The sequence below is a fragment of the Phascolarctos cinereus genome, unplaced genomic scaffold (assembly GCF_003287225.1).
Source record: "Phascolarctos cinereus isolate Bilbo 61053 unplaced genomic scaffold, phaCin_HiC Scaffold_726;HRSCAF=1367, whole genome shotgun sequence".
Classification (NCBI taxonomy): domain Eukaryota; kingdom Metazoa; phylum Chordata; class Mammalia; order Diprotodontia; family Phascolarctidae; genus Phascolarctos; species Phascolarctos cinereus.
This window is the reverse complement of record NW_027556098.1, coordinates 49,424,496-49,695,820: the sequence shown is the minus strand read 5'-3', so window position 1 is coordinate 49,695,820 and position 271,325 is coordinate 49,424,496. Positions and strand designations below refer to the sequence as shown.

The 271,325-nt window shown below is 37.1% G+C and overlaps 2 protein-coding genes and 2 pseudogenes across 7 annotated transcripts; 2 read left to right on the top strand and 2 right to left on the bottom strand.

Annotated features, from left to right (window-relative positions):
• Window positions 1-46,084: 46,084 nt before the first annotated feature.
• LOC110214832 (SPRY domain-containing protein 7 pseudogene) lies at window positions 46,085-69,251 on the top strand (annotated as a pseudogene).
• A 32,316-nt stretch (window positions 69,252-101,567) lies between these two features.
• On the top strand, window positions 101,568-120,978 carry SOD1 (superoxide dismutase 1). Its single transcript, XM_020995993.2, has 5 exons — window positions 101,568-101,765; window positions 116,466-116,559; window positions 118,449-118,518; window positions 119,471-119,588; window positions 120,765-120,978. Exons 1-5 carry the CDS (start codon window positions 101,694-101,696, stop codon window positions 120,870-120,872), a joined length of 462 nt encoding a protein of 153 aa, XP_020851652.1. The 5' UTR covers window positions 101,568-101,693; the 3' UTR covers window positions 120,873-120,978.
• Window positions 118,801-230,704, bottom strand: SCAF4 (SR-related CTD associated factor 4). 6 transcript variants are annotated; one of them, XM_078146536.1, is made up of 20 exons: window positions 230,199-230,704; window positions 206,447-206,530; window positions 205,957-206,001; window positions 202,868-203,029; window positions 173,048-173,183; window positions 172,457-172,596; window positions 171,777-171,953; window positions 170,072-170,172; window positions 169,360-169,468; window positions 165,673-165,840; window positions 164,924-164,997; window positions 161,890-162,080; window positions 156,646-156,746; window positions 152,666-152,779; window positions 150,842-150,998; window positions 148,050-148,207; window positions 139,170-139,332; window positions 138,296-138,382; window positions 137,966-138,073; window positions 118,801-124,710 (listed from the first exon to the last, which is right to left on the bottom strand). In XM_078146536.1, the coding sequence occupies exons 1-20, from the start codon at window positions 230,226-230,228 to the stop codon at window positions 123,854-123,856; spliced, it is 3,162 nt and encodes a 1,053-aa protein (XP_078002662.1). In that variant the 5' UTR covers window positions 230,229-230,704; the 3' UTR covers window positions 118,801-123,853. The 6 variants fall into 6 exon arrangements, with proteins under 6 accessions (XP_078002662.1, XP_020851648.1, XP_020851650.1 ...); XM_020995989.2 differs by having other exon boundaries at window positions 137,966-138,139; window positions 164,912-164,997; window positions 230,199-230,703; XM_020995991.2 differs by having other exon boundaries at window positions 164,912-164,997; window positions 230,199-230,703.
• Window positions 230,705-246,954: 16,250 nt separating this feature from the next.
• LOC110214910 (ADP/ATP translocase 3 pseudogene) lies at window positions 246,955-247,812 on the bottom strand (annotated as a pseudogene).
• Between the last annotated feature and the right edge of the window lie 23,513 nt (window positions 247,813-271,325).

Genomic DNA, 271,325 nt, shown 5'->3' with positions numbered 1-271,325 from the left:
ATATTCATCCTTCTTGACCTTTCTGTAGACTTTGCCATTGTTAATCATCCTCTTTGACACGTTTTTCTCTCTGGGTTTTCATGACAGTGCTGTCTCCTACCTATCTGCTTCTTCTCAGTCTCTTTTGCTGGAATTTTGCCCAGGTCTTGCTTGCTAACAGTGAATCCACCATGGCTCTATCCTGGGATCTCTTCTCTTCTCCCTCTATACTATTGTACTTGGTGATCTCATTGACTTCCATGGATTCAATTGCCATATATATACTGATTATCTATATGATTATAAACTTCACCAATCGTCCAAGTTTGTGTGGTGGTCTGGCCTCAAAGCCAAAGGCCTGATGCCATTCAAAGGGCGCTTCACCCAAAAGATATGATCTAATTGTACCTGAAATAGACTAGTGGAGGGGAGGAGGGAGGAGGGGAAATAAATCCAATTTATCAAACCCAACTCTTTAAAAAATTTGCCCTCTAACTTTCTTTCCTTTAGGGGGATCTGGCTAAGGGCAATTCATCTTTATGAGACCAAGTATGAAGAATTCTCCACTTCATCCACCTTGCAGGGATAGTGATCCCTTCTCAAGCCTCCAATTGATTCAGCTGATTTTACAAAAGAAAATCATTTGTTCCAGTCTACCTAATTATACAATTGACAAATACTCTAAATCACCCCCATTCACCATTGTTCTAAAGTTTTATTGACTTGTTTAAATTTCTCTGTAAACTGCCCGAGTTCTTTAATGTTAAAAGTCCATGCACTTTCTCTCCCAGGAGTCTTTTTGACCTTGGCTTCATTAGCATTGAACTCTTCAGCTAGTTAACCAATAAATCCCCTAGGTGGTCTCTTGATATCCGGTATTTTTTTTTAATTAAAAGCTCACTTGTTTCTTCCTCTAATTGTTTCATCCTTAAAGATAAGTTATGTTCTTTTTACTTACTCTGGAAATATGGACTTTTTCATAGACAACAGCAGGAACTAAGCTGGGCTTTCAGCATTTCCGACCCCATTTGGAGTTTTCTTAGCACAGATACTGGAGTGGTTTGCCATTTCTTTTCCAGCTCATTTTACAGATGAGGAAACTGAGATAAACAGGGTCAAATTACTTGCCCAGGGTTACACAGCTAATAAGTGTCTGAAGTCAGATTTGAACTCAGGAAGAGGAGTCTTCCTGACTCCTCACCCGGCACTCTATCCACTGCACTACCTAGCTGCCCAATAAAGCTTAACATGGGGCACAGTCAGAAAAAATGCCCAGAGATGAGAGGTAAATGTCTTGCTTGTGGAACAGCTGAAAGGCCACTGTCACTGTATTAAAGATTACCAATCCCTCTGTATTAATAAAACCTTTCTCCCTACTCCAAAAAGAAGATCTTCCAAGTATAATAAATAAGGCTTTTGCTTTTGGGAAAAAAGGGATCTGCTCCTAACCAGTCTGGTTCCCCTTCTTCCACAACACCTTTCCCTTCATTTAAAAAATGAATTTAACCACAGGCCATAAAAAAAGCAAAAACTCTGTTGGCACTACCAAATATTGTAGGATAAGCCAAAATGTGGCTTCAACCACCACATTCAAGGTTCAAAAAAATAAAAGTATATGAAGAACTCATGAATCATAAAAACCAATTTAAAATTACCTTTATGTAACTCAGTAATAAGAAAGGATATAAAATAAAATTCACCTTTTTAAATCACAAGATCAGGAACTCTAGGCAGTGAGTAACCTGCGTGAGTTCTTCAAAAGACTTCTGACAATCTTCTCCATACTCAGGCAGACCTTTTAATAATTCAAGCCACTGGGTTTCTAAAATACCAGGCCTAGGCCAGGTGAGCCCAAGGGCAAGGATGACAGACCACCCTCAGCAACTCCAAAAGTCCCAAGATTCCATCTGAGTCTTTCTTACACTATTCCCTTAGCTACTACTGAAAATTCAGCAGTGCATATTTTGGTACATAAAGGACCTTTCTACACCTCTTTAGGATACATTTCAGTCACTTTTTAAAGCATAATTCTACAGGTCTTTTTGGGAAGGTTGGAACAATTCATAGTCTGAGGGACCATGTAGTAGCATCCTTTCATTTCCATAATTGCTCAAACCCTGAGACAACTGGTGCCTGGTCAATGCGAGTCCCATCCTTTGGAGCAGTCACAATGGGTTCTGTCTGCCTGCAGCTTACATGTAATAAAAATTATCATCAATAAAGGACATATGAAGAAAGAATAAAAATGTAAATGGAGACTAAACTGATGGTTTCAATATCAAAATTAGAAATAATTTTCATAAAAGAAAATGACAACAGAGGTAATATAATAGAATCCCAGAACTAGGCACGCATTTTCTGACACAACCAAAGTATAGATCTTTTTGTTTGATAATATTTATTTGTTAGAAATGAAAGAATTTAGATTTGGGAGGGTGTTTTGTTTTAGGGAAGGGCATATAATACTAGTGATAAGTTTTTTTTTAAAAGAACATAAATAAAACATTTATAATTTTTTAAAAGAACAAGCATTAATTAAACCTTTTAGAAAATATACCAAAGAGAAAAGAAACTTTGAAAGTGACTCAGTCAAGACAGTTTTGGAATTGAACACTTACAGTAACTGAAGAAAAAAAATAAAGAGTTGAATGTACTTTTAAACCTTAGAAAAATATAAAAATTTAATACACTCAGAATAAGCACAAAAGAAGAAGTTAAGAAAAGAGGGAAATTGCCAGAATTTCAGGTGAAAAAAACAATTAACCAAGATTTTTAGAGAGCTGGAATTTTAAGAGACCTAGCTAAAATTAGAACTAGCTAAATTAACCAAATAAACCAAATTACCACAATCAAAAAGTTACATCACAATGAATACTGAATCTGAATCACAAAAGTTCAATCAAAAACGATTGCAGATACCACAAAATAATTCTCTCCATAATGTAACAAATAGTGTGTGTGTGTGTGTGTGTGTGTGTGTGTGTGTGTGTGTGTGTGTATACACCACTGTAAGATTTGTAAATCACTTTACATGTTACTGAATTTGAGGCTCAAAACAACTCAGTGATGACATAAGGTATAATCCCGGTTTAACTGATGGGGAAATTGAGGGAAAGGGGTTAAATGACTTGGTCAAGACCACACTGCAACAAATATCTGAAGCATGAATTCATGTCTTCCTGACTCCCTAGCAACCACAACTGATTACATCCAATGCAGCCCATTTCACTTCTAGACAGCTCAAAATGTCAGGAAATGTTTTTTTAGATCACATCTAAATTTACCCCTTTGCAACTATAGCTACTGCTCCTAATTCTGCCCTCTAAGGCCACTGAACAGGTCTAATTCCTCTTAAAAGTCTTTCAAATACTTGAAAGTGGCTAATATGAATCTTTCCCTCTTCAGGCTAAATATTCCCAGTTTCTTTAGCCAACCTTCATATGGCATAAACTCAATGCCCTTCATCATCTGGGTTGCTCTGCTCTGGACATTCTCGAGCTTATTAATGCCCTTCCTAAAATGTGAGACTCAATACAGAACACAAAAATCCATTATGCAACCTTTATCTGACCATGATAATAGAGCAGCAGACTCCCTTTCATGTGATACATTTTGGGGGCAGTCTAAATGCCAGTTTTCTTAGTTCAGGTTCAGTGTTGGGAAGAAATAAGGCATTCACAAGTCACTTAACAGTTAACAAAAGGTTTACTTTGCCATAACACAGCATGGTGGTTATGCAATTAAGAATACAGAATAAGGATAATATATCTGAAATATATAAAGAAATTTGCCAAACCTATAAGAATACAAGTCATTCCCCAATTGCTAAATGGTCAAAGGATATGAACAGGCAGTTTTCCAATGAAGAAATAAAAACAATTTATAGTCATATGAAAAAATGTTCTAAATCATTATTGATTAGAGAAATGCAAATTAAAACAACCTTGAGATATCATTTTATACTATACCAGATTGGGTAAAATGATAGAAGGGGAAAGTGACAAATACTGGAGGGGATATGGAAAAATTGAGACACTAATTCATTGTTAGTAGAACTGTGATCTGATCCAACCATTTTGGAGAGCAATCTGGAATTATGCCCAAAGAGTTATTAAACTACTATACCCTTTGTGTCTGCTTCTTTTTTTTTTCTTTTTGGTGAGGCAGTTGGGGTTAAGTGACTTGCCCAGGGTCACACAGATAGTAAGTGTCAAGTGTCTGAGGCCAAATTTGAACTCAGGTCCTCCTGATTCCAAGGCTGGAGCTCTATCCACTGTGCCACCTAGATGCCCCTACCTACACCCTTTGACCCAGCAATACTAGTACTTGGTCTATTTCTGAAGATAACTAGGGGAAAAGAAAAAGAATCCATAGGTTCTAAAATGTTTAAAGCAGCTTTCTTTGTAGTGGCAAAAAAAAAAAGGAAATTGCAGGGATGCCCATCGAATTGGGGAATGGCTGAATAAGTTGTTTGTATATGATTGTGATGGAATACTATTGCACTATAAGAAATGATGAGCTCAATGATTTTAGAAAAACATGGAAAGACTTGCACAAAATAATAAAGAGTGAAATGAACAGAACCAAGAAAACATACAGTAACAACAATATTATTTTAAGAATGACTTTGAGCAAATAAGTTATTTTGATTATTATAAACACCCAAATTAACCATAAAAGACATATGAAGACAATATCTGCATCCAGAAAAATAATTGATAAACAGAAGTACATATAGAATAATTTTACACACACACACACACACACACACACACCCAATTTGTGTCTTATGGTAGCCATCTCTAGGGTGGGAGGTAGCGGGGGAAGAGGGAGGAAAAAAAGAAATTTACATGACAATTTTGCTGTATATTTAAAAGAAATAGCAAGTTGTGCATAGTAAATTTGCAGTTTCATAGGCAATCATCTTTTTTATTGTACTGTTATGGAAATGCTCATTTTGTTCCATAAATTAAAATAAAATAAAAATACAGTGGCATTCAGCTTCTCTCAGCCCAACTCCCTCATTTCCAGAGGGACCCCTGTTCTCTTCTGAAATCCACCCTTCAGACTCCACCTAGCTGAGACATTTTATGCCCTTGGATGACCATCGACATTATCAAACACAAAATCCTGCTTGGTATTCAAAGTCCTTCATGACCTGTCTTCTTACACCATACTCCCCACCATGTACTCTTCAGTAGAATCACACTAGCCTCCAGCTGTTCCACAAAGAAGACACACAATCTCTCAACTGTGGTCAATTTTTTTTTTGGCTGTCCCCCAGGGCTGGAAAGCCCTACCCTCCTCAAATGTACTGGCTTTACTGGCTTTTAGTCTCAACTCAAAAGATACTTCTACAGGAAACCCTCCTCAACTCCCTCTTAATTCTAGTGCCTTCTCTCTGTTAATTATTTTGCATTTATCCTGTAGATAGCTTGTTTATAGTTACATATGCATGTGTTTATTTACTTGGATATTGTCTTCCACATTTGATTGTAAGATCCTTGAGGACAGGGACTGTCTTTTGTTTCCTTTTATACCCAACATTTAGCATGGTGCCTGGCACATAGTAGGCACTTAATAAATTTTCATTGATTGATTGATAATCAGGAAGCTGTGTTAGGGAAGCTGACATGTTGTTCCCCATGTTGTGGGGATAGTCTGGTAGAAACTAGCCTATCACAGTATGTTACACTTTATAGAATTCTGAAGATAACCTAAGAACACACTAGTTTTTTTGGCTGCCTTGATGTACTATTAGCACATGTTGAGACTTCAGTCCACTATGACTCCTCTCTCTTCTTCCACACAAATTATTGTAGAGCCATAGCACCTTTAACCTCTACTTCCCCTGGGAGTTTGGTGAAGCAGCTTGGAGAAAGCAGTGGACCAGGAGTCAGAAGACCTGAGTTCAAATTCAGTCTCATATACTTGGTAGACATGTGACCCAGAGCAAGTCACTTAACTTGTATTTGCCTCAGTTTCTTCAACTATAAAATGGGGATAACAACAGTACCTACCTGGTAGGGCTTTAGTAACACTCAAATGAGGTCTAGGTAAAGCACTTAGCACAGTGCATAACACACAGCAGATGCCATCCCTCATCCCTACTTTTGCAGTTGATTCTTTAAAAACAAATATAGGACTTTCCATTCATCACTATTAAATTCTATCATGTTGGATGGGAACCTGTGAAGAATTTTTAAAGAAATAATTTTTTTTTACTGATTACACACATTGACGTGACAATAAAACTGAATACAAAAGAAATTAACACATAGAAATGTTTCATATTGTCAGAATATATTAAAGAAATCAGTATCAGAAAAAAAATCAGGCCATTAAACTGTTACATAAACAAAAGCAAGACAAGTCCTGAAACTGTATGAACTGATTTGAAAATTAGAGAAAGATGCCACTCCAGCTGATTCTAGGAGACAAATAAGGCTTTGATCTTCAAACCAAGGGATAAAAGGGCAGATAAAAAGAACTATGTTGAGATCCTTGCCTCATAATTTATATAGTTTACAGAAAAGTGAGGCCATTCACTATGAAATGCCTCTTTTTTCCCTCTTCCTCACCCCCTATGACTCAGATGCTTTCTGCCACTATTTCTTCCTTCACCCCTGTTTCACATGCTGATGTGGCCTTACTCCTAGGGGCTAACTCCCCTACTAGTTCAAGTGATATCATTCCTTTCTGTCCTCCAATAGACTGCTTCCTCTGCCATGCCCACTTTGTCACTTATTTTCAATCTCTCCTTGGGTCATTCCACATTGCCTACAAACCTGCCCATGTCTCCCCAGTAGTGAAAAAAACCCTTCATTTGACCCTTTCATTCCTGCTATCATCTTATATCTCATCTCTTTTGCCCTTTGCAACTAAACTGCTTGAAAATACCATCTACAAATAAGTGCCTCCACTTTCCTCCCACTCTCTTCTTAATCCCTTACATTCTGGCTTCCAACCTTATTCCAACGCAACTGCTCTCTCAAGATTTGCCAGTGATCTCTTAGTTGCCAGATCTCATGGCCTATTTTCAATGCTCATTCTCTTGGACCTCTCTGCGGCTTTTAATACTGGGTCTCCTTGATGCTCTCATCTCCCTAGGCTTTCCTGACACTGCTCTCTCCTGGCTCTTCTCTTACCTGTCTGATCCTTCTCAGCCTCCTTTGCTGATCTTCATCTAGGCCACACCCTCTAAACCTGAATGTCTCTCAGGGTTCTGTCCTGGGATCTCTCTTCTTCTCCCTCTATAGTAATTTACAGCTCCCATGGGTTTAATTACCATCTCTTTGCTGATTATTCTCATACCTACTAATCCTCCTGCCTAAACTTTCTGCTAACCTCCAATCTTTCATCTCCAACTACCTTTTAGACATCTCAAACTGGATGTCCAGTAGACATCTTAAACTTAACAAGTCCAAAACAGATCTCAGTATATATTTCTTCCTAAACCCTCCCCTATTCTTACTTTCCATACAGAGGGAAACACCATCCCCCCAGTCCCTCAGGCTCACAATCTAGGAGTTATTCTAGACTCCTCAATATCTTTCAACCCCTTCCATATTGAATCTGTTGCCTAGGCCTGTCAATTTCACCTTTGCAACATCTCTCAAATATGTCCCCTTCTCTCTAACACTGCCACCACTCTAGTGCAGACCCTCATCACCTCATACCTGGAATATTTCAATAGCATGCTGTTGAGTCTGCCTGCCTCAAGTCTCTCTCTCCTCCAATCCATCCTTCATTTAGCCAACAAAGTGATTTTCTCACAGTTTGGGTCTGATCATGTTGTTCTATCCAATAAACTCCAGTGGCTCCTTGCTGCCTCCAGGATCAAATATAAAACACTCTATTTGGCACTCAAAACCCTTCATAACCCAGTCCCCTTCTACCTTTCCAGTCTTCTTACACCTTGCTCCCTGCCAGGGACTCTTCAATCCAGTGTCAGCGGCCCTCGTGGCTGTTCCACAAACAAAAGACTCCATCTTCTGGCTCTGGGCATATTCTCAGGCTGTCCACCATGCCGTGAATGCTTTCCCTCCTCAATTTCCCTTCTGATTTCCCTGGCTTCCTTTAAGTCCCAACTAAAATCTCATCTTTTACAATAACGTCTTTTCCAATGCCTCTTAATTCTTTTGCCTTCCCTCTGTTACTTATTTCCAATTTATCTCATATATAGTTTGTACCTAGTTTGATTTGTATAGATTGGTTTACATGTTGTCTCCCTCATTCAACTGAGCACTCCTTGAGGGCAGAGACTGTCTTTTGCTTCTTTTTGTATCCCTTGCAATTAGCACAGTACTCAGCACATAGTAAGTTCTTAATAAATGTTTATTGAACTCTAAACCAATATCCTTAATAAATACTAAATACTAGACAAAATATTGACAAATAGAATAAAATACATGAAGATTCATTCACTATGATCCAGAATAACTTATACCAAGAATCCAAGAAGAGTTCAATATTGGAAAAACAATTGGCATGATAATTTTTGTTGTTGTTAATCTAGTACTGTGGTTTCATTGATACAAGGAACTCCTAGTGTGAAAACTACTGCTGATTCAGACTGACAACTGTTCTGAAACATGATTTTCAAGCATTGTCTGGGGCAACCAGAAGTTAAGTTATTTTGGTACAAGGTCAGAGAAAGTATAGGTTATATACAGGACTTCAGTCCAAGTCTTGCTTTCTGACTCCAAGGCCAGCTCTCTATTATGCAGCAATGACCCTCATGAATCATCTTTAAAAAATTAAAACTATAGAATTAGAACAATATATGCAGAAAAATTCTTTGATACAACACCCATTTATCTTTAGAATAGTAAAAACTATGGAAATGGAAGGGTTTTTCCTTAACAAAATAGAAAATATTTCCTCAAATCTAAGAGTCAGCATTATATGTAATTTATAAATCATGCCCCAAGAAAAATAACTAAGGACCCATTTCACACCCTTATTTTTTTGCATATTCCCAGAAATACTAGTTACAGTATTGACAAGAAAAAATGAAAAGAATAATTATTGTTACAGAGGAAATTAAAATGTTTGCAGATAGCATTCTCCTTGATTTATAAATACAAGAGAATCAAACAAAAACAAGAAATAGACAATTTCGGAAAACTAAGATACAAGATAAACCCATAAAGTCATCAAGATTTTCATTTTTCTCTAATAAATATCAGGAAAAATGACAGAGGATGTTATAATAGAGGATGTAGAGAAGATGGGGCATGTTAGGACCTAAAAGATCCCAAATCTCCCACAAATAACACAGTAAAACTCTAAAAATACATTAGATTTTTTAAAAAATCTATTAATGCCTCCACTCAGTACAGGACTGTTTCTTTTTTTTTAAGCAATAAATTGAGCCTGCAACTAAAAAAAAATCCAATAACAACCTCAAAAAATTGACAACAAAAAGTCAGAATGAGATATTTTTCCAGAGTAAGAAAATTTAAGAAGTAAGCAGGAGAAGTGTGTAAAACTGGGGTGGGGATATGGTGGAGGTCTGTCTAGAGCCCACACATGCAGTAGCAGCAGCAGTTTCAAGAGCTCTCAGCCCAGACACAGTGAGGAGATTGGACAACAGCTCAGAAAGAGAGTACAGGAGATGCTCTGCTATCACTGGATACAGCTGGCACTGATTGAAAATTCTACTGCCCATATGCAGTTCTGGGTCACAGTTTGGTCACAACTGTGCAAGGGCCCTGGTTATAATACCAGAGTAGAAAGGGGTTCTACAACATGCAGTTGCAGAAGGCCCAGGGACCCTTCCCTCAGCAAAAACCAGAGTGCAGACCAGGAAGGCAATGACCATACCTCTCCCCAGATCACACCACCTATGAAGCACCAAAAATTTGCAGGCTCTCAGAACTAACTCTAAAAACAGCAGCATGAAAAAGGCTTAAGCTTGGGAGTGCCTCCCCAACCACAGATGAACAGAGCCTCATGTTAAGATAAAGTTCAAAGTCCAGAAATAGGTTGGAAAAATGAGCAAACAACAACAAAAATAATAATTTGACATAAAAAGCTACCACAATGTCAGGGAAGACCAAGACATAAATTAAGAAGACAACAATGTAAAAACAGCTTTAAAAGAAAAGCCTTAAAGAAAAATACTAATGGGCCCAAGCCCAACAAGAATTCCTGGAAGAGTTAAAGAAAGAGATGAGTGGTAGAGGAAAAATTGGGGAAAGAAATGAGAGTTATGCAATAAAACTGAAAAAAAGAATTAACAGCTTGGTAAAAGAAGCACACAAAAAAACTGAAGAAAATTACCTTAAAAAACAGAATTGGCTAAACAATAAAAAAGGCACTGAAGAAAAGGACTACTTAAAAAGCAGAATTGGCCAAATGGAAAAAAAGGTACAAAATGTGACTGAAGAAAATAATTCTTTAAAAATTAGAATTGGGCAAGCAGAAGTTAATGATTCTAAGACATCAAGAAACGATAAAACAAAGTCAAAAGAATGAAAAAATAGAAGACGGTGTGAAATATCTCATTGGAAAAACAACTGACCTGGAAAATAGATTAAGGAGAGATCATTTTAGAATTATTGGACGGTAATACCTGAAAGTCATGATCAAAGAAAGAAACTAGACATCATATTCCAAGAAATTATCAAGGAAAACTTCCCTGATATCTTATATCCAGAGAATAAATAAAAATTGAGACAACCAATCAATCGTCTCCTGAAAGACATCTCAAAATGAAAACTCCCAGGACTATTATAACCAAATTCTAGAGCTACTAGGTCAAGGAGAAAATACTGTAAGCAGCCAAAAAGAAAATAATTCAAATATCATGGAGCCACAGTCAGGATCATGCAAGATGTAGTGGTTTTGACATTAAAGGAGCAGAGGGCTTAGAATACGATCATCTAGAAGGCAAAGGAGTGAGGATTACAACCAAGAATAACCTACCCAGCAAAATTGAGTATAAAATTGGGAGGAGGGGTTAAGGAGAAACAGATATGTAATGAAATAGAGGAATTTCAAGCATTCCTAGTGAAAAGACCAGAGCTGAATAGAAAATCTGACATTCAAACACAAGACTCAAGAGAAGCATAAAAAGGTAAACCTGAAAGAGTAATCATAAGATACTCAATAAAGTTAAACTGTTTACATTCCTATATGGAAAGATGATGTGTATAACTCTTAAGAATTTTATCATCATTAGAGCAGTTAAAAGAATTTTACAGAGACAGAGGGCATGGATATAAGTCGATTACATCGGAATGATCTAAAAAAAGGGTAAGAAAGAGGGATGCACTGGGATAAAGGGGAAGGGAAAGGTACAATGAGGAAAATTTTCTCATATAAAAGTTACACAGGAGAAGAGAAAATGGGGAGTGGGGATGCTTGAACCTCACTCTCACAAAGAAGGAAAAACATATTTACACATTCAGTTGTGTATAGAAATGTAACTTAACTAATAGGGAAATAAGAGAAAAAGGGGATAAGAGATTGGGGGAGTGAATTATGGAAGGCAGTAGTTAGAATCAAAATAGACTTCTGAGGAGGGACAGGATAAAAAGAGAGAGGAAGAAACAGAAGATAATGAGATGGAGGGAAATACACAGTTAGTAATCATAACTGTGAATCTGAATGTGATGAGCTCACTCATAAAATGGGTAGCAGATGTGTATTAGATAGCAGAATCCAACAACAAATTGTTTATAAGAGAAACACTTGAAAAAGACACACTCAGAGTTAAAATTAAAGGCTGGAGAAGAATCTAATATGCTTCAGCTGAAATTAAAAAGTTAGGGTGGGTATAGCAATCATGATCTCAGATAAAGCAAAAGTAAAACTAGACCTAATTAAAAGAGATAATCACAGAAACTACATTTTGCTAAAAGGTACTTGTAAGTAAGGGAAATTTTAGTATGTATAAGGAGGATTTTGTTATTCTTTTTAGATAATAATTCCAGGATCCTAGATATTTCCCATGAATTACGGTTGAAAACAACTTCTACTATGCAGTTGCAGTAGAGATATAGCAGTGACATAATGTACATGTGCACTGTGCTAGGTCTGATATATTGCTAACGTTAACCTGTGAGCTTAATGCTAGCAATATGCCTTGTCTGTTGCCCTATAAAGCAAGTAGGCACTGGTCAGTGAGTAGGGAACCCATGTTGGGATTTGGTAATGTATAAGGAAATGTATGTACCTGCTTTGATCAGCCCCCCATCAAGGCTTGGGGGTAATCTGTGTGCTTGCTTCAACTGGTCCCCATTGAAGCTTTAGGGGATTGTTAGGAGTCTTAGCTCCTACCATTCTCATCCACCCCTGCGAAAAGTGTGATTAGGGAATGCTGTAGGAGTTGGTGCTCCCATTACCAGCAACTCTCTTGAGAAGACTAGACTAGAATAAAGTAAACTTAAATAAGTTTACTTAAGTTTATTTAAATAACCCCTCTGAAGCTGTCTTCTTGTTTGACTCAAGAGTGAACCTGTTAGAGTCTGAAGCCCAAAACTCCAGTGCCTCCTGTATTGTTACCTGTCCTTACAGTACTGTAGACAATGAAGTAATATCAAAAAAATTTACAGCAACTTTCTTTGATAAAGGCCTCATTTCTCAAAAATATATTGAGTATAGAACTGAGTCAACTTTATAAAAAATAAAAGCCATTCCCCAATTAATAAATGGTCAAAGAGTATGAACAGTTTTCAGAAAGAGATCAAAGCTATCTATAGTCATGTGAAAAAATGCTCTAAATCATTATTGATTAGAGAAATGCAAATTAGAACAACTCTGATGTACCACATCACACCTATCAGAAATAGCAAATGTTGTAGGGGATAAGGGAAAAATAGTGCAGTTGTGAACTGATCTAACCGTTCTGCAAAACAATTTGGAACGATGATCGCAGGGCTATCAAATTGTGCATACTCTTTGACCTAGCATTACCACTACTAGGTCTATATCCAAGAGATGTCAAAGAAAAAGGAAAAGAACCTATATGTATAAAAATACTTATGGCAGCTCCTTTTGTGGTAACAAAGAATTGGAAATCGAAGGGATGCTCATAAATCAGGGAATGGCTGAACAAGCTATGGTATATGATTGTAATGGAGTGTTATAAGAAATGATCAAGGGGGTGGTTTCAAAAAAACATAGCAAGACCTATATGAATTGATGTAAAGTGAATTGAGAAGAACTGGGAGATCATTGTGCACAATAATAATAATGGTGTAATGATAATCAACTGTGAAAGACTTGGCTACTCTGATCAACACAACAATCCTAGACAATTCCACAGGACTCATGCTGAAAAAATGTTATCCACCTCCAAAGAGAGAACTGATGAACTGTGATTGAAAAATGAAGTAAAATGTTCTTGCTTTCTTTTTCTTTTAAAAACTGCTAATGTGGAAATAATGTTTTGCAGGATTTTACATGTATAATTGATATCCTATTGATTGCCTTCTCAGTTGGTGGGGGAGCTGTGGAAAGAAGGGAGAGAATATGGAACTCAAAATTTAAAAAGAAAACGATTTTTTAAATAAGTAATTTTTTTTAAACTGGCTCTCCAAAATAAAATGTGCACACAACTTGCTTTTAAACTTAATCCACATTAATGTTTTCTCCATGACTTTCATAAGTCTAGCCAATAAACAAAACAATAAATCAAATCCTGATTTTTTAGCATTTGCTGATTTTCAAGGTGTAAGTCATCACAGTGAGAATTCAACAACCAAGTCTCCTGAACCAAGACCAGCTGGTTCCACCAAATCCCTGTGTCAGGATGACTGAACATCCAGGATAATGCCCAAGTTATAAACCCAGGAGACTAGAAGGATAGGAGACATTTCGACAAAAATAGGGAAGAGAAAGTATCTGGAAAAAAAGTAGTTAGTATCAAATGCTACAGAGAGGGCAAGAAGGACAAGGATTGAGAAAATTCATTTGTACTTAGCAAGAGAGAACTGAAAGACAGAGAAGAAGCCAGGTTTCAAGGGGCAGAGTAGCAAGTCATGAAAAAAATAGAAGAAATGAGTATAGACAGCTTATTTCTTCTCCCCTAACCCCTTTAGAATTTGACTAGGAAAGGGAAGAAAGACATAGGACTACAGCTTCAGGGAATTGTAGGGCCAAAGGATGATTATTTACAGATAGGGGAGGAGGATGGGAGGGCAGAGCCAAGATGGCAGACTAAAAGCAGTGACCTGCTTGAGCTCTCCCTCAAACCCCCCAAATACCTATAAAAAATGGCTCTACACAAATTCTAAAGCATCAGAACCCACAAAAAGACAGAGTGAAACAAATTTCCAGCTCAAGATAGCCTGGATGGTTGATCGGAAAGGCATATCGCACCGGGCAGTGAGAAAAGCGCAGTTCAGTGTGGGTGCACAGGCCACACCGAATCTGGAGCAGGCCTCAGAGGACTGAATCTCAGGCAACTGTGGCAGTTTCCAGGCCTCCCAACCCACGAACACCAAAGACAACTTAGAAGGTCAGTGGGAAAAGTTTGTTTCTAGGGTGAGAGAGAAGCACAGGGTCCTAGCTGCATTCCCCAAGCTTGGCCCCAGAGCAGTGGCTGCCTCCTGAGCTTCCAGCCCACAGACTGAGGGGGAATCAAGTGGCTGATCACAGGGGGATTGCAAGGATCTCTCTGCTGGTGCTCAGGCAGGAATCTCTTTGCCCATGCTTAGATCTGTCTCACAGTTCTAAGTGGTGGTCGTGGGGTGAGGAGGAGCACTGGTGTGGTGGAGCTTGTAGTGGCTGTGAAAAGGAAATTCTCCTCACAGTTCCAAGACAGAAAAGACTGCTTGTGGTCACTCATAGACCAGAGCACAGGAAAGGAAAGGAGTAAACACCTCGCCCTTGATCATAGCACCTTGGAAGAACTGAAAACTTACAGGTCCCTAGAAGTATCTCTGAAAACAGCTGCACAAAACCCCTGAAGCTTGGGACAGTACATTCTCCACACTAGAAACAGACTCCTACCTTAACAAAGAGTTTATAACTCAAGTAACTGGTCAGGATCATGAGCAAGCAGTGCAAAAAGAGTCAGATTATATTATCTTACTTTGGTGACAAAGAAGATCAAAACACACAACCAGAAGAAGACAACGAAGCCAAAGCTCCTACATCCAAAGCCTCCAAGAAAAATATGAATTGGTCCCAGGCCATGGAAGAGCTCAAAAGGGATTTTGAGAAGCAAGTAAGAGACGTAGAGGAAAAACTGAGAGTGATGTTAAAGGAGACCCAAAAAAATACTGAAGAAAATAACACTTTAAAAAATAGCCTAACCCAAATGGCAAAAGAGGTCCAAAAAGCCAGTGAGGAGAAGAATGCCCTAAAAAGCAAAAGTGGTCAAATGGAAAAGGAAGTCCAAAAGCTTACTGAAGAAAATACCTCCTTAAAAGTTAGAATGGAGAAATTGGAAGCTAGTGACAAGTTGAGAAATAAAGGCACTGTAACACTAATCCAAAAGAATGAAAAAATAGAAGAGAATGTGAAATATCTCATTGGAAAAACAACTGAACTGGAAAATAGATCCAGGAGAAAGAACTTAAAAATTATTGGACTATCTGAAAGCCATGATCAAAAAAAGAGCCTAGACATCATCTTTCAAGAAATTATCAAGGAAAATTTCCCTGATAGTTTAGAACCAGAGGGCAAAATAGAAATTGAAAGAATCCACCGATCTCCTCCTGAATGAGATCTCTAAAGGAAAACTCCTAGGAATATTGTAGCCAAATTCCAGAATTCCCAGGCCAAGGAGAAAATGTTGCAAGCAGCCAAAAAGAAACAATTCAAGTATTGTGGAAACATAATCAGGATAACACAGGATTTAGCAGCTTTTCCATTAAGGGACAGGAGGGCATGGAGTGTGATATTCCAGAGGGCAAGGGAGATAGGACTACAATCAAGAATCACCTACCCAGCGAAACTGAGTATAAACCTTCAGGGTAAAAAATGGTCTTTCAATGAAATAGGGGACTTTCAGGCATTCCTGAGAAAAAGACCAGAGCTGAATATAAAATTTGACTTTCAAATACAAAACTCAAGTGAAACATGGAAGAGGTAAACAGGAAAGAGAAATCATAAGAGACTTATTAAGGTTGAACTGTTTACATTCCTGCAGGAAAGATGATATTTGTAACTCATGAGTCCTTTGTCAGTTAGGTAGTAGGAGGGAAAAAATTATATGTATGTATACATAGACAGAGGGCACAGGATGAGTTGAAGATGAAGGGGTGATGTCTGGAAAATAAAATTAAGGGGTGAGAGAGGATTATACTAGGAGAAGGAGAAAGGGAGAAGTAGAATGGGGTAAATTATCTCACATGAAACAGACAAGAAAAGGCTTTTACTGTGGAGGGGAAATCCGGGAAGGTAAGAGGGAATGAGTGAATCTTATTCTCATAGGATTTGGCTTAAGGAGGGAATAACATACACAATGGGGTATGGAAATCTATCTTACCCTACAGGAAAATAAGGGGGGAAGGGGACAAGAGGGCAGGGGATTGATAGAGGGAGGGCAGATTGGGGGAGGGATAATCAAAGCAAACACTTCTGAGGAGGAACAGGGTCAAAAGAGAGAATAGAATAAATGGGGGGTAGGATAGGATGAAGGGAAATATACTTAGTTTTTCACAACAGGACTACTTTATGAAAGTGTTTTACATGACTACACATCTATAATCTTTATTGAGATGCTTGCCTTTTCAAAGAGGGTGGGTGGGGAGGGAGAAAGGGAGAAAATTTGTAACCCAAAGTTTTAAAAACATATGTTAAAAATAAAAAAAAGAAATTAAAAAAAAGATAGGGAAGGTATGAGCATATTTATGGGTAACAGGGAAGGAGCTAGCAGAGAAAAAGCTGAAAATTAGAAAAAAAACTGAACAATCACTTTTTTTTACACTCCTGGCAGAAACATGAGAGGATATGATGAAATACAAAGCATAAATATGGACTTGTTACTCCAGGCATTTTAGGAGAACTCCTACTGCCAGTTGGAGATGCTTTGCTGACCAAGTGTTGCCTGTGTGGCTGTGGTGAGCATGGAATCCGAAGTAAGTAGTGTTTTGTTTGAATTTAATTATGAATTGTATCCTTTTTCAACTCAACACTAGTCAAGTTGTTTTTGTTACATTTTATGATCCCTGAGTGTCTCACTGCATTCTAATCCCAAGCCTGAATCACTGGACTAGCTGAGGTAGGCTCATCCTAGAATATTTGGCATTTGTCAGCAGGGGTTGTCTTTAGTGACTCTGAGGTTAAATTCATTGTTAAAGTGGGATAGGAATGATGTGAAAGAAAGGAAATCTTGAGTGAATGGATGGCCAGATACATGACCCTGGTATTCTCTGGCCACAGTGTTGTGAGGAGTAAGGAGGAATCCTCTGCTTCACTCTGTATGAAGCTTGTCAAAGAAATATTTGTTTGTTTTTTAATAAAACAGCAAAATTTAAAACCCCTGAAAAGCTGGATCACCAACATAAGGACAACAAAGATAAATTGTGTTTGTATATTGAGTAACTCATGTAAGAGGTGAATGAATATATACATATATATGCATATAAATACACACATACATATATATTATTTTTAAGGATGCTTGAAGGTTAAAAAGCAACTTTTTTGATCTATTAACAATAAAGGTGAATATAGCAATGCCGAAGGCAATAGGAACTGACAAAATGGGAAGCATGACATCTAACCCAGAAGCTTCATTGCAGAATACAATGAACCCTGCTAAGATTGGGACACTAAAGAAAAATAAGAAGCAAGACTGTAGATAAGGTTTAGGAATCAACACAATAGGAAAAGCTTCCAGCTTATGCTGAGATAAAATCTCTCCTGGAGCCTGAGGGACCACCAAGGAAACTGGGGAGTTGCAGAGAAAGTCTAAACAGCAAGGTAATGAATCCCTAAAACAATAGTTCTAAATCACATGATCAACAAGATGGAGAAGCAGACATTTTCTCCATTCCTCACCACCTCTCAAACCTCTCCAAAATTAGAATTATACCCAAGAGAAAAAGCAATTTCAGCTCTCTTCATGGTGTATGAAACCAAGAACTGAGGTAACAATCTGATGAACTTACAGCAGGCAATGAGAATCTTTAATGTACTCACTCAGCACCCCTTCCCCACCATCCACCAGTGCTACATGAGCTGACCCCCAAGCTCACAATAGAACTCAACTCCAAAACCCTTTTCCCCAATGCTATAGGAAACCACAAAGCAGAAGTTTGCTCTGGCTCAGACAGCAGTTCAGCCAACATTCTGTGTTGCTACTGAGCTTAGGCAGAGAACTGAAAAACAGACAAGTGTATGTGGCTGTGTGGCATTCTATTAAACCTGAGAGAAAGGGACCACCATCCACCAGCTGGGGCCAGTCCTGTCTTCCTCCCCCCCCCACCTACCCCCAGAAGTCACTCTCGGGATTAAGGAAAGCTAAAATGGCTTTGAGGTCCAGCCCTCAGGGAAACTGCCATCTAAAGGAAAGGAATCAGAAAGTGAGTAACAGGAGAATATAAGGGGAAAAGACTAAAATTACCAAAGATTTCAGGAGGAAGAAAACTTAGTGAAAACCAAAAACAGAAGGGAATATAGAGAACAGCTAAAAGAGTTCAGATAGATATGAATATGTTAAAACCAAAAAAAGTGACCCAACACCAAATGAAGCAGAGGTTCCCAAGAGATTACCAAGAGTGCATGTAATTGTATCAGGACGTTCCTGAATGCTTTTTTTAAAAAGAAATAAGAATTGTGAAAGGTGAATTTATGGCTTGCACAGCAGAAATAACTGGCAAAACAGGAAAATTTGAATCCCCATGGCAAGCATCAGAGAAACAAAAAAGAGAACAACAAATTGGGAATGCAAATACACAGAAGTAAAGGACAATCTGGAAGAAGAGAAGTAAAAAGCAGTTAACAATAAAAAAATTATTTCTATAAAAGTAATATTGTTCTTGAAGACAAAATGTGTAGACAATTTAAGGATTATACATCACCCAGAAGAACCTAGTAAGTTTTTTTAAAAACCTGAACCCCATAATACAAGAAATAATGCAAGAAAATTACCCAGAACTTCTGAAAACAGACAACAAGGTATCAGTTGAAAGAATCCAAAGCTTTCCTCCAGGAAAAAAAAAAGCAACAAATGTATAACAAACTTCAATTCCTGATACAATTAAATTTAATAATCTGTCCAATGTAAAAAGAAAAAAAAGTTCATCAAGTGACCAGGAGAAATAAAATTAAAATTTTCAAATAAAAGGAAAGGAAATTTAAATAACACAAGACTATACTACACTAACCAGAAATCACTGGAGGGGAACAGACTCATGTAGAGGCAGCTGGTGGTCCAACAGACAGAACACTAGGTCTGCAGTCAGGAAGCCACGAGTTCAATTTCAAACAGACACTTAGCTGTGTGACCCTGTGCAAGTCATTTAACTTGTTTGCTTCAGTTTCTTTTACTGTGAAATGAGCATAATTATGGCACCTATCTTGAAGGGCTATTGTGAGGAACAAGATAATATCTGTACAAATAACTTAGCACAATGCCTGTCACATTGTAGGCCCTATATAAATGCTTATTCCCTTTCCTCCCAAAAATGTGTTCTGAATAGAAAGGGAGCTCAAGATACAACCCAAGATGACATATCCTAAAAACCTAAACCTAACCATTAATCAAAAAAAGATGGACATTCAATCAAAAGAAGTGTTTGAAGCATTCTTAGAAAGAAAACCAGAGCAGAACAAATTATTGTTTTTGCCAACACCACAAACAATAAAAATACAATAAAGGTAAACAACAACTGTAACAGAGAGACAATTAAGGGCAGTCTTTCTAAAAGTACATAAGGAGATAAAAGTGAATGCAGAAGGCAAGTGAAGCTCTGAAACATCATGGACTAAACCCCACAATACTTCCCCTTACAGGTGAATCAATGATTTGTGGGACTAAATTACAGAACTGGAGGGTGGGAAAAAGTAGGGAAAGGAAGGGAAAAAATAGAGCAGAATATATGTTATAACCCAAGCAAGTCAAAGCTTAACAATGAAGGGAAAAGAACGGTTGTAGTTTCTCATTAAGAAGAGAATGTATGGGAGAATGGGTGAGGAAGCAAAGGGAGGGATCGAATTGGGAAAGGAAGAGGGAAATCTTGTTCCAGGGGTGGTGGCAAGGGGGTACTACTGATGAATGCTTCCATGGGGGAAGGGAGATGGGGACTGTGCAATGAGTATAATCTGCAGGGGTTTTGTGCTTAGACTACTCATCCTGCCTCATGTGAAGGGTGATCAGAGTTCCTTAGGGCAAATGACATCCAGGAGAGTAAAAAGGCAGGAAACTAGGGAAGACATTTCATGACAAATGGGGGAAAATAGACCAGAGGGCAGGCAAAGGTTAATAATGAATTGCACAACCAGGGACAAAGAAAAATTCTTACTTTGGAGCAATATCCTCTCTATCACCTGCAGGAATTAGTATTTCTAAGAGTAACGCACAACAGAAAAAGGCAGCTTGGGGACAAAAACTAGAGGGCAATAACAACAAATCAAATGTTTAGAAGGAACACAAAATACATGCCTTAGAAGCTTTTATCACATGAGGAATACAAAGACTAAAAGACTAAGTAAGTATAAGGGCCATGAATCAAAGAATAAAGGTATAGAAAAGACAGAAAGTGGAGATGTAATGAAGTGGAAGAAAAAAAAATCCTTTTGAGAAAAAGGCAAAGAAAATGAAAATTTAAATACTATGAAAAAAAGTTGAAGGGGAGAAGAAGGGATATTTACTTGGATACTTTTTTTTAAATGATGGAGAAGAATTAAATAAATGGAAGAAAGAATGAGGAAGTAATAAGCAAAACTAGCAATATGCAAAACTCCAAAACTAAGGGAAGATGTAACAAATTAATGGAGGTGACAGCCTTCATGGTGAGGGAAAGAAAGCTCGTTGGGACATTTTTTTTTAAGGCAATCAGGATTTAGTGACTTGCCCAGGGTCACACAGCTAGTGTCAAGTGTTTGGTCTGAGGTTGGATTTGAACTCAGGTCCTCCTAACTTCAGGGCTGATGCTCTATCCAGTGCACCACTTAGCTGTCCCTAAGAAAGCTGGTTGGAACAGCATTGCCTTAAAATAGATTAAGCTAAAATAACTAAAGAAACAGTGTTTACAGCGGAAGAAGGAAAAAATGCTGATTCAGAAAAAAAAAATTAGAGACAAAATGGAAGAAAATATTAATGTAACTCTTATAACTTTAAATGTGAATGATTTAAACCAGGGGTGGGGAACCTGCAGCCTGGAGGTCAGATGGGGCCTTCTAGGTCCTTCAGTGCAGCCTTTTGACTGAGTCCAAGTTTTACACAACAAATTCTTTTATTAAGGGGATTTGTACTGTGAAGTTTGGATTCAGTCAAAGGGTGTGTTTGAGGACCCAGAGGACCACATGTGGCCTCTAGCCACAGGTTCCCTACCCTTGAATTTTAAACAATACAAAAGAACAAAAAATATTGGATAAGAAAACAAAACTCCATGAACTGTTGCTTATAGGACATACACCTAAAAACTAAAGACACACAGAATAAAAACAAGGAACTAGAAAAAAATTTACTATTCATCGGGTTAGTATAAAAAAAGCAGCAATTATAACCATGATATCAGACAAAACAAAAACAAACATTCACTCACAACATAAAAACAGGATAAACAAGGAAACGACATTGCTCTAAAAGGAACCACAGATGACAATATCAATACTAAACTCAGTTTCTGATGAACCAGAAAATATAAATTATTTAGGAAAGACCACCCTATTTGATAAAAACTGCTGGGAAAACTGGAAAGAAGTCTGGCAGATATGAGACTTAGACCAACACCTTACAATGTATTCCACAATACATTCTAAATGGATACATGAACTAGATATTCAGGATCATAACATAGAAAGTCAGAAAAGAAACATTATGTACTTCTCTCAGCTATAGATAGTAGATATTTCCTTAACCAAACAAGAGATAGAAGTAATTTCAGAAAATAAAACAGATAACTTTTATTATGTTAAACCGAAAAGGTTCTGGAGACACAAAATTAACGGACCTAGGAAAAGAGGAAAAACAGTTGGGAAGCCAGATGGCACAGTAGATAGAGCACTGGCCCTGGATTCAGGAGGACCTGAGTTCAGATACGGTCTCAGACACATAATACTTACTAGCTGTGTGCCCCTGGGTAAGTCACTTAACCCCATTGCCTAGCCAAAGAAATATTTTTTTTAAAAAAGAGGAAAAACAGTGGAATGGGGGAAAAAATTTTTATATTAAATTTCTTTGATAAGTTTGCTACTTAAGCCATATAAATAGTTAACACATGTGTTATGTATTTACATATATGTATGTACATTCATATGAGGCAAATATATACACATATGTGTGCATACATATATGTATACACACACACACACACACACACACACACACACACATAGATAAATAGGTAGGTAGGTAGGTAGATAGCAGCCAGGTGGCACACTAGATAGAGTGCTGGACCTAGAGACAGAAAGACCTGAGTTCAAATTTGGCCTCAGTCACCTCTGGGTCACTCTGGGCAAATCATTTTACCTCTGTTTGCCTCACTTTCCTCAACTGTAAAATGGGGTAAATAAGAGCACCTACCTCCCGAGAGTTGTTGTGAGGATTAAATGAGATTAAATGCATAAAATGGCTAAGACATAATAGGTGCTATATAAATGCTATTATTATGAGCAGAAGTCGTTCTCAATATCAAAAGATATGAACAGTTCTCAAAAGAACCGCAGACCACTAACAACCACATGAAAGAGTGCTCCAAATCACTAAGAATCAGTGTAATGCAAATCAAAACAACCTTGAGTTTTCATCTTACACTCAGCAAACTGGCAAAGATGACAAAAACCGGGGATAGTCAAAGTTGAAAGGGTTGTGGAAAGAGTGGTATAGGAATGCATTGTAGGTAGAACTGTGAATCAGCATAACCCAGGGATGGGGAACCTTCAGCCTCCACACCACATGTGGCCCTCTGTCCTTCCTCAAGTATGGCTTAGAGGGCCACATGTGGCCTCGAGGCTGCAGGTTCCTGGTCTAACCACTTAGGAAAGCAATTTGGAAATATGCAAAAAAGGTGACTAAACTATCCATTCCCTTGGAATCAGAGGTGCTATTTCTGGTCTTTTACCCACCCCAAAGAAATCACTAATCTAAGAACAAAGTTGCCATGAACACAAAAATATTTATAGCGGCACTTTCTATAATGGCAAAGAATTGGAAACCCTGTAGATGCCCACACATTTAACAATGGCTAAACAAATTGTGCTACATGAATGTAATGGACTATTACTAGCTATAAGAAATAATGAACATGATGAATACAGAGGATCAAAAGATCAACATGAATTGATGAAGATCAAAGCAAGCAGAGCAAGAAAAACCTAAAAAGTACAATGTAAACAGAACCACCACCACCCGCCAAAAAAATCAAAATTGAATGTTGGAAAATTATAAAGAATACACACACCTTAAAAGAAGAGATATGAGAAGACATCCCATCCTCACTCCTTTACAGAGGTGGGAGGTCCATAAGAATCGTACATTGCATATAGTTTCAGAATTTTTCAATGTGTTATGTTTCAATCAGTTATGCTAATATTTTCTCTTCTTTTTATTTTTTATCCTTAAAAAAATACTACTTGTTATATGCGATGGCTTCCTGGGAGGAAAAGTGAGAAAGATCCTGGGGAAAACAACAGTGATATAAAACAAAAACAAAAAAATAAACAATAAAATCTCATTTTGAAAAAAATAAAAACATTATTCTGAGAAAGGTCCATAGACTTCAAACACCCAAAAAAAGTACACCACACATGTTAAGAACTCCTCTTCTGGATCTTGTAAATGCCTTGAGGAAATCCTTCTAGACAAGGATCTTACACTAACCTTCAAGGAAAGTGATAAGACAGAAAGGGTAAGGGGTAAGAATGGGGGCCAAAAAAGTCCTCCAACTGTATATCCTTTTACACTGAAACTCCATTTTATTCAAAAGATATTTTGTTCCTTGTTATATATTTGTTTGGCTGTACATCTTGTTCTTTTAAAAAAAAATTTAAAGACTCCTCACCCGCAAAGATCACAGTATTAATTTTACACTACCATACAATGAAAGAAAAAAATGAGACCCTGACATTTAGTCTGAAAAAAAAAAGACAATGGAGACAGTACATTAAGATATTTCAAATCTAATAACCCTTCTATGTAAGTTTTGAGATATGGAGTTTGGGGGAGGTTGGGGACACTTGTACCAATGTAAAAATTTGAGATTACAAAGTTTAGATCTTTAAAATGAAACAATATTTCAAACGTGAGAGCCTAAATAACTAGACAAAGTTAACTACCTTTTCAAAGGCCTATATTCCACATTTTTTCAAGTCTTATACTACACAGTTACTATTTCAAGGATCTGTGATTTTGTCCTTTGCAAACAAGTATCAGAAGCCCTCCATAACTTAATACATAGTATTCAGGAATTGCTATGGCTTAAAAAATTCACTGCCCTGTGGCCAACCTTTTCAAACCCAGCTAGACTGTTTTTCTCAGCAGACAAATAATTCATTACTTAAAGCCTCTGAGGCTTGATAAGTTTCTAACAGAGCTGTCCTAGAACTCTCTACTAGAAAACCCAAGGTTCCCTAGGCCACTAGGAAGCATTAGAGAAGATCTTTGGTGGAGGCATTATTAAAACTCTAAAACTAAACTTACCTTTTTTCCCTTGACAGTAGCTCCTCCCCTACTTTGCCACAACCCATAGATACAGTTTCATTACTGACTTCAAGACAAAACAGCAATACAGGTTTTACATGTTCTTGTGTTCTTATCTGTACCATCCATTTACCATTCACATACTACTCCGGGGCCAACCCTGTGTAGTAGAAAGCTCACTTACCTAAGTGTCCAAAGACCTAAGGCTTCCAGCCTTAGTTCTACCACTGAACAACAATGTGACCTTGGGCAAGTGACTTGATTTGTCCTGACCACAGTTCCTATCCATAAAATGAAAGGAGTGGAAAGTTTTTTTTCCCACTCTAACAATTAACAAATTTATTTTAAACAAAAAACTGCTAGGTCCTTGAGGATAGGGAACTGGTTATCATGAAAGTGTTCAATAACTCCTGTACTGAAATTTGCTTAGACTATTCTATCCACTTAAGAAATTTGTATCTAAAATAAACAAATGAATGCATAAAAAGCAGTAGAAAAATTAGTCAGGAGTAAGATGTAATAGACATAGAATAAGACTTGAGCTCAAGAATATGAGCTCAGATTCTACCTCTGACACTGGCTATGTTACCTTAGCCAAGTCACAATCTCTTTATGCCTCAATTTCCTTATCTGTAAAATAAAAGGGTTGGTTGGACTCAATGACCTCTACAATCCCTCTCAGCCCTAAGTCTATGATCATATTTTTCTGGAGTCCCAGATCATGGTATGATAGTGTTATTTGAGACAGGAAAGGAGAAAGACCAAAGCTGTTTCAACACTCTTATTTAGAAAGGGATAGGTGGAGGGAGGAAATGGAGTAATCCTGAGAGAGTAAAAAGTCTTTCTCCAATGAACATTACAGTGCAGTTGAATTATCAGCTAACAAGATCTCCTAACCATACACTTCCTTTTGAACCTGATTTTCAAACTTTATCCCCAAAAGGAAGCAAATAGAACAAAAAATGGCCCTCAGCAACTGCACAAAGCAGAGAATTCCCGGATTGTGTCCCAAAAAGCCCCAGAATTATTTCTGAGTGCTAACATTGACTAATTTCACTACCATTCGTATTAAAATTAAAAACAATAATTATTAGCCTTATAACCACAGGCAGTATAATAAATTGCAGATAGAAGTAATCAGTCCACTCTAAGAAGTTAAGACATATGTTGATAATGAGTTTTGAGTTACCTCCTTACAGAAGAGCAACCAGGCTTAGAGGGATTTTTCTCTAGAAAAGGTCATAAGGATTAGGTTAAAAGGAAATTACATGTGTCATAGGTTATTATTATACTTCACAAAGCAATGTTGAAAAAGCAACAACTATACTTGAAAAATTCTAGGGAATCAGCAAAGATACTAGTTGAGGCAACAGATATAACAAAATTATGAAAATCAAGCAGGACTTGAATAAAGAGAGAAGACCACCAACACCCTCCCCCCTTTGTGGAGGTGAGAGGTCCACAGGTGTTGCACATTGCACATGTTTTCTGACTTTTTCAACATCTATTAGTTGTGCTGATTTTTTTTAATACCATTTGTTACATGGGATGGCTCTCTGGGAGAGGGAGACTTTGGGGATAATTACGATGATGTAAGAAACAGAAAACATCAGCAAAAACATTAAATCTTGGGTTGAACTACATGGCCTCTGAGGTTCCTTCCCTTTCGAGATAGCTGATCCTATAATACAGAAGAGGAAATCATTCAACATATCTGAAATATCTGTGCCTGTGATAGAGAATCTTTGGTTGATTTTTGATGGAGGTGGGGGAAGGAATAGATATCAGTGCTAAGCATAAAAGGCAGTCTTCTAGTCATGCTCTATTTTCTCCATTCAACGCAGTTTTTAACTTATGCACTGAAGTTCTTCTTCAGTGGCTCTTATTTATTCAGCATCCTTTGATAAACCTCTATTTCACTTCTCAAAGATAAATGCTTAATCCCTCAGCTGTTTATGCTTTAAATTGTGTGTATATAAATATGTTTGTGTACACATACATATAATCACATATGTGTGTGAATGTCTATCATTTTGCCCACACAGCAACTGTGCAAAATGAAGGAGTTGGAAGGTTCTACATTTTCACTAAGTCAAACAACTTTCTCTGCCATCAAGTACAGCACAGCAAACTAAAGGCTAAAGCTAACTGAAATACAAACCAGAAAAAGAAATGCTACATTTGTGAGCATGCATGTAATATTAAACACCTAAACATAAGCCCAAACAGAACATGAGATGTTAAAGGCAAAAATACCACTGAGCCATTTAAAAAACGGAGGGTGGCTAGAAACAATCCCTTAACTCAAGGTAAAGGTGGAGGGGGGAGAAGAAGGACGTGGTAATGTCAGCGCTGATAGATTACATCAATATCTCAGCTTTGATGCCTCTCTCTCTCCTCCCCCAAGCTTTTCAGCATGGTGGACCCTCTGTTGTTGCAATCTGCACTGCTGAATCCTACAGTTCTACTCAATCAGTATCCCCTGTACTCCAATGAAGAAGATTCACAGACATACCACGTAGCTTACTAGAAGCATTGCTCATCAGAAGCAAAGACACAAGCTAGTATGGAAGGGGAAATGGAATTAAGGAATACATTGCTCTGCATCATCATCTCTGAAAAAGAGCCTGAGGAAAGTCACCTGACAGTCTATAAGGCATCGCCCACCCATTTACCAACCACTCAAAAGGAAAGAGTCAAGCAGATTCCAGGAGTAGCAAGCTCTCACCCAATGATGAAGTCTGTAAACAAAAGCAGGCCCAGCTCAGACGGAAAGTGGCATACAAGGGATAAAGGGACAATATGGGGGGGGGGGGAGTTTGGCAGGGAAGAAAAGCCAGAATTGTAAAAACCGTAATTGCAAACATCCTGCTTCACAACACAGAGGGCGCACAGCACTGCACTCTCTAAGTGCCCAGCGCCTTGGAAGCCAGAGCCCCTGATGACAACTCATTGTCTCCGGTGTCAGTTAAGAGGAGCCCAGGAGATCAGGCAGGATATAAGCATTGTAAATCCTCATTCACCAGCTAGCTCCTTTCTCCAGCTAACTCATCACCAGACAGATAGGATTTCACTCTTCCTTCCCTCTGAGGACAAACTTACCAGCTAAACCCATTGTGAAAATTATTTATTAGCAAGACGCAAGGAAGTGGCATCATGCCTGAGCACCGCAGGGAAATGGAGATAAGGGGCAGGAGAAGGCTGCCTCTTCAAAAACGCACGGCCTGAGGTCTTTAAGTCGGCCAGAGATTTACACCCTGTACAGATACACGTTCTCTCAAAGTGAGTAAGATTACAATGACGGACGAGCATTGACTGACAACGTAAACCCTCTTTGCCAACCGGCTGCATCAGTGCCTTGTCCCAACACTAACACTCATTCGCCTCTGCTCTTGCAGCATCTCCACTCACTCTTCTTTTTCTTCCTTCTCGCAGTTTGCAAAGCCATTCATATTAACTCTACTGATTTCGTTTCTTCTCTCCCCGCCTTATACTTACATACACATACATACTACACATACACACACATACATACATACACACACACACACACACACACACACACACACACCACACACCTCTAAATAGTAGGAAAATGAAAACAAAACCGTGTAAAATCCAACCGACCGAGAGCTGAAACCTGGGGGGAAAAAAACCTCCTTGGATGCTGAAAATGAGATCATACGGACATTTACAGCAATCCTTCTATTTTTCCTTCCTGCATTTCCACACTCGCGTGCCCCACCTCGCCCGCCAGCACTCACCTGCAATTCCCCTGGCCTGTATCTTTGCAAAGGGAGCTAGAGACAATAAGGAGCACCCGCACGCTAGGCACGCCAAGGAGCCAGGCTCCAGCCACCGCACGATGGCTGTTACCTACGTAGCCAAGCTAGAAGTAGAACAGCTGCGGCGCTACACGCTACACGTAGGGGCTGCGGACCCCAACTCAGCTTCGGCCAATCCGAGGGGCTGTATGGTTACCGCAGGCGGCCCAAGGGGCGGGGACGGTGGACGCCGCGGAAAGTCTCCCTACGATTGGAGAGACGGGCGATCGCTCTGCCTCGGTGCGGCCAATCAGGGGCAGCAGATAGAGTAGCGGGGCGTTCAGAGTTGGGATGTTGTACGACTATCCAGCGCACGTTGGTAACGAGGCTTTCTTCTAGGCCTGGGCTTACTCGCAGGAACCCAAGGGCTGCTGGAAAAAAGCGCCTGCTGCTCCGTTGCTCTCCCCGTAACTAACCTGAGTTGGACTCCAGGAGTAGAGCAAAGAGAAGGCAGTCGGGAAAGGGGTTGAGGGAACAAAAGCAACCACCACCTCCGTGCAATAGGTCTAGAGGACTGCTGGTCTAGGTGCCTAGGTAGAGGGAGCCAATGATTTTAGCAAAAACAAAAAAACCTCGACTTGGCGCAGGCGGGGCTCGTGAAATGTTGGATTGCCTGCAAGGTAACTCAGGCAGTGAGTGAGTGAATGAATCAGGATTTGAACCGAGGTCTTCTTAGCCTCCAAGCTCTCCATACATTACACTCTGCCGCCACGCGCCCACCCCCTACCCCGAAAGTGTTTTCTACTTCCTTTTCTCCCACCTGGGGCCGATGGGATAAGGGCCTGGAAAGGGGGTGGGGAAAGCAGTGAGAAACCTCGCAGCGTTGTACTTTGTGTAGCAGTGCTGGAGAAAATGGGAGGGGACGGGATGGGATCTAGGGTACACAGAGAAAGAAAGGTTCTCTTTGTCAAGGAGGAGGGCCTGGGGTAAAGAAGGGAAGAATGGGAGATTGTAACTGTTCGTAGGGCATCAGGGTTGTACAAAAGGCTTCCTGCTTATAGCCCAAACTTGCCCCAGCTTCTGAACGTGCTCAGTCCTGTTGAGAAATTGCAATATTAAACTCTAAATTCTACCAATTTTTGCAGCTTCGTGGCATGTGGCCGCTGCCTGACATACAGGGCCAGTGATGGCTCTGCTGTCAATCTACATAGTAACTGTTAGTAAAGTTTCATTTTACAAATATTTTAGACTTCAAAATCAATAGAAATTATATTTTCTTCCCACCCCTCTATGGATTATATATACTTCTGTTATATATATCCCCACTTTGGAGATCATTACTTTATAGAATACTTAAGGGAAAACATGGACAAAAATCATATGGTTAAGCATGGAGGACATGTGTTGAGATCTGCTACTATGGACACAGCACCCATCCTAAGGAGATAAAAAGAAGGGGCTTTTTCTTCTTCAAGAGGCCTCTAAGGAGGGGTGATACCAGCTAACTGGGAAGGGAACTTCGGAGACTGAGGCCTTGCTAAAATGGGATGCACATAGAAAGACGGAAAGAAAGAGAGACAGGGTTCCAAGTAAGAGGAGATGCAAAGACCTACTTCACATACTTCCCAACGTGGCTTAGGGATGGCCATGCTCCAGTGACATTAAACTGACTGAACTTGACTGTAAACCTCTTTATAGAATATTGTACAATATTGGCCTCTTCTAGCATACTTCTGGGTGCATGATGGGCATTCAGCAAATGTCACTGACTAGAAACTTAGGCAATCTCCTTGCCTGTCGTCATAAAAATAGGGAATAATGTAATAGGCTTTATCTTGGAGGTTTCTACTCCTGTAAATGAATAGTTATAATAATAAGAAGAGAAAGAATAACCTGATGGAGTGAGCTTTGGAGTCAGGAAGACCAAGATTCAAGCCCTACCTTTGCTACATACTTACTTTTTGACCACAGGAAAGTCATTTAACCTGTCAGTGTTCCAGGTAGCTAAGACTATAAATTGCAAACAATTGCTGATCAGCATCTGTAGAGAGTTTATACACTGGGACTTCCTTATACTAATAAACTCACAGGACTAGACCAAAAAAAAAAAAAGGTAAAATCATAGTCACACATATAGCCCTTTAAAAAAGTTTAGGAAGCATTTTCCATACAGAAACCATGTGAGAATAGGAATATCCATTTTATAAATAAGGAAATTGAGAGCTCTGAGCTCTAGCTAAGCAAATGTTTGAGGCAGAATTAGAATCTCTATCTCGACTCCCAAATTCTAAATCGTTCAGTAATTCTTATAACAGATAACTATAAAATACTTTTTTTCTTTTTTTTCTTTTTATTTTGCTGAGCTCTACTACAGACTGACATGTATATAGTACTCAGTCTTTGGCTAAAGACTTTGACTAAGTTTTTCAAATTTAAAAAATGTCTCACTGTATGGAAGTCTATTAGAAATAATAGAAGATCTTCTTTAATAGTGCTTATGAGCATAGGTTTGGGTTTTTGTTTGTTTTGGCTAGGCAGTGGGGTTAAGTGACTTGCCCAAGGTCACACAGCTAGTAAGTGTTATATGTCTGATGCTGGATTTAAACTCAGGTCCTCCTGAATCTTGGGCCAGGGTGCTCTATCCACTACACCACCTAGCTGCCCCGGTAGGTTTAGTTTTTTACTCCATACCTTCACATTTGTCAATATCGACTCTTCCAACAGTCATAGTGTTCTAACTTCAGCAAATTGCAGGATTTATTTCCTCAAAATGTACTGAGTACACCTCCCAGATTTTCCAATCACCTGCAATTACTGGCCTTTGTTAAGGCAATTATTGTGTTTCTAGGGAAGCCTCAGGAGGTCCTAAGCATTCCCTCTGACTGCCTAGTGTGCCTTCTTTTAGCTACTTGAATTACAATATTGTCCTTTCGTTCATTCTTGTGTTCACTCTTTTCTAGAGTTGAGCACCTACTATGTTCACGGCACTGTGTATTATTCTATCTGGCCAGCTATTTGTTTCTTCAATATCATGGTGGATAGAGCACTGCATTTGGAGGGAAAAGGACAGATTTGGGGATCTAGCTCTGCTACTTATTAGCTGTGTGACTGGGAAAATCATCCCTCTTCTCAGTGTCCTCACTTGTAAAAATTATGAGGCTGTCCTGAATGATCTGAAGGTCCCCTTCAACTCTATCCAACAGTCTGTGATTCCTGGCAAATCTCTGCCACTCTGTCTGTTAACATTCTGCCCAGCTATAGATGACTTCTGAACATAATGACAATTCAATTCAACAAACATTTATTAAGTGCCTAGTAAAATGTTGTTCAGGGTGCTAGAGACACACAAGACAACACACAACCCTTGTATTTAAGGAACTGGGCTTAAGGTTTACAAAGTACTTAACACTGTTGAGGTAGGTAATACAAACATAAGTCATGTTTCATAGGTGAGAAAACTGAGGCCCAGAGGCATGAAATGACTTACCCAAATTATATATCTAGTAAGTATTCAGAGTCAGGATTTGAATGCAAGTCTTACTGACTCCAAGGCCAGCATTTTAAAATTTACTTGTGTAAGAATGTTTTATTGATGCTTTTTTTCTCTTTTTTTTAAGTTCCTGTCACTTCTCAATGATCCTACCAGTCCTAAAAGACAAGTATAGTCAAGCAAAGAATATCAACATATTGATAATGTCTGGTCTCATCAGATGCCTACCATCCACCAATAGATGGGAGACATGTTTCACCATCAAGTCTTTGGTCGTGATTAGTCAAAGTGTATATTGATCAGCACAATAAAGTCTTTCAGTGTTGTTTTTCTTTATATTATTGGGGTCAGGTGCTGTCTTGCTTGTTTACTTTGCTCTAGATGAGTTCTTATAGATCTTCCCAAGTTTTTCTAAATTCTTCATATTTATCACTTTTTATGGTGCAAAACTATATACCATTACACTCATATACCACAGTTTTTCCATCCAGGCCCCATTTGGTTATCTGATATTACAAAAAATATTATTACAAATATAAATATATACACTGATGTGTAGGACCTTTCTCTCTGTCTCTGATCTCCTTGGGGTGAATGTGCCTAGTACTAGCATATATGAGTCAAAGTGTATGTGCTAAAAATAACTTTTTTAGTATAATTCCAAAATGTTTTCCTGAACAGTTAGACCAATTAACATTTCCGCCAACAGTTCATCTACTAGAATGAAGGAATAGGCATAGATGAGGCTCTTTTTATAAACATAAACACCAATTAATACTAACTCCCCTTTTTAATCCCAACGGTTATCACTTTGGGAGTAGTTCCTGGAGGGGGCATATTTCCCCACAAACCACATGGTAGAGGACAGCGTCTTGCTGCAAAACATCACAAGGAATTGGGCACTGACCAAGTAACCAGATTCCTGGGGACATATGGAGTAGCCATACATTGGGATCATGCTTTTATGTAGTCTTTTCCCCAAAATTTGACTCAGTGGGTTAAGCCCTGTCTCTGCTTTCAAAGGGACTTTCAAAGTTTTGGGGTTTTTTTTTTTAATAAAATTGTGTTTGTATAAATTGTTCTCCTGCTCACTTCATCCTGCATCACTTTTAGAGGTCTTCCCAATTTCTTCTAAAGTATCCATTTTGTCCCTTTTTGTGGCATAATAACATTCCATTAAATATATATACTATTATTTGTTCAGCCTTTTCCCAATAGGTAGATACCCTGTATGTTTCTAGTTGGTTTTTGTTCTGTTACTATGAATAGAGCTACTGTAAATATTGGCCCTTTTTCTCTTTCTTTCCCTCTTTGGTATGTAAACCTAGTAGTAGTATTGCTAGCATAAAGGATATGTATATACATTTTAGTGACATTTTGGACATATTTTCATATTGTTTTCCAAAATGGTTGGACCAATTCGTAACTACCAACAGTGCAACAGAGTTCCTGTTTTCCTATACAGCCCATCCAACATTTGTTATTTCCCACTTTTATCATCTTTGCCAGTTTGTTAGGTATTAGGCAGAACCTCAGGGTTGCTTTAATTTCCATTTCACTGATTAAAAGTGGTTTGGATCATTTTTTTTTCCATATGGCTATTGATAGCTTGGATGGCTTCCTTTAAAAACTGACTATTTATATCCTTTGACCATTTATCCAATTACAGAATGGCTCTTAGTCTTATGAATTCCAGTCAGTTCGTTATATATTTTGAACAAAGGATCTTTATCAGAGGAACTTGTAAAGATTTTTTTAACCCCATAGTTGTTTCCCTTCTAATTATTACAGCATTGGTTTTGTTTATGCAAAAACATTTTAATTTTTATTTGATTGAAATTATCAGTTTTATCTTCTATGTTCTTTTTTTGGCCAAGAAGCTTTCTGCTATCCATAGAGGAGAAAGATAATTTCTTCTTTGCTCTCCAAAATTTGTTTATGATTTCACATTTTGTATCTAAGTCACGTGTTTATTTAGGATTTATCTTGGTACGTGATGTGAGATGTTGCTCTGTGCCTAATTTGTGCCAGACTACAAGTTTTTTGGTAGTTTTGCCAAATAGTTACCTCAGTAACTGGGGTCCTGGGGTTTTTTGAACATTATGTTTCTTCGTTTGTTTGCTTCTGTGTATTGAATACCTAATCTGTTCCACTGATTGAACTCTGTATTTTTTAACCAATACAAAATAATTTTGATAATCACTTTTTTTGTAGTATAATTTGAGATTCTGGTACTTTTCCAGTATTCTTTCCTACTTTTTTTCATTACTTCCCTTGATATTCATGATCTTTTCTTTTTCCATATTATTTTTCTTATTTTTTTTTTAGCTCTTTGGTAATTTGATTGGTACAACACCCAAATAAGTAAATTTAGGTAGTGTTGCCATTTTTTAATTTTGGTTCCCCCTACCCATGAACACTTAACACTTGTCTAATTATTTAGGACACTATTTCTGTAAAGAGTATTTTAAAACTCATATTTATATAGTTCTACATATGTCTCAGTAGGTAGTCTCCCTGATTTTTTAGTACATTTTGTAGTGATTTTGAAAGCAACTTCTCTTTCTATTTTTTCCTGCTGGGTTTTGTTGATAATATGTAAGAATTCTGATAATTTGTGTGGATTTATTTTATATCCTGCATCTGTAACGAATTTACTTTGTTACCAGTTAATTTTTTAGTTGACTCAAAATTTCCTAGTAAATGATTGTATCATTTGCCAAAAAGATGATCACTTTGTTACCCCTTGCTCAGTTTGCTTGATTTTTCTTTCTTATAGCATTAGCAATTTCTAGCACTGTTAAGTAGCAGCTCTGGTGATAATTGGCATCCTTTACCCCAGATTGTATTGGAATGGCCTCTAACTTTACATTGAATAATAATAATAATATTTTTATAGCATTTGCTATGTGCCAAGCACTGTGCTAAGTACTTTACAATTATTATTTCATTTGATCCTCACAACAGGTAATGTTTTCCCTTGGTTTTAGACAGATGTTCTTTATTATGCTGAGAAAAAAGCCATTTTTTCCTATGCATTCTATTGTGTGCATTTTTAAAAATATATGTAAGCGTTGGATTTTGTCAAAAAGCCTTTTTAGCATCTATCACTATTATCATGTAGCTTCTATTATTTCTTTTATTGTTGATTTATTATGTTTACTGTTTTCCTCATACTGAACCAACCCAACATTCCTGGAATAAATCCATCCTGGTAATAATGTGTAATTTAAAAAATTTTTACTGCAGCTTACTTGCTAACTTTTTATCTAAAATTCTTGTGTCGATGTTTATTAGGGATGTTAGTCTGTATTTTTTTTTGTCTCCTTTGTGTCTTCCTGGTTTAGGAATCAAGACCAAACTTTTTCTGCACAAAAATATTGGGAGAGTCCCTCCTTTTCCTATTTTGCAAATAGTTTATGCAATATTGGAATTAATTGCTGTTTCAGTGCTTCATTTGAATTCATTAGTAAATTGATCTGGTCCTTGCGTTTAGTCTGGTAAATTCATTGATGGTTTTTGTTAATCTGAGTATTCTGTGTTTTTGTATGTATTCATGCATTTCCTCTGTGTAATCATTTTTGTTAACATATAATTAGTCAAAATTATTTCTGATATTTCCTCTTTAATTGTGAATTCCTTTTTTCCATTTTTAATGCAATCAACCTGTTTTTCCTTTCTTCTAAAAAATCAGGTTGCCTATTTTACTGGTTTTTTTTCAAATGAGCTCTTAGTTATATTTATCAATTCAATTTTTTTAAAAAAATTTCAGGGTAGACCTTTGGAGAAAATTGAATGAGGATAGAAAGGAATATATCTTCTTCTCAGCAGTACCTGGCACCTACACAAAAATTAACCATGAATCAGGGCATAAAAAGCTCACAGTCCAATGCAGAAAGGCAGAAATATTAAATGCATTTTTTTAGACCATGATGCAATAAAAATTACATATAATAAAGACTAAAAATTGATTGGAAACTAAATGATCTAATCCTAAAGAATGAGTGGGTCAAGCAACAAATCATAGAAACAATCAATAACTTCATCCAAGAGAATGACAATAGTAAGACAACATATCAAAACTTACGGGATGCAGCCAAAGCAGTTGTTAGGGGAAATTTTATCTCACTCAATGCTTACATGAACAAAATAGAGAAAGAGGAGATCAGTGAATTGGGCATGCAATTAAAATAGCTAGAAAAAGGACAAATTAAAAGTCCCCAATTAAATACCAAATTAGAAATTCTGAAAACCAATTGAGAGATTAATAAATTATGAAAACTATTGAAATAATAAATAAAACTAAGAGGTGGTTTTATGAAAAAAACCAATAAAATAGATGAGCCTTTGGTTGATTTGATTTAAAAAAAAAGAAGAAAACCAAATTACCAGTATCAAAAATGAAAAGGGTGAATTCACCACCAATGAAAAGGAAATTAAAACAATAATTAGGAGCTATTTTGCCCAAATGTATGCCAATAAGTTTGACAATCTTAGTGAAATGGATGAATATATACAAAAATATGAAGTGCCCAGATTAAGAGAAGAGGAAATAAAATACTTAACCCCATTTCAGAAAAAGAAATTGAACAAGCCATTAATGAACTCCCTAAGAAAAAATCTCCAGGGCCAGATGGATTTACAAGTGAATTCTATCAAACATTTAAAAGAACAATTAATTCCAATACTGTGTAAACTATTTGGGAAAAAAGGCAAAGAAGGAGTCCTACCAAATTCTTTTTATGATACAACGGTGCCAATATTTAAACTGGGAAGAGCCAAAACAGAAAGAAAATTATAGGCCAATTTCTTTAATGAATATAGATGCAAACATTTTAGATAAGATATTAGCAAAGAGATTACAGCAGCTTATCACAAGGATAATACACTATGACCATGTAGGATTTATGCCAGGAATGCAGGGCTGGTTCAATATTAGGGAAACTATCAACATAATTGACCATATCAACAACAAAACTAACAGAAATCATATAATTATCTCAATAGACACAGAAAAAGCTTTTGACAAAGTACAATACCCATTCCTACTAAAAACACTAGACAGCATAGGAATAAATGGAGTCTTCTTTAAAATGGTAAGTAGTATCTATCTAAAACTATCATCAAGCATTATATGTAATAGGGATAAGCTAGAAGCATTTCCAATAAGATCAGGCAGGAAACAAGGATGTCCATTATCACCACTGTTATTCAATATTTTACCAGAAATGTTAGCTTTAGCAATAAGAGAAGAAAAAGAAATTGAAGGAATTACAATAGGCAAAGAAAAACAAAGCCGTCACTCTTTGCAGATGATATGATGGTATACTTAGAGAATCCCAGAGATTTAACTGAAAAACTACTTGAAATAATAAACAACTTTAGCAAAGTTACAGGATACAAAATGAATAAATCATCAGCATTTCTATATATTACCAACAAAGCCCAGCAGCAAGAAATAGAAAGAGAAATTCCAGTTAAAGTTATTGTAGACACTATAAAATATTTGGGAGTCTAGCTGCCAAGACAAACCAGGAACTATATGAACACAATTACCAAACCCTTTTCACACAAATAAAGTCAGATCTAAATAATTGGAAAAATATCAGTTGCTCATGGGTAGGTTGAGCTAATATAATAAAAATGACAATTCTGCCAAAATTAATTTACTTATTCAGTGCCATGTCAAACTACCAAAAATTTATTTTCTAGAGCTAAAAAAATAATAATAATAAAATTTATCTGGAGGAACAAAAGGCCCAGAATATCAGGGGAATTAAAGAAAAGAAATGCAAGGGAAGGTGGCCTAGCCATACCAGATCTTAAATTGTATTATAGGGGCAGCTAGGTGGTGCAGTGGATAGAGCTCTGGCCTTGGAGTCAGGAGGACCTGAGCTCAAAGCCAGCCTCAGACACTTGATACTTACTAGCTGTGTGACCCTGGGCAAGTCACTTAACCCCATTGCCTAGCCAAAAAAAAAATGTATTATAAAGCAGCAATGATCAAAATTACTTGGTACTGGCTACAAAATAGAGTGGTGGATCAGTGGAATAGATAGGTACACAAAACACAGTAGGTGATAACTACAGTAATCTACTGTTTGATAAACCCAAAGACTCCAGCTTCTGGGATACCAACTCACTATTTGACAAAGAAAACTGGAAAACAGTATGTCAGAAACTAGGCATAGACCAACATCTTACACCATGTACCAAAATAAAGTCAAAATGGGTACATGATTTTGATATAAAGGCTGATACTATAAGCATATTAGGAGAGCAAGGAATAGTTTACCTGTGAGATTTATGGAGAATGCAAGAATTTATGACCAAACAAGATATAGAGAACATTATGAGATACTAAATGGATAATTTTGATTATGTTAAATTGGAAAGTTTTTGCACAAACAAAGCCAATGCAGTCAAGATTAGAAGAGAAGCAGAAAGCTGGGAAACAATTTTTACAGCTAGTATCTCTGATAAAGGCCTCATTTCTAAAATATATAGAGAATTGAGTCAAATTTATAAGAATACAAGTCATTCCTCAATTGATAAATCATCAAAGAACAGGCAGTTCTCAGTTGAAGAAATTAAAGCTATCTATGGCCACATGAAAAAAATGCTCTAAATCATTATTGATTAGAGAAATGCAGATCAAAACAATTCTCAGGTACCACATCACACCTATCAGGTTGGCTAACATGACAAAAGAGGAAAATGATAAATGTTGGAGAAGATGTGGGAAATTGGAACACTAATGCATTGTTGGTGGATTTGTGAGCTGATCGAACCATTCTGGAGAACAATTTGGAACTATGCCCAAAGGGCTATAAAACTGTGCATACCCTTTGACCTAGCAATACCACTGCTAGGTCTGTATCCCAAAGATATCATAAAAATGAGAAAAGGACCCACATGTACAAAAATATTTATAGCACCTCTTTTTGTGGTGGCCAAGAATTGGAAATTGAGAGGATGCCTATCAATTAGGTAATGGCTGAACAAGTCATAATATATGCACTCTTCTCATTGGCTTTTTGGACCCTTTTTGCCACTGGGTTAGTCTATTTTTTAAGGTATTATTACCTTCAGTATTTTTTGGGTCTCCTTTAGCAAGCTGTTAACTTGTTTTTCATGATTTTCTTGCTTCACTCTCATTTCTCTTCCCAGTTTTTCCTCTACTTTTCTTATTTGCTTCTCAAAATCCTTTTTGAGCTCTTTAACACAGCCTGGAACTAATTCATATTTTTCTTGGAGGCTTTGGATATAGGAGCTTTGACTTTGTTGTCTTCTTCTAGTTGTATGGGGAGTTTTTTTCTTTGTTTTTGGCAACTGGGGTTAAGTGACTTGCCCAGGGTCACACAGCTAGTAAGTGTCAAGTGTTTGTTCTGAAGCCGGATTTGAACTCAGGTCCTTCTGACTTGGCCAGTGCTCTATCCACTGTGCCACCTAGCTGCCCCTAGTGGTATATTTTCATCCTCTTTGTTACCAAAGTAAGATTCTATGTCTGACTTTTTTTGTGCTGTTTGCTCATGATCCCAGCCAATCATTTGAGTTTTAAATTCTTTGTTAAGGTAGGAATCTGTACTGTCCCAAGCTTCAGGAGTTTTGTGCAGCTGTTTTCAGAGATAATTCTTGGAACCTGCAAATTTTCAGTTCTTCCAAGGTGGTATGATCAAGGATGAAGTGTTTACTCCTTTTCTAGCCGTGCTCTGGTCTATGAGTGACCACAAGCGCTCTTTTCTGCCTTAGAACTGTGAGGAGAATTCTCTCTTCACTGCCACCACAAGCTCCATCATGCCAATGCTCCTCCTCACCCCAGGACCACCACTCAGAACTGCCACCCAAATGCAAGCACAGGCAAAGCAAAAGAATCCTGCCTCAGCACCAAGAAAGAGAGTCCTGTAATCTCCCTCTGATCAGCCACTTGATTTCCCCTCTGTCTATGGGCCAAGAGTTCCAGAAGCAAGTGTGGCCCTGGGGCTGTGCCTGGACTGGGGCCTGACCAAGCTCCTCTCTCACTGCAGTCAGACACACCTTTCCTACTGACCTTCTAAGTTGTCTTTGGTGTTTGTGGGTTGAGAAGTCTGGAAACTGTTCCAGGTTTTCTGAGGACCGGTGCAGCCCATGCTAAACTGAGCTCCTCTCCCAGCACGGTGCAATAGACCTTTCCAATCAACCATTCGGGTCGTCTTGGGCTGGAAATTTGTTTCACTATGTCTTTTTGTGGGTTCTGCTGCTCTAGAATTTGTTTAGAACCATTTTTTTACAGGTATTTGGAAGGGTTTGGAGGAGAGCTCAAGCAAGTCACTGCTTTTACACTGCCATCTTGGCTCTGCCCCAAGTTGTGATATATGAATGTAATGGAATACTATTGTTCCATAAGAAATGATGAGCAGGCAGATCTCAGAAAACCTGGAAAGACTTACATGAACTGATGCTAAGTGAAATGAGCAGAACTAGGAGACCATTGTACACAGTAACACCAACATTGTGCAATGACCAACTTTGATAGACTTAGCTCCTGTCAGCAATGCAAAGATCTAAGACAACTACAAAAGACTCATGATGGAAAATGCTATCCACATCTAGAAAAAGAACTATAGAGTCTGAATGCAGATCTAAGCATACTATTTGCTCTCTTTGTTTTGTTTGCTTGTTTCTTCTTTCTCATAGTTTCTTCCATTGCTTCTAATTCTTCTTTACAACATGATTAATGTGACAATATGTTTAATATGAACATATACGTATAACCTATATCAGATTGCTTGCTGCCTTGGGGAGAGGGGAAGAAAAGGAGAGGGAGAAAATTTAGAACTCAAAATCTTATGGAAGTTAATGTTGAAAACTAAAAATAAGTAAATTATTTTTAAAAAATAAGGAAGAAGGAAAAAAAATTTTCTTGAATTTCCACTTTGTTTTTAGATGGCTTTATTTGATCTTGTTCTGTTGCTTTTTTTTTAAATTGTAGGTCCAGTTCACAGATTGGTACATTCTGTCTTTTGTTGATTAAAGTATGAAGAGATCTAAATTTCCCTCTAAATAGAGCTTTAGCTACATAACATAAGTTTTGTAATGTTTTGGTTTCATTTATTTTCATAAAAGTGCCATGCATGCATGGCAGAGAAATAAGTAAACTCCTTTTCCCTCCTGTTCTGTAATTGCCAGAGAACTGTCATCTCTACTTTTTAAAACTTCTGGTAACATTATTAAATTCTTTCCTTCTTATCTTTTTTGTTAGTTTGTCTGAAAGGGACATATAGTAATAGATAGCATAGTGGATAGAGTGCTAGATCTGGATTCAGAAAGAGCAGAGTATAAATCCAGCCTCAGGCACTTATTAGCTCTGTGACCCTGGGCAACTCACTTAATCTGTTTGTCTTACTTTCCTTAACTGTAAAATGGGGCTAATAGTAGCTTCTACCTCACAGGGTTGGTATGAGGATCAAATGAAACAATAATTGTATAGCACTTAGCACAGTGCCTAGCAATAAATGCTGTACAAATGTTAGCTAGTATTATCATTAAATGAGATAATATTTGTAAATACTTAGCACATTGTTTGGCATATAGTAAATGCTAGCTATTACTATTGTTGTCATTATTATTTACCCTTTAAGGTTAGCAAGTCACTTAACAAATATTATCTCATTTTATCCTCACAAAAACCATGGGAGGAAAGTGGTATTACTATTCCCGGTTTGGAGATGAGGAACCTGAGGCAGATAAAGGTTAAATGACTTACCCAGAGTCACACAGCTAGTAAGCATCTGAGATTGCACTTGAACTCAGGGCTCCATGTTTCTGGTTCCAGCATTCTATCTACTGTGCCACCCACCATTATCATTTTAATCTTTCTCCATGCAATTTGATTAACTTTTCCATTTAGGTTTTTGTGTGTTAGGCCAATCCCCAAATATTTTATGCATTTTGTAGTTACTTAAAATGGGATTTCCTTTTCTATTATTGACTCTTGGGATTTGTTGCTATCATATCGAGATACTTTTTGAATGTTTATTTTGTAGCCTGCAACTTTGCTAAAGCTATAATTGTCTCAATTCATATTTTCCCTGATTTCTAGGATTTTCCAAGTTTGCCTTGATATCATCTGCAGATAGGGATAGTTTTGTTTCCTCTTTCCCTATCTTTGTGCCTTCAGTTTATTTCTCTTCTTTTACATTTCTAGAATAAAACACAAAAGATTCTAGTGTTTTAGAAAAGATTCTATTAGAAAAGATTCTAGTGTATTTTCATTGCATATGTTGCTTGCTTTCAGTTTTAGAGAAATGCTTTTTATTATCTTAAAAAGGGTGGCTCTGCGTAGGGTTTGTAGGGTTTTTGGCAAAAAATTGTACTTTGTCAAAGGATTTTTTTCTACATCTATTGAGATGATCATGTGATATTGCATGTTTTCTTTTTTAATATGATTTTTCTAATAGGAATCTTACTTGGTCATAATGAATGGTTTTTGGTTAAATTACTATAAGCCTGTTTGACAGGATTTTGTTTAAAATTGTTGAGTCAGTATTCATTAATGATACTGGCCAATAGTTTTCCTTGCTTGTAAGTACCTTTTACTTTCCTGCTTTTATCTAGTTATACAATTCTTCTGGGGCAGCTAGGTGGTGCAGTGAATAGAGTGCTGAACCTGGAATCTGGAAGACTCATCTTCTTGAATTCAAATGTAGCCTCAGTCATTTACCAACTGTGTGACCCTGGGCAAGTCACTTAACATTGTTTGCCTCAGTTTCCTCATTTGTAAAACGAGCTGGAGAAGGAAATGGCAAACCACTCTAGTATCTTTGCCAAGAAAACCCAAATGGGATCATGAAGAGTCAGACATGAATGAAAGACAACTAAATAGCAGTTCTTTTTTTCTCTCAATTGGTCAAGTAGATCTCCTCTTTCTTTCCTCCCCTTTAACTAGTCCTGTTCATTAGTTTAAAAAAAATATTTTCCATCACTTTCCAGAGAGGGTTTCTCTCAATGTCCTCACTACCCACTCTCTATTTCTATCTACTCTAAACCCTCATTCTCTGGTTCCTGACCCCTATAATTATCTAGCCCCTCTCTAGTCTCTGGAGCACAATTTCCAAAGTATTCATTCTGGGCTATTTGCTCTGGGCAGTTTCTCCCAGTGCCTTGTAGAACTTGCATCTTGGATTGCCCTTTTCCATTTTGCCTAACTCCCAACCAAGAAGGCACAGCTGCATTGTAGGACTCTACCTGCTACCACATCCCTGGTCATGCAACCCACCCCTATTCAATACTTTGCCCTGATAGTGAGGCCCCACATGTTGAAAGAGGCTATCCCCCCAACATGTAGAATGGTGGGGGAGGGTTATCATTCTTTGGCTTGAAGGAGGTTAGAATAAACATCTCTTGCATCTCCTATCTCCACTCTTCCCCAAGGGAAACTTTAATTCCTACCAGGAGGGGAAGCAGAGAGTTCTTATTGCTATTTCATTATTCATTATTATAGACCACAGGCTTGACAGCTTTCACACCAAATGTCAGTTTCAAAATGAATATACATATAGCAGTTAGCCACAAAACTCATTTATCTAAATCAATAGCAAAACCAAAATTAGAGAAAGTATACATAGGAGAATATATATCAGACCATACAGAGTGAAGGAGCTCTCATGACAGCAAGATAACTCAGCTCAACAGAGAGACAGACAGACCCAGATCTCACCCATGGGAAATTCCCCAGAGGCTCTAGAGCAAAAAGCTGGGGATAGGGATGTTTGGAGACTTCTAACTTTTCTCATGTCTTCCCAGAGACCTAACCTTCAGAAACTTGAAGTGAGGTTGGACTTTTTCCTGGAAGCCTGAAGTGCTTGAAGCCCTAAGAGACTCAGCACTGAGAAGACAACTCAAACATTCAGAGCTTGAAAAGAACTGGAAGGGACTTGAAGCTTGAAGAGGAATGAAGAGATCTCTCCCTCTGTTGCTATCTCTGCCCCACCTCTCATATATCTCCACCAACGAGAAGGGAGTCCCATGACAACAGGCTTTGGGGCCCCAGTTACACTTCTATTCCCAATTGGAATAAAAATCTCCTACCTGTGTCCATGCCCTCTCACTCTCCGAGGGTCCAGCTGACCCCAAGAGTTCCAACTGCTCCCCACCTAAGAAGAGATAACGTGGTCTTTTCAAGCACCAGGTTCTTTAGCCTACACTGAATACAATGTCCCCATTTCCCTTCATTGAACTCTTTTCACCTATAGGAGCATATATCAATGGAAATCTCCCTTCACTACTAAAGCACCCACCACCCTTTTCAGTCTTTTTCCCTTCCTCCTCACCTGCTCCCCTTCAGCCTCTTCCTGAAACCACAGGATTCATCTTCCTCATTGCTAGCCTGCAATTTGACCCATGCACATCATACCTTCTCCTTTGTGCTCCTGCTCCCCTCCCCCTTCTCATGTACCATTTTATTTTGTAATGTAGTCCCACAAAAAACACTGATTTACCTGTAGACAAAGTGTCACCAAGTTCTGTCCATAATGCCCCAGGCCTCTCTTTACTGTTTCATGTACTGTATTTCCACCTTTAACCCTATCTCCTCGCATACATTTAGAAAGAAGTCTTTCACTCATCTCTCTGCTGTCACTTTGTTGCATTTCTGTCCTCGTATTTATTCACTCCTATATTTCTGTTTTCTGGAATGATTAAGAAGCAAATACTCTCTTCGGGTCTAGTTTTCTTTCTAAGAATGCTTAAAATGCCTCTTTATCATTGAACATCCATCTTTTATCTTTTATAATAAAGCTCAGATCTACAAGATGGGTATTTTTGGCTACATACCAAGCTCCAGTACTCTTCAGAACACATTATTCCATTCTCTCCTACATTTTCTGGTGGCTACAGAATACTATGTGTTATTTGAATTTCCTTTCTTCTATATTTGAAGGACATTCTTCTGATCAACTACAGAGCTTATTTTGAATTGAATTGTTAAATTTAACCAATATGTGTTTTGGTGTTTGCAGACTTGTGTTTGTTTCTTTGTTGTTTTGTTTGTTTGTTTTTTCTGGAAGTGATCTGTGAGTTCTTTCAATTGGTATTTCATTTTCTAAGTTCAGAAGTTCTGGGTAGCTCTCTTCCATTATTTTCTTCATTATGATTTCAGGTTTTTTGTTCTGTCATGTTCTTTTGGGAGACCTATGATACTTGGTTGTCTCTAAACATCCTGCCTTCAAGATCAGTATGTTTTGCTTGCATAGTGAATATATTTTTTTAATGTTAATGTTTTTTACTTCTCTTTTTCTAAATTGACTTTCACTTCTGCATTTCCATTCATAGTTTCTTGTTCTCTCTTTTGTTTCTTGGGTGATACTTGTCATTGGAGATTCTAATTTTTCTGTCTGCCCGTTATTTTTCTGGGCAGGCCATAAATTCTGCATTCATAATTCTCATTTCTCTTTTGAACCATTCAGGAACAGTATGTTATGGTTTCCATGATCTTCTCACATTCCACAGGGTTTTCTGTCTCATCAAGTATTTGATCATTTTCCTGTATATATTATTCATAGTTTCCTGGACTTGTTTACTAGATCTGTAGGCCATATGTCCTGTTCTTAATATTTTTGCTATTGATTTAGCTTCTTATGTTCAAGATATTTCCATTTTCTTCTAGGTGAGATCTTTGGTAATTCCAGTATTTTTACTCCTTATTTTCCCCTGTTGCTGTCTGCCTAACTCCTTCCCCTCTGATGGTGGTTGCCTTAGAGATTGGATTTCAAATGCCTCAGCCTCTTCCTGTACTTAGCAATTCATGGTTCACCAGCTTAGCTCCCTGCTCCAAGTGATAGAACTTGCCCCAGCAGTATGCTGAGCTCTTTCCCTCAGAATCCTGTCCTGCTCTCTCTATTTCCCAGCTTTCAGGCCCTGCACAATTCAGAGAGCTACCGTTGGTACTATAGGGTTGACTCTCCAAGTCTGGAAGGAGGAAGGGATTGAGGTATGGGTTTGAGCTTTCTTTCTAGCCCAGACACATTTTGCTCTATTCCTTTCTCTGCCACAGAGATCTTTTGCACAACAGAATGCTGCCCACTACGACCCTAACTGGCTGTCATGGCCCAAGCAAACTTCTGCAGTCTGGAGATGGTATCTCCAGGCACTGGAAATATAGAGGGAGGTGTAGGGTATGGAGTTGGATTTTGTTGCAAGCAGTCCATTTGTCAGGTCCTTGGGTTTTGTTACACGTCCGTGGGTCAGTTGAAGCAGCTTCACTGCATTAGTGTGGTGGGGAGGAGAGAGTGATGAGTGAGCATAGGGTAGGCATCAGTTCATGGATTTGGGTTTGTTTGTTTTTTCTTATTTCTTTTGAATTCTGGATTACTAGAATGTAGACAGCTGAAGTTGCTTTATCTTTGGTGCAGTATTTCTGTTTTAAAGAGGTTTAACAGGTCTGGTAGATCAGAGAAAATGTCTAGTCCTCCATCTTGTTGCTCATAGGACCTAGAAGTCTCCTACTTCTCCCCCACCTTACAAATGAGAAAGAGATAGTAAGAGGGAGGGCACTTGTGATTGATACCTATCCTATTTTCTTTTTGTTGCCCTTCTCCTCTCCCCCTGAGCCCACCCCTAATTCTTCAAGCTCATCCATCCAATTGTGGACTTTGTTTTGCATATGACTATTCCTTTATCGATAATATCTTTCACAAAGAACTACCTCACTTCTGTCCCAGATACAGGAATCTTCTGGCTTTCTGCATAGGGGAAGAGGTGAAGGAAGAACTGAGTTGTGTTGCAAGCCTATGGGTTGACTTATACAAGATGGGTGTTAGGGGAGGGGATGTTGAGTGAGCACATTAAGTATTAGCCTTTTCCGATGTTAGTTCATTGAGTTATTAGCACATTAGGTTTCTTGATGTCTTAAACCACAGAGACAGCTGAAATTGCTTTCTCTCTTGCGCGTGATTCCTATTTTGGAGATACTGGAGAGATTGTAAGGATCAGAGAAGAGGTAGCTAAGGGATGAAGTAGAGAGTGTCCAGCCTGGAGTCAGGAACCTGAGTTCAAATGTGACCTGACACTTCACTAGCTGTGTGATCTTGGACAATCCACTTAACCCTGTTTGCCTCAGTTTCCTCATCTGTAAAATGAGCTGGAGAAGGAAATGGAAAACTCCTCCAGTATCTTTGCCAAGAAAACTGCAGATGGAGTCACAAAGAGTTGGACACGACTCAACAACAGCAACGCCCTCACAGGGTCGTTGTCTGCATCAAATGAGATAATATTTATTGGCCGCTAGGTGGCGCGGTAGATATAGCGCCAGGCCCGGAGTCCTGAAGAGTCAGGACTGAAAGGACTGAGCTCTGAGCAAGGATCAGAGAAAGTGTCTAATCATCTGCAAGATTGAAACTACTAATTCCTTGAAAGTTTTACAGCATTAATTTGTATAGCCATCTGGTCCTGAATTTTCTCCCCTTTTGGGAGTCCTTTCACTTAATTTCTTTTTCTGAGATAAGTAATTTAAATTATTTCTTTCTTGTTCTGTTAATCTGGGTATTTGTTCCATTTCTTCTATGTTATCAGTTCGGTTAGTATACAAGTAAACAAAATAATTACTAATAATTTCCTCTATTTTCTCTTCATTTTAAAATGTATTCTTTTTCATTTCTGATATTTACTATTTGGTTTTCCTCTCTTTTTTATTAGGTTAGCCAAAGGCTTACCTATTTTGTTGGTTCTTGTTTTAAGTTCCTAGTTTTATTTACCAAGTCACTGGATTTCTGTTTTCAATTTTATACCTTTATTTTCAGATTTTCTATTTTTGTGTTTGTTGGGTTTTTTGATTTGTTGCTTTTTTCATTAAGTGCCCAATTCATTGATCTATTCTTTCTCTCTTTTTTTTTTTGATGAAATTGTCTAGTGAAATGAAGTTTCTCTCATGAACTGCTTTGGCTGCATCTGAAAAGTTTGGGTATATTATCTTGTTGTTATTTTCTTTGACAAAATTATTTCCAGTTTTTATTATCTGTTTTTTGACTCACACATATTTTAGGATTAAATTATTTTCTTCACCAAGTTTCAATCTTTTCTTCAAAGGCTCTTTATTGAGTGTAATTTTTTTGCATTGTTGCCAATAAATAATGTGCTTAATAGTTCTGCTTTTCTACATTTGTTTATTAGGTTTTATATTCTATCACATGGTCAATTTCTGTAAAGTTCCTTGCACAGCTGAGAAATGTGTCTGTTCCTTTCTATTTCCATTCTGTAGTACCAGAGCTCTTTTATCTGAGATACTCTTTCAGTGTTTTTTGGAGGTCTCTGTGTAAGAGTTGGGCTCTTTATCCCTTTACATTGTTATCTTTACTGCAAATGGGCGATGAATTGTACTGTTTTCAGGCTCCCATGGGATAGTTTTATGGAGCAAAGGCCAGGGGTGTTAGACCTTGATCACAACTACTCCTCTGGGTTAGATTAGTGCAAAGTATGTAAACGTGTATATGTGTTTCAGGGAGAGGTAGTGAATGGGAACTGGAAGAAGAAAAAGTTTTGTTTTGTTTTGTTGCCAGTAATCAGGTAGCCATTTAATTAATTAATTTTCTTAGGAGAAACAGATTTGCACATAGGGAATTCTCTTGATCAGAATTCCAGGGTGTTGAAGTGAAGACATAGATTATGTACATAAATCACAAATGGGAAGGGAAGGGGGAAAGTGGATTACAAACAATACCTTCCCAGGGCTTGTGCCATTTCCCATGACAAGCCCACAAGTGGAAGAAAATGCAACAATTCTGGAGTCAGGCTTTGGGGACTGTGGCCACGCCCCACTACCACCAGGCAGAAGACAAGAGTTCTATGATGACAACAGGGTCTACAATCTTTGCTTTGTTTCAGTTAAGGTACACAGGCACAAGAATGCAGTAGTTGTGGGAGCCTTGTCAAAGTTTTGATTGGTCATTTCAATCTGCATTGTAAGTCTGACCTAGAAGAGAGGCAATTCTGAAAAATCTAAATTATTAGTATATTCATTACACATATCATGTTGATTATTTTGAAAGTCCTAATTCCCTTCACAGGTCCATTTGATTAAACATAACTCAAAAATGTCTGAGGTGACTCTCTCACCAACCAAAAACCATGAGGGACAGGTACCGAGTAGTATGAACTGCCCTGTTAGATATGAAAATGGGGGAACCAGTGGGCATTTGTTCAAGCTCAGGGATACAATCATCTGCCCTACATGCAGGTTCTGGAAATCTTATGAGTTTGTGAAAATGATTCAAGTGAGTTTGACAAACACCTACCCCCTGAGGGTGAAGAGAGGCAACATTCCTGCAGACAACCCAGCAGATCTAGATGGCTGTAGCATAGGGACTGGAGGAAAATAAGGAACAGGGTGAGTTCCATGAACAAAGCAATTCTTGGTCATTGCTGTTGGTGGTGAAACAAAGGCTGAAGCAGGAGAATGGAAAGGAGGATTAAAGGCTCCAGTCACTGCAAGCTCAGGAACAGGTAGATTAGGAACCATTTGTGGAGAGGCTGATGATGATGAAGGTGTTGTGCTTACTTCCCATCTCATACAGTTGTCCAGGCCCTGAAGCATCCTCTGATGCAGTCCTGTGGTCCTCTGGAGAGCTCTTCTCTTGGGAATACTGGAATGAGTGGAGATTCAGAGCAGCTTCTAGTGGGTTTACTTCTCCAGTTCAGGTCACCTTTTTAATGTCTCTCTTAAGTCTTGTATTTGAAGATCAAATTTTCTGTTGAGCTCCGGTCTTTTTATCAGGAAGGTTTGGAAGTTCCCTATTTTGTTGAATATCCATCTCCTACCCTGAAAGCTCATGCTCATTTTCACTTAGTTGTAATCCAGGCTCCATTGCCTTGTGGAATATCATATTCCATGCCCTACGGTCTTTCAATGTAGAAGCTGCAAAGTCCTGTGTAATCCTGACTGTGGTTCCATGATATTTAAATTATTTCTTTCTGGCTGCTTGCAGTATTTTCTCTTTGACCTGGTAATTTTGGGATTTGACTACTATATTCCTTGGCGTTTTCAATTTGGAATCTCTTTCAGGAGGTGATTGGTAGATTCTTTCTATGGCTATTTTACCCTCTGGTTCTAGGACTTCAGGGCAGTTTTCCTTGATGATTTCCTGAAAGATACTGTCTAGGCTCTTTGAAAAAGTATTTTCTAAACAGGTAGGTACCTATTTATCCACCTTCCTGATATGGTGGATAAGGGAGGAAGTGAATGCTCAAAGCCCCTATGCATCTAGCTTTTCCTGAAGGCTAAATGGAGACAGACAGGAGACTCATAAACTATACTTTGAGGTTTGTAGAAAAAAACTATGGGTAGAGGCAAAACAAACCAGAAAGTTATGGTTAATTGGCTCATTCTCCAAGACTAAACCTGGTCCATATCTGCCCAGAGCTGGGAGCACTGGGTCACATATTATATCCAAAAGGTTTTTGAACAAGAGAGTGACCAGTTCCCAGCTGTACATTAGGAACATTCATCTGTTACCTGTATGTAGACTGTGAGTGTAACTTTTAAAGTACAGTTGTGATATAACAGGGAAGGGGCAAGGAAGGCCAGAAATAAGTGGGATTAGAAATGAGAGTATGGCTCAGATACATATTTAGGAGACCGGACTTGGTGATATTATGAGCCACTGGTTGGAGAAAATTCCAAGTGATCATAGCAGGAAAGGAAAATGAAATTCACTAATCATTAGTTATTCTGGGGTGGCAGTTTATATATGTTAGAGACAGCCTAAAAATATTTATGTTTGGATATATGTACCTATAGGATTATAAAACTTTAAAGCTCAGGGGTTTGGGAGAATATACAATCTAAATAACCTCTGAATTTTTTGGCCTACTTTTTTTTATAACATTTGTGAGAATTTTGCTAGTAATAAATGTAGTTTGTGGTTGTAAATTAGTGTTTTGACTTCTTCTTTCTTTGACATGAGCTAATTGGTCCATATGTGAATCAAGTAAACCTTAGACCTTAGCCTCATTGCCACTTTTTCCTAGTAGTACAATATGTGCCACTACAGTTATGTTTTAAAATGAACACCATAAGAGTCAGGAATCTTGTAAATCAAAGAGAGCATTCAAAAAATAACAATTTGCCCAACCAAAGAATTTACATAACTGATGTCCTTGTTACATTGCACTAGACATTCTTTCTTTCAGTTGGGAAAGTGACGAAAAGAGACTCTACAGCCAGTAGTCACCAGAATGATGCTTGGCTGAGGCTATGGCCCAGAAGGAATTCCATAGGATCAACAGATGAATGCCTGGCAATTATCACTAGGCCAGAAGAGCCAGTGTGGGGCTGGGGTGCAACACACTCAGGAGAAGAGCCACACTCAGCAGGAAGCAGGTCCAATGACAGCAGCCTAATAATGTTACCAGAAAGTATGGTGGTTGTCCTACAATGTGAGGGTGGAGGGGGTAAGTCATTCTCTTGTGTGTGTGATCCCTATTTGTGTCCAGTCTCTTCATTGATGATGGTGATTTGTGGAAGAATATGTGTTTGAGTAAGTATACCCCAAGTAAATACATCTGTTGTGGCTTGTGAGCTATGATTTGAAGCAAATGTGGAATCAATCAGAGTACTTTTCTTGTGACCTTACAGTCTTTGTTTTGTCCAGCTGTCCTTCAGTGGAAAGAGCCCTGGATTTTGAGTTAGAAGACCTGGTTTTGAATCCTGGCTCTGCCACTTACTTCCTATATGAATTTGGGTACATCATTTAACCACTGGGCTTCAGTTTCCTTATCTATAAAATGAAAGTTGGGCTAAGATCCCTTCCAACTCAAATTCCTGTTACAGTGTGTATGTGTTGTTTGAGTTCTCATGTGTCCAATCAAGGAGTTTATTAAGTCTTATTTATCTTTATGTCTTCCTTGGTATCTAGCACATGGTAGTTAATTAATATTTATTAAATTAGTGAATGAATATTGTTCCCATAATTGTGCTACCCTCCTCCTTTCCCCAATCTCCATCATTACTCATACTCCAAGGTAACTGCAAAGCCAGCCCAGTGCTGAGTCTCTGGAGAAGCAATTAGCTCTTTCAATTGTCTCCCATGAGTCTCTTCCCCCTAGAGAGAGCAGATGGTATTTTTTAGGAATCATTGAATCTCAAAATTTGAAAGGACCTTCAAGATAATTTATTTCAGCTGACACCTCTTCAGAACTACCTCTACACCCTCCACTAAATATCCCCATTGATAAGGAATTTACTACTGCCTTATCATTCTATTCTATTCTATTTTTGGAAACTTCTAATTAAAAGGAATTTTCTCTTTATTTGTAATGGGGTAGACAGACTGCCAATAATGAATGATTCCTGTCTAACCTCACTTATAATTAATAAAGTAAGGTATAACACAAACTGCCATGGCTCTTACTGCCTGTAAGGCCAGGTATGTTAGATTTCACCCCACTCCTAGGATTCTTTGGTATCCTTTAGGGTTGGGGGTAAGGTTCTATCCACACTCTCTGCCATTGGTTTTAGCCCCCACCAATATTTTTCCTTTAATTGTAGAGAGTAGTCCCCTGCATTCCCAGTTCCATTTAGCCACTAACAGTCAGACTAACTTTTACAAAGTAATATATACTTCAAAAAGTCTAATCACAAATGTACAAACTTATTTCCCCAGCAAGTAAGAGACATGATTTCCTCATCCTGCCTTGTTCCACCTCAGTTTCTGGAGAGAAAAAGAATATTAGATTCATATCTTAGCTCAGTTCCCATAAAATACAGTCCTGGTTCCAAGTCCAAAAGTCCCCCTCAGACTCAAGTCACAAGTAACCTTATTTTCAGGCTTCCATGCTGGGCTGGCTGGTTGCAACATCCTGTCTACGATTCTGTCTCTAAAGTCTGCAGAGCTCAAACTCCCAGATCATGTGGGAATAATTACTGGCACCTGAAAATGAGGATAAATGAAACAGAACAAAGACAAACACCCCTGACCCCTCTGGGAGCTAGGGTAAAAGAGAGGGAAAGCAAAAGAAGGAAGTCCTTCCCCTCTCAACAGTTCAGTTCATGGTGCCTATTGTGGGTGAATGTGTAGCAGGAAGGAGCATACAGGAAAGAGCATGAACCAGAAAAAGCATAAATGAAAGAGTGGCTGGAAAAAAAAAACCAAGTGACTAGCTCAGGCATGCCAGTTTTAGAGATGCTGGCAAATCAATCAAAGGAGGCTACATCCACCTATGTAGTAGGGGATGCAGAGTCCTCCATGTTAGGCAATCTGGACATGCTCCAAATGCCCCTCAAGACACCTCCATTTCTGGCAATCTGGGCATGCCCAGATAAGCCTGGATTATAAAAGTAATTAGCATTCATTGAGGGAAGCCCCAGCCATCAGAAGCCCACAAGATGTGATCATTAGGGAGTCTTTTAAGGTTACTGTGCAGCTGAAGGGAAAAAAAGTGATGTGGTCTCCTAGGAAGGAAATGCCAACACTGAAGACTATACTTGGTATATTCAAGCTACAGAAAAGGCAAGAAATGTTTAATACATGCATCATAAATATTAATGATGCTTAATATATCCTTTTTGAGTAGAATTGAATTGAGATTTTGGCTAAAAGCAGCTGACAGCTCAAAGCCATAGTCAAAGCAAATGCTACAAGGAACTGTGGGAAATGGTTATGCCAAAACTGAAATTCAAGTTTTAAAGCAACATAACAGTAGATAGAGTGCTGGACTTGGAGTTCAGAAGGTACAAAGTAGATCTCTGACACATACTAACCATGTGATTCTGGGGAAGTCACTTAGTACATGGCCCCTAAGGTCCCTTCTGGTTATAAATCTATGATTGTATGTTATTGGCTCATATCCTATGATTCCCCCTTGATTGAGTTGTCCCAGGGAAGTGGTTATTTTCCCAAACATTGGATGAGATTATAAAAGGTTGTATCTATTTATGTGTAGGGAGAAGGAGAGTTGAGAATGATTTTACTGATTTTTTTGTTTTCCTGCATGAGTTACCTTGCAATTCTGTCTTTTTTTAAAAAATAATTTTATTGAGATCTTTTAGTTTTACATCATCAAATTTCTCCTAACCCTACTCCCAGAAAGCCATTCCACATAACAAAGAATGTTTTTAAAGAATAGAAGGGAAAATGAAACAAAGAAGAAAAAATATTCAGCAAAACTGGTCAACAAAGAGAAAAAAAAATTGAAAACATATTCAATATTTCACACCTCCGCAAAAAAAAAGGGGGGGGGGAGCAGCTAGGTGGCACAGTGGATAGAGCACTGGCTCTGGAGTCAAAAGGACTTAAGTTCAAATCCAGCCTCTGACACTTGACACTAGCTGTGTGAACCTGGGCAAGTCACTTAATTCCATTGCTAGCCAAATAAAAAGAAAGAAAGAAAAAAGAAACAACAGGCTCTCAAAAAAAAGTGGTGAAAGAGGTCTTTTCGTATCTCTTCTTTGTAGTCACACTTATTTGCAATTTTGCAACATTCATTTTGTATTGTATTATGGTGGTTTTTCTTTTTTGTTGTTTATTTTTTTAAATAAATTGAATTTTTTTGTTACGTTTTAAGTTCCAAAGCGTGGCCTTTCCTCCTTCCCCACCTCACACTAGGAAAGGCCCCTATTTAACACAGCTAAATGTACATATAGATATAGCTATATGTAAAACCATACTATGCATACCTCTCTTTATCAGCTCTTTCTCTGCAAGTGGCTAGCATCATCCTTTACAGGTCCTTTGTAGTTGATTTCAGAATAACTTAGTTGTTCATAGTTATTCTTTTGAATAATATTTTTGTTACTGTATATAGCATTGTCTTGGTTCTGTTCAACTCACTCTTCATTATTTCATGCAAATCTTTCCATATTTTTTTTTAGGCAATTGGGGTTAAGTGACTTGCCCAGGGTCACACAGCTGGTAAGTGTCAAGTGTTTAGTCTGAGACCGGATTTGAACTCAGGTCCTCCTGACTGCAAGACCGGTGCTCTATCCACTGTACCACCTAGCTGCCCCTTTTCTACATTTTTCTAAAGTCAACCCGCTTATCATTTCTTACAGCATGGTAATATCCATCAAAATCATATACCACAACTTGTTTGATCATTCTCCAATTGATGGGCATTCCCTCAATTTACCATTTTTTGCTACCACAAAGAGAGCTGCTACAAATATTTTAGAACATATAGGTTCTTTCCCTTTTCCCCTAATCATCCTGGGAAACAAGCCTAATAGTCGTATTGTTGGGTCAAAAGATACACACAGTTTTATAACTCTTTGGGCATAATTCCAAATTGTTCTCCACAATCGTTGGATCAGTTCACAGTTCCATGAACAATGTATTAGAGTCCCAATTTTTCCACATCCCCTCCAACATTTGTCATTTTCCCCTTCTATCATTTTAGTCAATCTGACATGTGTGAGATGATATCTCAAAAATTGTTTTAATTTGCATTTCTCTAATCAATAATGATTTAGAGCATTTTTTTCATATGATTACATATAGCTTTGATTTCTTCATCCAAAAATGGCCTATTCATATCCTTTGACCACTTATCAATTGGAGAATGACTCATATACTTATAAATTTGACAAAGTTCTCTATATATTTGAGATATGAGACCCATAACTGAGAATTTCTATAAAGGTTTTGTCCCCAATTTTCTGCTTAGTTTCTAATCTTGGCTACATTGGTTTTATTTGTACAAAACCTTTTTAATTTAATGTAATCAAAATTATCTATTTTATATCTCATAATGCTCTCTATCTCTTGTTTATCCATTAAAAATTCTTCTCCTGTCCATAAGTCTGGTAAGTAATATATTCCATATTCTTCTAATTTACTTATGATATCTCCCTTTATATCAAAGTCATGTATCCATTTTGACTGTATATTGGTAAATGGTGTAAGATATTGGTCTATACCCAATTTCTGCCAGACTACTTTCCAATTTTCTCAATAATTTTTACCAAAGAGTAAATTCATACCCCAAAAGCTTAACCTTGTCAAACACAAGGTTACTATAATCATTTATTAATGTGTATTGTATGTCTATTCTGTTCAACTTACACATCTTTTTACTTCTTAGCTAGTATCAGACATTTTTGATAATTACTGCCTTTCATGCAGTTTAGGATCTGGTACTGCTAAACCTCCTTCTTTTACTTTTTTTTCATTAGTTCCTTTGATATCCTTGACCTTTTGTTCTTCCAAATGAATTTTGCTATTTTTTCTAACTCAATAAAATGATTTTTTGTCAATTTAATTGGGATGGTGTTGAATAAGTAGATTAGGTAGAATTGTTGTTTTTATTCTATTGGCTCTGTGTACCCATGAACAATTTAATATTTCTCCAATTATTTAAATCTGACTGTATTTATTTAGAAAGTGCTTTATAATTATGTTCATGTAGTTCCTAGGTGTATCTTTACAGATATACTCCCAGGTGTTTTATTCTGTCTACAATTATTTTAAACGGCGTATCTTACCATCTCTTCTTGTAGGGCTTTGTTGGTGATATATAGTTGTGCTGATGATTTATATGGGTTTATTTTCTATTCTGCTACTTTGCTAAAATTATTGTTTCCACTAACTTTTTAATTGAATCTCTAGAATTTTCCAAGTATCATGTGGTCTGCAAAAAGAGATAGCTTTATTACCTCATTGCCCATTCTAATTCCTTCAGTTTCTTTTTCTTCTTTTATTTCCATTGCTAGCATTTCTAATACAATATTGAATAATATTGGTGATAGTGAGCATCCTTGTTTCACTCCTGATCTTATTGGGAAGCTTTTAGCTTATCTCCATTACAAATAATGCTTGCTGATTGTTTTAGGTAGATGCTTCTTATTATTTTAATAAAAAATCCATTCATACCTATGCTTTCAAGTATTTTTAATGAGTATGAGAGTTATATTTTGTCAACAGCTTTTTCTGTATCTATTGACATAATCGTTTAATTTTTGTTATTTTTGTTGTTGACATAAGCAGTTATGTTAATAGTTTTCCTTATGTTAAATCATCCCTGCATTCCTTGTATAAATCCTACCTGGTCACAATGTATAATCAGTGATATATTGTTGTAGTCTCCTAGCTAGTGTTTTATTTAGGATTTTTGCACCTATATTCACTAATAAGATTGGTGTATAATTTATTTCTCTGTTTTTGCTCTTCCTGGTTTAGATATCAGCACTATATTTCATAAAAGGACTTTGGTAGGATTCCTTCTTTGCCTATTATTCCAAATAATTTATTTAATATTGGAATCAGTTGAATTTTAAATATTTGGTAGAATTCACCTTTTTTTAACCTTTTTTTTGTTTTGTTTTGGTTTGGTTTTTGCTAGGCAATGGGGTTAAGTGACTTGCCCAGGGTCACACAGCTAGTAAGTGTCAAGTGTCTGAGGTCAGATTTGAACTCAGGTCCTTCTGACTCCAAGACCGGAGCTCTATCTGCTGTGCAGTAGAATTCACTTGTAAATTCATGTGGTTCTGATGCTTTTTTCTTAGGAAGCTCATTTATGGCCTGTTCAATATCTTTTTCTAAAACTGGTTTATTTAGATATTCTATTTCCTTTTCTGTTAATCTAGGCAGTTTATATTTTATAAGTATTCTTCCATTTCACTTAAATTGCTAAATTTATTGGCATACAATTGGGCAAAGTAACTCCTAATAATTACTTGGATTTCATCTTTACTCATAGCATTTTCACCTTTTTCATTTTTGATACTAGTGATTTTGTTTTCTTTTTAAAAATCTTATTAACCAATGGTTTATCTATTCTATTGGGTTTTTTTTCATAAAATCAACACCTACTTTTATGAAGTCAGTGGTTTTCTTCCATTCAATTTTATTAATTTTATTAATTAATTACATTCAATATTATTAATTTTGGATTTCCAATTTGATGTTTAATTGGAGATTTTTAATTTGTTCTTTTTCTAGTTTTTAAAAAATTACATACCCAATTCATTGGTCTGTTCTTTCTCTATTTTATTGATGTAAGCATTTAGAGATATAAATTTTCCTCTGATTGTTCCTTTTGTTTTATCCCATGGTTTTGGTATGTTGTGTCATTATTGTCATTCTTTTAGAAAATTATTTAATGTTTCTATGACTTGTTCTTTAACTCCCTTATTCTTTAAGATTAGATTGTTTAGTCTCCAATTAATTTTTAATCTGTGTTTCCATGGTATTAAATATAATTTTATTGCTTTATGATCTGAAATTATAATTTAATATTTATGCTTTTCTGCATTTAACCATAATATACTATAATACTATACTACAATATATGGTCACTTTTTATAAAGGTACCACATACCTCTGAGAAAGAGGTATATTCTTTTCTATTCCCCTTCACTTCTCTCCAGATAGCTATCATATTTAGCTTATCTAAGATTTTATTCATCTCCTTGACTTCTTTCTTATTTATTTTTTTGGTTAGATTTATCTGATTAGGAGAGAAGAAGGTGGACATTCCCTGCTTTTACAGTTTTGCTATCTATTTTCAACTTTAATTCATTTAGTTTTTCCTTTAAAAATTTGGTTCATGTAGGTTCAGTATTGATATTACTTTATTGTCTACATTACTTCATAATGTAGTTTCCCTGTTTATCTTTTTTAATTAAATCTATTTTAGCTTTAACTTTGTCTGAGATCATGATTGCTACTCCTGCTTTTTTTTGCATCAGCTTAAGCATAATAAATTCTACTGCAACCTTTTAGTTTTACTCTATGTGCAGCTCTCATTTTAAAAGGTGTTTCCTGTAAACAGCATATTGTTGGATCTTGGTTTTTAATACATTCTGCTAGCCATTTTTGTTTTATGGATGAGTTCATCCCATTCACATTCAAAGTTATAATTACTAGTTGTACATTTCCCTCCATTCTATTTTTACTCACTGTTTATCTTTCTTTCCCTCTTATTGTACCCTATTCCTCCTCAAATATCTAATTTACTTCTAACTACTGCCTCCTTAATCTGTACCACTTCTAAGACTTTCTCTCTTATCCTCTTCCCTTACCTTCCTTAATCTGCACACCCTTGTAGCAGTTCCTCCCTTATCCTCTACTCTTGTCCTCTTATTTCTTTGTAAACTAAGATTTTTATACCCTTCTAGATGTATATGTTATTTCCTCTTTAACACAGTTCTGATGAGAATAAGGCTGTAGCACTACCAGCCCTCCATCCTCTCCTGCCTCCACTGTAGATAATTGCTTCATTTTTACCTCTCCCTGCCCAATTTTATTTTGGGGAGTCATCCCACCATCCTCAACACAACCCTAAGCCTTCTATCTATGTACACTCCTTCAAACTACCCAAGTAATAATAACATTCTTAAGAGTTATAGATAACATTTTTCCATATAAAAAATAGACAGTTTGACCTTATTAAATTCATTATAATTAGTCTTTAACATTTACCTTCTTATTTATTTAATAAGAATATTTAATTTATTCATTATTTATATTTATTAACATATTTATTTAATCATAATTTATTTACAAGATAACATAAGGATTATATTTATTTATATATTATATATCATATTTATTAACATATTCATTTAATAATAATTTATTTACAGAACAACACAAGATAACACATTTAAAGTTCAACTGATTCCAATATTAAATAAATTATTTGGAATAATAGGCAAAGAAGGAATCCTACCAAAGTCCTTTTATGAAATATAGTGCTGATACCTAAACCAGGAAGAGCAAAAGCAGAGAAAGAAATTATACACCTATCTCATTAATGAATATGGATGCAAAAATCCTAAATAAAATACTAGCTTGGAGACTACAACAATATTTACCTTACCTTTCTTATTATTCTTGTAGGTCAGATTTTCTCTTCAGTTCTGAGCTTTTCCTCATGAATGCCTGAAAGTCCTTTAATTCATTATATATCCATTTTTTCCTATGCAGGATTACCCTCAGTTATTCCTGGTTGCAGACCTAGTTCCTTTGCTCTTTGGAATATCCTGTTCCATGCCCTTTGGTCTTTTAATGTAGAAGCTGCTAAATCTTGTGTTATCCTGTCTGTAGTTCCACAGTATTTAACTTTTTTCCTAGTTGCTTGTACTATTTTCTCTTTGATGTAGGAGCTTTGAGTTTTCATCTTGGGATCTTTTTTAGGTGGTGATTGGTGGATTTTTTTCAATGTCTATTTTACCCTCTAGTTCTAATACTTAAGGGCAACTTTCCCTAATAATTTCTTGAAGTATAGTATCTAGACTCTTTTTCTGATCATAACTTTCAGGTAGTCCAACAATTCTTACATTGTCTATCCTCAATCTGTTCTCCATGTCAGTAGTTTTTCTAATGAAATGTTTTATATTCTCTTATTTTTTTTTCATTCTTTTAATTTTTTAAAAATTTATTTCTTGGGGTAGCTAGGTGGCATGGTGGATAGAGCACCAGCCCCAGAGTCAGGAGGACCTGAGTTCAAATCTGGCCTCAGACACATAACACTCGCTAGCTGTGTGACTCTGGGTAACCCAATGGCCTCACCAAAAAAAAAAAAAGGCTACATAAAAATTATTTCTTGGTGTCTTATGAAGTTATTAGTTTCCCCTTGCCAATTAAATTTTTTAAGAAGTTATTTTCTTCCATAAGTTTTTTCATCTCTTTTTTCCAATTGCTTGACTTTCTTTTCATAATTTTCTTGATTTTTCTTGTATTACTCTTATTTTTTCCTAATTTTTTCTCAACTTCTCTTATTCAATTTTTAAATTGAAATCTTTTTTAAACTCTTCCAAGAATTCTTTTTGGGTTTGTGACCACTTGACTTTTTTTTTTGAAGTAGAAGTAGCTATTTTGACTTTACTATCTTCTGAGTTTGAACCTAGATCTTCTCTATCACCATAGTAGCTATCTGTGGTTGAGTTCTTTCGCTTACTCATTTTTTAAAGCAGCTAATTTCTTGGCTGTTAACTATGTATTAGAGTTGGACTATAGTCCTGAGGTATGGGCAATAATGTCTCAGGCTTCAAGTTGTTCATACTGCTGTTCTCTGAGCTTTATCTGAGGGTCTGACCTCAAGTAAGCGAAAAAGATTTCAACTCTGGAACTTAAATAAATACCTTTTCATTTATTCACTATTAGTAGAAATAGACTGTCACATTTAAATGATCAGTACATTCAAGTTAATAATACAAAGAGACTCCTACTTGATTCACATATATAGCAGCAATTAAAGAGAAGTTATGAAATACATATAATAGAATAGCTGATATTTATATAGTGCTTTAAAGTTTGAAAAGCACCTTTAATATATGGATGACACAAATCATTTACTAAAGAAATAGAAGTATATTACTCTCCCAGTAGTCAACAGTTTTCATGTAAATGGTGAAAGGTAAACAAGTTCTACATGGGACCTAGATATACAACGTAAATACTTGCTTGTTTTGGATGTAACTTATGGTCCATGGTTCCCCAAGCTCTGGGTTTGACCTAAATCTGATCTGAAAAGATGACCTCAAAAGGTCATCATCTCTTTCAGCTTATATGCTGCCAGTTAGAATTTATTCTGGAAAATTTCTAAATTTCAGGGTTTCCAATGAGATGATAGGGGTCCACTCCATTCCAATTAATCATAGAAGGCCCGGATATATTGATTGAATCAATCAATCAAAAATAAAGATGTGAATAAGTTCTTAGTCAATTTCAAAGGATCAGAGGGGCTTTGGGTCATCAGATGAAAGCAAATAATGCCACACAAAAAACATCTTGTGTTCAGTTAAATAGTATTAATCATAACCATGGGGTTTATTTATAGAAACAGCAAGATAGTGCAAAGACATTCAATTAAGTGGGAGAGAACTCCAAATTTTAGGAGCTGAGTATTTTAAGGCTCCTGTAATAGAGAAGAGAGAGTATCTGTCTCATAGGAGAGATCAGACTAGGAGATCCAACAGTAAAGAGAACATGCTGAAGGCAAACCAAAGGTTTACCAAGAAAAGGCAGGACTTTTCTGGAGATAGACCAAATTATGATTTTGTGAACTATGAAAGGTCAGAAGAACTGGAGGTCCCCCTGACATTGGTAGCAGTATCCACCAGAGCTAATAGTGGCATCCTCTGAACATCAGTGGCTGATGGCAGCAATCTGCATTGGAAGCTAAGACACACTGAGAACCAACTACCAGACATATGAAGGAAAGATAGCTTTTCTAGGCTTTATAGCCCTGTACATTCTTGGAACCTCACAAAAAGATTCACTTGTAATGCTGTCATGTTACCATTTTGTCACTCTAATTTGTAGTAGGCTGAGCAGCCCTGCAAAATGATAAGAGCATAAGGTCTCTGTAGCAGCTACTCAGCTCTGCAATTGTATGAAAGCAGCTATTGACAATACTTAAACAAATGAGTATGGCTGTATTCAATAAATTTTATTTTAAAATGTAAAAACCATTCTTAGTTTGTGGGCCCAAAACAAAAACAAAACAGCTGGTAGGCCAGATTTGGCCCATAAGCCATAATTTCCTGACTACTAGAAGACTCTGTTCCCACAGTCTCAAATTTAAGTAATCTATTAGCCACCCTCAAGGCTAGCACGGGCCATGAAATCTCCTGTCTTTGGCGAGAAGACTAGATTCTGGCTTCATGTTGCCTAGCAAATCAAATTTCCTCTCCTGTATATAGGAGTTGGAGTTTATTGTCCATGAACTCCTGTCTAGGACCTTACAGGCAAACACATCTATCTTTACCATATGCTTTTATAAGAACTGTTTAAAAAATTATTCTATTGATTTCTTTTATTTTTGTGTCACCAAAATTTCTCCATTTCCCTCTCTATATCTTTTCCCAGAGAGCAATAACCTATAACAAAGAATTTTTTTTAAATGAACAGGAAAAAATCTGCAGAGTTCCAATTATATGAAAACATTGCAAAAAAATATGCAGTGTTCCATGTCTCTATTTCCACTGTATACATTTTCATCTCTGCAAAGGAATGGGGAAAATATCTTGTCCTTATCTCTTCTTTGGAGCCAAGCCTTTTTTTTTCTTAACATTCAGCTTCATTCGTATTGTAGTTGTTCTCTCCATTTACATTGTTGTAATCATTGAGTGTACTGTTTTCTTGGCTTTGCTTACTTCACTTTGTATCAATTCATGTAAGTCTTTCCATGATGCTCTGTATTTGTTGTTGCTTACAATACAGTAATAATGTATTATAGTTGTGTACCACTACATGTTTAGCCATTTCCTAATTGATAGTCATCTACTTTGTTTCCATTTCTTTGCTACCACAGAAAGTGTCTATGAAGTAATTTGTGTTTGTTTGTTTAATGAATGACCTCCTTGGGGCAAGTGCCAAACAGAGGAATCTCTGAGACAAAGGGTATGAACATTTTAGTCACTTTATTTGCAGAATTACAAATTGTTTTCTGGAATGATTGCACTAATTCACAGCTCCACCAACAATGGATTAGCATGCTTGTCTGTAATTCTTCATGTTTCCTCTCTATACCAGTAGTTGCAGTTTTGTTGTGTCTTGACCTAAGAAAGTTCTTGCCAACCTCTGAGCTGCCTTCATGAGGGGAAACAGAGACAGAAGAAAGTCAAGAACTCCACATCCAGGAACTCTGTTCAAACCACATGTACAAGCACAATCAGTTCACCTTGCTTCTGTCTGAAGGCAGCATTAGCTGCACCTAGGACTGCAGACGGGATAAAGAACTCTGTCCCTCCCCTCCCCTTTCCAGTATGAAGTTGAGGTGGGAAATGGTAAAAAAAAGCCTGAGATTAGTTTATGTGTTATCTTGTATAGGTTGGCACAGAGGGGTAGCTCTTCTGACCACAGTCTATCCTAAGAGTTTTAGCCATCTAATATGTTGGAGGCAGCCTCAATTAGTGGAAGTCAATCAGGACTGAGCTCTGTCCTTATAACAAGGTGCCAGGCACATCCATATTTTAAAGGGGAAGAGATCACAGAATTCAATTGGGAACTCCTTGATCAATTCTTTCCCACCTTACATCCTTACATACATTGAATTAATTCAATAATGTATTCTAATTCACACTATTTAAAGTTGCAGTTACATAAAAGATGTCAATAATTCCAGTCCTGTGGAAATATGTCATACAAATTTAAATAAATGTGACCACTTCATGAGATTCACTATTCATACCAATCAGGGTCTAGTAATAAAGAGAATGGAGTAAATTTGAAAATGACTCCTTATTAAGAGAATAACAACAGTAATCAGCTCTCTAATCACCAGCTTCTGGAATATTTAATTAAATCTTTCAAATTCTAAATAAATATGCTGAAGATTAGAAGTAATTTCTTCTTTAATTTTATTACCAGTCAATAACTACCAGGAATAGTCAATTCCTTTACACAATGATTTATTTTTTCTTTTAGAGTTCTCACTCTGGGCTACCTCACCAACCCAGCACCCAAAGGTTTGCAGGTTGAATTCCCATTGTTGAATAGTGGGTCCATACTCTTAAAAGTACAACTGACAGGTCCCCATCAATATGTCTACATTTAATTGTCAGTATGCTCAGTTTTCATGTAGGGAAGACATGTGGTCAAGGTAACTCATGTCTCTAGTACTGAAGAAGCATGATATCTTTTTTCTTTTGGGATTCTTATGCTTCTCTTAACTCCTTTACTCCCTTTTGTGTGAAATGTTTCTGATGGAGAAGTCATTCAGATGGGCCCCATGGCTCTGCTCCTCTTTCCAGTTGACTCCAAGCTACCACAACTATTTCTGTCTTGAATCTATCATCAACTCTGCTGTATTGAATGCTGCTTCTTTGATTCTGTGTTTGTCTGGATACTATCTCTGCTTCCTACTTACTGTTGAACTCTTTGAACTGTGCTCATAGCTCTGCCACCATGTTTGTTTGGGGGAGGATGGTGATAGGCCAAGGTTTCCTCTCTACTCTCCTATTTACCTAAGGACATAAAAAGGCCCATCAATGTGGAGTTGAGACCTTTCAGATTTGGCAGATATCCCAAGGTAACATGAGCCATTCCATTCTGCCCTGCTGACCAGATGTGTTTCCATATGTATGTGAGAGGCTACATCTAACTACTTGAGCTCAGTACTGTATCCTTGTCGAATACCCATTCTATGCTATAGCTAAGTAAACTTTGATTATCTCTTTCATTCCAGCATCAGACCTAAACTACCAGGAACTAGAGTCTCAGTCAAGTCAATTAGTTAGAACAAGATAACACAGTAGCTCACATGATTGAACTAGGAAAAGAGAAATGCAAATATGGAGGAAGGGGTGATCAAATGGCACCATGAGCAAAAGAGCTATTCTAGTGGTGTATAAAGAACTCAGCACCACTAACCCTCAGTGATTAGTTCAGTGGATGCTGGACCACGTCCAACATTCCCTAGTTGTTGTTTACTGTCTTGAAGTAGTATTGCCAGTATAAGAAAGCAGCAGGGACATCAAATGGATCTACCTGATAACAGTCAAAGAGGCTAGGCTAAATGGGAACAGGAACTGACAGGCATCGGGCAGGAACTGATAAGCCATAGGTTGAAAAAAGGTCTCTGACCTAGAAGTTTTGCTACATCCCACTGAGATAAGAGCTGTGAGATTGAGAGTGACAATGAAACTTGGGAACTTTCATTGGAAGTAAGAAAGCTAATAATCCACTTAATCTATTACTGGTCCTTAGAGCTTGATTTCCTTCACTCAGGGAGGGGAGGGTGGGCAGGCTTTCACCAAGAAACTGAAGTTACAAGAGAAGTTTAAATACAGTAGTGACCTGATGAATCATTAGAGCAATAATTGCTGAGGGCATGGTTAAGCCCATGCAGAGACATTCTCTGTAGCAGAATTCCGTCAAGGTGAGGTTTTCCAAGGACTTATTTTTGCAGAGCCAGTTAAATCAGTTAGAAATGCCACTTGAAGACTGCTTTTTGTCTCTTTTTAAGTAGCCAATATGGGAAGTTATGTCTAACTCACCCCCTTCCTGTTGTGGCTATATTTCTTTCCTCAGTAAAGATTTGCAAAGAATAAAGTGAAGTTCCTTAAATAATGGGTTTATTAGATTAGATTTAAGTCTCCCACATTTAAGTCTGCCACATCTTTTGCCACACTTGCAATAAGGGGTAATTAAATCCCAATCTGACCCAAATTTAGGCATCCTCTAAAGCCCATGCTCTATTTGGATATAATGAGCCTCTGGACACTGGCAGCCAGGCTACTATTATACCAAAAGACCCCAATAGGTATAGGGTGGTACTTCAATTTCCACAAGGGAATTATAGACCATGGAGGGAAATAGGGTATCATGAGTTCTTAGGAGTCAGTAGCTATGCATGGTCTTCTGGCAATCTCTATGTAGATTATAGTGGGTAGGATTAAATGGAAACTCTTGTAGTAAACATCTTATGTAATTCACACTAAACATCACAGGGTCCCAAAGGAGTGAAAGACATTTCTTTTCTAATGACAGAGATTAAGGAAGCTGGACTACAATGCTACAGGAACTTCCTTTAATAACAATACTGTGTGGCCCGTGAAGAAGGTGAGTGACACCTGCTGGTTTACACTATACTGCAAGAAATTTAACAAAATCATTATAGCCATTGCTACTACTGTTCAGTATGGTGGACAAGGTAGCCAAGACCCAGGGTGAGTGCTGTGGGGTTAACAACTTTACCGACATTTTGACTTTATTTTTTGTATACAGTGTGAGATGTTGGTCTATGCCTAGTTTCTGATAGCTTTATTTTTTTTTAAAAAAATTTCTATACCCAGAGCAGAGATAATAGATTATGTGTGGCCATTTCAATCCAGCACAAAAGGAAACACAATTCATTTCCAGTTTTATAATTTGGGGCAATTTTTTGGAAGGAGTCAAATCCTATTTATAATAAACTTAAAGCATGTGGGTTTTGTTGTATGGTTTGTTGCTTGAAACAAAGTAGGCCATTGGATATGGATTGGAAATCTTGTTTCAATATAAAGATTTTTATCCTAAAAGGTATTGCTATACTGGGGTTTGGCCTGTTATAGTGGCAACATACATACTGTATTCTTATAAAGTCATGGACTGGTATAGTAAATCAGGTTATGATTATATCCTCTAATTGAGGAGTAGCTTCATGAGTCTTCTTTGCATCTTGTAGTGAAAATGAGTGTGTTGCCTTGACATAACTGATGCCATTTTGTATTAGGACACCATTTGGGGATGAAGTATTTTGATATTGTTGTTCCTAACATTTTTCAATATTTTTTGGAACATTTTTCAATATTAAGATCAGCATTTTCATAGTAGAGGTTAGTAAAGAACATGTTTATGGAGTATACTTTTGTTTTTCCAAATAGCAGTTTGTTAACCTTTTATCAGCATGCTCCTGACAGAGCTTTTCAAAAATTTAATGAGCAGAGCCAAGATGGTGGAGCACAGACTCACCTGTGCTCTCCTCCAAACCCCTCCAACCATTTTTAAATAATGCCCCAAACAAATTCTTGTGGAGAACCCACAAAAGGACAGGGTGAAACAATTTTCTAGCCCAAGATAACTTAGGTCAGCAGAAGTTTGTTGCACTGGGGTGAGATGGAGCACAGTCTAGCACAGGCCAACCCCAGCAAACTAGGAGCAGGCCTTGGGGGTGACTGAATCAATGAAAGTTTCCAGACCTCTTAGCCCACAGACAGTAAAGGCATCAGACAGCTGGTCAGAAGATTATAGGGGTCTCTTTGCTGGCACTAGGGGCAAAACTTTGTTGCATTGCCCATACTTGGATCTGGGTCACAGTCCTGAGTCTCCATCCCATGGTGAGAAGGAGCACTAGAACACTAGACCTTACAGCAGTAGGGGACCTGGGATCATGGTCACAATTCTAGGGTGGATAATAGTGCTTGTGGTCACTCACAAATCAGAGCACAGGCCAGGAGAGTAGTAAACACACCTCTCCCTAGATCATGCCAACTTGGAAGAACCAAAAACTTACAGATGCCCAGAATTATTTCTGAAAATAGCTGCACAAAAAAAAAAACCCTGAAGCTTGGAAGTGTCCTCTCCACTCTGGCAGTAGAGACCCACTTTAGCCTAAAGTTAAAGGCCAAGAAATAGACTGGAAAAATGAACAAACAGCAGAAAAACATTCTGGCTGTAGAAAGTTACTATGGTGACAAGGAAGATCAAAACACACACTCAGAAGATACACACACACACACACACACACACACACACACACACACACACATGCACATATATATACATACATACACATATATATACATATATACATATATATGTGTGTGTGTGTGTGTGTGCATATATATATATATATATATATATATATGAATGAATGAATGAATTGGTCTCAATTCATGGAAGAGCCATGGAAGACCTCAAAAAAGGATTTTAAAATGTAATGTAAGATAGGTAAAGGAAAAACTGCAAAGGAAAATGAGAGTGGTGCAAGAAAACCACAAAAATAGAGTCAATATCTTGGTAAAGGAGGAACAAAAAAAACTGAAGAAAATAACACCTTAAAAACATAATAGGCCAAATAGTAAAAGAGGCAGAAAAATCCAGTGAAGAGAAGAATGCCTTGAAAAGCAGAACTGGCCAAGTGGAAAAGATATATATAAAAATTCACTGAAGAGAAGAATTCCTTAAAAAAGTAGAACTGACCAAATGGAAAAGGAGGTTCAAAAGCTTACTGAAGAAAATAATTCCTTAAAAATTAGAATTAAGGCCTGTGCCTGTGCCTGCATAATGGCCTGTCCCAAATGAGGTGGCCCCAGAGTGATCTTCTGCTGCCTGTGCTGCTGCAGGAACTGCCCACACCCCACTGAAGGAGATGCTGGCCATGCAACTGGACATGGGAGCAGATGTTGTCATTGTCAAAAATGAAAGAAGGATATGTGGGATAGGAGGTTGTTTAGCCAATGCACCTTTACATCAGAACAAAAGCTACTTCAAATTCAAAATCCAACACAACTCAGAAAGTTAATTTCAATCAGATTCCTCTTGGCCAAGATGTGCAAAGCCTTGTGATGAAGAATGACTGAGCCCTCTACCACAACAATGAGGAAAGGATTAGGATGCCAGAAAACAGTCTTCCACAGGAGGGAGATGTAGTGAGTATTACATATGACCATGTAGAATTAAATGTTTATTTGAATGGGAAAAATATGCACTGTCCAGCATCAGGCATATGAGAGATAGTGTATCCTGTGGTATATGTTGATGACAATGTGATTTTGGATTGTCAATTCAGTGACTTTTATCATATTCCTCCAACTAGTTTTGAAAAAATATTATTTGAACAGCAAACCTTCTGAGTATATTTACATTGAAAACTTTTACCCCTATGCTATCCCCCCCCCAATTTACTACCATCTTAATAAATCCTCATTTGATCTATAGGAAGTATATTCTCTGTTTTTAAAAAATGTTTGTGAAGTTATCTAAGGAATAAATAGGTTAAACACAATAACAGAATTGTGTCTTAAAATATTAGGTTGTGTTATATGATGTGGAAAATCTACATTTTGGACAATTTGATTCTTATATGTATAAATGGAAATTCACAGAAAGTATTAAATGAAAATTTGGATGCTCATGACATTGAGAAAGGAAATTTATTTCTTACATGAGACCCTTGGTTTAAGTCATAGGGATAAAGTCAGTTGTGATTTTATTCATCCTGAAACTTGTACCTTGTTAAAAGAGAAGCACTATCTTGTCTGCAGTCCTATTATCTTCTTTTATAGTATCATTTTTGTGTACAGAATGAAGCGACAAATAAGTAAAATTAACTGCTAGGTTTTTTTCCCAGCATGTCTATTCCATATAAAAGTTGCTTTTTCATAAATGTTATATTTATGTTTAATTGTAGGTTTCACTGCTTTGTATTTGCTTTATGTAAGGTATAATACAATTATATATATTTTAATGATTGTCAAACATTATTACATTAAATGTGAAAAGAAAAACTGAGCACAAGAAATATTTATGAAGACCACCATGCTGTGTTATTCTACTCTCAGAGTAATTACAGATTGATCAATGATTTAATATACACTGGCAAAGCACAATGGAAAATTATAATGAAACTTTACACTTGCACTATAAATCATAGTATCCTTTTCTGGAATATGTTATTTAAATGTCTTATTTTTCTGCAATGAACAATAAAATGAATAACGGTTAAGGTAAAATTTTTAAAAATTTAATTGGGCAAGTGGAAGCTAATGACTTTATGAGACATCAAGAAACAAAACAAAATCAAAAGAGTGAAAAAAAAGAAGAAAACATCAAATATCTCATTGGAAAAACAACTGACCTGGAAAATAGACCCAGGAAAGATAATTTAAGAATTATTGAACTACCTGAAAGCCATGGTCAAAAAAAAAGAGCCTAGACATCATATTTCAGAAAACTATGAAGGAAAACTGCCCTGATAGTCTAGAACCAGAGGGCAAAATAGGCATTGGAAGAATCCACTGATCACCTCCTGAAAGAGAACCCAAAATGAAAACTCCCAGGAAAATTATAGCCAAATTCCAGAGCTCTCAGGTCAAGGAGAATATATTGCAAGCAACCAAAAAAGAAAAAAAAATTAAATATCATGGAGTCACAGTCAAGATAACACAAGATTTAGCAGTTTCTACATTAAAGAATCAGAGGTCTCGGAATATAATATTCAGGGATGGGGGGACAAAAGAGCTAGCATTACAACCAAGAATCACCTACTCAGCAAAACTAAGTATAATCATTTGGGGGGGGGAATGGATAGTCAATAAAATAGAAGACTTTCAAGTGTTCCTGATGAGAAGACCAGAGCTGAATAGAAAATCTGACTTTCAAATATAAGAGTCAAGAGAAGGATAAAAAGGTAAACAGGAAAGAGAAATCATAAGGGATTTAGTAAGGTTACTGTTTACATTTCTATGTAGGAAAATAATACTTAGGGCTCCTAAAAACTTTCTCATTAGGGCAGTTAGAAGGAGTATACTTTGACAGAGATTATAGGTATGAGTTGAATATGATGGGATGATTATCTTGGTTTTAATCCTAGCTCCTTTGACCTCCAGAATGTCGCATTCCAAGCCCTCTGATCCCTTAATGTAGAAGCTGCTAAATCTTGTGTTATCCTGATTGTGTTTCCAACAATACTTGAATTGTTTCTTCCTGGCTGCTTACAATATTTTCTCTTTGACCTGGGAACTCTCGAATTTGGCTATAATATTTCTAGGAGTTTTCCTTTTCAGATCTCTTTCAAGAGGTGATCATTGGATTCTTTCAATTCTATTTTACCCTCTGGTTCAAGAATGTCAGGGCAGTTTTCCTTGATAATTTCTTGAAAGACGATGTCTAGGATCTTTTTTTGATCATGGTTTTCAGGTAGTCCAATAATTTTAAAATTCTCTCTCCTGGATCTATTTTCCAGGTCAGTTGTTTTAGCAATGAGATATTTCACATTGTCTTTTTTCATTTTTTTCATTCTTTTGGTTTTGTTTTATAATTTCTTGATTTCTCATAGAGTCATTAGCTTCCATTTGCTCCGTTCTAATTTTTAAGCAATTATTTTCTTCAGTGAATTTTTGGACCTCCGCTGCCATTTGGTCTAGTTTATTTTTAAGGTGTTACTTTCTTCAGTATTTTCGGGGTCTTCTTTACCAAGCTGTTGACTCATTTTTCACAATTTTCTTGCATCACTCTCATTTCTCTTTCCAATTTTCTGTCTACTTCTCTTACTTGATTTTCAAAATCCTTTCTAAGCTTTTCTATAGCCTGAGGCCAATTCACATTTTTCTTGGAGGCTTTGGATGTAGGAGCTTTAACTTTGTTGTCTTCTTCTGGTTGTATGTTTTGATCTTCTTTGTCACCAAAGTAAGATTCTATCGTCTGAGGTTTTTTTTCCATTGTTTACTCATTTTCCCAGCTTTTATTTGACTTTTGAACTCTTTGTTAAGGTAGGGCTCTGCTTCCAGTGTGGAGGGTGAACTGTCTCAGGCTCCAGGGGTTTATGCAGCTGTTTTCAGAGATACTTCTAGGGACCTGTAAATTTTCATTCTTCCAAGGTGCTATGATCTAAGGAGAAGTGTTTACTCCTCTCCTGGCCTGTGAGTGACCACAAGCACTCTTTTCTGCCCTGGAACTGGTGACAGGATTCTCTCTCTACTGCTGCCACAAGCTCTGCTATGCCAGCGCTCCTCCTCACCCCAGGACTGCCACCCAGGACTGCAATCCAGATCCAAGTATGAGCAAAGCAACGGAGTTCTGCCTCAGTGCTAGCAGAGAGACCCCTGTCATCTCCTTCTGTCCAGTTGTTCCATCTCTTTACCATATGTGGGCTGAGAGCTCTAGAAGCAGTCACCACTGCTAATTCAGTCACTCCCAAGGCCTCTGCTGGTTTGCTAGGGCCAGGGCTGTGCTGGGGCTGTGCTGGGGCTGGGGCTGGACTGTGCTTCACTCTCACACAGGCCCAACAGACCTTTCCTAATGATTTTCTAAGTTGTCTTTGGCATTTGTGGACTGAGAAGTCCGGAAACTGCCATTGCTTCCAGTGAGTTGGTCCCCTGAGGCCTGCTCCAGGTTTGCTAGGGCCAGGGCTGTGCTGGGGTGGCCTGTACAGAACTGCTCTCCTCTCCCAGCCCAGCACAACAGACCTCCCCTGTTGACCTTCCAGGTTGTCTTGGGCTGGAAATTTGTTTCACTGTTGTTTTTTTTTTGTGTGTGGGTTCTGCAGCTCTAGAATTTGTTTAGAGTAATTTTAAAAGGAATTTGGAGGGGTTTGGGGGAGAGCTCAGGTGAGTTCCTGCATTTATTCCACCATCTTAGCTCCTCCCTCCAGGAGAATGTTATATACAATAACAGCAATATTGTATGATGATCAACAGTGAATGATTTAGCTATTCTCAGCAATACAGTGATCTAAGACAATTCTGAAGGACTTATGATGAAAAATGCTATCCATCTCCAGAGAAAGAACTGATGGATTATAGGTTCAGATTGAAGCATACTTTTTTTTTTACACTTTCTTTAAGGGGCAGCTAAGTGGTGCAGTGTTTAGAGCATAGGCCCTAGAGCCAGGAGGACCTGAGTTCAAATGTGGCCTCAGATACTTGATACTGGACAAGTCACTTAACTCCATTGCCTAGCAAAAACAAAACAAAACTTTATTTTATCTTGGATTTTCTTTTGTTTGTTTTCTTTTACAACATGACTTTACATGGAAATATGTTTTGCATGACTGCACATGTATAAACTATATCAAATTGCTTGCCTTCTCAATGAAGGGGAAAAAAGAGGTTGGGGAGAGAATTTGGAACTCAAAAACTTTTAAAAACCGATGTTAAAAATTGTTTTTACATGTAATTGGGAGAAAATAAAATACTATTTTTTTTTAAAGAACAGGTTTATGTTGATAAACAATTAGTAAACATATGGGATTTCCAGATAGGACAAATCACCAATGGGAAAATTTGGTATATAGCCTGGTCATTAATTTATGTCATCAGGCATCAATCAAACTAAATGGTAAACAGATTAAGTCATTGACCACCAATCAGAATTTGAGTGCTACCAGCCTATGTCCATAGTCAAAACTAGCTACATAGATTTGTATACACAACTCAACAGAAACCCTAGCCTTCAGCTTGATCTTGGCTTGTGACTGAGTCAATTCCTGCATTCCCCATACTAGAGCCATTGTAAGTAAGGGTGAATTTTAGTGTGTGTAAGGTGGATTTTTGTTATTCTTTCTTATAGTTTAGTTCCCAGGATCCAAAGCCATAACAGTCTCTAGTCCTCAGGTGTTAGATATGAGTTCTCACGATGATGGTTAAAAACATCTCCACCACACTTACATGGTGTTATATAACAATAAATAATGTAAACATTTGTGCTTAAATTGTAGATATCCACTGCGACTGTGTAGTGAAGCTACTGTTGACAAGTTGCCTTCTTTGTCTGTTGCCCTATAAAGCAAATGGGCACTAGTTGGTGAGTGGGGACCCTCTTAGAGGTGAATGTGCAGGCTGGAATGCTGTGTGTGCCTTGATTGGCCCCCATCAAGGCTTGGGAGGGGGAATCTGTGCATTTGCCTCAACCAGCCCCCATTGAGGCTTGAGGGGATTCAGGGGAGTGCACAAGTTGTGCTGGTGTCGATTGACCCCATTGAGATGGAGGGGTAGTTGCCCCACCTTTGCTGGCCCCTTGGGGAATGCTATAAGAGTTGGTGTTCCCTTTATCAGCAAAATCTCCTTTGAGAAGACTAGACTAGAATAAAGTAAGCTTATTTAACCCCTTGTTATGACTCCATTCCTATCTTCCTGTCAGACCGGATTAAGAGTGAACCTGCTCGTGAGGGAGGTGCTAGAAGCTCTCCTGTGTCTCCTACTTAAGCAATGGCGTAGTCGGTGTGTCTAACAGCCATGTTCTCTGGAATGCAGTGCTGGTTGACTGACTGAGATTTGCCCACTTACTAGGCAACCACCTCTGTGGAAGGGACATGGCCCCCTGCTGGGCAGAGAGGGAACTTTGTCATTGATTACCAATATGAAATATATCTACTGGGAAGTCCTAGGAAATCAGGTTTAGTGTTCCTAGTGGGGTTAATATTTGTATTGTATAATAAAGAATATGAACTAATGTTTACCTGCATTTGGTTAATAAAGCTTGATTACTAGCATTAAGAAGTTACACTCAGTGATTCCACTGTACTAGTTAGCACAAATAATAATAAATTGGTTTTGTGTGTGCACTGTACATTATTACATCTTCCTTCAGAGAAGAGGTTGATTTTAATTTTATTGTATCTTTCCATGTAATCTAATTTCCTACTATGCATCACATTTTTCTATACTAGTTTCCCAACAATAATCTTCTAATGATAGAAAAATGAAGCAAAATGAGGTTTCTTGACTTTTCCAAGATTTGTCAGGCTACTGAAGAAGCAATAAATGAGACTCCAGGTGCCCAGTCTTCAGCTATACCTCTAAAATGGAACATCAGCAAGTATTTTTAAAGTATAAATTTGTCTCATTTCATCCCATTTCTGACAAATAGGTGAAATCTAAAATAGGTGGAATCTTTTCAAGTTAAAGGCATTACATGTTTCATCTAAAATGGTTGGTGGGGAAAACTGTGTTAGCACTAGCAACCAACAGTAGGATAGAGTAAATGCATCATCCATTACAGTGAGAAGACCTGTATTCACAGCTGTAGGCAAATCATTTCACCTCTCTGGCCCTCAGCCTTCTTATCTGCATGTAGCTCCTCTCTGTGCTGATCTCCAACTTGCTCAATGGTTGGGTCCCCAGAGAGACAACTGCTACTGTGGATTCCAGGGGTAACTGTGAATGGCTATACCTACTACTATAGTTCACAGGCCCCTACTGGTGTGCTCTCCCATTAACAATGTGCCTATAGCTTTTATTAGCTTTTGTAAAGCATTCCTTCCAAAAGCCTGGGGTACCATTTTATACAAGTACAAACAGGATCCAGAGGAAAAATGGGTTCAAAATGAGAACTCAATGAGGCATTCATGTAGAATACATGTATGTTGTGGAAGTACCCCTGAGATTAATGTCTTTTTTCTATGAGCTACTTTACCAGGAAGATGCACTGAACATAGAGTAAGCCTGTTTGCTGAAAGGAGCCAATCAGGACCCTGCAGTGAGCTAAAGTCTTGCTCACTCCAAGATGCCTTTGCCTATGTTCGATGGCTAACCTGTGCCCTCCCAAACTGGCCCAAACCAGCCTTGTGGTCAACTGTTCCTACCTACTTCTATGTCTACCTGCTCCTGCGAAAGATCCATTCTTTTCCTCAACCCACCCCCCCAACCTCCCCTTTGTGGTTTTGAAGCATAAATCTTTTGCACCTTGCACTGGGGGCCTCTGCACTAGTGTCTGATTTTCCTCCTAATAAAACTTTTCTGCTTTCAACCCAGCTTGGGGACCTCTGCATTTTGAGAGGAGGGATTCACCTGGTTGACAATAGCAAACGGTAACACAGCTCCTGTTGCTGCAAGGCTTAGAAAATCCTTTCCCTCTTTGTAGTGTTCTCATACAATTTCCCTTGGGAGCAATGTCTTTATTGGGCTGGCTACTCAGCTGGGCTCCCAAGGTCAGCTCATTTCTTAAGTCTGCAGCCAGTACTTTTTTCCACCACAAGGAGCCAGGTTCTGTCTTCTTCTGTGTCTGTCCTCAAGTGCCTTCTGCTTCCAGCTGGATGTTTTGTCTCCTACTGGCTACTAGCTTTGAAGACGTGGCTAATGTTGGGAAAGAGGAGAAAAATCTTATTTTGCTGACCTCTTGTACAGGGAAGAGTTCTGCCTCCACAAAACATTCCCAAGCCTAGACTCCTCTTTGGTAAATGGCTTATTTCCCAAGTGACTGATTTCCTCAGGTAATCACAAGATGTTTCCTGTACATCAGTTGCCTTTATCCTATAACCAAGGTCCTATAATTCTTTATATTAAGTATTTATTCACACATTATTGTGGGATTGTAGGAAAATTCCTTCACAACTATTTTACAACTTATAATTATATTCTGGGTCTTCTGTGACCACATCAACTGAGATTTAGAGGAAAATTCCCTCTCTTACATGTAAAATGAGAGGGTCAGATTTGATAACCTCTAGTATCCCTTCCAGTTCTACATCTATAATCCAATAATGCCCATTTCACATATCTAACACCAGGGAGGAAGAAGAGCCCTCCTACTAGGGAGGGGAGCCCCCTCCAAGTATAACAAAGCCATTGACTGAGATATCTATCGAAGCCCTCCAGCTCTGAACAATAATACATTCATGAATTGTGACTTCCTTACTCCTTGGGCTTGCCACATAAAACAGGGTTCTAGTTGCCTTAGGCAACACTAACCATTGTTTTCCCTACCCAGTATACAAGGTCCCTCTTATCTTTTTCCTTTTCCTTTCTTACTGGGTTCAAGTAATATGTTGTATACATAATCAGTTTCACTGATCAACCTATTTTTAATCAGTAGCAAAATGTTTGGATGGTTCCTTCTTTGAGAACAATTTGAGCTGAGTACTTCTTCTGGTTTGAGATCTGCTTCTTCTAGGCCTACTTATTTCCTACTTTTTCGCTATTTCCCATAAGTTTCTAGATCTTTTATTTCTCCATATGAATTTCTTTCTTTTGTTTTTTTAAAGCTGTATAAAGAAATTCTTTGACAGTTTGATTGGCACAGCACCTAAGTAAATTAATTTAAGTAGTATTTTCATTTTTATTATATTGGTCTAGACCAACCATGAACAATTAATATTTCTCCCATAATTCAGGTCTATCTTCATTTTTATAAAGTGTTTTATAGTTGGGTTCATATAATTCCTGGATGTGACTTAGTTGACAGATTCACAAATATTTTACATATTTTGTAGTTATTTTGAATGGAATTTCTTTTTCTTTTCTTGCCAGGTTTTATTGGTAATATATAGAACTGCTAATGATTTGTATAGATTTATTTTAATCTATTTAATCTACTAAACAATTGAACTAAATTTTTAGTTGATCATTTAGAGTTTTCTGAGTAAATCATTATATCATCTATACAAAGTGAACATTTTGTTTTTTCTTTGCCTATACTGAGTCCCATATATGTACTCTGCAAAATTATGAAAAGAACAGATTCTCTGCTCTTTTTTTGTCTCTATCTTCCCTCTTCTCTCTTCTTCTCTGCCTCCTTTCCCCCACAGCTTTCACTAAGTGGAAAACAGTCCCCTATCCCTTCAGAGAATTATATCCTCTACTCCTTCCCCTCCCTCCTCTCTATGCATTTCATATATGCAGAGCTCAGGACTAAATACCATCAGGTTTTTCTAGTAATGCTTTAAATAGCTTAGACATGAAAGTAAGCAGAGAAACGGAACCTCTAAATACTTGCACCTTTGTTTACCAGTTGAGGAGGAACAAAACTGAAACTGGAGATTGGCTGGCAAATAGAGAAAAAAAAATCCTTAATACTCCCTGGATGAATGGTGGGGTTGGGGGGTGGGAGGAGGAGGGGCAGAGAAAGGTGTTGCTAATGTGGCTGATGTTTTTCATTGACCTCATAGTCTGCCAGTTACTGTTCTATTCCTCCCAGCTCATACCTGGATAGCAACTTAGCTCCAGGTTTGTTCTTGACTCCTGATCCAATTACCACAGACATTGTGGTCATCTATCATTCTATTCCACACTTGCATGAGCCAGAATGGAATCCCAGGGATGTTCTGTCAGCTCCACATGGCATCTCCCCTGCCAGGTAGCCCATGGACTTTTCCTTCTCAGAAGTCAAAGGCAATACCACCAGAAACCTTTGGAACTCTGGGTAAACTGCCTGGCTTACAGGCAAATACCTGGGTCACCGCATCTCCATGATAATGACTCTGTGGGTAGGGCAAACTCAGGTTGCACATGTAAGAAAACTAAGACTTAGAGAAGTTAAGTCAAGTCAAACAAGAATGGTTTAAATGTTTACTATGTACCAGGTTAAATGACTTACTCATTGCCATACTCAGAGTCAATGTTGGAATACTGGAATCAGATTTTCTGACTTCATGACCCCAGTTGTAAGACCAGTAGTCTTTACACTTCACAGGGTTGCTGTGAGGGAATCAAATGTGAATTATTCTTGTTACTGTCATTGTGGTTGTTGTCGTTGTTGTCATTATTACACACAGGACAAAGGACTATGGAAAACATGGGTCAGAAAGTAAAATTTAAGGAAACACATTTAAGAATTAAGTCCAGAGGTTAATCCTTAAGGGGTGGAAGGAAGTTCAATGGAGAAAGAAAAGAATTGAATTATTTCCATTTCTCTCTCCTACAATCTGTAACTGACAGAAAAGTAGAACTCATTTTCCAAAATAAGGGAATAAAAATTATAGCTAGTAAATGTTAAGGTGATGATGCCCTCTGCTGGATAAATACCAATAATAATAAAATGATGTACACTATCAAAGAAAACACTGACATATCTTTTGGGGGTGGTGAGAAGGTAGGAATTCATCACCAATATTTCCTTTGTAATTATTCAAAGTCAGATAATTTTGCTAGTTGTTACTGTAATGTATCTAGGGTTTTTTTTCTATTTTTATTTTTTTCTTGCTCTCTAAAGATTCTTTTTAAATAGTATTTTGTTTTCCCCCAATTACATGTCAAGCATTCATTTTTACAAGATTTTTAGTTCCAAATTTTTCTCCCTCCCTCCCCTCCCCTCTTCTGAAAATGGTAGGCAATTTGGTTATACATGTGCTATCATGTAAAATATATTTCCATATTAGTCACAGCTGTGAAAGAAGAAACAGATCAAAAGGAAAAAAACTATGAAAAAGAATAAAATCACTAAAAAAATATGCTTCAATGTGCATTGAGTCCATCAGTTCTTTATCTGGGTGTGGATGGAATTTTTCTTCTTAAGTCCTTTGTATTAGTCTTAGATCATTGTGTTGCTGAGAAGAGCTGAGTCATTCATAGTTAATCATCCTACAATGTTGCTGATATTGGGTACAATGTTTTACTGGTTCTGCTCATTTCACTTTGCATCAGTTTTGTACAAGTCTTTCCAGGTTTTTCTGAAATCTGCCTGTTCAGCATTTTTTATCTAATGTGTCTTTTACATGAAGCCTTAAAGAAGCTTTAAGCTGTAGGCTTCTTAGAATGCATGGCAGCAAACAAAAATTTAGCATGCAAACAAAAATTTAGCATGCCCCAATCTTTGCATACACCCAGGAAATTTGTGCAATATTGGTCTTGCTCCACCCTACCTAGAGTCGTTACCATGGAGACTTTGTGGGATGGACAAGTATTACCCAGAATTCTCCAAGTTTCTGCAGCTTTCAGTGTCCTTTAATGAACTTCTGAGAAGAAGCAGTGATGGCCATACTAGAGAGAGTCTGTCCGTTATGAATTACCTACTCAGGGAGCTAAATAATTGCCAAGTTAATAGATATGGGCAGAGAATGTCCAGTCTGAGACACTGATGACAACAGAACAGTGAGGTACAAGCCAAACTTCCTTCAAGTCCCACCTAAAATCCCACCATCTGCAAGAAGCCTTTTCTGATCCCCTATAATGTTAGTGCCTTCTCTTTGATATTATCTCCAATTTATCACATATATATATATTTATAGCTTGTTTGTACATAGATGTTTGCATGTTGTCTTCCCCCATAAGACTGTTTCTTGAGATCAGGAATTCCTGGCACATAGTTAGTACTTAATAGATGCTTAATGACTTGACTTATTATTACCAGAATACTGCTAACCTCTGAAATTTTGACTGAAAGCCAGATTTACAATATTGAGTTAATGTATGTCACTGTAAATGAACTTTTGTTCCTACAGAATTTGTGGCAAGACAGGGTGGCTGTGCTAGTAACCCCTTCCCTCTCCAAAAGAAGAGAATATGACATCCCAGAGAAAATAAGATTATACATGAAGTAATGTCTACCTAGCATCTCCAGGACAAAAGTTAAATATTAAGTCCTGATGAGTTTCTTTCTATACATAACTGTGTAAGAATTTAGCTGGGAATGTGAGATGTTTTCTTATCCAAATTTGGTTAGAGAGAGCTGTACCTCAGTGGCAAATGTTTAAAGAAGTATTTGCTAACATGTAAATACTTACTCACACAATCTCCATGATTGATGTACACATTTTAGGGAATGGAGGTAAGGGCAAAGGAGTTCAAGATTGAACCCAAGACTTGAAAAAAATGTTTGCTCTGCAAACACACCAGACAACTAGATACAAGAAAGGTTAAAAATGGCAACCAAGAAAGGCATAGATAAATTATCACATTAAATAAAGGGGGGAAAAAACTACAAAGAGAAGACATCTATGGGTTAACAACAACAATAACAAAATAACTATTGGGAGATTTCTTTCTAAAAAGAATAAAAGGAAACAAGAGTTAAAGCAGAAATCATATAGAAGAAATGATAGTGGAGCACAAGACTGGAAATGTTATCACACCCTGCCTGTAGGTGAATGAATGGGGGGGTTTTTTGGTTTGTTTTGTGGGACTGTATTATAGAGTGGGTGGCACACAAAAGAGAAGAGGAAGAAAATGGGATAGAATATGTAACATACCCTAATCAAACCAAATTAATAATTGAAGGGAAACTAATTCTTATAGTCTGTAGTCTTCTCCCAAAGAAGGACTATAGGAGAATGGATGAGGATGAGGAGTCAAAGGGAGGAACTGAAATTGGGAAAGAAAAAGGTAAACATAATTTCAGTGATGGGAGAACTGAAGAACACCTCCATGGGGGGAAAAGGAGTATTTTGTATAATTTTGTATAATCTTCAAGGATTTGGTGTTTAGAGAGACTTCTCATCCTTCCTCAAGAGAATGGGAATTGGAGCTCCTAGAGATGACTGACACCCAGAAACTTAGGTGGGCAAGGACCCAGAAAGGAGATGTCCCGGCAAACAGACAAAAAAGAATCATAGGGGAGGACAAGGGGTAGCCATTGTTTAGTTGTTTCAGTCACGACTCTTTGTGACCCCATTTAGGGTTTTCTTGGCAAAGATAATGGAGTGGTTTGCCATTTCCTTTCTCCAGCTCATTTTACAGATAAGGAAACCGAGGCAAACAGGGTTAAGGGATTTGCCCAGGATAACACAACTAGCCTAAAGCTAGCTAGTCTATAACATAGCTAGTCCAAAACCAGATTTGAACTTAGGTCTTCCTGACTCCAGGCCCAGCACTCTAACAACTGTGCCACCTAGCTGTTCCCGAGGGGTGGTAATGAACTACATCATCAGGAACGTAGGAAAATTCTCACTATGTAGCAATACTTCTCTAGCATCTGAAAAAAAACTGGTCCTGCCCTCAGGGAGCTTACCCCTCCTTAAATGGAGGCTTTGGAGTTCATAGCAGAAGATTTGCATACTAAGGCTAGTTCAATCTCACAGGATTATGAAGTTCCTAGGACACTCATTCAGTCTCCAGGAAAGCCAGTCAGCTTACTTATGCTGGCCCATCTTGTACACTTGTCTATGTTCTCTCTCCTCTGTAACCATCTTTTCCATAGCCTCCTCACTAATAGAATCTCTGACTACATCAGAAACCACAATGTGGAACAACTTCCACTCTGGAGATTGGTAACTGCCTCTCTGTTGGTAGTATTTCAGGAAAGGCCTAACCATGCATCATTTCACTCTCTCTTCCCTATCTCCTCCACAATCTCTTGCCAATAAACTTGCTTTTATAAGTACTCTTTCTTTCCCCGCCTCTCCAGCTCTGGAACCATGAACCACAGTCAAATTTATTGCCATTGGTCCTGGCAAGAGTGTGTCAATGTACAGTCCTGGTATGGTATGGTTGTCCTTTGATCTCAAAGAGGACCAAAATGACATCACTATATTGGTGTCAAGGTAAAGTGTATACAGCTTTGGCTGATCAGACCAATATGAGCTCACAAGGCTCTACCACAGTTCAGGCACAAATAGTCCATATGAACTTTTGGAGTGGAGATGTCTATAAATTTGCTCATCTTATGTCTCTTTTGAACTACTGCAATTCTGCTTTGTTCATAGAGCACAGCACCTTCTTTGATGTATGCACACCATGCTGGGTGGTCCTTTGCCAGTGTCTCTCATGTCACACAATTAATTCCAAAGTTCTTCAGAGAGACCTTAAGAATGTCCTTGTATTACTTCTTCTGACCTCTGTGCGTTTGCCTTGTGTGAGTTCTCCATAAAATAGTCTTTTAGGCAAACATTTGGCATTTGAACAACATGGCCAGACCATCAGAGTTGCACTCTCTGTAGTAGAGTTTGAGTGCTTGGTAGATTAGCTCAAAAAAGGACTTCAGTGTCTAGTACCTTATCTTGCCAGGTGATCTTCAAAATCTTCCTGAGACAATTCAAATGGAAGTGATTTAATTTCCTGGCATGGTGCTGGTATACTGTCCAGGTTTCACAGGCGTACAACCATGAGGTCAGCACAACAGTTCTACAGATTTTCAGTTTGGCAGGCAGTCTAATATCTCTTCTCTCCTACACTTTCCTTTGAAGCCTCCCAAACACTGAGCTAGCTCTGGCAATGTGTGCATCAACCTCATTATCTATATATACATCTCTGGAAAGTATCCTGCCAAGGTAAGTGAGCATATCCACAGTATTCAAAATTTCTCCATTTGCTGTAATCAGTGGTTACATGTATGGATGGTGTGGTGCTGGTAGAGAACCTGTGTTTTCTGAGTGTTCGTTCATTGCTAAGCCAAAATTAACACAGACAGCACAGAATCAGTCCATACTTTGTTCCATCTCAGCTTCAAAGGCCACAATGAGTGCACAATAATCTTCAAATAAAAAATCACTCACCAACTCTTTCTTCACTTTAGTCTTGGATTTTCAAGCCTTTTCAAGTTAAATATTTTACCATCATTGCAATGACCTTGATGTCATTTGTCATCCTCATTGAAGGGGATTTGACAACACTGCTGAAAACATCATGCTAAAAAGCATAGGAGCAAGCACATAGCCTTGTTTCATTCGATTGGTGACTGGGAAAACACAAGAGCATTGTCCATTATCCAGAACCCGTACAAACATGCTCTCATGAAACTGACATACAATACTGATGAACTTCTCCAGGCAACTGAATTTTGCCCTAATTTTCCACAAGCTTTCACAACTGATGGTATCAAAAGCCTTTATCAGATCAATAAACATTGCGTACAAGCCTCAGTTCTGCTTTTGGCATTTCTTCTGGAGTTGTCAGGCAGCAAACACCATATCGACCATTCCTTGGCCCTTTCTGAAGCCATGCTGGATCTCAGGGAGATGACCATCTTCCAGGTAAAGGATCAGCCTATTAAGGAGAACTCTGGCAAGAATCTTTCCAGCAATGACTAAGAGAGACCCTGCCCCCTGCAAGGTTGTCACAAGGCAATCTTTTACCTATGCAGAGAAGGGCAACAGAGGCATCCTTGAACTCCTGGAGGATAACCCAGAAGATTTCAATCAGCTTTTGTATGAGCAGTGGACTTTCTGCCTTGTAAATCTCAGCTGGAACAGAATCAGCACTGGGCACTTTGCTACAGGAGAGGAGCCTAATGGCATTTGAAACCTCTTCTTCAGTTGGAAATTTGGCTAAAGAGGGATTGACTTCAACCTGAGGTAAATGGTCAATGGCTTCAGCATTGATTGTTGATGGTCTGTTGAGAACACTATAGAAGTGTTTCAAGGATCGTGTTCTTATCACTAATCAATGTGACTCCATCAGCACTGAGTAGTTGAGATGCACCATAGATCTTTGGCCCATAAATAGCCTTCAGGGCATCATAAAAGCACTTTAGATTGTTACTATTAATGTAAAACTGAATTTCATCTGCCTTCTTGTTGAGCCAAGAAACCTGCATCTGTCTAAGCTTCTCTTGCAGTTTACTTTTGATGGAGTTAAATGCTGTCTTCTTTGAGATGGATGAACTATCCTGCTGGCAAACCCTGTGTAGTTCTCCTTTTTCATTCAGCAGCTTCTGAATTTCCCTATCATTTTCATCAAGCCAGTCTTGATGTTTGCAGTGTTCTGACTCAGATGAGTAAATGCAGTGCTATACACCAAATCTCTGAAAGCTGCCCACTCCCTTTCTGCTCCACTGTTGTCAACCGTGTGCTACCTCAGTTTTTGCTCCAACTGTTCTAGCTTGCAGAAACACTCTAATCTGCTGACATTAAGTCTTCTGGTAGTTGTCTTGTCTTGGGGCTGCAGCTTTTGTTAAATAAAAATATTTAGCTTGGAGAGGATAAGTCTATGATCAGTCCAGCACTCTGTGCCACATATTACCTTCATCACTCTCACATACTGTCTGTCTCTTCTCCTTACAACGACATAGTCTATTAAATGCCAATGTTTGCTGAGAGGGTGAATATATGAAGTCTTATTGCATTTAGGTAAACAGAAGACAGTGCTGGTGATGAGAAGGTCATGAAATGCAAAAGTCTTCAGTAGTAAGTGACAATTGCTATTGCTGTTTCCAACTCCATTTCTCCCAAGGACTTCCAGCCATGTTTGATAGTCTACACCTGTTCTGGCATTAAAGTTACCCAGAATTATAAGCTTGTCCTTTTTCAGCACATGATAATGAGGGTCTCCAGGTCTTCACAAAATTCTTCTTTTACCTTATCAGGGTTCATCATGGTGGAGCATATGCAATGATGATGGTAGCATGGTGCTTTCCTTCAAGTTTCAATCACATTATCATGAGTCTGTTGTTCATTCCTTTTGGTAGGCATTCAAACTTGTTGGCTAGATGAATTTTTATTACAAAACCCCACCAGCTTCATGATGCTCCCTTTTACTTTGGCCACTCCAGAAAAATATGTATCCAGCTCTGACTTCAATAAGCTGGCCTTCATTTGCCAGCTTTGTTTCGCTTAGAGCTGCTATTTGTGAGTTCTCTCACAACAAGAGCTATTTGTCTTTCAGGTCTACTGGATTTTGTGTTGTCCATAAATGTGCACACATTCCATGTACCAATAGTGAGTGGAAGCATCTTCGCAAGAGTTTTTGTACATTGTTGTGTTTTGACCACAGCATGGGATCCCTGTCTGTCACACTAAGCATTGGGTGAAGCAGACAATTTTTAGATGCCTTGTCTAGCTGATTCCTCACACCAGGAGGTAAGCAGTGTGATCCTTAAAAATGACTGCTTAAATACTCTGGGGCTGCCGAATCTCACCTCTGCTTCAGTCCAGTGAGAAGACGACCCTGTGTTCAGGAAGGCCTGGGCTGCCTGTGTTCAGGGTTGTCACTACAGTTCCCAGTGTATCTGTACCTGCTGCTTTGCCACTTGCTTGTTGCCACAAGACTCTGAGATAGTTTAAGAAATGGTAAAATGATATGGGTGATGCTTTTTAATGTGTGAATAAATTAGATTTAAGTGAGGCAGAGTTGCCCCAAGTCATTGGCCTCATTCTCTCTTCCAGAGTCATCAAAGTCCAGGGGCAAGACAAAAGTCAAGATAACTGGTGAAGGGTCTGGATACAGGTGATGATCTTGATGTCTTTGATATCTAACTAAGCTCTAAATGCTCCCCAGAGCCTGCTTCAGGCACCTTAATGGCTGTTGGAACAAATTATTTTCATTTGCCTATTCTACCAGAGGAAGTCTTCACATGCTTGGGGTAGACATCCCCCCTAACTCACCAAAGGGTCTGAACTTCTTCAGTTACCCTCAACCTGGTTTAGCTCATTTACGCAAATGGTTTGCCAGGGTGTGGCCACCGTACATGCTACAGCTTCTGGGAGCCACAGGTGACAACTGGGTGAATCAGGGGGACACTAAAAATAGAAAGAACCCTGAAAAGGGGTTGGCAGCCCTCACACTAGAAGTACCAGTCTTCCCTAAACACACCCTACACCGCATCTGTAGTTCTATGGCCCCACTCACTATCTTTGTTATTTTTTGATGATATATTTTGTTTAGTTGTTTTCAGTCATATCCAACTCTTTGTGACCCATTTTGGGGCTTTCTTGGAAAAGATGCTGGAGTGGTTTGCCATTTCCTTCTCCTCATTTCACAGATGAAGAAACTGAGGCAAATAGGGTTAAGGGACTTGCCCAGGGTCACACAGCTAATAAGCATCTGAGGCCAGATTTGAACTTAGGATTTCCTGACTCCAGGCCAAAACTTCTATCCACTGCAGCATCTAGCTGCCCCAGCTGATGATGTATAATGGAGAGAAATTACTATAGCAATTAAAATTTTGTTGACCATAACATATTATAAATTATGTTTATGAGAATTAGAGAGGCAGAAGATGGAATGTCAAATACCTGGAACAATTAGTACTCGAGTTTGGCTGGAATGTAGAGTGTGTGAAAGGGAAGAACATGAAATGAAGCCAGACATTCATCAAACATCAACTGAAACACTAAATAAATTGTTAATGAGGAAAAACATTCATCACTTATCTTAAAAATTAGACTATTTTTATCCAAAATTTTATTATATATATGTATTTTTATTTTTTTTATATATGAGACTCTGGACTCACTTTCAGAATGAGGCTGGCTACATCTCAATCCTAAGTGGGTGGGATGATTCTTCTCTAATGCTATATCAGCTCAAGTCCCTATTCCAGTGTCCCCATGTGTCCAACTGCTTTTGCTACGGTTGGGTCAAGTAGCTTGGCCTGAATTGGCTTCTGGCAAGTAGTAGCATGGACTGTAACTCCCCTACTTCTGGGGCTTGGGGAGAGTGTGCCTCACACTTCGGGAGAGATGTTTTTCAATCAATTATTCTTAGTATGCCATTTCAGGAAAAACCCATCTCTAAAATCACACTGGTGAGGCTTATGAGTAACAGTATCAGAAAACCTGAAACCCTTATCAGTGTGTACTTCTCATTGTTTTGTTTGTTTCCTTATCATCTCTTGTTCCTGTTTATTTATCTGCATATTTGTAGTTGCTCAGTGGAAGTTACAAAAATTAGTAATAAGACAGGCTATAGATTCATCGAACTGTTCTGGAAAACAATGTGAAAGTATGCAAGAAATTTACCTAAATTCAGCATATTTAGAAGCTGCTAGGTGGCACAGTGGACAAAGGGCCTGGAGTCAGGAAGACCTGAGTTCAAATCTAGCCTCAGACACTTAATAGCTATGTCCCAGGGCAAGTCACTTAACCTGTTTGCCTCAGTTTCTCCATTTGTAAAATGGAGACAATAATTGCACCTACATCCCAGGGTTGTTATGAGGATCAAATGAGATAATAATTGTGAAGCACTTAGCACAATGCTTTTAAAAATTTTTTCATTTTATTTGTTTCATTTTTTATTTATATAGTAAGAGTGATATGTGTAAGCTATTATTATATATACCCTCTGACCCAGAAGTCCTACTACTTGGAGGACTACACCCCCAAGGAAGGGGCATATGCTAACCACTGAGGAATGGTAATGCCAGTAAGAATACCAGTGGTTGGTGAAAGGTCAGTTAAAAGACAGATGATTTGATTATTCAAGTGTGTCCTTCCATGCCTGACCTCTACTAATCCCATTGGTGTCTTGTGAGGAATAGGTATTGTACAAGGAGTCTGCAAGGCCAGTCAGGAGGCACAAAATGGTTGAATTAGGTTGATCCTTCACTGGAGATGGAGTTGGTTGGTTAGGAGTACCAGTTGAAGTCAACAAGCTGGTGAGGGGCAGAGATGGTTTATCTTATAGAAAGTCTTATGGTGGTAAGCCAGGTGATAAAACTGAAATAGTACTTGCTTTAAAGAAACATACATCCACTGGATGTGTCCTTCCTCTTATCGCTTCTAGCTTCTGGTGGCCCAGCACAATATGCGGGTCTGGACTAATTCATAGCTCTACCACTAATTAAAACTATCACTAATTAAAATATCAGTAAAATGTATAAACTGAGCTCTAGAAGCACAAACCCAAGAACATAGGAGATAATCAGAAATAGTAATATGAAAGTCTAATCCTACCACCAATATTTTGTCTGCAGAATTTTTCTGGGCCTTCATAAATCTAAGCAAATTAAGTTCACACAGCAATTTTATATGTTCACAAACTTTTATATTTGTAAAAGGCACTAAAGTAGAGCATCACATAAATTTCAATATTTCTTAAACATTCCTCACATAGCACTTTGTTTTGCATCTAACACTATGTACTACTGCAATATTGTCTTTTTACTGTAAGCTCTGTGAGGGCAGGCATTATCTCTTACCCAAACTGTGTGTTGCCCCAGACGTTGAATTGAATGACACAAATTTAGATCACAGGATCATTAGATCACAGATGTAAAGCTGAAAAGGACCTTATTTTCACTACATTTTAAAAATGGATTTTTATTGATATCTTTTAACATCATCTAGATTTTCCTCTATATCCATTCTCCCTCCCCCTCTCAAAGACCCATCCCTTATAACAATTTTTGGAAAGAAAAAGAGGATCATTACTTTGTAAGCCAGTTGTTTTTATTTATTTGTTTATTTGTTTTTACCATGCTTCAAACATTTCCAATTATGTTATACAGGAGAAGCAATGCAGTAAAATCTAGTGGGAAAGCACACTAGAGTAGAGGACATGAATTCTAATCAAGATTGCTTGTATAACCTTAGGCAAGCCACTTGGGTGTCAGAAAATAAACACAGAGTTGCTTGTTTAAATAAGGGGAAACTGTCAGACTGCTCTGATTATCACTTTATACTCATATGTAATACATTATACTGGGACAGCTAGGTGGTACAGTGGATAGAGGGCTGGGCCTGGAGTCTGGAAGACTCATCTTCCTCAGTTCAAATCTGGCCTCAGACACTTAGTAGCTGTGTAACCATGGGCAAGTCACTTAGCCTTGTTTGCCTCCATTTTCTCATCTGTAAAATGAGCTGGAGAAGGAAATGGTAAACTATTTTTTTAATTAATTGGTTTTTAAAAATTGTTTTTAATGTATAAAAGTCTGTCTTCTCCTGTTTTTGGAGTCCAGCCCTAAGCTGAGGAAGGGTCCTGGTCCCAGTTTGTTAGGCAATTGGCATGCATTACTTAATAAATCAAAATGCTCAGAAGCTCAAACCTTTGTTTCCACAGTCATTTTTATCTTTCACCTGCCACAAAACCACTCTAGTATCTTCGCCAAGAAAACCCCAAATGGGATCACGAACAGTCAGACATGACTGAAATGAGTGAACAACAATATGTTACATACATATGCATTTATGCATATATGTAGCCATACACTCATTCACGCACACATATGTACACATGTACATATGTATAGATGTATGTATAACTATATTTATATATAGGCTATTTTACTCTCTGCCAATTTATAGGCTCTGGTTAAAGTTATGAGTTCAGCAACCAGAACAAAGTGTATGCAGGGGAAATGTCCTTTTTATTTTTAATTTATGAAATAAAATAAGCATTTCCATAACAAAAAGATGATTGCATATGAAACTGCAAATCTATTATGTACAACTTGGTGTTTCTTTTAAATATATAATAAAGTTATCATGTAACTTTCTTTTCTTTTTCCCTTCCCTCCCTCCCCTGCCTTAGAAATGGCTACCATTAGACACAAATATGTGTGTGTGTGTGTGTGTGTGTGTGTGTAAAATCATTCTATACATCTTTCTCTGGATGCAGATAGCATTTTCCCTCATAGCTCCTTTGTAGTTAATTTGGGTGTTTATGATAGTCAAAATGACTTAGTAGCTCAAAGCTCTTCTTAAAACAATAATGCTGTTACTGTATGCAGCTATTTATTGGTTCTGCTCATTTTGCTCTTCATTATTTCATGCAAATAGTATAGCACAGTAGTATTCTATCACAATCTTTTTCTCTTTTCTTTTCTTTTTTGTTACATTCATGTGCCACAATTTATTTTGCCATTCCCCAATAGATGAACATTTACCTTGCTTTCAGTTCTTTGCTACAATAAAAAGTACTATTATATTTATTTGAGTGCATATGGGGACTCATTTTCAAAATTTTTTAATATTTTATTTTTTTCCAATTACATGTAAACATAATTTTTAACCTTTTTTTTTTTTTACAATTTTAAGTTCCAGATTCTCTCCCATCCTTTCCCCCCCACCATCACTGAGAAGGCAAGCAATATGATAAAGGCATAATATGCAGTTATACAAAACATATTTCCATATTAGCCATATTGGGAAAGAAAACACAGACAAAAAAATACAACAAAAATAAAGTAAAAAAACTGTATGCTTTGATCTGTATTCAGATTCTGTCAGTTCTTTCTCAAGAATTATATATAATTTTTCACCATAGGTACTTCAGAATTGTCTTGGATCTTTGTGTTGCTGAAAATAGCTATGTCATTCATGGTTGATCATTGTACAATATTGCTGTTACTGTGTTCTCCTGGTTCTATTGGCTTCACTTTACATCAGTTCATTGTAAGTCTTTCCAGGTTTTTCTGAGAGCATCCTGCCTGTCATTTCTTATAGCACAATAGCATTCTATCACAATTATATACCACAACTTGTTATGTCATTCCCCAGTTGATGAGGATCCCCTCAATTTCCAATTTAAAAAAAAATTTATTTTGATTTATCTGATAAGTGATTATCAATAATCACTAGCATATGCTTTTGAGTTTAAAATTTTTCTCCTCCTTCTTCCCCGCCACTCTCCCCAAGATGGCACACAATCTGATATAGGCCATACATTTGCATTCCTATTAAACATTTTCACATTAGTGATGTTGTAAGTAAAAATTAACACCAATAAGAGGAACCATCAGAAAGAGGAAACAAAACTCAACAGAAGAGGAAAAAAAATAGCAATTCAACTTCCATAGTTCTTTCTTCGGATGTGGATAGCATTTTCTATCACCAGGCCTCTAGAGATGTCTTAGATTCTTGTATTGCTAGGAAGGCTTAAGTTCATCAATATTAGTCATTGCACAATGTGGCTGTTATTGTATACAACATTCTCTTGGTTCTGCTCATTTCATTCAGCATCAGCCCATACAAGTCTTTCCATGTTTTTCTGAAGTCAGCCTGTTCATCATTTCTTATAGCATAATAGTATTCCATTACATTCATATACCACAACTTGCTCAGCCATTCCCCATTGATGGGCATTCTTCTCAATTTCCAATTCTTTGCCACCACAAAAAGAGCTGCTACAAATATTTTTGTACATGTGGGTCCTTTTCCCATTTGTATGATCTCTTTGGGATATAGCCCTAGAAGTGTTATTGCTAGGTCAAAGGGTATGCACATTTTTATAGCCCTTTGGGCATAGTTCCAAATTGTTCTCTAAAATGGTCGAATCATTTCACAACTCCACCAACAATGCATTAGTATTCCAATTTTCCCACATCTTCTCCAACATTTATCATTTTCCTGTTTTGTCATGTTGGCCAATCTGATAGGTGTGATGTGGTACCTCAGAGTTGTTTTGATTTGCATTTCTCTAATCAATAATGATTTAGAGTATTTTTTCATATGACTATAGATGGCTTTAATTTCTTCATCTTAGAACTGTCTGTTCATATCCTTTGACCATTTATCAATTGGGGAATGGCTTGTATTCTTATAAATTTGACTTCTCTATATATTTTAGAAATGAGGCCCTTGTCAGAGAGACTGGTTGTAAAAATTCTTTCCCAGTTTTCTACCTTCCTTCTAATCTTAGTTGCATTGGCTTTGTTTGTGCAAAAACTTTTCAATTTAATGTAATCAAAATTATCCATTTTGCTTTTTGTAATGTTCTCTATGTCTTGTTTGGTCATGAATTCTTCTGTTCTCTGTAGATCTGACAGGTAAACTATTCGTTGCTCTCCCAGTTTGCTCACAGTATCAGCCTTTATATCTAAATCATGAACCCATTTTGACTTTATTTTGGTATATGGTGTGAGATTTGGGTCTATGACTAGTTTTCTGTCATACTCTTTTCCAGTTTGGGATCCCAACAGTTTTTTTCAAAGAGTGGGTTCTTATCCCAGAAGCTGGGGTCTTTGGGTTTACCAAATAATAGATTGCTATAGTCATTGAATACTGTCTTGCATATTTAACCTATATAACTATAGATAGTTCTAATTACTTCATCTGAAAACTGCCTGTTTATATCCTTTGACCATTTATCAATCCACCCCTCTGTTCCTTAGCCAGTACCAAGCAGTTTTGATGACTGCCGTTTTATAATACAATCTAAGATCTGGAATTGCTAGGCCCCCTTCCCCTACATTTCTTTTCATTAGTTCCCTTGATATTCTGGACCTTTTGTTCTTCCAAATAAATCTTATTATTTTTTCTAACACTATAAAATAATTTTTGGTAGTTTGATTGATATGGCACTGAATAAGCGAATTAGCTTAGGTAGAATTGTCATTTTTATTATATTAGCTCGGCCTACCCATGAGCAACTGATGTTTTTCCAATTATTTAGATCTGACTTTATTTGTGTGAAAAGTGTTTTGTAATTGTGTTCATAGAGTTCCTGGGTTTGTTTTGGTAGTAGGTAGACTCCCAAATATTTTATAATGTCTACAGTTAGTTTAAATGGAATTTCTCTTTCTATCTCTTGCTGTTGGGCTTTGTTGGTAATATTTAGAAATGCTGATGATTTCTGTGGGTTTATTTTATTGCCTGCAACTTTGCTAAAGTTGTTTATTATTTCAAGTAGTTTTTTACTTGATTCTCTAGGATTCTCTAAGTATATCATCACATCATCTGCAAAGAGTGATAGCTTTGTTTCTTCTTTGCCTATTCTGATGCCTTCAATTTCTTCTTCTCTTCTTGCTAAAGCTAACGTTTCCAGTACAATATTGAATAACAGTGGTCACAATGGACATCCTTGTTTCACCCCCGATCTTATTGGAAATGCTTCTAGTTTGTCCCCATTACATATTATGCTTGCTGAAGGTTTTAGATAGATGCTATTTGTTATTTCAAGACTCCATTTATAACTATGCTTTCTAGTGTTTTTAATAAGAATGGGTGTTGTATTTTCTCAAAAGCTTTTTCTGCATCTATTGAGATGATTATGTGGTTGGTTTTGGTGTGGATGTGCTCAATTATGCTGATAGTTTTCCTAATATCCAACCAGCTCTGCATTCTTGGTATAAATCCTACCTGGTCATAATGTATTATTCATGTGATAAGTTGCTTTAATCTACTTGTTAATATTTTGTCTAAAATTTTTGCATCTATGATGCATTAGAGAAATTGGTCTATAATTTTCTTTCTCTGTTTTGACTGTTCCTGGTTTAGGTATCAGCACCATATTTGTATCATAAAAAGAATTTGGCAAGACTCCTTCTTCACCTATTTTCCCAAATAGTCTGTATAGTATTGGAATTAATTGTTCTTTAAATGTTTGATAGAATTCACATGTAAATCCATCTGGCCCTGGAGATTTTTTCTTAGGGAGTTCATCAATGGCTTCTTCAATCACAATTATATAGCACAACTTGTTCTGCCATTCCCCAATTGATGGGAATCCCCTCAATTTCCAATTTTTTTGCCAGCACAAAAACAGCTGCTATAAATATTTTTGTAGATATAAGTCCTTTTCCTTCTTTTAAAAAAATCTCTTTAGGATATTGACCTAGCAGTGGTACAATTTTTTAGACCTTTGAGCATAGTTTCAGATTGCTCTCCAGAATGGTTGGATCAGTTCATAACCCCATAACAGTGCTTAGTGTCCCAATTTTCCCATATACCCTCCAATATTTGTCATTTCCCTTTTCTGTCATATTAGTCAATCTAATAGGTGTGAGGCAGTACCTCAAAGTTGTTTTAATTTGCATTTCTCTAATCAATAGTGATTTAGAACATACTTTCCATTTAAAAAATATAACTATAGATAGTTCTAATTACTTCATCTGAAAACTGCCTGTTTATATCCTTTGACCATTTATCAAATAAGGAATGGCACTGATTTCTATAAATTTGACTCAGTTCTCTCTATATCTAAGAAATTAGGCCTTAATCAGAGACATTTGTTATAAAAATTGTTTCCCAGTTTTCTGCTTTCCTTATCTTGGCTGTATTAGTTTTGTTTGTGCAAAAACCTTTTAATTTCATGTAATAAAAATTATCCATCTTATATCCTATAATACTCTCTCTCTTGTTTGGTAATAAATTCTTATACATAGATCTGACTCTCCTAATTTGCTAATGTATCACCATTTATGTCTAAATAATGTACCCATTTTGATCTTATGTTGGTATATGGTGTGAGGTGTTGGTCTATACCTAATTTCTGCCAAACTGCTTTCTGCTTTTCTAGCAGTTTTTGTCAAATAATGAGTTCTTATCCCTGAAGCTTGGATCTTTGCATTTATCAGACACAAGATTACTATGGTCTTTTCCTAATGTGTATTGGGTTTGGGGTTTTTTGTTTTGTTTTTTGGCTAGGTAAAAAATTTTTGGGTAAGGCAATTAGGGTTGAGTCACTTGCCCAGGGTCACACAGCTAGTAAGTATCAAATGTCTTGTCTGAGACTAGATTTGAACTCAGGTCCCTCAACTCCAGAGCCAGTGCTCTACCCACTGCACCACCTAGCTGCCCCCCAAATATCTTTTTGAAACCGCCAATTCATGTAACAGAATTACATGCCTTTGGAACAGTGTCTGGCACACAGTAGATCCTTGATAAATGCTAGTTGACTGACAGCATTTCACATTATTCAAGCTTATGAACTAAAAAGTAGGGAACTTTCTTACTTAGAGGAGAGCTCAAATGGGGAAAGTGAGTCAAGAGGCTCTTGCCATTAACTTCTCATTAATCTACATCTACCTGTATGACCCTTAAAATTGGAGATGCAAGATTTTACACATGTGTAACCTATATTGAATTGCTTGCCTTCTCAATGGGTGGGGGGAAGCGGGAAGGGAGGAAGGGAGAGAATTTGGAACTCAAAGTTTTAAAAACCAATGTTAAAAATTGTTTTTACATGTAACTAGGGGAAAATAAAATACTAAATAAATACAAAAAACGTTGGAGATGCAAAAGCATCACTTACTGTTAGCAGCTCTAAGTATTTTCCTTTGAATGGAAGACTTAACAATTCTTTTAAACAGTTTTGCCTGGATTCAAACTGAGATCAAATCAAAATTACAATTCCAAGAGGTTCCATCTCATACAGCAAGTTCTACTGCTTACAACTTAAAGCAGGGTACAGTTGTTTCTAAAGTTAACATTACCAACAAGCTCACAGTAAGTGATTATTGGCAAATATTAATCCTTTGTGTTTATTAGGTGTATGTAAGGTCTTTCTAAAAGGTATATTTGTATACAAAATCTATAAACCCTCTACTTTCAAAAATCTTAGGGAGATATGCCCCCAAAATCCCTACTAGGATATTTCAGCATAAAAAAATACAATCAAAATTCACTCCCTTCTTAATTTGGAAATCTGCATTAAAAGATTATAACTAAATAACAAAGTTAGTTTTTCTTTTGTTTCCAATGCCATAAATTTCTACAGATAGGGAAGGAAAAATCCTTTTTTGTTATCTCTCTAGACATTAACTGTACATAATTAGAATGTAAAGATAAGACTGTATCCTTTAAAAACTCTGAAACTTTCACTTTTTAAAAATCTTTTTTCCATTGCTAAATCAGACTATGAGAAAAAGAAATTCTTTCCGGATGACCATGACACAAAATACATATGCTACTGACTTGTCCAAACCCTGACTGAGTATACTCTCACTTTGTTTATGACAGTTTGAATTTCCTCTAAGGCTAAAACAACTGAACTAAATTTCCTTTTCATCTGGGCAGGATGGGCTGGCTGGCATTACTTCTCATTTAGGCAACAAAGATTAAAGAGACAACAGTAACACCGAGCTTCAACGTTGGTGATAAAATGAAAATTAGTCACAGAAACTAACACAGAGCCTACTAGAGTAGCTGTTTTACCAAGCCTTAATGGGAACAAAAACTGGTTGGGTCAGTGGTACCTGCCACGGGAGGGAGGAATGAGACAACTGAGTAGTTGGGCTCAGAGGGCCACTGTGGTTCACTTTTCACAAGTTCAGGTCTTGTTCCCGTCGTGGCAGGTGCTCAGAGCATAAGTTGAACCTCCAAATTGTCAGAAGCCAGGACCTGAGTCACTGTTGCATAAGCCAACATATTTTAATTGTTGAAAGACAAGAAAGAGAGTTAGATTACTCTGAGTACTATTCCAATTCTACATGATAAAGCTTGATTAAGCAATAGTAGCAAAGTCATGGAAGTTATAGGACTTTGCCATTTCTGTGTTTACATTCTAATTCTGCAGTATCTATGTTTAAATTCTAAAATATTTTCCCTCATAAGAGTCCTTGAAATTTCCTAATGTAAGGTGTAAGAAATTATGTTTCCACAGATGTAGAGGAAGTGGTCTTAAAGTCGAATACAGGTGCGAAAGGAGTGGTTTTACTTAGAATTGTTTTTCAAAACTAGTAGTGTGGTTAAAAGTGCTGAAAGTAAGACAAAGGTTCCAAATTGCTCAAACTGCACAAGCTTAATGAGTCTATGAATATTATCTTCTCCTCTCTGGGGGAGGATTAACACAATTTTAGGCATAATGTCATATGTAGAGGGAGGGATGAACATATTAAAGAGTAATATGAAGTAGGTGTTCTGGGAAGTTGTACACCTCGAAGTATCCAGCAATGGAGAAACAAGGGAGGGATAATTACGTTTCAGGACAGGGATATAATTGCTTGCTTTTGCTTCTGTAGGGTGTGTCTGCCTCTAGCAGCACACCAACTTCTTGCAAAAACAGATGAGATTGCCTCATTTACCTTGGGAGTCTTGGCTTTTTCTATAGAAGTTACTCCTAACACTTTCTATAGAAGTTACTCCTAGTACTTTTCAGGGGCAGCTAAGTGGTGCAGTGGATAGAGTAACGGCCTTGGATTCAGGAGGACCTGAGTTCAAATCCACCCTCAGACACATAATACTTCTTAGCTGTGTGACCTTGGGCAAGTCACTTAACCCCACTGCCTACCCCCCCAAAAAAAAAGAATGTACTTTTCAAAGAGGATTTGTTAGTTGCTCCAAGGGAATTTGCCTTGTTCTTCCTCTTCCTGAAATCTGGCCTTTTGTAAATATTCTAATAACTTAATAGTTATATGTATCCTGGTGTAACTAAAGTCTCAAAAACTCATATTGTGTATTATGTCTCATTTTTAAAAATTTCTATTTTCAAATCAGTTTAGTTAACTCAAAAAATTAAGTTTAGATAAATTTTAGTTTCTTTAGTTTGTTTTTAAAAAATTCCTCGAGGGAATTTTCTGCCACACATGATTTAATGCATCTTTCTTTAGCTTCAAATCAATAAATACTCAGCCACTTTAACTCTACAATGTCCTCTTTTTTTGAGTCCTTTTTCCTTCTTTTATAGTCTATAATGAGACACATATGCTTTCCTAAAAATCACTTCACAATGCAAAATCAAATAATAAAAACCAAAGAGCTTATGGAAAACATGGGATGGGATCATAACATAAATTAACATAAAAAAAGATAGGAACCCAATTTAAAATGTAGCACGGTTTTATACATGTTAAGTAGTTAAGAATAAATAGTGGTGACATGTACGTCCTTGGTAAAGGAATAAACATTTATATAGCTTCTCCCATATGCCAGGCACTGTGCTAAGTGATTTACAAATATTATCTGATTTGATCCTCAAAACAACTCTGTAAGATTGGTACAGTTGAGGAAACTGAAGCAAAGATGTTAAGTGACTTGCCCAGAGTCACACAGCTAAGAAGTATCTGAGGCTGGATTTGAATTCAGGTCTTCTCTAATTCCAGACCCAGCATTCTATCCATGGCGCCATCTAGCTGCTTGCTCTGACAAGTCCATGACTTTAGGTGGGATGCATAACATAAGGGCCTCAGTTGTGGCAGAAGGTGGGAAGAGGAGGTGTGGAGTAAGGTAGTTATCCTCTGCCCACAGCTCCTACTGCACCAGAAGATAATACCAATATGGAACTTAGGTTTGAGATGTCGAATGAGTGTGGAGTGTTGTTACCATTGTTTTAGAAAAGTTCACAAATACAGAAGAATAGCAAAACACAACTTTGTAGGCTAACAGCAGTGTGTGCATGTATGTCTTTTGTACATTCCTACATGGCTCAGTTCAGCTGGATGCATTTTACAGTATTCACCTACAGTTTCTTACAGACAAAATAGTACACAAGCAGATGTGGAATTTGAGTTATGCTCCAGTAGTTCCTTAATATATCAATTACATTGGAACAAATTTGAGTTTTCAAAATAAATGTTATAGCAAAATTGACTATTGCCAGTCATCTCTTGGCAAACATCCATACTGCACTATCTCTCCTACTTACTAGCTGCTGAAAGCAACAGGTAGAAGTTTCACAACTGTGCTGATTGAGTATACAACAAATTCATGTTGTCCAACCTCAACCTGGCTGTCACAGAAGCAAATCAATCTTTTAATTTCTCCCAAATTGATTCTCTCAGTTCCCACTTAACTATTTCAAGCCTTCATTTCCTTCCTTAAACCTCCCTTGTACCCCACCCCCTCAGCTGAGGATCTTGACTTTTGCATTAGTGAGAGACTGAGGCCATTCACATAAGCCATCACATCTCCTATTCTCTTCATCTCAAAACCCCTTGACATCATTTCCCACTCTCTCCTCCTTTTCCCCTGTTCTCTGACAAAGAGGTGACTCTTTCCTCAGGAAAGCCAGCACCTTTATATGTGTATTTTATCCCCTTCCCTCGCATCTTCTCCAGCAGACTGCATCTTCAATCATTTCCCTTCTCTCTTGAATCTTCAGCTTCTCCCTATCTACTGGTTCCTTCCTTTTTGCCTTCAAACCTCACTCGTCTCCTTCATCCTTAAAAAACCTTCACCTCTCCTCTATTTTTCATTATTATTTTTTTAAGTATGAGGTCTCCATGACCTCTCTTCTCATTTGCTCCCCACCCCTCTGCAATCTGGTTTTGGACTTCATCACTCAACTAAAATTTTTCTTTCCACAATTACCATTAATCCTTTAATTGCCAAGTCTGATGATCTTTTCTCAGTCCTCATCTTTCTTGACCTCTTTCCTCCTCATCTCTGCCTCCTGACTTCCCTGGCTTTCTTCAAGTCCCAGCTAAAATCCTATCTTCTATGGGAGGTCTTTTGTGATCCCTCCTAATTCTTGTGCCTTCCCTTTGTTGATTATTTTTCATATATCTGGTATGTGGCTTGTTAGCAACTAGTTGTTTGCATGTCAAAAAGCAAGAACTAGCTTTTGCTGTGCTTTATATTTCCACTGTGCATTTAGCGCAATGCCTAGGACACAGTGCACCTAATAAATGATTATTGACTATCTTTTGTATTTGACACTGTTAACTAACCTTCTTTTACTAGATACTCTCTCTTCTCTAAATTTTCATGAGACTCTTTTTTTCCTCTCTTATCTGCCTGACCACTTCTCAGTCTCCTCTCTTATCTCATTATTCACATTACACCCTCAACTTGCAGGGTGTTCCAGGGCTATGCTGGGCACAGCTTGAACTGGCTCAGGCAGTGGTGTGTTGGTAAATGTTTAACAACCTGTTCTATGAGGAAAAATGTGCTCTTGACACACTTTTAAGTTTAACCTGCATTATTAACATTTTCTCCATCACTTTCTTAAGTCTAGGCAACCTACAGAACAATAAATCAAGCCCTGCTTTGTAGTGTTTGCCATTTTCCAAGGTGCAAGTGCTCACTGAAAATTTAACATAGGCTGCTAGTTAGAGCCAGCTTTAACACACCACTAGTGGGTTCTAGGTTGCCTTCTCTCTTTATAGTCTCTTTCTTGGTAACCTCATCAGCTCCCATGGGTTCAACTATCATCTCTATATAGATGACTCAGATATACAGGGCATCCCAAAAGTCCTTATTAAAGTTACTAATGCTTAAAACTGCACTATGACTTTGGGGACACCTTGTATAAATCCATCCCCAATTCTCCCCCCAAACTTCAGAACTGTATCACTAGTTGGTCCACTGGACATCTGAAACTCAACACTGGCAAAACAGGACTCATTTTCTTTCCCCACAAACCCTTCCCTCTTCCAAAATTTCCTATTTCTGTCAAGGACACCACCATTCTTCCAGACTTTCAGGTTTGCAGCCTGGCTGTTATCCTGGACCCCACACTCTTCCTGGCCTCACACAATCGGTGAGTTGCCAGATCATGTACTTGCTACTTTCACATCTCTCTCCATCCACCCCTTCTCTCTACTCACACAGCTCAGGCCCCGTTCACTTCTCCATTTAGATTTTTGCCACAGCCTGCTAGCAGGGCCCTTCCTCAGATGTCTCTTTAAGTCCATTCCACACACTGCTGCCAAAGTAATTTTCCTTGGGCTCAGGATCTGATCATGTGACTCTCCTGTGCAAAAAAAATTCCACTGGCTTCCTATTGCCTGAAGGATAAATGAGAAAATCTATTGTTTAGCTTTTTAGAAACCCTACACAACTTGGCCCTAACCTGTCTCTCCAGCCTCACCGGGTATTACTGCCCTTCCTATACTGCGAGATCCAGCCAGCGCCGTTCCTTACAGGGACGCACCATTTCTGCTCTCCGAGCTTTTGCCCTGTTGGGCCCACCTGCCTGGTGTGCACTCCCTCCTCAGCCCTGGCTCCCAGAATCCCTCTCTTTCTATAGGGCTGAAGTCAAGCAGCACCTGCACGCGGCCTTTTCTGATTTCTCTTCCCCCGCCCCCCCCCCCGGAGCTTCCCAACGACCGTTACTTTTTTTTCCCCATTTAATATTTCCTTATGGTCTCTCCCATTAGAACACAGGCTCAGCATGAAGAAAGGCTGTGTGGGTCACATGCGACAGTAGGCGCCATTGTTAATCGATCGATTCCTGCAGCAATTATCGCTGTCCAAGGAGGGGGCCGACGAGAGGGGAGCGAGCGAAGTGCACACACCTCTCACGCGGAAGACCTCGTGAGAAGACGCCGAGGGTTCTAGCTCTTTCTACTGTAACTCCGAGCTAAGGCGGGCAAAGGGCTAAGGTTTCTAAGCAATACGGGGGGCGGCGTGAGCTACCTTCCTGATTGGTGGCCGCCTTTGGGGAGGGCGGGAAGAGTGTTGCTAGAAAGGACGTTTTGATTGGCCGGGCAGGAGCCGGGGAGGCGCGGAGTGACGGCAGTGCGTGCCCTTAAGTGAGCTACTGCGTAGCCTGCGGCTTCGCATTTTCCCCTTGGCTCTTGGGCCGTCCTGCTCTCTCCGCACCTCCTATTTCTTCTCTCTGCCTGCTCCCATATCGGTCGGGAAAGGCCCCGCGCTCGCTTGCCCGGGAGATATGCTGAAGGCGGTGTGCGTTCTGAAGGGCGACGGCCCCGTGCAAGGCACGATCTACTTCGAGCAGAAGCAGGCAAGGGCATGACTAGGGGCGGGCGGATGGTCCTGCTGCCCTTGCAGGGGGCAGTGGCGGAGCTCTCTCCTTACTCTCCTCTGACCCCCCCGTCCCCTCCCCCCAGCCCCCCCCTCCGCCTTCCCCGCCCCACCTGCCGCGTGGTTCTTGGCTTCTTCAGCCTCCTTCTAGGTCCGCTGCCTTGGAGGGTTGGCTGTACCTCGGGATCTTGGCCATGTCTCGGCGCTGCCCACGCCGCAGAAGGCGTGGCGGGGCGTGGGGTGAATGGTCTTGCGCGGGGTGCGCCTTGAGACTTTGCTCCCTCGGGGAGCCGCGGGCGAGCTAGCGGTGCTCGCTGCTGAGCCTAAATGCTGAGTCACGGGGGGCGGGGCAAGGAGGACTGGGGTGCACGCCGGAGCCACGCGTGGAGTCCCCCCGCTTAGTTAGCATGAATTAAACGCCCGGCGCGGGCTGAGCGCTGGGGATGCCAAGGAGGGCTCGGGAAAGTTGCTGCTCTGCAGGGGGTCTGCAAACAATGGCAGCCACGAGATACCTGCGGGGCTATACGGGGTAGAATCTCGGGGGGACGGCGAGGGAAGGAGGGCGGGAGAGCAGGAGGGAGACAGATCCAGGCATTGGGGGACAGTTAGGGGGAATGCCGGAGTCGGGAGATGGGGAGCAATGAGGAGACCAGGGGATCGGTCACCGGACCAAATTAGCCGGACTTCCAAGGCCAAACACAGTATTTTCTATTTCCCCTGCAGGTGATAGGGAGACGGTGGAGTTAACTTGAATTGGGGAGGTGAATAAAGAAATGAGTAAAGAAGTAGTTGAGTCTCCCTTTTGACGCTTGCCCCTGGAAAGAGGAAGACCTCGTTCTCCATCATTTTGCCTTGTTTAAGCAGTCTTAAATCTCTTTCTAATTCCCGTGGGAGACAGTTTGGGGACTTTGTTTTTCGGGGGTGATTGGGGAGGCTGAGAATCCACACCTCCTTCCCTCCCCCTGCGGGGGCTCACCTATCACCTACTTCCTACCTGACCTGCTCTTCTGGCCCCCGGGCACCAGCGGGCTGCAGCCTCGCTGAGCAGATAAGGGCAGATAAGAATGTTTGAAGAGCCGAAATAGAGCTGGGAGAAGAGTTCAGGGACTTTAATCAAATGAACCTTCAGGAATTTGGCCCGGTTTTGACACTGTTCCTGCTCTTAATCTTACAATTTAGAGTGGGGTGGGGTAGTGTCTGTGTTTGAAACGTGTATTTGGATAACCCTAGTACTAGTTAGAGAAGGGCTAATGGTATCAGGTCGAGTGAAGTGGTTTGCAAGTCAGGATGGGGGGAGAGAGGGGAGTGGATAGAACTGTGGATTCTAGATTGTAAGGGAGTTGAGGCAGGATTTCTGGAGGATTGGACTGAGAAGAAAGGGAGTTTGCCTCAGGCATAACCTGTCAAAGGCAGGAGAAAGTTAAGATGAAGTGTATAGTGCGGTTAGGCTGAGTGTGAATGAAGTAAGAGTATGATACAAAATTGGAATACGATTGTGGAGGACTTTGAATGCTAGAGTATAGGTATGTTGTATTCTCTAGGTCAATATTAGGAGTGAGATGGTTAGACCAGGCTGCTAGGAAGGGGAACCAAAACATTACAAAAGTAGGCATCACGGAGGTTGGTAAGCGGAGGGATTTAGGAGAGAGAAGAATCTGAGATGACAAGGTTTGAGACTGGGCGCCTGGAAGAATGGTGGTGCTTGCTATCAATCAGCTGGGAAGGTTTAGGAAGAAGTGGGTGGGGTTTCACAACATTTTTAAACTTTCTGAAAGGGGTCCCTCTTTTCATTGGACTAAATTTTCCTTGGTTTTTATCTTTCTTGTCCTTCCATTCTGCTTCTCTCTCCTCCCTTTTTATCTTCCTCCTTGAGTTTCACTGATGTATGAAGAAGCTAGTACTTTAGCATCACAATATTTGAACTTGCTGGAGATTGTTTTTTTTCTTGGGATTCTTGTATGCTTCAGTCCGTTATGGTCATTCTGCATTTCCTAACTTGTTTTATCTTCACAAGAAATCAGTATACTACCAGGTCTGTATCCTAAAGAGATCAAAGAAAAAGGCAAATACTTAAGAATATTTATAGCAGTTTGTTTTGTGGTGGCAAAGAATTGGAAATTGAGGGGGTACCCATCAGTTGGAGAATGGCTGAATAAGTTATGGTGTGTGATTGTGATGGAATACTTTTGTGCCATAAGAAATGATGAAGGAGATGTTTTCAGAAAAAGATGGGAAGACTTAGATGAACTGATGCAAAGCAAAATGAGCAGAACCAGGTGAACATTGTACACAGTAACAGCAGCATTGTAACCGTGATCAATTGTGAAAGATTTGGCTGTTCTGCTCCATACATTAACCTGAGACAATTCTGAAGGAGCCATAATGAGAAATACTGTCCACTTCCAGAGATAGAACTGATGACCTTTGAGTGCAGATTAAAGCATACTTTTTTTACTTTGACTTTCTCTCTCTCCTCTCACTCTTTTTTTTTTAGAGCTGGAATAATATGGAAATGTTTTGCATGATTTCTCATGTATAATTGATGTCATATTGTTTGTCTTCTCAGTGGATAGGGGAAGGACTGGAAGAATGGAGAGAATTTGGAACTCAAAATGTTTTTTTTTAAAAAGTAATAAATAATTTGGGAAAAAAACCCCAAATCTGTAAAGTAATATGTAGTCCCTTCTTATGGGCGAGGAAACTAAAGGGTTGTAGAGGCTGTGATTTGCCCAGTTATGAATTTGTAAGTAGCAAGGTCCCCTAGGATCATAGGTTTTAAAGTGGGAAAGTACCTTAGAGATCATTTAGTCTAACCCCTTTGTTTTATAGATGAGAACTTATTTATTTACAGATGAGGCCCAAAGAGATTACTTGTAACTTACACTTTTACACAGCCAGGTCTGGCTCTAAATCCAATGTTCTTGATTACCTGGCTGCTGGTTCTCTAGAATTTATGGCTTCTGATTCTCAGTTCAGTGTTAGTCATGATTTACAGTTTCTGCTTCCCCCGTTATGAGGGTGTTTACATTCTACTTGTTGGAATGAAATTACGGAAACAGCTATGGATGAATGTTTATTTTTTTTATAATATATCTTTTGAATAGAGACTTAAAGGCCTAAATTATCTAATGAACGAAAAAGCTGTTGTTTGTTAAATTGAAGCTATATATGTTGTAAGAAGACTGGAAAGGTAGGAAGGGGCAGCCATGTTTTGAAGGACTATAAAAGCCCAAAAGAGCATTTTATATTTGCTTCTGATCAAATTTTCATTTGATCTCATACTGTCTCTGGCAATACAAAGGTGAAAAATTATATAGGTCATGCTGTCAAGACGCTAATAATAATTTAATAGGGAAAAATTGTCACTTTTTTTTTTGAAATTAACATTTTTTTCCCTCTCAACCTCCATCTTCCCTCCAAGTGAACCCAAGAAAAAGAAAACCCTCATAACAAATATGCATAGTCAAGCAAAGCAAATTATTGCACTGGACATATCCAAAAATATATGTCTCATTCTGCATCTTGAATCTATCACCACTCTGTCAGGAGGTAGGTAGCATGTTTCATCTGGAATCACGGTTTGTCATTGTGTTGATCAGAGATCTCAAGTCTTTCAAAGTTGTCTTTGTATAATGTTATTATATATTATTATATGTAAATATAAACTATTACATAAAGTGAGTTCTGTTCATTCATCTTGAATCAGTTCATTCAGGTTTTAGGTTTCTCTGAAACTGTCCCTTTTGCCATTTCTTATGGCACAATGCTATTTCATTATATTCCTGTACCATAATTTCTTTATTCATTTCCCAGTGTATGGGCACCTCCTTAGTTTTCAGTTTTTGCTACTACATAAAGAGTTGCAATAATTATTTTTGTGCATATAGGTCCTTTTCCTCTTTCAGGGGTGTATGGACTTTTTGCTGGACCAATTCAGAACAACCCTTTCAGTAGTTTTTATTTTCTGTTTTTTTGTCATCTTTTCTAGTCTAATGGAAGATGTAACCTCAGACTTGCTTTAATTTCTGTTTCTTTCATGATTAGTGATTTGGAGCATTTTTTACACAGTTGTTGATACCTTTGAAGATTGCCTTTTCATATCCTTTGACCATTTATCTGTTTGGGAGTAGTTCTTGTGAAGGGCTCCGTTTCAGCTGGACAAGGAAACCAAAGAAATCTTCATGGAGGAGGTTGTACTGGAGCTGAGCCTTGAGGAAGAGAAGGCAGAGATGAGATCACATTTGGTCTACATAAGTGTACAGAGAATAGACAGTAATGAATTTTAAAACTTAGCCTGTATGAAGTGGAATAATGCAAAATAAGGCTAAAGTGTAGATTAGAACTAAATTGTAGAGGTTTAAATGCTTGTTTTATTCCCTTTATATAATAAGAAACCATTGAAACTTTTTGAAAAGGGTGGAGAGACAATGAGGTCAGAAATGTACATTTAGTAAGATTTTTTTGGCAGTAGTATAGATTGGGATGAAAGATGAGGACAGAGCAGCTATATAGTAAGAAAAGTTCAAGGAAGAGTTAATGAGACCCTGATTTACAGTGGTGGCAGTATGAGCAGAGAGGCGGATCAGTGTTTGAGAGGGATTGGAAGTATAACTGGCAGGACTGTCAAATGATCCAACTCGTAAAATATTTTTCTAGCTTCATAAATTGATCTTTTAGGGCCTTTGCTAGAAGTTCTGGTGGCCATTAAATTCATTCTTAGCAATAGTTTCTCTTCTCAGAAAGAGAAATCAAAGAAATTATATGCTTGTCCAAGTACTTAGTGAATGTTGGTTTTATCAATGTTGGGTTGTTGTTTTTTTTTTTTTTTTTTGCAATAGTAGTATTACACAGGAGAGTCACATCTTCAAGGCTTTGTGAGACTAGGAAAAGCCCAGGTTTGATGCCCTCCCCTTCAGTTAATTTCTTACAATGTTGCTAGGCACTATAGATGCAAAGAAAAATCCAGAATGGTCTCTGTTTGTAAGCAGCTGACATTTTACTTTTGTAGATGCTCTGAATCTAATAAGAGAAATGCAAATCAAAACAATTCCAAGGTTTTTTACCTTGTACCTAGTAAATTAGCAAAAATGACAACAGATGGGAATAATCATTGATAATCATTGATGGAGAAGTCATAGAATGGTAGGCACATTGTGTGTTGTTGGTGAAGCTTTGACTTTGTACAGTCATTTTGGAAAACAGTTTGGATTTATGCAAAGTGGCTAACATGTTCATACCCTTTGGGCCATATTCCACTATTTGACATATACCCCAGAGATAATGACTAATAAAAAGAAAAGTTCATATATGCACCAAAATATTTATAGCAACATTTTTTGTTTTTAAAAGAACTGGAAACAGAAGATACCCATTGATTGGGGAGCGGCTAAACAAATTGTGATTACTGTAAAACAGTGAATATGAAGAAATATTACTGTGAAACAGTGAATATGAAAAATGCAGAGCACCATGTGGAAAGATGGGTGAATTGATGAAAAGTGAAGGAAGAACCAAAAAAAAAAACGGTTTGGACCATTCCTCTGAAGTTACTAAATTGCATACTCTTTGATCCAGCAGTACCACTACTAGGGCCATATCCCAAAGAGATCAAAGGAGGAGGAAGAGGGCAAATGTTTTTAGAGCATCTTTTGGTAACAAATAATCAGTAAGTAAAAGGTTGCCCATCAATTGGGGAATGACTGAATATGTTATGATGTATGAATGGCATGTGGGTTACACAGTAGCTAAGAGCTCTGGACTTAGGAAGCCCCAAGTTCTGATCTTCCCTCAGACTCTTGCTTAGCTCTTTGACTCTAAGCAAGTAACTTAAGCTCTCCTTGCCTCAGTTTCCTCATCTGTAAAACAGGGATGATAATCATATATATGTATAGCACTTACAAACTCAACACGCTACATAAATGCTAATTATTGTTGTGGTTGCTATTGTAATGGAATACAGTTGTGCTGAAAGAAATGAAGGGGCAATTTCAGAGAAACCTGGGCAGGTTTGTATGAATTGATGCAGAATGAAATATTTGGAACCAGGAGAACAGTTCGCATAATACAATATTGTAAAGACAAGCAACTTTGAAAGACTTAACTCTGGTCAGTGTAATGACTGTCCACAGTCCAGAGGATCCATTATAGAATGTGCTACTCAAAGCTTCATGATGGACCCTGGGTGAAGATTGGAGCATTTTTTTGTTTGAAGCAGACAGTGCAGGAATTAAGTTTTACCTGATTATGTATACTTATTTCTTAAAAAGGTTCCCCTCTCCTCGTAACTCCCCATGGAGGGGAGGTGGGAGGTAGGAGGGAGAGAAAAATATTTTAATTAAAAAATTAAATTAAAAATATATGCAATGTAAATGGAAAGAACAATTATAACAAAATAATCAATTATTGATTGTTGAGTATATTGAATGTTGGGAAACTATAAGAACAAGCTTGGCCCTAATGAAGAGCTATGAGAAGACACTTTCCCTAACTCCTTTGCAAAGGTGGGGTTCCACAGCTGTGGAAGGTTGAATATATTGTCAGATTTTTTTTTATATATTGATTAGTTTTAGTGACTTTTTCCTATATTCTCTTGTTCTTTAAATAGTCTTTATTGTGGAATCAGGGAGAGAAGTGATACAGGGAGAAGTTTAGGTGATGTAAAAACAAAAGATACCCATAAAAATTAATTATTATTTTAAAAATAGACTTCATTTCATTCTTTGGGTAAGGCAAGCTTTGATACAGTGGGTAAAGTGCTGGACTTGGAGACAAAAGAGGGTTCAGATGGATTCTGACTTGGCCTGTAGTATTCTCAGCAATAGAAGGAGAATCTCAAAGTGTTTGAAAGCAAGGCAAGGATTATCATCTTCCCTTCTCACCTCAACCACTGCGTTGGTATATTACTGCATTGTTCCCTCCTCATTTCCACCCCTGTGCTGGCATATGCAACTGCATTTAGATAAACCAGAAAGTTACTATTTATCAAGTAAACATATTAAGACTATTCTGCCCCGAACACTTACTGGGTATGCAAACCTGTGCAATTAACCTAATCTCTATGGCAAATACTTAGGATTTATCTAAATCGCCTGCTTTGGTGGAGGGAGTTCCCATACTCACAACCCTCAGGTGCTGACAGAAGTACTTATCTTTTGTGCTCCAGTGGTAGATCAGGGGAATATCATAAATAAAGGATCTTAGATATAGAGCTTGCAGGGACCTCAGAGGCCATTAAGTTCAAACCCTTCATTCTACAGTTTAAGAAACTGAGGAACAGAGAAGTTAAATGATTTGACCAGATCACACAGATAATAAGTTTAGGAAGTAGGACTTGAAACCAGGTCTTCCCTGACTTCAGTGCCATGTCATTCAGCAGGCTATTTAATAAGACTTCATCATGTGTCAAGAGTGACACATCTACCCCCCAAAATTGGCAGACTGACTGAAAGTCCGCCATTGTATGCCATAATCATTATGGAAAATTAAAATCTGTCAGACTGTGAAATTTTAACATTCTTTCATAAGATTTCCTTAATAGCATTAATATTTGTACTTGTTAAATAGTAACTTTCTGGTTTATCTAAATGCAGTTGCATATGCCAGCATAGAGGTTGAAATGAGGAGGGAAAACGGGAACCCTTGCTTTGCTTTTAACTACTTCAATCTGCTCCTATTGCAAAGAGTATTAGAGATTTGAAGTCAGATGATTTGGAGTTGAGGCCTGGTTGTCACTTGTGTGCCACTTCTCAGCTGTATTAAATCACTTAACTTCAGTAAACTTTAATGGACCATACGTGTAATGGGAGAAACAGTATGGTGTAGAGGAAAAAATGCTGGATTTGGAGTTAGGACCTGGATTCAAATCCTAAAAGCTTCCACTTACTACATGTGACCTTGGGCATGTTAAACTTTCTGTGCCTCAATTTTTCATCTATAAAATGAGAGGTTTGGATTAGATAATTTCAAAGGTTTCTTCCACTTCTAAATTGACAGGCCTGTGATGGTTGATTTCTGTTTCATTTTGTCTCTCCATCCCCAGTGCCTAGCACAGAGTGAGCTATTAATGAATCAGATATTTAAAAGTATGATGTTTGTACTGAGAAGTAATATGTCATAGGTTTAAGTCCCAACTCTGACAAACTGGCTGTGTAATCCAGAGCAAGCCACTTACCCTTCCCATCTGCCTTGGTAAATGGAGTGTCTTCACTAAGACTCACTTGCACTAATAAATCACAAGTCCAGTTAAAACAAAACATACTAAAACAAAAACTTCATCCTGTCTACTTAGCACGTTTATGCTCAAGTACTTGGGAGATACCTTTTTAATAAATCTAAACCAAAACAGCTGTCTCGTCATCTTCTGCTAAAGCAGCACTTTAATACCTTATGGCATGGCTATAACCTTAGTTCTCAGTGAGGTGCTGGGGGAGCACAAGAATCTGGCAGTTGAAGAATGTCAAGCTGGGAGCCCAAGTGAGGACTCATGACTATTTTGTTTAAGGACCAAGCTAGCTAAGGCCATAAAACCTCTCAGAGACAAGTTTAAGTTGCAGAGGAGTTGTGATCTGCATTTGTACCAGTAGTACCCGTGTTAATGAAATCACAGATCCTTTGAAGTATTGCCATCAAATCCATCTCCAAACACGTTTGGTGAGTATGTAGTCACAGGTGGGAAATTGAAATGGGCTTTCTTGGCAATAGGTACAGCTTTTGCTTTCGAACAAGCAGCACTCTAAGACAACTTGGGAAAGGAAAAAGAAAGAAATGGCAGAAATTGAAGACTCACTTTAGCTACCTCTTCTACCTTCTGCACCAAGGTTTTGCTAATTCATTATGGGATTTTGTGAGGCCTCTTAGCCTAAAGTATTACATTTAAATGTATGTACTTAATTTAAATGTAGAAATTACACCAGTTGGAGGTTAATCATTCAAGCTTCTCTGCAGTTTTTATTTGTTTTTTAAGTTATAGGGCTCTGGTCTACATGGAAAAGGATACAATTTAATAGTAGTTGTGATAATATCAATTATCTCATATCCATCAATCTTAGGTTAGGTAAGTGCTAACCTTACTAATGAAGAGATGAAACTTTGACAAGTTAGATTATTTAGCTTGACATCACACAACTAATGTGTGGTCTTTATGCCTTTTTGACTGCTCTTGCCCCATTCCTTGGAATGCTCTTCTTGCAGCCCTGTCCTGGCTTCTTTCAAGATTCCATTCAAATCCCACCTTCTTCAAAAGGCCTTTCCAGAATTGAAGGTATGCCCATCAATTGGGGAATGGCTAACCACCTTGTGGTACATGATTGTAATTAAGTATTATGTGCTACAAGACGACAAGCAGGCTGATTTCAGAAAAATCTGAAACAACTTACATGAACTGCTGCATAGTGAAGTGAACAGAACCAGGAGAATGTTTTATACAGTACCAGCAATATTGTTGCATGAAGAGCTGAGGAGGACTTAGTTGTTGTTAGCAATACAGTAATCCAAAACAATCCCAAAGGACTAATGATGAAGCATACTGTTTGTCTCCAGAGAAAGAACTGATTTTCTTTCTTTTATCTGCATCTTCTTGTACAAAATGACTAATATGGAAATGTTTTATATAATTGCACATGTATAACCTATATCTGATTGCTTACTGTCTCAGGGAAGAAAGAGAGAGGAATAGAATTTGGAACTCAAAACTTTGAATAAAAATGTTTTAAAATTTTTAAGAAAGGCCCTTCCAGGTTACCCCCACTGTTGGTGCCTTCCATCTGAGATTACCTCTCATTTACATTGTGTGTATCTTGTTTTTACATAGACTACATGTTTTCTTGACTCAGATCTGAGCTCCTTAATTAGTTCTTTATATCTCAGCACTTAGCATAGTGTCTGGTAAGTAGTAGGTGCTTAATATATCCTTGTCGATTGACTAATTGATTGGCAAAGCTGGAGACTTTTACACTGCATTGAAAACAGATGAGTCTGGCCAAAATAGATGGCTCCTCTATGAATCTTCTGTTCTTTTGTCAAGTAGCTCCAACACTGCAGAGGGTCTCTTTTTTTATATCTAGCTAAAGAAACCATTTTCTAAACTTTGCTTTTTTTCTGACTGTTCGCTACAGTATCAATCTTGTCAGCATGGCATATGTCCATGAGTTAAAATAAAATTTAATATAACTTGATTAATCTGTTGGCTTGAAGAAAGCTTCTTTGGGTTTTATCAGGGAATAAAGTTTTCCCTTATTAAAAAAAGAAAAATCAGAAGGGCTTTCATGTGAAGACAGAAGAAGAGAAACCTGAAGCATCCTAATCTATGTCAAGAGTTTAGAGGGTAGAGAAATGTCTTGGAGAAACGAAAGGGAAAAATGACCATTTGACATTTCATGCTAAGCAATGGGGAGTCCTTCTGAAAGAGGAGGGAGATACAGTTTGTCCTCTGAGGAATAATGATTTTAAAGTCTGGATGATTTTATGTGAAAAATCATCCAGGAAGGGTCAGAGAGAGAAGAATAGCAATGGTTGGTGACTCTCTCTTCAGAGGTATTGAGGCAGCTACTTGTTCCTTATATTCTTGGACTGTATCCAGGTCATCATAGAATCTCCCAAACCTGATGACTGTTAACTACTTCTTATCATAATTTGACCACAAATACCAGAAAGAATCAAGGAAATATTAAAAATGATGAAGTCTTGGGCAAGAATGTTGACTAGGAATGTAAGTTGTGCTTTGATGATTGTTGCCCATTTGAAGTCAGTGGCTTCAGAAGAGAGGAAGATTGGGAAGTGGCTGGTTAAGAAGTATCTGAGAATGGGATTTGGATTTCTGGAGTTCTGCTTAAGATATAGGAAAGACAGGCTGCTGGTAAGTGGTGGAATACACGGTAAGGATGCATTTGTCACAAGTCTTATAAATCTAAGCAAGAGAGTTTTAAACTGAAGAGGAAGGGAGAGGAACAAAACTTATATCTATATCAATTAGACATAAATTAGCTATAATGGAGAAAACAGAAATAAGCAGGAGACACACCCACAAATTCACAGACAAAATCTAGTAAAGAGGCCAGCAATAAAACCCAAGGCCTCAGATGTCTACATAAATACATGAGATATAGGTAACACTTTTTTTTTTTGACAATAATCTATTGCATTACTGGAATAAGGCTTTGGAAGTGTATGCTATTGTTTAAAATTAATAGGGTAGGTCAAGAAGCAGAGTAGTACTGTACTTTAGAAGATATGTTGCAGAGAGGAAAGCTTAAGAACCGGAATCAAGGAGAACCTGATGGACAACATTTGAGTGAAAACAAATGTTAAGTGGTATTATTGTTGAAGTATAAACAACCTGGATAGAAATATAAAGAATTTGGGAAATAGATCACAACCCTGGCACACATAAGTATAATAACTATAATTACCTGGACTGCTGATTTCATCCTTCAAAATATGTAGTGGGGCCAACAAGGAGAAATTGTATTCTGGATTCAGTTTTCACTGGGGAGGAGGAATTTATTGTATGGAAATGATGTGAATCTTTTTTTAAAATTTATTTTATTTATTTTGATTTATCAACAATCACTTCCATATATGCTTTTGAGTTTAAAATTTTTCTCCCCCTTCCTCCCCACCGCCCTCCCCAAGATGGCGCACAATCTAATACAGGCTATACATTTACATTCGTATTAAACATATTTTCACATTAGTGATGTTGTAAGTAAAAATTAAAACCAATAGGAGGAACTATCAGAAAGAGGAAACAAAACTCAACAGAAGAGAGGGAAAAATAGCAATTCAACTTCCATAGCTCTTTCTTTGGATGTGGATAGCATTTTCCATCACGAGGTGTCTGGAGATGTCTTAGATCCTTGAATTGCTGGGAAGGGTTAAGTTCATCAATATTAGTCATCGCACAGCGTGGCTGTTATTGTGTACAATGTTCTCTTGATTCTGCTCACTTCACTCAGCATCAGACCATACAAGTCTTTCCAGGTTTTTCTGAAGTCAGCCTGTTCATCATTTCTTATAACACAATAGTATTCCATTACATTTCATATACCACAACTTGCTCAGCCATTCCCCAATTGATGGGCATCCTCTCAATTTCCAATTCTTTGCTACCCCAAAAAGAGCTGCTATGAATATTTTTGTGCATGTGGGTCCTTTTCCCATTTGTATGATCTCTTTGGGCTATAGCCCTAGAAGTGCTGTTGCTGGGTTAAAGGGTATATGCACATTTGAAATGATGGGAATCTTAAAGGGAAGTGACTCATAACCCATACAGAATATAGGAGATCAAATTTGTGAGAAGATAGGTAGCATCTCATATTTAAAACTTTATTTAGAAGGTTGCTGGCTTAAATCAGTTCAGGCTATTGTCTTTCCCTCACAAGCTATGCTGTTCTAAATACTCTCTGCTCCCTCCTGCCCATTAAAAAAATAAAACAAAAGCAGCTCCCATATCTGATCTTCTATGTGTAGAATTTTTCAGACTTCCTAGCTGTTAGGTCACAAGCAGAGAAAGAGGGAAAGTGATCACACCCACTTGAGTGAAACCTCACCCTATCTGTCACTCTTGACCTGCCTGAATACGTGGAGTATTATTGGATCTAGGGGTCCCAAAGTGGGACCCACTTTGGGACCCCACCTGTTGAACTGGTCATGTGAGAGCTTGGTGTAATCATGTGCTAAGTCCTGGCAGCAGCTTATTGGTAATATCTCCCATTCTGTCATGCTTAGGCCTCCTGGCTATTTCCCTGGCTGTATCTCTCTCCTAGCTCCCTTGGAGGTGTCTGTCTTGGCCCCAGTTTGCCTAGATTTTAGCAAAAGCATTTGAAGTGAGAATGTTATTTTTGTGGACAAGAGGCAAAGTACATGGATTCAGAATTTTTGAATGGCAGATCTCAGAATATTAACTAATTGTTGTTTGGTGTCATCTTGGAAGGAGTTCTCCAATGTACTGCCCAAGGGATCTGTGTTTGGCCCTGTTGTTGTTTTATGTTTTTATCAATGACTTGGCTGTAGGACATTATAGAGGTCATTCTCTGTAAGTAGCCCAAAGTGTGGACTTGGAGGCATAGCTAACATTAGAACTGTGGTTTATCCAAACTTTGTGCATTTTTAAAAGTTTATTTTTTTAAAGTTTATTTTGAAGTTATCTATATGTACTACTGTCATAATGTATGTTATAAATCTTATGAATGAAAAGCTGTTAAGTGCTTTTTGTTGTTGTTCAGTCATTTTCAGTTGTGTCAGACTCTTCATGACCCCGTTTGAGATTTTCTTGGCAAAAGTGCTGTAGTGGTTTGCCATTTTTTCTACCTTATTTTGCAATGGGGAACTGAGGCAAACAGGGTTAAGTTGAATAGCTAGTAAGTGTCTGAGGCCAGATGTGAACTCAAGAAGATGAGTCTTCAGGACTCCAGGCCCAGCATTATATCTACTGCACCACTTAGCTGCCCCTCTTATTAAATGCTTACTATATGCTAAATACTGGGGGTACAAATAGAAAAATTGAGGCAATCTCTACCTCTCGGGGTGCTCACTTTAATTGGGGGGAGACAGCATAAGTGTTCAGTTACAGGATGATGGCAAGGTCCAGAAGTCCTAATAAGGCTATTGTTGTTTTGTCCTTTGTTCCCAAAGAGGACCAGTGATATCAGGAAAGTGATGTTCTGACTTTGGAGTGAATTGGATTGAAGTGGGGCTGTGCAAAGTCTCTAGCCTCACTCTCTCCTCCAGAGCCATTTAGGTCCAGTGGCAAGAAATTGATCAGGACCACTGGAGATGGCCTGCAATGTAATAGAAGACCTTGACTTTTTTAAGCTAAGGTCTATCCCTGAAAGACAAATGCCATTGAGGTTGTAAATATGGAAGCCTAAAAGGGTCATGGAGTCTTCAAGAGTAATGGGTAATTCAGAAGTGTGATGTATTTGAGGTGGCTCCAAGACCCCCACCTTGGAGACCATTATAGTAGATGACAAAGTCAGACTCCAGAAAAGATCTTGACAGGATAGAAACATTAGGAATGAATCTCATTGGTGCAAGGTTGGAGGTGAATAGGCTGTCTATCCTTCATAGCCACAAAGGCTTAATAATATTAGCAAGAGGAAGGGATACCAGAGACTCCTAAAATGATGTGCCTTTCCCCTCACAAACCTGGCTTTTATAAAGCCAGCATTTTGGTCTAAAATTATATATTAAGCATTTTGGTTTGAATTTTCAAACTTTTATATGCGGAGTCCTCTGTGGTCACTGAATATTGGAATTGGAAGTCACCTCAGGTCATCTTATTTAACACCTTTAATTTATTGAGAATTAAACTGAGTCCTGCCTTTTAAAATGAATTCCGGTCTCTTGACATCAAGCCCAGTGTTTTGCCTTTTCCTTCCATCTATCCTGCCGGTTTTAATCTTCCTAAAACTAGTTCACCTACATCCCTTTTCTACAAAAACAAAATGGCTCCCCACTGACCACAGTCTAGTTTACTTAGAGACATTTAATACTGACATCAAAAATTTACAGATTCCTTATCAGTACCATAGGTACCATATAGCAGTATAGAATTACTGTTAAAAAATTAAAATAGCTGGTTAATTGATAAATATTCTGTTAGTATATTGTTGAACAAATGAAACTTTCAGATGACTTGTTAATTTAGTTCTTTCAAACTAATCAAATCTTTCTTTGAATAAAGGCTGGGGAGCCTGTGGAAATCAAGGGAAGCATTACAGGATTAGCTGAGGGAAATCATGGATTCCACGTCCATGAATTTGGCGATAACACTCAAGGTAGGTTTTGCAATTTATGTGCAGTTTGTTGGGCCATTATAGTTTGTCAGGAAAATAATATGGAGGTGAAACATGTTAACCTAAATTTGTCAGAGGAATAAAAGCATAGGGCCATCCCTGTTTGGTCTTGTACTGGACACTTAGGTAAAATAAAATTTAAAATAAATATTAAAATTAGTCTTGTTTGGTTGATGAGAGTGGAAGGTCAAAAAAGCCAACTGTCTATACAAAAAGCATAGCAGCCCTGGTGATTTGGTAAAACATTTTGTCTTTTAGGCACTATAGCTGGCTGTTCATCTGTAAACAGCATTCAGTAAAGGAAAGTGGGAAGAGGTATCAGAGCTATTTTCTGTGTCACTTTTCTCAGTTTCTCATAGTATGCCTTTTATTCCTTTCATAATATGCTTAGTAGACAGAAATGCCCTCACTCTAAAACAAATTATTCCATTAGAATGAGTTGGCTTCTAGTTTGGAATTGGATGAAGGGTAATTGAGTAAGAGACTTAAAACTTCAAAACTATATATAGAGAACTTATGCCTTGTAATAAAGATATCTCCTTTAACTTCGTTGTGGAATTTCACCATCAGAAAATTAGCTCAATATAATTAGAGATCAGTGTTAAATTATTGTGCAGATATTTTGTGTTTCTGTTCACTTGACTGCTATATTTATTGTACTTTTAAATGTTTGACAATTCAGATAAGAAAAGGAGTATAAGTTTGCAAGCCAAGTTTAGTCCATTGAAAAAAGTACCTTTCCTTAAGCCATCCTGGCTTATCATTTACTTCTTGGCTGAAGTTTTCTCTCAAAGAAAGATTACACGGTGCTGCCTAGTGATCTACATGTTATGTATAGACCATGTCCAAAGTTAATGAAGAGCCTGAGTCAGAAAAATTGTAGTTTAAGTGCTAGTGGTTATAGGTGACAGAGTACTCTTGTCCCAGCTAGGCAATGGGAATAACAGCTGCTAGGGAATGTACTACTCCTGGACATAAGGAGATAGTGTTTCCCTTCCTACCTCATTCACTGCTGATAGGAGAGGTATGGTCAACTTTCCTCTAAACTAGCTCATTCTTTGGAAAAGTATAGGAACCGTTTACCTTCTTGGTACTTTGATTTCATAATGTTAGAACTTAGTTTACATGAAGTTGAAGCCCACTAAGGTAAAAGGATTTGCCTAAATTAAGTGATAAAAGGGATTTAGTAATCCCTACTTTATATACCAAGCTACTATTCAAGTTATATTTGTTGTTGAGTCATTTCAGTTGTGTCCAACTTTTGTAACTCCATTTGGGGTTTTCTTGGCAAAGATTCTGGAGTGGTTTGCCATTTCAAATTATGTTAGTCCAGGGGGGGAAAAAAACCCAAAAGCCATAAGTAAGCTTGGGTTAGGAGAGATCGTATAATCCATGGTATATTTAACCAAATGGAGTTGTGAGACAGTGTTGAATCTTGAGATAATAGGTCTTCACAATATAGTTTCATTAAAGTTAGTAAATTCAAATGATTTTTAATGAGTTACATGTGTGCTTTCATTTGAATGGATAACAAGATTAGAAACAAATTTAATTGTGAGCAATATCTACTTTTGTTGGATCATTTAACTACCAAATGTTGAAGTAAAAGTACTTAAGAGGAACTTGATAAGAAACTTTTAAAGTTTTCAAAAAGAAGCCATATGGATTTTTTTTCCTTAATAGAAGTGATACGTGGACTTGAACTTAAAAAAAGAATTCTACATTTTGTTATCTAGGTTTTGGTAGGTAACTAGAATACAATAGATTTTAAATAATTCTATTTCAGTAACTTTGCTTATGAACAGTTTGTGTGATTAGATCTTCATAAGTAATAATTGATATTATTGATTATAGATTCTTTTTACCAACAGGATGTACAAGTGCAGGTGCTCACTTTAATCCTCATTCCAAAAAACATGGTGGACCAAATGATGATGAAAGGTAAGTGAGAAAAACTGTCAGGTTTACTGAGATCTCTTGATTTGTAAAATGAGAGTTGAATTCAGGCCTCTAAAGGTCTCATTTCTATTGATCTGCCTTGGTAGAACTGATATAATGGTGAATCTCCACATAGCCCTACAGATTTGGAGTTCTATGAGTGTTCTTTCCTCCTCCCATCCTTCCACCTAGCACATCATCAAGAATGCATCATTTCTCCCCCATTTACAGTGTAGTGCTGGGGACACTAAAAAGTTAACAAATGGGAGCACAAATTAAGAGGGCTTGTTTTTATCATGTTTATTTAATACAGAACACAGTGTCAAATGGAACAGAGGAAATGACATGAATATATAGTATTGTCAGACATTAGAATAAACCAATCACCATTTTTCAAGTATGGGGGAGGGAGGAAATCTGTGAACATCAAGGCCTAATTGATGAAACTACTTTAATACCGTTCAAACCGGGTGGAATTTCCAATTTCCACTTTTTCTGTGGAATCTTTTACGAAAAGTAAATGGTTTAAAAGGAAAATAGTTACAAGGTTCAGTCATGTAAGGACTGATTTGATATGTCAGGGTGAGAACCTTAATAATTCACTACTTATTCATAGGATAAACTAAACTATGATCAATAGTTCCTTCTCTTGTTAATTGGAAAGAATCTATAATCACTCTAAAACATTTCCCCTCCTCTTTTCCCTCCCCCGCCAAAAAGAAAAACTTTCCATCTAATGTTACTTTGTCTTTTTAAAGTTTGACTAGATTAGTTGAAGATTTTTTTTCCATTTTTTTTTTCTGCTTTTAACTCCTATATCTGGCTATAATTACCCTTATTTGATCAGTGCTTAATTGATCAAATACAAGAGGTAATTTCATCCTGGCAGATAGGGTCTGACTTTAAACTTGGAAACACTTGGTTGGAACTCAAATTGCTTGTTTGTGATCCATAGGCATGTTGGAGACCTTGGCAATGTGACTGCTGACAAAGATGGTGTGGCAAAAGTGTCTATCAAAGATCATCTAATTCAACTTTCAGGACCAATGTCTATCATTGGCCGTACTATGGTGGTAAGTGTTAAAATATTAAGTATTTGTGTGTGCACATGTGCACCTTTCCTCATACACATAGGCCTTGTGGCCCTAGGTATGTCATTTAACCGTTGAGTGCTCTAAGCAGCTCTGTAAAACTGTAAGGTGCTGACCTGTATTATTAGAGGGAGTTTCTTCTTACAAAGTCCACCCCAACTCTTAAAGATTCTTAGTAATGAGACTGAGATCCGTGTTTTAACTTGGCCTTATACTTCAGCAATTAAAATTAGGCTAAAATCAATGTTCACAGTGAAAGGGAACAAAAACAATGACCTTTGGTCACTGTGCTATAGAGGTTAAATGCTAATTCTTCCCCATTCAATATCAGAGGTAAATTGTTAAAGCCTTAGAAAACTAAACATGTGGGAATTTTTTAATTTGGGGGGAGTAGTGCTAGAAAAGAGAAATGACTATCCTGCATCTGAGTTAAAATGCCAAGTCATTTTGAATCTTTGGGGATGTTATATCTTAACGCCATAGTTAGTTTAATCCCCAAACAACTCAAATATCAGATTTTGCTATTTGATTTGTCAATATTCAATTCCTTCCCTCCCCTTTCTCACTTTTTTTTTTTACAAGTGTTTTGACTTCACAGGTTGCCACATTGCTCAAAATACGGGGAGGTACTAGTCCATTTCACTTGTACATCTAAGAATGTAACAAAAAAACCCCATATTAATATAGTTTAGGGGATATCTCTGGGCATTGTTCTGCTATGCTGTCTTAACATTTTGATAGAATTTGAGCCCAATTTGACTTGTTCCCTCAATTTGTATGATATATAGTGCAAACAGTATTAGAAAATCATTATAATTTCTTTGGTATTATGGAAGTCTAGGATCAATATGTTCTAGATTTTTAGCTTGTTAATTTTCTTTATTATAATAGTAAACTGCCTAGGAAAGAATTTTATTTAGGTATACCACAACACAACCTATAACATAAATCCTATTAAATGTTACAGGCTTGTTTTCCTAAAAAAAGTTACCATATATATTTGCGTTCATTAATCACTAAAGGTTCACTTGACATGCCCCTTAATCTATGTACATGAGGGTCTTACCTCTCAGGGATTAGGGAGGGAGAAATAACGTGTGTAATAGCCACTTAGGACATAGTTTAATTTTCTTAAAATGCCTTTTTTTTTTTAATTAGGTCCACGAGAAAGCTGATGACTTGGGCAAAGGGGGAAATTCAGAGAGTGAAAAGACGGGAAATGCTGGACCTCGCCTAGCTTGTGGCATAATTGGGATTGCTAAGTAAATCATTTTCCTAGGATATAGCTCAGGTACCTAGGAACACAAAGATGTGGATGATTACAAGTAGAAACATACTTGGCAAAACCATTAAACACTAATCTTAACTCAAAGCTTGTGTGAAACTTTAATTGCTTTGTTCAGATGTCTCCAATGCAGATTTGTATAAAATTTCATACAACCTGTGATTAAAATGCAGCAGTGACTGTGGAATATTGTTTCTGGGAATTAAACTTAGTGTCTGGCATAATTTTGTTTAAACTTATCAAACTTAAGGCTGATCTCAAACATTAGATGTACAATGTTTCTTCAAAGTGAGCTATGTTGGAATTGTTCAGAGTAGAATTTAGCTCCCTTAGGCCTTGGGAAAGTTGATATCAAATATCATTTGTGTGGCAAATTTAATGAGTCAAGACAGATATGTGTATTATTTATAACTAATTTCCTTTTTAAAAAAACCCTGAGAAACCTGTTGCTAGCAGCTGGCTCATAATGGACCATGTTTAGGTCCAATAAAAGATAGTTTTCTTGGACAAAGAGTATATATCTCCTGCCATGGCTTAAGACAAGATAATGTGGTGTCCTAGCATGAAACAAACAGCTTTTAAATAACAGGTGGCAAAATTTCTACTTTTGTGTGAAAATCTCCATTTATTTACAATTGGTTTAAGCCAAAATCTAAGTCTTAAAACCATATTGGCTAAGAGTAATAAACTTACCTGCCAAGTTAGCATTTTTTTCCTTTCTTCCACAGTCACACCTTAGAGTATGCCCAGTGAGCCCAGTACTTTTTAGTACATAATAAAAACTGAGATTGGCACATTCTGTTTCCAAGCTCTTTCCATAAGATAAAATGCTGCAGAACCCCACCCCTGCAAGTTAGTTGTTCAGCTACATTCAAAACACTGAAGTGGAGTGTTACTTCTGAGATTTTTAGCCTTTATGCATGCTTAGGTATTTTTTCTCTCCCCCCAAAAGTGGTCCTTATCCCTTACCTCTTAATCCTGTTTACATTATGCAACTTTTAAAATGAAATGCATTCAAGTCAAGGTTTTGAATGAAATGCAAACAGTGGTGACCATCAAATTTAGAAAAACATAAATAAGGTAGAATATCTTGGCAGAGATATACTAGCAAAATGTCATACTGGATCCTTTCTTTTCCTAAAAATGATCTCAGTTTCAACAATTTATAAAAATGTTTTTAAGAAAAAATGTTTAAATCAAGCTAGATGCTATTTTTAAAACACTAACATTTTAAAGGAGTAGAAAAGTATAACTTGCAAATCTCCACTGATTTTCACTAGTAATAGTCTATGGATATAGGCATTCTTCTGAACAGTAGGGTAGGTACTCAATTGTACCAACCAGAAACTCATCTGTGTCATATATGGTAGAACTTCTCTGGGAAAATTATTAAGAAGTAAATTTTGAACAATCAAAACTTGAATAATGGCTGTTCTTCAGGCTATTGATTGCAGCTTTTGTACAGATATCCTTTCAGGTGACTCAGTGGCTTCAACATGAATGAAACAAATAGTAAAGACAAATTTTTGAACACGTGGAATTTTAAGTTCACAGATATGTAAACAGGATTTTCTCCTTTATTCTGCAAATGCAGGAACATAAAAATGCCCTCCAAACCCCCCCCACCCTCTTCAAATGCCCTGCTGCAAAAAGCAGCATTAAAAAATTACTCAAGTAACAAAGCAGCTGCCTCTTCATTTAGGGGAAAGGTGGGGAGAAGAGAAATTAATGGTATTACATCAAAGCCAAGACAGTTTTCTTTTTAAATGCACAGTATTAATACAATTTTTATGAGCACAGTGTTTGGATTGTTTTGTGCAACACTGAACACCTTTCTCCCAGGGCACTGGATGAACACTCTTATACCGTATTCCCTAATCTTAGATTTGCTTTTGGCTTTGGCTATTTTTTCATTTCCTGTACTGATAATTTAACTCCATTAATTTGTTTTATAGAAATGCAGCAAGACTACCTCTGCCCAGTAAGGAAGTGCACAAAATAAGTGAGGAAATGAAAGCATGAGTTACATAAAACAGGTAGCATCTTAAAATCCTCAGTACCGAAGAAAAATATGTATTTTAAGCTGGAGTTTTGAGTCTTGATTTTTTTTTTCCAAACCCCACCCTCTCAACTACCAAAAAAAAAATTATTTTGTGGGTTAAAAAAACAAAAAACACTCTAACTCCTAAATGGACATATTATTAGGTAATAATTTGAATATATCAAATTATTTTTTCCTAAGGGTCCAATTGTGTCAGTAAAGGAATTTGTCTTTCTACAAATTAATTAGGGCAACACCACAGAATCAATAAGAAAAATAAAACCTTGACTGAATCACAAACACTAACAATTAGCTCTTCAAATAACATTTTAAAACCACTAACTTTTTTACCTTATATGGTCAAGTAGATTAAAATGCATCTAAAAATCAACTATTACAAATAAAAACCTGCTCCTGTGAATTCAACTACACAAAGATGTATTTTTTCCAACAAATATAAACAATTTAAATGTCTAATTTAGACTTCAGTACAGCATTAACAGCTCAAACTTTAAGATGCTGAACATTTCTTTTCCGCTTCAGTGCAGTGTAGGAAGAATAGCACACATTAAAGTTTGTTACGAAAATAGAGTTTATTAAAAACATCCCTATTGTTTGAGGAGCTTTCACTGTTACCTTTTCTTAAATTAAAAAAAAAATAGAAAGCACTTCTAATTACGATTTGTAAACTTTTTAAAGTCAAAACTTTTAAAAAGTTACAGCAAAAGGGTAATATTTTATTCATATTTTTGTCATTTTGTGGCTATTTTAAATAGAAGGGAAGCAATCAAATTGCTTATAATTCCCCACCAACTACTGAGGGGCTGTGATATAGCAGAAGCAAATATAATACAGCATCTGTCTGTACACCTCAAGCTCTATGCTTCAATGTCACTGTCACATTTTGACAAATTCCAGTCTCTAGAGAGAAGCCTCTGCTCCCGAGGCAGAATCCTTTTCAGGTTCATCAACAGATGAAGTAGCCTCTGATGGTAACTCTTCAGTAGGATTTATAACTGTTGACTCCCCTTTATCAAGTTCTGATATAGTGTCTGCATTTCCCACTTGGCCACTAGAAGGTTCAATGGTTTTATCACCACCTGACCTATCTGTCACCTCAGGTTTTTCCTTCCCTCGATTTTCTTCCTTATCTCTACGAGAATCTCTCTCTCTAGAATCCCTGTCTCGATGTCCACTGGATCGTCTCCTCTCTTCCAAGTCTCTGTGCCTGTCTCGTTCAGGGGTTCTTCTTCCCCACTCTCTCCTTTCACGATTACTATTATCTCTGTCATCAATACGGTTACCATAACGTTCCCGATCATTTTCTACCCGATTTCCAAAAGACCTCCTCCCAAATCTTTCTTGGTCTCTACCTGAATTGAACTGCTGCCTATTTTCATTTCTAAATTGTTGCTGTTGTTGTGGTTGCTGTTGCGGTTGCTGTTGCCTTCCATCTCGGTCTTCAGCTCCACCAGGGCCTGGTCCTGGTCCTCCAAGTCCTGGCATTCCACCAGGCCTAACAAAAGGGCCATGGGGTGGAAAGGGGCCTTTCATTCCATGAGGTGGTGGCATTCCAAAGCCTCCTGGGCCTGGAGGTGGTCCTCTGTGCATCATATGAGGTGGCATAGGACGAGGTGGCATCAAAGGGAATCGCTGCAAATGAGGTGGAGGCATTCCTGGAGGACGCTGCAGGGGTATTAAGCCAGGCCGAGCACCCAGGAGACCAGTAGATGGTGCTTGTAACCCAATTACAGGACCAGGCGCAACTCCTTGAGTGCCTAAAATAAATCAATAAGAAAACACTTATAAATAGAAGAGAAAGCATTATTTCATTACAACCACTATTCCTGTACATACCAGCAATTACTGCTCACAAAATTAGATCTATACCTACTCAATTTTGAACAACATCAAATATCTACTGTGCCTACCACACACGTTATAATTTTGCAAGGTTTCATAAAGCTCTGAGGTCCATAATGCAGATTTTATACAACAGTAATGACATAGCAAACTAAAAAGGCAATTTTATGAGACATCAACTTTGGAACAAAGAGGTCTGGATGGAATTCCTGTGGTGTTTTTTTTCCTAGTCAGTCTGAACAAGGCAGTTTCCTATAAATTATCCACTAATAGGATAAAATACTAAAACACTGGGGGCAAATGCCACACACATTTATTAGACTTCAATTCACCCTGTTGAGTCATTAGAAAATTGTGAACCCAAACTTTGAAATCCAATGTGTCACATACAGTGTTGGAAAATTACATGTTTTTGGTTGAATTCTATATAGTTTCCCCTCCCTGGATTAAAATGCTAACTATGGCTGTTAATTCACATGTCACTGAAATACTTCAAGGTACAAATAAAGGCACACAGAAAGTAAAAAGTATTTATTTTTCCCAAAATGCACTGCCAAAAGTCTTAAGTGTTCCCAAGCCAAGGTGATTTCAGCTCTTCATCTTCTATTTCTTCTTCCAGAAGCATTAAGAACTGGCAAAGCAAGTTCTAATTAGCAATGATACTTTTTTCATTTTCCCACCACTGTACGGGGTCCATGTTTGGGTAGTGGTTACCCCAATTCAACACAAAGCAAATTAAGAGTGCAACTAACCATTTGACAAAGGTCAACTCTCTTTTTGGCACAAGTAACCTTAATGTAAGTTGCCCAAATAGTGAAATACACATAAACCTAACAGTCCTCTTGAAATGGCTCTTAAAAAATCATGCCAGAAAGGTTCAACCTGGTCCTTCCAAACCAGAAAGTGAAAGATTAGGAATAGCCTAATCAGAAAGACTTAACCTAGAAAGTTGTAATTCTTAAAATACTACATTCTCTGTCACATAACGATTTTAATGATGGCAAGTATGAGTTATTATGTTCCTTGCTAAGCTAAAAGTTTGAACCTGAGTTTCCCAACTAAATACAGTAGTTTATTTCACCTTTCTGTAAAAACAAAGATGATGGATAATTTTCCTTTTCATTTTTAGACTTGCAGAAGTATTTTAAAATGTCAACAATATTATTAGAAACCTTTTGGTGATTGTTCAGTGTTGTTCCTGTCTTTATTGCTCTATATAATCTTTTATATTTATTTGTAAAAGAATACCTTAACATTGAATGTTGCATAGTAAACAGGATTTTCTATCTAAGCATCAAATGAAAATGAGTTAAGAAATGTAGAGTAATGCTACCTGTAGGCCAAGTTCCTTCTGTTAAATCATGTTTATTCAGCATGTATTAAAAAAACAAAATCACTCGATTTTAAAGATAGAAACAAAAAGGGGCAGTTAGGTGGCACAGTGGATAGAGCACCAGCTCTGGAGTCAGGAAGACCTGAGTTCAAATCCAGCCTCCGACACATAACACTTACTAGATGTGTGACTCTGGACAAGTCACTTAACCCCAACTGCCTAACCAAAAAAAACAAAAGCAAAACCCCAAACCAAATCACCAACCAAACTCCCAGCTCAACTATGTTTTAGGCAATTCACTTATACTTGGCTATATGCCACAAGAATCTTCCCAATGAATTGGTATATGCACTTCATGTGCATGTGTGTTAATATTATAGGGTGTAGGTTACACATAAACACAATATATGCTTCAATAAATGCATGATCTTATTAACTGCAAGCATTACCTCTTGTGTAGATCATGAAATGCCATCACCTTCTAATTGTGTAAATTTTTCATAATTTTCTCATAGGAGAATCTACCCCTTATGTTGCTAGAGGCTTATTACCTTTATGTATTTTTACATGTTTACCAGTGCTGATTTTTGTTATGTAATAGGCCTACCTCAAAAATAACACAATCTCACTAAACCCAAAAAAGTGAGAGGACAGTAGTAATCGACTCATATGCCAACTTTCTCATTTTTATAAAATCTGGACAAGAATTACCTCTAAATATATGAAGGGTATCTTGATTTTAAAAAGGGAAAAGGAAGACTTTTTCACAATCATTTTTTACAATTGACTTTATATATTCAAGCAACTGAAGGTTACAGAGAAGAAAATATCCTGCTGGGCTTGGCATAAATTGATTACAAAACAACCACCAGCACAAACCCATAAAACAAAACTCAATAGAAAATGCAGTTCTCCAATACGGAATATATGTGAACATACATACATGAACATAGAAGATCATTTAAAAATTTGACTAGTTCTTTGTTCAGCAATCTTCTTGTTACTAACAGTGAGACAGAAAACACATGCCTTTTGAATATATTTGCCACAGTGATGAAGAATGTTCTGCACAAGGTTCAACTCCCTTCAAGTGAGGAGGAAAGGTGTGTGCGGGGATAGAAGGATGAGAGAGAAAGAGTGTCCTCTAGATGCCCTCACCATTATGCTGATTGCATCTTGGTATACAGAAGGACCACAAGTAACCCTGGCATTTAAGTATTTAATGAAAAGGTTTGTGTTCATACAACAACCAAAAGCACACTTTGATTTTCAGTAGGTAATTATGAAAAGTAATGTGTGTGTATAAAAATAACTCATTTAAAGTAAGACATTCTGGATTTTTTTTTTGTATAATAGAAATGAGCATAAACACTTGCCTTTTTATAACAAAGGTTTTATTACCCACTCTCCTCCACTATCATTTTAAGTCTAACACATTGCTGATTTAGAGACATTTAAAAAGTTGTCCTATTTCAGACTTAAGCTGGGAGAAAAGGCAATATACATTCTGATTGTCAAATGTGGTGAGGGAGAGAAGGGGGGGGAGAAAAGGGGGCGGGGAAGAGGCTGCAAATCTGTTCCTGGAAGATAGAACTGCCCTTTAAATAGATTAGATATGTATAGCACCTGATTTTTACAAAGTGATTTCTTACATTTTATAAATAAGGAAACTGAGGCTTATATACATGAAATGCTTTGTTGATAGTCACACAACTAATTAACTGTTGGTACCTGGGCTCAAATCTAATTTTGACTACCAAGTCATGTTTTTCTTATTTTACTGTGCTGGTTCTATGTAAACAAACAAGCAACTGTTTCCAGTTTTGTTTTTTTTGGGGGGGTGGGGGGAGGATAGTGGTGGTAGTCAATCTGTGAACCTATTGGTATAGGGCATTCCCTGCAATGAGTCTCCCCTCTACCAATGAAGATCAAAAACTGTTCTGAAACCTGGGAACACTGAAAGGTCAAAGTTGTATGTGCCTAGGTCACACCTGCAGGGCGTGTCAGAAGTAGGACTTCTCTAGAGAGCTACTATCCAGCACTTCTTAAACTGTGGGTAGTGATCCCACCTCATAGGAGTCACAACCCACAGTTTAAGAAGCATTGAAGGGGTCATGAGTGGAAAAAGTTTTAATAAGTGCTTCTTACCAAGCTGCCTTCAATGTAATATTTTCGGTTTGGTTAAAATGGAGCAAACTTGTGTACCAATTCAATACAGATTTTGCAAATGAAATTTCTCACATGGGTCTTTGAACAAGTTTTTCTTCTAAGGACCTAAGCTGTGTTGGTTGCTTTTTTGTCTCCAACAACTCATATCCTTCCAAAGTTGCACTGCCATTAATTGAGCCTGTGGACAATATATGTGAACAAAACTACCACCTGAACCTCAGCCTCCTTTACTATTCTTTTTTCTCAAGTCATGATTTTAGCTTAGATTAAAAGTACCAATTATCCTGAACATAATTAATACTAACCATGCATGCAGGTAGATAGACTAGTTTAGACAGTGTGTAATGACCTCTAGTCAAAGTTGAATAATCATCAAAAATGGATTATCTTCTTCAGGAGCAAGGACAGATCAATTTAATGTTAACAACTGTTTTCAAAGGGGAAAAAATCCCAAAGCTAAGGTAAATAGGGAAATTTCTGTGACAAGATGAAATTTTAAGAAACAACAGCTTTTCCTGAAATGTTAACATACAAATTCGTGGACAAGGAATAAGTAGGAGTAAGCTGAGGCCTTAACTCAGAATCACCTTTACTATTATTAGAATACTTATTATGAGCCATGTATGATGGATGACAATAAAGGTTGTTGAGGCAAAGGTAAAAGAGGAGGTACTGGTGTCTTCTACATCAAATATGCTCAGAGGTTGATATAATGTACCAACAGGTACATTGTATAGAACAAGGGGAAAAAGGGTTAGTTAAGAGAGCAACATTATGACAGAAGTTCATTATATAAGATAAAATTTTTGAAGTGATCTTTTCTGCTTATATTTTTTAAAATTATTTTTCTTCATTATCTTAAAACTAGTCAATATATCAAGTAAGCGTAACATCACTTACAAAGTTTCTTACCCCTTCTGCACAAGGTTATGAGCCTATTTTTCAAAAACCAAGTTATGTTGAAAGTCATGGAATTGAAGACTCCTTCCACTACAAACACAATGGTGCAAATCTCAAGTCCTCACTGCTACTCAATAAACTTTTCTATTACCAATTATCTGGCTCACACTACAAAGCTGCTGTTCCAAACTATTATTACTTCTTTACTAATGACTAATCATACCCTGCTTCCCCACACTAATAGGATTAAATAAAAAGTGAGACTTTGTAACAAAGAAGATAGAACAACAACATTTAACTAGTTGCCAAAGACTTAGGCATGTTATTATCTCCCTCTGTGACACAATTAGGAAGAGAGAATGTCCAGGATAGTTAGACATTCACTTGTCTCAAGATAGGAGTAGATTAGCCTAAGACTTTCCTAGGCTACTCCCAACATTAATGGCCCTGTGGTTCAAGATGCAGGCAAAATGGAAAACTATTATTTCTAACCTTAAGTCAGAAAAATAAGGTAACTCCTTAGAAGAACAGATATACTCAATCTTTAAAAAAAAAAAAAGGTGGAGAACTTTAGGCCAAGTTATCTTGCTTTGATTGCTACTCACAAGGATAAAAGTCAGTTTTGTGGCCTTCATAAGGTTAGTTTTGACCATCCCAAGCTATGTAGTTAAGCTTGTTAAACTTAGGGACAGGGAATGGACCTAGGATTTCAATGACAACAAAGAAATGAGTACTAATCTCAACTGTTGAAGGTACTAACAATACAAACTGACATCTTTTCTGACATTTACATTCTTGGAGAGCTGCCTAAGGCACTGGGAGTGACTTAACTAGGATCACACAACCAAGTCAAAGCAAGGGATTGAATCAGATCCTCTAGGCTCTACAGTCACCTCTCTATCAACCCTTTACAAGGCTACTTTTATTGCAAAGAATACCAAAGTGTAGTAATGTGTTTCCATTCCATTAATGGGCACCACTAGCTGAAGAAATCAGAGTTGGTTCAAAGACAATTTTGGCATTAATTCAAAGTAAAATGAAGAAGGGACAGTAACTCAAAGCTCACAGCAGTTGTAATTCTCATAACATCAAATCTGTCAAACAAAAATAACTGTGAAAATCTAAGGAAAAATTAGAAATCTCTCTGTATAAGATGAGGAAGCAGACCATAATACAAAGAGACACTTTATAAAGAAGCATGGGGTCAGGACACGTAGGATAAATTAAATGAACAGCATTTGAAAACTAAACTCAAACCAAAAGATTCAGATCTAGAATATACCTTAGAGAGTCTATTCTAGCCCTTCATTTAAAAAAAAAAGTTGAAATTGAGTCTCAGGCAAAGTTACTTTTCCCAAGGTCATACAAATGTTTATATTCCAAATCCAATATCCTTCCTATTTTCATGGTGCATTCTTCGATTCAAGAAACATTTGGTAAAGACAAATGTGTACAAGACACTGGTAACAGTATTTTGCACATGTCATTTATCACACAAATGGGATAAATAGTGCCTATTCTCAAACGGTTTATGTTCTACTAGGAAGCTTACTGATACTGATATGCTTCAGTGAGCCTACGGCACAAGAAAGGAGAAACACAGAAGCTAAAGTAAAGGTAACAGCTACTACAAAACCTTTCTAGACTATATATGTCAATGAACTAAAAGCAGGGAAAAAGACAAAATGCAGAGAGGTAAAGGACAGCAGCAGGAGATACTGTTTTAGATTGCTTACTGCTATAAATTCAAGAGCTGAACATTTTATGACTCATAGCTCAGTCACATCACCATTTGACCAGCAGACAAGTTTGGTAAAAATAATAGCTAACATTTATAAAGCAGCCCTTCCTTTAAGGTTTGCGAAGAGTTTCATGTGTATCATGTAATCCTCGTGATAAAGCAGCTGCTACTTTTATCCTCACGTTATTGATGAGCAAATCAAGGCTTTCAAAGTCACACAGCTACTGTGCTTAAGTCAAGATTCAAATTAAGACCTTCCTGACTCCAAGTCAGGCACCATATCTACTTTATTACCTAAAGAGCGAAATATAATGCAGTTATGTTATTAACAAGCAAGGAGATACTTGCCCCAACACAGGGAACTTGGGGGTACATAAGAAGGGATACTGTCATAGTATGTAATATGAAGGTGAAAGGCCTTTCCAAGCAGTATGTAAAGGCTGCTCCACCCCTTGTGAAGTCCTCAGATCTAACAGAAGACCATGCAAGGCTAAGGTTACAAAATGGGGCTTTGCAGACAATGGAAGGCTGCAAAGTACAATTCTCAATATACATTTTTGTACCTCAGTGTAAATCTGATTTTATTACAGTCCATTTGAGCCAGGTCAGATTGAATTTAGACTAGAGTGCAACCAAAATAATATATATAAAGGGAGGCAACCTGACACAGATTGACAAGTTCAGAGACCTGGGGTTCTATCTAACTAGCTCTGCCACCACCATGAAGTATTTTTCCCTGCCATGAAATAAGTCACAACCTCTCTGGGATTCAAATTTTCCTCATGTTTAAAGTAAAAAATTGGATTAGATTAACTCTAAGGTCACTAGCAGCTATAAGTCCAATGACTTCATGAAACCAAAACTCAAGGGAACTAAATTAACCAACCCAACTCTATGTATGTAGGAAGCAACAAAGTATGAATCTGAAACCAGTCCCTCTGGCTACCCTAGCTTCTCTTTTTGCTACTCCTCACTTATTCTATCTGTAAAATAAAGGAGCAAGATGAGTATGCCTACTAGTTCTAAAATGCTATAATTACTATATGTATAAAGTATGAATACAGTATGATGGACAAAATTTATAGGTATCTAAAATACCTGTCTTATTTCAGATGTAAATTCATGTTAACAGATGGAAATACTAACACAAATACATGGGTTATGGGGTTCATTATAAAAATGTTTTTTAGTCAACTACTACTTCACAGATAGGCTGGAGTAGAAAAACTTGAAGCTAGAATATCAAAAGTATTAAAAGACACCTTTAACTAAATAGTCATTGTAAATGAATAAAGACAAAGCATTTCTGAAGTAAATTAATTACTTAATTAATCTGATGTGAAGTAATTAATCAGCATCTCTAGAATATAGCAATAACACAAGCCTAAGTGAAACAAACCTGGTTGCACAAACTAATTCATCTTTTGAAAAACAAGTACTTCCTTGTGCCTAAGACTGATTCAGTTTAATTCCCTAGTCTAATGGGGAATAAGACATACAGAAAAATAAGTATGATGCAAGGCAGAATGTGGTATAGGGATAAAGAAAGATTGAAAGAGCTCTTCAGAAATTTGAGAAAGGCGAGAACCTTTTCAACCAGGAAGAAAAGCATCTGAAAAGGGAAATACAGGAAAGGTGAATGTTCCAGGCATAAAAAGTGCCACAAGAGCAGGGCACAGTACCTAATATGTAGGAATTTAAACAAATACTTACTGATGGGAGTTAATTAACTGTACAAATATAGGCTAAACAGTGTGAATAGTTCATATTTTTGGTTCATTCACTCATTTTTAAAAATAACATTTTATTTTTTCTTTTTTAAAAACATTATTATTATTATTATTATTCTTTGCGAGGCAGTTGGGGTTAAGTGACTTGCCCAGAGTCACACAGCTAATAAATATTAAGTGTTCAAGTGTCTGAGGTCAGATTTGAACTCAGGTCCTCCTGACTCCAGAGCCGGTGCTCTATCCACTGTACCATCTAGCTGCCTCTTATTTTTTCCCAAAATTACAAAGACAATTTTTAACATTCATTTTTATAAGATTTTGAGTTCCAAATTTTTCTCCCACCCTCCCTTCTTCTGAAAACAGTAGGCATATGTAGGCATATATAGTTTATACACAGGCTATCATTTAAAACATTTCCACTGAATAGTTCGTTTTTGCTGGATCACGGAGGTCATGAAAGATAATTGTTTTAGGTCAGATCACAGGTCTAAGTTAAAGCTAGACTGTGGAAGACCTTAAATGGCAGACAAGCAATAAGCATTTATTAAGCTCTAACTACATATACCAGGTACTGCAAGCAAAAAGAAATGCAGTTCCCACTCTCAAGAAGCCTACATTCTAAGGGGAAAGAGAAAACAGAAAAAAAAAGAGGAGAGAATTTAAGTGGAAAGAGGTCAGAACCTGTGGGGAAATCCAGAAATTGAGAAGCATAGTTAGGAAGGGAAGGAAGGCTGTGGACATTCTAGACCTATCCCCCAAATGGAGGCACTAGGAGGAATCACCAATGGTATAAGGGGACAAAGGGATATTCAAGGCTGAGAAGGTTACAGAGATGGATGGATCTTAAATGTCGGGGTAAGTAGTTTGTATTTTATCCTGTAGACTAGGGGTTCTTAACCTGGGATCTGTAAACTTGCTTTTTAAAATATTTGGTAACTGTATTTTGACAACTGATTTCCTTTGTAATCCTACATATTTTTAAAAATATTAATCTGAGGAGGAGTCCACAGGCTTCACCAGACTGCCAAAGGGGGTCCATAACACAAACAAGGTTACAAACCCCTACAATACTGTCTACTAAGGAATGAATTATGAATTGTCAGTAAACTCTAAAACACAGTATTAGATCATTACAATTACAATTTCACATTTACATAGCATTCTACAATTGAGATTAAAAAAAAAAACAAAACCACAACCTTCCCCTCCCCGTCCCCCCAACTATCCACTCAATGCTTTACTGTTACCTGCATGTGATATGGGTTCTCAATGGTTAAGCCAGGTTAGAGCAGACTTTGCTAGGTACTAGACCAAGATATAGGGTCTTCAAATTTGGATGTGGATTAAGGACTGTCTTATCTGATGACCAAACAGCTAAATTCAGATAGACATGTTACAAACTTGGATATAAGATAACAACTTTTTTTAGTCATAACAATTCTTGAACACCACATACTAAGTTACAGGAGACATAAGATTTTATAGTTGAGAAAAGTGAGGCTCACAGAGGTTAAATGATTTCCTTATGGTCATACTGCTTAGTAACAGGGTACATGTTATTGCAGCAAACTTGAACATTTTTGAGTTCCACCACAGCATTTCAAGACTACTTCTCTCCTTACCACTGGTTGTGAGAACTGGGACTGCCTCAATACCAAACCACTGAGGGTAACTCCATGTGATTGGACAAAAACTCCATCCAACATGGTAAAGTATTTAGAAGGTAGAACAGAATGAGTTTGAGGGAGAAGGATATAGTTGGCAAGGAACGATTCTGTAGAGTGTCTACAGCCTCATGTGAAGAGGACTGCCTGTTTCCTTCTTCAGTGCTACTACCTACTGCTTTTGAGCAGAGTGTCTTTCTTCCCTGGTCCACAGAGTAACAACTGGTCTCACAGTTTGTTTTTTAATTTATCTCTGAAGCAGTCCTTCTGAGGTTTCCTAAGAATTTTTAATGCTAGTGGCAAATGACATTATTCACTCTTCTTTCTACAGCCTCATCTCTTCTTTTTTCTTAGTTCCTATTTGGAAAAACTGTAGTTATTAATGAGTGTGGGCAGAAAAATGGTTGAAATTTAGATTCATCTGCATTTCAGAAGAAAACACAGTAAGCTCATCAGTCCTACCACTGAAGTTTAGTGGGCCAGTAAAAAAAGAAAGACTAGGAAATCCCAAGTAATAGTGAGAGGAAAAGAATCAATCAATCAGTAAGTATTTATTAAGTGGTTACAATGTACCAGACACTATACTAGGCACTGGGGATACGAATATAAAAAGCAAAACAATCCTTACTCACAATTCAAGTGGGAGAGACAAATACATATGAAAATACATACAGTATTTACATAAAATTTATTTATATTCACAGGGAGGACAGTAGCAATTGAAGTGACTGGGAAAGGAAGCCACTGGAGTTTGCTGAGCAGGGAAAAAGATGGTCAGATCTGCGTTTATGGAAAATTATTCTGGCAGCACTTTGTAAAGGATAGATTCAAAGAGCATGAGATGAGGCAGGGTAAAGTTTAGGAAGCTATTGCAAAAATACAAGCGAGAGGTTACGGATTAATAGAACCTGAACTAGGGTGGTAACTGTGTGAGGGGGGAGGAATTGGAAGTAAAAGGTACTGTGAAATTAGAAAGGAATTTGGTAGCTGACTGGATATATATGGTGAGCAGTCAAGTATAATGCCAAAGGAACAAACATGGGAAATTTTAAGGATGGTAGTGTCTTTGACAGAAATAGGGAAGTTTGGCAGAGGGGAAAATTTGTGGGGAAAAGAAAATGAATTCCATGTTACATATGTTGATTTTAAGATGTCTCTGAAACATCCATTTTAAAATGCATGCTAGGCAATTGATGATCTGAGACTAAAGTTCTAGGGATACACTGAGGCTAGCTAGCTATGTAGATCTAGGAAATCATATGCAAGATATGAGCTAAACTCACAGGAGCTGATGAGGCTATCAAAAGAGTATAAAGATAAAAAGGGCCTAAGACACAATCCTTGAGGAACACCCACAGCTGGTGTGTGATATGGAGAAATCATTAAAAGAAACTGAAAATTAGTTAGAAAAGGAAGAGAAGAATTCCTTAGGAGAGAGTTGTGTCACAAAAACCTAGACAAGAGAAAGTATCCAAGAGGCGAGGGTAGTCAACAGAGTTAAAAATACAGCAGACAGATTGAGAAGGATGATGACTGGGAAAGATAATCAGATTTGGCAATCAAGAGATCAACAGTAACTTCAGAGAAAACAGTTTTAATTTAATAATAAAGTCAGAAGTGAAGGTGCAAAGGATTGAGAATAGAAAGGAGAAAAGAGGTAAAGTGTGTATGCAACCTTTTCAAGGAGTCTGACTAAGAAATGGAGAAGAGATATAGGACAATAGCTTGAGGGGTCCCGTGGCAACTAAACTACCTGGTGAAGCTTGGGCAGCTATTCCATTTAAGTAGGCAAACTCTCTGTGCTCCCTTAAGCAAATACATTTCAAGCCATTTGGTAACTAAAAATACCAAATAAGAAATATTGTTGAAATCCACAGAATGCCATTCAGATTTACAAAGCACATTTAGGTTCTGTGATTCAGAATATTACGTACCAATGGGACAAAAATAGGAAAATATAATTGCATATTTACACTGTTAAGGGTCTTTGTTAATTAAAAAAAAGGGCATCTGTCCAATTTAGCATTTTCTTTTAAAAATTTTGCAAGTTTCTGTAATATGGAAACATTAATCAGCAAGTTTTCACTATAAATCAACGAAGCAAGCATTATTAGGTTTATACTATCTGCAAGGCACTGCACTTGGCACTGGAGATAAAAAGTTAAACAAAACAGCTGTCCTTAAAGGGCTTACATTTTAGAGAAACACTTACAAATATGTACTAAACAAATGCAAGGTATTTTGGCAGGGCAGGGGGAAGAGGAGCACAAGTAGCTGGGGGATCAGGAAAGGACTCATAGTTGCATTTGAGCTCAAGTGAAGTGATGAGGTAGAGCATTTTGGCCATGGAAACAAAAAATGGAATGTCACATGTAAGGAATGCAAAAAGGCCAATGAGGCCAGATCTCAGAGTGAAGAGTAATATACAATAAGCTTGAAAAGGTAGGTTGGCTCTACGTTATAAAGAACTTTAAATGTCAAACAGAAGAATTTATATTTGTTATTACAAGTAGCAGATGTGTATGGAGCATAAAAACTACGATTTAGAACTATCACTCTGGAAGTAGTACAGATGATGGATTTGGGAGAAGAGATACTTCAGTCATATATGATTTGAATCACTGTGAGTAGAGCTAAGATGGTTTAGTTTGAGACACCTATGGGATTTACCTCAGACAAGAATCCCTATCTCTTGACTAAGGCCAGTGCTTTTTTTCACCTTTTAAAATAAGGTATGTTAATCATCTTAAAAAAAAATAAACATAAGAAAAAGAATTCAATGAAGAATTAACCACTGGTAAATCATTAATCTAGGCTGAACTATTTTTTCATACCTCTTTCGAATGTATGTTGTATTCTCCTTTAAACTGATCAACAGGTGTCCTTAAGCAAAATATCGAACTTTGGGGGAAAGTGTACATTTAATGACCGAATATAAATAACTCTTTTGGATTATTCACAGTATTAGTCTCCCCATTAGCAAAGTTAATGTGGCTATATTTAATCAACATTTATGTTTACAGAGACATAAATGTAATAAAGATTATTTTCCATAACAAAAATGGTTTCACCATTTTAAATTCATAACCACCAGCACAAAAATAATTTAAGCTGAAAATTCTGATTTATCTGGATATCTCCCTGGGTGGGCATGGTATGATGTTTATATCAGAATAAGGATTAATAAAACTTTCATATTTATACAACTTAACCATAATATATATAACAAAAGGTCTGTTTCACATAATCCTAGGACAGATGAGGTTATATCAATGCCTAATTCTGTATCATTATGACTAATTCTGCAAATACAATGGCCAATCTAAATATTGGTATAAAAAGTTAAGACTGGCACAGCTTCACCCAAGACAAAGAACCTTAATTTCTTGCCTTACGCTAACGAAAAACAATTTTTTTAGTGAAGACTAAGAATTCATATTGGCAATGAAAAGGGAAACACCAAGAAGATTATAAAAATAATCTAATTAAAATAATTTAATTATTTTTGTAATCAGGAGGATTTTCTGCTTCATAAAACATTTTACCATTTTCAAGAGCTATATAAAGGTATTAGTTTTCATTTATTTGTTCTTTGAAAAACCCAAATGGAAGAACATAAAAAAATTAACTCACCAAGAAGTGAAACAGGCTGGGTAACAGGAGGTGCAGCAGGTGGAACAGCAGACCCATACATTTTCGCACTGTCACCAGATTCGGCATTTCCTCTAGCCCCAGAAACCACTGTTGGAATGGGATTTCCAATAGATAAGTCTTTTGTAGTGTCTTCATTTATACCAGCGATAGTAGCTAAGGAATATAATCATATCAACATGTAAAGCTGAATAACTCATTCCCCTCCTTATTTGATAAAATACCTTGACGTCCTATATGCCCTCTGTTGTCTCTTTCACTCTCTCCCTCTCTCACTCACTCACACACAAAACAAAGGGAAAAAATGCTTACAATTTGGGATGGTTATTGGTGGAGTGTGGGGAGGAGGAATAGACACTGGTGGTGTTATAGGAGGTGGGGGTCCAGGAGGAAGAAAACCTAGAAAAAAAGATAAATAATCACAATTTGGACTTTGTAGTAAAACTATGGAAAACATCCTGCACTGAGTCTGAACCCCTACAGATAATGAGATCTGTCACAGCTGCTCCTATTTGTAGATGACACTATACTGAGCACATCAAGTCTCAGAATATGATACTGCCTCCTCAGTAAAATACATATTTATTCGTGGGAGAGTAACCTATTAATCTGCATAGGTAAAACAAAATGAATGAAAAATGTATATTGTTATACCACATAACTGAACAGCTGGCCCTTTGAGTTGGGCTATTAGCACAGTTATCTTAGCCAGGCACAGCAGATGGACAATGAACTAGGCTCGGATTTGGAGAACAAAAGTTGTTCAGGCTACACTGAATTTTGGAATTATAAAGTAATTTCAACAACTCCAGTCTGTTCCCTGAAATTAAAACACCTGACCCCATGGAAGCAATAAGACTATGAATGCAATACAACAATTCCAAAAATACCAAAATAATAATATAAATCATAAGGGAGAGATGAATAATTGGTCCAATTATGCTGTAGCATATTACCAAAACCATCAGAAATGATGTGAAAAATGTCAGGGAAATTTATGACTTAAAGAGTATCCACATCAAAGAGATCTTGAAGTACCAAAAAATATAGTTGAGCCAAGACTCCTATTCTAATGTTCTGTCCATGACAACACTGCCTCTTTATAATATGTCTGTCACCCCTGACTGAGTACCACTATATTCTAGGTTCTAAGTTAGCATTATTTTCTTAAATGAGTTAGCAATACCTGGTGGTAAATGCATTGGGTTGAATCCTGGGCGTAAAAATGGTGGAGGAGGAGGGGGAGGAACTCCATGACCAAAACCAGGTGGGGGAATTCCTAAAGGTGGTGTGAAAGTAGGTGGCTGGAGTGTACCAACTACTGGAGGACCTGGTTGGTGTGGTGGTACCTAAAAATGGAGACAAGAGAAGGATTTTATACATATAATAGATATGTCATATACAATACCTGTAAATGTATGTATAAACATGTAATAATCAACATAACATAAATAATAAAATACAATTCCATAGTATTAAAAAGAGTTGACAATACTAGTTTACAGCGTGAAATTCAACCTAATCTGTATAGATTTGAAGAGCTGTTATTTAAAAATAATTCCATTTCTTTCAGTTTAATTATCTTGCACAGAAGAGAAAAGCACAACTATTATGTTGGCATGATATTTACTTTTACTCTCTTATATAGTAAAATATGATAAAGTTCCATGCTAAGATCTGGACTGGATGGAGTTAGAAATGGTTAAATCTACAAAACGGTAGTAGTGATTTTTCAAAACAAATATTGCACGGTCAATAAAAGATATTTAAGTACAACAGCAAGCAAAAGCCTATAAGTTATTATACCTTAAAATAGCTCATGTATTTAAATACATCAGAAGGCTCTGTATAACAGAATGAAATAACAAGCCCATTCATTTATCATTTTATTTAAGTAAGGATATGCTTTCTCAACCTTATACCCCAACCACCCTTCTCCAACTGATGTCTAGTCAATGTATAGTCAATCAAAAAGTGAGTTTTTTCTCTTAATCTATTCTTATTCTCAATTGCTTTTCTTCTTATTGCCATAACTAGCTTTTCTAATACTATATCAAATAATATTGGTCACAATGGACATTCCTGATTTTCTCTGATTTTACGGCAAGAGACTCTACTGGATCTCCATTATATACAATGCTGGTTCTTGGTATTAGATATTTACCTTAAGAAAGCTCAGTTACTTTTTTTCCCCCAAAAAATTTTGAACAGAAATTAATGGGTGTCGTATTTTGTTAAAAAAAAACAAACACCTTTTCTACATATTAATCTAATCACATGATTTTAATAGTGTTTTTCTTTTTGGTTCATGTTGTTATTAATATGGTCTACTATGGTTAGAATTTTCCAAATATTGAAACAAACTTGCATTACATAATTCCGACCTAATCTATGTGTGATCTTTTTAATTGTCAATAATTTCATTAATATTTCATTCAGTACGGAGAAAATAATCAATAGGAATATTGATCTTTAGTTGCCTTCCTATGAGTGGTATCTCCCTAGTTTATGTGAGAATATATTAGTATCAAAGAAGAAATTTGTGGTAACCCTCCTTTTCTATTCCTACATTTTCTGGATGTTATTTTTGTATGCCATCTCTTATTTGTGGGTAATTCGTAAATACAAGCAGACCATTTATGTCTTTCTTACCTTTAGGTCAATTTTGTTTCTTAATTTGGGGTCAAATAATTTGTGATATATCACTGAGCTTTCAGCAGCATGTGGAGAAATTTACCATCCACTGAGAACCTCTTATTAAAATTTGAACTTTTAGTAGGACATCCTCCATCATAATAGCAAACACTCTTTGGCAAACATATAGTTTTATGTTGTACTTGTTATTCTTAAGAAAACAAACTTTTCTTGGTGCTGCAACTCATGACAAATTCTGTATGATTTAAAGACGTGTGGAAGACCTCTTGTAGGAGAAGCCCTTAAAGCTGCATTTAGCATTTGACTCCATAAGAAAATTTTATAATCAAACAAACATAAAATATCTTTCACTCAACGATGTTATTGTAAAGATATGGTCTACCAGAGGAACTAGTTCGTAAATTGAGTTAGGGAAAGAAAGACCTATGTTCAAATCCTAGCTCTTCCCCTTACTCTGTGTGACCTTGGGCAAGTAACAACTTCTCTGGGCCTTCATTTCCTCCCCATTTGTAAAATGAAGACATTGTACTAAGTGATAGTTAAGGTTCTTTCTAGTTGTAAAATCTATGATACTATAAAAGTCTGCCTGTTCTGTTTTCATTTTTTTAAATATTAAATCATTCATAAAGACTTAATAAAAATCAAAAAAAATACAGCTTAATAAGATATCAAAATTCTTTCAACTAGTCCATGATTTTTTTCTGATCTGTTGCTATATTTCATTCTTTAAAATGTCTTGAAAAAAGCAGTCCCTCAAAATTTTCTTTTTAAAATATATACAAAACTATTTTTTCTTTCCCTCCCAAACTCTTCCATTAAGGAGGCACAGAGAGAATCTTTTGTAACAAATATGCACAGTGAAGCAAAAAAAAAAAAAATTTGGTCATGTCCAAAAAATTTAAGTCTTGTTCTGTGTCTTGAGTTGTACTACCTGAAGACCAATTTGACATTCATTTCACAGGTTGCCATGGCCAATTTACTAGTGCTTGACACTAGTATTTGACACTTGAGTTCATCACCAATATTTATAGCATTGTCCATGAAAAGAACAGGGGAAAAACTTCCTTGACCAAGTAAGAAAGAACCAGATCAAACAGTTGATTATAGACTCAGGTCTAAGAAAGGAGACTGGTATAAGTTTAAAGTGGAAAGTAGGTACCAGAAAAAAAGCACAACTTATTTAACTTCTACAACCTCTCATGAAAAGGAGTATTTGTGTTGTTAATGGATCTGCCAGGTTAGTAAATCTGCTGTGTCAGAATCTGGAGAGTCAAGTGGTCAGGGAAATATATCTGACAAGGAGAAACAAAGGACTGTAGCTTTAATTAGGCCACTGTTATTTTGCTTTTGGCCTGAACTCTCACAATGTTAGCAGGAAAAGTGTTAACTACAATTGAACAAATTGAATTAACTCATAAAAAGGAAAATCTAAAAAAGTTAAGCTCTGACTAGAAAAAAAGATTAAAAATGCCACCAGCAACTGACCCCATAAACATGTTCACAAAGAGCAGCAAATAAGCACCAGAGCAGAAAGCTACCAAATAATCAAACCACTGTAGAGGACAAGGAAAATTGTGTAATAATCTGCAGAATAAATTTAATACTTGCTTTTTCGCTAGTAACAACTAGGACCCACATATGTACAGAATATTAAGTTCATGTCCAACTCTAAGAGACTAGTTTCTCCAAAAAGTACTAAAAGAATGCATTTGTAGCATCCAGGTAATATTAGAGATAATCAACTATTCCCTGAAAGAATGTTAATACTTCAAAAAGGAAAAGCAAGAAAGCATTTTTTTTAAATGGCAAAAGGGAATTTTTTCAGGAGATTGCAGGAAAGAGAATGTGACACAAAAGAAAAAAGGATCACTCAAACATTTGCAGTGATATAACAGCTATCAGGTTCTTGCTGAAGAGGAAAGGAGGTAGATTATATCTGAAAAGAAGCAGCTCCTTGAACACCAAAACCCAACGATGGGGCCCCACAGGTGCTATGAACTGAGGGTATGGTCAATAGTGGACAAAAATTAAAGAGAGATACAGTGGTGGTTGGTGAACATCTTACCCACTCCTGACAACCATGTGGGATGCTGATTTGGTCAATCTATCAACCTGGCATAACAACAGACAAAACTGTTACATTGCAGGAGCATACAAGCAGAACATTGAAAAAAAAATATCAGTCATCCAACTTTCTTGGTCCTCCAGGACATTTCATATTTTAGGAAAAACAAGCAAATAATAATAAAAAAAAATCAGACCTTATGATGCAACTTATAACTACCACTTACAGACAATATCTAAAGAGGCAAAAATAAAACTCTTGTTCTCAAATATCTATATACAAATGTCCAAAATAATGGCTAGAAAACAAGATCTTCATACATAGAAGAGAATTTGTTCCAAGATTTCTCTGTGACTCCAAGGAATGGTATTCATGACAGGAGTTTGGCTGTGAAAGGATATATTTTATTAAAAAGAAAAAGAGAAGATACAAGTGAAGAAAATGAGGAACTGAAGAAAGAGAAACTTAGTGGACAAAACTGTGGTAATAATCAACAAAGACAGAAATAGAAGCAATGTCAAAATATACTACAGATAGCAGGTACCCCTCCCTCCTACCCCAACCACACCTACTTATCTAGTTTTCTTTAAGTATTCTTTTCTGGCTTAAAGCAAAGCAACCTAATAATTTCTCAACTTGACTTAATGATAAATTCATTTTGATAACTACTTCAATTGACTTCCTTTGTAATTCTATGTTATTTTATCCATTTAAAAACATTATTGTAAGAGAGAGGATTCTGAGAACATAGCAGAGTAGGTCAGAAAACTTTCAGCTCTCCAAATTTCCTCCACAAAAAAAGACAGAACATTGCCTCAGAGCAGCAAGAATAAACACGGTGTGAAGCATGACAATTTGAGAAGACCCCAAGAAAGACTGGACTGAGGTCTGGCCTGAGTGAAATGCAAAAACCTCCAAGCCCACTCTGCAAGAACAACAGGTCACGGAGGCATCTGAGTTGAGAGGCAGCCTCAGCATTAGAAATTTTCACTTTGCAGCCAGTGTGGGTGTCTGACAGCAGACTATGAAAAGACTGAAGGATCTTCCACTGTGCTGACCAGATACATCTCACCCTGCAGCTGAGGGGAGAAGGAGCTAGCACACACCTCGTAAAAGCAGTAGCGAAGAGTGGGGACCCTGTTGGCTGTGGGCACTTGCAGGAGAGCAGAGTCCCTGGTTTTAGTTCCAGGGTAGAAAGGACAGGTGTAGTTTGCAGCCACCAAAAGGACCATAGGGAAGAGGATCACTTAAAGGAGAGTGTGGCTAGGGGCCCCTGGCTGTAGTTTGGAGTAGAGAGGAGAGCCCAACGTTGGGCCCTAGGATAAACCTCAGAAAATAACGGTAAGAAGGACCTGAGACTTGGGGCATCATTCCTCACACCTGAGAACCACAAATTACACTAATAGTTGCTAAAAACAAAATAAAACAAAAAATAAATTAAAATGAATAAGCAAAAGAACCCAACCACAGATGGTTACTATGGGGATAGAGAAAATCTGGGCTTATATTCAGAGGAAGATAATGGAGCTAAAAAAGTCACTCCTTTTTTCAATGAGAACCATCAAAGCACAAAAGAGTACTTGGATGAACTTAAAAAGGACTTTAAAAATCAAATAAGAGAGACAGAAAAAGCTAGAAAAAAAATTAAGAGTAATACAAGAAAATCAAGGAAATTATGAAAAGAAAGTCAACCAATTTGAAACAGAGAATTAAAAACTTAAGGAAAAAATAATTCCACGAAAACTAGAATTGGGCAAAGGGAAGCTAATGACATTCTAAGACACCAAGAAACGATAAAACAATCAAAAGAATAAAAAAACAGAAAAGAAAGTGAAACACCTCATCAGAAAAACAACTAATTTGGAGAAAAGACTGAAGAGAAATAATACGAAAATAGTCAGACTACCTCAAAATCATGATTTTAAAAAAAGAATCTTGATACCATGTTACAAGAAATTATCAAGGAAAATTGCCCTGAAGTTCTAGAACAAGAAGACATAGCAAAAATAGAAAAAAAAATCCACTGATCACTATCTGAAAGTGACCCCAGGAGGAAAACTTACAGGAATATCACAACCAAGTTTCAAAGCTCCCAGGTTAAGGAGGAAATATTGGAATCAACAAGAAAAAAAATTAAATATCATGGAGCTAGAATAAGGATTACACAAGACCTAGCAGTTACTATGTTGAAGGTCTTGGAATACAATATTCTGTAGAGCAAAAGAGGTGAGGTTACAAGGGTAACTTACCCAGCAAAGTTAAATATAATCTTGAATGAAAAAAACAGACACTTAACGAACTCAAAGACTTCCAAGCTTCTGTGACAAAAAACGCCAGAACTTAATGGAAAATCTGATATATAATATCCAAATATAAGAGATTCAATAAGGTCAAACTGTATATGTGAAAATGTTAGCAGTACTCTTTATGACTGTCATAATTATTTAGGTAGTTTGAAAGAAAGGCATGAGCTGAGCTGAGCATGATGGGGTAATTCTTAAAAAATAAAACCATAGGGAGGGATAAAGGAGTAATTAACTCATACAAATGAGACATAAAAGGAAAATTTGATACAAAAGAAGCTCTAGAAGGGGGAGGGCGGGTACTGCTGGATCCTTACTCTCATCAGGAATGGGTGAAAGAGGGAACTATACGTATCTAGAATATAGAAGCCTTCTAAATTCAGAAAGAAATAAGAGGGCAAGGGGATAGGGTAGAGAGAGAAGATAAGGGAGGGATTTTTAGAGGGGTAGGTAGGTTAAGGAATAGGAGGACAAGGTAAAGCAGAGGAGTGAGGAGGGATAGGGTAAACAGAGTGAGAAGGATAATGAGAAAAAAGAAGAAGGAAAATACACAACAAGTAATTGTAGCTTAGAATGTGAATGGGACCAATTTACCCCATAAAACAGAAATGGATAGCAGATTAAAAATTTGAATTCAGCAATATGTTGCTTTTAGGAAACATTATAAAAATGAGAATATACATAAAGATAAAATAAAGGTCAGGAGTACAATTTATTATACCAAAAAAGGAGGGATAGTAATCATGATATCAGACAAAGTTAAAGTAAAAACAGATTTAATCAAAAATGAAAAATAGATAGACTACACTGTCAGCAATATTATTCAATATTGTTTTAGACCATTTAAAATACCTGATGCACACCTGCAAAAACAGACACAAAAACTATATGAACATAAACACAAAACACATTTTATACAAATAAACTCACATTTAAATAACTAAAGTAATATTATTCATGGGTAGGGTAAGCCAATATAATTTTTTAAATGACAATCTTACCCATCTATTCAATGCCATCCCCATTAAATTACTAAAAATTATTTAACTGAGTTAGAAAAAAATAATAAAGTTCATTTGGAAGAGCAAAAGGTCAGGAACTTCAAAGAAACCAGAGAAAAGATGTAAAGGAAGGAGAGTCAGCAGTATCAGACCTTGAATGATATTATAAGGGAGAACATTGCTAAAGTACAAAAAAAAAATTTAGATTATTTTAAATTAAAATTTTCTCATATAAATAAAATCTATATAGGCAAGAATAAAAGGAATACCAAAAGTTGGGGAAAAAAACTTTCACAGACAATCTCTCAGATAGGATGTGATTGGGTTGGAACATTGCTATGGTGTAGGAAATGACAAGTTGGTTGATTTTGAAAAACATGAAAAGACTTGAAGCTATGAAGGAAGATGCTATCCACCTTCAGAAAAACAGATGACAAGTGGAAATAAGCATAATGTCAATGTTTATAGATATCTATACATATGTATATACATCCACACTTAATTGTAGCCTTCTTCAGGGTGGAGGGATGGAAGGGAGGGAAAAATAAAGTAAAAAGTACACAGCAGAAAACAAAAGAAAAGCTGGCCAGTTTTGAAAAGGATTTGTAGTATTTGTTATATAAGTTTTCTTGAAATGGAAATTTAATGTTTTATCAAATTGAATCTTCTCTTATGGTCTGCTATGTACATGGCAATGGTTTTTTTTACCTTATCTCATTTTTTATTTAAAATTTTAAAAAATTTACAAAACAAACAAAAAACCACTAGTGAGAGAAGCGCCACCAGTGATACCAGACTGCTAAAGGAATTCATGACACTCCTGCCCCGCCTCCCCCAGAAAAAAAAAAAAGGAAAAAAAGGTTAAAAATACTAGTTTGAAAAGGAAACAACAAAGTGAACTGAAAACTGTTATTCTGGACCGAAATCTGACCAAGAAGGAAAAACTACCTACTAAAGTAGAAATCAAGGCCAAGGGACCACTGTATCTGAGTCTGTGATGGTGAAGGAGCAGAAACTCATGCAGGAGTCTTCACATGCAATCCAGAATTTGGGAAGCATGAATTTAAAACAGCTGAATACAAAGTTAGCTAGAATTTGTGACTTTATATTCTACAAAGGATGTCAACTCATGAGAGATGGGCACCTCTCAAGAATGAAATTCTGATGAGACACAGAGTAGCATGACTCCATAGAGATAATACCAGGAGCACTAAAAAGTATGGGTTAAAACTGGCAATAAATTCTCAAGAAAACATAAAGGGTGTGAGGACTGAAGAACATAGTATATGAGAATCAGCTGATGGAAACGAGCATCTTTAGACTGGAGATGAGAAGATTACCAGCAGATGTTATTAAAAAATCTTTAATTATTTAAGAACCAGAATGTGGAAGAGGAATTACATCTGCTGTTTAGTCCCAGAGGACAGAAATAAAAGTAATGATTAGAAGTTATGTAGAGACAGACTGAATCTTGATGCAAGGAAATCTTTTCTAACAATTGAAGCTTTCTAAAAGTGGAATGGGTTGCTTCAGGATGTAGGGAATTCCCCCATCCACATGTTCTTCAAGGAAAGGTTGTCAGAAGTACTACAGAGGGGATTTTTGTCAGATGTGTTAAACTAAAAGACTTGGGGTCCTTTCCAATACTAAGATGCTGTAAATGTGCTAAATAATAATAGCAAATATTTATATACACATTTAAGATTTTAGCATTAGATTCTCACAAAACTCTGAAGGGTACCACCCCCATTTTATAGATGAGAAAACAGGCAAAAAAGCAGCCAAAGTATTAGCCCAGGTTGCAGCTAATAGGGGTTTGAATTTTGAACTCTCTTCTTCCTGATTTCAGCTCAGTATCTCAAAATCATGTTTCTATATTTTTCCTTTTCACCAATCTATGAATTAGGGCATACCTTTAAATTATAATTTAGAAAAGGTTTTAAAAGAAACCAAACAAATTTGCTTACTCAATATTTCATTATGCTTAAACATGATCAAAGAAAATAACTATCTCAAGAAAAGAAAAGAAAATACTATCTCACCTGGGGAGGCGGTACTGTTATTGGTGCAGGAACAGGAATTGGAGGCACAGGAACAGGTAAAGCCTTAGGTATTGGTGATACTGGTTCAGCATGTGTAGTTTCTGCACCTCCATTCTGAGCAACTTCATTGTCAGATTTCTTAGGAATTCCTTTCCAATCTGTAATTTCAACAGTGAAATCTTCCTCATCAATTCTTAAAACAATACATAATTATTTACAATAAATGACAAATCACAAAAATGTTTAATATCAAAATTACTAGCATAGTAGCTGCAAAAAAGTTTACAGAATTAAAATATTACAAAGCAAATGAGATAAATTATGGAACATAGGAGATCAAATGCAGTAAGCTGACTCATAACTAATGAAATACATCTTACAAAATCATTGTTTTTTAAAAAGCATCTAAAAACCTTTCCATCTGATATACTTTTTTTTTAAAGGCAATTGGGGTTAAGTGACTTGCCCAGGGTCACACAGCTAGTAAGTGTCAAGTGTTTGGTCTGAGGCTGGATTTGAACTCAGGTCCTCCTGACTTCAGGGCCAGTATGATACACTTTCTAGGTAACTAAATTGGTAAAGAATAGACTTCATTCAATACAGTCTAAAACATTCCACTAGCAAGGTTTTTCCATTGCTTATTTGAAATGAATGACATATTTTTGAAGATCACTGAAGATCTTGACTTTTAGTTAATTTATATTGTCATGCTTAAGTAATTAATATACTGTATTAAAGATTTTAAAGGTTTTCCTTATATTCTAATTTTTGCTAAAACTTAAATCTATTGCCAGACATTAAATTCCTCAGAACTTCATCAATTTATTACTTCTTTAACTTGTCATATAGTCTAGTTTTCATTCTATCTCATACTCAGAGTCTAACCCTATCATGATCTATGACAAACACTGCATTTTGCACCATACTAGTTATCAGAAAAAAAAAAATTAAAAATAAGCAAAAATAGTAACAGAGCTTTAGTGACATTTTCTTCCCTAATTTGAGCATTGTAATCTTCATGAACATAGAGAATATATTTTAACCTTTGTAGCCCTCCACATACTTCCCCTTTTGTACTTTGGACCACTTTGTAATTTGTATTAATAGATGTTTACAGAAAGTATGACACACAATTGAAAGCTGCAATGAAATTAGATATACTTTTGCCTACTGATACCAGTGTCATTTAAGATAAAGGTAAACAGGTAAGATTTAAAAGCAGGGACAAAGGTAAAGTAGGTATTTTTAAGCTATGAATAGCAGTCAACTGAAAACTGTTGTCAATAATTATTCTAATATTTTGAGTACACCCTACCATCTTAAATAATACAATAGCTCTAATTTTAATTATCTGAAAGCTGGCACCAAAAAAATGTTCTTTCAGTACTTTATGCTTTTAGCATATACCAAGTAGTAGGTTAAAAAGATGAGGAAATACAAACCTCATTTCACTGGGGTAAGAATCAGCATAAATAGACACAAAGTTATACCATGTATATAGTTATAAATGTTAATGGATTTAAATTATGTTAATTACCTCATATTCTTATTATAATACAGAGAAGCAAGATTCTTCTCAACAGAGATTTCCAATGAAAAATATTTAAAGTTCAGGGGTGGGGAACCTGTGGCCTTGAGGCCACACATGGCCCTCTAGGACCTCAAATGCGGTCTTTTGACTGAATCCAAAATTCACAGAATAAATCCCCTTAATAAAAGGATTGTTCTGTAAAACTTGGTCTCAGTCAAAAGGCTACACCCAAAGACCTAGAAAGGCCACATATGACCTCAAGGCCCCAGGTTCCCCACCCCTGGTATACCTCTTTGGGTGGACTTCTTTACCTTTAAAAAAAAAAAGGCTTTACTGATATAATTCAATTCCATCTTTTCATCTGCTTTTTACTTATAAGTGGGCATACACCAAATACAAGATTCTTGCCAGTAGAATTATTTCATTTATTGTTATTTGTAGCCCAGCCCTAACATATTGCCTGGCAGTAGTAGGCACTTAATAAATACTTGCTGATCAATTGAAATCCCTTACACTCTATGCCAAGGGTTGGCCAGTCTTTTTTTTTTTTTTTAAACTTCCTGTTAGCTTTTCTTATTGTTCAGTCATGTCCAACTCTGTGTCCCAATTTGGGGTTTTCTTGGACAAGATACTGGAGTGGTTTGCCATTTCTTTCTCCAGTTCATTTTACAGATGAGGAAACTGAGGCAAGTAAATAGGGTTAAGTGACTTGTACAGAGTCACACAGTTAGTGTTGGTAGCTATATTTGACGTCAGGTCTTCCTGACATCAGGCCCAGCACTCTATCTAATGTCTCACTTAGCTGCCCCACCTGTTAGCTAAGAACGGCTTTTACATTTTAAGATAAAGTTATGCTGTATTTTAAAATATAAAAACCAACTTTGGCTCTTGGGCCAAACAAAAATGGGGGGCTGCAAGACAGCAGTAGTTTGCCAACCACTGCTCTATGTTAATATGCTACCAGACATTTAATAATCTACAACTGCTAGTGCAATGAAAAGGCTTAGGAAGTAGTATACTAAAACATAATGCAAATGAGACTGAGGCTAAAAGACTTAACTTCATTTAGGCCACTTTAACCTCTACAAGCCACATCACATATGGATATCATTGGTCATGAAGGACACTAAGAAATTATGTGAATATTTCCATTTCTACTTATGGAATAACAACTCAAAGTTTATTTACTACTTGGGCAGACAAAGGATGATACACAAAATTGGCATACAAACATAACTAGCAAAATTACTTTTTGTCTTACCGGGATTAAGTGTTTCATTGTCCAGCATTCCTCCTTCACAAAAACTTTCAAGGTCTTCAGGTTTGACTTTGTCCCATGGTATATAAGTAACACCTAGTTCCACATCCCAATATTGCTTATAATCGGCTTTTATTCCTTTATTTAAGGCCCAGGCAATCTATTTCACCAGTCAAAAAAAGCAGGGAAAGGCAAGGGAGAATTAAAATTGATTACAGACATCTAAAACTCTGAATCACATCACCTAAATTTAAACCAAAAGCAGCCATTGGGTAAGACTATGGTCTAGAGATGTGCCCAGGGAGGAGCAAACAGTGCATGTATGTTGGGGTATGGGTGAGTATAGGAAAGGGAAGGTGGTGTGTGCAGACTTGCAACAGAGGCCTGGACAGAGGACACCAGAGCTCCCAGGAAGCCTAGGGAGAAGCATTAATTAGTCCCCAAGACTACTTTTCCACCCTCAGAGAGGGGATCATTAAAAGTCTTCATTTTTCTAGGGAGGGAGTATACTTTTCTGGACTTTATTCTATCCAGGGAGAAATGTCACTTCAGGGGATTCTTAGCACTTTCTGCCCACATACAGAGGAAGTGCAGTTACTGAGCAGCCTAGAGGAGAGTGGCAAATTGGGACAGTCTCATCTTTGGCCAGGCTGCTTAAGGGCAGAGTACGTGCCACTTTCAATCAGAGTAAAGAAATTGTGCAGCTGGACCACAATACAATCACTTATCCTGTGACACCAGATGAATGTCACAGGCATCAGAATTCTTCATTATAATTTTGTTATAATCTGAAATACATTGTATCCCCTCTACAAGTGGGCCCTTTAGCCCTAAAAGCTACTTGCTATTCACAGTAAGTCTTCTCCATTCTCCTAACTGTAACACTTTGGGGTTGTGATTCCTCATCAGAAAAAAGATTGGAGGGTCTCTCTATCCTAGTGCAGTGAAGACCACTCTGGCAAATCAGATACATGACATCAGATCTGAGAATTATTCCATACTCCTGTAACTCACAGTAATTCCTTCATACTGAAGAATATCTAGCTTAATGAAATGACGTTGGCTGTAAGCTCTTGAGATTTTAAGTGTTGCAAAACACTGAGGCTTCCATGGAATTTACCAAACTAGATTCCTATACTGTTAAACAAAATCTCTATCACTGATCAAGTAATGCCATTTCTGAAGTACTAAATTGTATTATTCATCTGTGCATGTAGTAGATAAAATTAATCTGGCTGGTTTAACATATAAATGAAAACAACTAGAATTCTAATGCTCATGGTATCAAATTCCACTTCAATAAATACTAAGGGCCTAGTGTTGGCACCATAGAGACCAAATAAAGATGACACAGTTTCTGGTCTCAAAAGTTACAACTAAGGTCCTTGCAGGGCTGGTAGATACGAGAAGGACAACCATCTACTCATTATCATTTATAATGGCAGGTAGAATATGGTGATTACTGAGAATGGAATTAAACAGAAGGGTTTCACAAACATTTGTTGAAGGAATAACTATCCGAAGCATGAATTAAACAAAACTACATTTTTCATTGTAACAAACTTTTCCAAGTATACACTTTACAGCTCTGTTAGAAGGTAAAAGTAAGTAAGGTTACCTTTATTAAAAAAAAAAAAAGCTCACTTACAAAAAGAATGTAAAAATTGCTTCAAATTTTACTAGGTATGTGGAATGGCACATTATCAAAAGTTGGCATCAAAAGTATGCAAAAATTCCAAATGTCAATTTTTTAAAAGTAACAAAACAATAAATTTAATGTGGAAATTTTAAAACTGACTCCAATATGCATTTCCTTCAAATTTGTACCTTTATAGATTTCTGGTTGACTTTGTAGTTCCCACGGCTCAGTTTTTGAAGGGCACGGTAAGCATCTTGTCTATGGACCATTACAATATAGGCACACCCCCTAGGAGGTATCATCTGTTCCAAAATATACAACAGAAAAATCATAAATATAAAAAGTCAAGATATATGTGGTAGCAGCATCTTAAATTTATTCCCAGGACACTAAATATACCGTACAGCAATTTGGAATTTGATTTGTCAAGCTACACATGCACCCCTATTGATGAATATTAAAGGGCCACAGAAATGCAGAGGATAAAAAAGGGTAGGATCTTGTAGATATAAAAGTAGTCCCCCAATCAGTCAGGTGGACTAGATTGAAGGTATAAGGCTAAAAGAATTAGACTTAGTTCAGACGCATAAATGGCTCCTTAACTACTTTTCAACCAGAAGGCACTTTCACCTTTCTGGGTGGAGCTGAGATACTGTCTGAAGTCCTAAGAGCAAGAGGATAAGTGACTGGAAGAATGTGAGGCTAGTACAACTAAGCAGCAGTAAGTGTAAAGCTTCTGGAATTTGATGCCTGATCTTCCTTCTGGCAACTAGAGTTCCACCTCCATCCATTACTACCTATGTGACTTTTGAAAAATATGGATTTGAGAATTATATTAGGTAAGATTTATATAGTGTTTTAAGGTTTGCTAAGTGTTTCACATAAATTATCTCCTTTGAATCTCACAATAATCCTAGGAAGTATGTGTTATTATCATCCCCATTTTTGTGGATGAAGTTGAAGAAACTGACGAACTGTGCCCGGGGAAACTGAGCGGTAAGAGTGCATAAAAAGTTGTGTGAGTGTGTGTGTGTGTGTGTATGAGCATACATGTATATGTGTGATGAAATTACATCCAGATGTACGTCTACGAACCTATGAGCCTTATGTTTCTCCTACCCTTCCTTTTCCTTTCAGTTGAGATTTGCTGCTCAAGCCTTTTGTCTAGAGTTCAGTCAAATAAGCAAAGGTTCTCATACTTAGTTACCTTTTCCCTTTTGGCTACAGCTAGGAAGGTTAGCTTCCCAGAACTGTTCCTGTACTTCTGTCTTCCCTTCAAGAAGGAAATATACACGTGGGTTATATCCCAACTCCTCTATTCCCCTAAGCTCAAGAGGATCATAGGCTAGGCCTCACTCTATATGCTCATTCCCTTCTCTCTCATTCTTCCTCCCTCTTGGGTGCAAGTTTTTTCTCTTTCTACTAGAAAATGCCAGGTCCAAATGGCCTCAGGCTCAGGCAAATCCCAATGGGTTGAAGAAAAGTACTGTTCTACTAATAATACTCATGCATTTTACACACTATGGATTACTGTTAAGGATTTGGTCTTCATTATATAAAAGCCATTTTCCTCAAATTTATTAATTAAAACACTGAAAAGGCATTTCTATAAACACAGCAGACTGCAAAGACTTTTCTATGAAAATGAATCTCCATTTCATACTACTTGCTGTAAAATACTCACAACCACACCCTTTCAAAACTATTTTGTCTGTCACAGTTTCCTTGTATTCCAGGGGTAAGGAATCTGCAGCCTAGAGGTCACATGTGGCCTTCTAGGTCCGCAAGTGCTGCCCTTTGACTGAATCCAAACTTTACTGGCCAAAGGTTCCCCACCCCTATATTCTGCGCATTTAAAAAAATGTTTGAATTGCCCTCCTTTTTTGGGCATTACTCCTGCTAATCCCCCTCAGCATTCCCGTAGACTAAAACAGCAAAACAAAACTCCAATGAATTCATAGTGAACTGTGTCCAAAAATTATACTTTTATTTTTTTAATGCACCTCGTGTCCAAAATCATTCACCAACAGGTAGGTAACGTGCTTTATCACAAGTCTGCTGGAGACATGGTTACTCCTTCCAAAGTTGTTTTTCTTTATAATGTTGCTATTCTTGTATAAATTGTTCACCTGGTTCTATTCACTTCACTATGAGTCAGTTCAAACAACTCATCATTCTCTGAAACTGTCTATTTTGCATATTCATATACCATCATTTGTTCAGTTGTTTTCCATTTGCCCAAGAGGCAATCTAAGACCACCCCCTTCCCCCCTCCAGTTTAGATTCTCATATTATTTTCAATCTCCTCTGCCCCTCCTCCTTTCAGGTTCAGTAAATTAGTTTTGCTTGTAGCTCTTTCCTCACCTTCCTCTTAATGGCTTCTCATCCTGTTCCTCTGTTTGAGCTATTTCTACACCAAACTCTGGGTGTGATGTGTTCAGTCCTCTTGTTTCAGAACAGCAGGACTGACCAGATGCCCGCTCTCCCTACTAATTTATCCACATTCTCATACTCTTCTCATACAACTCAATGATAAGAAATAGCAACTTCCATCCTTCTTTACTCATGTACTTCTTTTTACCTTTCTACTTTCAAACCCTAAAAATAAAGCCAATCCAACCCCAGGTTCTGTTTTCACTTCTTCAATACCCTTTTAAAAGACAGCAAAGTTTTGAGAGACACTTTTTTTCTTCTCCCACTATTAAGTGTTAGAACCATAGCATTCAACAGCTTCTTCCAACTGATCAAATAAATTTACTTTTCTAGTTTTCTCTGCATTCTTGTGTTTGCATTTCAAAATTTCCTACTTAGCTCTTGCTTATCTATCAGAAATGCTTCGAACTCCTCTATTCCACTAAAGATTGATTTTTTCCCTATAAGATTTTACTTAGCTTTGCAGACTAAGTTATTTTGGTTGTAAAACTTTCTTTTGACTTTTAGGATATTGTATTTTAAGCTCTCTGCTTATTTATAAAAGAAGCTGCCTGGTCTTATGTGATTCCAACTGTAGTTCCCTGACATTTAACCATTTCTCTCTGGCTGTTTGCAGTATTTTTACTACCTGAAAGCTCTGGATTTTGGCTAAGATGTTCCTCCAATAATTCTTAAATCTCTCCTGACCTCTTTTCCAGGTCTGTTGTTCCTGATATAGATCTTATATTTTCTTATTTTTTTTTCTTCTGGCTCATCAAGTCACTGATTTCTACTGGCATATTCTAGTTTTCAGAAAATTCATTTCTTGGGTAAGATTTAGCATCTTTTCAGTTATTTATTTTCCTTCCAATTCTTTATTCCAGAGTTTTTATTTCAATTTTTTATCTTGATTCATTTCTTCTAGGTAATGATATATTTCCTTTGAGTCACTGCTTGCTCTAAAGACCCTGAGATTCTTTCAGTGACCCTTTCTCTCATTCCAAATCCCACTGATCTTTGACGTTCAGGGTGTTGGATGTTTATGGCCTCCACTGTCTCAGGACAATAGTTTCGGGGACCTCAAGAGGCCTTAGGCAGTCCAGGTCTGAATGTTCCTGTGCTGGGTTATTGCTGTCTAGCATTCTAAGGTCTGTATCTTAGGGCTTTCTGATCAGCCTGCAGCTTTCTCAGGGGAGCTCCTGAAGCTTCAAGGTACAGATTCTTGAAGGTTATATGCGTTCCTGGCAGTCTGTGATTAAACTGCTACTGGCTTTGCTGAAGGGGCTCATTTTCCTATACTCATGCTTCTAGCTGATCTCTTATGAAATTCTGGAGTGGAACAAGTCACTTACTATAGCTTCTCATTGGATTTCAGATGATTTTTAGGTCTGATATAGACTTTTAAGTTTTAGCTGATATGTGGGAATTAAGACAGTCTGACTTCATTCAGGTAACAATTTTGGCATGAAGTCCCTTTTCCCTTTTAAATATTACAATCTCTAGAAACCATATTTGATAATTTATACACTACTTTCCTGAAAATTTTCTACAGTTATTTTTAAGGCTCCCTCCTTAGAACTGGGCTTCAAATTAAAACAGGCAATACCATACAATATCATTCAAGAAACATGGTTATACCAGAAAAATGCTAAACATCTAATCAGGAGACCTTAGTTTTCTCTTTGCTGTCAATCACAAAATTCTTGTATCTTATCTTGTATCTCATCAATCATTAAGTGGTGGGGGAAATACTCACATTAATTGATTCAATTGGGCCAAACTCTTCTAACAGACTGGCAACATCCTGCTGAGTAGTTCTTTTGTCTAGCTGTCCCACCCAGAGTGTAGTACTACAAACTTAAAGGAAAAACAATTTTTAAAAATTTAAGGAAAAATGATTTTAAAACAAAATACATAACTATAATCTCATTCAAAATATTCCTGATATATATTTATATTTATCTCAATGCAATTTGAAAGTAATTATTTGCTTTATATAAGTCACAGTAAGATTCCTAAATAACAACTTTCCCCTGCATGTTTCAAATAATTAATTGTATAAAATTAGATTTAAACATTTTGAAAACAGATTTACTTAACAGAATAAGAAATAACTACGTTGTTTTAGACCTATATCAAAGATTATATTCTTTTATTATTTAAGTATTTATTATTTAAGTAAAGAGATTTAAGTAACATCATAATGCTGCAGAAATTCTATTTTTTACAAATAGATGATACCAATAAGTTACTGCATAACTATGTTCAAAACAAGTTTCACAATGTTCAGACCAAAAAAAAGAGATGTGGTTCATTTAATAAGTAGAAGCTATTTCTACCAAAATCCTTTATTCAGTCATGCTGTAGAATTATAGAGCTGAGAGAACAACCTTAAACTGTCTTATGTAAAATGCATGAAAACAGGTAGCTCTGAAGGACAGGACATAAAATGATGTTGAGGAAAAAAAGTGAAAAGAACAATGAATGAGAATCTACTTAATTAGATACCAATTTTGGGGGGGAAATCACTTTCACCTATGAAACTCCATGTTTTTTTCACATTTTCAAGTGGTCATTGAATAGGCAACATGCTGAGGTAGAGAAGAAAAGCCAGATTTTTAGTTCACTGAGTGTCAAAATAGATACTCTAGTCTAGCTAGAGTAATTACAGTAATTAAAGAAAGCTTGCGGCAAACAAAGGTTAGTAAAAAGGTACACACTAATGTGCCCCCCCCCCGAAAAAAATAATGAATTTCCCAGTGAATAAAGGCTGGAATGTTCTTCATTTGGGAAATTAAACTTACTTAGATTACAAGAATAAACCCAAGGTAAGACTAATAAATAAGGCTTAACAATACTTTAATGAAGGAAGGTATTTGTACCCAGGTGTTTATATTTGTTCAAATTCTGTTGTATGTTATATGTTAACTTAAGTTTGTAGTAGCCTGTCTCTTCCTTTTTGCTTTAATGCAGCTTATTACTTCATCCTTCCAAATAGTTTATAAATCACAGAATCACATTTTAAAAATGATTTACACAATCTTCATGAAGATTTATTAAAAAAAAAATAAGATAATCAAAGTTTACTAGAAGGTGCACTAATCCTGAGATTTGGTTGGTTACACCTGAAGAAAATAAAACCAACTGGTTTCCCAATAATCCAGATGCCTAAACTGCAAGAACTAAGTTTGGAAGTCATTAATCAGCTTTTGTAATTTACAAAATTTATAGCCTTACAAACTCCAAACCATAAAACAATGTCAAATTCCACATGAATAACATCACAGTGAAAAGTGATTCTAACATACATATTTTTTGTAAAAACCTATTAATTTTCAAGTGACCATAAATGCTTTCATTTTAACACCTAAGAAAATTATCTAATTTGCACACTGTGGAAACTCAAAAATTTGTTTAATCGATAAAATGTTGAAAAGACACTGCTCTCCCAGAATTGGAACTCAAATACTATCATTCCATGTGCTATTCATTCAACTAACATTTAAATACCTATTATGTCTAAAGCACTGTTAAGAGTCAACGGCAGCTGTCACGGAGCTTAAAATCTAGTGTGTATTTATGTATAGATTTGTGTGCATTTGTGTATATACAGGGTATCCCAAAACTCTAAGAGCAGTTTTAAGCTTAATAAACTATAAGCTTTAAACTGCACTGAGGCTTATAGAAGTTAAATGACTTTTCAAGGGTCACACAATTAATTAGTGTCTGAGGCACTAATTAATGAAATGAGGTCTTCCTGAATCCAAGTGCCCCACTCTGCCCACTACACTACCTAGTTTTGGGCACACACAGTCCTCTATGCCTAGAATGGTTTCTGTTTCTTCTTTGAAAATCCTTTTCCTTCTTCAAGGCCTCACTCAGATGCAACCTTCTCCAAGAAGCTTTTCCCAATTCCTACACCCAACTAGAAATTCCAGTCTAACTTCCCATTAGAATACATGTGTGCATATGTATCTATGTAGGTATGTAATATACACACATAGATTCTAACTGTGTGTACACATCATACATACAGGTGGTCTCCAGTCTCGGTGCAGTTTTAAGCTTGATAAGCTATAAAGCTTAAAACAGATTATTTTGTATAAATATTAGGTATTTTGAGGCAGGATTTGAGAACTCAAGACTTGCAGCACTAATCCACTATACTATTCAACTGTTATTTACTTTGCCTTTTAGGAAGTTTCTACTTCCTTCTTCCCAAATCCCTGTGGTTCAATCACATACTACAGTAAAAATGATAAGTCTGTAGTACTTTCATTCCCGTTCAGGTCAGCCCTACTTCTCTGCACTATGTCCACTGAAATTTCACCCCCACATTATTTATTAAACCTCCCCCCCTAGTTTTCTCCACAATTATGCTTGCTTCCTTCTCTAGTGCTGACTACCGTTCTCATACTGTGTTAATACATCTAGCCTCAGGAGCAGGTCATTTGATTCCCTTTTGCTTCTATTATTCAGGAAATTCTTCTTAAGAGATGCACTCCTCCATCTATTACTCATTAAGGTTGTTCTCTCAGCTCTATAATTCTATAGCATGACTGAATAAAGGATTTTGGTAGAAATAGCTTCTACTTATTAAATGAACCACATCTCTTTTTTTTGGTCTGAACATTGTGAAACTTGTTTTGAACATAGTTATGCAATAACTTATTGGTATCATTTATAGGCAGTGGGGCTAAGTGACTTGCCCAAGGTCACACATCTAGTAAGTGTCAAGTGTCTGAGGCCGGATTTGAGCTCAGGTCCTCCAGACTCCAAGGCTGGTGCTCTATGCACTGCGCCACCTAGCTGCCCCCATTTATTATGATTCTAAACAGACTCTTGCTGTGATCACTTATGGACCTATTTCATTCTTGCTTTTTCTTTTACCACTTATTAATTGTGTGACCATGAGCAGGACTCTTACTTGATAAGCCTCAGTTTCTCATCTGGAAAAAATACCTGTGGTATTACACATTCACAAGGTTGTTATGAGGATCAAATGAGATAATGCATAAAAAGTATTTTGAAAATATTCTCTTAGAATACCATGGAAATGTCAGCTAAGGAGTTTGGCATCTGGCTCAGTCTTCTCCTACCCTGCCCTTATCTTTGATCATTTCATGTTGATGTACCTGGTGTGCCCTCAATCTTTTTTTCAACTCTAAAGACCTTCTTTATCCATCTGACTTAGATACAGCATTCAAAACTGTGCCATCTTGAACTATGGAATTTTTCCCTCAGATCTTACTCTCATGTACTTCTACCTCTAACTCACTGGGCATATATGACAGGACCTCCAGTATCTGCATTCTTCTAGTCTACCAATTTTTTATTTTTGTCTCCACTTTTTACTCACCCACACAATACTTAATCCTTGCAATTTGGCTTCTAACCACACCAACTCAACTGAGCTTAAAGGTCATCAATAATCTCTTAATTAGTAAATCCAATGTTCTTTAAAAACGTATTATGAACTATACAATCAAACACGAACATTTCCATATGCAAAGGATTGTATATGAAACTGTGAATTTGTTAATACAGCTTATTTTAAAATGTATGTTACATTTAATATAGTAGTACCAACTTTGCCTTGCTTTGATATGTACCCTTTTTGAAATTTTTAATTCTCTCCTAACCCTAGAGTTCAAATGTTTCATTGATTTTTCTCTTTATTTTTAAAAAATCTCCTTCCCAAGTAAAGGCACATCCTTCTAACTCCTTTTCACAGTTGCACCCCCAACTTCCCCAATGCTATCTCTGTTATATATATTCTCTTGGTGATCTCACCTGCTAAGGATTAAATTATCTTCTCTAGACAGATAAGCTCCAATTATGTAACTATACTTGCTAGATATTGCCAACTGGACATGACCTACTATTAATTCAAATTCACAATATAATATTTATACACATAAATATATATACTCTAAACCCTGCCCTTCTCAAAGCTCCATTTTTGCATGTTACCATTCTCCTAGTGACCAAAGTTATTAAGCTAGAGTCATTCCTCTCCCTCAACTCACCCCTCCCACACACAATCAAATCAGCTGTCAGAGCCTATCTTACCTCCACAATATCTCTTGCATCTTTCTCCATTTTTCTACTTGCCTAACCATCACATCTAAAGAAGGAACTCACTACCTTTCACTTGGGCTACTATAAAAACTACTTCAATTAGTTTCTCAGCCCTGGTTTGGCATCCATTCAATCCAATTTGCTCTTCCCAAGGTGAACGTTGTATCCTATCATATCCTTGCCTAAAAAGCCTTTCGTGTGTGGGAGTTCTTAACTAACCTGACATCCATGTACTTGTTTTTTAAGAGAAAATTTTGATAACTCTATTTCAACATAACATTTCCCTTCTAATGCTATGTATTTTATTTTATGCATTTTAAATGTATTTTAAAAAAAAGGTTTCGGGGCAGCTAGGTGACGTAGAGGATAGAGCACCAGCCCTGAAGTCAGGAGGGCCTGAGTTCAAATCTGGCCTCAGACAAAACACTTGACACTTACTAGCTGTGTGACTCTGTGCAAGTCACTTAACCCCAACTGCCTAAAAATTAAAAAAAAAAAAAAGGTTTCATACTGCCCAAGGGGTCCATGGAATTTTTTGTTTCTTCAAAGATGAAGTCAGGTGCTACCTCTTCCATGAAACCTTCCATGATTCCTTTACCCCTCTTCCCCTCTGTTGCTAAAATTATCCTAAGGAAGAAACAAATAGTTTCACAGTACTTTAATCTTTAAAACAAGTTATCCTGAAATTAAGAGATTATGATATAAGCTAAGATTTGCAAAGTTTTTGTATTGCATGAAGTTAATATGGGAGGTTCCATGGAAAGAAAGCACGGTCACAGCAGGAATATTCATTTGCTCACTTCTCATGCTGTCTACTTTCTATCCCCAAACCTAAAAAACAAACCACTTATTCCAACTTCATCACATAAAAATACTACAGAAAAAGTCTGATAACTTCAAAAAGTTTGGAGAGACTTACCGCTAGCAGTTTCTGGCTTAATCTGAGGAAGCCCCTTTTGTCTGCGCTCTCTTTCTCTCTCTCGTTCTCGCCTCTCCTGGGACCGGGATCGAGGAGAATGCCTGCGCCTCTCTCGGGACCGTGAGCGAGAACGCCTATGACGAGACCTTCGAGATCTAGAACCAGATCTTGATCTCCTTCTTTTGGGTGACCTAATATTTATTAGAGGATGGAATGAATACACAAATTCTCTCTCTCAGAAGTTTTAAGCTGAGTAATGTAACTCAGTGGTTAGGAATAAAGATTTGATAACTGTGAGTTTCTTAAAGTTTTTAAAATATATTAAAAGTTGCATACGATTGATTTTTTTTAGCCAGAGACCAAATACAATTTTGTTAAGCATAATAAAGCATCCTATATACTTTTTGTACATATTTATTTTCATCACCAACATACTCCATTACTTTAACTCCTAAAGTTTTTCTTCCCCTTTTTATCTGTACTAAGACAAAAAGCATTCTTTTAAATTTTATTTACCAGTATAATTATTTAAGAAGTTGATACTATGATTTTCTAGTGTGATACACTGTAACTTATAAAGGACATGTATTGGTCATGTCAGACTACCTTGATTAGTAAGTTTTTTAAAAGATTCCATGTCATTTTTGGGAGGCATTTCAAACTCAATCTATGTTCATATGCCAATGCCTTACCATGTTTCTGGAAGACAAATTAATACTTTTCAATATGACTAACAAAAGATGATAATAATAGCCATTTTCAAGTTTTATACAAACATACATGCATATATGTATATATAAGAATTATACCCAGCAAATTATATGCAATACATGTAACATTCACTTTCCATGTAACTAAATGTTATCTAATTTATAGATACACATTTGGTTACAAGTAGATAGATCATATATATACATGTATGTATATGTATAGATGTGCATGTGTGTGAGCGCACGCGCACACATATCTCATCACTAACTAGATTCTAGATTCAACTCCAGGATTATCTTTTGTATGCCTCCCCCAGGATAAGCCAATCATCTGACATCTCATCACTATGCAGACTGACTTAGCTTTTGAAACAATTTTTAAGCTCTTTTAGTTGTCTGGAAGGCAAAGAAATAAACTTCTTCAAAAGCCTTCCTTTATAAAGTGCTCAGAACTTTCTAGGTAACTTTTCATTTTCCATTAGGGGATCTACCTGGTTTTGACTAGAGGAGTATCATATATCCTTGCACTGGGTACCCTATGGTGGCACTTTCCCGCCTCCTTTACTGCATTATTATCTTCCTCCATTAGACTATAATCTCCTTAAAGGTAGGGCCTGTCTTTCTTTTTTTCTTATTTGTATGTCTAGTACATAGTAGATGCTTAATAAATGTTTATTGAAGTGAATAAATTGCGTACATATAAAATATAATCAATTGCATACATATAAAATATAATCAATCTACTTCCAATGTAACCAAATTTATCCTTGAATTAAAGAAAGCAAAATTTTTAACAGGTATTAGAGAAAAGAAAAGGCTTAAATTTGGATTAATACAAAGTTCCTGTACCTTTGGGTTTTCTCTTCAATTTCAACGGAAAAGTTATCATGCTTCCACTTATCTAAATACTTTAGATAGATGGGTCTTTTATAGCTTATAGGGGAAAAGAGAATACCTGCAAAAGTAGCACTGCTCAAACAGTTTGGGAGCAAGGTATGTGGAGAGCTATTTGGGAACTGAGAAAAATCCAAACCAGCCAAAAGCCTGAAAATGCACAGAGAACAAAGGAAACCTACATGCAGTTTGGTTCTTTCCTTGTATCCCACTGCATACTATCAATCTATGGTGTTCCCTTAACATACAGCTTAGTCCTAGGGTACTTCACACTGAAGGTAATCTTTTTTTTTTTTTTGGTGAGGCAATCAGGGTTAAGTGACTTGCCCAGGGTCACACAGCTAGTAAGTGTTAAGTGTCTGAGGCTGGATTTGAACTCAGGTCCTCCTGACTCCAAGACCAGAGCTCCATGCACTGCGCCACCTAGCTGCCCCACGAAGGTAATCTTTATCGCACAAGACACTACTGAGTCTCTAATCACACTTCTACCATTCTCCCTCATACTGCTTCTTACAGAAATAAAATGGATTAATTTTACATCATAATAATCCATTTTACATCATGCCAGACATACATCCTTGTGAGCTGCTTGGAAAATGCAGGTTCAAGGTAAATGTGAATGTGTTATTTCTATTCAGTAGTTCCACAAATTTGTTTTTATCTTCCACAAGAATTAAAATCTGTGAAATGAACTGAAAGGTTTTATGAGATCTGTATTTAAAGTATACCCATGAATTTTTTGTGTCTTAAGTTTCTTCAGTAGATGAAACAAACCAATGCCCTATACCTGAAACCAATCAAAAGGACCATTTCTAGAAGGGACATTACTCACATTTTGTTACCTAAGACACAAACCTTACCTGACTTTTATTTTATGGAATTTCCCTGGAACAATGACCCAGTGAGAAAGAAAGCCTGACCTCCTGTTTGCTTATGAATATTCCTTGCCCCAAACACATCCAGGTACATGTGAGTCTAATGCTATAAATCCTAGAGGGACTAAGCAGCAGGTAGCAGCATCTTGTTAATATTTCATTCACACACAATAAATTCCCTTCATTATGTATTTGACACAAATACCTTCCCTATCATCTACACCATGTCCAACATATAGCAATCCCTCTTCCTCAAATCTTTATACCCCATCGTTGACATGTAAGTAGCATAAACTCTATATAGTGTGTCACACACTACTTCTAACTTATAACTCTTGAAACCTATGTCTATCCTTGTTTCATATTAACTCCCAAGTCTCCTGGATATTTCCTATAATTGTGGTTTTGCAAACCCACATTTATTGGATCCAACAATATTTCAAGGCCCAATTTGTTTAGAAAAAGTGAAAGCAAACTGATTTAAAACTTTTTCATCTCAAAGTATTCACTCCTTGAAAATTATGTTATTTATATTCCCCTCACCTTGATGCTGACCTAGATCTTGATTTTCTGTTTTCAGAAACATGCCGCTTAGTTTCTTGAACACAAGGCTGCTCCACCTCCATTTCCTTTAAAATAAATAAAGTCCAATTTAAAATGAGGGGAACAAAACTTATGAGCATAAGGTTATATCCTATCAAGTATCAGACAAGAGACCTTGCTTCTTGAAACACTTCTCTTTGAATGAATCACCACTTAAAGGCCAAGCAATTTTTTTTAACTACCTGCCAGAAAGAAAATTATTTAACCAATTAGAAAATGAAAGATCATCCTTTCCTCTGTATGCCAAAACATTACTAAAGCACAATTTAACAAAGTAAAATTGTCAGTGTATTTTGATACACTTTGATAATAATATTAAAGACTATTCAAAACATTCTTTTAATTAAAACCATGTGTAAATGAGCACAACGTAGAATCCAAAATATTTCAAGACATGACAGGTAAACCCTAAGCAAATGTGGAAAACTACTCAAAGCCATTTTATAGTAAAATTTTAGCTATTTCTACCTTGAGCTGAAGGACTTATTTTGATTAGTTCAAAGCAGCATTAACTTGTTTCTCACTATTATTAAACTTTCAAATTTTTTTACAAGTGAAATAACTAATGTATAGCTCTAAATAATGCGTGGCAGTTGGTCAAAATACAATTACATATTTAAAGGGCAGAATCTGCAAAAATGCAAATTTTGCATATGAAACTTTACAATTCTATTACTTAATTATCTGGAATGATTTTTCACCTGTTGATGTACTTTCTGCATATGTGGTTCGTTTTGTGCCTGGAATGAAGTTTGGTAAGGTTGTTGCACAGGTGGTGCTGGAGGAATCACAGGCTGAGCCATAGGAGGAAATGGAGGTGTAGGAAGTAGTCCAAACCCTGGCATTTGTCCATTAGGAGGGAGTGGGACCTTAAGGAAAAAAAGAGAGAGATCAAATTCCTTCGTTTTTGCCACAAAAAATTCAGAGAAACCAAGAGTTATTACCTGTATAATCAGCACTAAATCTAGAGTGCAGAAAAAAATTCAACTGTTTTATATACAACAACTTATTCCAAATATCATAAATATCATGACATAAAGCCTGCATAGTAGTTTCTCTCTACACGATGTTCAAAAATGTAATTAAACATACATGCAAATTTAAATTTATACACACTCATACATGCATGCATACATAACACACATATGTATACATAAAAAAATCAAACAAATGTTTAAAGGTCTGTGGTAACGATAACATTCTTACTGTAGTCTTATAAAACTTTCTGGCACATAATAGGTGCTTAATAAATAGTTAATGACTGATGATAACTTTCAGGGTTTTGAATACCACAATTACAATTAAATTTAAAAATGACAGGTATTATAATAAAAAGTAAAATTTAACATGTATCTGTTTTTGATCTGTAATTAAGTCTTAATAGAGGCATCAATTAAACCTAGAAACATTTTTTATTAATTCTAAACATTTATTAGTGGAAATTGTTAGAAAAAAATCAGAAAAATCCATTCGTAAGAGATGAAAATCACTGAAATTAGTTCTCCCTTCAAATTTTCCAGCACAACTTTTATAGAAGGAGTTTTTGTGTCATGGACTTCCCTGGAAGTCTGGTGAAGTCTAAGTAGCCCTTCTCAGAACAATGTTTTAAAATGCTTAAAATACACAGGAATATAAAGAAAACCAATGATAATGAGATAGTAAAGAAGAAATGAAGTTCACAGACGATTCTCAAATCAAGAACCACTACTCCAGATGAACTAGGACTGGCCATGATCTAGACAAGAAAATGTACCTAGTTAAATAAACTTTTTGAAACCCTCTCAAACTAGGTTCTTGTGATTTACTGGGAATAGTATCATAAAATACACAGATTCCTAATAATTTTCAGAGCTATCTTACATTTTGATTTTTAGCATACAATTACAGTGTAAAGGTTTAGCTCTGAAGTTTAACAACCAGTTGTTAGTTAAAACCTAAAAACTTTCAGCAAAAGAATTCTAAGTGTAATAAAAGATAAACCAATAGAACAAGGTAACCATTCAAGCTTCTTTTATTTCAGTAAATGAAAAGATTTTTAAGATTCCATAAAACCACTGTATTAAAGAACAGCAATCCATGAAATAGATACAATATCCACTTCAACTCCTTTAAACCAAATCTTCAGTAAAAAATAAAAGAACCTCTTTGCATATCAACAAGGAAATCACCAAAGTCACTTAGGATTCTGTAAACAAGGGTTAGGTCAACAAGTATTTATTACGTATCTATTAGTCTAACAAACGGAATTACAAGCAAACAACTATGTACAAACAAGGTATATACAGGAGGTTCTCTCTGAGGGAAGACAAGATTAAGGAAGATTGGGCCACAATGTACCATGACTAACTCTGACAGACTCCTCTCCTCTCAGCAATGCAAAGATCCAAGACACCTCCAAAGGACTAATGAAGGAAAATGCTGTCCATATCCAGAAATAGAACTATGTAGTCTGAATAAATACTGATCTCGTTTTTTCTCCTTTGTTTTTGTTTTTTCATTCTCATGGTTTTTCCCATTGGTTCTAATTCTCCTTTACAATATGACTAATGTGAAAATAGGTTCAATATAAATGTATGTATATGTAGAGCCGTCTTGTTGTGGGGGGAGCATAAGGATGGGGAGAAAATTTGGAACTCAAATCTTAAGGAAGTGAATGTTGAAAACTAAAAATAAATAAATATTTTAAAAAAGAGAAAAAAGGGAAAAAAATAGTAAGATTAAGGCTTCTTGCAGAAGGTGGGGACAATTAACCTTCAAGACCTGAAGGAAGCTCAAGCGTAAAAAATACGTTTCCTTCAATATTACATAAAATGTTTAAAATTATAGGAATCTCTTTATGTGATAGAAATACGGTCTTGATAATTAAATCAGAGAGAAAAATCAGAGAAACAAACGATGGACCAAACATTCCTAATGAACAAATTATATAAAAATATAATTTTTAAAATATTTACAAATAGGCTACAACAACATATTAGAAAGATTATACACCATGACTAAATTAGCTTAATATCATAAAAGCACAGTCGGTTCAACATAAAAAAGATGATAAATATAATAATGTTAATAAAAACCACACGATTATGCCAGTGAATGCTAAAGACTTTTGATAAAATAAAAAATTCATTTTTTTTGTTTGAAACTGTTTGAAACTCTAAAATTGGTAATAATTAGATTATTTCCTAAGTGTAATAACAAATAACTATCTAAAACCAAGAGCATACATTCATCATATGTGATGCAGAAAAATTAAGAGGCCTTTTAAAATTAGATCAAAGATAAAGTAAGGATATCTATTGCTACTACTATTCAACATTTTTCTAGAAATGCTAGAAAGAAATCAATGAATAAACATGGACAAAGAAGAAACAAAAATTATTACTTTTTGTAGATGATATGAATTACTTAAAAAGTCAACTAAAAAACTGAAACAATATATTCAGCCAAATAGTAGAAAATTATACATACATCATTAGCATTCCTGCATATTACCAGCAGTGGGCAGCTAAGTGGCACAATGGATAACATATTGGGCATGGAGTCAGGAAGACCTGAGTTCAAATTTGGCTTCAGAAACTTAGTAGCTGTGTCACCCTGGGCAAGTCACTTAACCCTGTCTGCCTCAGTTTCCTCATCTGTAAAATGAGCTGGAGAAGGAAATGGCAAACCACTCCCGTTATCTTTGCCAATAAAATGCCAAATCAGGTCACAAAGAATTGGACAGGACTGAACAACAGTATCACCACCAAAACAAATTCCAGTAGCTGAGTTTCAAAGAAATATCTGAGAATGTTATCTACCAAAGCACACCCAGGATCTATAAAAATCTAACTATAAAAAACACTTTGGAGAACTAAAGACTTAAGGTTTTTTGGTTGTCTGTGTGTGTTTTTGCTGTACTATATTTCTCATAAGTCTTTTCTTTTTTTTAAAAAAATTATTCAATGGGAGGGAGAGGTGAATACTTGCTCAAAAAATTTTTTTTTAAAGCAAGTCTTAACATTTTTGTGTCATGGGCCCTATTTGTGGTATGGGGAAGCCCATAGACACCTTCTAAGGTTGTTTTTAAATTGCATAAAATAAAATACAGTCTGCAAAGGAAACCAATTACAATGAAATATACTTATTTAAATTATTTTAAAAACCAGTTCTGACTCCAGGTTAAGAACCTCTATTTTAAAGAATTCTGATGTCAATGGAATACAACTTTTTAAAATAATCTATTTTTCCTTAATGACATTCAACATTCACTTTCCCAGAATTTAGCTTCAGAAAATAATCCTGTTTTCAGTATTTCTAATTCATACTTTGTTACTAAATCATAAAATTTTAGAAAGAGGTCCCCACATGTCCCAGACCTAAATTTAAAATGCATAGGTCGTCTCTACCTGATGGTGTACTGGATCCTGTTGTACTCCCAACATTCTCTGCTGATAGGGATCTATATTTGGAAGCTGTGAATATGCTGACTGCTGCATGCCATCTCCTGGAAATCCACTAGAAAGAAAAACAGAATGCTGTCTGGAGCAGCCCAATAACCATAGCAATGAAATTGTGAAGCAGAATTAATATTAAGAGTAAGGATTTGGACTAATATAGCTTCCTAAGATTACGTCTACCTGTGAATAGTAATCAATACAAACAATTTCTTAATTTTTCTCTATTATGGTATAATGAAAAGGGTACTGAAACTTGGGAGTCAAGAGATCTGTTCTCCAATAGACCAGCTCTGTAATCAAAGGTAAGTCACTTCATTTCTCGAGTTTGTAAAGTGGAGATAATTATAACTAATATCTACTTCTCAGAGCTGTTGAGGGATTCAAAAGAGATAGGGTATCTATTGTAACTTTTAAGCCTTAAACACTACATAAAGGTCATCTATTCTTGTTGTCCTACATTATTCAATATAGTAAGTACTATTAAAAATATGTCTCTGACATGTAATATTACCTATGTTAAATTTTATAAAATTTGATAATTAACAGCAAGATATAATGAAAAAATGATTTTGTATGTTTATATAGAGAAATTAGCCTTTTCTAAGACTTCTGAATAATAATCTTCACTTTGTTATTCTTTAAGTAGCCTTAAGTCACTTACAATGGAGGCTGAGGAAGAGAAGGAGAAACAGAAGAATCTTCTTTCTTTGATTCTTCAGCAGCTTCTGGCTCATCATCATAATCAAATCTATCTAATAACTTCTGGAAAAAAATAATTATTTTTCAATGCTTTTTTTTAAAAAAAAATCAACATTTGTCTCATATTATGATTCATATAATACTACAACTATTTTACATGTTTTTTAGAATAAAATCTTACCTTGGAACCCAGAAATATAAAATGCAATATATACCTATACACATATTAATTTAAAGTATACTTTGATACCAAATCTTCTGGTAGCAAAATAGCTAATTTCAAAATTAATAAGAAACTCAGAAAGTCAGTTTTTAAAAAATACATAAAATGACACTAATTGAGCAAATTGTACTTACTTTGCATGCCTATAGAAACTAGATGCTGTGTTATTAAAACAATATTTAAGCAACAAAACATAGTGACTCTGCTTGTTTTAAAATTATAGGCCAAGAGTAAAAAATCAGGAAAATTAAAAAAAAATACAAGATACTAGTACTATATGGGTTTATTTGGGGGGGGGGCATTGGTGAATATAAATATAAATACATATATGTATAAATGTAAATATAAATATACATACACACATATACACATACATACAAACATACATACATACACACACAATAACACTAAAAAGTCAATCTTATTTTATGGAAAGTAAATAATTCACATATTGGTTCTTTCCAGAAACATAGCAAACGACTTTCAGCTGCTTTCTCAAATAAAAATATTCCCTCCGTAAAGATAAAGTGGCAATAGCATCATGTAATGGAAACATTTTCTGGTTTAAAAAAATGAATTATTACACACTTAGTGAAAATTGATAAAAGCCAACTATTCTATAGACATAATCCTCACAAAGAATACACCTGATCCTCTTTACTGACCTATATGAGAGGTGGGCATCCTCTCATATGCCCATCAGCATGTAACTACCAACAAAATTAATGTATTATGTATACACCTATACTTAACCTATTCAACTTCCTTTTGGAATAATCTTTGTCCTTAGCTAAAAAACATTTGTGACATAACTTTTTTAAAATTATAATTTATTTTTAACATTCTTTTTTTCATTTTAAATGTGGAATACAGAATTTTCTACCTCCCTCCAGTCTCTCCCCCAATACCAAACAATACCAATTTTATATGTGAAATCATGCAAAACATATTTCCATTGTGATATAACTTCTAATGCCAATGTGTGCAATAGGATTAATACCTTCCTCTGAAATTCAAGCAATAAAATGAAATTGAGATTAAAAATACTTAGAAGGGAGCACATATGTCCAAAGAGAAGTTGTTAGTTCATTATTTCTAAAAATAGCTATTGATATCAAGAATCAGCTACAACAAAAACACCCAAATTAAATCTGTGATAAAATCTGAAATGAGTTATTTATATACACTTTTGGAATATACTAACAGGATGTTTTAGGGGAGCAAATTAGCCCTTCTAATCAGATTTTGATTTTACAATTATTAAAATTATTCTATAATCCTTGTGCATATAGACTAATAATATGGGCAAGATGGTGCAGAAGGCTGCTGAGTAGTAGAAAGAAGTCAGCCTGTGAAAATAATGATAAATTTCTGTGGGCAATAAAGTGGGGTTCAATAGCTCAAACATTGAGAGCTGATTGAAAAATTAAGGGAAATGGCCTACCTTATCAAATGTAGTTTTTTGCTCAGGTTGGGGAAAGGAAGCTTTTTGCTCTGGTGGTTGTGTCGTTGTAGTCTTCAACTGAGCTGTTATAGCTTGAACCTGAGCCATCACAGAATTATCAATGGCTGGAGACTGGGGTTTTGAAGGTTGTTGGAAAGTTTGAAGAATTTGCTGAAGCTTAACAAATGAGAAATTCAATAAGCTATATGCTGGTAGGTGCATAGTATAAAAAAGCATTATTAAGAAATACAATGAATAGTGAGACAAATTAATACAGGTAGGGAAACTAAATAGATTCTATGTTTCTGCTTGATAAGGTTTTTTACATTGCTCTGTTTTGCATGGGAAAAGAGTGTACAGCAAAGGTAGAAAGGCAAAGAGCAAAAGGTTCGTGCTCTCTTAAATCAAATTGTAAGGGAAAAAAAGTAATGAATGGATTGGTACCCCTTCATTTCTTTTCATACATGTTCTATCATCTCGTGTTCCTATAAATTTAGCTCTCTCAACAAAACTGCATCACTAGCAACCCTCATCAATGTAAGGTGGCTCCTTTGATATTTTTCCCCTGGCGTAGTGCCTTGCACATAGTAAATATTTATTAAATGTTTGTTTTTGTTAAAATTACAATGACTTTTACAAACAGCATGTTCTTTTGTGTGCTTGAGTTTTAATTAGCTTACCTGTTGTCCTTGGGTTGTCTGAAATAACTGGGCCACTGCTGCGAAAGCATCTGAGCTTGGCAATTGTGGCATAGTTGGTACTGAGTTTGTAGTGACTTGTGGAGTTTCAGAAGAAACTTTTATTGGGGGTGGAGGTGAACCTACAAAAAAAGAAATAGAAAACCAAAACATCTTCGTAATAGTACTTAAAATTTTATCATTACTGGAGTAGTTATATTAGTCCTCAACAACTGCATTCTTCTGACACAAATATTTTATCGATTAAAAAGAAAGAGTATGTAATTTAATTCACCAAATATATTCTAAGGTATGGAATTTTATGTTTTAACAAATATAAATAAAGTAACAATAATTACTAGCTTTTATTCTAATAAGTCTAGTAGGGTATCAATTTTAGCATATTCAGTTATATGTCTGAGTATTGAGAACCCAAGCACGGAAGAATTTCACAAATACACGAATCCAGTCTGTAGTTATCAAACTACAAAACAAAACAAAATCGTACATCCTTGAAGTTGAGGCAAAGACATATGCTTCACAAAAATCACCGCATTAAGTAAATTCACAGGTTAACATTTTAAATTATCATACCTTCATTATTAGTAACATTTTCTGGCACCGAGGCAGCACTAGTAGCTCCTGCTGCCATGTCCAAAAGAGGCTGAATAATTTCAATTTTGAACACTCCATTTTTTTGCCAAAGGTTCAGAACACGAACTATTTTACTCTGGGGGGGAGAAGGAAAAAAAGACATGTAATAAATATGTGTCACCAATAAGACATTTTAAAATATTTGTCATGAAAATATTTAAAGTAAAAGCAATAACATTTATATCAATACGGAAAGAATCTTTTCCTACCATACAAATGGATAAAGCATGGATTAAGTATTAGATTTGGAGTCAGGAAAACCCAAGTTCAAATCTGACCTAAGACACTTAAAACCTCTGTGACCCTGAGCAAGTCTGTTTTGCCAGTGTTTCTTTATTTGTAAAATGGGAGTGAATAATAGCACCTATCTCTCAGAGGGTTTGTGAGGATCAAATGAGATAATATTTGCAAAGCACTTTGCAAACCTTAAAGAAAAACTAGTTATTATTCATTAAATGGAATAATAATGGATTTGATTATATAAGAAGATTTTGGATAACAATATGTGTGTGCGCATGCACTCACACAAATCAAGAAAAGTATATACAAAAAATCTTTATGGCAATACTCCTTAACATGGAAAGGAGCTATGATTACATCAGTGGTATGGCGTGGTAGCTAAATCTTAGGGAGATAATTTTATTTATCTAAGAAAAATATACAGGGAAACATCTTGTCCAATGTCAAAGAGTTAGCGAAGTTTCAGATACGAAATCAAGCTCAACATTTTCCCCAGAATGCCAGTCTGCTATGGTCATTATGAAAGTCAAATGGCAAACATCTGAAAAAAAATCTATCATATACAACTATCAAAGTAATATCCACTTCTAAATAGAAATGATCAAAATATGTGAGCAATTTTCATAGAATAAAATGCAAACTATAATAAACACACACCCCAAAAGTTGTACAAACTTCTTAATAATCTGAAGAAACATAAAGTGACTTTATAATACCACGTTATAACCATCAAGTTGATAAAACCAGATAAAAAAGAATGAGATTCAATATTACAAGGGATATAGGAGAAGACAGTCTTAAACATTCCTGCTGACACTATAAATTGGTTCTAGCCTTGTGGGAAACAACCTGGCCATACGAGCTACAAAACTGATGATACTCTGCAAACCAAGAATCACAATAAAAGATCTACATATACAAACATCCATAGCTACTTTATGATAGCAAAAATGAGAATATCTTACACGTTTAATGATTGGACTTGAATTAGAATATGTACAGAACAAGCCCAAAATAAATACACACACACATCCCACACACTTTATAAATACAGACATAAAAGAAGTCACATGGGAAATGGGAGCAAAAAATCTTATTGCTATTGTTAAATAATTATATTAGATTTTAAACAAATGATAGAAAATTATATTAATGATATATAATTAATTATGTATTGTGTTAATATATTAACTAAATCATATTTTGGGTTCAATTCTATTTTTTGTTTGTATTTTTAAAGTGTGTTAATGAGTACTTCTGGCCAACATGAAAGGAAGCAGGCTGATCAGCTCCCCTAACAAAATCCTAAAAATTAGCAACAGGTCAAATGACAATTAAGAAATCCAATGAGGAACTAAAATGATTTCTTTTATCTCAAAACTGCATAAAATCCAGCCAGAAGCCAACACAAAATAGGAAGCAGGGGTGCCAGCAAGACTAATAATACCAGCACAGGCAAATAAGCTGGAAGCCTGCTAGTGCAATCAAAGAAGGACTAGTCTATGTATAGAGGCAGAAAGAATAGAGGGCACTTCCAGAAAGCCTCAGAGTAGTGGGAATCGACAACAAGGTCCCTGGAAACTACCAGAGCAATAGAGAAATGCAGCTATGGTACCGACCACTGCTACCAAGGCAACACTCAAATGAGAACACCCCAAGGTTCAAAGGCCCCTAAAACTTATGAGATAGCACAGAGGTTTCTGAATGCTCAACAATATGAACCTCAAAGTAGGGAGGGACCCTAAACCTAGGAGGTAGAGGTCAGTATAAAAACCCAGGGAAGATGAAATAGGGCTGAATGCATCAAGGGGCTGTGCCTAGCCCTGGCATAAAGCCGCAATTTAGGAACTAAGACCAGAGAGATGAGTAAACAAAAGAAGACACCGACCTCTATAAAGAATTATTGTAGATCCAAAGATGCCCAAAGACCCCAACCTAGGAGTGAATAACTCCATAACAACTGCAAGCAGGGACTCAAAGGAAAAAATGGATTTTCCATAAGGACTACATGAATACCTAGAAAAAAATGAAGCAAGAGATAAAATATGAAATAAAAGCTACATAGGAAAGAATTGGAAGGAGAATAAACAGCATAGAAGAGAAAATGGCAAAACTTACCCAAGTAACAGACTCTCTGAAAATCAGGAAAGATCAAAAAGAAACTAATGACTTCATAAGACAGCAAGAAATATTAGAAAAAAATCAAAAGATTGGAAAATGTTAGATATCTGAAGTTTAAAAAATCCAACAGAAAACAGGTCGATGAGAGAGAATTTAAGAATCAATGAACTCGATAAAAAAAATAATTTTTTTAAAGGTCTGGACACTATGTTTCAAGAAATCATGAATTACAACTGCTTAATATCTATTAGAACCTTACAGCAAAGTCAGCAAATTAACAAGCACTCATTAAGCATTCACTATATTCTGAGATCTGCTAAGTACCGACGATACAAAGAAAGGCAAAAACATAGTTCCACTTTCAAGAAGCCCACTTTCTAATAAGAGAGAGTACAGGCAACAACAAAAAACAAACAAAACTGGGTACATACAAGATATATAAAATGTAAATGGGAGGTGAAGTTGAAAGAGAAGGTACTACCAGAGGGAGGCAGGAGGGAATGGAAAAGATCACTTGAAAAGGGTAGTATTTGACATGAATCTTGAAGGAAGCCAATACAGAGATGTGGGGAGGAAGAGCATCCCAGGCAAGGAGGCAAGCCAGTTAGAAAACACAGCATCAAGAGATAGGGTATCATGTTCAAGAAACAGCAAGGAAGCCACTATCACGGAATCACAGGGAACATGGACTCAAGCACTAAGAACACTGGTAAGGTAAGAAAAGGCCCAATGATGACAAAAGACTGTACATTTTATAACTGAGGTAATGAGGATACCCTAGAATTTATTATTCAGTAAGGGTAGGAGATAAAATTGTCAAATCTACGCTTTAAGATCACTTTGACAGCCAAGTACAAGATACACTGGAGTAGCGGGAAAGTCAAGGAAGCCAATCAGAAGGGTACCGAATTATTCTAGGTGTGAAAGTGAGGAGAACCTGTACCAGGGTGTTAGCTATGCAAGTCGAGAGAAGAGATCATACGAGGTGTTAAGAAGGCTGAAAAAATGACAAGTCTTGGCATTTGCATCTGGGATGAAATCACAGGAGGACTGAAGATTAACACTGAGCCTGGGTGACTAGGAGTATTGATGGTACCCTCAACAGTAATAGGGAAGTTCAAGAGAAGAGAGGGTTAATGAACATGTTAATTAACTTTGAGGTGTCCAATAGGCATTTTATATTTACAAGAATGGAGGGCAAGAAGAAATTAGGGCTAAATATAGATATGAGAATCATCTACATAGAAATAACTGAATCTGGAGCTCTGCTTCCAGAAGTCAAGATAGCGCAATAAGAAGTAAGTTGCTCTCACCCTCCCTTATTAACCTCTGAAAGACCAGAAAGTACTGCCCCAGGAAACCTGGAACAGCTGAACCAGCAGAAAGGCAGGTTGCAGCAGTCTGGTAGCTCAGGAAGCTTGGGGGATTAATGGGAAAGATCACTCTCGCTCTGGGGGAGGGGGAGCAGTACAGAAAGGGAGAAATCCCAGCAAGTTAGCAGAAAGCCCCACCTCAGCCTACCAGGGGGAGATCTTGAACCCCAGAGTGGTGGAGCAGGCAAGCACCAACACTAGGATCCCCCAGTGCCTCAGTATGGGCAGGGGAACCAGTGGAAACTGGCTTAGAAAAACTACCATGTGCCACGGAGTTTTCCAGGAACCAAGTTTCCTGGTGCCTCAGTAGAATGCTGGGAAGCACAACGTCAAGAAGGAAAGCTCCAGGTGGAGAAAGATCCTGCAGCAGCAAAACATCCATCTACAAGGCCCAGGTGAGCAGGAGCCAAGGAGTGCAAGGCCTGGGTGAGCAGGAACCAAAGAAAGGAGTAAGTAGGCATCTTCCAAGGGCCAGGCTTTCCACCCCTACCCTTAGAGTTCCAGTGTTACTGATTGCAGTCCATCACCAGGTAAGCTACCAGAACCCTACAGCCCCCAACTGCCAGCATCTGAGGACCCAGCACACAAAACCAGTGACCAGGCCCCAGCTCCCAGTACAAGAAGCTTGGATCAGTGCCCCCTGCTCCTCAGCAGGAGACCTCATTTTTTTTTTTTAAGGACAGGAAATAAGTAAACACTATGAGCAAAAAGAAATACACAATGACCATAGATTCTTATTATGGGGACAGGGAAGATCAAGACAGTAATTCAGAAGAGGACAACATTGTCAATAAACCCACATTGGAAATGGTCAAAGGATATGAACAGACAGTTCTCAGATGAAGAAACTAAAGCCATCTATAGTCATACGAAAAAATGCTCTAAATCGTTATTGATTAGAGAAATGCAAATCAAAACAACTCTGAGGTACCACATCATACCTATCAAATTGGCCAACATGACAAAACAGGAAAATGATAAATGTTGGAGAAGATGAGGAAAAATTGGAACACTAATGCATTGTTGGCAGAGTTGTGAAATGATCCAACCATTCTGGAGAACAATTTGGAACTATGCCCAAAGGACTACAAAAATGTGCATACCCTTTGATCTAGCAATAGCACTTCTAGGGCTATATCTCAAAGAGATCAAACAAATGGGAAAAGGATCCACATGTACAAAAATATTTATAGCAGCTCTTTTTGGGGTGGCAAAGAATTAGAAATTGAGAGGATGCCCATTAACTGGGGAATGGCTGAGTAAGTTGTGGTATATGAATGTAATGGAATACTATTGTGCTATAAGAAATGAATAAACATGACTTCAGAAAAACCTGGAAAGACTTATATGGTCTGATGCTGAGTGAAGTGAGCAGAACCAAGAGGTCTTTGTACACAATAACAGCCATGTTATGTGATGACTAATATTGTTAAACTGAACTGTTCTCAGCATTACAAGGATCTAAGACATCTCTAGAGGCCTCGGGATGGAAAATGCTGTCCATATCCAAAGAAAGAACTATGGAAGTCGAATCGCTATCACTTATTTTTACCTTCTGTTGAGTTTTGTTTCATCTTTCTGATGGTTCCTCCTATTGGTTTTAATTTTTACTCACAACTTCACTAACATGAAAATATGTTTAAAAGGAATGTAAATGTAAAGCCTATATCAGATTGTGTACCATCTTAGGGAGAAAGGGAGAGAAAAATTTTCAACTCAAAAGCATATGGAAGTGATTGTTGATAAATCAAAATAAATTAATAAAATTTAAAAACAAAACAAACAAAAAAAACCCCCACCTCAGAAACCTCAAATGGGAACATGAACTGGTCTGAAGCCCAAAAAGCCTTCGTGAAAGAGCTCAAGAAGGATTTTAAAAGTCAAATAAGAGAGGTAGAAGAAAAATTGGGAAAAGAAATGAGAAGTATGCAAGAGAGCCAACAGCTTGGAAGGCCAAAAATTAACTGTAGAAAACAAGTCTTTAAAAAACACAATTGGCCAACTGGAAAAAAAGTCCATTGATGAAAACGAGTCCCTGAAAAATACAACTGGCCAACTGGAAATAAAGTACGCTGAAAAAAACAACTCCTTAAAAAGCAGAATTGGCCAAACAGAAAAGGAGGCTCAAAAACTTACTGAGAACTCCTTAAAAAAGTAAAATGGGCCAAATGGAAAAGGAGGTACAAAATCTAATAGAAGAAAACAATGTTAAAAATTAGAATTGGCTAAGTAGAAGATAGTGACTCTATAAGAGAGTGAGAATCAGTCAAACAGAAATAAAAGAATGAAATAACAGATGAAAACGTAAAATATCTCATTGATAAAATAACTGACCTGGAAAATAGATCCAGGAGAGACAATTTAAAAATTACTGTCTACCTCAAAACCATGATGATTTTTAAAAAGAGTCTGGAGAGCATCTTTCAGGAAATCGTCAAGGAAAACTGCCCTGAGGTCTTAGAACCAAAGGGTAAAATAGTCATAGAAAGAATCCACTGATCACCTCCTGAAAGAGATCTCAAATTGAAAACGAAGGAATATAGTAGCCAAATTCCAAAATTACCAGGTCAAAGAGAAAATACTGCAAGTACCCAGAAAGAAACAATTTAAATATCATGGAACTACAGTCAGGATTTCGCACAAACTTGCAGCTTCTACATTAAAAGATGGTAGGATATGGAATACGACATTCCATATGGCAAAGGAGCTTGGATTACAACCAAGGATCAACTACCCAGCAAAAATGAGCATACTCTTTTAGGGAAGGACATGGATATTCAACAAAATAGGGGACTTCCAAACCTTCCTGATAAAAAGACTAGAGCTCAACAGAAAATTTGATCTTCAAATACAAGACTCAAGAGATACATAAAAAGGTAAACGGGACAGAAAAAAACATTATTAATAAAAGAAACTGTTTACATTACTACAAGAGAAGATGACTCTTGTAACTCTTGAGAACTGTACTGCTATTATACCATTTTAAAGGGATATACATAGACAGAGGGGGTGGGTATAAACTGACTTTGATGTAATGACAAAAAAAATCTAATTAAGTAGATTAAATAGATCTAAGTAAGTGGATTAATCAGATCTAATTAAGGGATTGTACTGGGAGAAAAGGAAAGGAGGCAGACAAGGGTAAATTACATTATGGGAAAAGGCACAAAAACCTATTATAATAGAGGGAAAGAAGGGAGGGAGATGAGCATTGTTTGAACCTTATTCTCATCAGATTTGGCTGAAGGAGGGAATAACATAATCAAATAGGTATAGAAATCTAACTTGCCATATAGCAAGTAGGAGCGGAAAGGGGAAAGAAAAGGGAGAGGATGGATAGAAGGGAAGGAAGAAGTAGTAAGAGTAAAGAGGGAGAAAAAGGAGGGGGGCTAATAAAAAGGAGGTGGGACTGAGGGAGCTGGTGGTCAAAAGCAAAACATTAGTGAGGAGGAAAAGAGAGAAAGGAGAAAGAAATGCATAAATGGGAGGGAAAGACACAGATAGTAATCATAACTGAATGTAAATGGGAGGAACTCTCCCATAAAATGGAAGCAGATAGCAGAATGGATTAAAAACCATAATCCTACAATATGCTGTTTACAGGAAAACATATTTGAAACAGAGGGATACACACAGGATAAAGGTTAAAGGCTGGAACAGAATATATTATGCTTCAGGTGAAGTAAAAAAAAGCAGGGGCAGCAATCCTGATCTCAGACAAAGCAAAAGCAAAACTAGATCTTATCAAAAGAGATAAGGATGGAAACTACAGCCTGCTAAAAGGCACCATAGACAATGAAGAGTAATATCATTACTAAACATATATGCACCAAATGGTACAGCATCCAAATTCTTACAGGAGAAGTTCTGGGAGTTACAGGAAGAAATAGACAGCAAAACTATACTGGTGGGGGATCCTGAACCGCCCCCTCTCTGCGCTAGATAAATCTAACCACAAAATAAACAAGAAAGAAGTTGAGGTTGTGAACAGAATTTTAGAAAAGTTACATATGGTAGACCTCTAAAGAAAATTAAATGGGGATAGAAAGGAATATACTTTTTCCTCAGTGGTCTAGGGCATAAAAACCTCACAGCCCAATGCAGAAAGGCAGAAATATTAAATGCATTCTTTTCAGATCATGATGCAATAAAAATTATATGTAATAAAGGGCCATGGAAAGATAGACTAAAAATTTAATTGGAAATGAAATTATCTAATTTTAAAGAATGAATGGGTCAAACAACAAATAGTAGAAACAATGTAATAACTTCACTCAAGAGAATGACAATAATGAGACAACATACCAAAACTCATGGGATGGAGCAAAAGCAGTTCTTAGGGGCAGTTATATACCTCTAAATGCTTACACAAATAAAACAGAGAAAGAGGAGATCAATGAATTGAGGGTGCAACTAAAAAAACTAGAAAAAGAATAAATTAAAAATCTTCAATTAAATACCAAATTAGAAATACTGAAAACCAAAGGCAAGATTAATAAAATTGAAATTAAGAAAACTATTGAACTAATAAATAAAACTAAGAGCTGGTTTTATGAAAGAAAAAAAACAATAAAATAGATAAACTTTTGGTAATTTAATTAAAAAAAGAAAGAAGAAATAACTGAATCCATGAGAGCGGATGACATCACCAAATGAAACAATGTAAAGGGAAATGGGAAGAGGGTCCAGAAAGGAGCCTTAGGTGGCACTCATGCTTTGTAGAGAATAATACAATGAAAACAGGGGGGGAAAGCATCTGGGAGAAGTGGGTACTTGATTGACAGGGTCAAAAACTGCAGAGGTCAAGAAAGACGAGGACTGAGAAATAGCCCTTTTGGATCTGACAATTAAGAGCTCACTGGTAATTACGGAGAAAGCAGTTCCAATTTGGCCTAGAAATACAGTAAATCTAATAGGGAAATAACTGGGGATAGGAAGTCAAGTGGAAGGATGACACTCAAGAAGGTATAATCAAAAATACAACAAACTTCTTAATTCTGAAGGAAATGGTAAAAGAAAAAAAATGAAAAGAACCAGAATTTGAAGGGTGCGGGTGTCCCTTAATTAGGGGATAGCAGAACAAAATTGTGAGAAATTAATATAATAGAATATTATTAAATCATAAAGAAATGAGGAAAGATAATTTCAGAGAATCCTAGATAATATGGATTGATATAGAATGAAGTGTATTTATACAAGGACAATAACACTGTAAAGAAAATCAACTGATATGCGATGACCAACCACGTCTCCCGAGGATCTGTGATGAAAGCATGTTAATATCTTACCTCACTGAAAGAGAGCTGATGCACTCAAGCTGAATAAAGAGATTTATTACCTTTTGGGAAATAGCCATTGTGTGGATTCATTTCGCATGCTGTGTATTTGTTGCAAGGGTTTGGTTCTCCACCTCTTTGTCTCTCATTTTTTTAACTAGAGGGATGTTGGCAGAGAGAGGATGTATTGGCACTAGTGATACCAAAGAAAAGAGTGCTATCGGGGAAAAATAAAATTTAAATATATATATATGTGTGTGTATGTGTACACACACATACACACACACACGACTGAAATTTTAAAGGGAAGCACAGCCAAGCTAGACAACCTGAAAGAAGCTGCATTATAAGGTAGAGATTCAGTTTCATAAGCAATCTTTTTCTGTTCTGGTGTGAACAGGGAAATGATGCTTAATTTGAAATTTAAGTTCAGAATAAAAAAATAAAAAATAAAAAGCTAAGTATACTATTTAAGGATTTTTTAAAATATCAAATAAATCATTGAATCAACAAATATTTACTAGCCATTTATGTACCAAGACTGTATTAGGTACCAGCATAGGTGATACAAAAACCAAATATGTAACGTATTTCATATTCATATTAAAAAATATTCTTCCCTGAAAACAGGAATAGCTGAACAAATGACTATGATAAACGACTATGATGGAATATTACTATGCTATGGGGAATGGCAAATAAAACAGATCAGAAAGAGAAACATGAGAGAAATTGTATAAACTGATGCAGAGTAAGAAAAATCAAGAGAACAATGTACATAATAATTTACAAAGCAGTAACCCCATGTCATGGATTCAAAAATACTGATGACAAAACATATTTCCAACCTAAGAGGTAATGGACTAGAGGTACAGAATGAATTATATGCCCTAAGACATTACATGCTGATTTTTCATTTCTTTTGCATGACCAGTGCATATTGTCATTATAAAGGAGGGTTTCTATTGAGCAGAGGGGAAAAAAAATGAGTGTTTATAACTTTTTAAAAAAATCAATATTTTAAAACTATACAGAAAAACAGAAGAGCACACAAAAACAGGACAATTATGCTACCTTATTAAATATTTCTTTTAAAAATACACTTAACAGAAATTCCATTTTTAATAAAATCCTTTTTTTTGTTCTGTCTACTTACTCCATTCCAACACATGTATTGCTAAATAAAGGTGGTGATAATCAGGAAACAATACTGATAAATTTATGCTATACAACCTCAGCTAGATCATCACTGTAGCAAAGCAATCACTTTACCCCTGCTTCTCCCTGACTCATCAAAGGCTGTTTCAAACTTTTCTCTCAAGCCTTCCAAAGCACTTCTTTTCCCCAACACTTTCAAATGAAGACCTCAACTCATATTTAGTGCCCTTCTTCATTCTTCCTTCTGTAGTTTAGGTCATCAAAGAATAAAAAAATTACTCCTAAGCTCTCAATTCTACTTAACTCCCTCTATGATTCCTGATGATACTAAAGTTCTGGAGACACCTGTATCATCCCTGCCAACTACAACACTTCTGAATGCTAATTTCAACTGACCTTTTCATGTTTCTCTTCATACCTCTTCTGACTGTCAAAGTTTTTTCTCAGGGTTTTCCTTAGGAATACTTACTTGAAGCCCTCCATTTCATTAAAGGTTTGTATTTTTCCACCTTTAGTTATGACAGATGTTACTATGGGCAGCAAAACTATCTTCTGCCTATTGAAATACTGTATTCTAAGCTTTCCTCCAGTTTATAACAGAAGCTGCCATGTCTTGAGTTATCTTGACTGGCTTTTTTTGTACTTAAATCTCCTTTTTGGATGTTTGCATTATTTTTCCTTTAACCTGGAAGATGTGGATTTTGACTCTGCCTTATTGGTGTGTTCATATTAAAGTTGCTTACAGGAGGTAACTGGTGGATAGTTTCTATTTTTGCTTTGTTGTAATGGTCCTAATAGATCTGAGTTTTTCTTCCTGATTTCTTCAAGCTATATTTGGGTTCATTTTTTGGTCTTTCAAGGTGGTACTGTGATTGTTAAATCATCTCTCCTTGACTTGTTTCCCCAAGTTGGTTGTTTTTGAGATGAGATAGTTTATATATTCTATTTTTTTCTCAGTCTTTTGATCAAAAAAAATATTTCTTAGTATCTCATGGAATCATTAACTTCTTTTTGACTGAATTTAATTTTTCAGGTAGTCTGTAACCAGCTGTTAATTCTCTTTCCAAGTCTTTACTCTAAAGCTCTCATTTCACTTAAAATATTTTTAAATGCCCTTTTAATCTCAATTTCTTCTAGGAATTTTACTTGCGCCTGTGACCAAGCTGTTCTTTAAAGTGTTGCTTAAAAGCATTCTGAAGTTTTGTCTTATTCATACTCTTATCATTTTTGCCAAATTCCCCTTGCCTCATACTTAATGGAGGAAATTGAGGCTATGCACTAAGAGCTTCATTTTTACCTTGCCTTCTGGGGCAACTTTGATAGACTCAGCTCCTCTCAGCAATGCAAAGATCTAAGACAACTCCAAAAGACTCGTGATGGAAAATGCTATCCACATCCAGAGAAAGAACTACGGAGTCTGAATGCATACGGAAGAATACTATTTGCCATCTTTTTTTGTTTGTTTGTTTGTTTTGCTTCTTTCTTGTAGTTCCTCCTATTGGTTCCAATTCTTTACAACATGACTAATATGAAAATGTGTTTAATATGAATGTATATGTACAGCTCATATCAGATTGCACACTGTCTAGGGGAGGGGAGAGAGGGGAAGAAATTTAAAACTCAAAATCTCATGGAAGTGAATGCTGAAAACTAAAAATAAATAAACTTTCAAAAAAAGAGCATCACTACCATTATTTCCACTCTCTCTTATATTTAGGATTCTGTAATCTGGCCTCTGATCTCATTACTAAAATGAAATTGCCTTCTCCAAAGTCACAAATAATCAATTAACAGCCTTTCTTCAATCCTCATTCTTCTAGACTTCAGCTCAAGCACTATCTTCTGCAGGAAGCCCTTCCTAAGCCTCCCAACTATCTGTGCCTTCTCTAAGTTAACCATGGATATGCTTTCTATGTTTAAGAGAAAGGGAGAGGGGGAAAAGATGGAGAGGAAAGAAGGTGGGTATGGAGAGTGAGAGAAAAAGGGTATGAGGAGTAAATAGTATTGCTCTAGTTTGGAAGCAAAATCCTTGAGAAGTGGCTATTTCATGCCTGTCTTTGTATTCCTAGCACATACCAGGTGCTAAGTGCTTGCTGATTAGACAGTTTTTTAAATATTGAAGTTTATGCTTAGTGATGATTTTAAGTTGTTGATAAAAATATTTTATTTAAATAAGTATCTAACACTATCTGTTACAACAAATATCAGATTCCAGATTCAACTGTCTAGTAAATCTCCTCTGCCAAATTAAAAACTGTATAAATACTGTCAATGTCTAACACTTTTCTTGTGAATTCGAACTTAAAGATGCAACATAAAACTCAATAAGATAATCAAAAACAAAAAGAGAAAAAATATGGAAATTAAACTGACATTAGAAAACAAAATTAAACCATACTGCACATTTTATGAAAAGTCCAAATCACATGCTAATATTATAATTAAATCAATGGGCATAAAGACATTTGAAGCGGAGGTCATAAATAATAGGAAACTGTCATGGGAAAATCTTAGAGATTATTTTTAGGAAGCAGAAATAAACAGGAGAGTTTCCTTATGAGAGTTCATGGATAGTTCTGAGTTTTTTTTTGTGGGGGGGAATAATAAATGGGAGAGAGGGGAAGGTTGGAGGGGCCATAGAAAAGTAAATGAGGTCGATCCATTTCAGGTAAAAGTTTAAATTAAATATTATGTCTAATTTTTGTTGGAGACCTAATCTCTACCCACCCATCAATTTCACCTCCTGTACAGTACTGTCATTAAGAATTGAACTATCTGTTTTTCTTCAATTTTATTATTTATTTTTAACGTGCTTTTCTTTTTACATTGAGTTCCAAATTCTCTCCCTCCCTCCCAATCCTTCTCCAACTCACAGAAAAGGCAAGCAATATCTCAATTATACATATGAAACCATACAAAACATATTTTTATATTGGTCATATTGAGGGGAGGGAAGCAAAAAAAGTGTGAAAATTACACTTCAATGTGCACTCAGAATTCAGTTTTCTCTCTGGAAATGGATAGCATTTATTCATCAGTCCTTAGGAACAGTCTTGGATCATTATATTATCCGACTAGCCAAGTCTTTTACAGTTGATCATAATTACAACATTGCTGTTACTGTGCAGAATGATCTCCTGGTTCTTCTCAGTTCACTATGCATCACTTCATGTTTTGCCATGTTTTTTTGAAACCACTTCGCTCATCATTTTTTATAGCATAATATAGTTCTCTATCACAATCATATGCCACAACTTGTGTAGCCGTTCCCCAATTGAGGGGCATCCCCTCAATTTCTAATTCTTTTCTACCATAAAGCTGCTATAAATATTTTTATGCATCTTTAATCTCTTCTGAAGACAGGTCTAGCAGTGGTATTGCTGGGTAAAGGGGTAGTCCTTTGGGCACAGTAACAAATTCTTCTCCAGAAGGGATGGACCAGTTCACTACTCTACCAACAGTTCATTAGCGTCCTAGTTTTTCCACATACCCTCCAGCATTTGTCATTTTCCTTTTCTGTCATGTTAGCCAGTCTCATGGATGTGAAGTGGTTATTTTAATAGTTATTTTAATTTGTATTTCTCTATTCAAAAGTGATTTAAAACATTTTTTCTATGGCTATAGCTTTACTTCTAAAAACTGCCTGTTCATATGCTTTGACCGTTCATCAACTGGGGGATGACTCTTATTTGATTCACTTTTCTATATCTGAAAAATGAGACTTGCTGTAAAAATTATTTATATTACTTCATTACCTATAGTACACCTTTTAGGCAAAATGTAGTTTCCCAGATTATCTCTTTTAATTAGGTCTATTTTTCCTTTTGCTCCTCCTGAAATTGTGATTACTACCCCTGCCTTTTGTACTTCAGATGGAGCATATTAGATTCTGCTTCAGCCTTTTATTTCAACTCTGAGGGTGTCCTTCTGTTGCAGGCATATCACTTGTAAACATATTGTTGGATTTTGCTTTCAAATACATCCTGCTATTCACTTCTGTTTATGAGTGAGCTCTTTCCACTCTCATTCACAGTTATGATCACTGTGTATTTTCCTCCATCTGACTTTCTTCTGTTCACTCTTTTCTTTTTATACTGTCCCTCCTCAAAAGGTAATTTCCTTCTAACCACTGCCTCCCTTTCTCTTCTCCCCTTCCCCTCCTATTTTACTATTGGGTAAGACAGATTTCTGTGCACTACAGTATGTATTTTTTTTTCTTTCCCAATGCTGATGAATGAGATTCACGCATTACCTGTTGCTGTGTGTGTCCGTCCGTCTCCCCCGCCCCCGGTAAAAGCACTGTAAAAGGCTCTACATGCCTCTTTTATGTGGGACCACTTCCCCCATTTTACCTCTCCCTTCCCTCTTCTCCCAGTGCCATCTCTTTCAAACCCCCTTCATGGGGGTGGGGGGAAGAATCATTCCAACATAATCAACTGACACCCATGCCCTAACTCCTCTATAAAATAGGTTTTAGAAGCGAAAATTGAGAAAAATCAAATTGATTCTATTCTATAATTGATTTTATTTTCTTTTATCACCACTACCATTTTGTGTAACTACCCAAGTCACATTTCATTTGTTTTTGAGTTAACTTTAGAAGTTCAGTTTTCCTGTTAATCATTGTTCTATTCTTTTGTCAAGGAAATCTGTTATCCTTGAAAGATGCAGGTCATGCCAGGGAGTCTGCTCTGTTATCTCTGCAACAGTGGCTGTCCTTCAAGAAAATCTGGTCTGTTATCACTGTGACACTAACTAGTCATGTAGAGTGGACACCACCAATGAGTTTGCCATAGCAACAAGATGGAGGGAGGACTCATTGGTAGCTCTGCATTTGAAATTTCCAGCCAATCACACTGCTTCTCACATCTATGATGCTGTAGGTTTTGTAACCACTCATACTGTTTTCCCCATGCTGTCTTTTAGATTTTGGATGCTCCTCCTTTTAATTCCATAAAAAATGATTTCTCAGCTCTCAGAGTCTTAGCTAGCTGAGGAGGCTGAGACCCCATTTAAACAGGCAAATTTATGCTTTGCTAATAATAAACTGTGCTTGGAGCTTTTGCCTCAGTTAACCTTAATTTCAAACAGCAACCATGAAGGAATTGAGGGAGGGAGGCTGGTCTTCAGAGCAACTGATTGCTCAGGTGGAATTTCAGGGACAGGGGGAGAGGGGAAGGGGGAAAGCATTTCTTCCCAGAGGACTACACTAGAAACCTCACTCTGCCCTGGATCCCAAATCTTACGGGCAAAGGCAAAGCCCCAGAACTGTTGGAAAAGTCGCAACTTTGTCTTCTGGTACTGTTTTGCTTTGAGTGTGACTGATTGGCAACTGACAACCTTGGAAATTCCCATCAGAGATGAGACCCTTGAAGAACATTTTCTCTTTAAAGGATGCTCCCTCACCATCAATGCCTGAGATATATGAGGGCATATAGGTGTCACAGTGGATAGAGTGCTGGGCCTGGAGTCAGGAAGATTCACCTGTGTGACCCCAGGCAAGTTACTTAAACCTCAGTTTCCTCATCGGTAAAATGAACTGAAGGAAATAGCAAACCACACTGGTATTTTTGCCAAGAAAACCCCAAACGGGGTCACAAAAGTTGGACACTACTGAAAAATGACTTTCAATTTTAAAACTGTGCACAATGATTTCTTTTACATGAATTAGAACCTCTATTAGGAAGTGCTTCTGTGGATCTTTCAAGTAGGTGCTTCAGCAGAAAGACTAGAAGAAGGGTGGAGTTTTTTGTTTGTTTTTTGCTGAGGCAACTGGAGTTAAGTGACTTGCCCAGAATCACACAGCTAGTGAGTATTATGTGTCTGAGGCCACATTTGAACTCAGGTCCTCCTGACTCCAGGGCTGGTGCTCTATCTACTATCTACCACGCCACCTAGCTGTCCCAAGGGTAGTTTTAAAATAGCTCTCCAGCTAGCAGGGACCTAACCCTCATAAATCTCTAGTGAGGGATAAAGAGGAAGACTTTGCCAATAAGTGTATTTTCATCTGTCTTGTGACATTATCTGTATAAAACAAACCTTTTCCCTAAGAAAAAGAATGTGAATTCTTTTTTGAGTAATTTTCTAAGTCTTCAGAAAGAGAGTCTTTTTTGACTTATATGAACTGATGCATAGTGAAGTGAGCAGAAGCAGTAGAACACTGTAGACAGTAACAGTAATACTGTACAATGATCAACTGTAAATGACACCACTATTTTCAGCAATATAATAATCCAACTTGAAGGACTTATGAAAAATGATATCTACCTCCAGAGAAAGAACTGATGGAATCTGAATACAGATCAAAGTATACATTTTTAAACTTTAATTTTGTTTTGGTTTTTTGGTCTCCATTCTTTCATAAAATGACTAACGTGGAAATGTTTCGCGTGACTGAATGTATAGAACCTATATCAAATTACTTGCCTTCTCAATGGAAGAGGGAAGTGAGAGAATTTGGAACTCAATTTTTTTTTTTAAATGTTAAATCATTTTTACATGTAATTGGGAAAAAATTTTTACATATATGTACATTTTGGGGGGAAGAGGAAAAGAAAGTCTTTTCTCTACATTTATAAACCCTGGCCAGGTTAGAGAATATAGATATAAAAACAGATAAGAGGAAAATCTTTGTTCCTTAATCCATAGAGATTTATGGTATTTTAAGTTAATTTGAGACTAAATTTGTGATTGAATTTCTAAACTGTTTGAATGTTTTTGTAAACGTTGAAACATTTTATAGCAAATTTTGGGGTAACACTTTGTAGAAACTGTTTTAAGGAAAACCGAACAAAACTGGAAGTTACATGGAAACAACAATTAGACCTTTATCACTTTTTCCCTACAGTTAGAAATTTATTATTTTACTACTAGGAAGAAAGGTGATTATAAAATCCTCCTTAACCATGAAAAGAGAATTGTTTGCTTAAATCAGGGAGCAACAAAAGAGTGTAAATTTTAATTTGGAAGAATGTTTCAGTGGCACTGCCGTATTTTCTTCTATGAATGATAAAACAGAATTGTTTAGGTAACAAGAAGCAAGGTCACCAAAAGACAGTGGATAAGACCATGCATTATTAAGCTCTTAAGAACTCCCAAAGGCAACATTATTGCAATTAACTGGGGTTATGTAAAAAAGTTTTTGTGTCGAATTACAAAGGAGAAATCAAAGAGCAGTATCAGATTACAATATGAAAGGTGAACAAGAGAGGTTCTGTTTTAAAGGGCTTTCATCAAAGTCCACTGGAGGGATATGGAAAGATAGAGGAAGACAGAAAGTTTAAGCAATTTGGGTTTGAAAACATAAAAGGGATTTAGAGTTTTGCAAAGAGGGGTTTAAGTTTTTGATTTCTGGAGATAAAAATGGAAACTATAGTAACATATTTGCAACATGGAATGGAGGATAGCATGCTAAAATTCCATATTTGAAGGACCCATAGAAGAGTATATTTTATGTGAGGAAAATAAAATCCTTATGAACCCTAAGAGCGGGGTGATTGAAATGAAAGGTCATCATGTAAAGTCTCTACAGTTTAAAAGAAAAAAAAAGTATAGGGAAAGTAGATGCCTCTAGGAAAGGTGAGGCCACCTTCTTTATGATTTGGGGTAATTTAAGGGGAAATAAAAGAAATGTTATGGGGAACTCAGTGTCACCAAATATCTCTGAAAATAAGCTTATTGATAACAATTTTAAAGTACTGCTGAATAATGGCCCCTGAGAACATTTTTTTAAAAGTTTTAAATGTTACTATTAGTTATTAAAAATTCAGATTTGATTTGGATGAAATTTTGCTCTGAAATAGAATAATTGTGGTAAATTAGAACCCAATAAAAACTACATTTATTATCTGACATTAAAATAATGGTCACGGTTCAGAAAAACCTGGGTCAAAATCTGGTTTCAAAAATGTTAGCTATGTGACCTTCAACAAGTTATCTTACCTCTATTTACTTCAGTTCCCTAATCTGTAAAAGGAATAATGACCCAAGAGATGTTGTAAGGATCAAAATGATATAAAATTATTGTGAAAATGCTTAACATGGTGCCTGGCATATGGCAAGCACTACGTAAGTGCTAACAAATGTTATTTTTGCTATTATTTATTTAACTGAATATAATTACCCCATACTGGGTAACTCTATATTGGGTTTTAAATGTGGTTAGTATAAAATGCTAAAGGGATAAAAATGAATGATTTTCTGTAATATAATTTGGAAATGCATTTGAATGAATTGATGTCATCTGAGTAAAAGTAAGTTCTGTTTCATGATATTGTGAATATTATTGTATTTCTAAACTTTCTTTTATTGTGAACAGTATAAGAAATACTGTTAAGAAGGCAAATATTATCACTGGAAAATTTAATTCTTTTAATATGGGTACTATAAAATTAATTCATTAGAGGGTACTGTTATAATATTAGAGCCTACTGGGGATATAAATGGGTATTTTCAAATAGGGAAGAATAATTACTTACTTTGTGGGAAAAGAAAAGTACAGAGGAGACCTTATAAAACTCCTCTGCAAAGCTGTCAACGCTCCTTGGGACCTTCTGCTTGGACAAGGCCATAAAATTTTATTAGCCCTGAAAGAACTTGATAAATTTTTGTACAATTCTAAAATAATTAGTTTACTTAAAAAACAGGATCCACTCTTCCACTCTTTGTGATGGGGGGGGTGGGGGGCAAGGGGGAGGGGAAGGGAAGATTTACAAGCTTACTTAACAGTATAGAGTGAGTTTCCTTTAAGATTATTTGTCACTTATGAGAATATTAAACTATATCTGCTAATAAATAGTATGTATTAGAGTTACATCTTTGGACCAACTTAGCAGCAATACATTCTTAGATTCAAAGACCTTATTTCGCCTTATGAGTAAATAGGCAATATGAATATCTGTTCATCTGTAAGCTTACAATATCCAGCATTTTTCTAGGATTCTTGAATCAACTATCACACATTCACTGTCTGTGTGAAACTGCAGAATGTTCATTTCTGTTCCAGTATGGATTTAAACTAGTAAGGTCCTATATGTGTTTACTGTTAATAATTATTGCAACTTGAATACAACAATGATATCTTAGCCCTGAGTTGTGATAAGTGAAATTTTGCTATTTGAGGTATATTCTCTTGGGACTGCAATTTGATTTTGTTTTCAGTTTTGAATTCAGGTATAAATGTCTACAGTATCATTAAGTCATTCTGTGCCACCATTTGATGAAAATGCCACAAGCTCCTCAAATGGAGTATTATCTTAGAACTGCTACAGGCAGATGTCTGTATCTGGGAAAAGTTGGGGAGACTACTGTGGCATAGTCAAAAGGAGGGTCCTCTTGACTCACTTTCCCCCTTGTGATTTTTTTTTTTGAACAAGACTTGTTTCCCACTGACTTAATACTGAGCCTGGCTATGATACCCTGTGAATAATGTGGACCTCTGCTGCATGGATGGCTGTTTGAAGAAGTTAACTGTGATTCTTACTTGAAATCAAACAGAACTTAAGATTCTTTATCCTATTATATTGATGTTAAATTCTGTGTCCTGAGGCTTAGCTGATGCTGTTACAACCATGTCCCTGCTTCCTTTCACAGCCAATCTCTTTAACCATGGCAGGTAAAGCCATAAATTCTTTAAATATGATTTTTGTTGTTATACTACTCCAGCACCTGTGCGTTGCTGTAATAATATGCATAGGTAAAAGAGCTGTTTCCAGTCTGAATTTGTAGTCAAATTCATATACTAAGCAACAAAGTAAATGAGTTCTTAGGCTTGTCAATTACCTGCTAAGAGTTATATATTCATGTGTAACATTAGGTTCCTGGGATAATGTCCTCTAAGGGGGGAACTAAGACAAAGATGTAAATTTCTGACTCCAAGTATGCTGTAGTAATAAGTTTTCAACACTGGATTAAGGATATTGCATATAAATTTGCATTAATAAATGAAAATTTTTTAAATCATGTTTACTCTATTTGTAGCATCTTTATGATAATTTTAAGAGACATTAGGGCCCATTTTACAATTCAGGCCCTCATAAATTCTTTTATAAAGTCTTCCTTCAGCCTGTTGTTAGCAGTATCTATGTAACGTATAGTGTTTAGGGAAAGAAAATAGTGGGAAGTAGCATGTTAAAGAGTGTACAAGTGCGTGCTCACACACCCACTTGAAATTCTCTTAAGTTTCAGGCAAATTATGGGTTCCCAATTTGACATTCTCATAGCTCTGTTGTTAATAGAATCAGAACTGTTAAGTCTTCAACTGCTTTTCACCAATGAGCTACTTATGGGAAAAGCAAATTGAGGAGGTTGTACTAAATTGTATGGGGTGGCTAAGTGGCAAGGTGGATAAAGTGCCAGGCCTGGAGTCAGGGACACCTGAGTTCAAATCTGGCTCAGACACTTACTAGTTGTGTGACTATAGGCAAATCACTTAACCTTGTTTACCTCAGTTTTCTCATCTGTAAAATGAGCTGGAGAGGCAAATGGCAGGCCAGTCCAGTATCTTTGCCAAGAAAACCCCTAAATGGGGTCACAAAGAATCATACTCAATAAAACTAAATTTTATTGCGCCTGGTTACTAGCAGATTTTAGCAGAATTACTCAGAAATGTCTACAAGTAACTTGGAACCAGAGAAAAATCTATGTAGGAGAAACTCTCTTTAGAGCTCCCTTAAAATTGAGACCTATTCCAGAATGTCAAAGAAGATATTTCCAGGGATCGGGTAACTACATGGGACATCTGGGACACAAGATAAAATATGCTGATTAAATGGGCACTGGGAGTGGGTTACTAGGATACAAGGAGACTTGATGTTAGTAAATATTGATAATTATTATTGTATTATTTTGGCCCTTTTTTCATGGTATCTATGTTTGCTGAGTTTTCTTGCGGACATGTGGATCTCTAAAATTAATCCATGGGTTTGGATAGTCTTACTATGGCTTGTACTATGATTAATCAGTTTTGTTGTTCTTAATTAACCAATCAGGGAAACTGTTACCAGCTTTAGAAAATTCAACAAGTTATAGAAGAAATATAACTATCCATTACAGGTGACTCCTGATAGAAATCCTCCTTTTAATTCACTTGGCTGCAGGGAAGAGCCAGTTAGCCACCCTTGGTAAGTGGGCCCTTACTGCCTTCTGTCTTATTAATCTCTTCAGACTTTGCCTTAATTTGCCTGTTAACCCACACCAGAAAACCTCCTGTTAATGCAGACTACTAATAATGACCATATTAAAAATCTTATAGAACTCAGAGACAAGTGAACAATGGAAACATAACTCCTATTGATCAAAGCAGGAAAATGAAAATGGAGAAATTCAAACTGATTCTATTCTGTATTTTATTTTCCTCCAAAGGATTAGACTCAGTTTTGCTGATCAGGTCTTCTTGGTTGTAATCCTAGCTCCTTTGCCTTCCAGATTACCAAATTTCAAGCCCTCAGCAACTTTAATGTGGAAGCCAGTAAGTCTTGTGTGATCCTGACTGTGGCTCCACAATATCTGAATTGTTTCTTTCTGACTGCTTGCAATATTTTCTCCTTGCCCTGGGAACTTTTAGAATTTTTTTTACAATCTCTTTCAGGTGATTATTTTAATTTCTATTTTACCCTCTGGATCAAAGATATCAAGGCAGTTGTTTTTCTTCTTAATTTCTTGAAATATGGTGGCTAGGCTCTTTTTTTGATCATGGCTTTCTGGTAATCCAATAATTCTTACATGATCTCTCATTGATTCATTTTCCAGGTGAGCTGTTTTTCCAAGAATTTCACATTTTCTTCTATTTTTAAATTCCATTGCCTGTTTTTGGGTTTTTGTTTATTTGTTTCTTGATGTCTCATGGAGACATTAGCTTCCATTTGGCCAATTCTGGATTGTTTCTTTTGGTGAAGCAATTGGGGTTAAATGATTTGCCTAGAGTCACACAGCTAGTGAATATTACGTGCCTGAGGCTGGATTTGAACTCAGGTCCTCCTGACTCCAGGGCTGGTGCTCTATTCACTGCACCACTTAGCTGCCCCTCAATTCTGGTTTTTTAGGAGTTCTTTTCTTCAGTGAGATTCTGTATCTCTTTTTCCCTTTGGCCAATTCTAGTTTTTAAGGAGTTCTTTTCTTTAAGGAATTTTTGTGCCTCTTTTGCCATTAAGCCAATTCTGTTTTTAAGGTGGTATTTTCCTTCAAAATTTTTTGTGCCTCTTTTACCAAACTGTTAATTCTCTTTTCACAATTTTCTTGCATCATTCATTTCTTCTCCCAATTTTCCCTCTACTACTCTTACTTCTTTTAACTCCTCCAAGAAATCTTGTTAGGCTTGGTTTGAATTAGTATTTTTCTTTGAGGCTTTAGTAATAGCTGTTTTGGTGTTACTGTCTTCTTCCAAGTTTGTCCTGGTCTTCCCTGTTACCACAGTAGCAATTTATGGTTACATTCTTTTTTTGTTTTTTATTTTTCCAAACTATTTCTTGACTTTAAACTTTGTGTGGTGCTGTATTCACCTTAGGGTGGGGAAGTACTACCCCCAGTTCCAGATAGTTATATGCTACTGTTCCCAGGGCTAGATCTGGTAATCTGCATGTTTTTGGTGCTTCCAAGGTGGTATGATCTGGGGAGAGGCTCCCCTGGTCTGTGCTCTCATCTTTATTCAGGAAACACCCCTGTTCCCTTACAGCTGAAAGCAGTAGCACTCCTGTCTGCCTTTGAACTGAGATCAGGTCCCCTGTTTCCTTGTCACTACAAGCATTAGCAATCCTCTTGGCCCTGGAACTGCATATAGGCAACAGAGCTGCCAATCAATGCCAGCTGTACCTAGTCCCAGCAACGAGCCCCCTGTAATCTCTTTTTGACAGGTATCTAATCCCCTTACCATCTCTGACCTGAGAGTTCCAGAATCTGCTGCTAGGGCTGCATATGCGTGCTCCAAAGAATTATAGAGTATTACAGAGCTCTCCTACTGACGACCTAAGTTTTCTTAGGCCAGAAAATGTTTTCCTGGCCTTTTGTTGGGTTTGTCATCTCAAAATTTGATTTGAGACATTAAAGTTTTTTAGAAGGGGAATGTTGAGGGAGTTCAGCTGGGTTGCTGCCTCTAATCCACCACCATGCCTGCAAATCCCACCTACCCCCAATTACCAATTCTCTACAAAAATAAAACTATAGAACATACAAATAAAAGAATCCCCAGAATACCAATAAATGACATTTAGATAGTGCTTTAATGTTGTAAAAAGGGCTTTATAAGATAAGATATATTAGTACACTCTACAAATTGGTCCTTTCATTATGAAAAACCTGAAATTATAGAAAGAGACTAAAACGTTCCCATCTTTTGACCCAGAGATTTCACTGCCAGACATATACCCTAAGTAGGTCAAAGATAAAAAGGCCCCATATATACTAAAATATTTCTAGAAGCTCTTTTGGAAGTAGTAAAAAAAAAACTGAAAGTAAAGTAGATGTCTTGGGGAATGACTAAACTAGGTTTAAGAAAGGACAAATATGAATATGAAAAAGCATGGGAATGATCCCAAGCAAGCAGAACTTGCAAAATAACACACACAATGATTAAAACAATGTGAATGGAGAGAAAAACAAAACATCCAAAATGGAATGCTATGAAATTACCATGATCAAGTTTGGCCCCCCAAAAAGAGAGATAAAAACATACTGCTCTTCTTTCTTTACAAAGGTGAGGGGGACTACACATGTGGAACATTACAGATGTCAAATTTTTTTGATACATTAGCTAGCTTTGCTGAACTGCGTATGGTCTTCTTTATTCTTTGTCTTAAAAGATAGCTCCCTAGGTTAGGGTTAGACACATTTGGAACATTAGTGATACATAAAAACAAAAGATCAAGGTAAGAATAGAACCTGTACTTGTGATTTCATGAGCAAACTCCCTCTACAAACACATGTGCACTTTCTTTTGCAACTTCTAAACTTAAAGAGTTGTCTAAAACACTGAAAGATTAAGTGAAGTGCTAAAGGATCACACCGACAACATGTCAGAATCAAGAACTTAAACTTCCGGGCTTCCATGCCACCTCTCTATTCACTATCCTAAGCAGCAAATAAAGATACCAATAAATTATATTTTTTCAAAATATTGCTTACAAAAAGCTTCATATGCATTCCATTAACATCATGAAGTAGGTCTATTCTAGTTGTTACTGTGCCCATTTGAAAAATGAAGAAATCAAAGCTCATGAATTATTTTTATAATTATTTGTTCATCACTAACACAGCTAGTGTCAGTAAATGGGATCTGAAACCAATACTTTCTGATTCCAAGTGTAAATGCACTTAATCTCTCTCCAACTAGATTTAAACAAAAGGTATCTCCCTTTCTTCCTTCATCTTTCCACAACATTCTACAGAGAACAATGTAACAAAACAGTATGGCCTGACTGCCAGACAATTTACAACTTAAAGACCTTCAGAGGAGTGTATACAATGTCAAAATGTGGCCAAGGAAGAAGGATCAGAGCTAACATCACTCAAATAGTAAGCATATCTAGCTTATGCCCACACGAATCTGATAATTACAAGATTGCTAAGCAAAGTAATTTTGATGGTGGTGTCTCTAAATGAATCCAGCTTGTTTTTAATATATGCTTGGCAGATATCTGCGTTAGAAAAGAGCCCTTAAAGCATCATTTTTGTCTCTACCAAGTCAGTGCTTTCTCATAGTCAACAAATGCACATAGTAGGATCTTCTATTTTTGCACCACTCAAAAGAACTATGTAGTTTCAGAATGTGTAATATGCTATAGAAAGCTGTTAGTGAGAGCCATCCTCATTCCTTTACTATTTTGAGAAATAGTGCCACATGTCTGAGATAGGAGAAATGCAGCTTTAGCATCCTGCCTCAGACACTTTCTGGAACTTAAGTTTCCTCATTTGTAAGATAAGGAAATCATCTTCTTCACAATGTTGTTGGCAGAACCAAATAGTATAGCATAGTTTATTTGTGTCCTTAAAAGTGCTAAAAATTGCTAATACTCAAAGAAATGTGAAGTAATAAATTGGCAATGGATAGCAGGGCATATCCAAAAATAAGCATAATAATTTACTTCTTACTTGGAAATAAGAACATTAACAAATTTTTTCCTATACTTTGACCCAATGATTCTATTACTGGTTTTATCCTTTAAAGAGGTTACTGACATCAAGAAAAAATTATTCCTAACAGCATTATTTGCAACAGCAAAAAAGTTGGAATCAAACTAAATGCTCAATAAATGAGAAAGTACTGACCCAATTACAGCAAATAACTAACGAAATACTATGGAACCCAAAGTAAACAAATATTCCCCAAAATACAGTAATATCTGTATAACTTGACTCAGGCTGAAGACAGCAGAATCAAAAGAATATAACTATTAGCTGCAACTATATAAATGACAACTTTAAATGACAAAATTTAAATTATACTTGCTGGTCCTAACTTAGAAAAACTAAAATATGCATTTTACCTTTCCTTTAACAAATAGTATCCTGTACTTCGGTCACAACCACTATTTCTATTTTCAAGGACTTTTTACTTTGTCGAAGGGTTAGCTGTGCATTTTTTGTGGTGAAATACAAACCGTACCTTCCTCCCTACCCCAGTGGAATATAAAAATAGAAAATTTTGAGGTCAGGGATCATTTTCATTTTTGCCCCTCCCTGACCAAAGTAGTACCTGCCACATACAATGCCTGAAGCTAATAAATGGTTATTGTGGGGTGGTGTAGTGGACAGAGCACCGGTCTTACGAGTCGGGGGGACCTGAGTTCAAATCTGAACACAGACACTTGACATTTACTAGCTGTGTGACTCTGGGAAAATCACTTAACCCTGATTACCTCACAAAAACAAACAAAAAAAGGTTTTGAATTGAAATCATATAGGGGACATAATACTTATCAATAAAGAAAATATAAGTTAAGTGCCCTGTAAATCTTAAGAGTGCTAAATGTAGCTGACACTGATTACCATTTTATCAATAATGCTCTCAAATATATAAAATCATAAAACTTTACCGATATGACAAAGTAGATATTTGAGTTCTGAGTTTTTGATGTCTTATCAACTTTTTCCATTTGATTTTTTCTGTCCCTCTTTCTGATATCTGGATAACCAATCCTTGGACATCATCAAAACTGTACTGCTTCTTACGTGTATTTTCTATGCTTATTTGGTCAGGCCTAGCCACTATCCTCAACTTTACCTCCTGAAATATGGTGATTATAGTGTTATCGCTGATGAGAACAGAACCCCACAGAAATACTAACATATCTGTTGCATTGGTGATCCTCTCAATTTTATCTACAAATGTACTGGGGATTATCAAATTTCGTAACAATCTATTATACAACATCATTTTGCCTCCCTTCCATTACTTCTCAATTTTGTGAGATTCATTACCTTGTATCATACTAATAATAACAGTAGCATTTGTATAGTGCTTTAAGGTTTGCAAAGTGCTTTAGATGTTATCTCATTTTGTCTCCTTTTGTTCTTAAATCAACTTTATGAGGTAGGTGCTACCACCTACATTTTACAAACAGGAAAACTGAGGCTGAGAACTTATTACTCTTTAATGTTTTGCAAATGAACTTATATTCCAAACATGTATTGATCTTTAGTGTCACATCTTTGGCAAGAAGATCAGAAGTTAATTCTCAGAAGTTATTTCAAGCTGGCCTCCTCAATGTGCTGTTTTATACCAATTAAACTTCTTTAAGAAAAGGTGATAATTTCAATCCATTTTTTACTTTAATCAATTACCCATTTTTTAATCAATGGCACGCTAGCAATGCTATAACTGCATGTAGTGACAACTATTCAATTTTATCTTCACTTCTAATTTATTGATTTTAATTCTTTGCTAGCTGATGGTTAGATAAGTTGAAATTGACTAGAAAATAACAGACAAGTTTTTGAGATGTCATTTGGTACTTATTATATCTAGTTCCTTCTCTCTTCTTTTAAGAGTATTCTTGAATACAGGAAATGGGGTACAGAAGTCTATCCTGCCCTACAGGAAAATAGAAGGGGAAAGAGGATAAGAGAAGGGGGAAGAGATAAAAGAGAGGACAGACTAGGGGAAGGGATATTCAGAATGCATGCCATCTTGGGGTGGGGGGAGGGGTGAGATGGGGTGAAAATTTGGAACTCAAAAACTTGTGGAAGTGAATGCTGTAAACTAAAAATAAATACATTTATATAAGAGAGTATTCATGATATATGAAAATTATGAGAAGTCTTTCATCTTGAATGCTCTTACACATTGAATAATCATTTTCTACCACGCTCCCCCATGCCTACTTTGGCAATGAAACCAAGTTAAATACTGATTTGCTCTGAATAGACAGCTAATTATTTAAAGAATTAGATCCTATTTATATAAAATCAAATTTATACAGAATTTGAGAAATAAAAGGAACTTGACAGATAAAGCAAGAAGGAAAAGAGGGAAAGTAACATTTACTTAACCGAAAATCTTTTGGTTTATAAGTTATATGATTAGAATAACGGTAGCCTATGATACTGTAGTATAAACCAGAAAAAGAGAAGTTAGCTAGAGTACATGACTTACTATGGCAATTGTAGAAAAACGCAAATTTGTACTTAAGTTACTTTTAATGTGGAAACAAAGCAAAGAAATTACAAACTAGTTAACAAGTTGAAAAAATTAAGTAAGCTGGTTCTTTTATAACATGGCATTAAAATCCTGATTCATTCTTCATGGGGGTTTTCTGACTGTTTACATGAAGAATCATTTACTGCTTCAGGGACGATAGAGGAAAAAGTGCTAGGAAGTAAACACCTTAAGTAAGGAAATAAAGTCCTTAAAGTTCAACAAAAAGAGACAGGATTAGGTAATGATGTACCAGGACAAAGTGGGAGCCATAGTGACTGAATTCTAGGACAGAGGCTAAATAGAATCAACCCAGCCAAATAAAAACATGTAACACCTTGATATTAGCAGAAATTGGCTTTTTTGAGTATAGTGAATGTGATATTTGAGAAAAGAAAGAGTTAAAAACAACAAAAAACTCATGACTATAATTTTGAAATGGTAGGCTAAATGAAACTATCTCAAAGGTCTTTCATTTAGCCCTATCTGAAGATTTCCTCCTCAAACACCCTTAACAAATAACTACTGTTTTCCAAATGAGCTATTTGTAGCATAATCATGAACTAGTTAGGAAAAAATGTCAAAATCAACCCAAAATTATAGTATACTTTTCCACTGTATGCTTATTACATTTGACTTCTGAGAGCTCTTTGGAACCTATCATTCAACCTGTCAGCTATTCCTTCTAGCTTTGTGTCATGTGAGAATTTAATAAACATATTCTATAAGGTCATATCCCAGTCACCAATCAAAATGTTTAACTGCATAATGTCAAATCATATTCCTGAACACTGCACTGGGGATTTCCCTTCATGTTGGCATAGGTCCATTAATTATTACACACTCAACCACTTCTGAATCCAGTACATCATGAAGCCCACATTTCTCTATATTGTCTACAAGGGTAGCATGAGACTGGTCAATAATATGATAAAATTTAAGTAAAATTACCTACGGCATTCACTTGATCTACCACCAGCAAGAAAAAAAGAAATCAATTATCAAAAGCATTTATTAAGCAATTAAAGTGTGATTTATACAAATATAAATACAAAATATGTACAAGGGAAGAAGAAGACTATGAGTTGTGAGAATCAGGAAAGGCTTCATATAGAAAGTGGTACTTGAGCTGTGTCTTGAAGAAAAGTGAAGATTTCTAAGACGGAGGTGAAGAAAGTATGCTGTCCAGGCACAGGATTTTTGGGGGGGACATGGAGACAAGAGGATGGGCAACTTTTTGTGAGGAGAGACAGCCAGCTTGGTTGTTACCACAGAATCTGGGAAGGGTAATACAGTATAATGAGACTGAAATTGTAGGTTGGAGCCAAATTGTGAAGGTGTTAAAAGCCCACCAGGGAGTTTATGTTTTATAATAGAGGCAACAGAAATTAATTTATTCTAGGAAAATCTTTCTTTGATGAATTCATGCTGGATTTTAATGATCACTAGTTCAATTTCTGAATGATCACAAAAGAATTCTAATTAGTCCTAAAGTCTCCAAAATTTCTGCCGAGAATCACTGGCCTATAGTTTGTAGTCTTTATTGCCTTCTCTTTTTTTGAAATTTGGGACATTTACTTTTCTTCAAGTCTTGTGACTTCTCTCATTTTCCACAATCTTTCAATGAGAAATGACAGGATCAATAATTATATCTGCCAGTTATTTCAGTATCCTAGGATACAGTTCACATGACCTTCCCAACAAAAGCAAAGTTAAATTGCAAGGAAGGTTATGCTTAATATTTTTCTATCACATTTCTATAAAGCAAAGTTATGTAAAAGATGGACTTTTTTAAAAATGGAAAAAAACCCTAACTTTTTCATGTTTCATGGAGAACTAAATTAGAAGATCTGGAATGCCATCCAAAGGACAAAGATATGACTATAACCAACATTATTAAATTTAGATTAACAACATTCAGAATCCACAAGATTTTGAATTCTAATTTTTAAGATTTAAACTATACCTTATCTTCAGATGGACAGAGATATAAATACTGGAATGTGGCTGTTATATTTTTAGAGAATCTTGGCCCAAAAACATCCTTGTCTGTTCCAAACTGATGACGAGACTGCCGCACAATTGAATCAATTACATATAGTCCTGGAACCTTATATTCTGGTTTACACTGCAAACATAAAAAAGGTAGTTATTGATTATTACAATAAAAACAGTTTATATAAAGTCTAATTTTAATTTTTTTTTAGAAGATTACTGAACTAGGCATCAAGAGACTTTTATTATAGTCCCTGCTTTGCCACTTACCATCTGTATGATTTGGGACAAGCCACTTAATCTCTCTTAATACAAACATAAACTTTAGTAAAGAAGCTAGATTAAAATAAACCAACAAAAACTATTGGCCTTTCTATGTACTGCCAACAAAACCCAGCAGGAAGAAAAAGAAACTGCTTTCAAAATAACTACAGAATGTATAAAACATCTTAAGTTCACCTACAAAGAAATTATAAACATACAACTATAAAAGACCTTTTACAGAAATGAAGACCAAAATAATTGGAGAGACATGTGCAGTCATCAACAAAATTACTTGGTACTTGTTAAAAAATAAACAAGTTGATCAGCAGAACAGGTTAGGTACCCAAGAACCAGAAACAACTGAATAGCATAGTGGCTGATACATCCAAAGACTGATGTTAGGAAAGCTAGAAAATGATCTGAGAGAAATTAAGTTTAGATCCCAAACTTGTAACATACACTACAATGTGCCTGAAATGGATATATGATCTAGCTATAAAAGGTCATAACATTAACAAATTAGAGGAACAGGGAAGGAGATGCCTTTAAGAAGTATAGACAGAAAGGTCTTGACTTAACAAGGAATTATCACAGGAGAAAATATGGACAATTTTGATTACATAAAAACCGGAAGGTTTTTGCAAACAAAAACAATTAAGTTAGAATTAGAAGATAAATAACTCAGAAAAAAATCTTTGCAATAACCACAAATGTTGAGCCTTTGTTCATCTCTAAAATTGGGATGGTCTATCTAAGCCTACTATTTGCAAGGTTGCAGCAATGACACAAATGATGTATATCAAAATGTTTTGATAACTGTAAAATGAGTATTGGTAAAATATGACATCAGCCTACCCTTTCAGAACTCTTCTCAACACTCCTATTCGACAAATATTTATTACATGGCTACTTTTACTATTTGTAGGGTACTGTGCTAGGTACAATACCAATCATATTATTCCTTCAGGTCTACAGGTCAGCCCTGGTGGGATAAACTTTCAAAAATACCATTTCTGAAATATTATAACTTTATTAAAACCCTATGGAATTTCGTTGTTGTCTAGGGTACGTTACATGTGTTTGGTCTAGTCTTCAACATCTAACAACTGACACTGCTTTTCTCACTGGATTTGGAATCTGAGGAGCTGAGATCAAATTCTAACTCTACCTATGTAATATCTTTCTCTGAGCTCCAGTTTTCTCATCTGTAAAATGACATGATTGGGCTATATGACCTCTCATTTCCTTTCTGGTTCTAAATCACAGGTTCTTAACCTGGCATCTACAAATTTATCTTTTTAAATATTTTCGTAACTATTTCAATACAATCAGTTTCCTTTGTAATTTTTTTTACATTTTTGTGCATTTAATAACATTATTCTGAGGAGCCCATAGGTTTTGCTAACTAGCCAAAAGAGTTCTTAACACAAAAAAGTTAAGAACCCCTGCTGTAACACTATAAGGCACAGAGATGGTGCTAACCAACGCTGGCAGTGGGAGCTTCTTCACCAAGGAGTTACCTGTACCAGTGAAATCAGAGGTCCAGTCCCTATCCCTCTCAGGGTAAATGGGAGCATTCAATGCCTTTGGCACTGGTGGTATGTTTAACCAATTTAACCAACAAATATTTATTAAGCACCTACTATATTGTTGTCATTGTAGCCAGGCACTATGACAGGGGCTGGGAGATACAAAAACAAAAGTCAAAAGTCCCTGCTCTCACGAAGTTCATATTCATAGTCAGGGAAGAGAACAGAATTAAAGAAGAAAAGGGAGAGAGAAAAATGAAAAGATAAATAGAGGTTAGAGAGAGATGAATGTGGTAGGGAAAAGAAGAATGACACCAAGAAGTACACTACTTATAGTTATAATTTTATCTTACAGAAATACTGAAAAGAACAACTTGAAAGAAAAACTGAATTCTTTGTAAAAATGTACCATGAATAACAATTTACAAAGTGGCCACAATGACATAAAGGAAAACAATATTGAAAACATTTAGAATTCTGATCAATTATTGATTTCAGAGGATTAATAATGAAGCATACTTTGCCACTAGGAAGAGAAGTAACAGACTACCTGGTTCAGATATACATTTTCATACATGGTCAATATTTATTTTGCTTATTTGTACTAATTCCTTACAAGGAAGGGCTTTAGTGGAGGACGGAAGGTCATTGTGAAGTGACAATAATATCCACAAAGATCATCCGTAAGACATTTTTAAAAAATAAAAATAACACAAACATGTACCCTTAAAACAAAATATGGCCACGCCTTCTGTAATTCAATCAAATTAACTCCCTTTAAACAGGAAGTAGAAAACAGCAGCGCATCATAAAATTTCTTATTTTATAACTACTGCAAAAAAAAGTAAGAGACATCAAACACATGGATTACTGATGCTTTTTTTATCAATATTAACAAGAAATATTAAATATTTTCCCTAAAAAAATTTCTTTCTGTTGAAAATAAGGTAAAATTATATTAGCTAAATATACAACATAAACATTCCAGTCACTTTCATAACCACAAAATAAAATGCATTATTTTGAAGAAATTTAAAAATAACTTTAATTCATACACTGAGATTCACTGAACACACTAATTACAGGCAGAAAACACTGTTTTAACAGTTATTTTGGAACATTAAGATTTCATTAACCATTTTATTGAAAAACTCTGAAAGCAAAATCACTCAAATTGTCTGAGTACATAAATGTTTGATAGTACAAAATTGTAGAAACAGTAACAAAAATAAAACAAACTAAAAACCCAAAGAGAAAGATTAGTTACCTTCTTGATGAACTTTTCTACAATCTGGACTACATGCTTGTAAAGCTGAAGGAAAAAAAATAGTTATGGGTCAATTTTAATATCATTGCTTGATTTCCTTTTTTTAAAACAAATAATAAAGGAAATGTTTTTACATAGAAAATATAATTACACTTGAAAACTCATAAAGATAATATTAACAGTCATTAGAAAGAACTCTCATAATATAAGTCAACAGACTGAGACAAAACCAATCTCTGGCAAAAAATTAAAGGAGACTAATTTTCTAATACAAATGGCTATATTTTTATATTTTAGCCAATAAAACTTAAATGCAGTCATAGTAATTGCCATTAATGACCTTTATAAACTTTAGTAAGCAACATATGTAGCACGAGATATTAGACAAACAGTCCTAACTAAAAGCAAAAAATCTATTCCCTACTACTTGTAAGTTTTAAAAACTAAGATCATCATTTTAATAATGTTTTATAAAATGTGTTTATCTTACCTTAATGGCTTTAATGGCAGCTTTAGTAATGAGAATCATCTTAGCCCGAGAAATGGGAGGCTTCATATCCATGAGTGAAAAGAGCTAAATGTAAGATAACAAAATGTTCAAAACAATATCTGAAAAGGTAAAACTTAAGCACTAACATGATACTTCTGAAATTACTTTATCTCAAGTGATTTTGTATCAAACCCAAATGTAAATGGCCTACTTCTTTGTAAAGTGCTCAAGAATCTGTTGACCAGAACAGTTATCACTGTGTAAAGTAATAAAGCAGTAGTTTACTTATTTAATAATAGCATCTGGAGATTACAAAATACAAACCCAGCACAGAAGCATGGCATATAGGAATGATAACAAAGTTGAGTCATGCCTGCTACAAGCCCTCTATCTAACCACTGGTCCGATGGAGATATGATTCTTCTCTATATAACTGTTGATCCCATTCTTTCCTGCCTTCTCCAGCAAACCGGCCTCACAATCAATCATCTCTTCCCCATCTCCAAGCTGAATCTGCATCTACTGACTTCTTCCCTTCTGCATTCAAATATGCCCAGGTCTCCCCCATTCTTAATAACCCTTTCTTGACACTAGCATTTCCTCAAGCTATATTCTAAAGTCCTCTTCCATTTCACAGACAAACTCCCAGAAAAATGGTCTACTTTTAACTCCATTTTCTCTCTTATCAATCCTTTAAAATTTGCCTTTTCACCTCTCATCACTCAACTGAAATTGAGCTTTCCAAAGATACCAGAGATATCTGAATTTCCAAACCCAAGGACTTTTTCTCAATTTTCTAATACTTGTTGACCTCTGCTTCCTTTGACATCATTTACCAACTTTCTCCCTCTTGGACACGCTCTGCACCTGGGCTTCTTCGACACTGTTCTCTATTTCCACCCATCTGACAGCGTAACTTCTCAGTATCCTTTTGCTGTATCACCGTTCACCTATCGTACCCTCTAACTTTTGGCTGCTAAAGCTCTACTTGGGGTCTTCTTGTCTTTTCTCTATACATTCTCTTTCAGAGAAGGAAAAACTATCATTTCTATGCAAATAACCTCCAGCTCTATTAACTAGTTTTCTTATCACTTCTATCAGTGTCACCTACTATAATACCCCGGCCACCTCAAACTCAACATATCCAAAACACAACTCATTGTCTTTCCCTGTCCTCCCACTCCCAAGCCCATCTTCCCTCTGAATATCCTATTTCTATAAAGGGCACCATCACCCAGTTTTACAATCTACAAGTAAGGTATGCTTAATTCCTCCCAGGACTCTTAAATAAGAGGCTTGGGACCGCAATGCTTCCAATTTGCCCTCAATCTGAGAAACAATCCCTATGGAGATGCAACTTGGCAGCTGATCCTGCAGGTGCTACAGCCATAGCTATCAAAGATGCAGAGAAGAAAGGCATTGCCACCAAAGTTCTTACAAGGCACCATCAAATGGTTCAACATCACAAACTGATATAATTTTCACTAGTCTATTAAATGAGGAATTAACATCTGCTTTGCTGTTGAACCCTAAAGACATAGAACCTTACCATGTGTTGTAGAATGGGAGTTCCTTGACAAGAGTGCCTGTCTTACTTTTCTATATGTATCCCCAGCACTCTGCACATAGTAAGAACTTAATAAATGCTTTGTGAATTCATTCCTCATTTTCCCTTACCCCACACATTCATTCAGTTGCCAAGTTTGATCATTTCCACTTCCATAAACATCTCTCCCACCCATACACGTAGCATTCACAAAGCCATCACACCCTAGATCACCCTCTGGCCTGGATTATTTAATAGCTTCCTAGTTGACTTCCCTATCCTAGTCTCTTCCCTATCCAATCCACCTTCTCTCTCTACCCATCTATCAAAATGATTTTCCTAAAGCAGATGTCATTTCCCCACTGAACATATTCCAGCAATTCCCTATTACCTCTAGAGTCAAATACAAACTTCTCTGTTGGGTATTTAAGGCTATTCACAATCTAAGTCCAACCTACTCTTTTGGCCTTACTCTATATTACTCCCCCACTTCAGAGTCTCTATGGTTCAGCCAAACTAGCTTTCTTGCTCTTCCTCTCACAAAAATACACTGCATCCGCGCTTTTACCCAAGTTATCTCCCGTGTCCTACACACACACAGAGAATGAGCTTGCACAAGGGCTTGTTTTTCCCAAGAGAACATAAGCTCCTTGAAGGCAGAGAAATGTTTCATTTTTTACTTTGTATCCTCACCTAGCATAGCAATTATTATATAGTAGGTATTTTAATACCTTACAGACTGAGTTGCTTTAAGCACATTTTCATCCTTCAAAAGTAAAGAATCAACAAGAGAAAATTCAATCCTATATCTGCTCCTCAGTAACAGGAGTTAGCTGCTAGGGTGAAAAGGATGAGCTTCATGGGGGTAAGAGACCATTACATCACAGAATCTGCTATAGAACAGATTGCTGGGCATAATCCAACAAGTACTCCAAACTTTGAGAAAGCAGATTTCTAAAGGTAAGATACGTAGGATCTCACAGACTATAAATCTACAAACTCCCAAGAATAAAATTCCGAAGACACAAAGGAAATAATTCCAAAGAGGAAGAAATAAGAAACATCTGAAAAGATCATTTGCCCACTTTCTACTCCCATGGCTTTTGCCATCCTTCTCCCTCATCCCTGTACTTATTAATCACTGGCTACTTAGGAGAAAACTGTCCTCAGCCCCCATCTCCTGTTCTCTCATATTCCCAACTCTGTGCATCTCTTCCTCAAACATTTTCTTTCCTCAAGTATCTTCTATCTTCCCTTCTGCTAAGGACCTTGCTTGCCTCATTCTCTAAATAAGAAAATAAATACCATTCATATGAGCTCCCACTTCTGTTGTTGCTCATTCCTGTCAGTTGTCTTGTGACTATTCATGACCACACTTGGGGTTTTCTTAGCAAAGATACTGTGGTGGTTTACCATTTCCTTCTCCAGTTCAATTTACAGATGAGGAAACTGAGGCAAACAGGGTTAAGTGACTTGCCCAGGGTTACACAGCTAGTAAGTGTCAAGTGTCTGGTCTGAGATCAGATTTGAACTCAGGTCCTCCTGACTGCAGAGCTGGTGCTCTATCCACTGTGCCACCTTGCTGCCCTCTTCTCCCACTCTCTTAAAACTCCTTGATATCTTCTCCCACCTGTTTCTCTTGTTCCCAAGTCTCTGACAAAAAGGTAGATCCTATTTCTTCCCAAGGCCAACCCCTTACATGTGAATGTGAACCCACAGATAGGGGAAAATTCAAGATCTGAGTTTGAGGGGAGGTGTGATCTTCTCCAACAGATTACATTCATCTCATGGATCAACCCTAACTCCTAAATCGTCAACCTCTACTTATCTGCTGGTTCCTTCCCTACTCACTCCAAACATGCCCAACACTTCCCCATTCTTAAAAATACTTTCACTATGCCTAACCATTCCCTTAAGCTCTCCTCCTACATAGTGTCCTCCTTTTCTCAGACAAACTCTTTTAAAAATCAGTCTACTTACTGCCTCCATTTCTAAATTTCTCATTCCTTGGCCCTTTGCTGAACCCTTTGGCTTCCAATGGAAAAAGTCATCACAACCGAAAAATGTGATGATCTTTTCTCAAGTCTCATCCTTCTTACCTGACTCCTCTCTTTCAGCCTCCTTCCTGATCATCTATTATGCATCCTAAATGTTGCTGTTCCTCAAAATTCTGTCCTATGCCCTCTTCTTCTCTCCCTATAACCTCTCTCAGTAAACTCACCAGCATCCATGGCCTTAAATTATCTCCATGAAGATGACTCCCAGGATCTATATATCTAGTCCCAATTTCTTCCCCAAGCTTCAGTCTCATGTCACCAACTGCCTATGGTTGTTTTAAACAAGATGCTCTGGAGACATCAAACTAAACACATGGAAGCAGCTAGGTGGCACAGTAAATACAGCACCGGCCCTGGAGTCAGGAGGACCTGAGTTCAAATCTGGTCTCAGACACATACCACTTACTAGCTATGTTACCTTGGGCAAGTCACTTAACCCCACTGCTTAGCCCAAAAAAAAAAAAAAACCAAACCACTAAACATATGCAAAACTCCATATCCTTCCCTGCAAAGCCACCAACGCTACCATCACCTAAACTTTACTATTTCTATTGACGGTACCACCATCCTTCCAACCTCCCACATTTGAAACTTCAGCATTTTATTTTCAACTTTTCACTCTCCCCATCCCACACATCCAATTAGTTGCCAAATCTTGCCCTTTCTACCCCCACAACTCTAGCATACTACGCTTTTTTCTTCACCAATTGCAAAAGCCTAATTGGTTTCACTGCCCCAAATCTTTCCCTACTTTAATCCAAAATCTAATCAAGTCACTGATCTACTCATTAAACTCTAGTGGCTTCCTACTGCCTTTAAGATAAAAGACAAACTCCTGTTTGGCTTCTGAAGTCTTACACATCACAGCCCCAAACCATCTTTCTATTCTCATCAGACATTAGTTGACCTCCTGCAGTCTACAAACCAAATCCGTTCTCACCATTCCTCATACATAATTCTCCATCTCTCATCTCCTTGCCTTTGCTCTGCATGAAGCCTTTCCTAACTCCCCCAACTGCTAGTGTCCTCCCCTTCAACCTACATTTTCTTTAACTTTGAATATGTTTATATTTGTTAACTGTATATGTATGTGTTGTGTTTCTCATTAAAACTTATGAATAGGCATTATTTTATTATTTATACTTGTACTTTGGAAGCTAGGTGGTATGATGGATAGAGCACTGGGTTTGGAATCAGGAAGGCTTATCTTTTGTGAATTCCAATGTGGTCTCAGACACTTACTAGCTGTGTGATCTTGGGCAAGTCACATAAACTTGTTTGCTTGAGTTCTTCATCTGTAAAATGAGCTGGAAAAGGAAATGGCAAACCACTCCAGTATCTTTGCTAAGAAAACCCCAAAATGGGGTCACAAAGAATTGGACATGACTGAAACATCTGAATTTCTATCTCCTGAATCTAGCACAGCATACTTGATTAATTGATAAACAGGGAACTTGCCAACCAAATTCAACTTAAATAGAAATATAAAGATGGAAGGACCAGTAACAGAAGAGCTATATAAGAGTGTGGTATAGTACCGTAAAAATAGTGCTAAAGCTCTGAATGAGCTGACGCTATTGAGGAAAGACAGCAACAAATAGGAGGGTTCTGAACTATACAAAAAAGGGGGTAGGTGACTTCTTAGTGTGACTGCAATAATTATAATGGACAGGGAAAAAAAGAGAGAGGTCAGAGATGTTTAGTTATTTATCCTGATTTCTCTGCAAAGGAAAACTATCTTTGCACTGGAAATGTTCAATAAAAATAGCTAACTGGGAGCTGATACCCATAAGAGTTGTAAAAGAACATCTAGCTGTCCTTGGTGAATTTAAGTCACTAGCTGAAATTAGCCAAGTGTCAGGCACTGAAGAACTGGCAGATGTGACTAAGTCAATGTTAGTGATATCTGAAAAACTGAAAATGATTGACTAGAGAAGGGTAAATATCTAGATTTTTTTTTAAGGGAAAAGCACAATCTCCAAACTATAGGCTAGTGAGCTTGACTTCAGTGCCTGGGAAAATTCATAGATAAATCATAAAAGAAATAGTTAAGGAACACAACAACAAAAACAAACAAACAAACAAAAAAGCCGTGATTACAAAAAGCCAGAATGTCCTCATCAAAAACAGATCACACCAGACTAATCTTATTTCCTTTTTTTTTTTTTGACAAGGCTGATTGTGAAACCAGTTGATTAAAGAAATGCCAATAGATACAGTTGACCTAAACTTTAGCAGAGGATGTGACAGGTGTTTTAGACTATTCTTGAAGGAGGAGATGCAGTATCTGCAGAGGTAGAGTGAACTGGCTCTGGAGTCATATTCTGTGTGACCTTGGGCCAAGTCACTTAAACTTAAGCCCCATTTTCATCTGCAAAGTGGTAGTACTGGATGAGATGGCAACTGAGGCTCCTTCCAACCCTAGATCCACGATCCTAAGATGACTAGCAGGTAAAGGATCCAGAAAATGTTTTGAACAGCTCAACTCAGAGTAATATTTAATAGCTCAATGTTCACTTGGCAGGAGGTCTCCAGTGTAATGCCTCAGGATCTATGTTTGGTTCAGTGCAGTAAAACATTTTTATCAAATAGAAATCAATAATTTCATGAAGCAACAAAAAAACAAAAAGACTGAAAAAAGAAAATAAAATATAAGGTATTTCAAAGCAAAAACAAATGACTTGGAAAATTCAAGCTGAAAAAAATTTAAAGAATCACTGGACTATCTGAAAATCATGACCAAAAAAAAAAAATACATATATATATATACACACACACACACACACACACATACACACACACACATACACACACACACACACGCGTGTGTGTGTGTGTGTGTGTGTGTGTGTATGTATCCTGGGCATCATACTTCATGAAATCTTAAAAGAAAACTTCCTAGATCTTTTAGAAGAAGAGAGCAAAACAGAAATGTGGGGAAATAGAAAGAATCCACCAGTCACATCCTGAAATTAACTTCAAAATGAAAACTTCCCAGAACATCAAAGCGAAAATTTGGAGCTTCCAGGTCAAAGAAAAAAATACAGTAAGCAATTAGAAAGAAAGAATTCAAGTGCCAAGGAGCCACAATCAGGATCACATGATTTTGCAGCCACCATTATAAAGGAGCAGTGACCTTGGAATATGATAGTCCAAAAGGTAAAGCACATGGGCTTATAGACAGGAACTACTAACCCAGCATAACTGAGTATTATAATGCTACAGGCGGGGAAACTGACCTTTCAGGAAAGAGAAGACTTCCAAATATTCCAGACTAGAGCTGCAGAGAAAGCTGAAGTTCAAACAATGGAATTAAGAGAAAAAGGTACATACTGATGATAAACTACTTACATTCAAATAGGGGAAGATGATACACGAGTCTCCTCTGAACCCCATCATTAGGGGCCACAGAAGGAATCCAATTAGACAAGTTCTTCGAGGGCTTCTATTGTGTTTTGATGATCTTTAAGAATGGAAAGAGAGGGGAAGAGAAATATACTGGAATTGTCGGGGGAGGAGGGGAAGGTTAGGGAAATTATCTCACGTATAGAGTACATAAGTAAATATCTATACAAAGAGCAAGAGGTGGGACTGACACATGGTTACAGAAATACATTTTGCTTAACAGGGAAATAGGAGGGGAAGGCGAAAGAGAATTAGAGGGAGGATAAAGGAAGAGATTAATCCTAAACAAAACAAATTCTAAGAATGTACAAAAATATTTACAGTTGTTTTTGAAACGGAAAAGAATGGAAATCTGAGGGAGCGTCCAACACTGGAGAATGGATAAACAAATTATATAGTATATAAATGTGACAGAATACAATTGTACTAAACTTTTTACCACCATAATGACCAACTAGGATATCCCAGAAGACTAATCATGCTTATCCACCGCTGGAAAGAAATGGAAGGACTAGGAATGAAACAACTATTTTTTTTTCTGATATGGCCAATAGGGTAATCTGTTTTGACTACACATGATACTTGATTAACTATACACGTTTGTAATGGCTTTTTTTCCCTAGTGTTTTCAAATGAGGGGTGGTAAGGTGCTAGCAGGTGAGAAAGTATATCTTGGCTCATTAAAACAAATATATTTTTTTAAAAGGCAGACACAACAACAAAAAGACAAAAGAATGAGAGCCAGAAGTATCCTGTACTCATCACAGTTAAGAGAAAAATACTTTGAAACAGGTTATATGATTTTAATCTAAATGGACATTTTTTCTGAATTAAGAGAATAGGTAACCTCGTGATAAGTCAATACTTTCTAAGTTCATAGGCTTTAGACCATTTCAGCACATCTGTAGATCAATTGTCTTATTACTCAAAGTGGAGGAAAATCTAGAAGTCAACAGATTTTATGAGTGTAGGCTACATCAAACACACTGAGTTAATTTTCTCTTTATTAAATATCATAAACTGAATTGAAACACAAGCATTAGCATCATACATAACAAGAGATCAGCCTATACATCAACCAGAAAACCTCTGAGGATTCCAAATAGGGTTTAAATTCCTCACACTGCTTTTGTCACTGTAATTTAACAAAGATAACCTCTTTCAAAAACTTAATGTCATAATGCTGTAGGAAGCCAGGTTACTGACAGTTTGAAGCAATCACATTTCAGCATCGTGACACTTAAGATGAATTTTGAATCTGAAAACTAAATGATGTAGTTTTTGATACATATGAGTCTCCCCAACTTTCAAGGGAACTGTTTGTAAAGTCCTTAAGTCATTTGCTGATAACTCTGAATGCACTCCCTTAACAGAAACAATGTTATAAATAATGCTACAATGTTATAAATGATGCTTAGGTTCCCACAAAAGCTTATTCCATTCTCATTTCAATATTTCAAAGCTCTTTAATTGATACTCCCTCTGCCAGTACACATTACACAACTCTTTTGTGATTCAGTAAAATGGTTTTCAAGAGCTAGCATGACTGAAAAAAATATACCCTACAAGCCAGCCAACCTGGTGATGAAACTCTCAAATATATGTAGCCTCTCTCTGCTAGCAAGTACTCCATTTATAATTTTCTATAATTTCTTTAATTTGAATAATTAGTTTCTGTTGGACAAAGTGTCCATAATACTTCTTTGGTATGCCAAGGATATATTTCCCAAGAAATGATAAATGGGCATCAGGAGCTTGTAGATAAGAAAAGGTAGAAAGAACATCTGGGAAGCAATACACTGAGGGAGAGAAATTTCCCATAGCCATGCCAACACAGAGGTGAAACTTAAATTAGACCCACGTAATTTGATAATCCTAAACCATGCTCCATGTATTAGGGATTATAGATGTAGCAATATTAAGCCTTCACATCATTTTCAAACATTTATCTTTGTTGTTATTTACAGAATATTACTTTAACCCCTGATACAGTTATCCTCTCTCTATAAGCAGAAATTGCCTTTACAATTCACTAAAGCTATTCCCTAACTGGACATATAAATTGAAATCAGTTGACATTTCATTTATTCACATACTCAACATTTGCTGAAAATCCATTATGTTCAAGGAAGACAAAGAAATTTTTAAATTTCCGATAGTATTTCGATTATTGAAAAGAACAAAAAGCAATCAGTACACCTTAAACTTAACGATCATTGCTTATGTGAAAATTCAATCACTTTTGGGGGGAAAGTTTGGAACACTGACCAAAGAATGTTTTACTGACCAAAGAATATTTTACTCAAAATCTAGAAGGGATGAAAAGTACTGTAGTTTCAATAATGAATCTGATATTTAAATACAGGTTAACAGAAAAAATATCAAGTATTCCCCAAATACAAGGTACTATAAAAAGCAATTAAGAGAGTCTATGCTCTTGAGGAATGTAAACTAAAACAGAAAAAGAGGACAAATGGTCATAGAACTTTATGAACATAAATTTTATGAAATAGATTAATGAAGAAAAGTAATTAGATGGCAAGAATTTGGGAAAAATTCACATCTCTTTTCCTAAATACTATGGGGCCTTGTGCCTTAGTAAAAAAAAAAAGTTCAAAGGATGAGGCTTTTTGTGAAAATTTTCTTTCTTCAAAAGGTGCCAAGTCATCAGTATGGCACTGCTTATCTCTGAAAACACTGCCCCCGACAAGTTGTAAAGATTCCACAGGCCAGAACATAATAGCTAATTTCCTCATCTTAAAAAAAAAAAAGACTAAATTTAGTGCCAACGTCCCTTCCCAACTCTAAAATTTCAAGATCACACTTCCTTGTTTTATTGACTCAAATGGAAGAAACTGAACTCAGGAGGTATAGGGAAAAAAGGAAGACAGACATTCAGGTATATTTACCAAGCCTTGGCTCTTGCTGTTTCTTCAACACAGGATAAGGTACTTCTGTGGTGGACAAATTGCTGGACTTGGAAGGAATCCTGACTCTGTGACACTTAAAATGATCCAGGTTAAGTCACAACTTCTCTGGCCTCCATTTCCTCATTTCTGAAGTATAGATAACAGTACCACACCTCACAGAGTTTTGTGAAAAGCAAATGAGATAAGGGGTGGAAACCTCAAAGCATTATATAAATGCTAGCTATTTTTATTCTATAGTTCCTTTCCATAAGACACTGAAGAACTCTGGATGATTTTGTGAATTTTTCCCCAAAAAGAATAAAAGTCTGTCACTCCTCTTCACCTAGGCAATGAGCCAGGCCCAAAACTGAGTAAAAAGAAAAGAATAGGGTAGGTTTCTTTTGGTAAGTTGTACAGCATTTTAAATGAACCTAAATCATTCCCAGATACAAAAAAAAAATCACCTTTTCAACACCAATATTCTCTGGGATACCTTATTCCTGCAAATCATGGAATACCCAAGGACAACAGAGAAAAATATCTGGTGGGTACAAATATAGTGTAGCTTATTACCAATGATAACCTGCACAGAAGACAAGATTCAATCACAAGACATGTATGCTTTAGGTTCGGTTCTAGAAGTGTAGTACAAGTTCAGCTTATCCCTATCTGCAAATATCCTCTCCATATGGGGAACTAGTACAAATTCCTTCTCCTACCCACCAGAATTTCTCAAGTGAAGAAAGAAAATGACTGCCTATGAGAAAAACTACTTTGCAGGTCTTCATAAAGAATTAAAAAGATTTTTTTTCATGGAAATGCTGAATGGCAAAAGAGGTGAACTAGTTTCTGTAACACAGTGAGATAGCTGGATAAACTGAATGGTTCAATGGTTCTCACAACATGTTAATCAGAATAATGCCTCCTAAACTCCCCACCCCCAAAAGAATTGTCATCAGCACTTCTTTGAAGTATTTATTCCCTCCCCAAACAACCTTCTTCCTTCCTTAAACATGAATATGAACCACAGAGGACTGAGAAAGCATAGAAGAGTTGTGATCTCCACCATTAGAAGTATACCCAGAGATAAGATTAGGGATCTACTGTAGCACCACTTACATCTGTATTAAAAAAAAATCAAATGTTGAAAATGAAAAGCTTCTGCACAAACATTAATGCATCTAGGATAAGAAGGAAAATGATCAAATGGGGGGAAAATCTATCAAAATTTTCTGATATGGATGTGGTATCCAAGATATACAATTAATGCATATAAGACTAATAGCATTCTCCAAAAGTTAAATGGCCCAAGGATACAAACAAACAGTTCTCAAAATAAGAATTGCAAAGTATTCCAACCAAATGAAAAAATGATCCAAATCACAAATAAGGGAAATACAAATCAAAACAACCCTGACATTTCACCTCACACCCTACAAATTGGCAAAAAATGTTAACAATTAACGTTGGAAGGATAAGCACACTACTACTTTGTTGGTGGAACTGTGAAACAGTACAACCATTTTGGAAAGCAATTTGGACTTATGCACATCAAATAACTAAAATAACCATATCTCTTTCAATGAGACTCTATCATTGGGATTATACCCCAAGGAAGCCATCAATTAGAAGAAAGTCCCCATATACTCCAAAATATTTATAGCAGCACTTTTTGTGATAAGAATTGGAAACAAAGTAGGTGCCTATCAAATGGGGAATGGCTAAATAAAATATGATAAAGTGAATGTAATGGAATATGACTACGCTGAAATAAATGATGAGTGATGAATACAGAGAACTATAGAAAGATTTTCATGAAGTGATGCAGAATTAAGTAGGCAGAGCCAAAACATAGTAACTACAACAATGTAAATAAAAATAACTACACACCAAAACCTTTTTAAAAATGTAACAAAATTACAAAGATCCAGCAGGACTTGAATGAAGAGGCATGAGAAGACACCCCCAACTTACCCCTATGTGGAGGTAGGAGATCCATAATATATTGCATGTTTCCAAACTTTCAGAATTTTTCAATATTATCTAGCAGTTTTGCTGATTTTTTCCCTTCTAAAAACATACTATTTGTCATAGTGGATTATTCTTTGGGAGGAGTAGGGTAAAGGATATTTGGGATAACTATGACAATGTAAGAAACAGGAAATATCAATAAAAACTTTAAAAAAAATAATCAAGTGCACAAATTCAAATTGGAGGTGCATGGCTAAGAAGACCTGGAAAATACACCAGCTACAGAAGCTAATGAATACTGTTTAATGTATCCGAAGACTCCAACTAAAGGGATAAAGATTATCTGACAAAAACTGTTGACAAAACTGGAAAGTGATCTGGCAGACTAGGTTTAAACTATTATCCCACCCCATATACCAAAATAAAATGCAAATAAATTCATGACTTAAATATGAAATCAGAGAAGAAAGAATTTTACCTTTCAGAACTACAGATTCCAAACAAAAGATAAGAGAGGACCACAGCACATAAAATGAACAATTTCGATGACACAAAATTGGAATTTTTTTTGCATAAATAAAAGGATTGCAGATAAAACCAGAAATTTAACAGTTAACTAGGAAAAAATTTGCAGCAAATTTTCTTGATAAGCACCTAATATCCCAGATGAATCCTACAGAAAACATTAATCTTGCCTACTTCTTAAATCTCCCTAAAATAACAAAGTTCAGAAAGGCAATTTAGATTAATGTTTAGTAAAGTTGCCTCAATTATTGAATTTTTAAAAAATTTTGCAGTTGCCTATTCTGTGGATTAATATCCCTTCATCAGAGGAAAAAAAGATTACCTAACAAATTACTTAAAATATATGAAAGATTGTGATCTCTGAACAATTAAGCAAATAACACCATTTTAAGCATGAACTACAAATAAAGAGCTAGTATTATAGTCTTGCCAAAGTCAAACGAATATTAACATCAAAGGTGTTACATTTTTGTCTAAAAGAAGAAGTTTGAAATAAAGTTACAACTTTCATAATAAGGAGAAGTTTCCTCATCTGGGAATTCTATATAACAATAGAATCATAATTCTAGCCCATATCCCTATCATAACGTCAGTCAGGGTGAGGGTTGCTTTTGAATACTCATATGCTTTGGCAAATTATTTCAGCAAGTTTCAGCAAGTCTCATGATGTCCATTTGGTTAAGATGGAAAGAGATGGTGAAAAGATGGTGAAGTTAAGTGGATTCACATGTATTTAAACAACCGTAGCTAAATATTGTTAATTAAATTGGCTCTACATAAACCTGGATAAGAGCTGACAGAATAACATGGGGTTATGTCCTTGAAATTGAGAAAATAAGATTGACGAAGAGGAAACAAAATTATCACTTATTGCAGATGTTATCGTGGTTTACTTATAGAACTCTAGGAAACCAACTGAAAACTGAAACAATTTCATCAAAATTGATGATGTAAAATAAACTTACATAAACTAATCAGTATTTCTGTATATTATCAACAAACCCCAGCAAAAGAGAAATTCCATTTAAAGTAAAGACAATGTGTAATACTTCATAGTCTACCTGCCAAAGCACAGAGCAACTATATGAAACACAGTCACAGAATATTATTTGCAAAAATAAAGACAGCTCTAATTAGAAATATACCAATTATCCATGGATAGGCCAAACCAATACAATAAAAATAACAATACTAACAAAATTAATCTACTTATTATTATTCACTGCCCAAACTACCAAGACTATTTTATAGAGCTAAAAAAAGGTAACAAAATTTTTCTGCATCAACAAAAGGTGGGAAGAGGTGGCCTTCCTCAAGTACCTTATCTTAAACTACAAACTAAACTACAAGCTACAAAGCAATAATCATCAAAAAAAAAATTGGTACTGGTTAAGAAATAGAAAGTTTGATCTGTAAAACAGATACACCATAGACGTAAAGAAGCACAGTAGCCTAGTATTTGATAAAATTCAAGGATCACAGATATTGACTAAGAACTCACAATTTCACAGTTGTGAAAAATATGAAAAATGGAAAGCAGTCTGGAAGAAACTAGACATACAGCAATATCTCACATTATAAACCAAGATAAGCTTCAAATGGATGCATAACCTAAACACAATGGGTGATATAAACAAATTAGAAGAGCCAAGAAGAAACTGCCTTTCAGAACTATGGATGGGGTGAGAGTTCATGACCAAGCAATAGAAAAAGGTAACATTAGCCAAAATGGACAATTTTGATTGCATAAAAAATGTAGAAGTGTTTGCACAAACCAAACCAATGCAGAGAAAATTAGAAGGGAAACAAATACCTGGAGGAAAATAATTTTTCTAACAAATTTCTCTAATAAGTAGTCTCATGTCTAAGATTTAGGAAGAACTAATTCAAATGTAAAAGAATAAAAACATTCCCTAGGCCAAGGCTCATAAAAAAAAATTCCAGATCATTATTTAAACAAATGCAAATTAAAGTACCTCTACCTCATAACCATGATACTGACAAGTTGACCAAAAAAACCAAAACAAAACAAAATTTAGAGGGAAAACAGGCACATTAGTGCACTGTTGTGGAGAAATTTTTTTTAAGAAGAGGAAAAAAGATGCCAATGTATAAAAATATTTCTAACAGCCCTTTTTGTGGTACCAAAGTACTGGAATCATAGGTGGGGTACTCTTCAACTAGGGAACAACTGAAAAAATTATGCTAAATGAATGAATGTAATAGAACACTATTATGCTATAAGAAATAAAGAGGACAGTTTCAGAGAATTCAAGACTTGTAAGTGATGCAGAACGAAGTGAACAGAACCAGTAGAACAATTTATACAATAACAATGTAAATGCCAATAACTTTAAAAGACTTAGAATTTAGGACAAATATTTTAAGATTGGGGCAGCTAGGGGCACAGTGGATAGAGCACCCAATCTGGAGTCAGGAAGACCAGTTGTGTGACTCTGGGCACGTCACTTAACCTTGTTTGCCTCAGTTTACTTATGTGTAAAATGAGCTGGAGAAGGAAATGGCAAACCACTCCAGTATCTCTGCCCAGAAAATCCCAAATGTTTCTTTTTCTCATTTTTTAAAAATTGTGGTCTGTTTCTTCTTTCACAACTATGACTAATATGGAAATATATTTTAGATGTTGTACATATATAACCTATGTAAAATTGCTTACCATTTTAGGAAGAGAGGAGGGAAAAAAATTTGAAACTCAAAATTTCGTAAAAATGAATACTAAAAATTGTCTTTACACATAATTGGGGGGAAAAATACTATTAAAAAAAACCCAAATGGAGTTACAAAGAGTCAGACAACTGAAAACAACTCAACATTTTAAGATTAGTCAAGTAAGCAAGTTGAGAGGTAGGAGCTGAAGTAGTTACCCAGGGTAATCCACCAAACAACCTAACAGTCAGAATCCACAAAGGCTATATGAGGGAGACTGTTGTTCCTAAAACCTGTTAAGGCAAGGGTTACGTTCTGATATCTTCTTTGTTTACAATGTTTTTTTAAAAAAAAGCACAATGGGATATCATTCTTCTTATATCTTTTAATAGTAACAGTGAAATAGTAAATATCTTCCACTTTACTAATACCCTCATCTGATAGGTTCTACCAAGTTTGAAAGACTTCATATGAAAAAATACTCTAAATCTCTAATACTTAGAAAAATGCTAATTCAAATGACTCTCAGGTTCCATTTCACAAACATCAGATGGCAAAACTGACAAGAAAGAAAAATGACAAATGCTAGATGAGGGGTGGAACACTTAATGCATTGTTGGTGGATGTGTGAATTGTTGGTCCATTCATTCTGTAAAGCAATTTGGAACTACGCCCCAAAAAGCATACCACAACTATACCCTAAAGAGAAAAAAGGACAAATACATACAAAAATATTTATAAGGGCTCTTTTGTGGTGACAGAATTGAAAACTAAAGGATTACCTGTCAACTGGGGAATACCTGGACAAATTATGGTAAATGAATGGGATGGAATACTACTGTGCTGTGACAAAGGGTTTCAGAGAAACTACTACACTATACCCATACCATTGTATGAAATGATATAGAGCCATATGAGAACCAGGACTTATACAACGACAACACTGTAAATATAAAAAAAATTTAAGACTTAAAAAATCTGATCAACCCAATGACCAATCATGGTTGAAACATATTACCTACCTCCAGACACAGAATGATGGACTTGGGGGTACAGATTAAGACACATTTTTCTGGACATGGCTGATGCAGGAATTTCTTTTGTTTGATAAAACATATCTGTTACAAGTGCTTTTCTTTTTTCTTAATAAGAAATTGGGGAGATAGGAGGGAAAGCACACTTTTATTAATTAAAAAAAGAAAGCTGCCTGGGGAATGGCCCAACTTTATTTATTAGGAGCTAAGATTTTAGTGTTGTTGCTCAGTCGTGTCCAAATCTTCATGACTCCTTTTGGGGTTTTCTTGGCAAAGATACTGAAGTGGCTTGCTATTTCCTTCTCCATCTCATTTTACAGATGAGGAAACTGAGGCAGAGTCAAGTGATTTGCCCAGAATCCCACAGCTAGTAAACGTCTGAAGGAAGATTTGAACTTGGGTTTTCCTGACTGCAGGCCTGGAATTCTACCCTCCATGCCATCCAACACCCCAAGATCTTAGTATCTCTTCAAATATGTAACCACTGGAACTCCATGGAAGATATGAGAGGTTTGGACCTTTCATTTATAGGAGATACTTACTGGATTGACTGAGCTTAAAAGGATTAAAATAAAGGGCCAAAATTAAGTGATTAATTTCATTACTTTGGTGTATTTTCGTTATTTTTCTTAAATATAAGCCCACAATTCTAGCTATATGAGGGACAATTTTGTTGGGGGGAAGGGGAAAGGCAAAGTTAAAGGGGAAAAAAAAACACCCCCTCCTTCATTTTGGGAGAAAAGATAAGATAGTCCCCAGGTCCTCAGAAAGGTTTAGAGAAAATTAAGATAGATATATATATATTTTTAGTTTTCTAAACTTACAAATTACTTTCAGACTGATTTTTAACGTGCTAAATTTTTATAAACATCTGTACACATACATACATGTATCTCCAGCCTAAACTTTTTCTCTCTCCTACGAAACTCAAAAGCCTTTTCCCTGCAGTCTCAGAATTTTCAGAAATCTTATAGCTTAACATTTTTTTTCCTTTCCTTTTTTTGGAGGGGAAGGAAGAAAGGGGCAAAATCAGTCATCTCATCAGTGTATAATGTTCCCAATGCAGAAATCCCCTCTACCAAATCAGAGCTGCAACTAGTTTGTTATATATAGTCTCAGAGTTCCCTAGGACTGAGAAATAAGTGACTTGCACATGGTCACAAACCTTTAAGTGTCAGAAGTCAGCTGAACCCAAGTATGACTCTAATCAGCACTCTACCCACTACAGTTGGCCCCGGCTTAACTATCTTAAGGTAGCTAAATCATATTAGTATATAGAAATATACCTTAAGGTCAAATGTAGTCCAACATTTGGATTACACACCTCTCTACTAACCATTAGTGCAAAGTTAACTACAGTAATAATACTAATATCTTTTTGCTGATGGGTTTATTTTATAAAGTCAACATTACACCTTATTCAATAGTGAGGTCTATCCCAACCAACTCAAATTTTTGAAGGATCTAAAAGACCACCTTTAACCACAGAGAACTAGTTGGCTGTTACCACATTAGCTTCCTTCACTAGGAAATCCAGAGCTATTTACTCCTGCTTCCAGAAGTTGCATTATACCATCTATCAACCCAACTTATTTTTTTTTCATGTTAACCCGACGCATTTTTGTAAATGTGTTTAAATTGGATCTTTTCAACTTTGCTTTTCCTTTACTGGAGTCAGTTAGGTGGCACAGTGGATAGAGAGCTGGGCTGGGAGTTGGGAAGATCCAAGTTCCAATTGTGCCTCAGCCACTTACTAGATGTGTGGACCTGGGCAAGTCACTTAACCTCTGTCTGCCTCAGTTTTCCCATATGTAAAATGGGAAAAATAACAGCACCTATGTCCCAGGGTACTTATAAGGATCAAATGAGATAATATTTGTAAAGCACTTAGCACAGTACCTGGTGCATAGTAGGCACTTAAATGTTTATTCCCTCCTCCTCCATCCCTTTTATTAGCACAGAAAGATTCTGAATTAACTGTACAAATGTGTTTCACTTCACAGAAGAGCTGAGTTTACAATAAGGTTTATGACAAAGAAGTTTTGGATAAAACAGATTTCTGAAAAATTATTTTTTTCACTAACATAAAACTGGAAACCTATTCCTACAAAAAAAAGTTGACCCGAGGACATAATCAAAACAGTTAAAATTATTATAAAATAATAATATAAAGCAGATCTATACACAAATACCATGTTTTAGCCTAAAACACTGTATTCCCATTTACAATTCAACTCTTGTCAGTCATTTCCTATACGGATTTATTTTGTAGAATCTCTTAATGGTTGGAATTTTATTATCCTTCTAGAGGCTATTTTTATTAAAAAAAAAAAAGGGGGGCCCTGCTGAATTTCCCTTTTGTGTTTGTCCTTTAATTATATAGTTAATAACAGACTGAGCTGGTAGAGGAGGAAGAAGCAGTTTAGCTCCCTCTACTACTGCTTCCAACAATGATTTTAAGAAGAATGCCAGACTGAGTAGTGGTGGAGAACTCAAACCAGAAACTCAGTGGGTCATTTTTTCAGTCCAAGACCAATTTGACCTACAGGCAAGTGACCAGGGCAGAAAAAAGTTGAACACCAAGATCGTGTCCTACGTCTTTTCTTCTCCTATATTATTTCATTTGGTGATTCACATAACCTTGCATGGATTCATTCTCTATACAGAAGATTCTCAGATTTGTCTAGTCCTACCTACCTTCTCTCTCCTGACTCCCAGTCTGCCTACAAGACACCTCAAACTACAATTCTCATAGGCAATTTAACCTCAAAATGCCCAAAACTGATTTCTCCCCTCTTTCTAATTTCCCTATTACAGCCAAGAGTACCACCATCATCCCAGGTTACCAACTTAAGATGTCATCCTCGACTATTCTCACTCACCCCCTATATCCAATTAATTGCCAAGCGCTGTTTATTCTACCTTTGTAATATCTCATGTATATGTTTCGCTCTGTCCTCTGACAAAGTGACTGCCATCTCCAATATAAACCTAACCTGATTGCTGTGATTGTTTTTCTGCCACAGCCAAGCAGTTGTTAACTTTACAGTACTAGTCTCCTTCATAGAGGGAAGGTAAAGGGGACTCTAAAAAATGCCCTACCACCTCCAGGTTATCAGGGAACATGAGAAGTTTAAGAAAAGGAAAATGAAAACAAAAAAGGGAAAAAAAGACAAAGGGGAATCCTGACCTTTAAAAGCGTGACTCTATTTAAGAAGTACCAACTATGGAGTCCAGAGGACTTGGACTATAATTCTGCCTCTGATATTTACTACCTGAGTGACCTTGAGAAAATCACTTAACTATCCTGGGCCACTGGACTAGATGGCCTTTGAAGCCCCTTCTAGTTCTAGTTATTTAGCTTCCTTTAGCTTCTCAGCTCTAGATCTACAAATCTCTGAGAAAAAGAAAAAGAAAAACATTAGAACTAAGTTACAGACACGAAATTCTACCAACAGAGGAAAGGTAAATCATCTCAGAAAGCAACTACTTGTCCACTAAGAGAAGATGATATAAATCCCTAAGTCCTGTCAGAGAGTATCTAATCTCTGATTAACAAGAGTAGTAATGAGGCAGCTATTTGTCAAGCTAATCCATATATAAGGCTTGCTATCTCCCAAAGAGAAGAATCCCAGATTTCATAGAAAATTTCTCAAGATTTGCCAAATCATGTCACTATTATATACTTTGTGTTTAATCACGAGTGCCAAAGTAATTTAGAAAGCATTGCTAAGAGTAAATAAGAAGCCTTGGACAAGAAAAAGAAAACATGCCCAAATATTGCACTTTCATCACTGCTGCCCATCAAAAGCATAGATAGATCTCAGGAGAGAAAGGCAGATGAGGGAAGTAAATGATGGTTTTAAAAATGGCATATCAGAGGGGCAGCTAGGTGGCGCAGTGGACAGAGCACTGGCCCTGAAATCAGGAGGACCAAACACTTGACACTTACTAGCTGTGTGACCCTGGGCAAGTCACTTAACCCCAATTGCCTAAAAGCAAAAAAAAAAAAAGGCATATCAGGTAAGGATTTGAATTTCTGAACCACTATTTAAAAATTCAGAAATAGCAGGACCCTGGCCAGGGAAGGAGTGGATTGGTAGTAAGGGGGGCAGGGGAAGACGGGTAGAGTACTTTAGTCAAGTCACTTTCCCTCTAATCATTAGCAGTCCAGGTGAAAAGTGCTAAGGGCTTCAACTAGAATGGTGGGGTATAAATTAACAGAAGGGAACAAATTTGAGGGATGTTGTGAGGAAAAAATGACAAGAGCTGGCAACTAACTGGATATGAGGGGTAAAAGTAAGAAATCCAGGAACACATCAAGGCTGAGAACCTGGAAGACAGAAAAGATAATGTTACCCCTGACTAAGTAGTATGGAATTTAAGTAGTAGGAAATTTTGGAAAAAAGGAAGATTTAAGGGGAAAGATGAGTTATGCCTGTAGGATTGACATCTAATTCAAAAATATTTAATAGTCAGCTAGAAATGAGGAACAGAAGCTTAGCACAGAACCTAGGGCTGGATCTATACCTGGGATTATCTGCATTGAAATAATCAAGTGACAAAGTGTAAAGACAGAAAAGAACTTGGGAAAGAATCTTAGGACAAGGATAATAATCCTGGCAAAGGAGACTGAGAAGAAGGGAGCAGCCAAGTGTCATGAAAACCCAGAGAGGAAAAAAAAAATACAAAAGGAGTAAAAATGGTTAACACCATGTCAAATGCTGCAGGGAAACCACGAAGTAGAGCTAAGGAAAAAAATATCAGATTTGGCAATTAGAGATAACTGGTAACCTTGGAAAGAACAGGTTCAGGTGAGTGAGGAGGATAGAAGGCAAGACTGCAAGAGTTTGAGAAGAATGAAGTTAGAAAATGGGGACAACTTGTGTAGATGGCTTTTTCTCTGAGTTTGTCTGTGAAAGGGATAGCTTGAAGAGACAGTAAGATCAAGTGAAGGGTTTTTTTTAATGATGCTAGTGATCTGAATAGTTTTGTAAACAGTAGGGGAAAACCCATTAGAATGAGAAAATTAGAGGGTTAAAGCTCATAATGATCTGAAGGGAGATTTTTAAAAAAGACATATTGGGGAAAGAAGATTAAAGAAAGTATAAAACACTGTCGAACAGTGTTTGTGTTTGGAGTTAAATTGGATGATGGAGGAAGACAAAGCTACTCAACTCACATTCTGTTCCTGTTTTCTCTGCCAAAAGAGAATGAACCTTGGAATGAAAAAGACAGAACAAAACAGTTACTAGGGAAAGAAACCCAAGGTAAGTAGACAGCAAGCTACTCTAGAAGAGTTCAGGCCCAAAAGAAACTACATCCCACTATATTCAAACAATCAGAAGATACACTTGATAAGTTACTGTTAGAACTTAAACGATACTGAAAAACCAGGAGTGGTAACCCAAGACTGGAGACAGGCAAATGTCCCAATTTTCAAAAAAGGGAGCTTGACTTCTGTTCCTGGGAAAAATTTAGAATACATTAATAAAGAGCTGGTTAGTAAACATCTAGAAAAAGAACTATATCAAAAAGGAGTCAAAACTCATGTTCTACAATGACATATTTAACCATTTTTGTTGATTCAAGTACCAACTGTGATATAACATTTAGCACTAACCTTTTTGGTCAATGGAAATGAACTTATAAGAGTGGTGAAATGGGCAACTTTATAACAAATGGCTTATGCATACAAAAGTTTCTACATAATTTACCACACAATCATAAAAACTGGTTCAAAAACTTCTTATAAACTAAAAGTATTAACTTTTTGTATACCATACTCCCACTTCCAGCACAGTGCCTTGAAGAGACAGGGTAAATAATTATTGACTGAAGAAAAGAGAGCTTGAAGGTCAAAGTTGAGATCTTAACCTGGGGTCCATGATCTTGTTTTTAAAAAATGTTTTGATAACTATATTTCAATATAATTGGTTTCTTTTGTAATCTGATATATTTAATTTTGTTCATTTAAAACCCTTTTGAGGAGTCCATAAACTTTTACCAGATTGCCAAAGGAGTCCACGATGCAAAAAAATAAAAGAAAAAAAAGGATAAAATTGTATTATGAAATTCACATACTGCTGAGTGCTTTCATCCAGCTTCAGTCCCTAGTCTAAATTAGATTAAAAAATTAATTCCTTTTAACTTCTATGAATAAGGGTGAAAAGTCTGGCAACAAAAAAATAACACTGTAATCTAGCTAGGAATTATAACATCTGACTTTTATACAGGGCTTTAAGGTTTGCAAAGCATTTGATACACATGTCACTTTTCAACTTAGAAATAGTTGGCATATTACTACAAACCCTCTCTCTGCATCAATCTTGGTGACAGCTTTGAAACCTATTTTACTAGAAACAATCAGAGAGAAGTTTTGCCGGACACCTCCAAAAGTGTCTGTTCCTACTTTATCATTCTTAATTCATACTTAACTGGACTGAAGTCACTCCTAAGACATTTACTTCCCCATAAATCTTAGTAAAGAACTTAAGTGTAACTGACTACACCATGCTGACAGTAAAACTCAGAATATCAACTTTTGTGCGAGAAACTACATTTAACGAATTTTGGGAGGCTGAATATCTGATCTTTTACAGATGATAATTAACCCACTGAGAAAGATTGAGAGATGAAGGGAATCCAACTCTCACCATTACATCGGTCTTAAATTTGTAACTGCGTTTCGCAGCACCAGAATTTTAAATTATCCTTCAAACTAAAGTAATGCGTGGAGAGTTAGAGAATTAAAGTATAACTAGGGAGGATTTTTTCCCCAGGCTTTTCCACAAGTAAATGTGCCCAGTCGGAAGAGCCCGAGGTTTAACTAATGCACTGAGAGCTAATTTGGCCTGCCCCCCCCCTCCCCGATCCCTCTTCGGATTTTCCGTGTAACCTCAGGTCCTAACCCCCGGGGGAAGGGGGGAGCTTCGCAGTCCCTGCTTCAGCAGCAGCCTTCAGTCGTTTCACCCCCCGCCTATCACAGGAGCCTGAATGCCCGGGACTGAGGCCCCCCCCAAGGGCTCCCGGCAAGCCCCCCGACCCGCCGCTCTCGCGCGGGCGGGCACGCACGCACACACTCACGCAAGTACACACACATACACACACACACACACACACACACACACACACGTGTGTCCCTCCCTCGGTTCCCCCCCACCCCCCGGCCGGGACACAGCGAGGCTGGTCACTCAGCGGGAGCAGAGAGAACCGCCACACTTGGGTAGCGGGGAGAGAAGTTCACAGGAACAGGGGGAGGGGGAGGAGAGGGGGCCAAGGCTCCGCGGGGAGAGAGAGGTCGACGCCCCGGGAGGAGGGAGGGGTGGGGGAGGGGACAAGGGGAGGCTGGGGGGAGGGGGAAGCAGTGACCTCGCCCGGCTCCAGGCCGCTCCCGGCCCCGCCGCCCTCCCTCCGCCAAACTGGCACGAAGCGACCCCCGGCAGCGCCGAAGCGTCGGAGTCGGGAGGAGCGGGAAAGCGAAGGTGCCGGGGGCGGCCCTGTTTGCTCGGCTGAATGGCAGTTAGGCGCCTCCTCCCCTGCCCTCCTCCTCCTCCCCTTCTGGGCAAGCTGGAGGGGAAGATCCCAGACGCCCCAGACGCCTCCTCCCCCAGGCCTGGGGCCCCTCGGCCCGCTCACCTCCTGGTTGAAGGCGTTGACGGCGTCCATGTTCGCGCTGCGGCGGCTGCTCCGGGCCCCGCCGGTTTCATAGACCTTGCGTTGCAGGGGGAGCCGGCGGGGGAGCGGGGCGGAGAGGTCGGGCCGGGCCGGGAGAGAGAAGACTGGCTAGGACGTGGAGGTCCGGGCGGAGGAGGCGGCCGATGCGGGGCTAGCGGCGGCTCGCGGAGGCGGTGACGGCCAGGTCCCCAGTTCAGTCCCGTTCAGAGGAAGGAAAAAAAGAGGAGGCGGTGGCGGCGCTGGGCTCCAACATGTCCGTTTGGTGGCGGCGGCGGCGGCTGCTCTCGGCGTCTCGTTGACACGGGCCCCTGCGCACGCATACATACAATCACTCACTCATTCACTCACAGGCACGCACATACACCTACACTCGGGGTCAGGAAGCCGGCAGGCGGGCGGGCGGGCAGGCCAGCTACGGTACGGGCCTTCTCCTCCTCCTCTGCTCTCTATCGCTCTCTTAGCCAGCGGGATGGCGGCAGCGGCCGAGTCCACGCCGCGCGGGGCACCCTGGGATGGCTCAGACCTCCCAGCCGCTTCCTGTTTCTCGGCGGCGTGTACCTCTCCTCCCGCCACTCTTCCCCTCCCCCTCCCCAGTTCCCTTCCAAGATACTTTTCCCCGCCCACTTCCTCTGGAGCAGGAGAACGGAGCTCGGCTGGCGGCGGCGGCGGCGGCGGCAGCACGTGATGGCCGATAGACCAGCTGCTTCCCGCCGGCTCCAGGGTGCACGGTGGAGACCTTACTGTGCTACACTCGCGGGAGGGGGAATGGCGGGAGCGGAGGCGGGGAGGAGAGCCGGAGGGAGGGGTTAGGGGGCGGGCGGAGGTGAGTGCAACCCCCTCCCCTCCGTGGCACAAAAGCCTGTTCGCTGGTGGGGGGGTGGGGGGAAGTCTGTCTGTCTGTCTGCTGTGTTGCTCTTTTTAGCCTGGGCAGGCTAGTCCCTGGAACGGCTCGGGGTCCAAACAAAAAGGTCCCTCTTGGAAGTTTGGTTACTTTGCATTTAACCCAAGGCATTGGGCCCTTTTAGGACATTCTTGTTTGGGGCCCTAGAGTTTAAATGAGCCACCGCTCTGTCTCTCGTGCACTGCCCCTATGCCACAAATGGAAGCATAGACCGTGCTCTTCAATAGAAACATGCAAATAAATATTTTTGCATTCTCTGAGGAGGCAGTTAATGCTCTGGAGCCTGAAGGCAAGTAGAATTGAGTGCAGGCCTGCATCCTCCAGCTTCCAGATAGAAAATGTTTGCTTCAGTGAAATGAAATGCTTGCCTACCAACAGTGTTAGTGCTCTGAAAACTGAACGAGCTCATTCATCATATATATATCTATATATCTATATATATATATATATATATATAGATATATATATATCTATAGATATATATATATAGCAAAGTGCTGTACATACGTGATCTATGTAACTGAGATACCTGCAGATGAAGAAACCAAGGTTCAGAGAAATTGTCTTTTTTTTTCAATGCAATAAACATTTGTTAAGCATGTACTATGTGCCAGGCTCGGGGTGGGGGAGTGAGGGGGAGGGACGGGACAAAAAGAGGCAAAAGACAGTTTTGCTCTCAAGGAACCCAGATCTTGCAAATTCCAGGTCCGGGGCTGTGTTTTATTTCATGCTGCCTCTCACTGTCACCAAAGAGCTTGCGATTATGGATCTTTGCCTCAGTTTCCTCTGTAAAATGAGGATAGTAATTCCCACCTCGTAGGACTTTTGAGAAAATCAAATGAGAATGTACATGAAAAGAGCTTGCCATGTGGCTCACTTGAAAGACAGGCAGTTTGGATTCAGATCGTCCAGGGGTGGGGAACCTGGGGCCTATAGGCTACATGTGGCCCTCTAGGACCTCAAGTACAGTCCTTTGAATCCAAACTTCACAGAACAAATCCCTTAATAAAAGCACTGTGGGCTCTGTTTGTCAGTACCACCATTAACTTGAGGGGGTCACTTTAACTCTCTGGAGCCTCAGTTTCCTCACGTATAAAGTGACTGAGGTTTTTCTATATGGCTTATACTGGGGGGTTGGTAGGCCTTGCCATTGGGCCTGGTGTCAGGAAGACCTGAGTTCAAATGCAGTCTCAGACATTAGCTGACTTAGCCCTGGGCAAGTCATTTAACCTCTGTCTGCCTCAGTTTTCTCCTCTGTAAAATGGGGATAATAATATTGCCTACACCCCAAGTTTGTTGCAAGTGCTATATAAATGTTAGCTATAACTTTATTATCATTAGATGGACACTGAATTCCCTTGCAGCTCTACGTCTGTGGTCCTATGAAAGTCTCAGTTATTCCTCCCTTTGTTAGTTTCTTGAAGGAAAGAAGTATTTCACTTTTGGCTTTGTATCCTCAGTTCCCTGCTTATAGCAGGCCATTAATGTTTGTTAAATTGAATTGTACCCTTCTACAGGGTAATTAATTTATTTCTTTTACAAAGTTGCACTAATTCAACCATACTCAAACTAATGTTTGTGCCTATTGTAATATTGAACCACCCATTTCTTCATATAATATAGTGAAGGAAATTTAGAAATTACCAATAGAAGCAAATTAAAAACATTTCTTTTGAAGCTTATTCTTCTATAGTCTTTATGTCATCTAATTGTGTAAAGCAATACTGGTATTATAGGCACTGTTCTAGAGACTAGAACACACTCTAAAGGAATCTTTTGTATAAAAATTCAGTTTGTGGGGTGATTTTTATAATAAAGTTTTGTTTCTTCAGGGAAAATGGCAAATGGTTTAAACAATATTCGGTACTTCTTGGTTATCACTGATATTGTAGATGGGCTTGGCATCTTTTCCCAGCATTATTCCCTCTTGGAGAGGGTACTACAATCTACCAGCCTTTTCTGTGTACCAATTAAATATCGCTAAGCAGAAAATTCAGGTGCTTCAATATGATTTTTTTCTTTTTTTGGTTAGTGGCCAGTAAAAAGACAAAATAGGAGTTGGAGATCTAGATTTCAAAACTGACGCTACCAGTAAATTGCTGTGTGATCTTGGGTAAATTATTCAACCTTTTTGGGTTCTAGATCTGTAAAATAGACTTAGAGCATCAGTAAGATCCCTTCCAGTGTCAAAACTCTGGATCTAGGGGCAGCTAGGTGGCACAGTGGTTAAGCTCCGACCTTGGAGTCCAGAGGACCTGAGTTCAGATTTGGCCTCAGACACATGATGCTAGCTGTGTGACCCTGGGCAAGTTGCTTGACCCCAATTGCCTCACCAAAAGGCAAAAAAAAAAAAACCCCAACCCAACTCTGGATCTAAAAGATGGCCCAACCTAGAGAAATGTTGCATACTATGGTTGAAGAAAAGGGAAAAAAAACAGCTACTAGAAAGATATCAGTAGATGAAACTACTTAAGTAAATGAATATACTTGTGTGTGTGTGTGTGTACAGTTTTCATTCTATCAAAAAGCATTGATACAGCTAGATTCATTTGTTCATATGGGCAGCTAGGTGGCACAGTGCAGTCAGGAGGACTCATCTGAGTTCAAATCTGGCCTTGGACACTTACTAGTTGTGTTGAACCCAGGCAAGTTAACCCTGTTTACCTCAGTTTCCTCAACTGTAAAATGAGCTGGAGAAAGAAATGGAAAACCACCCCAGTATCTTTCTCCAGAAAATCCAAAATGGGGTTATAGAGTCTGAGACGACTGAACAACAGTTTAAATACAATATCGCAGACAAGCTAAGGAGGAAAAACAATATGCTAATGCAAAGAAAAAAGTTTCATATAGCACAAAGTATGAAAAAGTAAAAGGAACATATTAAATATGTGAATTGGTAGTTGAGTAAAGACCTATTATGATATGTGCTTCCAAGCATTAGTGAGGTTTCCTCATTTGTTAGCTTAGGTTGAATGACTTCCTTATTTTACCTGATTGGTAGGGCTTTTTAAGAGGTAGACTTAGTGTCAAAAGGCTTGGGAAATTATGTAAGTTATTTTTTATTAAAATTAGGTTGATCCTAATTGTTGTTTATTCTCTACCAAAGGCCTAAAGGTGATTATTTATGGTACCAAGTCATAACAAACAATTTGTATTAAGGTTTTAATGGTACATTTCCCTCCCTTTATTTAAGACTCATTGATTATTTTGGTCTCAGAATCAACAACAGATGAACTCCAAATGTTACTTGGAGAGTAGAGATCTAAATTTTAAACCATACCCTCTCTCAGATGATTACCATCTCTAGCTTGAGATCCCCATGTACCACCAAGGGTGTCTTCAATTATCTGTAAGATAAAAGTTAAATTAAATACAACAATATTTGTCTTGGTTAATTTTAAAAGTAAACAATCATATACACAGATCAATGCATAGAAAATGTCGGATGTTTTCAGTGTGCTGATTTTGCTAGGTATTTTTTCCCTCTATTATAAGGGATGAGGGGAGAGAAAAGGGGCTGTTCCTTGTAAAATGTAGATAATATAAAAAAAAGAAGTATCAATAAAAGTGTATTTTTAAAAAACTAATGTGGGCAGCTAGGTGGATAAAGCTCCGGCCTTGGAGTCAGGAAGACCTGAGTTCAAATCCACCCTCAGATTCTTAACAACAAAAAAAAACAACCAAAAAACTAATGTAATCCCAGTGAATTAGAGTAGGAGTTCTGAGCACTGATTCTCTTCCTACTTAAAACTGTAAGGATTAAAAATTACCTAATTCAACTCCGTCATTGTCACTGGAGATGTAAAGGTTTAAAAGTTTAAAACAAAATAACCTCATCTTGACATATAATCTGACTTCCTCTAGCAATCCAAATCTACTCACTGTGTGTGTGTGTGTGTGTGTGTGTGTGTGTGTGTGTGTGTGTGTGTGTGTGTACAATCAGGGTTAAGTGTCTTGCCCAAGATCATGCCCCTAGTGTCTGACACCAGATTTGAACTCAGGTTCTCCTGACTCCAGGGCCTATGGGCTATGCATTGACCCACCTAGCTGTCCCTATTCCCACTGTATATTAATTTGATCTTCTGTCCTTGCCAGATTGTTTCATCTTCCAATAAATCATGATACTTTTAAACAACTAGATGGACTAGGGAGTAGCGTGCTGGGTTTGCAGTCAAGGTGATCAGAGTTTGAGTTCTGCCTCAACCCCTAACTGTGAGATCTTTGGCAAGTCACTTAACCTCTGAGCCTTGGTTTCCCAATTTGTAAAAATGAGGATAATGACATCTACCTGACAGGGTTATTATGAGGATCAGAGGAGATAATTTTAAAGTGTTTTGGAAATCTTTATGTTAACTATTTTTCTCATATCCTAGTCTTTAATTGTGCTGTTGCCCTTTTCTAAAATATTTTTCTTTCCCTCCATCTAGCCATATCCTACACTAGGGGTTCATAAACTGGACCCATTAACTTGTTTTTAAAATATTTGATAACTTTCAATAAAATTAGTTTCCCTTGGGGGCAGCTAGGTGGATAGAGCTCTGGCCTTGGAGTCAGGAGGACCTGAGTTCAAATCCAGCCTCAGACACTTGGCATTCACTAACTGTGTGACCCTAGGCAAGTCACTTAACCCTGATTGCCTCACCAAAAAGGAAAAAAAAATTAGTTTCCCTTATAATCCTATGTATTATATGCATTTAAAAAACATTAATCTGGGAAGAGATCCATCCTACACATTCTTCAAGGTGTAGTCCAAACCTTTCTTTCTGTAGAAGGGATTCTCCTGCTGTTCCTACTCCCTCTTGTTCTCCTCTGATAGCACTTACTGTCTATGTAACCAATTTGTACTGTCACATGTTTATCATTGTAGTATAAAGGAAGGGGGATGGGACTGAAGACGGAAAGCCTCATATATTCCAGTTCTGACCACCATTTACTAGCTTTGTGACCTGAGGCACTTAAATATTTCTGAGATCTAGGTTCCTCTTGTGTAAAGTGGCAAACATAATAATACCTGCCCTATATATAATCCCTTATGTTGAATATTGAATATTGAGGTGTAGAGTGCTCTATGAAATACTTGACTTTTATTTTGCAGCTAAAAATATCTATACTTGTTGCCTTTACTTTCTTACTTGTTTGCATTTCAACTCCTTGCAATCTGGCTTTCATCCCCACCAGCATGATTGAAACTGCTCTCTCCGAAGTGATAAATGATTTCTTTATTGCTAATTATCTTTTCTCAATCCTTAAACGTAAAATACTTCAACAAATCTCTGTGGAACATGGATTTTTGTAACACAGTTTGTCATTCTCTTCCTACCTGTCTAACCAGTCTTCAGTCTTATTTGCAGATTCATTATCTATGACCTTTCCCCTGTGCATGGGTATACCTTAGGATTCCCTCCCAGATTTTCCTTCTCTGTCTGTACTTTCAGTAGTTGTATTAGTCCCTTCAGTTCAATTATCATCTCCAAGCAGATAACTCATCTCTCTTGAGCACCAATCTTGAGTTTCCAGCTGCCTGCTGTGCATATGCATCTGAATGTCCCATAAGTACCTCAAACATGAAAATCCTTAGTCTCACCCTTCTGTTCCTTACTTTTTATATTTCTGTTGAGTACATCACCATTCTTCCCATCACCTAGTTTTGTAACCCTGTGTCTAGAATGCTCACCTCTGTCTCTTGGGACCTCTATATCCCTTCAAAGATCAACTTTATTTTATGTGTACACACACACAGAGATATACATATATATATATGTGTGTGTGTGTGTGTGTGTGTATGTGTATACACACATACACACATACACACACCAATATACATATGTGTGTTCGCACACAAGTGCATGTGCACATGCATATACATATATGTAAGTGCTGAGCCTGGAGTCAGCAAGACCTGAGTTGAAATCCAGCCTCAGATACTAGCTTTGTAATCCTGGGCAAGTCACTTAACCCTGTTTGCCTCAGTTTGCTTATCTGTGAAATGAGCTAGAGAAGGAAATGGCAAACCACTCCATTATCTTTGCCAAGAAAACCCCAAATGGGGTCATGAAGAGTCTGACATGACTGAATATGCATATATATTTTACATATATATATATATATATGACTGAATATCTATCTGTGTATATGTAGATATATACATAAATCTCTGTATGTAGATATGTGTGTATATATGTGTGTATATGTATATGCATATATGTATACATATACATACTACATAGACACATACACGCTTTTGTGAACATGTATTCCCCTATGAAATTATAGTTGTGTTAAAAACGTAGAGGAGAAAGGAATGATTTTGTCCACTTCAAAGTGAGAAAAATACCTATGTATCAGTTCTGGTGGCACTAGATAGAGTCTTCCTTGTTGGAGCAACCAGAGGTGTTGAACCTATAAGTGTATTTAGGATGCTGAATTGGCAACAGCAGCAGGGCCTGAGAATCCCCTCACAAGCCAAGGACTTCAGTGCTTGGAGCTATAGTTTTGCCTGATCTCTGCAGAGGCAAATGAAGCTTACCATGGAGAGCTTTCCCAGATTCCTTTGCTAAGGACTCAGATAAAAATACTTTTTTTGCTCTTTATGGTCTTTGGTTGTTATTCAGTTGTGTCTGACTGTTTCTGATCCCATTTGGGTTTTTTGGCAGAGATACTGGAGTAGTTTGCCATTTCTTTTTCTAGCATATTTGACATATGAGCAAACTGAAGCAAATAGGGTTAAGTGACTTGCCCAGGGTCACACAGCTAGTCTGAGGCCTGATTTAAACTCAGGAAATGAGTCTTCCTGGAATCTTCCTGATTCCAAAGCCTGCTGTGCCACCTTGCTGGCCCCCTTCTGGTTCTAAATAAACTCATTTTCTATTGGATGCCTTAGTTAACTAAGTGCTTGCCTAGGAGCTGAGTATCCTGTGAGATAGATGTTTTTGCCAGTAGATTTTAGAACAACGTCCTTGAGGTTGAACCCATTGCACTGAAGGAAAGGTTTAGGGAACAAAATGAAAGGATGTGAAATTGACAAGCCTTGGCAACAAATTGGATATGACCTCCTAGCTTGTAGGGACCGGGAAGATGGTATATATAGTATATATACTATGTATGTATACTATATGTACTATGTAAATATGCTATATATACTATGTATATATGCTATATACACTATGTATATATACTATATATACTATGTAAATATGCTATATATACTATGTATATATACTATACATACTATGTATATATACTATACATACTGTGTGTATATACTATATATACTATGTATACATATTCTCTCTATATATATGTATGTATGTATGTATGGTAATAGGAAAGATAGGAGTTTCAGAAAGTTTCGGGCAGGTTAGGTATATTTGAGAGTCATCAACCTAGAGATGATAAATACATGGGAGTTGATGAGATCATCAAGCAGTATAAAGGAGAAGAGAAGAGGACCCAAGATAGAACCCAGAGGGCACCTATGGTTAGAGGGCATGATCTGGAAGAGGATCTAAGAAAGGAGGTAGAGGAGAGTTCAGATAGGTAGGAGGAGAACTAGGAGATAGTGGTATCGAGGAAGAAAGAGTGATCATCTGCATTACCACAAACTCAAAAGAAATTAAAAGAATTTTAAGAAACTATTGTGCAGTTATATTTCAACAAAACTGAGAATTAAAGAATTGTCTATAAAATGAGACTAGAATATTGTCAATGAAATATAAAAATAAAATAGAGATTTTGAATAACCCAATCTCAGAAAAGGAAATTGAAGTAGCTGTAAAGGAACTCTCAAAGGAAAAAAAAAAGCCCTGATCCAGATAGATTTACAAGAGAATTCTACCAAATTTTAAAGAACACTGAACACCTATACTGCACAATTTATTTTCAAAAACTGAAAAAGAAAAACACTATTAAAGTATTTTAGTAGATAGTAATAATCTAATGCTGCGAACAGGTAGGTAAGAGTATGATACCCTATGTAGATAGAGGGAAAAGAAAAAGAAGGAAAGAGCTGTCCTGAAAATAAGGAAGGATAAAACTACATACCAGTATCATTAATGGATGTCAGTTCAAAAAGTTTAAATAAAATCTGGGCAAAGTGACTGTAGAAATAAATCCTAAAAAACATTCACTGTGATCGTGTTAGATATATACTACGGATGTAAGGATGGTTCAATATTAGGAAAACAGTATAATTAATATATTATTTAATATGTTAACTAAATATATTAACTAAAACACCCAAAATTGCATAATTATATCAACACTTTTATGCTTTAAAAATCCACAAAGAACAGGCAGAGGCAGATCTTGTTAATATTGTAAGTATCTACCTAAAACCAAAAGCTAGTATCATATGCAATAGGGAAACACTGGAAGCTTTCCCAATAGATACAGGAGTCAAGGGCACCCCTTTTCCCTACTATTATTTGATGTGGTCCTAAAAGTGCTAGCAAGAGTAATAGACAGGAAAGATGTTAAAGGAATAAAGAAAGGCAAAGAAGACAGAACTATCCCTATGTATGAATCAGCAAAGAAACAAATTGAGACAATAGATTGAGTGAAGATGTAGGCTACAAAATAAACCTATAAAAATTAATAGCATTTCTATATAGTAATGATAGAATCTAGGAGACAAGAATAGAAAGGAAGTCCTATTCAAAAGAGCTACATAATGGATGCATTTCTGGCTAGGGTAGCAACATAGCAGGTCACCCAGGAGCCCTATTCTCCTACTTTTATTCCAGCAATGATGGAGAAAGAGCACCATATTGAATAATGACCAAGAACTCCACTGAGATTAGATTGAATAAAAGCCTTCTTCATCTAGCACAGGATGAGAGAAAGACATAGCCGGAAGCTATGGACCCTGGAAGAAGATTCCTGCCAGCAGGGAACAAGCACAGGAAAACAGACCAGAAACTTACAGTAGCACTTGAGGCAGAACTTTGACAGGGAGGTCCCCACACAAATGATCCAGGTGCCTAATCCAAGAAGTACCAAGGAAGACAGAAGATCATCCAGTACTCTAAACAAGGAAGTCTCAGAGAAGATGGAAAAGGTAACACTCCAACCCTGGAAATTTCAGTGAGGAATAGAAGACAGTCAGTTACCCTTGATTGTGGAAACTCAAGGAGGGACAGAAGACCACCAAATGTCCCAGTGATTAAAGCTTCATGCAGGACAGAAGTCCATGCCCTTGCCCGATTCAGAGAGCTGTTGTTGTTTGTTCTTAACTCTTGAAAGAGGACCAGTGCTGTCATGAGAGTTTTAAGTGAGGCAGAGCTGTGCAAAAGTTGTCAGCCTCACTCCTCCAGAATCAACAAAGTCCAGTGGCAAGACAAAAGTCAAGATGGCTGGTGATGGCCCAGGATGCAGTGGGAGACCATGGCCTTTCTAAATTAAGGTCTTCCCAAAGTCTCAGTTTGTCTGAGGTAACTCACATTCAATGACTAAGGGCTAGGTAAGAATTGAGAAAAAAAAGATGCAGGAGGAGGAAAAGGAAGAAGAAGAGGAGTAAGAAGGAGGAGAAGTTGAAAATAGTAGAAAATAAAGGCCACTACCAGCACACCACAACAACTCAAGGGCACTGGGGGAGGGGAATGGAAACCACTTCATCTGGAAAACTCAGGAATGACAGAAGACCACTCAGTCAATAAACAGTAACTGTAATGATGTAAATCAAAAGAAAAATGATCACAAAATATTTTTAAATGAATGTTGTGAAATTATAAACAAATTTGTTCTCAAAAAAGAGATATGAGAAGACTCCTTCCCTCAATCTTTTGAAGAGGCTGAGGTTCTGCAGGTTTCAGTCATGCCAGATTTTTTTGATGTTTTGATTGGTCTTACTGAATCCCTCTCCCCCCCCCCCTTTTTAGGCGTTTGGATGCATACAGAATAAATCACAGGACTTGCAGTCAGGAAAACTTGTTCAAATCCTACCTCTGACACTTACTAGTTATGTGATCCTGGGCAAGTCACTTAACCTCTATCTGCCTCTGTTTCCTCATCTGGAAAATGGGATGATAATAACATCACACAGAGTTGTGAGGATCAAATTCATTAACATGTAAAGTGCTTTGCCAGCCTGAAAATAAGCTATAAAGCTATAAATATAAGCTAGCAATTGAAAAAAAAATTATTATAAGGGGTGGCTATCTGAGAGGGGCAGGAGTAAGGATACAGAGCAATGTAAAGACAAAAGATATCAATAAAAAAAAACTTTTTAAAAAAGACAGTGTTCTGATCTAGGAAGCCCCAGAGGGAACAGAACAGCGCCAATTACTTTGATCGGAGAAGACTCAGGAGGGATTGAAACTACATAGGGACCAGGGACAGCTAACCTCAGACCATAGACAATGAAATTTGCCAGTGCTCTGAACATAGACACACCAAGAGAAGAGGAACCCAGGAATGTAACATCATGCCCAAATAAGGCCTGACAACCAAATCAAAGAGTATGGAATGGAGCTGAGACTAACTGGCACTGAGTCAGAAAAAAAAATAGAAACATGATTAAACAGAAAAAAATATCAAACACTATTAAGTGTTCGTGGCAATAGAAGGATAAAATTAGAATTTTTTGAGGATTAGGAAAAACAATAGAGAATAGGGAAGGAGCTAGTAGATAGAGATTGATAATAAGTGTTAAATCTATTGGAGGAGACAAGATGGAATAGGACCATTTGTGCAGCTAGAAGAGTTAGCTTGGGAAAACCACTTCTTTGTGTGAGACAAGGGTGAAGTAGGAGGAGATAGCAGCAAAAGGTATGTGAGTGATATAAGATGAGAAAAAGGAGAACTCATGGCAAATGGCCTCAATTTTTTTTCTGTGAAATATGAGGCAAAGTTCTCAGAGGAGATTGTGGAGGGAGGGGCAGCTGTGGGAGGTCTGAAAAGGAATGAAAAGGTTTGGAAAAGCCACAGTGGAGAGTAGGATAGTGAATTGACAAAGGAGGTATAGTAGGATTGCCTAGCAATAGCAAGGGCTCCATTGAGGTTGGATTTTTTAGTGGACTACATGAATTTTTAACGGACTACATCAAAATAATTGCACGATTTTCTCCACCTTTGTTCAGTAGCATGTTCAGGAGTGAAAGTGAAAGATAGTTGGGGGTGATTTAAGAGTGAGGTTTGGCAGGGCCCAATTGGCAAATGATAAGGGGGGGGAGGGAATCAAGAGAAAGGGACAATGTAGAGTTGAACTGGTTCACCAATGGGTCAAGAAGGAGAAAGGAGAGACTTGCTAGTGCAGGGATGATGGCTTGGGAAAGGAGTGAGGAGTCAAAAGATTGGAGGTCACAGTATGGATGAAGAGCAGTGTTTGGTAAGGAAAGATAGAGGGAGAGGTGGTAAGTCTAGATTATGGCTAAATAATGGGACTTCAGAATTCTTGAATGTGAAGGTGATGTATTCGTGGGTGATGGCAAGATCAAAGATATGATCATCTTTGTGTATGACTAAGGGGGGTTGGAGGAGTAGGTTGTGGAAAATGAGATTGAGGAATTGAGGGGTTAGTTGTTTGACAAAGAGTCAATGTGTAATGCTGAAGTTCCCAAGTATGAGGGCAGGAGTTGGGAGGAGAAAGATTGTAAACTATGTATCAAACTCATTGAGAAAGGAAAGGAAGAATGGACCTGGACGTCTGCAGACAGTGCTACCAGGACTGTGATTGGGTGGTAGATATGCATTGCATAAGTCACAAAGGAGTAGAAGTTACTGAATGATTGAGGCAGGAGGAGAACCTGGAAGTGGAATAGAGAACAAGGCCTTGAGCAGGGAGGATGAGTGAAGGTGCAGCCATTATTGGAAAGGGTCCCCAAAAACTGTGTCATTAGAGGAAGCCAAGTTTCAGTAATAGCTATTAGATGGAAGGAGTGGGAGAGGAAAAGACTTAGGAGCAAGGGAAATATGATGCCTATGGAATAAGCATTCCAGAAAGCGAAGAAGAGAAGTGTTTGGTTGTAACTTTATTGTGGGCATGTTGAGGGGATGAAAATAAGGAATTGAGTAGTGGGGGATTGTGAATGGGGTTTGGATGATGATTTACAGGGATTTAGAATCACTAGAATATGTAGAGTATGATTAGGTGGGAGAATGGTCCTCATTGAATGGAAGGCAGAACCTTCTCAGAGGAAACTGGAAATCAAGCTGGAAACAAGTGGAGCATGAAATGGAAGGCAGATGGTAAGATAGGAGGCCCCATTTAACTACTTCTCTTCACTCCAGAGGCTGAAGATTAGGCAAGAAATAGAAGTGGAACCTGCACAATAGGATGTGGAAGTCCTAATCCCCACCCCTCTTCCTCTTCCCTCAGGGGACAGGGGCAGCTGGTGATGGATGGCCTAAGGTCAAAGGAAAGATTGCTCCTCTTTGCTTTGGAGGGTCTCCAAAGCCTGGTTGGCAGATCAGGATGGGAGGTAGAAATGGCTTGTGATGGCACAGATGGAAGTCACTCTTCTGGCCTCTAGCAGCTTTCTCTCAGGAAACACAACAGGAGATAGAAGGCACATGGTCAGAGGAAGGACTAGCTTCTCTTCTCACTTAAGACTGGACACTAGGCAGGTACAGAAGGTAGAGGAAACTCTAAAAGATAGAAGAAAGACTTGGAAAGAAAATTAACAGTTTTGTATAAGAGGTACAAAACCTTACCCCAGAAAACAACTCCTTGAAAATTAGAATGGACCAAAGAGAAGCCAATGATTCCATAAAATAATAAAAATACTAAAACAAAGCCAAAAGTCTGAAAAAATAGAAGTAATATATTTCATTTTAAATAATGGACCTGAAAAACAGGACAAGGAGAAAAAACAGAATCATTAAACTTAGCTGAAAGGTACAACCTCTCCTCCTCCTCCCCCTGATGAGGGGACCCCTCCCCCAAGCCTGGATACCATATTAAAATAAAGCATAAATGAAAACTACCCAGCTCTATTATGACCAGAGGGCAAAGTGAAAATAAGAAGATTTTACTGGTCACCTCATGAAAGACACTTTAAAATGAAAACTCCCAAGAATGTAATAGCAAAAATCAAAAGCTTCTAGAGCAAAGAAAAATACTACAATCTACTAGAAAGAGTACTGAGGATCACACAAGATTTGGCAGTTATTCTGTTTCAGAAGAAGAGAGCTTGGAATATGATAGTCCAAAAGGTAAAAATATATAGGCTTACAACGAAGAATAACTTACTCAACAAAAATTGAATATATAATCCTATAGGGTAAAAGTGAAAACTTTATTTAAATTGAAAACTTCAATGTATTCCTAATGAAACACCAACCTTAGTAGAAACTTTAACCTGCAAACACAAGTCAAGAAAAAATAAAAAAGGTAAAATACATTTGGGCAACTAAAAAAGAATATACAGGTACGAAGGGTTTAAGACCTAATAAGGGAAGAAGAAACAAATGCCTCTTGGGGACCCTGATAGAGATTTAAAAAAATACAGAAAACTTGTTCGTAGATATTTTTCTTTTTGATAGATATCACCTCACATTTATCCTTATATACAACTGTTACATAATCTCATGTATCTTGACTGTGTGTATTGGAACTCTCTTTTTGTTTTCTTTTTTAAAAAATGAATGTTCTCCACTTACATGTAAAAAACAATTTTTTACATTTTTTAAATTTAGTTCTACTTTCCCTCTCCTTTTCCCCTCTCCCCTCCTTGAGAAGTCAAGAAATTTGATGTAGGTTATACATGTGCAGTCATGTAAAACATATTTCCATATTAGTCATGTTGTGAAAGAAAACAGACCAAAACGAAAACCCCACAAAATAATATCAAAAATAGAATTTCAATCTGTGTCTCGACTCCATCAGTTCTTTCTCTGGAGGTGGTTAGCGTTTTTTATTCTAAGTCCTTCGAAATTGTCTTGGATCTGTCTCTGACAAAGGTCTCATTTCTAAAATAAGAGAACTGAATCAAATTTATAAGGATACAAGTCATTCCCCAGTTGATAAATGGTCAAAGGCCATGAACAGGCAGTTTTCAGATGAAATTAAAGCTATCCATAGTCATATGAAAAAAATGCTCTAAATCACTATTGATTAGAGAAATACAAATTAAAACAACTCTGAGGTACCACATCACACCTATCAGAATGGCTAACATAACAAAACAGGAAAATGATAAATGTTGGAGAGGATGTGGGAAAACTGGAACACTAACGCATTGTTGGAGGAGTAGTGAACTGATCCAACTGTTCTGGAGAGCAATTGGGAACTATGACCAAAGGGCTATAAAATTATGCATACCCTTTGATCCAGCAATACTACTACTAGGTCTGTATGCCAAAGAGATCATAAGAAAGGGGAAAGGACCCATATGTACAAAAATATTTATAGCAGCTCTTTTTGTGGTGGCCAAGAATTGGAAATTGAGGGGATGCCCATCAATTGGGTAATGGCAGAACAAGTTGTGGTATATGAATGTAATACTATTGTTCATAAGAAATGGTGAGCAGGCAGATTTCAGAAAAAACCTGGAAAGACTTGCATGAACTGATGCTGAGTGAAGTAAGCAGAACCAGGAGAATGTTGTATGCAGCAACAGCAACATTGTGCTGAGGACTGACTTTGTTAGACTTAGCTCTTCTCAGCAATGCAATCAATGATCTAAGGTAATTCCAGAAGACTTATGATAGAAAATGCTATCCACATCCAGAGAAAGAATTATAAAGTCTGATTGCAAATTGAAGTATACTGTTTTCTCTTTTGTTTTTTATTTTTTCTTTCTCATGGTTTTTCCCTTTTGCTCTGATTTCTCTTTCACAACAAGAGTAATGTGGAAATATGTTTAATATGACTGTACACGTATAGCTTTTATCAGATTGCTTGCCATCTTGGGAAGGGATGAGGGGAAGGAGGGGGAAATTTTTAAAACTTAAAATCCTATAAAAGTGAATGTTGAAAACTAAAAATAAATTAATCAGTTAATTAGAAAAAGAGAAATTATCTTGGATTATTTTATTGCTGAGAATAGCTGTCATTCGCAGTTGATCATTGTACAATATTGCTGTTACTGTCTACAATGTTCTCCTGGTTTTTGTAGCATATATTTTTTAACCCGGAAGTTGTACATTTTGTTTATGACATTTCTGGATGTAGTAAATTTGGAGTTTTCTTTAGGATTTGATTTATATATTCTATCTCTGTTTTGTCCACTGGTTTTAATTAGTTCTGTGCAGTTTTCCTTTTGATTTCTTTTTTTTTTTAGTCTTCTGTGTATTTATTGTTTTACAGCATAATGTCCAACACAGGTCATCATAACTGCCAAATAGTCAGCTGTGCAAAATGGTATATGTAGTGCTTAAGAACAAATGGGAGAGGGGCAGCTAGGTGGTGCAGTGGATAGAGGATCAGCCCTGAAGTCAGGAGGACCTGAATTCAAATCCGGCCTCAGACCAAACACTTGTCATTTACTAGCTGTGTGACCCTGGGCAAGTCACTTAACCCCAATTGCCTAAAAAACCAAAACCAAATGGGAGACATGATTTTTAAAAAAAAACTTAAACATAAATTTGTGATCCTACAAAAAAGCATTTAAACTAGTCTGAGTTGATCTGCCTCCTTAGACCCACAGTAACTGTTACTTTCCCCCAAAACCAATATTATCAATATTCTCAATCATAATCAGTTCCATTGTGTGAATAATGGATCATGATAAACTTGTCCCTTTTTCTAAGAGCTTTTCCTGTCTCCCCTACAAACATAATCTGGCCTGGATAAAAAGACAACAGGAATTTCTTGAAGGTCAGTGGTTAAGTATTCTACGTGATCTATATTCACTGGTTCTGTTTTTAGTTAGGGTGTACTTAGATTACTTTCTTCAATTCATCATACAGGACAAGCATGAAAGCTCCACCCATACCTCTAAGATCATTGGACCAGGCACCCTTGAAGAAAGCTTTGCCACCCTTATCTTTAGCAATCTTCCTCTAGCAGTCATTCGTCCCAGTGTACGTGATATCAGTTCCTTTGCACCCAGACTGCATCATCATTTGCCGTCTTACTCTATCAGAGGGATAGGAGTCCATACCTGCTACAGCAGTCACTGTTTGCGCAATCATCCAACTTTTCACAATGGGAGTGTACTTCAGTTCTGGGAGCATATCTTTTGCTGTATCATAGATTCCAAAGTAAGCTGCTCTGCAGATAATAATACCCTGCACTGAGACATTGAAACCTTGATACAAGCCACAAATTCCATCAGACTTGGTGATTTTCACAAGGCAGTCTCCCAGGCCTTTGCATTCTCTCTCAGTGCTAGATTTGCCAACATCAGCTGCCAAGCTGGTTCTCAAAAAATCGGAGGGCTAGACAAAACAGAGAAGTGGCTCCAGCTACACCACCAGAAGCAAGGTTGCCAGCAAAATGTCTCCAAAATACTCCCCCAATACACCCGCTTATACTTATCCTTAATGGCAAAGTTAAGGGCCTGATTGGGGAAATATCTGATGACATTTGCTGTTACCCCTCCAGAAGGAAAGCACCCCTTGTTTCTTTGTAATTTGGACTATACAATCCGTTATGCTTTTGTACTGCTTATCTGTAGCAATTTGCTTACTTGTATGCTGCACCTGCAATAGTAGCTTGACTGCAGTCTTGGAGATAGCAGCAGTGATGCCACCGACCTGGAAGTCCTTGGCAAAGGAGTTGGCCTGTTCCTTCATGGTTACAGAGTGTGAAGGTGTTGGACTTGTAGAAAGAAAGCCAATGAGAGAGGGTTGAAAGTTCCCTAACTTGCTGCTTGCACAGTTTTGATTTCTTAAAATGTAGTATCCAAGGTTTTTGTTTGGTAATCATTTTCAGGAAGACCAATGCTTTTTTTTTTGTTTTTTAAGACTGGGTCTCCCTATCTCACCCATTCACTCACAAGGCAAGTACAAAGAGCCACTCACAGGCCCAAGCCTCCAGCTGACTATCGCAGAAGCCTTGACCTGCTCCAATATTTGATCTGGCTCAGTTCATCCCTTCTTAGGTAGCTTAATGGCTTCAGAGGCTTATAACATCAGTGTGGCACTTATTGCAGACACCCAAGCAGCTTTAGTCCTACTGAAGCTTGGAACTCCCAAATTCAATTGATCAGCCCGGCCCAGTCTCCTCAATAGCAGGAGTTACAGGTGTGCATCGCTGTGCCCTGCTCAAGGATTCCTAAATTTTCTTTTCTTTTCCTGTTTTCCAGTTCACTTACTTTTGTTAGCAGATGTTTCCCATCCTCTAATTTCTCAGTCTTTTGGTTTTATTCTAATTTATTACCTCATTGAATCGTTGAGTACTGTTCAATTCATTTTTTTAGGTTTTCCCTTACTTGGTAAGGCATTCCACTATCTGTTCTTATCTGTTTATTCTCTTTCCAAATGTTCTAGTTTCATTATTTAGCTCTCATAATCAATCTCTTATGATTGTTGTTTTTTTTTCCTGTGGTTCTACTTTTAGTTATTCTAGTGTTTTCTTCTTTTGAGTTGTTATAGTGACAATTTCTTAACCTAGAGTATTTCCTCTTCGTGTAAGGAGCTGTCTTGTGTTTACTCATCTTTGGCCTTAGATTTTGCATTTTAGGTCTTTGTCAGGTCCAGGCTCTTTCATGAAGTGTTGGATGGGGTGGTTAGGCCCACTTGCTATCTTCTAATGCAGTGCCAAAGTGGCACTCCCCTGTATCACAGCTAAGCCTTATTCTTGCTACAGTCACTGTCCTGCTCTTACTCTGGATGAGGTCTCTTTCTAGGTCTTTGTCATGCCTCTCCTATTATAGTCTCTAGTTAGAAAATTGTCTGCAACTGTTGCAGGCTGAGAGGTTGAGAGGTTGTAACCCCTCAAAGACCAGAGTACAGGACGGGTCATCTGGAATGAATTCACAGACTCAAGCATTCTTTAATTCAAGGTGGCAAAGATTTATTGTTACGCTTTTCAGCGGGCAAGGATTCTTAAAGGATCCTGCAACCTTAGAGAGGTACAGGTAAAGTTTATATAGGATAAAATGCAATAAAACGTATGTAAAATATGCCAACTAGGTGATTCAGGGTGGGATTAGGGAGTGGTTAAAGAGTGGTCAGTTCTCAGTTGCAACTCAAGATAAGAAAAGTCCCATTATTCAAGAGAGTATCTGGTCCCAGACATCCTGGGCCCAGTGATAACAAACAGGAAGAATACTGATCAGCTCTATCTGGTCCTGGAATTTGCTGACACAGGAAGGGGTGTTTTTAGTTCACTCAGAGAGAAAAAGATTAATTTAGGTTTTTTGGCCCTTATTGGGGCTCAATTGATCTTAAATGATTATCAAGGGACAGTGTTTCTGAGGCTAGGGAGAAATTGGGGTCCAAGTACAAGCACCCAAACACAAGCACCCCATCAGAACGAGCTTTGTTTCCTTCTTCAGGCCTAGCCTCAGATCTGAAACTTCTGGGTCCCTGGGGCCCTGCCATAGTCTTCTTCAGTCCTAATATCGGTAGATCACACTGGCCTTAGTCAACAAATAAGCAAGCACTTTTTAAAGTGCATACCATGAATAAAGCCCTATGCAAAGTGCTGGGGAAACAAATAGAGGAAAGAAAGAATCAAGGTCCCTGTCTTCAAAAAGTTTACATTCTAATGGGGGAAGACAATATGTAAAAGGAAGCTTAAAAAGTGGTGGGGGAAGGAGAACATACCCATTCAGGGTCATGGTAGAGAATGTCTAGACACACATGTGGCCTTCTAGGTCCTCAGGTGAGGCCTTTTGACTAAGTCCGAGTTTTATAGAACAAATCCTTTTATTAAGGGGATTTGTTCTGTGAAATTTGGATTTTGTCAAAGGGCCACACTCAGCCTCCAGGTTGCAGGTTCCTCACTCCTGGGAGAGAGTCAGGGGTCGGGACCCAAAGATTAATATTGAAGCTCTAGGAAGAATCACCCAATTAGAGGAAGGGGAGTACGGTAAGAAGGCTACTTGTTGGAGAAAGTCCAGAGAGTCAGGACTTTTTGGTTAGTTCTTGGACTAGCCCTGGCAGGGAGCACAGACTCCAGGCTTCAGGTTTGTGTCCTAGAAGGCTGCTTACAAGCTTATTTCCCTTTCAGATGTGTCTCCCAGAAAGCCAGATACAGGCTTCTACCAACAGGTTCTGGCAGATTAATAGCAGCCTTTCTCCTTTTTTCTCTCTTTTTCCCCCTCAGTCTTGTCTTCCTTCTGCAAGGACCCCCCCCAGCCATGCAGCCCCCAGGCTTGTGTTTTAGCAGGGCAATAACACCCTGGCTTGCCTCTCAGGGGCCACGAGCCTTGTTGATCATACACGTTTTAGACCTGTTCTTTGTCCGTTGAGTTTCAGGCTTTCAAAACTCCTAGGAGAAGACCACTTCACAGGCACTGAGTTCATCTCCTGGTATGCTCTGAATATGTAATGGCCCTCAGCTTTCCTCATGGTGGCCCTGACTCTGGTCCTGTCATACACTGGGAAACACAGGGATTTTTATTTCTTCCCTAGTCTAGGCCCCCACTGGTAGGACCCAGCCAGAAATCACTTTGGCTTCTGGTAGGGTCCTGGATAGAATGGAGAGGTTATTTGGAGTTTTCTTTTTTAATGTTTTGTGTCCTCTGGAGCTCTCCTTCATTGTTCCTAGAGAGTCTTTATGAAGGATCTCATTTTGGCTGGAATCTTTCACATTTCCATCTTTACTATCTCAACTTTTGCCTTCTCTCAACATCCTGGTTTCCTCATTCTATAACCTCCTCAACTCTCATGATGTCTATCTCCAGCAAAGGAGCCATTATGCCTTAAAATCCCAGCTGAAATAAATTTGTTCAGGAAGTGAACTAGGAATTCCCACTTATATCCTTAGCAAGAATAAGGGTTAGACAACAGATACATAGCTTGTGTGCTCATTTGATATGTGTTTGGATCTATAGGAAGGCCCCTAAGGAGTTGGCTTAGTACTTTGTAGTACTTACATGGACAAGAATCACACACAAGTAGGTGACATAAAACAAAAAATATCAACAAAAACACTTTAAATTAAAGTCACACAGGATGAAAAGACATGGATCTGTTAAGTGTTGCAGCATTAAAGGGAGTACTCATATCAGTGACATTACAGACCCTTTGAAATATCGAAGTAATTTCAAATGATTCATTATCAATAAGAATAAATAATAAATAGCAAATTATTTTGTTTCCATCAATAGTTGCACTTCATTTTGCCTTCAAAAAATAAATGAAATGCTGGATTTTCTAAGACACTACATTAGAGTTTTATTAATTATGAAAAAACTTTTAAAACAATTTTGAAAAAGAAGCAGTTGTTTGATTGTTACTGCAAGAAAAATAAAGGAAAGAAGATAAAGTGCATTTTGATGCAGAACTTTGATGTTGCTCAAGTCTTGCCTCCATTTACTCCATTTAAAGTTATTTTCATTCTGAACAGTAGAGGGCACTTAAGTACACAATGAAAATCAACTAGCTAACAAAAAGAAAATCACCATAGGATAATATTAAAGCTGCAGGAATCTAACAGAGGATCTACTCCAAATTCTTCATTTGAGAAACTGAGGCCCAAAGAGGTGAGGGAACTATCTTTATAGCTGAGATTTTAAAGTCTCTTCCAGTGCTATTTTATAGTAATATAAATACTGTGTGCAAAACCAGTTTATTAATTTGCCAAAGGATACAGAGACATAGAACTCAAGAAGTTCTAATTGAAGTCTAATTGGAGAGGCAAGGAAACTTGTAACCAAACAGAAATTTAGGGATTGTACCATATGGAGATCTTGGGCCCCAGTTAAAATTAACACCCTCCCCCCACACTCCCTCCAATTACTTTTTTTCCCCCATAATTCTTTATAGGGCTTTTGGCTCCCAAATAGCCATACCAATTATGATGTAATATCCAGGCCTAACCCCTCCTCCATTTGCCTAGGCTCCAAAATGATCCCTATATCCCCCCCTTTTCTCCATTCCCAAATCAAAATCCCTAATCATTCAGTACCACTCAGCTCAGCTGAGAGCTGAGAAGAAAGCAATGTGATTGAGAAGACAGTATGGAGCAGCACAGAGAATGGCTGACCTCAGAATCAGAAAAGCTGGGTTTAATTTCTGGCTTTGTCACTAACAAACTACAAGACCTTGGTCAAGTCACATAATATCTCTTTGATAAGATTAAGGGTTTGTACTAGATTTCTAAGGTCCTTTCTGACTCAACATGTCCTGATTCTGACTAAGGTAATTCATACTATCATATAAATGATCAATAGCTCTAACCTTTTGTGGATTATTTGCATCCAAAAAGAGAAGCTCTAATTAGAAAAATGTATATGGGCAATATTGGGGGGGGGTATCAAACTTAAAATTCAACCTGGTTCTCCATTCCAGAAAAACAAGTCAGAAGTTTGTCATTCTACTTTTGACAGGTTGCATACTCCTGTTGTAATAGTTAATCTAACCAGATTTATTTTTGTTATGATTAATCTACTTTTTGGTCAGAGTTCTGTTTATTTTCATTTTGTACTAATTGATAGATGTAATAAAACTTGATATTTATGAATTATAAATATGGATTGTCTTTTTCCTCAGGAGAAAGTGCAATTATTTGCTTCATATTACTATATAAATTTCTCTGTATGTGTGCAAACTCTAGATGCAGTGACTGTTAAAATACATTCTGTTTGGTTAGGCAATGGGGTTAAGTGGCTTGCCCAGGGTCACACAGCTAGTAAGTGTCTGAGGCTGTATTTGAATAAAATATATTCTTCTTAAGAGGACAAAACATTTATGAAAGTAAGTATTCTGAGTTTTTTATTTGTTTTTAAAGAGAAGCCTTTTGATCTAAGACATCTCCAAAAGCCTCATATTGGAAAATGTTATCCACATCAAAGAAAGAACTATGGAGTTTGAATGCAGATTGAAGCATACTATTTGCTCTTTTTTCTTCTTCTGTTGAGTTTTGTTTCCTCTTTCTGGTGGTTCCTCCTATCGGTTCTAATTCTTACAACATCACTGATGTGAAAATATGTTTAATGGGAATGTATACGTATAGCCTATATCAGATTGTGCACCCTCTTGGGGAGGGTGGTGGGGAGAAAGGGGGAGAACAATTTTAAACTCAAAAGCATATGGAAGTGATTGTTGATAAATCAAAATAAATTAAGAAAAAAAGAAAAAAAATAGCCTTTTAAAAGCACAAAAAACAGATGCTAGAGGTCCTGTCTGAGAAAAATTGGTCGTGGGAAGAAGTCACTTGAAGTAAATCCAATTTAAAATAGAGAACAATATCTCATAGTAAATATATAAAAAAGTATGTAAATAAAAATATAAATATAAGTTATATAAATAAAATATATACAAATATAGTGGAAAAGCGTTTGAGTAAAACTTTGTCTTGGAAAACGAAACTGAAATTTGTAAATTAAGTTTATTTCATCTTATATTTGACAAAATGTAGGTAATAGGGATCACTCGGCATTATTTCTTAGAATGAACAATGAAGGTGGGAGTTAATCAATCAATTATCCCACCCCCCCTTTGGTCAACAAGCACTTGTTAAGTGAGTGCATTGCTGTTCAGTCCTTTCTGACTCTTTCTGACCTCATTGAGGTTTTTCTTGGCATAGATATTGTAGTATTGCCATTTCCTTCTTCAGCTCACTTTACAGGTAAGGAAACTGAGGGAAACAGGTTTAAGTGACTTGCCCAGGGTTACATAGCTAGTAAGTGTCTGAGGTCATATTTGAACTCAGGTCTTTCTGACTCCAGGCCCAGTACTCAATTATAGCTGCCCAATTATTAAGTGCATACTATGTGCTAAGTACAGCGCTATGAGCTAAAGATATAAAGAAAGGAAAAATGGAATCTCCTCCCTCAACTCATATTCTAATGTGAGAGACAATATGTAAACAATTATATACATTATAAAATATGTGGAGTGTAAGTGGGGGTGGGTGTAAGTGTAAGGGAGGGTGAAAGCACAAGAGTGAGAGACCAAGAAAGGCCTCTATTTTTATCAAGAAATCAGATTAAGGTTGGCACAGTGGATAGAGCACTGGCCCTGGAGTCAGGAGGATTTGAGTTCAAATGTGGCCTCAGACACTTGACACTTACTAGCTGTGTAATCTTGGGCAAGTCACTTAACCCCACTGCCTTAAAAAAAAAAAAAGATATCAGATTAAAATGGAGTGGAGTCTCAACCCCACCCTTGTGCCCTCTTCTCAGTTTTAATATTTACTGTCCTCATCAAATCTACTTGAATATGTTGTCAAAGGTCAAATCCTGGATGGCTCTTTAGTGACTTAGGGAGATTTTTCGTTTCCATTTTGAATACCTTCCCCAGTGTCTTGTACTAAAGAGTATTTATTCATGCAACTCACAGGTTGTGTTTGTCCTTATTTCTCGAAGAGGACCATGACATGGGGGAAGTGTGGGGGCAGAGAGGAGTTGATGACGTGACTTCAATTTACTTTGATTTGAGCGAGGGAGGGCAGTGTAAGGTCACCAGCCTCACTTTCTCCTCCAGAGCCATCTGGGTCCAGTGGAAATGGCCCTATCATGCAATTATAATCAAACTCAGTAATTCATATTCTGCCATTCTTCCAAATATATGGTAGCACAACTTAACAAACATCATTTTTACAAAGTCTTAATCAGTGACTACCTATTTTGTTGCTTTCAAAAAGGACTTTCCATAATCCAAAAACAATAAAGGAGACTATAGGAAAAGAAAATTAAGCCTTCTGTCTTGGAAGAAAAGCCTGTTCCGGTACAGAAATACCTGAGCACTGGGGGCTCTCCTCATAGGGAATAGGGAACTTTGGTTGACTTTAAGTCAGCTTCTCACCCTTAAGTGAGAAATCAAATTGTCCAGAGTTTAAAAAAACGACAACAAAAATCCCTTCTTCAGTGGATGGGACATCCTAATTGGGGTTTGGACAAAATTTTCTGAGTGTTCTTTTCTTTTCTTTCTTTCTTTCTTTTTTTCTTTTTCTTTTTCTTTTTTTTTTTTGGCTAGGCAGTTGGGGTTAAGTGACTTGCCCCTGGTCACACAGCTAGTGAGAGTTATGTGTCTGAGGTCAGATTTAAAATCAGGTCCTCCTGACTCCAATGCTGGCTTTATATTCTCTATGCCACCTGGCTGCCTATGCATATTCTTTTCTACACAGGGCATACCAGATTTCCTTTAGGGATCCCTATAGTATTAAGTAATCCCATCAAAAGTTCAGGAAAAGTAAATTTCTTCTGAGTTTCAATTTCAAAGGGCATCTGAAATTCCTCCCTGTGGATCCCTGACAGTTCAAGGACACTCTACTGGAATTTCAAATTAACCCAATACCAGTACAAGCAGGCTTAATTAAAAACAAAATCAATTAAGTACCAAACAATTTAGTGGTTCTGAACACAGGAAAACAGTATTCTATGGACCTACAATCCAAAAAGATCTCAGAAAAGTTCTGGACCCATATCACAAATAAGGCAGGAATTCTAGGTCTGCTTAAAGTTAAAAAAAAAAGAAAAATATGAATATTTATGAACTATCATGGTATGCTCTGGGCAAAACTGATAGGCACTAATATTTTTAGGAATGTAAACTCCATCTTTCTTATATTAGCTTCAATATCATTATGAAGAGAACTCAGTGATATAGCAGGTATCACTACTTAAACATTTTTTTAAAAAATCACTTATTAATTAAATTTAAAAAAAGAGTACTGGAAAAAAAATCAGTAATTAGGAATCTCACCTGCCTAACTGGTGTTATAATAAAACCTCACTACTTTGACTGAAAAAAAAAAATCAGATATAAAAGCCTGCAAAATACGTATCAAAAAAATTAGCCTGACTTAGGAAAGACACCAGAAAAACTGACTGCTGTAGAATTTCAGATTAAAATAAGGGGAAAAAATTATCAGTTTTTTTTTTCTAGTGCCTCTAGAGTAGAGAATAAGAAACTTCTGGTGGAGACTCTCTCCACAAATGTAAAGGGCCCAATTTTATCCCAGAGCAGTCCTATATGTAGTCCATATAAACTTTGAGGGTCTTTATCTCAATTCCTCCCACGGATAAGTCAGGTCCCTAGAGCTTGTTTGGCACCATCTTCACCATCAATGTGTTCTAGGGGTACTTCTGAAAGGAAGGCTGAACCTTCCTTCCCTCCCTCCACCCACTCCTCTGCTTTGCAAGATCATCAACTGGCCGAAGCCAAGGCCTCTTTCCTTCTTCCTCTCCTTCTTTCTGCTGGAAATAGGGGAAGGGGGAGGGGATGATTATGTGTAACCTCAGTCCCAAAGCTCTTTGGTATGGGACTTAATGATGGAAATCAATGACTCATGCCCATGTGAGGGGTAGGGTGGAGTTGGCAAGTTTGAGAGAGAATTTTGATCTCTTCAGTCTTCATCGAGCTTTCTTTGAGTCTCTTCAAGTCTCTTTGGCTCTTCAGTCACTTCAGGTATTTCTGGCTTCAAGAGAGAAGACGGAAAATGCCAACCCCACTGAAGGTGGCTGAAGGAAAAGAAGCCAGCATAAGAGGAGCTGGCAGTCTCCATCATGCCCCTGTCTCTTGCTTGCTATGCTAGAGACTTTGGGGAACTTCCCTTTGGGCGAAACCTAGCAACAAATTGTTTTGACAATGACCACTTTGTAATATAATTTAAAAATCTGGTACTGCTAGATCACTTTCCTTCATATTTTTTTTCACTGATTCCCTTGATATTCTTTTTTTTTTTTTTTTGGCTAGGCAATGGGGTTAAGTGACTTGCCCAGGGTCACACAGCTAGTAAGTATTATGTGTCTGAGGTCACATTTGAACTCAGGTCCTCCTGAATCTAGGGCCAGTGCTCTATACATTGTGCCACCTAGCTGCCCCTGATTCTCTTGATATTCTTGATTTTTTGTTCTTCCAGATGAATTTTGTTATTATTTTTTCTAGCTTTATAAAACAGTGCTTTGGTAGTTTGATTGGTATGGCACTGAATGAGTAAATTAATTTAGGCAGAATTGTCATTTTTATATTGGCCCAGCCTACCCATAAGCAGTTAATATTTCTTCAATTGTTTAGATCTGTCTTTATTTATGTGAAAAGTGTTTTGTAATTGTGTTTGTATAGTTCCTGAGTTTGTCTTGACAGGTAGACTCCCAGTGTATTTAATATTGTCTGCAATTATTTTAAATGGTATTTCTCTTTCCATGGACTTTGTTGGCAATATGTAGAAATGTTGATGATTTCAAGCTAGCACTTTGTTTTTTTTTTAATTTATTTTATTTTTAGTTTTTAACATTCACTTTTATAAGATTTTGAGTTCTAAATTTTTCCCCCTTTTTTCTCTCCCCTCCTCCCCAAGACATCTTGCAATCTGTTATAGACTATACATGCACAATCATATTAAACTTATTTCCACATTAGTCATGTTGTAAAGATGAATCAGAACTAAAGGGAAAAATCACAACAAAGAAAAAACAAAAAAAAAAAGAGAAAAGAGAAAATCGTATGCTTGGATCTGCATTCAGACTCCATAGTTCTTTCTCTGGATATGGATAGCCTTTTCTATCATGAGTCTTTTGGAATTGTCTTAGATCATTTCAAGCTATCATTTTTTAAAGTTTCTCTCCATAGGTTATCCCATATATCATCACAGATCAAAAGTTTAAAAAAAACACATTCTCTCCCTGACATCATAGGGAGAAGGAACTCACAGCAAGACATTTATCAACTGTTATTTCAGAACTGTTAGCACAAACTGCCTTTTTTTTTTTTGCAGTATTACATTTGGCTCTTAAAGATACAGAATCAGTACCTATACTTCACTGTGTGAGTCAAGTGAAACAAGTATTCATTTATTTGTATCAATTCACTATATATCTTAGATATCAGATCCTTATTAGAGAAATTTGCCGGAAAGATTTTTTCCCCCCAGTTAACTCTTTCTTTTCTTTTTAAGTTTTTTTATCTTAAATACAAAAAAATGCCATATAAACAGAATACAAAAAGAAAATTGTATATAAAACCATGAATGTCCATTTCATATTATTTGCTTTTTAAAAAAGTATAATATACTCCACATATTACTTTCAAAATTGTCCTGGTTGTCTGTGCTTCTTTCTGAACCTCCTTCTGTACTGCTTTTAAAACAATGTTTTAATGTCTTCTTTTCTCTCCTTTTCCCCCACTCCCAATTAAAAAACTTTGTAACTGAACTCCTGCTCCAAGTCTCTTTGGACTCTAGTGGGACTATCTCTTCATTGGTGGAGTTGAATGTTCTGCCCTGCATGAAGAAGGCGGCAGAGTCGGTGCTTTCTTTGTCTTTTTTAGGACTCTTCAAGCTTCGGTGGATTCAAGCACTTCTGGCTTCCAGCTTCAAGAAGGAAAATAAAAGAAGCCAATCCCACTTCAGGTTGTTGAAGGAAAAGACTCTGGAAAGATAATGTCCCTATCCCCAGCTTGTTACTGTAGAGTTTTGGGGGAATTTCTCCTTGGGTGAGATCCATGACAGCCTCTGTTTACTGAGCTGAGTTACCTCCTTCCCAACGGGAAAGTTCCTTCACTCTGTATTATCTGGTATATATTCTCCTATGTTTGCCTTCTCTGATTTCCATTTTGCGATTTGGATAAATGGGTTTCTTTGGTATTTGGTGGAAAAGGGATCATCTTGGATATAGGGCTTGGGGGTATCCCTTCCCCCAATAATGAGAAACAGTAATCAGAATTTAGATTGAACTGTCCCCTAATCTAATAATATTTAAGGGAATAGACAGATATAATTCTAGTTTGGTACCCCTCTCTCTCTAAGGAGAGCACTGGAGCCACAGGCATCACTTTTGCTGGTTGGTCCACCACATTGATGAAGTCAGGAATGGCAACACAGGATAGCTTGGGAAATTCCAAGGAGTTCTGGCCAGCCATGCCAGAGGCTAGGTTCCTCCTCCTGTAAATGGTCATCCTCCACTGATTCAGGATGCCCCTACTGAAGGACCCAGATGCTCCTTGCATCTTGAAGCTAGGACTATCCAGTTCAGCATTGCTTATCTATACTCAGGGAAAGAGACATAGGGCAAAAAAGACAGTCAGTAGATGTGTTCTATTGCCTATATGCAAAAAGCTACCATTTTTGCCAGGTTTGGGGAAAATGCTTAGGGGCAAGGTCTCTTCAGAGGTCTATTGCCCGCTATTCACTAGAGTTCCCAGAAACAGAATTAAAATTCTTTTTAAGCTACAAGCTATATTTCTTTTTAATCTGAGCAAAAGTTATATTTCTTTTTAAATTGATGCAGCCTCTTTCCTACCCTCTGTTCTGGAGCATATTTGTACATGTCCCTGATTTTGGAAAGGTCTCTGGGCTCTTGGGGGAAATTAAGCATTGTCTTTTCAAGTGCCTCCTTTTGTACCAAAGAGTCCAACCAATTCTACATGGCACTGTTTCCAATGGCCTCCCATACACCACACAGAAAAGTCCTAAGTAATTCTTCAAGTAGTTGTTTTGTTTTGTTTCCCATTTGTTCCTCATTTGCATACAAATTTTATGATAAGGTCCGGAAGACTCTTGAACTACCAAAATTCACCTCTTACTCAGGGAAATTTACCTATATCTTTTGATACCTAGGTGTCAAATTTATATCACAGGTAACTGATAACATATAGATAAACTTGACAGCAATTAGGTGATAACCATTAGATATAAATCTATCTGGTCCTTGCAAGGGGAAGTCTCATTCTTCAGCATGTCTTTTTTTTTTTTTTTGCTGGGGGTAAAAAACTTTTCCATTCCCAAAATTCAGTCCTCCCTTCTGGTTGGAAGGTAAGGTGAGTTCTACGCAGATCTTTTAGGAGAACTTGGAAAAGGCTTAAATTATGCAGACTGCAAGGCTAAGACCAACACATGTGGTGGGGGTGGAGATTACCATCATCTCCTAGCACTCAAATCATACAAATCCAACAAATGCATTCAGAATGAAGATCCTAAAGAAACATAATATAGTCACATTAATCTCTAGATGCTGAATGGTCACAGTTTACTAGTTAACAATGGCACCCCCTTCTCGGGGTTGTTGTGAGAATCAAATGAGATAATGTCTCTAAAGCAATTAGCACAGTGTCTGACACATAGTATGTGTTTAATAAATGCTTGCTGTTTTTTGTTGTTGTTGTTTTCCAAAAGAACATTCCAATCCCAAACTTCTATTGCTTAATGTGATAGGTCAGGGCTGACCAGGTCAGCCTCAGGTTCAATATCACAATGGAATGGGGGCAGCGAGGTAGTGCTGTGGATAGAGCATTGGCCCTAGAGTCAGGAGGAACTGACTTCAAATACAGCCTCAGACACTTACTAGCTGTGTGATCCTGGGCAAATCACTTAACCCCGATTATTTTAAAAAACATATTATAATGGAATGAAACACTCATATGAAGATAGAGGAAGATAGGAGAATAAACAAAAGTATATTTACTTAGCCACAGTGGGAAGATATTCAACAATGTTATTCAACAAGGAAGCCATGTTAATTCAGCTAAGTAGAGCTCACCCACCTCTAGATTATTTTTCTGTTCTTCTATTTGCTAAGGTGACCCTCTTAAAACTACCTTGTATTTATTACACATACACACATACATATAGGGATATGAGTATACAAATATACACAGACATGATGTATCCATCACAAGAATATAATTTCCTTGAGGTCCATGACTTTTTTACTTTTGCCTTTATATTCTCGAAGTAAATAATTAATAAAATCCTTGTTGATTGACAGAAACAAATTAGAGGAAAGGGGAAGGAGAGACCTCCTACAACTATGAATGGGTAAGAGTTCTGAATTAAACAAGGCAGAGATGATCACAAGAGAGAAAATGAAAAAAAAGTTACCACATAAAATTTTAAAGTTTTTGCACAAACAAAAGAAATATAATTAGAACTAAAAGGGAAACAGCTAACTGGGGGGAAAATCTTTGCAGCGAATTTGATAAAGGTCTGATATCCAAGATATATAGGAAGCTGATTCAAATATCTAACAGCTATTCCCTAATAGATATAAGTCCTCAAAGGATATAAATAGGCAGTTCTCAAAAGAAGAAAGGAAAACTATCAACAAATATATGAGGGGGCAGCTAGGTGGCGCAGTGGATAGAGCTCCAACTTTGGAGTCAGGAGGACCTGAGTTCCAATGTGGCCTCAGACACTTGACACTTACTAGCTGTGTGACTCTGGGCAAGTCACTTAACTCTGATTGCCTCACCAAAAAAACAAGTATATGAAAAATACTCCAAATTACTAATAATTAGAAAAATGCAAATTAAAGCAACTTTAGGATTCTTCCTCACCATTCTTCCTTCCAGATTTTTTTCCTGGCTTCTTTTAGTATTTTTTTTCTTGGACTTGGAAACTCTAGATTTTGGAGGTGACATTTCTGAGTATTTACAGTTTTCAGTTTCTTTCAAATTGTGTGATTGTGTGATTGTATGCACTTTCCCCTGGAGTTCTAATAGCTCTGAGTAGTTTTCTTTTATTATTTCTTGAAATATAGTGTAATATGAACTTAAGGATGAAACTTCCAGGGGCTTGTTAAGCATTTTAGATTTTGCAGTCCTGAGCATTGCAGACACTGAACATAAATCAAGAGACATTTAAGAGTTAGTTATCTCCTGAACATAATTGTGCTTAGTATTCTGTTTCCTCACCACCCTCAGTTTCTGGATTGAGTTTTTCTGCTAGGGCCAGATTCTGTTGCCTCTGACCTTCTTTCATGGGGATGGGCAAACTCTCTTTGGTCCTGTCCCCTTTTTAGTCTGGATGCCACTGCTGCAACAGTTCTGTTTTAGGTGGGTATGACTAGGCAGCCCCCTCCACGGGAATCCCTAGGGTTTGGGTCTATTTCCTGGTGGCTCATTGAGGGTTTTGGCCTCAGACCTCCTGTCTCCTTTTCCTTGCACAATTTCTGACCAGATGTTGCTTCTGTCCCTTAGAATGACCATGACAGGCTCCAACAGAATGTCATAGATTGCGCTGATTGTGTACCTCGTGCAAGACCCCCAATGAGAGTGCCAATATTGGGGCTTCACAAGAGCTATTAGGGCCATAGATCTTGGTTTTAAGGGTCTTGGCCGGACATCTGGTGGTTTGGGTTCTCTGGGAACTGCACCAGCCCTGTCTTCTATGATGGTTCTGGGTGTGCTGGCTTTAAGATTCTTGGTAGGTGTGAGGTATACATGCCCTGCCTAGTCATGGCTCCCTCCTGTTATCATCAGGTCTGGGCTGAAATCCCACTGGCTTTGGACACCATGTCTTAGTTCCAATTTCTGCCTCCTTAGTCTCATGTCAGTTCAGAACACCTTCAAGTTTCTGGCAGCCTTCTTTTGAAGTCCTGAAGTACATGGAAGACCTTAATTCTATTTCTTTAAAAAAATTTTTTATCATCTTTTCTTCCAATCCATTTTTAGAACTTTACTGTGGTGTTGTGGGAGTGTACTCCTCTAAGTGTTTTTACATTGCCATTTTCTTTTAGATGAAGAATTCTTTGTTGTTGTTGTTCAGTTGTGTCCGATTCTTTATGACCTCAGGGACCAACTATCCATTGGGTTTTCTTGGCAAAGATATTGGAGTGATTTGCCATTTCCTTCTCCAGTTTCATGTAGGCAGGTGTTAAGTGACTTGCCCAGGGTCACACAGTAAGTGTCTGAGGTCAAATTTGAACTTTGGTCTTTCTGACTCCAGGCCCAATTCTCCATCTACTGTTCCCCCCTAGCTGCCCTAAAAGAATTCTTTATGATAATGTTATTTAAATGCCAGGTAAATATGAATCCTTCCTGCCCAGCAATTACTGTTTGTTGTTTATTTCCCCCTATATTTCAGTTAGCTTTTCTTTAAGATGTTTAGATGCTATGCTATTCCATAGATCTATATTCAGTATTGATAATTCTTCTTTAAGGTAATTTTAAGCTTTCTAGAGTTTCTTTGCTTATCTCTTTCAACCATGTCAACTTTTACTGTTGCCTTGCCTGACATGATTGCCACTCTTTTTTGGTTTCATCTAAGGCACAGTAGATTCTGTTTTAACCCTTCATCTTAACACTTTGAGTGAATCTTTTATGTTTCAAGTGTATATTGTAGGCCACATATTGCTGCGTTCTGTTTTCTAATCTGTTCTGTCACCCTCAGCCAGTTTGTGGGTGAGTTCAATCTATTGACATTTGTGATTATTGTCAGATGTATTTTCCTTCCATCATATCTCATTATGTTTTAATCTCTCTTCCCTCAGCCTCCTTATTTAACAAAGAAAAATAAGTTGATAAAAGAAAGGAATTGGGAATAACATTAGTTATTTCTAATTGCAGCGGTCTACTTCTCTTCTGTCCTTCCCTTCTTTACCCAGTCCAGATCTAAGTTACTGGGTTTTTATCCTTTCTTTCCCTCCTTTTGGTCTCTCTTTCATAATTTGTGTCAATTATGATTATTCCCTCATTAGCCCTACTCTCTCACTTTTTCTCCCTTAATTTGTTTTTATTCTGAACTTAATAAAAACCAAATAAAATTAGCATTTTCATATACAAAGTAAAATAGAAAACATAAGATTATATGTAAGATGTATGTACATATACATATACATAAGATTATACTGCTCTCTTCAAAGTTACCAGTGATCTAATTGCCAAATCCAACAGTCTTTTCCCAATCTAATTATTCTTGAACTCTTTGAAGCTTTTGATACTCCCAATCACTGTATGTTTTGGGGGGCATCATTCTCTCCTGGTTCTCCTATCAAACTTTTCCTTCATGGTCTCCTTCATTTAATCCTCAGCAAGGTCATCACTGTTGACTATAGTGACCCACAGGGCTCTGTCCTGAGCCTTCTTCTCTTCTCCTTCTCTGCTACTTCACTTGGTGATCTCATCAGCTCCCATGGATTTAATTACCATTTCTGGATTGAGGATTCTCAAATCTGCCTATTCTGCCCTAACAACTTTGCTGACCTCCAATCTCCCATTGACAATTGCCTTTAACATATCTTGAACTGGATGGCTACTAGACATCTTAAACTCCACATGTCAAAAATGGAACTTTTCATTTTTTCTTCACACCCTGCCCCCCTTCCAGAGGTGTAGGGTGCGTTCAGGGAAGACTAGTACCTCTGGTGTGAGGGTTGCTGAGCCCTTTTCAGGGCTGCTATCCACCTTTGGTATCCACCTGATTCCCCCAACTCTCACCTATGGCTCCAAGAAGCTGTAGAATGTGCAAACCCTTTGGTGAGTCAGGAGGGTGTTTACTCCAAGCATATGAAGACTTCCCTTGGCGGAATGGGCAGATTATAACAATATGTTCCAACAGCCATGAAGGTAGCTGAAGCAGGTGCTGTGGAGTAGAGCTTGGTTAGACATTGAAGACACCAAGGTCATCCCAGCATCTTGAGCCATCACCAGTTGTCTTGACTTTTGTCTTGCCACTGGACTTTGATGACTCTGGAAGAGTGAGGCCAATGATTTCATGCAACTCTACCTCACTTAAATCCAATTTATATGCATATCAAAAGATATCACCCAGACCATTTTACCATTTTTTCCTACCTCAAAGTCCTGTGGCAATGGGTAAGTGACAAAGCATCAGGTATGAATACACTGGGAGCTGTAGTCACAACTTTGAACACAGGCTGCCCAGGCCATAGGGTCATCTTCTCACTGGACTGAAGCAACAGTGTGATTTGGCAGCCTCCTGTGTGTCTGGGCAGCCTTTTTGAAGGACTGCACTGCTAACCCCCTAATATGAGGAAGAGGTTAGAAAAGCTGCCCTAAAATTTTCTTGCTTCATCCAATCCTAGACTGCTTAGTGCAGCAGGTGGGCATCCCACCCTGAAGTTGAAACACAAAAAAAGTACGAAAACTTTTGCAAAGATGATTCCACTCACCATTAGTAACATGGAATATGTGCACACTTATGGACAACATGAAATCCAGGAGACCTGAATGATGAACAGCTCTTGTAGAGAGAGAATTCAGCAGGTATTGCATCCAAAGAGCAGCCCTGAGTGAAACAAGGTTGGCAAATGAATGACAGCTTACCAAAGTTGAAGTTGGATATACATTTTTTTCTGGAGTGGTCACCATGAAGGGGATCACTATGAAATTTGTGTAGGTTTTGCAATCAAAACTAATTTAGTCAACAAGCTTTCAGACCTCTCAAAAGGAGTGAATGACAGGCTCACAAAATACAATTGCTACTTGTAGGAAAACACTACGCCACTATCATCAGTGTGTATGCTCCCACCATGGTGAACTCTGATAAGGTCAAAGAAAAAATTTATGAAGACCTGGAGACCCTCTTCATCAATGTGCTGAAAGAGGACGACCTTATAATTCTGGATGACTTTAATATAAGAGAAGGCAGACTACCAGATGTGGCAGGGAATCCTTGGGAGGAATGGAGTTGGAAATAGCAACAGTCACTTACTATTGAAGACTTATGCATCTCATGACCTTCTCATCACCAACACTGTGTTCCATTTACCTAAACACAAGAAAACTTTGTGGATGCACCCTCACAGCAAACATTGGCATTTAGTAGACTATGTCATTGTAAGGAGATGAGACACACAGGATGAGAGCACAATGAAGGTGATGTGTGGTGCAGAGTGCTGGAATGATCATAGTCTTATCCTCTCTAAGCTAAATATTTGCACTCAACAAAAGCAGTGACCCCAAGGCAAGAAGACTACCAGAAGACTTAATGTCAACAGATTAGAGCTTTATGCATGAATAGTTTGTTGCTAACTTGGAGGGAAAGCCGAATCAACACATGGTTGGCAACAGTGGAGTAGAAAAGGAGTGGGCAGCTTCCAGAGATTTGAAGTACATCACCGCATTTACTCAACTGGGTCAGAACACTCACAAACATCAAGACTGGTTTGACATGATGGAGAAATCCAGAAGCTGCTAAATGAAAAACGAGAACTCCACAGGGTTTACCAGCAGGATAATTCATCCATTTCTAAGAAGGCAGTGTTTAACTCCATCAAAAGAAAAATGAAAGCAAAGCTTAGAGAGATGCAGGATTCTTGGCTCAATAAAAAGGCAGATGAAATTCAGTTTTATGTTGATAGTAACAATTCAAAGCACTTTTATGATGCCCTAACGGCTATTTATGGGCTAAAAGCCTGTGGCCTATCTCAACTACTCAGTGCTAGTGGAGCTGCATTGGTCAGTAATAGAGACATGATCTTGGAGAGAATGGCTGAACACTTCAATAGTGTTCTCAACAGACCATCATCAACCAATACTGAAGTCATTGACATTATAACTCAGGTTGAAGTCAATCCCTCTCTAGGTGAATTTCCACCTGAAGAAATTTTGAATGTCATTAGGCTCCTCTCGTGTGGCATAATGCTTGGTGCTGATTCTATTCTGCTGAAATTTACATGGAAAGGGGTCCACTGCTTATACAAAAGCTGACTGAAAATTTCCAGGTTATATGGCAAGAGGAGATTATCCCCCAGGAGTTCAAGGTTGCCTCCACTGTCCTTCTCTATAAAGGTAAAGGAAATAGATTGTCCTGCGACGATCACAGTGGGGTCTCTCACTTCATTATTGCTGGCAAGATTCTTGCCAGTGTCCTCTTTAGTAGGCTGATCCTTCACCTGGAAGATGAGAGCCAGTGTGGCTGCAGAAAGGGCCAAGGAACGGTTGATATGGTGTTTGCTGCCTGACAACTCCAGGAGAAATGCCAGGAGCAGAACAGAGGTCTATACAAAACATTCATCAATCTAACAAAGGTCTTTGATACTGTCAGAATCACAGTAGCACAAAGGAAGCATGAAATGCCCAAATTTAGAGACCTCTTCACCCCAAATGTTTGTGTGTACTATTTGTGCCCAACCTGTGGTAGAGCCTTCCAAGCTCATATTCATTTGATCAGCCAGAGCCAGACACACCGTACTTTGCCTCCAAAATAGTGGTCCTCTTTTGGTCCTCTTTGAGAATGAAGGACAACAATCAACCAACCAGCCCCACTTCCTAGTTTCTCTGTTACTGTAGAGGGCACAATGATTCTCCCAGTTCCCCAAGTTCACCACCAAAGTATCTTCCTCTACTTTTCACTATCTCTCATCTCTATTTATCCAATCTGTTGCCAAGGCCTATTGATTTGCTTCTGCAATATCTCTCCAATACATCCCCTTCTCTCCTCTGATATTGCTGCCAACCTGGTGGTCCTTACCACCTCACCCCTGGTCTATTGCCATTGTCTGCTGGTTGATCTTCCTGCCCACAAATGTCTCTCTACTCCATTAGCCTAAACTGCAGGTCCAAACATATCACTTCCGTACTCAGTAAATTTCGATGGCTCCCTGGTGCCTCTAAGACTAAATACAAAATTCTGGCATTCAAAGCCCTTTATAATATAGCTTCCCCACACATTTCTAGTCTTCTTACACCTTCCTCAATCCATGTATTCTTTGATCTTGGGATACCGGCCCCCTTTCTGTTTCCTGTACAAGATACTCAATTTCATGGCTCAGGGCATTTTCTCTGTCTCCCACACTTGGAATGATTTCCCTCCTCATCTCTGCTTTTTGGCTTCTCTGAGGTCCCAGTTAAAATCCTAGTTTCTATAGGAAGTCTTTCACTATCCCTTTTAATGCTAGCACCTTCCCTCTCTTAATTATTTCCTATTTATCCTGTATATAGCTTGTTTGTACATATTTGCTTGCTTATTTTTGCCCCCTTTAGATTGTAAACTTCTTGAGAGCAGGGACTGTCTTATATCTCTTTTTGTATCCCCAGCCCTTAGCCTACTGCCTGGCACATAATAGGTGCTTAATAAATGCTGACTAACTGAACTGATGCAGAATGAAGTAAGCAGAACCAGATGAATAATTTATGCCATAACATCAATATGATAAAAATGAATAATTCTGAACTTTATAAACTGGTGTTGAACGAAATCAGCAGAACTGGGATAATAATTCATATTAATAACACTATGAAAACAAACAACTTTGAAAGCTATCAGAACAATTTTCAACATTCATCCATGATCATCCATGACTCCAGAGGACTGATGATGAAACATAACTGTTAGCCCCCTGACAGAGGGGCCAAATATTTAGGGTGCAGAGTGAAATTAATTTATGTACACATGCTCATATTTGTATACAGTCAATGAGGGGATTTGTTTTGCTTTACCGGACATAATTATTACATGAACTTTATTTTTGTTTTCTCTTTTCTCAATAGTTAGAAGTGGAAGATAGAAAAAATAGATTTTTGTTAATTAAAAATACTTAAAAACAAAGAGGTTGGGAGGACTACAGGTGTGGAATGTTGCATATACTTTCAGATGAGGTTACTGTATTGTTGATTTTGCTAAATTGTTTTACTTTAAGAGAACCATTACAAAAAATGCAAGATCTTGGTTTTAGATAGATACTATTTACCATATTAAGGAAAGATACATTCATTCCTATTTTTAAAAATTCCTATGCATTTAATTTTAATGTTTTGAAATAGAAATGGCTATTTTATTTTGTCAAAAGTTTTTCTGCATTGATAAAAGCATGTAAAATCATTAGATTAGTAAACATTGACTATTTTTGTTACTAATGTGGTCTATTAGGTCTATAGTTTTCTTAAAATTAAGCTAGCCTTGGGTTCCTGACTTAGTTCCAATGTGTTAATACTGTACAATCTTTTTAACATATTGCTGTAGTCTCGTGGCTAATTAATTATTCAGTGTTTTTGCACCAACATTTATTAAGGATATGGGTCTATAGTTTTCATTCTCTTCTTTCTCTCCTTCTGGTTTAGGTATCAGGACTATACTTGTCTCCTAGAAGAAATTTTGTAAAATCTCTTTTTGTAAATAAGTTAATATAGAAATTAATTTTTCTTTGAATGTTTGATGGATTTCACTTGTAAATTCATCTAGTAGTTTTTTTTTCTTTGGGAGTTCATGGCTTATTTTTTATTTTGGAGAATAATTTAAATTCTCTACTTATTCTGTTAGTCTAGGTATTTTATATTTTGTAAATATTCATCTATTTCATTTCAGTTATGAGTTTTTTATGAGTAAATTTTTTTCCTAATAATTTCCTTTTTCTCTCTTGTGAATTATTCCTTTTCACTTTTGATATTGGCAATGTGGTATCCCTGTCCCTAAAAAAAAAATCAAATCAGCTAATAGTTTGTCTATTAGCTATTTTTCTCACAAAAAACCTCCCAACTTCTAATTTTATCAGTTTAATTTTTTCAACGTTATTTATCTTTTTAATTTTCAGAATTTCTGTTACGGTGTTTACTTAGAGGTGGTTGATTTGTTGCTTTTCTAGTTTTTTAAGTTACAGACCTATGGTAATTGTAAACTTTACATTGTTGATGTCATAGTTATTGTCCGATATATTTATAATGACAGAACTCCAATATGGAGTCACTTAGGCTAAGTGGTTCTAATGTCCACAGAAGTTTATGGGCAAAACATCTTGTACTTTTCCATTGTTTACTCTATGTTAGGCAGATATAGTTTTCAGCTTTTTGATGAATTCTTGACCTGTTGTAGAGGCCTTGAGTCATTCTTCTTCCATTGCATTAGGTAACATTGGATCCTCCCCATAGTTTGTGTTCCCAATAAAGAAGCTTCCTCTATCAGAACTTCACTCAAGCCTGGTATAGATAAGGGACTCCAAGAACTTTTCCCCTATATCTGGGTCTGATTAGGAATTTCCCCTCCTATATCTGGTATCAATTACATGTTCTCAATCAAGCCTATTCTTGGGTATATATATATATCTTCAGTTAATAAAACCACACTCCAAAACACTTTCTCATTTAATTCCTCCTTCAACCCTTGAAGATATTGAAGTTTTGAGGGCATCCTTCTCCCCCATTAGAACGTAAATACTTCATTATCATTTAGCCCTTTCCAATTGGTCAAATATATTTACCTTTCTATGTTTCTATTGGCTCCTTTGTTTGCAATATACATTTACTACTAAGCTGTGATTTTCATCAAGAATGCTTAACAGTTCTCTATTTCATTAAAGATTTATTTTTCTCCCTATAAGATTATTCTCAATTTTGCTTGTAGGTTATTTTTGGTTATAAGCCTCTTCCTATCTTTTGTCTTACAGAATACTGTATTCCAAGTTCTTCTTTCCTTTAAAGGGGTAGGTGTTTTCTGGAACGGCTTTTCTATCTACTTTGAAAGATCTAGGATCTCTCTAGCTTGAAAGGTTTAGGTTATGTGAAAAGTAAGAATTCATATGTTGATGTGGCTTTGTAAGGAAAGTTAGTCCATACTACTTAGTTGTGTCTTAACCCTGCTTTTACAGCTCATTTTCCTGTTTGTACATGGCATTTGTTTAGGAAAATAAAAAGCTTTTTGTGGCTTTTAGAGATAGGGACTGAACTTGTCATTTCAATGATAAAAAAGCTTCCCAATGCAGGTCAGCACCTTTTCTGCAATTTATAGTTTTAAAGAGTTGCCAAGGAACACACAGACAGTGTGTTAGAGACAAGACTTGAGTTTAGGTCTTACTGGGTCTGAGGCCAGCTCTCTATGCACTTCATCATGCTTTCGTTAAGTCTTTGTAGAATTTTGAAGCTATTTGTGACTATCAAACTTTCTAATTATATCCAATTTTGGCCACTTGAATTAGGCTGGATTTATTCTTTAGCTTCTATCACTTATCAAATAAATGACACCAAATTGTAAGCATGTATTATGTGAGAGATTTCTATCTCTAAATACCTTCATTAACAAAAGAACTAATGAATTGAGCATGAAACAAAAAAACCTTGAACAAATAAAAAATCTTGACTAAGCAACAAAGTAGAAATTCTGCAAATTAAAGAGACTTAACAAAATCTAAAGGACCATTGAATTGATGAATAAAAAGTACCTGTTTCCAAAGAAAAAAACAAAATAAACATTTACTTAACCCATAAAAAAAAGAAAACCAAATTGTTTGTATCAAAAATTAAAAAGAACTCACAACTGAAGAGGAAATAAAGGGAATTATCAGAGACTATCTTGCTCTATTATATGGTAACAAAACTAATATAAGGGAAATGGATGCATGCTTAGAATATAAATACTCAGATTAACAAAAAAAAATTTTAGTCTATTGAAATCACTCAATATCAGAAAAAGAAATTGAACAAGCCTGAGGTGAAATCCCAAAGAAAAAGGCTCCAGGATCAGATGGATTCACAAGTGGATTCTATCAGATATTTAAAGAACAATTCATTCCAATGTTACATAA

Excerpts from the sequence above, each read along its gene's own strand:
- SCAF4 (XM_020995989.2), bottom strand. The coding sequence starts at position 230,228 with ATGGACGCCGTCAACGCCTTCAACCAGGAG. Across the intron at positions 172,597-173,047 it reads AAATGTTACTAATAATGAAG|GTTCACCTCCACCCCCAATA; the intron begins GTATGATAATTT and ends CTTTTTTTGTAG. Across the intron at positions 164,998-165,672 it reads TGCAGAAAGTACATCAACAG|GAAATGGAGGTGGAGCAGCC; the intron begins GTGAAAAATCAT and ends TTTATTTTAAAG.
- SOD1 (XM_020995993.2), top strand. The coding sequence starts at position 101,694 with ATGCTGAAGGCGGTGTGCGTTCTGAAGGGCGACGGCCCCGTGCAAGGC. Across the intron at positions 101,766-116,465 it reads TCTACTTCGAGCAGAAGCAG|GCTGGGGAGCCTGTGGAAAT; the intron begins GCAAGGGCATGA and ends CTTTGAATAAAG. Across the intron at positions 118,519-119,470 it reads GGACCAAATGATGATGAAAG|GCATGTTGGAGACCTTGGCA; the intron begins GTAAGTGAGAAA and ends TGTGATCCATAG.